The sequence below is a fragment of the Salmo trutta genome, chromosome 22, assembly GCF_901001165.1.
Source record: "Salmo trutta chromosome 22, fSalTru1.1, whole genome shotgun sequence".
Classification (NCBI taxonomy): Eukaryota; Metazoa; Chordata; class Actinopteri; order Salmoniformes; family Salmonidae; genus Salmo; species Salmo trutta.
In genome coordinates this window covers 30111123-30399480 of record NC_042978.1, presented here as the reverse complement: position 1 = coordinate 30399480, position 288358 = coordinate 30111123, and positions in this window count along the sequence as shown.

The window sequence follows — 288358 nt, the reverse complement described above, 5'->3', positions numbered from 1 at the left end:
CCGATAAATCAATAGTCTGCTTTATTACCTGGGAGAACAACAGGTTCTGCAGAGATCAATAATTACACTTAGGAGGCTCCTCTGGCATTTTGTCCCTCCTTCCCTTCACCCCGACCAAACGAGACTAGATCAGAACCAATTTATTACTGAGATGTCGATGTCCGCCCGGCGTGGTTTGTATAAGCTCAATTCAATCCTGATTTTTATTTCCACGATGATGCATTTTAAAATTACATTCGTTCAGGTGTCGGTTTAGCAAACTCCATTGCTCAGCCACTCAGGCTGTGAACACAAAACCCCCAGCTGTGAGGAGAACAACAAATAACATAGCTACATATCTTGACGATGCTGTGAGAAAAAGCTAAACTCCAACATGAATATAGAGTTTCAGACAAGAGAAGTAATAATAATAACTTCTAAGTGAGAAATTCATAATTTTTCCCTCAGAGTTGTTTCTGCCTGTGGGGGAACAGTGTCTTGGGACCCAGAACAAAGTGCCTTTCAAAATCAAACCACAGTGAGGGGAGAGCAGCATATTTTCACAACCAGAAAGAATTATACCAAATGCACACCCAAGCCTCTTACAAAAGAGTTCTGCAGTAGCAACGTTTCACAGTAACAAATATATAGCCTATAATTCTTCATAACCAAAACCCTAGCACCCAAACTGTTCTTGTTGATCTCTACATTTACAGACAATGTAAGAAAATGAAAGGAAAACACAAAGAAAACAAAGTAAAAAGAACATGCAGAAGTGTTTTTCCTATGAATAGGAATATTCCAGGGTGATTTCTCCTGATGCCATCAAGAAAAGGAATTCCCACAGGAGTCTCAACACCTGTTCAAAGGTATGCTGTTAGATGTGCTAGGCTGTAACCAAGAGTTACTGGAACCACCACATTAGCATTCTATCCCTAGAGCGCACCCAGCAAACCACTTTTTAAATGAACAAAGGGAGAGAGGGAGAGAAAAGGACAGAGAGAGAGGGAGAGAAAAGGACAGAGAGAGAGAGAGTGAGAGAGAGAGAGAATGCTCCAAGCTGCTATTTAACTCTGACTTATGGCTGAAGAGATATATATGGGCATGTTGTTTTGTGAGGTCTTTCCCGAATATTTATTCTCCTGAATTTCAAAGAAAGGTTAGATAACATAGAAATTAGAGAGAGACTGGTTGAGGGACAGGCAGAGAGAATACGGCTGTCCACATGCCCCTCCTCAGTTCATTAGAATGCATTACAAACATACTATATACTGTATATGGAAGTTGTTTGATATTGAAAGCAGTGTATGGACAATGGGCTTGAAGGTCTTGTATGGAGGATAGGATGATTGAGTCTGAAGCTATCATTCTTCCTGGTGTGTTGAGTGAGTGTTTGCGATGCAGACAGAAACCTAATCAGTCCGGGCCTACCCAGAGACATTTTATGCACAATAGAATTGTTTTGGGGATCTTCAGGCCAGGTTTTCAATGCATCTTGTATTAGACAGTGTTTTACTGTGGCATGTACTCATCACAGGATGTATGAACATAGTCATTTAGGAGGCAGCCTCAGCTGGTGAGTCATATAATTTACCTGGTATCTCCAATATTCTTTGAAATTCTTTGAAGTGACTGAAGTCTCCAGGTAGAATTGACAAATGGGTCAGACACATAACTTACTGCATTATTCCTTTTGTAAGTACTGTACTGTAGCCTATTCCAGGTTACAGAATCACATTTATTCTGTACTTCCTTTGACAGATGTTCCCCAACAAATGAATACTGTGGTTCATGTTGAATGTTGATAATGTCCTCAGCTCCTATTGTCATAAGATAGTGTTTGTTATCTTTCACTCCTCCATGTCCTGCCCCTGATCTCTACACCCTTAGAAAAAGGGTTAAAAAAATGGTTCTTTGGTTGTACCCATAGGAGAACCCTTTTCGGTTGCAAGTAGAACCCTTTCTAAAGAGGGTTCTACATGAAACTCAAAAGGCTTCCACCTGGAACAAAAATTATTATTGTACCTGAAAACGAAAATGGTTCTTTAAAGGTTTATTTTATGGGGATAGACGAAGAACCCTCTGCAGTTCTAGATGCCACGTTTTTTATAAGAGTGTACAGCAGTCTAATGGGAAGGGAAACAAATCAGTAACTTACAATGCATTCGGAAAGTATTCAGACCACTTTACTTTTTCCACATTTTGTTACGTCACAGCCTTATTCTAAAATGGATAACATCAAATGTTTTCCTCATCAATCTACACACAATACGGTATAATGACAACGTAAAAAAAAAATTCTATTAAATATAAAAAACAGAAATACCTTATTAACATAAGTATCCAGACCTTTTGCTAAGAGACTTAGGTGCATCCTGTTTCCATTGATTTTCCTTGAGATGTTTCTACAACTTGATCCACGGTGGTAAAATCAATTGATCAAAAACCAATCAAATTAAAATCAATCAAAAACCAAGCCTTCAGGTCGGAGGAACCGTCCGTAGAGCTCTGAGACAAGATTGTGTAGAAGGGTACCAAAATTGTCTGCAGCATTGAAGGTTCCCAAGAACCCAGTGGCCTCCATCATTCTTAAATGGAAGAAGTTTGGAACCACCAAGACTCTTCCTAGTGCTGACAGCCCGGCCAAACTGAGCAAACGGGGGAGAAGGGCCTTGGTCAGGGAGGTGACCAAGAACCCAATGGTCACTGTGACAGAGCTCCAGAGTTCCTCTGTGGAGATGGGAGAACTTTCCTAAAGGACTATCATCTCTGCAGCACTCCACCAATCAGGCCTTTATGGTAGAGTTGCCAGATGGAAGCCACTCCACAGAAAAATGCACATGACAGCCCGCTTGGAATTTGACAGAGGGCACCTAAAGGACTAATGAAACCAAGATTGAACTCTTTGGCCTGAATGCCAAGCATCACGTCTGGAGGAAACCTGGCACCATCCCTACGGTGAAGCATGGTGGTGGCAGCATCATGCTGTGGGAATGTTTTTCAGCGGCAGGGACTGGGAGACTGGTCAGGATCAAGGGAAAGATGAACAGAGCAAAGTACAAAGAGATCCTTTATGAAAACCTGCTTGAGAGCGCTGAGGACCTCAAACTGGGGTGAAGGTTCACCTTCCAACAGGACAATGACCCTAAGCACACAGCCAAGTCAAGTCTCTGAGTGTTCTTGAGTGGCCCAGCCAGAGCCCCATCTTGAACCCGATATAACATCTCTGGAGAGACCTGAAAATAGCTGTGCCACGACACTCCCCATCAAACCTGACAGAGCTTGAGAGGATCTGCAGTGAAGAATGGGAGAAACTCTCCAAATACAGGTGTGTCAAGCTTGTAGCATCATACCCAAGAAGATTATAGGCTGTAATCGCTGCCAAAGGTGCTTCAACAAAGTCCTGAGTAAAGGGTCAGAATACTTATGCAAATTTGATATTTCCTGTTTTTGTTCTATAAATTGGAGAACATTTCTAAAAACCTGTTTTTGCTTTGTCATTAGGGGGTATTTTGTGTGTAAATTGATGAGGGGGAAAAACTATTCAATTTAACATAACAAAAGGTGGAAAAAGTCAAGGGGTCTGAATACTTTCCGAATGCACTGTATTAGTTATATGGCATGCAGTCACCATAAAAAGCAAGTGATAGTATCAACAAATATGTCACAAACTCTAACACAAACAACTATATCAATACAGAGAAAAAACAGCATGTTCTTTTCAGCTGCCATGCCTGTCCTTCAGTTTCCGCAGCAAAACGTTTAGCATGTTAAGAGGCAAGACGAGGAGGATAGTGGAGCCCTGGTAACGCTTTTCCTGTTCTGTTTACTGAACAACTCAGCCATTCAAATGAAACAAGCGCTTTGGAACCAATTGAGCTGTGCCTTGAGTCTTGGTGAGTGACCCCAGCAGCACTTGAGATGGCAGTGTGACTGATGCATTTATCTTCCAGGGCTACTGTAGCATAATCTTTTTCTCACAGCAATCAGAGTAAAATCAGTGCTCTTAACAACAGAAATAATTACAATAGGTCTAAACCTGCAAACATAATCAACTGCCATTCAGAAGATGCATTGTGAAGGATGGAAGATGTCTGACGAGGGTCTGCCTTTGTTTTTCTGACGCAAGAGAGAAGTGGATGGCGGTAGGAGCACATTTTATAGACACTTTCAGCGTTTACGTCCTCCAGTTTTGTACTGTATGTCATCAAATGATCGGGATATGTATTGAAATGCCACTCTTGCTTTCTGTATATACAATATACACTGCTCAAAAAAATAAAGGGAACACTTAAACAACACAATGTAACTCCAAGTCAATCACACTTCTGTGAAATCAAACTGTCCAGTTAGGAAGCAACACTGATTGACAATAAATTTCACATGCTGTTGTGCAAATGGAATAGACAACAGGTGGAAATTATAGGCAATTAGCAAGACACCCCCAATAAAGGAGTGGTTCTGCAGGTGGGGACCACAGACCACTTCTCAGTTCCTATGCTTCCTGGCTGATGTTTTGGTCACTTTTGAATGCTGGCGGTGCTTTCACTCTAGTGGTAGCATGAGACGGAGTCTACAACCCACACAAGTGGCTCAGGTAGTGCAGCTCATCCAGGATGGCACATCAATGCGAGCTGTGGCAAGAAGGTTTGCTGTGTCTGTCAGAGTAGTGTCCAGAGCATGGAGGCGCACCCAGAAGACAGGCCAGTACATCAGGAGACGTGGAGGAGGCCGTAGGAGGGCAACAACCCAGCAGCAGGACCGCTACCTCCGCCTTTGTGCAAGGAGGAGCAGGAGAAGCACTGCCAGAGCCCTGCAAAATGACCTCCAGCAGGCCACAAATGTGCATGTGTCTGCTCAAACGGTCAGAAACAGACTCCATGAGGGTGGTATGAGGGCCCGACATCCACAGGTGGGGGTTGTGCTTACAGCCCAACACCGTGCAGGACGTTTGGCATTTGCCAAAGAACACCAAGATTGGAAAATTCACCACTGGCGCCCTGTGCTCTTCACAGATGAAAGCAGGTTCACACTGAGCACGTGACAGACGTTACAGAGTCTGGAGACGCCGTGGAGAATGTTCTGCTGCCTGCAACATCCTCCAGCATGACCGGTTTGGCGGTGGGTCAGTCATGGTGTGGGGTGGCATTTCTTTGAGGGGCCGCAAAGCCCTCCATGTGCTCGCCAGAGGTAGCCTGACTGCCATTAGGTACCGAGATGAGATCCTCAGACCCCTTGTGAGACCATATGCTGGTGCGGTTGGCCCTGGGTTCCTCCTAATGCAAGACAATGCTAGACCTCATGTGGCTGGAGTGTGTCAGCAGTTCCTGTAAGAGGAAGGCATTGATGCTATGGACTGGCCCGCCAGTTCCCCAGACCTGAATCCAATTGAGCACATCTGGCACATCATGTCTCGCTCCATCCACCAACGCCACGTTGCACCACAGACTGTCCAGGAGTTGGCGGATGCTTTAGTCCAGGTCTGTGAGGAGATCCCTCAGGAGACCATCCGTCACCTCATCAGAAGCATGCCCAGGCGTTGTAGGGAGGTCATACAGGCACGTGGAGGCCACACACACTACTGAGCCTCATTTTGACTTGTTTTAAGGACATTACATCAAAGTTGGATCAGCCTGTAGTGTGGTTTTCCACTTAAATTTTTAGTGTGACTCCAAATCCAGACCTCCATGGGTTGATAAATTGGATTTCCATTGATTATTTTTGTGTGATTTTGTTGTCAGCACATTCAACTATGTAAAGAAAAAAGTATTTAATGAGATTATTTCTTTCATTCAGATCTAGGATGTGTTGTTTAAGTGTTCCCTTTATTTTTTTGAGCAGTATATATATTTTAAGAAGCCTTACTTGAGAAATGTGAGTGTGACTGAAGGTGGTACTTTCCCTCCAAAGTAAAACCACCCCACACTGCGAAGTTAATAATGATTTTGCCGTGGAAGTGTGAAATTTGTTAAAATAATGAAGGGCTGCGGGAACTGTGGTTTTAATCAATGAACGCTGTCGTTATCATAAACAAGAGTTGGAGAAAAGGATATAGTATTGATTGAGAAGATATTAAAAATTAAGGAATTCACAGTGCAGATCCTGTGAAAGAGTTCCTTGCTCTGTTAGTTCTAAGTGATTTCAGACTCACAGACATGGATGAAGTGCATTGGCCATGTCAAAATCGGCATCTCCTGAGTCTCTCCCCTGGACTGTAGGCCTATAAACATCCACTGCTTATCCACCCTCACAACTGTCTGTCTGTCTGTCTGTCTGTCTGTCTGTCTGTCTGTCTGTCTGTCTGTCTGTCTGTCTGTCTGTCTGTCTGTCTGTCTGTCTGTCTGTCTGTCTGTCTGTCTGTCTGTCTGTCTGTCTGTCTGTCTGTCTGTCTGTCTGTCTGTCTGTCTGTCTGTCTGTCTCTCAGGTGGTTATTATACCTCCAGCTGACCTTTTACTCTGATCTGGCCCACACTATATACTTTAGACATACAAAATCGAAGATCCACTACATATGGTGCCCTGGATTCCCGCCCCCCGTGCCAAGAGCATCCTGCCTGGCCGTACTCTCTGCCTGGTGGAGGGTAAGAAAATTGGAGGAGTGGGGCGACGGGCTTGATGTTCCAATTTGGCCCTGAATACAATGTGCAATCATCCATCATCCAGGTCTGAAACGACACAACAATGAAGAGGCGTCCTCGGGTGTTTATGTGTGGATATGTGTGTGTGTGTGCGTGCACATGGTGCATTTAGTAGGTATCCATCACTCTTGAGAGCTCTGGAATTGATATGTTGAAACCAAATTGAATGGATGAGGTGATTGCCCAGCGAGAGCAGCATTGTCACATCTCAATATAGACCAGAGGTGGGAGGAGCTGTAGAAGGGCTCATTGTAATGGCTGGAATGGAATCAATGGAACGGAGTCAAACAGTTGGTTGCCTTATGTTTGATGTGTTTGATACCATTCCATTTATTTCATTCCAGCCATTACAATGAGACTGTCCACTTACAGATCCTCCCACAAGCCTCCTCTGCAATAGACGTGCCCTTATCAGGAAATAATAAGTATATTTTCACCACCCAATTTAGACCTGCATAGCACACCAATCAGATTTTTTTTTTAGCAGAAGCGTACCAAAGAGGATGCTTATTAGAGAAGTTCAATTTGCATATATTGCTTGTCAAGAATATGGAGAGAAAACTGTCAAAAGTAGATCAAAGGAACCTTTCGGTAGATTTGATGAAATTGTTCCTTGATTAGTCTGACAGAATGTGACAGAATTGTGACAAAACTGTTATCCTGTAGACATAAATCATTGTCAAGATATACGTCAGATATTGCACCTCCACAACTTGCTGTTCTCAATTGGTTTCACTCGAAGTAGTATAGAGAGTAATTGAAAGACATATACCATTACATGTAGGAGTGTGACGTTTAAGCGAATTTGGGATCGTTAACATTTAGAAAAAATCCCTAACCAAAACATATATATAATACAGAATATATACAGTACAAGTGAAAAATGTGGACACACCTATTCATTCCAGGGTTTTTCTTTTTTCTTTATTCCCTTATTTTATTGTTAATATTTTGTACATTGTAGAATAATAGTGAAGACTTCAAAACTATGAAATAACACATATGGAATCATGTAGTAACTAGAAAAGTGTTATTAAACAAATCAAAATATATTTTATATTTGAGATTCTTCAAAGAAACCACCCTTTGCCTTGATGACAGCTTTGCACACTCTTGGCCTTTTCTCAACCAGCTTCATGAGGTAGTCCCCTGGAATGCATTTCATTTCACTGGTGTGCCTTTGATAAAAGTCAATTTGTGGAATTCCTTTCTTTCTTAATACATTTGAGCCAATCAGTTGTGTTGTGACAAGGTAGCGGTGGTATACAGAATAGAGCCCTGTTTTGTTAAAGACAAAGCCCATATTATGGCAAGAACAGCTCAAATAAGCAAAGACAAATGACAGCCCATCATTACTTTAAGATATGAAGGTCAGTCAATCCGGAAAATGTCAAGAACTTTGTGCAGTCACAAATTCCAACAAGCGCTATGATGAAACTGGCTCTCATGAGGATCGCCACAGGAAAAGAACACCCTGAGTTACCTCTGCTGCAGAGGATAAGTTCATTAGAGTTACCAGAAATTGCAGGCCAAATAAATGCTTCACAGAGTTCAAGTAACTGACACAACTCAACATCAATTGTTCAGAGGAGACTGCAGGCCTTCATGGTTAAATTGCTGTAAAGAAACCACTACTAAAGGATACCAATAAGAAGAAGAGACTTGCTTCGACCAAGAAACACGGGCAATTGACATTAGACCGGTGGAAATCTGTCCTTTCGTCTGATGAGTCCAAATTTGATATTTTTGGTTCCAACCTATGTGTCTTTGTGAAATGCAGAGTAGGTGAACGGATGATCTCTACATGTGTGGTTCCCACCGTGAAGCATGGAGGAGGAGATGTGATGGTGTTCGGGTGCTTTGCTGGTGACACTGTCAGCGATTAATTTAGAATTCAAGGCACACTTAAAAACCTTGTGCCCAGTTTTTCAATTTTTTGCCTAAAATTACATACCAAAATCTAACTGCCTTTAGCTCAGGATCTGAAGTAAGGATATGCATATTCTTGATACTATTTGAAAGGAAACACTTTGAAGTTTGTGAAAATGGGAAAAGAATGTAGGAGAATATAACACATTAAATCTGGTAAAAGATAATAGAAACTAAAAAACATGCGCTTTCTTTAATCATCTTTGAAAAGATGGGCAAAAGAACACACACACCGGACAGAGGAACTCTGCCTAGAAGGCCAGCATCCCAGAGTCGCCTCTTCACTGCTGACCTTGAGACTGGTAATTTGCGGGTACTATTTAATGCAGCTGCCAGTTGAGAACTTGTGAGGTGTCTGTTTCTCAAACTAGACACTCTAATGTACTTGTCCTCTTGCTCAGTTGTGCACCGGGGCCTCCACCTCTTTCTATTCTGATTAGAGACAGTTTGCGCTGTTCTGTGAAGGGAGTAGTACAGTGGCAATTTCTCGCATGGACTAGCCTTCATTTCTCAGAACAAGAATAGACTGAACAGTTTCAGAAGAAAGGTTTTTGTTTCTGGCCATTTTGAGCCTGTAATAGAACCCACAAATGCTGATGCTCCAGATACTCAACTAGTCCAAAGAAGGACAGTTTTATTACTTCTTTTTAAATCAGCACAACAGTTTTCAGCTGTGCTAACATAATTGCAAAAGGGTTTTCTAAGGATCAGTTAGCCTTTTAAAATGATAAACTTGGATTAGCTAACACAACGTGCCGTTGGAACACAGGAGTGATGGTTGCTGATAATTTGCCTCTGTTCGCCTATGTAGATATTCCATAAAAAATCTGCCATTTCCAGCTACAATAGTAATTTACAACATTAACAATGTCTACACTTGTAATGAGGTCTGTGTGTAGCTTGTGTAGAGGAGTCAGGCGCGGGACAGCAGATATGAGTAAATAAACTTAATTTACTCAAAATAGGCAAATACAATACAATAAAGCAAGCCCACATTACGGACCATATAACATACGAACAATTACTCACAAACAAACATGGGGGAACAGAGAGTTAAATAATGACAAGTAATTGGGGGATTGAAACCAGGTGTATAAGACAAAACAAATGGAAAATGAAAAGTGGATCGGCGATGGCTAGAAAGCCGGTGACGTCGACCCCCGAACAAGGAGAGGGACCGACTTCGGCGGAAGTTGTGACAAAACTGTATTTCTGATATATTTGATGTTAAATTAAAGGACACAAATGTGCTTTCTTATAAACACAAGGACATTTCTAAGTGACCCCAAACTTTTGAACGGTAGTGTATGTATTTATTTTTTATTTTATTTATTTATTTAAACTTTATTTAACTAGGCAAGTCAATGAAAATAAGAATTTGCTCTTAACTGACTTGCCTAGTTAAATAAAGTTTATATATATATATATATATATATATATATATATATACACACACCTGTTATTTATTTTTATATTTTAATCCCAGCCCCTGTCCCCGCATGAGGTATTTTGCCTTTTGGCAGGCCGTCATTGTAAATAAGAATTTGCTCTTAACTGACTTGCCTAGTTAAATAAAGTTTAAATATATAAATATATATATATGTTAACACACACAAATGCCTAATTCAACATTGCTGTAAGTACAGTAGAAGGAGATAAGCATCTTTCAAATTATTTGCCACGGATTTAAAGCGCACGTCATCGTCGTTAACAGTTAGAAAAATGCCAGAGAGTGAGACAGGGAAGCGACAGCAGGCAAGTCCTGTATGGCAATACTTTCAGAAGGTGATGAAATGCAACCTTTGCGAGTGGTAATTGAGCTACAGTCGTTAAAGGGATGCACCGTGAGACCCAACCCGTTGCTAGCATGCAGCCATTGTCAATGGTGGAGGATGTCAGCCTCAATACCCTAATGGCATATCTAGAACCAGACTACAAGATACCATGTTGAAAAACGGCCCTGCTGGAGAAATTGTACAATGATAACAACAAATTGTTGAACATCTATGAACACGCTGTTATACATCACTGCAACAAGCCACCATATTGATAAGAAGTGGGACATGAAGTCCCATGTACTGACAACTGAGAACATGGAGGAGAGGCACACAACAGAGAACCTAAAACAACATTAATACGATCATTGCTGAATGGGTGGGGAAAAGGAGTAAGGTGAGCAGCATCTGGAAGGTAGCCAGGACTGTGGTAGATTGAACTGCATTGCCCCCTAGCGGTCATACGCAGGATCATATCTGAATTGTGAATTCACGTCATTTTATGATCTTTTTTGTACTTTTAAACAATAAAAGACGGCAGTTTAAACATTAAGAAAAATGTGACATTGTTACTTACCTAGTTACATGATTACTAATGTTTTCCTGTTTCAAAAGGTATGATAGTTTTGAGAAATGAAATAAACTGCTCTTTCGGAAATTTTATTTCAAACTTGGCTCAGCTAAAAGCCTTTTTAAGCCAAATCAATATGCATTTCATAAAATATGTATGCACGGTTCTTAATATGCTTTGATGAAGGACAGAACTACTGAAATATCAATATTTTATTTCTACTGGTAATATTCTGAAAAAAGTGATGCTGGCTGCTCCTGGATCTGTGGCTGTTGAAGCTCTTTCCACCATCTCCATGTTTATGATGACTCTGATTGAAGTCTCCACCATACTGTCACTTATCCATGGTACAGATCTTCCGGTGACTGTGTTTCCCAAAAATAGCCTTCAAGATGAAAACAGAAGCAGATCTCCAGTGCTTGAGTTTTCCAATACTCTCCTCCACCTATAGTGAATATATTGCTGCAGATATCTCTTTTGAGTCGAGTTGAGTTTCTCAAAGTGATCTAGACTGTAACTTTAAACACAACGAGCGAGGCTCCAGACAGATACGCATCGTGTATATGGCTCAGATGGTAGCAGATGGAGGCCAGTCAGTCTCTCTCTCTGCTCTCAGAGAAGACAGCTAGGTGGTCTTTAATGTCAAGTGCCTTTGACACTTAAGACAACTGTCGCTCTCAGCCCGATGGTGAGAATATGAGAATCATATAGAGGATGGATGTATGGATGTCAGACAGAGCGGAGCAGAGCTGGAATCTGAGTAGAGCTTTTGTCATTATCACCATCATCATCATCATGGCCATCATCATCATCAACATCATCATCAACATCATCACCATCATCATGAACATTATAATCACCATCATCATCATGACCATCATCATCATTATCATCATGCCCCTCATCATCATGACCATGACCATCATCATCATCATTATCGTTGTTGTCATCATCACTTTCACCTCCACTGATTTCCAACAGCCGGAGATTATTTGATCTATGTGAAGCGTTATCTTTCATAGAGGGCCCAATGCCATCAAAAAACTTACAAGCATTAATTATAAATCCATTAAAAGAACAGATTCATCAGAAATGTAGTCATTACCCGATGACATCCCATTATTTTATCCTCGATAGTGATCCGAATGCGAGTGCGGTAGCTGGTGTTTCCTTGTGCCTTATGGAAAGAGAGCATGAAGAACCATCTGTTTATGGCAGTTCAAGATGCAGGCTGAATTTCAATCAGGACTGTCAGTGTCCTATGTAATGGTAGCATGTGAACTCACTTCTCATAGCAATGGGCTCTGCCAGTGGGGTACCATGTTCCTCACACCATGTGTGTCAGTCTTACACAAACAGCCAGACATCAGATATCTGTCTGCAGGCTGGTAACATCATGAATACCGACTGAATATATCAAAGGTGTTTTATCTTTGTATTATGGCTTATGGACATAATTAATATTATATCATGGAAATGTGGTGGCTTGTATGAACCGTGTCTCATCCATGGTGATGCATGGTGTGAAAAAATGAAATGGTAGATGTAATATTTAATGATATTGAAGGGAAATTCTCACAAAAGCTCGAAGAGATGATGCTATCCTCACAATATTCATGTAGCACATTGCTTTTCTGATATCTTTGTGAGCATAAAACTCACATTTGGGGATTGGTCAATGAAAGTTACATTTTGAAATGTGAAACCCTGAATACAGGAAGCTATTCGGAGACCAATTACTTTATATTTCAATAGGGCACATTTCTGGCTCCCATCCAACAATGTCTCTGTATAATGAAGTCTGCCCTGAGCAATAGCAAGGTTATTTTGAATGTGAAAGATAAGACCTGCTCATTGTAAATTTGTTCAGGTTTTCTTTTGCACTAATGCTTTTCTCTCAAGGTGATGGCTGTTCTGTCTATTCCGAAGATGTGTCTCTCTGTCTGGTAGGATCATCTTGAATTGAGGACCATGGGGACTTTGTCAGAAGCCATCAAGGTCAAGTCTTAATATCATTGTCGTGTTGTAGGACGAGTTCATTTGGAGTCATTATGGATTCATCACCTTTGAGTCACGTCTGTCAGTCAAAGTAATAAATAAATCAGCCGATAGGTCAAATGCGAGACAGTGGTCCACAGTGGATTGTAACACATCATTTAAAAGTAGCGCCAGCTCTTCTGATCCCTCAGCATCCCCTCATAAAGAAATCAAAGAGTGGGAGACGAAAGGCAGAGCAACAAGATCAGCTGAAATCCCTCTAAGCTGCCTATGGGAGAAACCATGGGATCTTAAAGAACCCATCTCTATGGAATGGACCTTTAGTGTAGCTACACTCAGCACACAACAACACATGTTTATACTTAGGCTCAATTCAATCAAAGAAAAACTATACTGTGGGCTCACTCAGAAAGTTTGCACCGGTTTGGTTTTGCATCAATATCCAACTACAATGACTGAGAGAAGAATAACTAGTTGGTGGAGTTGGTTTTAACATGGTTAACTCCCATACAGCATAATGATTCTGAGTGAACCCGCAAACGGGTTACCTTTTACCGCAGTGGGCTAAATCAGGGTCACACAGAGTGATTCTTGGTAGTCTTAAACAAATCTACTTTGAAACAAAAGTATACACCTCACACACATGGTTATGGGCTTTAAGAAAAGAAGACACCTGTACCATGTCAGATATAGAGTTAAAATGTATTCAATTTTGAGTTTGCATCCCAATATTAAACTTTATATACACTACCGGTCAAAAGTTTTAGAACACCTACTCATTCAATGGTTTTTCTTTATTTGTACTATTTTCTACATTGTAGAATAATAGTGAAGACATTAAAACTATAAAATAAAACATATGGAATCATGTAGTAGCCAAAAAAGTGATAAACAAAACAAAATACATTTTATATTTGAGATTCTTCAAATAGCCACCATTTGCCTTGATGACAGCTTGCACAATCTTGGCATTCTCTCAACCAGCTTCATGAGGTACAGTAGTCACCTGGAATGCATTTCAGTTAACAGGTGTGCCTTCTTAAAAGTTAATTTGTGAAATTTATTTCCTTCTTAATGTGTTTGAGCCAATCAGTTGTGTTGTGACAACGTAGGTGGGGTATACAGAAGATAGCCCTATTTGGTAAAAGACCAAGTCCATATTATTGCAAGAACAGCTCAAATAAGCAAAGAGAAACGACAGTCCGAAGACTGCAATGATAGTCAGAAGACTAGCATTCCACCCATGAGGCCAAATAGGGCGCTTTTGGTCATCGACTGCAGGAAAAGGCTACCCTTCATCTGCAATATATTGAATTGGGGCACTACACTCAAAACTTTTTTTAATTGACTAATCACATTTCCACTTAGCCAAAACCCAAAAAGCAGGTAAGTACTCTAAGTGAGAGTGCGAGAGAGCGAGAGAGAGAAAGAGAGAATCACATTATGTTTACCTATGATTCTAATGGCCTCTATAGCAAATATGAAGTTGTCAGCCGGTGAAAACAAGCAGGGTGTAAAGTCTTTAATGTCAGAAATGCCTTGTGCATTGTGATTGCATGCTCTCAGAGTTATTGACCCAGACTAAGTCTGATTAAAGTTAATTACTCCCCGATGTGCATGACATATTGCATGGCTATTTACATCCATATTTGCAGGCCACAGCGCTGAAGTGTGATTGAATGCCTGGGGGTCTGATGCCAAGAGGGATTTAAGAGAGGGCTAATGGGAAAGCTGTCCAACACGTTTTGATCGCCTTATTCTGAAGAGGTACTCAAAGGAACCCGCTGAGAAATATAGGCACCTCTGTCACGATACATCACCCATCTCTCTCTCACCTGAGATATTTATGACTCTCAATCTTAAATAGGGCTTCTTAATAACTTTTAATGTTCAAAACTGTGCACTCTCCTCAAACGATAGTATGGTATTATTTTACTGTAATAGCTACTGTAAATTGGACAGTGCAGTTAGATTAACAAGAATTTAAGCTTTCTGCCAATATCAGATATGTCTATGTCCTGGGAAATGTTCTTGTTACTTTCAACCTCATGCTAATCGCATCAACCTACGTTAGCTCAACCGTCCAGCAAGGGACCCACCAATCCTGAAGAAGTTTTAAAAGTACCTTTAGTGAGGTCAGACAGTCCCCCTTCCTAAATATCTACCACCTCAGTTGAAATAATCCCAATTATTCACTTAATTAGAATTCAGTCAAAACCCAATATTATACATTTCAAGTTTGAAAAGCAACTAGCAATGTCTAATAAGAGACTCCAGAGTCCCGAAGAGATGTGAGTAATACATATCAATCAAATAGTGCAGTCCACAGAGCGAATAATGTGCAGATCAATATGTCTGCTTTGTGCAGCTCTATAATGTACAGTTTTGTTTCAGGAACATTCCAGGAATGTTGTTTGTCCTCATGGCTGAGAAAATAATGCTGTCTGTAACAATAGCCAGAAGGGACTGGCTTGCCAATAAAACCTGATGTTGACATCAGCAACCAAACAGGGAACCCACCAGCAGATCAGTCTGGATATGGAGCTAAAAAAGCAACGATAGTTACGGAGCATGAAAGAGACTAGAGAGAGCTTGAACAGTCTTTTTGCATATTACATTACTAGCCTTAAGATTCAGAGCACTGCATGGATAAAAAAATACTGCAGATTAAAACTTGTTTTTCTGCAACAACTGAGGGCCTGGCACTTTTCTGGTTGCTTGGCATGATGTGTGTTGTATAAATTACCCAGGGAAAGAAACACTTTCCTCTGAAGTAGCTTACAAAAATGAATGACAATTTATCTTTAAACATGATGGGAAGAAAGATAGATGTCCCTCCTAGGGAACAAAAAATATGGGCTCACAAGTGACGCACTGGTCTAAGGCACAGCATCTCAATGCAAGAGATGTCACTGCAGTCCCTGGTTCAAATCCAGGCTGTATCACATCTATCTGTGATTGGGAGTCCCATAGGACAGTGCACAATTGGCACAGGTTTGTAAATAATAATTGGATCTTAACTGACTTGTCAAGTTAAATAATGGTTAAATAAAAAAAACCAACTGTGGTTCTAACAGATAGCCTCTAACAATGCTGGTTTATTGTTCACAACACACGCTAATGCACAACCACCACTCTGTCTTCGATCACAGGCAATTTACTAAATGTTGTGCAAACAATGACAATTTCACTGTACTAACACCTTGTGGAAGCAATAGTATTTAATGTTATGGACACAAAACGTTACAAGCCTCATCAACTCAATAAATCCGCATGCTTATAATCTTACATCTAGTATGAATTGCCAATATCTACGTTACATTATAAAAGAGAAACAAACACACACACAGACAGATACAAACCAGCTTCCATGCACACACCCATACGTACACACATACATCAGCACAAAAACACAGGGGCTGACTGCATTTAATGCATTTAATGGAAGCCACAGAGGTAGCCTGGACTACAGTCATATGGGCAAATCTGTAGTCTGCTGAGGAGAAATTGGTGCCTCAATTTTATCAATTGTGATATCACAATGAGAGAGGCAGCTTTTAGGCTGACAGGTTCCCCCTCCTAGGAACTGTCGGGGTGTTTGGCGTTCTCTCTCTCTCGTTCCCTCACTCTGCTCTGCTCTCCCCTCTGAGGAGACGGAAGTGGCATTTTCCAGGCATCCAGACTGCTCGGAAATAACATCCCATTAAAAGTAGGAATCACAACTCCGCTGCCAGAAAACAAAATATGAATAGAGGAAAAAAAATGGTCCTCCCTGCCTTTCCCCCTTGTAATGTATTCACTGTCATTAAAGATTTTGGAGAATGTCATTTTCATTGAGAATTAAATAAATAGAATCTAATAAAGCTGATACATTCGGCCACTCTTAACGTTACCAGTCTCCAGTCTCTGCCAGGATTTTTTTGGTTCTATAGAAACAATTTTTTCGCAGGGCTCTTATTGAAATACATGTTTCCCATCAAGGTTACACTACACATGTTAATTGTGGGATTTGATGAGGCCTGCATTCTAAATACCGGACCTGCTTATTAATTAAACAGTGCACACAGAATGTTAATGGCGGCCATTCTGTTGAGTGGTTGCATCAGGCTGAGTTTTCAGGCTGAGTCATTAGCGGTGTACCATGGCCTCAGCGAACAGCAGGGTCAACAGGGAGCAGAGAGAACATAGCTCCTCTCAGCCAATAGGTGTGAATGTTAACTCCATAGGTTTCCTTCATTGTCTTTAACTTATTTGCTCTCCTATTGGTTTATAGTGGTTTATAGAGGACTTTATGCGGTCCACAGTTTGTGTGTGTTAATTTAAGTGGATTGATAAATAGCAGGCACTAGCACTTAGAGATTAATATAATATGTTTGCGTAGCGGCATCTTAATACATCCCGTTGTACCTAAATTACTACATTCCATGAATTTGTGAAATGCAGAAGCGGTACCTGGGTAAAATCACTGGGGAAGACAGAAAAAAGTCATAATTTTTCCAACAATTGTTTACAGACAGATTATTTAACTTATAATTCGCTGTATCACAATTCCAGTGGGTCAGAAGTTTACATACACTAAGTTGACTCTGCACCTGAAGGTTGACCAAACACCTGAAGGTACCACGTTAATCTGTAAAAACAATAGTGCGAAAGTATAAACACCATGGGACCACGCAGCTGTCATAACGCTCAGGAAGGAGACTCTTCTGTCTCCTAGAGATGAACGTACATTGGTGCAAAAAGTGCAAATCAATCCCAGAACAACAGCAAAGGACCTTGTGAAGATGCTGGAGTAAACAGGTACAAAAGTATCTATATATATACAGATCAAAACAGGTCCTATATCGACATAACCTGAAAAGCCGCTCAGCAAGGAAGAAGCCACTGCTCCAAAACCGCCACAAAAAAGCCAGACTACGGTTCGCAACTGCACATGGAGTCATAGATCGTACTTTTTTGAGAAATGTCCTCTGGTCTGATGATACAAAAATAGAACTGTTTGGTCATAATGACCATCATTACGTTTGAAGGAAAAAGGGGGAGGCTTGCAAACCGAAGAGCACCACCCCAACCGTGAAGCACGGGGGTGGCAGCAAAATGGCTTAAGGACAACTAAGTCAAGGTATTGGAGTGGCCATCACAAAGCCCTGACCTCAGTCCTATAGAAAATTTGTGCGCAGAACTGAAAAAGTAGGTGCGAGCAAGGAGGCCTACAAACCTGACTCAGTTACACCAGCTCCGTCAGGAGGAATGGGCCATAATTCACCCAACTTATTGTGGGAAGCTTGTGGAAGGCTTCCCGAAACGTTTGACCCAAGTTAAACAATTTAAAGGCAATGCTACCAAATACTAATTGAGTGTATGTACACTTCTGACCCACTGGGAATGTGATGAAAGAAATAAAAGCTGAAATAAATCATTCTCTCTACTATTATTCTGACATTTTACATTCTTAAATAAAGTGGTGCTCCTAACTGACCTAAAACAGGGATTTTTTACAAGGATTAAATGTCAGGAGTTTTGAAAAACTGAGTTTAAATGTATTTGGCTAAGGTGTATTTAAACTTGAGAAGACACAGTGTAACAGACATTTAGATGACCTTCAGGATGGTCAAGCAAGTACATTTCGGACAACTAAACAACTATTGATTCACCTCAAGTCGCAAAGATAACAGGAGCTGCCTCCACTATTCCAGCACCATTTCAACTTCAACATTTCAACATCATCAAATCACCTCTGCTTAGTCTAATACAGTGACAGCTAAAAGATACCAAAAACTATTTTGTCCATGTCACGACTTCCGCCGAAGTCGGTCCCTCTTCTTGTTCGGGTGGCGTTCGGCGGTCGACGTCACCGGACTTCTAGCCATCGCCGATCCACTTTTCATTTTCCATTTTTTTGTCTTTGTTTTACACACCTGGTTTCAATTCCCCAATTACATGTTCATTATTTAACCCTCTGTTTTCCCCATGGTTGTTGTGAGTGATTGTTTTATTTTAAGTTCGGTTCGATGTTTGTGGGCTTGGTATTACTTCATGTCTTTGGAAATTTTGAGTAAAGTTCATTGTGTTACTCATCTCTGCTGTCCTGCACCTGACTCCTCTGCACCAGCTACACCCAGAACCTTACAGTCCAATCAACGTAAGCTAAATATGATGTGGCTGTCCGTAGTTCTGATTTCTGTGTGTGTGTGTGTGTGTGTGTGTGTGTGTGTGTGTGTGTGTGTGTGTGTGTGTGTGTGCACGCGAGTTCATGCAAGTAGAAAAATATCTTGACTCACGCTATTTGTAAAGAAGCGCCAATGCCATCCTCCTCTCTTTCATGTTGACGAAACAGTCTACCACTCTGTCATACAATATATGCTTTTATTTTTTGTTGTCCTAGACTACCTGGCTAAAATGCTTGCTCGCTAGCCTAACTTTAATTCATGGGCAACGTTAGCTAGCTAACATTAGTCTTCTAAATCTAGCTACATATTGAAATTCCATCCTCTCAGGCCAGGGGCACAACAATGTATGAATTAATGGTTGGATCAGAATCGCAGTAATAATCATTGGCCAGTACGGCGAATTAAGTAAAACCATGGCTAAGTTAGGAAAAGGACAACTTCAGCTAGCTAGCTAGCCACCAGAGGACAACAACACAACGAGATGCAACAATTCAAATTGTTTCTGTCAATGATATATGCTCTCAATGTGATTTGATAGGACACTTGACACTTTATTTTGGTGCGCCAGGACCATTCACAGTTGAGGTCGCTCATTTCAGCTCAACGCTGATTGGCTAATTTGTTATACTTTTTTTATCAAGGGAGGCCAGATGCTCGCTGGCTTCCTTTGCATTCAATGACATCTCATACTTGTTTGGACCAGACAGCATCAGATAGATGGCCTACACATACAGAGGAGTGCTGTTTCGCTCGCTCTGATGCATTCTCCGATGAGATACATCCAGCTTCTTGCAAATTGAAGGAAAATGATGAAACACAGAGATATGAAAGATAAATAATTGTATGTTTTTCAAAAAAAATATTGGTTCATTTTTTGGGGAAGCCTGGCTTTCACATCTGGTGAAATGATAAAGAGTAACGCTATGAATGAAATGGCATGTGCTTTGTCATGGCCATCACTTTCAGAGTACTTGTTTGCAGTAGATATACTGTGTGTGGGTTTGTGGGTGTGCGGGTACGTGTGTGTGTCTTTGTGCGGTGTGTGTGTGTTGGTAATGAGGCCAAGTTGAAATGGAGTGGTCTGGTCTGAGTTTGCATTGAGTGATGTGCTGTTTGTGACTGATGGCTCTTATGGCAGGCCAGCAGTGGATACTACTGGAAGATCAGCTCTCATCCCCTCTGCTCTGAGATATTGCAATGACCTCTGCAGTCCGCTGCCCCAGATTACCTCGACATCTGCTGTGAAGCTTTCAAAAAGCTAATTAATCCCTGCTGACCCAAAGTTTGGCCCAGTCTGATCCAAAAGCATCTCCACTTCTCAGGGTAAAAGCCCACCATAGGTCAGACTGAATGCCTCTCTCCCTTGTGTCTCTCTGTGTCTCCATTTCTAGTAGTTTGTGAATTTTTTAGTAGACAGAACTCTGAAAAACTTCTCAAATGTGTAAAATTTCTGTGAACTGATGGGAAAAGTTGCCCAGAACTTTAGATTGGCATGCTGTTGATACCTGACCTGGAGTCAACACTTCCGTCTGTTTAGCATAGAAGACGTCATGCAGTTTCCTCCAAATTAGTCGGAGAGTGGTTCTATCAATGATTCATCTGCATGGTTGTTCCGATTCACTCCATTGGAAGCTCACAACTCCCTTTTCACATTAGCGGCTATGATTTTCCTCTGCTTTGTCTCGTGGCCTATTCCAGCCCATTGAGTATTGCAAACAGTTCACACCATGAGGCAATATTAATATTCATGAATAATATTATGCAGGAGAAGAAAATAAATAAATTAATAAATAAACAACCGCTAGCTACATTTGGCAATGTCACCCCAAAAAGTACCAAGGGCCCCGGCGCAGCTTGATTTTTCTTCTATGATATTTGTAATTGTTACAGTCAGGAAAATAGCAACCAATGATATTCCCATAATCCTTAAGGGAAACAAATACGTCCCCACAGTACTATATTTACCGCAGGGTTCAGAAAACTTGAAGATATTTGCTAAATTATTGTTCTGGTTACTGGCAGGCGAGGAGTGCCTTGGGCAAAATTAGTTTGATCAGATCTTTGTTTGTGAGGGATTCCGCGGGGACCGGAAAACCCTCTCCGTTTGTCATTCCACACAGAAAGGAGTGTTCAGACAGTCTACCCTGGGAAATCATCGAGATGTTGTCTACCAGTGAAGGCTGTTGATGGGAGGACGGCTCATCATAATGTCTGTAATGGAAACCATGTGTTTGATGTATTTGATCCCATTCCACAAATTCTGCTACAGCCATTACCATGAGCCCATCCTCCCCAATTAAGGTGCCACCAACCTCCTGGGGTGTCTGCATGCAAGATGCACCTTTTGAAGTGGGCTGTTCTTCAGGCAAACACATCAACTATTCCCCTTCTGAGACCTCCCTTTACTCCTACTAGATTCTAGCTCCATTTTGTGCCATAAATAATGAATTAAATGGATGAATCAGATACAACAGCTTGCCTATTATTACTCATTTTAGGCTGAAAATCATCATTTTGTTTCTGGGGTATTTTTGGTCAGTGAAAGGGAGTCCAGATTATTATCTGACAAGCGATGGATTGGCCTCTTATATTCTTCTTGACTTGGGTTTGACTGAAATTTGGGAAGATGAGAAGTGCACTTTTAAATGAAAGTAGTACAACAATCTGGTGTAGAAATACAAATCTAGTCATTGTAGCCTACAACAAATAATGTGGTATTGAATATTCTCAAGGTCCTCACTCCCACCAGCTCATATCACACGCACAAAGTCAGAATAAATCATGGAATAAAGTCTCAAATTCGACCTGGTCTGTTCCCCAGTGTTATAAACTCACAGTAAGCTGTGGTACAGTCGAGTACAGTACGGTAGCGTAGGCTGTGGTTATATCATCCTAGCCAGGGCGTGTCCATAAAAAAATTGCCAACATGTTCTCTTTTCTCATCTGCACCAGCGCTGCTAAGCCCCAAATGATCCCTGTGCCTCCTGGGTACACATCACAGAAAGGGCGACCTCTCTGCTTCCAATCTCCCTCATGACCTCCCACCTCCCTCCTGATTCTCTAACCCCTCCATTTCCCTGGGCTCCAGGCCTCCTGTCCTCCTTCGCCCTCCCTTGCATGGCTATAGCGTTAGGGGTCCCCAGCTTCTGATCGCTCCGCCTTCCTCCAGCCTGGTCCACTACTCGCTTCATCGACACATCCTTGGCTGAACTCCTGTGTACTCTGTCAGACTCTACAATTGGCCATCTCTCTCAGTTGGATGGGGTGAGGTGAGGTGAGGTAACAAAGCTTTGACCATGCATGTTTTCTTTTTAATCCCTTTAAATGGCAAATGAGCAGAGCTGCCTATCCAGAGAGAGAGAGCAGCTTGAGCAGGGAAAGTTGTTGAATAGAGCCCTGATTCTGTCCAAGGACTCCTGCCCCAAGCCCTGCTCCTCCCTTCCTCCGCTGTTGTACTGTTTGCTGCTTTTATTGTTGTGCTGATTTGCAATAAATATGTGGGGGGTTAATGTATCGTAAAAAAATATTTTATTAATCGTTTCTCATAATCCTTGATCTGATTTTATGGATGAACAGGTTCATTTATATTACATTACAAAATGAGGAAGGATTTCTCCCCTCAAACATAAGATAATCTAATAACAATAAATGTAGCATGGTGAGATCTCCTGCGTTCACCAGACACGTCATGGCGGTCATTGGAGTGAAAACTACAAATTGTCAGTGGTGGAAAAAGTACCAATACCTTAATAGAAAATGACTCATGTAAAATAGAGTCACCCAGTAAAATACTACTTGAGAAAAAGTCTAAAAGTATTTGGTTTTAAATATACTTAAACATGCACTATGTAGAAATCGGTCTGTCATTTCCTGGTTTCTAAAATTCTAATAATATGCATAATTTCAGTTTATGAGCCAAAACAAGCAGTCATCGTGAAAATAATCATTGCACCGATGTAAAATATATTTTCCATAATCAAAAATATAGTATATTCAGCTGTTTGAAACTGGTGTACAAAACTAAACTAAAATATGCAAAAACAAAACTTCAGAATGGGAAGCATAGAAATAGCACACATAGATCAGATCTACCACTTCTTAGCCTTGCTTTCAACTGGAATGAAATACCTATAACTAACATTTCTATGTGAATTTGGTTGGGTTGCCCAAAAACTTGCAAGTTGTAGCTTTAAGTATCAAAAGTAAATGTATTTGCTAAAATATACTTAACAAAAGTAAAAGTATAAATCATTTCACATTCCTTGTATTAAGCAAACCAGACAGTATGATATATATATATATATACTGCTCAAAACAATAAAGGGAACACTTAAACAACACATCCTAGATCTGAATGAAAGAAATAATCTTATTAAATACTTTTTTCTTTACATAGTTGAATGTGCTGACAACAAAATCACACAAAAATAATCAATGGAAATCCAATTTATCAACCCATGGAGGTCTGGATTTGGAGTCACACTCAAAATTAAAGTGGAAAACCACACTACAGGCTGATCCAACTTTGATGCAATGTCCTTAAAACAAGTCAAAATGAGGCTCAGTAGTGTGTGTGTGTGGCCTCCACGTGCCTGTATGACCTCCCTACAATGCCTGGGCATGCTCCTGATGAGGTGGCGGATGGTCTCCTGAGGGATCTCCTCCCAGACCTGGACTAAAGCATCCGCCAACTCCTGGACAATCTGTGGTGCAATGTGGCGTTGGTGGATGGAGCGAGACATGATGTCCCAGATGTGCTCAATTGGATTCAGGTCTGGGGAACGGGTGGGCCAGTCCATAGCATCAATGCCTTCCTCTTGTAGGAACTGCTGACACACTCCAGCCACATGAGGTGTAGCATTGTCTTGCATTAGGAGGAACTCAGGGCCAACCACACCAGCATATGGTCTCACAAGGGGTCTGAGGATCTCATCTTGGTACCTAATGGCAGTCAGGCTACCTCTGGCGAGCACATGGAGGGCTGTGTGGCCCCCCAAAGAAATGCCACCCCACACCATGACTGACCCACCGCCAAACCGGTCATGCTGGAGGATGTTGCAGGCAGCAGAACGTTCTCCACGGCATCTCCAGACTCTGTATCGTCTGTCACGTGCTCAGTGTGAACTTGCTTTCATCTGTGAAGAGCACAGGGCGCCAGTGGCGAATTTGCCAATCTTGGTGTTTTCTGGCAAATGCCAAACGTCCTGCACGGTGTTGGGCTGTAGGCACAACCCCCACCTGTGGACGTCGGGCCCTCATACCACCCTCATGGAGTCTGTTTCTGACTGTTTGAGCAGACACATGCACATTTGTGGCCTGCTGGAGGTCATTTTGCAGGGCTCTGGCAGTGCTTCTCCTGCTCCTCCTTGCACAAAGGCGGAGGTAGCGGTCCTGCTGCTGGGTTGTTGCCCTCCTACAGCCTCCTCCACATCTCCTGATGTACTGGCCTGTCTCCTGGTAGCCTCCATGCTCTGGACACTACGCTGACAGACACAGCAAACCTTCTTGCCACAGCTCGCATTGATGTGCCATCCTGGATGAGCTGCACTACCTGAGCCACTTGTGTGGGTTGTAGACTCTGTCTCATGCTACCACTAGAGTGAAAGCACCGCCAGCATTCAAAAGTGACCAAAACATCAGCCATGAAGCATAGGAACTGAGAAGTGGTCTGTGGTCCCCACCTGCAGAACCACTCCTTTATTGGGGGTGTCTTGCTAATTGCCTATAATTTCCACCTGTTGTCTATTCCATTTGCACAACAGCATGCGAAATTTATTGTCAATCAGTGTTGCTTCCTAAGTGGACAGTTTGATTTCACAGAAGTGTGATTGACTTGGAGTTACATTGTGTTGTTTAAGTGTTCCCTTTATTTTTTTGAGCAGTGTATATTATTTTATTAATGGATAGCCAGGGGCACACTCCAACACTCAGGCATCATTTACAGATGAAGCATTTGTGTTTAGTGAGTCTGCCAGATCAGAGGCAGTAGGGATGGCCAGGGATGTTCTATTGATAAGTGTTTGAATTGGACCATTTTCCTGTCCTGCTAAGCATTCGAAATGTAATGAGTACTTATGCGTGTCAGGGAAAATGTATGAAGTAAAAAGTACATTATTTTCTTTAGGAATGTAGTGGAGTAAAAGTTGTCAAAAATATAAATAGTAAAGTACAGATACCCCCCAAAAAGTTATTCCTAAGTAGTACCTTAAAGTATTTTTACTTAAGTACTTTACACCGCTGCAAATTGTTTGTGTCATTTGAATGCTGTACATAGCAGGGAACACAGTATTAGTTACACCTTATTTGAATGCATGCTCAACTTCAGGAACAAGAAATTAGGAGTAAATCTTCATTGCCATTATTTAAAGCTTGCATGACAGATCTAGCCCGCCAAAGTCTTTCTCGTAATGATGAGATTCAGTAATTTAGGATAATCATTATTATCCTGAATGACTGAATGTACTGAATGATAAAGAGGAAGGTATGATAACCTACCTCATTCATCTCAGTAACACACAAAAGTACATGTATGCATGGTCACACACTTTTAACGCAAAATGGCTCATTCAATATGCTAATGGTGATGATGGTGGAAACTAAGATACTTTTTATGCATCGTATAATTATATAAGGTCTTTTTGTTCAATAGAATACTAATCATGTAAAATTCACAAATTAAAACAGAGAAATAACAGAAAGTTTGCAGTGCGTCGGCTGAGTTATAGAAAGTCACATTATGGAAAGTCACATTTCAACCAACCTTCACAGATTTGCCAAATTATCATCACTCCTACAAACCCCTCAAAAAACAAATCCACATGAAATTCCATCAGTTAGTTTGAGACATGACAGTTGGATTAAAACATAGATTATCCCCTCCTCACAGATTGCCTGGTTCCCACAGGTCATCTTTATGATGGTGTGGTGTCACGACACACAACAAGGGTAATGTCTCTGACCCTGCTTGCACACTGCACGGTCTGCTGCACAAATAGAGCAGTGCGCACCTCTTAGAAGGCACCAGGCATCCAAGTGTGTAATGATGCCAGGGGCTTGCTGCACTTTACAACCAAACCTTACCCTCACAATGGAGATTAATTGATATTGATGTGTTAAATCAGATATGGTGCCTTTATAAATCCCACTCTGGATCAGGCTCTTACTGGAGGGGCCCAGGATGTTCAATACGTATTGAACTCTTATCAGAGCAGGGCTAATTAAAGGCTATTTCCATGTGGGGTTTTCTGTCCTCATCTTGTGACCACACATGGTGCATAAAATGCATGTGAAAGGATTACTGGTGGTGTGCATGCTTGTTGTACAAAAAGGTCAATGTACTGTATTATGTGAGGACAGAGTGTTGATGTTAATAGAAACAGACAGTAGCAGTGCAAGGGTGAAACAATAGCTTTTAACTTTCTATGTGGATATGCCAACAAAATAAAGGCCTTTTCATTTTCCTATACTGTATTTGTTTATTTTTGCTATTTTGTTTATTTTGCAGAGGCAGCAGCTATTCTTCCTGGGGTCCACAAAAACCACAAAACATAACAAGTAACAAAACACTGGTACACTCATAGACAAGGACAGTCACACAAATATAAACACAACCATATAAAATATATAATAATAATAATATACAAACAATACAACTAAATTAAGAATGTGTGTGTTAGAGTGTCTGTGTGTGCATGTGTTTGTGTGTGTCCACTCACAGTCCATGAGATGTTGTTTAATCTTTTTTAAATTTAATTTTGCTGTTTGCTTGAGTAATTTGAGATGGTAGGGAATTCCATGCGATTATGGCTCTGTATAATACTGTGCATTGCCTTCAATTCGTTTTGGACTTGGGCACTGTGAAGAGATCCCTGGTGGAATGTCTTGTGGGGTACGTATGGGTGTCTGAGCTGAATGTTATTTGATTATGCAGACAATCTGGAACATTCATTACAGTAATATTTCTCATGTAAACTAGAAGAGAAGCAATTAATCTTCCCTCAACCAGGAAAAACTGGCATCCATGCTGTTGATGTTAGTTCTCTATGTGCATTTAAGGGCAAAGTGTGCTGCTCTGTTTTGAGCCAGCTGCAGCTTAACTAGGTCTTTCTCTGCTGCACCTCCGGACAGTAATCAAGACGGGACAAGACCAGAGCCTGAACAACTAGTACAGATGATAACAGAGGAGTTCAGCTTCCTCAACTTGCTGAATGGTCACACCCTTTATACACAACTCCAGTTTGGATTTAGGTCTTAGAGACTGTTTTGAACCAAAACAATTGCTTTTAATTTTATATGTATTTAAGACCAGTTTAGTATTAATCACCTATTCTGATACTGACTGTAACTCCTTATTTAGAATTTAAGTGAACTCACTGGCTTTGGATGCTGACATGTAGAGTGTGAATCATCCACATACATAGTCATTCTAGTTGTGTGTAAGACCAGTGGCAAATCATTTGTAAAAATAGAGAAGAGTAACAGCCCAAGGCAACTGCCCTGAGGGACACGGCACTGTACATTTACAATTGCCAGGTCACAGTTGTAAATGAGAACTTGTTCTCAACTGGCCTACCTGGTTAAATAAAGGTGAAATAAAAAAATATGTTATGTTAGAGAAGCTTCCTTTGAGTAACACTCTCTGGGTCCTATTGGATAAATAACTATCCAACCATGTGACATTTACATCTGCTTTACATCACCTGTGGTGATGCAATACAACTCCAACTATCATCTTATTAGCAGTTTCTAACCAATCATCTGTCATCTGAGTCAGTGCAGTATAAGCGCCCTTCTCTAGATGCATGCTGAGAGTCAATAGCTAACTTGTTCTCTGAAATATAGCATTGTATTTGGTCAAACAATTCTCTCCATCATTTTACTAAGAGCAGGCAGCAACCTGATTGGCCAGCAGTGGGAACCAGTAAAAGGTGATTTACTATTTTTAGGCAGTGGAATTACTGTAGCTTCCTTCCACGTCTATGGGCACACACACTCCTTTAGGCTTTCGCATAAGATAAAGAAGATATGGGTGGCAATACAGTCTGCTACTATTCTCAATAGTTTCCCATCAAAAATGTAAACACAGCATTCGGAAAGTATTCAGACCCCTTGACCTTCTCCACATTTTGTTAAGTTACAGACTTATTTTAAAATGGATTAAATAGTTTTTTCCCCTCATCAATCTACACACAATATCCCATAATGACAAAGCATTTTTTTAATAATAACTGAAATATCACAATTACATATGTACAGTAGAAGTCGGAAGTTTACATACACTTAGGTTATAGTCATTTAAACTCATTTTTCAACCACTCCACAAATTTCTTGTTAACAAACTATAGTTTTGGCAAGTCGGGTAGGACATCTACTTTGTGCACGACACAAGTAATTTTTCCAACAATTGTTTACAGACAGATTATTTCACTTATAATTCACTGTATCACAATTCCAGTGGGTCAGAAGTTTACATACACTAAGTTGACTGTGCCTTCAAACGGCTTGGAAAATTCCAGAAATGGATGTCATGGCTTTAGAAGCTTCTGATAGGCTAAATGACATCATTTGAGTCAATTGGAGGTGTACCTGTGGATGAATTTCATGGCCAACCTTCAAACTCATGGCCTCTGTTTGACATCATGGGAAAATCAAAATAAATCAGCCAAGACCTCAGAAAAAAATGGAGACCTCCACAAGTCTGGTTCATCCTTGGGAGCAATTTTCAAATGCCTGAAGGTACCACATTCATCTGTACAAACAATAGTACGGAAGTATAAACACCATGGGACCACGCAGCCGTCACCCCGCTCAGGAAGGAGACGCGTTCTGTCTCCTAGAGATGAACGTACTTTGGTGCGAAAAGTGCAAATCAATCCCAGAACAACAGCAAAGGACCTTGTGAAGATGCTGGAGTACACAGGTACAAAAGTATCTATATCCACAGTAAAACGAGTCCTGTATTGACATAACCTGAAAGGTCACTCAGCAAGGAAGAACCCACTGCTCCAAAACCACCATAAAAAAGCCAGACTACGGTTCGCAACTGCACATGGAGAAATGTCCTCTGATCTGATGAAACAAAAAATAGATCTGTTTGGGCATAATGACCATCCTTTTGTTTGGAGGAAAAGGAGGAGGCTTGCAAGCCGAAGAACACCATCGAAACCGTGAAGCATGGGGGTGGCAGCATCATGTTGTGGGGGTGCTTTGCTGCAGGAGGGACTGGTGGACTTCACAAAATAGATTGCATCATGAGGAGGGAAAATTATGTGGATGTATTGAAGCAACATCTCAAGACATCAGTCAGGAAGTTAAAGCTTGATCACAATTGGCTCTTCCAAATGAACAATGACCCCAAGCACACTTCCAAAGTTGTGGCAAAATGGCTTAAGGATAACAAAATCAAGGTATTGGAGTAGCCATCACAAAGCCCTGACCTCAATCCCATAGACAATTTATGGGCAGAACTGAAAAAGCGTGTGCAAGCAAGGAGACCTACAAAACCTGACTACACCAGCTCTGTCAGGAGGAATGGGCCAAAATTCACCCAATTTATTGTGGGAAGCTTGTGGAAGGCTGCCTGAAAAGTTTGACCCAAGTTAAACAATTCAAAGGCAATGCTACCAAACACTAATTGAGTGTATGTCTGACCCACTGGGAATGTGATTAAAGAAATAAAAGCTGAAATAAATCATTCTCTCTACTATTATTCTGACATTTCACATTCTTAAATAAAGTGGCGTCCTAACTGACCTAAAACAGGGATTTTCTACAAGGTTTAAATGTCAGGAGTTTTTTAAAACTGAGTTTAAATGTATTTGGCTAAGGTTTGTGTAAACTTCCGACTTCAACTGTAAGTATTTTTACTCTTCACTCGGTACTTTGTTGAAGAAAATTTGGCAGCGATTACAGCCTTGAGTGTTCTTGGGTATGACACTACAAGCTTGGCACACCTGTATTTGAGCTTCTTCCATTCTTCTCTGCAGATTGTCTCAAGCTCTGTCAGGTTATATGGGGAGCATCGCTGTACAGCTATTTTCAGGTCTCTCCAGGGATGTTCGATCGGGTTCAAGTCAGAGCTCTGGCTGGGCCACTCAAATGACATTCAGAAACTTGTCCCGAAGCCACTCCTGCGTTGTCTTGGCTGTGTGCTTTGGGTCGTTGTCCTGTCGGAAGGTAAGGTTACCCCAGTCTGAGGTTCTGAGTTCTCTGAAGCAGGTTTTCTACAAGGATCTCTCTGTACTTTGCTCTGTTCATCTTTCCCTTCATTCTGACTAGTCTCTCAGTCCCTGCCGTTGAAAAACATCCCCACAGCATGATGCTGACACCACATGCTTCACCATAGGTATGTTGCCAGGCTTCCTCCAGATGTGACGCTTGGCATTCAGGTCAAAGAGTTCAATCTTGGTTTCATCAGACCAGATAATCTTGTTTCTCATTGGCTGAGTCCATTGTGTACCTTTTGGCAAACTCCAAGTGGGCTGTCATGTGTATTTTACTGAGGCGTGGCTTCTCTCTGTCCACTCTACCATGAAGGCCTGATTGGTGGAGTGCTAAATAGATGGTTGTCCTTCTGGAAGTTTCTTCCATCTCCACAGAGGAACTCTGGAGCTCTGTCAGAATGACCATCGGGTTTTTGATCACCTCCCTGACCAACGTCCTTTCCCTTGATTACTCAGTTTGGCCGGGCGGCCAGCTCTAGGAAGAGTCTTGGTTGTTCCAAACTTCTTCCATTTAAGAATGATGGAGGCCACTGTGTTCTTGGGGACCTTCAATGCTGCAAAAATATTTTGGTACCCTTCCCCAGATCTGTGCCTCGACACAATCCTGTTTCGGGGATCTATGGACAATTCCTTCAACCTCATGGCTTCCCAGCTAGCACAATGGATCTGGGCCAATTCCGGCTGAGAGTCAGGGCACTCGGCTGAGAGTCAGACTTGGCTGATGTCATGTGGCCCGAGTCTGGGCCGCCTTCAGCAGTATTACTTATGGCTAGGATGCGGGGATTGAGCTCGGGCCGAAATGTATTACTTGGGGCTCGGGTCGATTGGGGCTACTCTCTGGCAGATGATTACACGGGCTGCTTAATATGGTGTTTCCTCCGACACAAAATGTTTTTTGTGGATGGGTATAACTTGTATGTATAAAATGTATAATAGTAATATTTAAAATTACAAAAAATCTGGTAATTTTGTTTACATTTATTTAAATTTGCATTGGGCCGCTTCTGGGGGGATTCTGGTAAAACAGCTAGTTGCTAACCAGTCAATGTTAAAAAATAGATATCTCTGTGAACATCACACACACTATCAAGCATTGTACACATATTATCCAAATAATGACTGTTAGCACTTGGTGGCCTATAGCAGCACCACCCCCTCCCAAAAAAAGAGACGTTAGGTGAGGTAGGTGAACTTGCAACCAAGCAGATTTTCATCACTGAGCAAATTTCAGGTCTGCTGAGCACAAACTTCAACATTCTGTGGAACTTCTGTAGCGCGTTTACTGTGAACACTGAGGCCTGCTTTAAGTTACAGTTTTAACAGTGACAAAGTAGACTTTGTCACTGTGGCTATTTGATCATAATATAGGCCTTCCAGAGTGGCCTACCATCAAAAACAATGGAGAAAAATGGATCCCATAACATTTTAACATGGAAATAGCTGTTCTGTCATTCAGTCTACAGTATCAGCAAATGTGTGGTGTTCAATGCAGGCATACAATCCATGAGACTTTTGAAAAAAGTTTGGAACCACCAAGACTATTCGTAGAGCTGGCCACCCAGCCAAACTGAGCAATCGGGCCAGAAGGGCCTTGGTCAGGGAGATGACCAAGAACCTAATGGTCTCTCTGAAAGAGCTCCAGAGTTCCTCTGTGGAGATGGGAGAACCTTACAGAAATAAATACATCTCTGCAGCACTCCACCAATAAGGCCTGTATAGTACAGTGGCCAGATGGAAGCCACTCCTCAGTAAAAGACACATGACAGCCCACTTGGAGTTTGCCAAGAGGCACCTGATGGACTCTCAGACCATGAGGAACAAGATTATATGGTATGATTGAACTCTTTGGCCTGAATGCCAAGTGTCACGTCTGGAGGAAACCTGGCACCATCTGTACAGTGTAGCAGGTTGGTGGCAGCATCATGCTGTGGGGATGTTTTCCAGCGGCAGGGACTGGGAGACTAGTCTGTATCGAGGGAAAGATGAACGGAGCAAAGTAAAGATAGAGCATTGATGAAAACCTGCTCCAGAGCTCAAAAGACCTCAGAATGGAGCAAATGTCCACCTTCTAACAGGACAATGACCCTAAGCACACAGCAAAGATAACGCAGGAGTGGCTTTGGGACAAGTCTCTGAATGTCAATGAGTGGCCAAGCCAGAGCCTGGACTTGAACGATGGAACATCTATGGAGATACCTGAAAAGAGCTGTGCTGTGGCACTCCCCATCCAACCTGACAGAACTTGAGAGGATCTGCAGAGAAGAATGGGAGAAACTCATCAAATTCATCAAATCAATCGAATCACATTTTATTTGTCACATGCGCCAAATATAACAGGTGTAGACCTTAAAGTGAAATGCCTACTTATAAGCCCTTAACCAATAATACAGTTAAGAGAAAAAAAGTGTTTAGAAAGTATGTACTAAAATAAACTGAAGTAAAAAAAAGTATTAAAAAATGATTAATAAATAAAAAAAATTGAAAATAACTAATAATTAAGGAGCAACAATAAAATAACAGTAGCGAAGCTATATGCGGGGGTACCGGTAGAGAGTCAATGTGGGGGGGCACAGGTTAGTCGAGGTAATTGAGGTAATATGTACATGTAGGTAGAGGTAAAGTGACTATTCATGGATAATAAACAGAGAGTAGCAGCAATGTAAAAATGGGGGTGAGGGGACAATGCAAATAGTCTGGGTAGCGATTTGATTAGCCGTCTTGGGGGTAGAAGCTGTTAAGAAGACTTTTGACCTAGACTTGGTTCTCCGGTATCGCTTGCCGTGTGGTAGCAGAGAGAACAGTCTATGACTAGGGTGGGCTTCCTCTGACACAGCCTAGTATAGAGGTCCAGGATGGCCCCAGTGATGTACTGGGCTGTACGCACTACCCTCTGTAGTGCCTTACGATCAGAGGCCGAGCAGTTGCCATACCAGGCGGTAATGCAACCAGTCAGGATGTTCTCGATGGTGCAGCTGTATATCTTTTTGAGGATCTAAGGACCCATGCCAAATCTTGTCAGTCTCCTTAGGGGAATAGGTGTTGTCGTGCCCTCTTCAACACTGTCTTGGTGTGTTTGGACCATGATCGTTTATTGGTGATTTGGACACCAAGGAACTTGAAGCTCTCAACCTGCTCCACTGCAGCCCCGTCCATGACAATGGGGGCATGCTCGGTCCTCCCTTTCCTGTAGTCCACAATCATCTCCTTTGTCTTGATCAAATTGAGGGAGAGGCTGTCTCATCATTGTTGGTAATCAGACCTGCCACTGTTGTGTCGTCGACAAACTTAATGATGGTTTTGGAGTCGTGCTTGGCCATGCAGTCATGTTTGCCAAGCTAGAAATGGCGCCAAGAGTAGAAATGGCACCGACAGAGGGCTGCCGTGCTTCTAGCTCTTAGGAAACTTTGCAGTATTTTGCTTTTTATGTGTTATTTCTTACATTATTAGATAAGAAAAATGTTTGTGTTATTACATACTGCCGGGAAGAACTATTGGATATCAGAGCGGCGGTAACTCACCAGAATTACCAGCATTACGACCAGGAATACGACTTTCCCGAATCTGGTCCTTTGTTCGTACCCCCAAGGCAATTGAACTGATTCCAGAGGCCGATCCAAAACACCGCCGGCGGATGAGAGGTACGCAGAGTGGTCTTCTAGTCTGACTCTGGAGGCGCGCACTCCACCGACCGCTTCCCGAGGATATTACTCACTAATGTCTCTGGATAATAAAGTTGACGAGCTCAGGGCAAGGATTTCCTTCTATAGAGACATCAGGGATTGTAACCTACTCTGTTTCACGGAAACATGGCTACAGCCAGTTGGGTTCTCAGTTCATCATGCAGAAAGGAATAAATATCTCTCCAGGAAGAAGAAGGGCGGATGTATATTTCTGATGATTAACTAATCATGGTGTGATTGTGATAACATACAGGAAATCTTATAGTCACTGTCATATATATTCCCCCTCAAGCCGATACCATGACGGCCCTCAAAGAATTTCACTGGACTTTATGCAAACTAGAAATCACATATCTTGAGGCCGCATTTATTGTAGCTGGGGATTTTGACAAAGCAAATTTGAGAGAAATGCTGCTGAAGTTCTATCAACACATTGACTGTAGAACTCGCGCTGCTAAAACACTCGACCACTGCTGCACCAACTTCTGGGATGCCAACAAGTTTATCCGCCGCCATCCCTTCGGCATATCTGATCACGACTTCATTTTGCTCATCCCTTCTTATAGGCAGAAACTCAAACAGGAAGTACCCGTGCTAAGGACTTTTCAACACTGGTCTGACCAATTGGAATCCAAGCTTCAAGACTGTTTTAATCACACGGACTGGGATATGTTCCGGGTAGCCTCCAAGAATAATATAGACGAATACACTGATACGGTGACTGAGTTCATCAGGAAGCGTATAGAAGACGTTGTACCCACTTTGACTATTAAAGCCTACCCTAACCAGAAACCGTGGATAGATGGCAGAATTAGCCCAAATCTGAAAGCGCGAAACATCGCATTTAACCATGGCTTCCGGACAAGCTAAACACCTTCTTTGCCTGCTTTGAGGATAACACAGTGCCACTGACATGGCCCGCTACCAAGGACTGTGGGCTCTCCTTCTCCGTGGCCGACGTGAGAAAGACATTTAAGCGTCTTAACCCTCGCAAGGCTGCAGGCCCATCCCTAGCCGTGTCCTCAGAGGATGCGCAGACCAGCTGCCTGGAGTGTTTTTACGGACATATTCAATCTCTCCCTATCCTAATCTGCTGTCCCCAAATGCTTCAAGATGGCAAACATTGTTCCTGTACCCAAGAAAGCAAAAGATACTGAACGAAATGACTATCGCCCCGTAGCACTCACTTCTGTCATCATGAAGTGCTTTGAGAGACTAGTCAAGGATCATATCACCCAAAGTGGTGGACGTAGGAAAAAACACCTCCACTTAGCTGATCCTCAACACTGGGGCCCCAGAAGGATGCGTGCTCAGCCCCCTCCTCTACTCCCTGTTCACCCATGACTGCGTTGGCACGCACGCCTCCAACTTAATCATCAAGTTTGCAGACAACACAACAGTAGTAGGCCTGAAAACCAATGATGGTGAGGGCCCTGGGAGTGTGGTGCCAGGAAAATAACCTCTCACCCAACGTCAAGAAAACAAAGGAGCTGATCGTGGACGAGCTAATCGTGGACTTCAGGAAACAGCGAAGGGAGCACCACCCTATCCACATCGACTTGACCACAGTGGAGAAGGTGGAAAGCTTCAAGTTCCTCGGCGTACAAATCACTGACAAACAGCGCCTCTTCAACCTCAGGAGGCTGAAGAAATTTGGCTTGGCACCTAAAACCCTCGCTAACTTTTACAGATGCCCAATTGAGAGCATCCTGTCGGGCTGTATCACCACCTGGTATGGCAACTGCACCACCCGCAACCGCAGGGCTCTCCAGAGGGTGGTGCAGTTGCCCAACTCATCACCGGGGGCAAACTAGGACATCTACAACACCCAATGTCACAGGAAGGCCAAAAAGATCATCAAGAACAACAACCACCCGAGCCACTACCTTTTCACCCCGCTATCATCCAGAATGCGAGGTCAGTACAAGTGCATCAAAGCTGGGACCAAGAGAATGAAAAACAGCTTCTATCTCAAGGCCATCAGACTGTTAAATAGACATCATTAGCACATTAGAGGCTGCTACCCTATGTACATAAACTTGAAGTCACTGGCCACTTTAATAATGGAACACCAGTCACTTTAATAATGTTTACATATTTTGCATTCATCAACTCATATGTACACTACCATTCAAAAGTCTGAGGTCAATTAGAATTGTCCTTGTTTTTGAAAGAAAAGCTAATTTTATTGTTGATTAAAATAACATCAAATTGATCAGAAATACAGTGTAGACATTGTTAATGTTGTAAATAACTATTGTAGCTGGAAACGGCAGATTTTTTTATGGAATATCTACATAGGCGTACAGAGGCCCTTTATCAACCCTGGCACATTGTGTTAGCTAATCCAAATGTATCATTTTAAAAGGCTAATTGATCATTAGAAAACCTATTTGCAATTATGTTAGCCCAGCTGAAAACTGTTGTTCTGACTAGAGGCAATAAAACTGGCCATCTTTAGACCAATGTGAGTATCTGGAGCATCAGCATTTGTGGGTTCGATTACAGGCTCAAAAGGGCCAGTAACAAAGACCTTTCTTCTGAAACTCGTCATTCTATTCTTGTTCTGAGAAATGAAGGCTATTCCATGTGAAACGCTGTGTACTACTCCTTTCACAGAACAGCGCAAACTTTCTCTAACCAGAATAGAAAGAGGAGTGGGAGGCCCCGGTGCACAACTGAGCAAGTGGACAAGTACATTAGAGTGTCTAGTTTGAGAAACAGACGCCTCACAAGTCCTCAACTGGCAGCTTCATTAAATAGTGCCCGCAAAACACCAGTCTCAACATCAACAGTGAAATGGCGACTCCGGGATGCTGGCCTTCTAGGCAGAGGTCCTCTGTCCAGTGTCCGTGTTCCTTTGCCCATCTTATTATTTAATTTTTATTGGCCAGTGTGAGATATGGCTTTTTCTTTGCAACTCTGCCTAGAAGGCCAGCATCCTGGAGTCGTCTCTTCACTGTTGACATTGAGACTGGTGTTGTGCGGGTACTACTGTATTTAATGAAGCTGCCAGTTGTCCAATCTAGATTGGTGGAGTGCTGCGGAGATGGTTGTCCTTCTGGAAGATTCTCCCATCTCCACAGAGGAACTCTGGAGCTCTGGAGCTCATCGGGTTCTTGGTCACCTCCCTGAGCAAGGCTCTTCTCCCTCGATTGCTCAGTTAGGCCGGGCGGCCATCTCTAGGAAGTGTCTTGGTGGTTCCAAATTTCTTCCTTTTAAGAATGATGGAAGACACTGTGTTCTTGGGGACCTTCAATACTGCAGAAATGTTTTGGTACCCTTTCCCAGATCTGTGCCTCAACACAATCCTGTCTCGGAGTTCTACGGACAATTCCTTCGACCTGATGACTTGGTTTTTGCTCTGACATGCACTGTCAACTGTGAGACCTTATATAGACAGCTGTGTGCCTTTCCAAATCGTCAATTTAATTTACCACAGGTGGACTCCGATCAAGTTGTAGATGATCAATGGAAACAGGATGCACCTGAGCTCAATTTGGAGTCTCATAGCATAGTCTGAACACTAATGTAAATAAGGTTTTTATGGTTTTTATTTTTAATACATTAGTAAACATTTTTAAAAACCTGTTTTTGCTTTGTCATTATGGGGTATTGTGTGTGATTGATGAAGGGGATTTTTTTTAAATCCATTTTGGAGTAAACGTTTCCAGAAACATTCAACAACAACAAACCGAGCTCTCTCTTGTTCCGCGTTCAGGAAGCGTCGCGCTCTGATGATGTCACTGTATACGAAGGGCACCTAGGCCTTTATTTCTAACCTGAGATGCCTTGATATTGTTGAACATGTGATGTTTGATCAATGGAAATGCAGTAGAGCCTTCAGCAAATGAGGGAGAAGTCCATGCCAAGTTTCTCTAAAGTGGCTTGCAAATGTGTCATTCTCAGAAATCAATTACACGCATCAACAGCCACTGAGCGGTATTGCCATAGCTTTAATTAGATTAAAGTGCTTTACATACAGTCCATGGGCATATTATTTGAGTTTAATTTAATCGAGCTATCTATCTGTCCTCTGTCTTTTGAGCTTATTTTAAAGTCATCATGTGCATACAGATACAGTGTACAGGAGTATTTACTGTGGACATTGGTATTTAATGAACAGCAGTCTTTCCACACTATCAACCCCCATAGCAGATATCATCATTTCACCATTTCTCCTCTCCTCCATTCCTAACACTCTGTCACATATTCCTGTTCTTCTTCTTCTCCACCTACCCTACTCTCCTAACACTTAAACATATTTCTCCCCATTCCTTATAGTCATACTCTTCTCCTCCTGTTCTTGTAATACTCATTAACCTCTCCTCTTCCTCTCCTTTCCTCTACCTGAGTTCTGATTGACAGCCCGCTGTGTCCTCTAACCTCTCTCCAGGTGGCAGGAGACAGCTGACTTGACCAGGTCAGCCTCTGTGTAGACCTGTGATAAGAGAAAAACACTCACACACAGAGAGAGAAGGACAGCCAATCTGACCTTCAGATCCTAACGACACATAGCAGAGAAGGAGAGAAGACAGGAAAGGCTCTTACCTCTAACACAGCAATGGCAATCTGATATCAGAGAAGGTGATTGCCCAGTGGAGCGAAATAATAAAATCACACATAGGTGGTCTTCACTGCTCGAGCTTCGCCCCCTGCCACTGTCAAAAGCCTTAATCAATGAATGCCTGGAAGTTGAAATGAAAGTCTGAGATGTGTTAGAAAGGAACCTGACAAGTGTCGTGTCCCCGCAGCTGGCTAACAGCATGTGATACATTGACTAATAATATTACAACCACTGGGGGATTGCAGAAGAACAAATCAGCAAAACTGTTTGAATTCAACTGAACAAGATGCAACACTTCCAACTGTTACCAGATGGAAGATTTGACCAAACACCTTCCTGTCATGTATTTGCACATATTGACAGAGAGGGAGTTCAGAGACATAAAACATGCTGAGAAAGCATCCTCTCTAAAAATAAGTGACATCAATCAATTACTCTAGCATGCAAGCTACATTGTGTATTTGCCCATTAGAAACATTTATTGTGTTAGAGATGGGAATAATTAAAATATAATCAGTCTATGATATGTTTTTCACCAGAAGTGAAATTAAAATCGAATTGAATCTGTCATTTAAATATCACGTAAAAGATCAGCAGTAAAATCAAAATGATAAAAAGCATTTTAATCATGACGTGTTTTCTTCTCTATCATGATAATCATTCACATTCAATTCTTTTCAAGCTCATTTGAGAGAAATATTGGAACGATATGGAGTAATGGTTAATTATAATGCAAAATGTCCTCATTAAAGTAAGTACCTGAGGCAGGTTTATTCTACAGCGGATTTAATAATGAATCTATTAAAATTAATGTCGGATTTTGTCAGCTAGCTAGATATAATCATTCTCTTTTATTCCCAATTGGTGCCAGGATGTAGTTACCCCGGCAAGACTTTACAATACATTGCCCATATTGCCTGTAGTCCCCTACAACCAGAAATGGTACAACTTTTACAATCTACAGTAAAACCTCAGATAAAAGACAAGTCTCAAATAGCCACCTGTCCCTTTTAATAGCTGGGCAAAAGCAAACATTTCAGCAAATTAACCAGTAAAAAAAATGCCTGGTCTAAATGAATTTTTTATGAGGTTACCATGAACTATCATGAATTGTTTACAAGGTTTAATGTTTGATTTGTTACATTAAATCATTCAGTAATGACTCAATGGCAATCATCTGTTTTTATCGGCAGTAAGAAACTGTTAGCCATTGTCAACTAACAGCGGACAACTGCTAACTGGCAGGCACAAAAACAGTCAACAGCTTTGGGAGTACAGGCCCCAAGAAATAGGTTGATCGCCATCTAGTGGCGTAAGTAAGAACTGCCGAAAAATGCACAGTCAAAAAGGAGATTCATTCTTTTTTTAATATGGAGGCATACTAAGACAAAAGAAATGTGACACAGTGAGTAAATTAAAACACATTAGTGCAGGAAATGAATACATTGATTAAAATTCAAAAATTAACTATTTTAAATAGCAAAAGTTTTGTGCATTAAGAAAATAGACACCTGGCTCAAATAGAAGCCTGTCTAATAAGAGCCTGTTGTGTCCAGTGATTTATGCAAATAAACGGCCAGGCTGTTATTTAAAGTTTTACGGTAGTTACATTGATGTATTTACACCTGGAAATAAAAATGGTACTGTATGTGACTACCTCTTTGATCATTATCGGTAATCGTTCCCACAACATTTTGTACTGTATATTATTTATTTCATGTTTCTGCTTGAAACAGTTAATTCAGTTCAGTGCCAGATCAGCAATATGTTTTTCCCCCCTAGCTATGAGGCATTTGGAGGTTACTCAGGCATCAGTATGATCAAATTAGGCAGAGATGGAAAAAACTAAGTATTTATTTCTCTCTCTTTCTTTACTTTTCTCTATCCAATTTTATTAAATGTTTGTGAGCATAGATACCAGGAAGCCGGTGAAATGCCGGCAGGTCACAGTGACTTTGAAAGGAGAAGGATGTTAAAAAGAAACTGCAGACACATAAGTGAAGTTCACAAGCCCTGAACGACTCTTTACACTGAAAGAGCAGCAACTGAACTTCACCCGTCAGAGGAAAAGAAAGGAAATGAAAAGGTCTGTGTACTTTACATGTCAGATGCAGACCCCTGCTGGTATGCATTGTGAAACTGCTTGTGTCAGGCTTGTGTAACTATGAATACAGCTACATGAGATTGACACCTGCCGTGAGAGGTGACATAGCTTGGCATGTACTTTTATGGCTTGTTCTTTTCAGATTGTTTATGTGTATAGACCTATAACTTTACTCTGTACACACAGTACACAAAAGGTCCAATATTCTTTCATGGCAATAACAAATGGAAAAACACTCACACTACCATCTGAGGAAAAATACTCACACAAAGCAACAACTTTAAATTAATTAAGCTCATTGGTTTCTTTGAATCAAATAGATTTTTTTTCAGTTGACAGGAAGGAGAAGCATTCAATTTGAGTGAGAAATAATTGACCTCTATCTTTCCCCTTCTGTTCCAATTCAAAATAGTGTGTGAGTTAATGGCTTATCTTTGTGAGGTGGCCTGCTGTGGTGGATAGAACAGCTCTGATGCAGTCATTACAGCAGTGGAGCCAGGGCGCTGCCAAATGACTTTCTTAATCCGAACACTGCATTGACTTAGAATGCGGACGCTGTTTGGAACATGCACAGGTGGTGATTCTTCTTGTAAGAAAAATGGGTTTGCAGTTTATTTTGTGGATGAATGAAGTGTGAAAATGTCCTTCTCAAGATGCAAGATTTGAATCAAAGATGTTTTTAAAAATCCGAGATGAGAAAGCCCTTTGTGTTACAGTTTTTCTCAATTGCCTGGAAGCATTTTTTGGAACAAAAGCGTGCTAAATGGCAAATATAAAAGAACACGACTACACCTATCTCTTGAATCCAAGCAGACAACACAGAAAGTTAGACTGTTTAAAAAATCCCAGAAGATCAATAAATATTCCTTGCAGTCACTAAATTATCATGATGATCAAAATTGGAAGTGTGTGAGTGTTGGTATATTGTGTGTGAGTGAGTGTGTACTGCATATAGTGTGTATATACAGTGGCTTGTGAAAGTATTCACCCCCTTGGCATTTTTCCTATTGTTTTGCCTTACAACCTGGAATGAAAATTGATTTTTTGGGGGTTTGTATCATTTGATTTACACAACATGTCTACCACTTTGAAGATGCAAAATATGTTTTATTGTGAAACAAACAAGAAATAAGAGAAAGAAAGAAAACTTGAGCGTTTATAACATTCACCCCCCCAAAGTCAATATTTTTTAGAGGAACCTTTTGCAGCAATTACAGCTGCAAGTCTCTTGGGGTATGTCTCTATAAGCTTGGCACATCTAGCCACTGGGATTTTTGGCCATTCTTCAAGGCAAAGCTCCAGCTCCTTCAAGTTGGATGGGTTCCGCTGGTGTACAGAAATCTTTAAGTCATACCATAGATTCTCAATTAGATTGAGGTCTGGGCTTTGACTAGGCCTTTCCAAGACATTTAAATGTTTCCCCTTAAACCACTCAAGTTTTGCTTTAGCAGTATGCTTAGGGTCATTGTCCTGCAGGAAGGTGAACATCCGTACCAGTCTCAAATCTCTGGAAGACTGAAGCAGGTTTCCCTCAAGAATTTCCCTTTATTTAGCGCCATCCATCATTCCTTCAATTCTGACCAGTTTCCCAGTCCTTGCTGATGAAAACACCCCAACAGCATGATGCTGCCACCACCTTGCTTCACTGTGGGGATGGTGTTCTCGGGGTGATGAAAGGTGTTGGGTTTGCGCCAGACATAACGTCTTCCTTGATGGCCAAAAAGCTAAATTTTAGTCTCATTTGAATAGACTACCTTCTTCCATATGTTTGGGGAGTCTCCCACATGCCTTTTAGTGAACACCAAACGTGTTTGCTTATTTTTTTCTATAAGCAATGGCTTTTCTGGCAACTCTTCCATAAGGCCCAGTTCTGTGGAGTGTACGGCTTAAAGAGGTCCTATGGACAGATACTCCAATCTCCGCTGTGGAGCTATGCAGCTCCTTCAGGGTTATCTTTGGTCTCTTTGTTGCCTCTCTGATTAAATGTCCTCCTTGCCTGGTCCATGAGTTTTGGTTGGCGGCCCTCTCTTGGCAGGTTTGTTGTGGTGCCATATTCTTTCCATTTTTAATAATGGATTTAATGATGCTCTGTGGGATGTTCAAAGTTCTTGATTTTTTGTTGTTGTCCCTGACCCACTTGGAGAGGTCATTGGTCTTCATGGTGCCACTTGCTTGGTGGTGCTCCTTGCTTAGTGGTGTTGCAGACTCTGGGGCCTTTCAGAACAGGTGAAAATATGCTGAGCTCATGTGACAGATCATGTGACACTTATAATGCACACAGGTGGACTTTATTTAACTAATTATGTGACTTCTGAAGGTAATTGGTTGCACCAGATCTTATTTAGGGGCTTCATAGCAAAGGGGGTGAATGCATATGCACACACCACTTTTCCATTATTTATTTTTTTGAATTTTTTGAAACAAGTACTTTTTCTCATTTCACTTCACCAATTTCGACAAGTTTGTGTATGTCCATTACATTAAATCCAAATAAAAATCAATTTAAATTACAGGTTGTAATGCAACAAAATAGGACTAATGCCAACGGGGTGAATACTTTTGCAAAGCACTGTAGTAATGTAGACACCAACAAACTTGGTGCTGTCGACCCGCTGATGTGGATGGGGGTTTGCTCTCCCCTCTTTCTCCTGTAGTCCACAATCAGCTCCTTTGTCTTCCTGACGTTGAGGGAGAGGTTGTCGTGAGCCTTTAATTGTTTCCTAATCATCCTTAAAATACACTCACAAAGATGTTTGACTGGAGTATCTATCTTTCATGATACAAGAAAAAACACATTCCTTCCCTGTTTGACTTTCCAGGAAGCATCTTGTCAAGAATTGTCTCTTGTCGGCAGCAGCGTGGCAAGTTCACTGAGATGAAATCCCCTGTCAGCCATGTCACCTTATTCTGGGGCCGACCTCAGAATCTGAATTGTAAGAACACAAAGCCGTTATGAATTTGTCACTTCCCATCGTTTTATCTTCAGCTGCAGGCAGTCTCTCTCACAAAGCGCCACGGATATGCAGAGAGCAGTGCTCAACCAAGTTTTCCTTTCTATAGCCCGCCATCCAAAAACTAAAAGAGTGGTCTCAATGTTATCAGAAAATTATATAGAAACTGGTCGCAAGCTTTTGTATATATATGTATATATATATATATATATATATATATATATATATATATATATATATATATATATATATATATATATAAAGTTATGTCCGAGGTTACACCATTTGGTCTTGTACTATACCCAGAATAGTGCATTGTCCCTTTTTGAAATGGTAAGCCCTTTCGCTCAATTAGCTTTTTTATCTCACTATACATGTTTTACAAAAGGACAGACCGACTGTTAAATAGCCAGATAATTCAAATGTAATTAGGGGACTTTTGAAACACTCTGCCAGAGGAGAGGATAGATGGAGGGTGACTGGTCATTGCACAGGGTGGAGGCCAGGGTGAGCCTCTGTTTGTACTGTAGATTTCAGAAAGCTAATATATGACAGATTACATTTTCAGGTGCAATAGTCTACAGAGGCCTCATCTTCTCTTTTCCATGACAGATCTGAACATTAAGATACACAGATATGCCCATTTTGTACCTTTTCCCCTACTGTAAGTATACTATACCAGTGAAGCTCGGTGTCGTTTAAGATGAGGGAGGATGATAATTGTTTTTATGAGCATGGCATTATTTTTATTACAGCATATTGGATGAGTGCCATTCACCCAGCTCAATGTAACATAGATAGATTTAGGCTTCTACATGATACTCTAATTTCTCTATACCCATTATGAGGTTTCTACAACCTAGCCTATGAATTAAAGTGTACAATGTAGGTACACAGGTCGAAACATTTTTTTGTAATCAAGGTGACAGACAGTGACACATTCAATATCGCCTTGCACACTCTTGCCTGCATCTAGCTGATCTAGGGTGTAATCATTTGTCCACCAGTTGCAAATGAGAGTTTCTACTGGACAAATTCAGGTATGTTTATCCCCGTTTCATTCCGTTTGCTTCTGTTTAAGAAAAGTTTTCAACAGACTTGGCGGAACGAATACACCCCTGATCACACGCAAACACAGTTCACTTTCATAACAGCCACATACAAACAGCATGATCACTTTTCTCATTGTAATTACTTCTCTCATCTACACACGCTCCTCCTCTCTCACCTTTTTACTTCTCTTGTGGATTTCAGTGCACATCAGCTGTCTGTGACCAGGTGAAAAACAGCAAGCAATGCAGAAGCACGGTGGCTAGGAAAAACTTCCTAGAAAGGCCAAAACCTAGGAAGAAACCAAAAGAGGAACCAGGTTCTGAGGGGTGGCCAGTCCTCTTCTGGCTGTGCCGGGTGGAGATTATAACAGAACATGGCCAAGAGGTTCAAATGTTCATAGATGACCAGCAGGGTCAGCTAATAATAATCACAGTGGTTGTAGAGGTTGCAACAGGTCATCACCTCAGGAGTAATTGTCAGTTGGCTTTTCATAGCCGATCATTCAGAGTTAGAGACAGTAGGTGCGGTCGAGAGAGAGTTCATAACAGCAGGTCCGGGACAAGTTAGCACGTCCAGTGAACAGGTCAGGGTTCCATAGCCGCAGGCAGAACAGTTGAATGAGTGTTGCTGTGGCTACTGTAGACCTTCATAGCAAAACATAATTTTTATAATCCATTATTTGGTGACGTGAATATATGTAGTATAGTTTTATTTAAAAAAGGACAGCTTTTTGAATGTTTCACTATTATTATTTTTACGAAATTCACTGAGGAGGATGTTCTTCCCCTTCCTCTTTTGAGGAGCCTCCACTGACATATACAGTACATGTATTCTGCAGATTCGTCAATTTATTGTATGTTATTGCAAAGGTAAACAGTCCCCACTCACCCTTACTCATATTAATTCCTATAAACATTAACTAAAGTATGTGATGTGATTTCTTATATTATCCCATTCACACAAACCAATCAAGACAGTAGTGCCTCACAAGCAGTACAGATGAGTCGTCTGGAGAGAGACTGAACTATCAGATCTTCCGCTGCGGCAGGTAGAGTACAAACTTGAGCTTCCTCTGTGCTCCGGGTTCTGTCACATTACCTGGGAATTGTAACTCAGCCAAATGTCACTCCTTGCCACCCATAATGCCAACTGGAACAGGCTGAGTATGAGAGGCAGAGGGAATAAGAACATCTGCTCAATGCAAATAATAAGCCGTTCTATTACAATGCTCTTCAGTTTCAGAGTACAGTTAGACCTACGCTGTAAGAACCTTACACTTGGTGTATGATGACTTTTGTTTAAAGCTACTTGTATTGATAAGAAGTTGAACCTGAAAGGTTGAATGACATCATACCTGTTTCTTCAGGATTGACATTGGGAAAACATAGTGTATGAAGTATTGAACATATTAACCCAAAATGGTATGGCTATGAATGTCTATTTTAGGATTTGTCACTCGATACTATTATCAGATGTGAAGATTTATGATGAAAGCCCTTTTCAGAGCCTTGATAATCGTCTTGACTCTTCGGACAACAAAATATCCATTCTAATAACAGATAATCGTGATGCACTGCAATTAGCATTTAATTTCCTCCCCAAAGGACATAACTCAGCGTCGGGCCGAAGATTGTTCCTCACGCTCTCTTTCAGGCACCATCAATCAGCCATTGATCAATTTGCCTCCACTCAGGCCCTGGAGGAATGGAATTGAGGAAGGAGGGAGAATCTAAAAGCCTGCATACTGCAGGCAGGTAGTATCTGTAGCGGTGAGTTTCTCTTCTTCACTATTTTTCAAATTTCCACCTCTTCGGCAGCTGAGGCACTCAGCTTCTGAATGTCATTTTCAATGTTCTCACCTTCAGAGTGGCAACGGTGGAAGGTAATGTGTGGAGAGGAGAGGAGGGGACCATCTGGTTGGGGCTGAGGGGGAGTCGACAGCCGTGACTCAGGCCAAGTGACCTTGGTGTGGCCCTGGCCTGGAGGTGCCGAGATGGCACTAATCATATAACACTCAGACACCCGAGGTCTAACGCACGGGCAAGCCCATGACTTCTGCCTGGCCGCTGATGACAGGGAGTGGGTGGGCGGTGGAGGTTTACATCAAAGTGCTTAGCATCCATCCACATGGCTTTGGGTTTTCACTAGCTAGGAAACAGTGTGTATGTGGTTAGCAGCCTTCTTGGAACTAGAGTAGTGTTTTATTCTTAAAAACTGTGTGTCTTTAAGCAGAACTTTGGGAAAACAGTGTTTGCGTAATGAGCGATGAAAGTCTAGAGGGCTTGTAAACAGAGTAAATATTTACTTGCTTAGCAGTGGGTCACTAAAAGAGTTTAACTACTAGTATATTATGCATTTAGTCTTTCTCATGGATTTGTATGATAGTATTTACAGTGAATGCATCTCTGAAGGCCACAGTAATCATTTGGATTTTCTGGAGACCTACAGTGGCTGAATATTACTGTACAGGGCCACAGTACTCTTTATGGTCTGCCTGTTAGACAGTTGGATATTTGGTAGACTTTGTTTCCAGAAATAAAGCATCAACTTTGATCAATTGATACACTTCTGGTTTTCAACTCCCATGGATATTCTAACCTATTGTTTACAAAATAATCCTATTCCCTCAATATGGAAAGCAAGGAGTTGTGGGTGACTTTTGTCTCATACATTCTCCTTGAAGGGAAAACTCAGGCATAGCACCTCCACACTCTAAAGAGCACAGCAGCACACCCAGCCTCTGCCAAATAATTTCTCAGCACAAACAATTTACTGTTTTCCTCTAGACCTAGTCAACTCGAACGATCCCAGAGACTCCCCAAAGGAAACAGTCAAGCTGAAGCAGAGCATAGCATTTCATGGAGTGTGTCCTAATGACAGATGGCATTTTCACAAGCGCTGGCAACGACGACCTAGCTCTGGAATGCCACCTAATTGCTAAAATGGCGCCCATAATGAAATAAGTTGCAACTAACCTTTGTCTCCTCTTCGCTGGTGGGCGAAAGCATAATTGCCACACAGAGTCGCCAGTGTAGGGACTGGGAGGGAGGAAGCGTATCGGATGTTGGTTCAGTGGGTTCCAGGTTGAGTCAGGCCCACTCATCTGATCCAGCAATCACACGGAATGAAGTACATTAGAGTGAAAATATGGAAATCACTCCATAGAAAAGTCTCCTTCTAGTCAGGGATTGCTCATTCTTTTGAGATGCAAAGCCTGGTAGAGAGTGCATGATCTAAGAACATGTTTGGGCATGTCTCTCCAGAGACCTCTCATTGGAACTCTTGGTGGTTGAGATGGCGGTTGTGTTTTGTAGTCCCAAACCCTTAAAAGAATACAAATAGTCTGCGCAGTTTGACACTTCCGGTTTTCAGCAGTGCTTCCGGTTTCCATTTCCTTTCCATGTTAGCATGCTAGATATTGTTTAGCTTGTCTAACTACATTATCGGTATTGCTAGCACCGTTAGCATGATTAGCATGCTAACTCCACATTGTACATAGTGTGTTCTGTTTGACTAACTGCATTGTTAGCATTGCTAGCACATTTAGCATGATTAGCATGCTATCTCGCCACTGTAAATAGTGTGTATTGGTTGTTTATTTACTGTAGCATTTGTGTACCTATGCTATTAGCCATTTAGCCTAATGCTATGCCGTTTACTGCACTTTTATGCCATTTATACAATATTTACTGTTATTTATCTACTGGTTACTGCTAATATTGCATTGATAATATTGCACTGCTAATCTGTATTCGCTGATTATGCTATGCTAATTTGATTATTAGTCATTTACCATTGCTGCAATGTTCCATTGCGCTGCGCCTGCTTGCACCTTATGTACATCACTGCTAATACATTAGCATAGTAGCATACATTGCTATTGTATAGTAATAACTGTAATTACAGCCTGTGTTTCTTTCTGTTTCTCATCCATAGAAAACAACTATCCCTATCACTATCCCTTCCACTTCCACCATCATCAATCCTAGTACTACAATTCAATGCCATGTGTGTGTGCTTGTAGCAATAAATGAGTGACTTGAGTATGTTTCCTGCCAGGTCATTGCATTTGTCACGTACACATATTCGTCAGATGTTATTGTGGGCGTAGTGAAATGCTTGTGTTCCTAGCTCCAACAGTGCAGTAGTATCTAACAATTCACAACAATACACACACATCTAAAAGTAAAATAATAGAATTAAGAATATATAAATATTAGGACGAGCAATGTTGGAGTGGCATACATATGAAATAAGTAAAGCCTTATGTAAACATAATTAAAGTGACTAGCGTTCCATTATTAAAGTGACCAGTGATTCCATATCTATGTACATGTGGCAGCAGCCTCTAATGTGCAGGGTTGAGTAACCGGATGGAAGCCAGCTAGTGATGGTGATTTAACAGTTTGATGGCCTTGAGATAGTTGTTTTTCAGTCTCTCTGTCCCAGCTTTGATTCACCTGTACTGACCTTGCCTTCTGGATGGTAGCGGGTAAACAGGCCATGGCTTGGGTGGTTGATGGCCTTCATGATCTTTTTGTCCTTCCTGTGACATCGGGTGATGTAGGTGTCCTGGAGGACAGGCAGAGTGCCCCTGGTGATGCGTTGGGCAGACTGCACCACCCTCTGGAGAGCCCTGTGGTTACGGGGGGTGCAGTTGCCGTACCAGGTGGTGATACAGCCCAACAGGATGCTCTCAATTGTGCGTCTGTACAGGTTTGTGAGGGTCTTAGGGACCAAGCCAAATATCTCCAGCCTCCTGAGGTTGAAGAGGTGCTGTTGCACCTTCTTCACACACTGTCTTTTTGGGTGGACTATTGTCAGTGATGGGTACGCAGAGGAACTTGAATCTTTTCACCTTCTCCACTGCGGTCCCGTCGATGTGGATAGGGGTGTACTCCCCTTGCGGTTTCCTGAAGTCCACGATCAGCTACTTCATTTTGTTGACGTTGAAAGAGGTTATTTTCCTGGCACCACTCCGCCAGGGCCCTCACCTCCTCCTTGTAGGCACTTTACATTGTTGGTAATCAGGCCTACTACTGTTGTGTCATCTGCAAACTTGATGATTGAGTTGGAGGTATGCGTGGCCATGCAGTAAACAGGTGAACAGCGAATACAGGAGGGCGCTGAACACACACCCTTGTGGGGCCCCCGTGTTGAGGATCAGTGAAGTTGAGGTGCTGTGTCCTACCTGTGGGCGGCCTGTCAGGAAGTCCAAGACCCAGTTACACAGGGTGGGGTTCAGACCCAGAGCCCCGAGCTTAATAATGAGCTTGGAGGGTACTCCGATATTGAAGGCTGAGCTATAGTAAATGAACAGCATTCTTATATACAGTACCAGTCAAAAGTTTGGACACACCTACTCATTCCAGGGTTTTCCTTTATTTTTTACTAATCCCTACATTGTAGAATAATAGTGAAGACAGCAAAACTATGAAATAACACATATGGAATAATGTAATCACAAAAAAGTGTTAAACACTTTTTGGAGATTCTTCAAAGTAGCCACCCTTTTACACTCTTGGCATTCTCTCAACCAGCTTCATGAGGTAGTCACCTGTAATGTATTTCAACTAAGAGGTGTGCCTTGTTAAAAGTTAATTTGGGGAATTTATTTCCTTCTTAATGAGTTTGAGCCAATCAGTTGTGTTGTGACAAGGCAAGGGTGGTATACAGAAGATGGTCTTTTACCAAATGTTGCCATATTATGGCAAGATCAGCTCAAATAAGCAAAGAGAAATGACAGTCCATTATTACTTTAAAACATGATGAAGAAGAGACTTGTTTGGGCCAAGAAACACGAGCAATGGACATTAGACCGGTGGAAATCTGTTCTTTGGTCTGATGAGTCCAAATTTGACATTTTTGGTTCCAACCGGCATGTCTTTGTGAGACGCATAGTAGGGGAACGGAGGATCTCCGCATTTGTGATTACCACCATGAAGCAAGGAGTAGGTGTGATGGTGTGGGGGTGCTTTCCTGGTGACACTGTCTGTGATTTATTTAGAATTCAAAGCACACTTAAGCAAAATGGCTACCACAGCATTCTGCAGCGATATGCCATCCCATCTGGTTTGCGCTTAGTGGGACTGTCATTTGTTTTTCAATAGGACACTGACCTAACACACCACCAGGCTGGGGAAGGGCTATTTGACCAAGAAGTAGAGTGATAAAGTGCTGCCTCAGATGACCTGGCCTCCACAATAATCCGACCTCAAACCAATTGAGATGGTTTGGGATGAGATGGACCGCAGAGTGAAGGAAAAGCAGCCAACAAGTGCTCAGCATATGTGGGAACTCCTTCAAGACTGTTGGAAAAGCATTCCAGGTGATACTGGTTGAGAGAATGCAAAGAGTGTGCAAAGATGTCATCAACGCAAAGGGTGGCTACTTTGAAGAATCTGAAATGTAAAATATGTTTTGATTTGTTTAACACTTTTTTGGTTACTACTTATTTCATAGTTTTGATGTCTTCACAATTATTCTACAATGTGAAAATAGTACAAATAAAGATAAACCCTTTTATGAGCAGGTGTATCCAAAATTTTGACTGGTACTATATGTACTCCTCTTGTCCAAATGCGATATGGTAGTGTGCAGTGCGATGGTGATTGAATCGTCTGTGGATCTATTGGGGTGGTATGCAAATTGAAGTGGGTCTAGAGTGTAAGGTAAGGTAGAAGTGATGTGATCCGTAACTAGCCTCTCAAAGCACTTCATGATGACAGAAGTGAGACATTTACATTTACATTTAAGTCATTTAGCAGACGCTCTTATCCAGAGCGACTTACAAATTGGTGCATTCACCTTATGATATCCAGTGGAACAACCACTTTACAATAGTTCATCTAAATCTTTTAAGGGGGGGGGTTAGAAGGATTACTTTATCCTATCCTAGGTATTCCTTAAAGAGGTGGGGTTTCAGGTGTCTCCGGTAGGTGGTGATTGACTCCGCTGTCCTGGCGTTGTGAGGGAGTTTGTTCCACCATTGGGGTGCCAGAGCAGCGAACAGTTTTGACTGGGCTGAGTGGGGACTGTACTTCCTCAGAGGTAGGGAGGCGAGCAGGCGAGAGGTGGATGAATGCAGTGCCCTTGTTTGGGTGTAGGGCCTGATCAGAGCCTGAAGGTACGGAGGTGCCGTTCCCCTCACAGCTCCGTAGGCAAGCACCATGGTCTTGTAGAGGATGCGAGCTTCAACTGGAAGCCAGTGGAGAGAGCGGAGGAGCGGGGTGACGTGAGAGAACTTGGGAAGGTTGAACACCAGACGGGCTGCGGCGTTCTGGATGAGTTGTAGGGGTTTAATGGCACAGGCAGGGAGCCCAGCCAACAGCGAGTTGCAGTAATCCAGACGGGAGATGACAAGTGCCTGGATTAGGACCTGCGCCGCTTCCTGTGTGAGGCAGGGTCGTACTCTGCGAATGTTGTAGAGCATGAACCTACAGGAACGGGTCACCGCCTTGATGTTAGTTGAGAACGACAGGGTGTTGTCCAGGATCACGCCAAGGTTCTTAGCACTCTGGGAGGAGGACACAATGGAGTTGTCAACCGTGATGGCGAGATCATGGAACGGGCAGTCCTTCCCCGGGAGGAAGAGCAGCTCCGTCTTGCCGAGGTTCAGCTTGAGGTGGTGATCCGTCATCCACACTGATATGTCTGCCAGACATGCAGAGATGCGATTCGCCACCTGGTTATCAGAAGGGGGAAAGGAGAAGATTAATTGTGTGTCGTCTGCATAGCAATGATAGGAGAGACCATGTGAGGATATGACAGAGCCAAGTGACTTGGTGTATAGCGAGAATAGGAGAGGGCCTAGAACAGAGCCCTGGGGGACACCAGTGGTGAGAGCACGTGGTGCGGAGACAGATTCTCGCCACGCCACCTGGTAGGAGCGACCTGTCAGGTAGGACGCAATCCAAGCGTGGGCCGCGCCGGAGATGCCCAACTCGGAGTGGGTGGAGAGGAGGATCTGATGGTTCACAGTATCAAAGGCAGCCGATAGGTCTAGAAGGATGAGAGCAGAGGAGAGAGAGTTAGCTTTAGCAGTGCGGAGCGCCTCCGTGACACAGAGAAGAGCAGTCTCAGTTGAATGACTAGTCTTGAAACCTTTACTTCAGTTACCTTTGCTTTCTTCGGTACAGGAACATTGGTGGACATCTTGAAGCAAGTGGGGACAGCAGACTGGGATAGGGAGAGATTGCAAATACCCGTAAACACTCCAGCCACCTGGTCTGCGCATGCTTTGAGGACGCGGCTAGGGATGCCATTTTGGCCTGCAGCCTTGCGAGGGTTAACACGCTTAAATGTCTTACTCAGGTTGGCCACGGAGAATGAGAGCCCACAGTCCTTGGCAGCGGGCTGCGTTGGTGGCACTGTTTTCCTTTGTAGTCTGTGATTGTCTCTAGACCCTGCCACAAAAGTCTCATGTCTGATCCGTTGAATTGTAACTCCACTTTGTCTCTGTACTGACGTTTTGCCTGTTTGATAGCCTTATGGAGGGAATAACTACACTGTTCGTATTGAAACATATTTCCAGTCACCTTGCCATGGTTAAATGTGGTGGATCGCTCAGTTTTGCGCAAATGCTGCCATCTATTCACAGTTTCTAGTTTGGGTAGGTTTTAATAGTCACAGTGGGAACAACGTCCCCTATACACTTCCTGATGAATTCAGTCACTGTGTCCTTGTATATACGTCAGTGTTATTCGCAGAAAAACATTTGATCACGTTGACTGAACATATCCCAGTCCGTGTGTACAAAACAATCTTGAAGCATGGATTCCGATTGTTCAGACCAGTGTTGAGTAGACCTTAGCACGGGTACTTTGTGTTTGAGTTTCTGCCTATAGGAAGGGAGGAGCAAAATGGAATCGTGATCTGATTTGCCGAAGGGAGGACAGAGGAGAGCCTTGTGTGCATCCCGGAATCGGGAGTAAAAGTGGTCAAGCATTCTTTCAGCGCGAGAACTACAGTTAATGTGTTGATAAAACTTCTGTAGCGTTATCCTCAAATTTACTTTGTTATAATCAGGATATGTCAGGATATGTGGTTTCCATTTTGCACCAAGTCCAATCCTCATTGTAGTTCCTTGAGGGCCGTCGTGGTATCGGTTTGAGGGGCAATATACACAGCTGTGATCATAACCAAAGATAATTCTCTTGGGAGTTAATACAGTACAGTCTACATTTGATTGTGAGGTATTCTAGGTTGGGTGAACAAAATGACTTTTTGTACATTATCACAATCACACCATGTGTCACGGGATACTAGGAGTGATGGTTGGAGTCAGGCGCAGAGAGCAGAGGGTAAGTACAATGTCTTTATTGTCTCCGGCACAAACCGGTCACGCCAAAACAGAAGGGCGCGTAAAATAAATGACCAACCCAAAACACAGGGCAAAACAGTCCGGAGAGAGAAACAAGGCTTCAGCCAGCACGTCCAAAATAACACGACAGTGAAATAATCCCGCACAAACCTGGGCAGGCTAAACAGGCTTAAATAAACACAAATCAAGAAACACAACAGGGAACAGGTGCAACCAATAAGACCATACAAACCGAAAAGGAAAAAGGGATCAGCGGTGGCTAGTAGGCCGGCGACGACGACCGCCGAGCGCCGCCCGAACAGGCCTGGGAGCCACCTTCGGTGGAATTCGTGACACCATGAGGAGTTAATCATGAAACATACATCAGCGCCTTTCTTCTTCCCGGAGAGTTCTTTATTCCTGTCTGAGCAATGTACTGAGAACCCAGCTGGCTGTATGGACGAGGATATTATATCAGAGGAGAGTCTAAACTTAAAGAGAATTTATTTTAATTCAGCTTCATATTCATCGTCACCAGCACCACACCAATGTCAACAGTATGTGAAAATTGTGCATTTGTAGCTTTTGTAGTAAAAAAGATCGAGGAAGATAAGTGTTTCCAATGAAATCGTCGATGTGCATCGTGTGATTTTAACCAATTATAAGTAGGCATTGCCTACTAATTGTCTACTATGATGTCATTCGAAAGACACTTATCTTTTTTACTACAAAACATAGAAACGTGCCATTTTCACATATGTTGATGTTGAGGTGGTGCTTGAGAGGATGACTATGAAGGTATTTATTTATTTATATTTTTATAAACTGGTATTCTGTGAGATCATTGTTGCTAGTTGCTATTCACTGCTGCTGTTACAAGCAAATACCATACAGCAGACTTCATAATTTAAGTAATCAAAATACCACAAAGGCATCACATTCTCCTTAATAGATCCTCATCCATAAAGACTGCAAAACTTACTCGCCAATTAGTGTGTGTGACCAGATCATTTTCATATATCTGCCAAAGTAAAGAACAATGACGGACGTTTCACCTTAAAAAGCCATTAACTTCCCAGTGGATGCAATTACCCAAGCCTCAATCTGACTCTGGCCTTTGACAGTGTGTCTCCCGGCGTCATGATGGCCTAAGATGGCTCTGACTGGGAAGCTAATCGTCCCACCAGCTCTGGATAGCATTCACCACTCTGGATAGCACTCGTAGCATTCACAGCACCCTTAGAATTTAACACTGCATAGTACTCAAGCGTTCAAGTGTTTTCAGGAGGCCCCTGGAGGAAGCCTGAGTGTTTGTTTGACTGTTTATCTTAATCAAAGGGCTAATTCCTTGGTTTTTAAACCAGCAAAAACATGACAACATCTCTAACATAATGGAAACTTCAATGAGGAAAAAGCATGGCAAATTAGAATATACAATATACAATTTTTTTGCACTACGACTAGAAATGTTTCCACACAAATCTAACAAGGCCCTTTTGACCATGAAGCCATGAATGAGACAATAGAAAAACTATCTTTAGGACAGCTGAGGCTCAGCTATTGTGTTGTCATCTTAATATAGAATTGATGCTCTTAGGCGATGAGGTACTCTGTCGTAACAAGTTCTCCTTTGGTACCCCTGCCCTCCTATCCAACACAGTGATACAAACCCCCAAAGGCGACATCACCTGGGCATGTTCACAACTTCAAACCAATCAAAGTCAATTATGAGAGGGGTGGTTTTTCATGCTATGTGGAATTGAATTTGTGTCCTTCCATCTGTCACCTTAGGACATTCATTTCTGCAGCACTGCCATGTGGATGGCATACAAACAGTATCCGATAGCTAGCCCACTTCTGCACCTGGACACACTGATCATCCATCTGTGGCAGAACTGGGCTGTGTTTCATTCCAGAAATATGCTCACTGCCTTCTACCCTTGTCCTCTCTCCTTCACCAATCTGACCTCTCCTATACTCTGATCAGTGAAGCATCTCATCGAGCAAAACAAATAACAACACCCCTGCAACCTAATGATGTGACTGCTTGACAGCTGACAGTTTTTTTACAAACCAATACCAGTTTAGTCTTCACTGCACATGTCCATGCATTGAGACAGCCCAGCAAGTCTATCAGCATTGAAAACAAAGAGCATCCGATAATTGGTCATCAGTGTCTTATTTGAATAATGAATGTTTAATGTTTACAAACACTAATACTTCAAACTCATAACAAGGCATTTATTAAGTTGCATTATTACCACTGAATTTCTCCAGCAATCCAAATAGAAGCACCTGAGTCTGAGTCCTCAGCCAACCTTTTTCCATTAAGATAAAAACATGATGAAAATGCAGAAAGAGTGTATTCAGTGACACAGCACTTAGAGCGGACCCAATTCATTAGTGTTTCAATTTGCAGCAAAACAAATGCACTGTGTTTGAGATATTATATGCATTGGTTAACTGGCTATGTGGAGTGTTTTGCATGGCAGACTTTGCTGCTGTCACAGAGGCAATGTGATTTATGTGCTGTGAATTAAAAATATTTACCATACCATGATTCTAATGCTCATCTAGGCAAAGAGCATGTTGTGCTCACAGCAATCTCATATTTTCACACTACCCACTGGGCACAGACGTCAATTCAGCATCTATTCCATTCCACATTGGTTCAATGTAATTTCATTGAAATTAGGTCGAAACAACATTAATTCTACCAGTGTGTGCCCAGTGGGTGGTACTTTTCAGAATTTTGGTTTTGTATTGTGTGAGCAATTACATAGTTGAATTTGTAACACATTTTTGGGGGTGCCAATTATGGCGAGGCCTCAGGCTTTTTGAAACTTTGGATACCCTATCATTAGTGTTGTTTTATCTGTCAGAATCTAGATTTGACTCATGTACAGTTTGCTGATTATCATTGAAGTGGTTATAATGGATTTAATTGGTTATAATGGGGAAATTAAGTGATTTGGGTATCACAACACTCATTGGACGTTGTATTTGTGACTTGAATAATATCCTACCATTTGAGATCAAGCACCTAAAGTATTCTGTGTTGTGGCAATTAAATGTACATCTTCGGTAGTACAATATTGTTATGGTTCCACCTGTCACCAGAGGGCAGCAGAGACCATCCTAGAGACATTAACGACACACAGGTGTGTCCTATTTACTCACTATGATTTCCCTGTTAAAAGATATGTGTTTTCTGTTGTCCTTTGCTGAAGCTTGAATTGTGTGCTGTGTGTGTTCGTCTCTTGAGTGAGTTTTTGAGACTTGTTGTTTTCCCAGTGTTACTGTGATCCTTCCGTTACCATTAAAGTATTATGTTTATCCTTAACCACTGTCTCTTCTCTGAACCTGGGTCCAACCTCACCATGTCACAAATAAACTCAGCAAAAAAAGAAATGTCCTCTCATTGTCAACTGCATTTATTTTCAGCAAACTTAACATGTGTAAATATTTGTATGAACATAACAAGATTCAACAACTGAGACATAAACTGAACAAGTTCCAGAGACATGTGACTAACAGAAATGGAATAATGTGTCCCTGAACAAAGTGGGGGCAAAATCAAAAGTAACAGTCAGTGTCTGGTGTGGCCACCAGCTGCATTAAGTACTGCAATGCATGTCCTCCTCATGCACTGCACCAGATTTGCCAGTTCTTGCTGTGAGATATTACCCCACTCTTCCACCAAGGCACCTGCAAGTTCCCGGACATTTCTGGAGGGAATGGCCCTATCCCTCATCCTCCAATCCAACAAGTCCCAGACGTGCTCAATGGGATTGAGATCCGAGCTCTTCGCTGACCATGGCAGAACACTGACATTCCTGTCTTGCAGGAAATCATGCACAGAACGAGCAGTATGGCTGATGGCATTGTCATGCTGGAGGGTCATGTCAGGATGAGCCTACAGAAAGGGTACCATAAGAGGGAGGAGGATGTCTTCCCTGTAACGCACAGCGTTAAGATTGCCTGCAATGACGACAAGCTCCGTCTGATGTTGCTGTGCAACACCACCCCAGACCATGACGGACCCTCCACCTCCAAATCGATCCTGCTCCAGAGTACAGGCCTTGGTGTAATGCTCATTCCTTTGACTATAAACGCAAATCCGCCCATCACCCCTGGTGAGACAAAACCATGACTCGTCAGTGAATAGCACTTTTTGCCAGTCCTGTCTGGTCCTGCGACGGTGGGTTTGTGCCCATAGGCGACGTTGTTGCCGGTGATGTCTGGTGAGGACCTGCCTTACAACAGGCCTTCAAGCCCTCAGTCCAGCCTCTCTCAGCCTATTGCAGACAGTCTGAGCACTGATGGAGGGATTGTGCGTTCCTGGTGTAACTCGGGCAGTTATTGTTGCCATCCTGTAGCTTTCCCGCAGGTGTGATGTTCGGATGTACCAATACTGTGCAGGTGTTGTTACATGTGGTTTGCCAATGTGAGGACGATCAGCTGTCCATCCTGTCTCCCTGTAGCGCTGTCTTAGGTGTCTCACAGTACAGACATTGCAATTTATTGCCCTGGCCACTTCTGCAGTCCTCATGCCTCCTTGCAGCATGCCTAAGGCACATTCACGCAGATGAGCAGGGACCCTGGGCATATTTCTTTTGGTGTTTTTTCAGAGTCAGTAGAAAGGCCTCTTTAGTGTCCTAAGTTTTCAAAACTATGACGTTAATTGCATACCGTCTGTAAGCTGTTAGTGTCTTAAAACCTCTTACATCTAGACGTTCCGCTAGCGGAACATCTGCTCCAATAGCCAATGATGGGCGTGGCGCGAATTACAAATTCCTCAAAAATACAAAAACTTCAATTTTTCAAACATATGACTATTTTACACCATTTTAAAGACAAGACTCTCCTTTATCTAACCACACTGTCCGATTTCAAAAAGGCTTTACAACGAAAGCGAAACATTAGATTATGTCAGCAGAGTACCCAGCCAGAAATAATCAGACACCCATTTTTCAAGCTAGCATATATGTCACAGAAACCCAAACCACAGCTAAATGCAGCACTAACCTTTGATGATCTTCATCAGATGACACCCCTAGGACATTATGTTATACAATACATGCATGTTTTGTTCAATCAAGTTCATATTTATATCAAAAACCAGCTTTTTACATTAGCATGTGACGTTCAGAACTAGCATACCCCCTGCAAACTTCCGGTGAATTTACTAAATTACTCACGATAAATGTTCACAAAAAACATAACAATTATTTTAAGAATTATAGATACAGAACTCCTCTATGCACTCGCCATGTCCGATTTTAAAATAGCTTTTCGGTGAAAGCACATTTTGCAATATTCTCAGTAGATAGCCCAGCCATCACGGCTAGCCATTTAGACACCGACCAAGTTTAGCCTTCACCAAAGTCAGATTTACTATAAGAAAAATGTTATTACCTTTGCTGTCTTCGTCAGAATGCACTCCCAGGACTTCTACTTCAATAACAAATGTTGGTTTGGTTCAAAATAATCCATAGTTATGTTCAAATATCCTCTGTTTTGTTCGTGCGTTCAAGACACTATCCGAATGGTAAAGAAGGGTTACGAGCACGATGCATTTCGTGACAAAAAATGTCTAAATATTCCATTACCGTACTTCGAAGCATGTCAACCGCTGTTTAAAATACATTTTTATGCTATTTTTCTCGTAAAAAAGCGATAATATTCCGACCGGGAGTCGTTGTATCCGTTCAAAGACGAAATAATAAAAACATGGGGTCGTCTCATGCACGAGCCTGAGTCCCATTGTCCGCTGATAGACCACTTAGCAAATGCGCTAATGCTTTTCAGCCAGGGCCTGGAATTACGTCATTCAGCTTTTTCCCGGGTTCTGAGAGCCGTAGGAAGTGTCACGTCATGCCAGAGATCCCCTGTTTTGGTTAGAGATGATCACGAAGGACAAGATATGGTCAGAGAGGGCGCTTCCTGTTTGGAATCTATTCAGGTTTTAGCCTGCCAAATGAGTTCTGTTATACTCACAGACACCATTCAAACAGTTTTAGAAACTTTGGAGTGTTTTCCATCCAAAGCTAATAATTATATGCATATTCTAGTTTCTGGGCAGGAGTAATAATCAGAATAAATCGGGTACGTTTTTTATCCGGCCGTGAAAATACTGCCCCCTAGCCATAAGAGGTTAACGACCGTTCCACAGATGCATGTTCATTAATTGTTTATGGTTCATTGAACAAGCATGGGAAACAATGTTTAAACCCTTTACAATGAAGATCTGTGAAGTTATTTGGATGCTTACGAATTATCTTTGAAAGAAAGGGTCCTGAAAAAGGGACGTTTCTTTTTTTGCTGAGTTTATGTATACTTCTCCAATATTGTAACATGTAATGCTACATCAATTATCCCTTTTCACAAACAATACACTATGTGACATCAGTGCATAGACAAAGGAGGCATATGTTCATATCATATATATATATATATACACTGCTTAAAAAAATAAAGGGAACACTTAAACAACACATCCTAGATCTGAATGAAAGAAATAATCTTATTAAATACTTTTTTCTTTACATAGTTGAATGTGCTGACAACAAAATCACACAAAAAGAATCAATGGAAATCCAATTTATCAACCCATAGAGGTCTGGATTTGGAGTCACACTCAAAATTAAAGTGGAAAACCACACTACAGGCTGATCCACCTTTAATATAATATCCATAAAACAAGTCAAAATGAGGCTCAGTAGTGTGTGTGGCCTCCACGTGCCTGTATGACCTCCCTACAACGCCTGGGCATGCTCCTGATGAGGTGGCGGATTGGTCTCCTGAGGGATCTCCTCCCAGACCTGGACTAAAGCATCCGTCAACTCCTGGACAGTCTGTGGTGAAACGTGGCATTGGTGGATGGAGCGAGACATGATGTCCCAGATGTGCTCAATTGGATTCAGGTCTGGGGAACGGGCGGGTCAGTCCATAGCATCAATGCCTTCCTCTTGCAGGAACTGCTGACACACTCCAGCCACATGAGGTGTAGCATTGTCTTGCATTAGGAGGAACCCAGGGCCAACCGCACCAGCATATGGTCTCACAAGCGGTCTGAGGATCTCATCTCGGTACCTAATGGCAGTCAGGCTACCTCTGGCGAGCACATGGAGGGCTGTGTGGCCCCCCAAAGAAATGTCACCCCTCACCATGACTGACCCACCGCCAAACCGGTCATGCTGGAGGATGTTGCAGGCAGCAGAACGTTCTCCACGGCGTCTCCAGACTCTGTCACGTCTGTCACGTGCTCAGTGTGAATCTGCTTTCATCTGTGAAGAGCACAGGGCGCCAGTGGCGAATTTGCCAATCTTGGTGTTCTCTGGCAAATGCCAAACGTCCTGCACGGTGTTGGGCTGTAAGCACAACCCCCACCTGTGGACGTCGGGCCCTCATACCACCCTCATGGAGTCTGTTTCTGACCGTTTGAGCAGACACATGCACATTTGTGGCCTGCTGGAGGTCATTTTGCAGGGCTCTGGCAGTGCTTCTCCTGCTCCTCCTTGCACAAAGGCGGAGGTAGCGGTCCAGCTGCTGGGTTGTTGCCCTCCTACGGCCTCCTCCACATTTCCTGATGTACTGGCCTGTCTCCTGGTAGCGCCTCCATGCTCTGGACACTACGCTGACAGACACAGCAAACCTTCTTGCCACAGCTCGCATTGATGTGCCATCCTGGATGAGCTGCACTACCTGAGCCACTTGTGTGGGTTGTAGACTCTGTCTCATGCTACCACTAGAGTGAAAGCACCGCCAGCATTCAAAAGTGACCAAAACATCAGCCAGGAAGCATAGGAACTGAGAAGTGGTCTGTGGTCACCACCTGCAGAACCACTCCTTTATTGGGGGTGTCTTGCTTATTGCCTATAATTTCCACCTGTTGTCTATTCCATTTGCACAACAGCATGTGAAATTTATTGTCAATCAGTGTTGCTTCCTAAGTGGACAGTTTGATTTCACTGAAGTGTGATTGACTTGGAGTTACATTGTGTTGTTTAAGTGTTCCCTTTATTTTTTTGAGCAGTATATATATATATATATATATATATATATATATATATATATATATATATATATATGGAAGTTTCACAGATAATACAATTGCAAAACAACTTCATTATGATGTGTCTGTGGTGTGGAGGCTGTTGAATGAGTCAGACCACCAGAATGTACCACAGCATGTCTGCAGGCAACAAATGTAATTTCTCCAATCAACAAAAAACAACAGCTACATGCCGCCTACCTTCCTTTCCCCAATATACCTCCATGAAAGATGACATTGACGCCCAGACCGGCTGAGGAGAGCACCACCACCAGCGGGCCAAATGTAATGGAAATACTTGGTCTGCAGTCAGTGGCTCTACTCAGCGGCAGCTGGGAAGGCAGGTTTGCATCGATACATCTCTTCTCTTCTGAGGAAAACATTTGTTCCCTGGGGCCCTGAGGGACACGGGTGTCAAACAGTACACTTACAATGAGTAATGGAGGAACAAGACCTTAAACACCTCCACTGACCTTTATGTATGCACACAGCAGATGCAGGGAAAAGAGGCGAACAACACTCCAGCATTTATTGCTCCCAATCAGACAGTGTTTTTGTGTCAGAGCAGGGAAAGAAACCATGTAATAAGTGCCAGACGATAAATAAAAATTAAGAAGCTGCGTAGAGTTGGATCTAGAACAGGAGGAAGTGGCCCAGAAAGCGGAAGGAGAGCTCTAATCTGCAATAAACTGTCAGCCGGCCACCAGGCCCAGCCTGCCACGTCTCCATGCTTGGCCACTGGCCTGATTTCCCCGTCTGTGTGGAGAATGTGTACTGTTGTCTTTCTTTGAATGCCTATTTACTTATATTTGTTTGGATTATACAGTGAGGGAAAAAAGTATTTGATCCCTTGCTGATTTTGTACGTTTGCCCACTGACAGAGAAATGATCAGTCTATAATTTTAATGGTAGGTTTATTTGAACAGTGAGAGACAGAATAACAACAAAACAACCCAGAAAAACGCATGTCAAAAATGTTATAAATTGATTTGCATTTTAAAAAGGGAAATAAGTATTTGACCCCCTCTAAATCAGAAAGATTTCTGGCTCCCAGGTGTCTTTTATACAGGTAATGAGCTGAGATTAGAGCACACTCTTAACCTGTTTGATCTAGGGGGCAGTATTGAGAATTTTGGAAAAAAATATGTGCCCATTTTTAACTGCCTCCTACACCAACTCAGAAGCTAGAATATGCATATTATTGTTCAGGTTTGGATAGAAAACACTCTGAATTTTCTAAAACAGTTTGAATGGTGTCTGTAAGTATAACAAAACTCATATTGCAGGCAAAAACCTGTGAAAAATAGATTAAAAAAAGTGAATTTTGTGACTGTACTATTTAGTGTCATTGTTTTATAGATACCATAGTGAGAAAGGATTCAGTTCGCAACTCCTACGGATTCCACTAGATGTCAACGATCTTTATAAAGTTGTTTGAAGCATCTGTGATGAATACAGACCGAATTAGAATGCTTGTAAGTTGACACGTCATCACTTCATTTTTTGCGCCTGCGCATAAATCTGAGAAGAGTGTCTTTGTCATAATCGTTTATTCTAGACATTTGATAGGTTGTGTGAAAATATTACTGATGTTTACTGATGTTTCACGTTAAAAATGGACCAAAAGATTAATGCTAAACAACGTTTGACATGTTTGAACAAACGTAAATAGATTATTTACTAGGTTTTTTTTAGCTTTTCGGCGTGACTTTACACAACCCACCACATTTTGTGGGAGCCTACTGAACGCTAACTATTTGGTGTTATTTGGACATAAATTATGAACTTTGTCAAAAGAAACCACATTTGTTCTGGACCTGGGATCCCTGGCAGCGCCTTCTGATGGAGATAATCAAAGGTAAGGGGATATTTACAATGTTATTATCGATATTAGAAGATGCTAACTGTATAGCTTAGCTTATAGCTTAGCTTATTGTTAATAGCATAGTACCACGTTTATTGCAAAATGTGATTTCCCAGTAAAGTTATTTTGAGATCTGGCCATTCGGTAGCAATTACGAGATGATAATATATTATTCTTTGAATGACAATATTATAATTTACCAATGTTTTCGAATAGTAATTCCGTGATTTGTAATGCTGGATTCACTGGGAGCATTCGAGCCGAAAAAAATTCTGAATTTCACCGCGACTGTAAATGCTGTTTTTGGATATAAATATGAACTTGATGGAACTAAAAATGCATGTATTGTATAACATAATGTCCTATGAGTGTCATCTGATGCAGATTGTCAAAGGTAAGTGCATAATTCTAGCTAGTTTTCTGTCTGTTGATGCCCTTCTTTGAATTGGCTAAACTTTACACACAGCTATTGTCAATGTACTCTCCTAACATAACCTAACTTTATGCATTCTCCGTAAAGCCTCTGAAAATCGGACAGCGTGGTTAGATTTAGGAGATATATCTTTCAAAAGGAGGAAAATATTTGATTATTTGAAATGATTACTCTTGCAGTTTTGAATTCCCCGCCATGGTCACATGACAATGAATCCCAATACCGGGATAAGATCGGGATAAGATCCTCAACAGGGAGTGCTCCTAATCTCAGTTTGTTACCTGTATAAAAGACACCTCTCCACAGAAGCAATCAATCAATCAGATTCCAAACTCTCCACCATGAACAAGACCAAAGAGCTCTCCAAGGATGTCAGGGACAAGATTTTAGACCTACACAAGGCTGGAATGGGCTACAAGACCATCGCCAAGCAGCTTGGTGAGAAGGTGACAACTGTTGGTGTGATTATTCGCAAATGGAAGAAACACAAAAGAACTGTCAATCTCCCTCGGCCTGGGGCTCCATGCAAGATCTCACCTTGTGGAGTTGCAATGATCATGAGAACGGTGAGGAATCAGCCCAGAACTACACAGGAGGATCTTGTCAATGATCTCAAGGCAGCTGGGACCATAGTCACCAAGAAAACAATTGGTAACACACTACGCCGTGAAGGACTGAAATCCTGCAGCGCCCGCAAGGTCCCCCTGCTCAAGAAAGCACATATACATGCCCGTCTGAAGTTTGAATGATTCAGAGGACAACTGGGTGAAAGTGTTGTGGTCAGATGAGACCAAAATGGAGCTCTTTGGCATCAACTCAACTCGCCGTGTTTGGAGGAGGAGGAATGCTGCCTATGACCCCAAGAACACCATCCCCACCGTCAAACATGGAGGTGGAAACATTATGCTTTGGGGGTGTTTTCTGCTAAGGGGACAGGACAACTTCACCACATCAAAGGGACGATGGACGGGGCCATGTACTGTCAAATCTTGGGTGAGCACTTCCTTCCCTCAGCCAGGGCATTGAAAACGGGTCGTGGATGGGTATTCCAGCTTGACAATGACCCAAAACACATGGCCAAGGCAACAAACGAGTGGCTCAAGAAGAAGCACATTAAGGTCCTGGAGTGGCCTAGCCAGTCTCCAGACCTTAATCCCATAGAAAATCTGTGGAGGGAGCTGAAGGTTCGAGTTGCCAAACGTCAGCCTCGAAACCTTAATGACTTGGAGATGATCTGCAAAGAGGAGTTGGACAAAATCCCCCCTGAGATGTGTGCAAACCTGGTGGCCAACTACAAGAAACGTCTGACCTCTGTGATTGCCACAAGGGTTTTGCCACCAAGTACTAAGTCATGTTTTGCAAAGGGGTCAAATACTTATTTCCCTCATTAAAATGCAAATGAATTTATAACATTTTTGACATGCGTTTTTCTGGATTTTTTGTTGTTATTCTGTCTCTCACTGTTCAAATAAACCTACCATTAAAATGATAGACTGCTAATTTCTTTGTCAGTGGGCAAGCATACAAAATTAGCAGGGGATCAAATAGTTTTTTCCCTCACTGTATACTGTATGGGAGGTTGTCTGTAGCTGTAATGTCTCTTCTGAGCACACCAGATTACATTTACACGCTGTGGTAGGGAGAACAATGTGGGGTTAGAATATGAATGCTATGGTCAAGCAAGAGTGGATTATCTGATTGTTTGTAGTTTTGTGTATATGCAATCAATTGGTCACAGAAACCAAAAACTATAGTTTAGAACTATTTGTGAAACATATTTCCTTCTCACAAACAAACATTTTCTTTCCCCCCCAAGTCGGCATTTTTCATGTATTTCCCAGTAACAGTAACACTTAGGTGTGATGTGACCCTATTGATCAAAATTATCCATTCAGTCTTTCTCTCCACATGTTGAACATAGTGTTTGCTTTCTGCAGATGTATTTATTTCATTCTACATAAGTGGTGCTGGTTTTACTGTCTTGTCGAGGAAAGCAGAACAAATCGTGTAGGCCCTGGAACAATTTTGATTACATTGGAAGCTGACAGTCTACCTTGACTTTGTTGTGGTGACGGTGACCATTCTATATTACCGTCTTTAGACTTCCATGTCCTCTATTCTCTGGATGATGGTTGTTACATGCTCTCTCTCTCTAATCTGATGGAGGAGATGATATGGCAGACTCCGCTAAATCCTCTTCACCAAAGAAAAATTAACAATCTGGATCATCAACAGCATTGTCCTCTATCTCTGAAATATCCTCTGTCTCTGAAACTTCCTATTTGTCTGTCACAGTCCAGAATTTGTGATAAGGCTTCATTGACTGAAAGTCTTTTGGAGCTCATTTTTGAGTGTCAATGTCAGAGATCTGCTGCTCTCGCACTGAGAAAGAGAAGCTTGGGAAAGCTCCTTTTCACCCAAACATAATTATAAAAATGCAACCAGAACCAGTCAAAACTAAATACATCAAATAGACTTCTTTAATTTGGACCTGTCCAAATATCTATACACATGAAAACCTCCGGGTCAAAATGACCCACAACATCATGTTTGTATACAAATCTACACAGACATTCCACAACACATGTGTGTCCACATTTTGACGTTAGGTTCATGACCCTAAATGAGGAAAAGTAATTTAATTTCATGGAGAAAAAGAGAGGTTAACTAGTATTTTAGACAACTCAAATGTGGAAATGGGTCAAATTGACCCGCAACGTAATTGGAGGGTTAAATCCCAAATCTCTCATCTTTTATCCTTTGATTATTATCTTGACCTAAACAGCCACAACCGAAGGTTAAAAACAACAACAGTATAACACAGTAGCAGCAGTATAACACAGATTTCAGTACAGATCAGAGATGAGGCACATCATCACCATCACCCTGACACACATTTATCCATCTCATGACCCACTTCTTGTTGTGGGGCTAGTGTGGCGGTCAGTCCTAGTGACGGTATAAATCATACTGGGACTGAGATCTATGCTTGATCGATGGAGCCATCAGTTGCACTAACAGTCCAGTTCGCTGTTGGCCACCTTTTCCCTCATCTTGTCATGTAGTATATAATGTTGCCAGTTTGCTCTCTGCTAATTGGCTCTTTCTAGTACATAAATCATCTAAAAAATCTCTAGCTGCACCATATACACAGTTTCCTCTGAGGCCTAACTAACTAACAGTGTTCAGAATGAGCAGATCCTCCTCATTAGTAAGGCAGGGACATCCTCCACCGATCCTCTCTACTGGGGGAAAGAGACTAGATGGGTCGTTCCACCAATTAGGTGCCATTTGAGTAGTGTAACTTTTAAAACACTGTTTTGCCTAATTTTAACATTCTGTCATAAAGAGCACATGTTTAACTTAATGAAAAACACATTTTCTCATCTCAAGAGGTTAAATTTGAAAAAAAAAGTGTTTTGTAAGTTCCTAATAAAGTAACAGGGTTGACCATAACATGGACGACTTCATCTTAAATCAGCCTTAAATCCCTTTGTGTGCAACAGGGAGGGGCAATGGAATGCAAGCTTCACATTTTTTTTTATGTTGAAACATTTCTAGCCTGTCCATCTAATGGTAACATGGTGGACAGGTTACACTCAACCCACTCTGTTTTCCACCACAAAATACCAGAAAATTGTTAAAAAGAGTAGAACCAGCTCACCTTCTTTAACACTATGATTTGACAATGAGATGTTCAATGTCTGTCTTAAAAAAAAAATACTTAAAAAGGAATAGGTTCACCATATTAAAAGTTCATGTACTACAACAGGGTTGACCTTAATAACATTTTTTTTTTTTTACATTAAAACGAATCACTAATAACATGAAATAAATAATCATCTTCAGAAATGATTTTGTCAAAGCAACAAAGTAACTAGGGCTTTACAATGATGGTGAAAACTTGGAGAAATGTTGAGGTTAAGTAGGTTAAAATCTTCCTAGAAGTCACAGAGGATGCACAAAGGGAATGCTGAATCTTGGCACTTTAGCAAGTCTTTACTCATATAAAAAATCTGATGTATTGAATTTTCAATATGGTCTAAGTGCCGTTTAATATAACTTAATAAAACAGGCTTTTAATTCAAATTCAATATTTGTGCACAATTTCTACTTCAATTATAAAATTCAAGGCAGTAATTTTGTGAAACGACTCAGATGCTGCTGGTCACTTTATTGAGGTTCTATTCAGAGGTTAGTGATGGGGTATGGATGAAGTAAAGTAAGCAAGTAAAGTAAATATTAGCCATAAGAGTTTGATTTATATTCACCTTCAATGGGAAATGATAGCTAACAAGCACTGTCAATCAACCAGAGTAATCACCAACCCAACCCGGCGAAACAATCAATAATCAGTCAATAACCAATTGTTGACAAACAAGACATAAGTGTAAGAAAGGTGATCGTGGTAGTCCCCACTAAGGTATTAATACAAGGAAATAAACTTCCTACAACCTAATGGCAGAATTGGAGAGACTATTTTGTGCATTGTTATCTTTAGACAACACCTTCAGTTGGCCTTTGAAATGTCACAAAGCAGAGCTCCAGTATTAATTGGATGAAGAAGCAGCTACTTTAGATCTCTAATCAAGATTCTACCCTTCAATAGAAAGAGTCATATCATGATCCAATTCTGTTCTAAATTCAATCATTGACATTAAAAGAGAACTTCAAACACAGAATGCAACGTATTTCTTAATATCAAGGACCGTAATGTGACAAACTGTATTGACATTAGTAACTCGTTAGTGGGTTATTATTGTCAAAGTGTCTCGAGACAACATTTTCAAATGTTAATGTTGTATTCCGTATAGGACCTCTGCATTGTGAATGATCATTTTTGTCATTGTCACGCCCTGACCTGAGAGAGACGGTTTATTTCTCTATGTTGTTATGTCAGGGTGTGGGGTGGGCATTCTATGTTTTTTTTCTATGTTTTGGCCAGGTATGGTTTCCAATCAGAGGCAGCTGCCTATCGTTGTCTCTGATTGGGAACCATACTTAGGCAGCCCTTTTTCCCTCCTTGAGTGTGGGATCTTATTTTTGTACTGCTCGTTATAGCCTGCAGGACGTGACGGTCGTTTGTATTTGTTTATTATTTTGTTTAATTGTTCTGATTTAAAATAAATATAAAGATGAACACTCACCACGCTGCACCTTGGTCTAATCCTTTGGACGATCGTTACAGTCATAACATGATAGTATAGTTTGTCCTTTAATTATCATCTTCCAGAGTGATTTGAAATGTTTTGCCCTGAGGGGCCCTTGGAGCGTTTGAGTGGGCTAAGTATTATTTCATTAGTGGTGATAATATTTCTTTAGTCTTTCAAATGTATGACTGCATCCATGATAACTCTGAGTGAGAAGGAAATAGAGAGACACTAAAAATGAGTAATACCATCCCTTTTCATAGTAAGTACTAACTTCATTAAATGGGTGAAATGTTTTAAAACCTATAATCTGATGTATTTCACTTCAGTGTATTTCACTAGTCCAGTGTCTCTGAGACATGTTATGGTCGGGCTTATACAAGATGTACCTTTTCGTCAAATAACAACACGATGTTGATTGAACACAATGGCAATTCCAATGATTTGTCAGGTGAGATAAACCAGAGAATGATTCATCCTGATCAACACACTCAGAGCACTGTGTGGTGAATAGAGTCATTGGATGGGGATGGTCCTTACATTTCACAGTTTTCACAGCAAATTGATTTTAGCAGGGACTACGTAACCCATATGGACTCTGTGTAGAAAACGCGGACGTCTATCAATCATTATTCAATTACATACTGTATATTCTGTTATCTACACTATCTAAATCCTCTTTTTGTCTGTCTAATGTGTAGTTTATGCAATCATCAAACTGCAGAACTATGCCATACAAATTATAACATTTCCCTGCATAGTAATTCTCATTAATAAAGGGAAGATCTTTGGGAACATATGTTGTATAATTCTGCAGTGAAAGTCATCGTTGGAGAAGGAAGGACATCCAGTCCTTGCCATCTTACATGTCTCAGAAGGGGGTCACCTAAAGCCTTAAAGCTGTGAGGAGAATGCAATTAAGTCGGCCTAATACTTTCAAGTGATAATTTCGCTCAGCTGGATAAGAGATAGTCAATTCTGATTGCTCTCCGTGCTTCCTTCGCACAAGGCACCGGCACCGGCACAGACCTTCTAATGAGACCCAATTTAGTGCACTTCTTTTGTCCAGGGCCCACAGGGCTCTGGTCAAACTTAGTGCACTATAATATAGGGAATAGGGTGCCATTTGAGATGCATATTAGATTCATTCCAGATAAAGTATGAGGAGAGGAGAGACTTAATCTGTACATACTGTACAGTAATGTCACGGAGATCAACTGACTTTTTAAGAGATAAGCTGTTCTTGTCTATTGATGTTCTGTATTATGTCATTCTGTATTATGTTTCATGTTTTGTGTGGACCCCAGGAAGAGTAGCTGCTGCTTTTGCAACAGCTAATGGGGATCCTAATAAAATACCAAATACCAAATAAGTTAAAAGAAAATAAGGTTGACGTGTATTGAAAATATATTAATGGGGAACATGTTTGGGTCAACCTACCTATGCGTTATCATGCACAGCATCTTGAAAAGGCCTTGGTAACGCATAAAAGCACATTTGAAGTTATACAATTCAGTTTTAGGCCTACGCTATAGAATTCCACCCCCAAAAATGCAGTTGTGCCCTAATATGTGTGAATTACAAACTTTATTTTTAGCACCACCTCAGGGAGTCAAATCAAACCCATGGATATAACAGAATACTGATCATTTTCCAGTTGCTGTGTTTGAACATAAGCAAATAGCCTCAAATATAAAAATAGATTACATCAGGTAATTAGCAGTCTGTTTGTTTTTACCTTGTATACAATTTGAAGGCCAACTGTGTGACAATTAGTGACAATTAATTTCTCACAATTAGTGTGGTGGTAGATTAAAATACCATGACCTTCTGCCATTGGAATTAATTATTATATAACATACATTGTAAATACCACTGTAAGCACAAACACAATTGTACCACACACGTTCAAACAGTATTTTAACATGCCGTGCTAAATATAAGTAGTTGATTGAAACAGACCTATATATAAGTTCAGCTACGATGACTCCATATCCTCCAACTCAGCGGTGACTCCCCCATTATGCATGGCCATCCACCAGAGATGATTAAAAATGGGTCCCAACGATCATAGACAGGGGAATTAACTAAAAGTCTTTAATTACGCTTCATGGACATTAATCACACTGAGAGATGAGGTTCGTTTCCTGCCCTTCTTAATCTTCGTCATGGAGTGACCGGGAACAGCCTGGATCTATTCTAATCTATAGATCTATACTGTATGGTGCCTGTCTCTATAGACAGGGTCCCAGCAAAACACTAGCCACTTACCAGACCCATCAGTCTACTCAAATTTGTCACATGCTCCAAATACAACAGGTGTAGACCTTACCGTAAAATGCCAACAGTGCAGTTCAAGAAAGAGTTAAGAAAATATTTACTAAATAAACTAAAGTAAAAATTGTAAAATAAAAAGTAACACAATAAAATAACAATAACGAGGCTATATACAGGGGGTACCGTTACCGAGTCAATGTGCGGGGGTAAAGGTTAGTCAAATTATTTTGTGCATGTAGGTAGGGGTGAAGTGACTATGTATAGATAATAAACAGCGAGTAGCAGCAGTGTAAAAACAAAGGGTGTCAATGTAAATTGTCCAAGTGGTTTGGGGGTAGAGTCCTAGACTTGGCGCTCTGGTACCGCTTGCTGTGTGGTAGCAGAGAGAACAGCCTTGGACATAGTGGAAAATATACCCCCTTTCTGCTTTTAAATGTGAGTGAAGCAGTTACAAAGATGCTTAAGGTTATATTAGTAGCAAACAAGCTGAAGGTCTCTTCTGTCAATATACAACATAGAATCAACTGTGCAACTTTGTTGACTTGAACTAGGTTTTTCTAGGTGCTCTCTCAGCATCAGACACATACAGCATGCTCTCTGATGAAAAATGTATGAACTTGTTTCCTTATGTACACCAGCCTCTAATTGGTCCTGACGAACATATATTGGAGTCAATTAATGAGCCTCTCCCATTCCCAGCTTAATGTATTGCCTCCCTAACCAGCAATGACACACTCTGCCTCCCTCATGGCATAACCACCCCATTACCTCACCTGGCATATACACCGTCAGCAAAGTGATGTTGAGGGATTCTGCCGTAGACTCCCTTCACTCTTTATAGCACCATATATTATTACTGACGTACCGTAAATTCAAAGGCGAGTCCTTTTAGGTTTAGCTATTGATGTATCGCATATGGGTGTAAAAACAGACCTGTTATTGCATCAAAGGATGTTATGGATGAATGGATTAGTTTAGTAATTATTGATAAGGGAGTGGGTGTAAGAGTATATGATAACACCTACAGTAAGTACTTTTCTTTCCGATGGAAGCTGTTTAATTTTTTTCTTCTCTGATGGTCTTCAACGGCTCTGCTTCAAATGGTCACATTTACTTTGTCTGGTTTTTCAATACTCTAATTTGAATCTCATTGAAGAGCAGGGGTCGGCGATGGAAATTAGAGATTAAATTGAATTCCAAGGTCATTTGAGCGTTGGGGAGATAGATACACACCCCAGCATATTTGTTAGGGTTCTCACTGGACCCTCTGCTCTCCAAAGCAATTAAAATATTCAGTATTCAGTAATCGTGTTTGCAATATTCTACTCAACTATTACAATTTTATTGAACAAGCAATGCCCAGTTTAAAACCAGGATTACAATATTTGCTTGATCTGATACAAACAATATTCAGTATGAAAGAGTGACAAGGTGAAAAATATAAGCTTGAAACTGATTTGCTATATTGCACATCATGACCATGACTCCTTAGCCTCAAGCATTTCAATACATCATTAGCCCCCAAAATGCCCCACAAGCCAGCAATGCTGCAAAACTATTTACATAAGTATCTTAAAAATGTAAAAATCACACCAACAGTACATGAGTGGGGTGCAATCATATTTATTGAAACTACACTTTCTCTCTCTTTCTCTATACTTTCAAATTCTGTCTCTCTCTCCCTTGCTTTCCTCTCTCTATATGTCTATCTATCACTCCCCACTCTCTCTCACTCTGCCTATCTTTTCTCTCCCTCTGTGTCTATTACTTCCCACTCTCTCTTCCTCTCACTCAATCCCACTCCCCACTCTAATGGACTAAAATAACTACAATTAGACTCCCCAGACATTACTGCAAACGTTCATTCTGTCTTGATAACATGTAGCTGTAGAAGGACTGTGAAAACTCCCTGTACTTCAGAGAAATGTATTATGTTTTTGTGTTAATAAAGTTTAGCGGAAGATAGGGACAAAGACGGTATATAATAAGAAACTTTGATAGCAAGTAGGGTTGCACAATATGTCGAAAACAAACATTTTTATCAAATATTGTGATTGCAATTTGACTTGCAATATTATTTAAAACACTTGGGTGAACTATTGGAATCATAGAAATTGCATGATTATTCTAATTATATGGTTTGAATACAGTGGGCACTTGGAATAAAGTGCTGTTTAGCATGACAATGAATGAAAAAGCCAGGGAGAAGTTTGTCGTGACATGGTAGGAACCAAAATGTTGGTCTGTGTTTCCCAGGGGATCCCAGTTAGATTTGAATAGATGTTACAAAGATTTTAGAATATGCTTTGATAATAATCTCTGATTCAGAATACGCCGTAGCACTAACAACATACTGATCTACACCACCACTGAATTAGAGCTAAAGTTTGATAGCCAGATTTGCCCTGTCTCAGTCAATGCATTCAGCTGGCCAGCTAGCTAGCTGGCTAATTAGCATTAGCGATTAACATTAGCGGCTAACACATAATTTTTTGGTGTGCAGCTTGCTAAGACTAACTAACTAGTGTTTTGCAAAAATCTAGATAATCAAACAAATACTACTATATTAAATAAAACATGTGGATTTCTATTAACAAGTGGAAAGCAGCATCATTGTTGTTTGGAGTCTGTGGACTGCACATGCGTTGCATGCTGAGTGAATTTACACTGAGGATAACTGCTGCCTGAGTGAGTGACAGAGGGTGGGGCTTGGTGTGTGTGGGTAAGCAGAGAGGGAGAGAGCTGACCAGTGGAGTAAACTACGAAAACTGATGTCACAGGAACCTGAGTGGCGTTTCAAAATATTGCTAAAATATGGATATATTGTGCTATGGATATTGCACATGTCTATCACAATTTCGATGTAAATTCGATAAATCACGCAACCCTAATAGCAAGTGTATATATATATATATATATATATATACACCGATCTTCCACCAAATTTCACAGTGGGTGCGAGACACTGTGGCTTGTAGGCCTCTACAGGTCTCGCATCCACTGTGAAATTTGGTGGAGGATCGGTAATGATCTGGGGGTGCTTCAGCAAGGCTGGAATCGGGCAGATTTGTCTTGGTGAAGGACGTGTGAATCAAGCCACGTACAAGGTTGTCCTGGAAGAAAACTAGCTTCCTTCTGCTCTGACAATGTTCCGAACTCTGAGGATTGGTTTTTCCAGCAGGTCAATGCTCTACAGTCATGGCCAAAAGTTTTGAGAATGACACAAATATACATTTTCACAAAGTTTGCTGCTTCAGTGTCTTAAGACATTTGTGTCATATGTTACTATGGAATATTGAAGTATAATTACAAGCATTTCATAAGTGTGAAAGGCTTTTATTGACAATTACATGAAGTTGATGCAAAGAGTCAATATTTGCAGTGTCAACCCTTCTTTTTCAAGACCTCTGCAATCCGTCCTGGCATGCTGTCAATTAACTTCTGGGCCACATCCTGACTGATGGCAGCCCATTCTTGCATAATCAATGCTTGGAGTTTGTCAGAATTTGTGGGTTTTTGTTTGTCCACCCGCCTCTTGAGGATTGACCACAAATTCTCAATGGGATTAAGGTCTGGGGAGTTTCCTGGCCATGGACCCAAAATATTGATGTTTTGTTCCCCGAGCCACTTAGTTATCCCTTTTGCCTTATGGCAAGGTGCTCCATCATGCTGGAAAATGAATTTTGTCACCAAACTGTTCCTTGATGGTTAGGAGAAGTTGCTCTCGGAGGATGTGTTGGTACCATTCTTTATTCATGGCTGTGATCTTAGGCAAAATTGTGAGTGAGCCCACTCTCTTGGCTGAGAAGCAACCCCACACATGAATGGTCTCAGGATGCTTTACTGTTGGCATGACACAGGACTGATGGTAGCGCTCACCTTGTCTTCTCCGTACAACCTTTTTTTCAGATGCCCCAAACAATCGGAAAGGGGATTCATCAGAGAAAATGACTTTACCCCAGTCCTCAGCAGTCCAATCCCTGTACCTTTTGCAGAAATCAGTCTGTCCCTGATGTTTTTCCTGGAGAGAAGTGGCTCCTTTGTTGCCCTTCTTGACACCAGGCCATCCACCTGCCTGCTGCCATTCCTGTGCAAGCTCTGTACTGGTGGTGCCCCAATCCCGCAGCTGAATCAACTTTAGGAGACGGTCCTGGCGCTTGCTGGACCTTCTTGGGGGCCTGAAGCCTTCTTCACAACAATTTAACTTCTCTCCTAGAAGTTCTTGATGATCCGATAAATGGTTGATTTAGGTGCAATCTTACTGGCAGCAATATCCTTGCCTGTGAAGCCCTTTTTGTGCAAAGCAATGATGACGGCACGTGTTTCCTTGCAGGTAACCATGGCTGACAGAGGAAGAACAATGATTCCAAGCACCACCCTCATTTTGAAGCTTCCAGTCTGTTATTTGAACTCAATCAGCATGACAGAGTGATCTCCAGCCTTGTCCTCGTCAACACTCACACCTGTGTTAACGAGAGAATCACTGACATGATGTGAGCTGGTCCTTTTGTGGCAGGGCTGAAATGCAGTGGAAATTTTTATTTCCCTCATTAAAATGCAAATCAATTTATAACATTTTTGACATGTGTTTTTCTGGATTTTTTGTTGTTGTTGTTATTCTGTCTCTCACTGTTCAAATAAACCTACCATTAAAATTATAGACTGATCATTTCCTTGTCAGTGGGCAAACGTACCAAATCAGCAGGGGATCAAATACTTTTTTCCCTCACTATATATATATACACTGCTCAAAAAAATAAAGGGAACACTTAAACAACACATCCTAGATCTGAATGAAAGAAATAATCTTATTAAATACTTTTTTCTTTACATAGTTGAATGTGCTGACAACAAAATCACACAAAAATAATAAATGGAAATCCAATTTATCAACCCATGGAGGTCTGGATTTGGAGTCACACTCAAAATTAAAGTGGAAAAACCACACTACAGGCTGATCCAACTTTGATGTAATGTCGTTAAAACAAGTCAAAATGAGGCTCAGTAGTGTGTGTGGCCTCCACGTGTCTTTTTGACCTCCCTACAATGCCTGGGCATGCTCCTGATGAGGTGGCGGATGGTCTCCTGAGGGATCTCCTCCCAGACCTGGACTAAAGCATCCGCCAACTCCTGGACAGTCTGTGGTGCAACGTGGCATTGGTGGATGGAGCGAGACATGATGTCCCAACTGTGCTCAATTGGATTCAGGTATGGGGAACGGGCGGGCCAGTCCATAGCATCAATGCCTTCCTCTTGCAGGAACTGCTGACACACTCCAGCCACATGAGGTCTAGCATTGTCTTGCATTAGGAGGAACCCAGGGCCCACCGCACCAGCATATGGCCTCACAAGGGGTCTGAGGATCTCATCTCGATACCTAATGGCAGTCAGGCTACCTCTGGCGAGCACAAAGAAATGCCACCCCACACCATGACTGACCCACCGCCAAACCGGTCATGCTGGAGGATGTTGCAGGCAGCAGAACGTTCTCCACGGCATCTCCAGACTCTGTCACGTCTGTCACGTGCTCAGTGTGAACCTGCTTTCATCTGTGAAGAGCACAGGGCGCCAGTGGCGAATTTGCCAATCTTGGTGTTCTCTGGCAAATGCCAAACGTCCTGCACGGTGTTGGGCTGTAAGCACAACCCCCACCTGTGGACGTCGGGCCCTCATACCACCCTCATGGTGTCTGTTTCTGACCATTTGAGCAAACACATGCACATTTGTGGCCTGCTGGAGGTCATTTTGCAGGGCTCTGGCAGTGCTTCTCCTGCTCCTCCTTGCACAAAGGCAGAGGTAGCGGTCCTGCTGCTGGGTTGTTGCCCTCCTACGGCCTCCTCCAAGTCTCCTGATGTACTGGCTTGTCTCCTGGTAGCGCCTCCATGCTCTGAACACTACGCTGACAGACACATCAAATCTTCTTGCAACAGCTCGCATTGATGTGCCATCCTGGATGAGCTGCACTTCCTGAGCCACTTGTGTGGGTTGTAGACTCCGTCTCATGCTACCACTAGAGTGAAAGCACCGGCAGCATTCAAAAGTGACCAAAACATCAGCCAGGAAGCATAGGAACTGAGAAGTGGTCTGTGGTCACCACCTGCAGAACCACTCCTTTATTGGGGGTGTCTTGCTTATTGCCTATAATTTACACCTGTTGTCTATTCCATTTGCACAACAGCATGTGAAATTTACTGTCAATCAGTGTCCTAAGTGAACAGTTTGATTTCACAGAAGTGTGATTGACTTGGAGTTACATTGTGTTGTTTAAGTGTTCCCTTTATTTTTTGAGCAGTATATATACACACACACACTACCGGTCAAAAGTTTGGGATCACTTAGAAATGTCAATTTTCTGCCCAATAAAATAACATCAAATTGATCAGAAATACAGTGTAGACATTTTTAATGTTGTGAATTACTATTGTAGCTGGAAACGGCTGATTTTTAATGGTATATCTACAAAGACGTACAGAGGCCCATTATCAGAAACCATCACTCCTGTGTTCCAATGGCACGTTGTGTTAGATAATCCAAATATATCATTTGAAAATCCTTTTGCAACTATGTTAGAACAGCTGAAAACTGTTTTCCTGATTAAAGAAGCAATACATCTGGCCTTCTTTAGACTAGTTGAGTATCTGGAGCATCAGCATTTGTGGGTTCGATTACAGGCTCAAAATGGCCAGAAACAAAGACCTTTCTTCTGAAACTTGTCAGTCTATTCTTGTTCTGAGAAATGAAGGCTATTCCATGCGAAAAATTGCCAAGAAACTGAAGATCTCGTACAACGCTGTGTACTACTCCCTTCACAGAACAGCGCAACCTGGCTCTAACCAGAATAGAAAGAGGAGTGGGAGGCCCCGGGGCACAACTGAGCAAGAGAACAAGTACATTAGAGTGTCTAGTTTGAGAAACAGACTACGCATAAGTCATCAACTGGCAGCTTAATTAAATAGTACCGGCAAAACACCAGTCTCAAAGTCAACAGTGAAGAGGCGACTCTGGGATGCTGGCCTTCTAGACTGACAGCTGACTAGGAGGAAAACCTTTTCCAAGCCAAACTTTCATACTTTAAGGCCCTACACACAGTTGACTTGCCAAATAGTTCAGCATCGCCCACATTGTACAGGAGACTTACAATGGCAAAAAATCACAAAGCAATACACAGATTTTCTAATGTTGCCAAAGCAAACCGCGTTGGGTGACATTTGCTAGATATGGGTTGACTAGATATGAGTATTTGTGTAGAAAAACAATAATGTTAAAAAGTAACTATACACTTCCCGAATGGCGCAAAGGCAATGCATTTCAGTGCAAGAGAAGTCACTACAGTCCCTGGTTCAAATCCAGGCTGTATCACATCTGGCTGTGATTGGGAGTCCCATAGGGTGGTGCCGAATTGGCTGCATCCATTCCCTGACAAATTTAAGCTTTTGTGATTGCAAGTCAATATTCGGAAGATATAGATTCTAATATTATTTCCTATGACCGAAAAGCACTTCTGGACATCAAATCGGAGATTACTTACCACAAATCTGACTTTCCGGAGCTGGATCCTTTGTCTGGACAACCCGAAGCAGTTCCATTGAGCCCTTTTTCCAAAAAGACGCCGCCAGAGGAGAGAAAGGCGAGCTGGAATTTTAGTCAGATTAAGGAAAGGAGCAAACCACCCTCCGCTTTCTAGTATATTACTTTCTAATGTACAGTCTTTGGTCAATAAACTTTGCGACCTCAGAGCATGGATTTCCTACCAGAGAGATACGAGAGACTATAACGTAATCAGTTTTACAGAGACTTGGTTGTCGGTATAAGTGCTTGATCAGGCTATAATGCCTACAGGATTCTCTGTTCATCACACGGACAGGGTAAAAGAGCTTTGTAGGAAAAACAAAGCCGGAGGAGTATGTTTTATAATGAACAACTGATGGTGTGAGTTGTACAAACCCTTAAGAGTTTCTGTTCCTCTTACCTGGAATACCTCACAATCAAATGCCGACCCCATTATCTCCTGGCAGAATTAACAGCTGTTTGTGTCACAGCTGTGTACATCCCCTCATAAGCCGACACCACGCTGGCACTCAAGGAATAACACAGGACTTTGAACAAATTGGAAAAAGCATGTCTTACGGCTGCATTTGTTGTAAGGAGACATGGACAAAAACAGGTATAAACAGACCACCTATGACCTCCGCAAGAGGATCAAAGAGGTAAAAAGACAGTACAGCAACAGAGTGGAGTTGCAATTTAATAGCTCAGACGCGAGATGCATGTGGCTGAGACTTCAGACAATCACGAATTATAATGGGAAAACCAGCCACATCGCAGACACAGATACCTGACTGCCAGACAAGCTAAACACATTTCTCACCCACTTCGAGGAAAACAATACAGAGCCGCCGACATGTGCCCCCACTGCTCACGAGGACTGCTGGCTCCCTATCTCTGTAGCCAACGTGAGTAGGACCTTCAAGCATGTTAACCATCACAAGGCGGCATGCCCAGATGGCATCCCAAGCCGCATCCTCCGCATCAACCTCTCACTATCCCAGTCTGCCGTCCCCACTTCCTTCATATCAAGACTGTTTCAAGGACAGCTTTTTTCCATCTACGTAACATTGCAAAAATCAGAAACTTTCTGTCCAAAAATGACGCAGAAAAATTAATCCATGCTTTTGTTACTTCTAGGCTGGACTACTGCAATGCTCTACTTTCCGGCTACCCGGATAAAGCACTAAACAAACTTCAGTTAGTGCTAAATACGGCTGCTAGAATCCTGACTAGAACCCAAAAATTTGATCATATTACTCCAGTGCTAGCCTCCCAACACTGGCTTCCTGTTAAGGCAAGGGCTGATTTCAAGGTTTTACTGCTAACCTACAAAGCATTACATGGGCTTGCTCCTACCTATCGTTCCGATTTGGTCCTGCCGTACATACCTACATGTACGCTACGGTCACAAGACGCAGGCCTCCTAATTGTCCCTAGAATTTCTAAGCAAACGGCTGGAGGTAGGGCTTTCTCCTATAGAGCTAAATTTTTATGGAATGGTCTGCCTACCCATGTGAGAGACGCAGACTCGGTCTCAACCTTTAAGTCTTTACTGAAGACTTATCTCTTCAGTAGGTCCTATGATTAAGTATAGTCTGGCCCAGGAGTGTGAAGGTGAACGGAAAGGCTGGAGCAACGAACCGCCCTTGCTGTCTCTGCCTTGCTGGTTCCCCTCTTTCCACTGGGATTCTCTGCCTCTAACCCTATTACAGGGGCTGAGTCACTGACTTACTGGTGTTCTTCCATGCCGTCCATGGGAGGGGTGCGTCACTTGAGTGGGTTGAGTCACTGACGTGGTCTTCCTGTCTGGGTTGGCGCCCCCCCCCCTTGGGTTGTGCCATGGCGGAGATTTTTGTGGGCTATACTCGGCCTTGTCTTCGGACGGTAAGTTGGTGGTTGGAGACATCCCTCTAGTGGTGTGGGGGCTGTGCTTTGGCAAAGTGGGTGGGGTTATATCCTGCCTGTTTGGCCCTGTCCGGGGGTATCATCGGATGGGGCCACAGTGTCTTCTGTTCCCTCCTGTCTCAGCCTCCAGTATTTATGCTGCAGTAGTTTGTGTCGGGGGGCTAGGGTCAGTCTGTTACATCTGGAGTATTCTCTTGTCTTATCCAGTGTCCTGTGTGAATTTAAATATGCTCTCTCTAATTCTCTCTTTCTCTCTTTCTTTCTCTCGGAGGACCTGAGCCCTAGGACCATGCCTCGGGACTACCTGGCATGATGACTACTTGCTGTCCCCAGTCCACCTGGCCATGCTGCTGCTCCAGTTTCAACTGTTCTGCCTGCGGCTACAGAACCCTGACCTGTTCACCGGACGTGCTTGTTGCACCCTCGACAACTACTATGATTATTATTATTTGACCATGCTGGTCATTTATGAACATTTTAACATCTTGACCATGTTCTGTTATAATATCCACCCGGCACAGCCAGAAGAGGACTGGCCACCCCTCATAGCCTGGTTCCTCTCTAGGTTTCTTCCTAGGTTTTTGGACTTTCTAGGGAGTTTTTCCTAGGGAGTTTTTCCTAGCCACCGTGCTTCTTTCACATGCATTGCTTGCTGTTTGGGATTTTAGGCTGGGTTTCTGTACAGCACTGAGATTTCAGCTGATGTACGAAGGGCTATATAAATAAATTTGATTTGATTTGATTTCAAGATGGCCACCATTGTTCATGTACCCAAGCAAGCCAAGGCAACTGAGATAAATGACTATCGCCCCATAGCTCTCACTTCTGTCATCATGAAGTGCTTTCAAAGTCAAGGACCATATCACCTCCACCATATCCGACACCCTTGACCCACAACAATTTGCATACCGCCCTAACAGATCCCCGGATGTTGCACTGCACACCACCCTATCCCACCTGGACAAGGGGAATACCTATGTCAGAATGCTGTTCATTGAGTAGAGCTCAGCTTTTAACACTATAGTGCCCTCAAGGTCATCATCACTAAGCTTGGTCACTTAGGATTGAACTCCTCCCTGTGCAACTGGGTCCTAGATTTCCTGACGGGCTGACCCCAGGTAGTGAGGGTAGGCAACAACACTTCCGGCATGGTGATCCTCAACACAGGGGCCCCCCATTGGTGTGTTCTCAGTCCCCTTCTGTACTTCCTGTTCACACATGACTGCGTGGCCTCACAGGACTCCATCTCAAACATCAAGTTAGCTGACAACACGAAAGTGGTAGGCCCGATTACTAACAACGATGATACGGCCTACAGGGAAGAGACTAGAAACCACAGTGATATTCCAGAAAGCCGGATTAGTGATTCAGTGAGATCTGTAAAATTAGAACTTGTGCAAACTCAGAATTTAAGGCTTCAGAAAGAGAACTTGAAAGAGAACCTGATCAGACACCATAGCAACGAATGCTTTGAAGCAAACCTGCTACCTACAAGGTTAACTTGAACTTAGCCTGTCCTGGTGAATAAATACGGTACTTCTCCACCAATCAGATTCACGTTCGTCGCTATGGCCTGTCCCTTCTTGGAAAATCCACATCAGAGCCTGCATTGTTTGCTGTGGTTTACAAAGGGAACAAATTATTGCACCTCAAATTCATCCTCTAGATCATTCAGAATAATTTAGTTTAGAAAATGTTTGCTTTTACCCCCTTTTCCTCCCCAATTTTGTGATATCCAATTGGTAGTTACAGTCTTGTCCCATCACTGCAACTCCCCTACGGACTCGGGACAAGCGAAAGTCGAAAGCCATGCTCATAAAAAAAGAAAAATTTCCCTAACTCATCTTAAACGGCACTGACACACACACACCTCATACTCACAAACACATGCACATACACACTCACAATCACACACAACCAATGCTGCTGTTCCATGCTATAGAGACATTGAACCACTGATCATTGAACCACTGTATCCCCGACGTAGCTCATCATAATATTTATACTACTGTACATTTTTTTTGTTACACTTTATACACATCACATATTAATTAGTTTACATAGTTTACTAACATATCTACTGCTGTACATATCATTCTTAGCTGATCTTGTGTAACTTATCCTGGTTTACATACAGTACGTATAGATTGCATTTGATTGCTGCTACAGTGCTATTTCGGTTGTTAATCAGATTCGTCCCGCCGTTCTTGATTTCTTGTCTGTTCTTTCTCGATTTTCTTCCTTACATTTTAATTGTTTGACATTTTACATTGTCAGGAGCTAGTAACATAAGCATTTTGCTTCACACACTATTTATTTGATATACAGTACCAGCCAAATGTTTGGACACAGCTACTCATTCAAGGGTTTTTCTTTATTTTTACTATATATTTTAGATTCTTCAAAGTAGCCACCCTTTGCCTTCATGACAGATTTGCATACTCTTGGCATTCTCTCAACTATCTTCATGTGGTAGTCACCTGGAATGTATTTCAATTCACAAGTGTGCCTTGTTAAAAGTTAATTTGGATAGGGTCAAAAGGTCCCCAGGACGTCTATAGCACCCAGTGTCAAAGGAAGGCCAGAAGATCAATTAAGGACCTCAACCACCCGAGCGACGGACTGTTCACTTGGTTACCATCCGACAGACAGAGACAGTGCAGGTGCATCAGAGCTAAGACCAAGATACTAAAAAACAGCTTGTATTAACAGACCATCAGACTGTTGAACAGCCATCACTAGCCATCTACCAGGTGATGCACACTCACACACACAAAACACAAAACAGAAGGTATCACACACACCAGTGGAAGCTCCTCAGAGGAGGAAGGGCAGGATCATCCTCCTCAGTAAATTTCGTAAATATAAAAATAGTAAAACATTAAAAAAGCTATTATTTTTAGATAAAACTATACTAAATATGTACTTGTCACCAAACAATTGATAAAACATACACTGTTTTGCAGTGAAGGTCCACAGCCTAAGAAATCGCTAACTGCACCTCAGATTGCAGCCCAAATAAATGCTTCAGAGAGTTCAAGTAAAAGACACTTCAACATCAACTGTTCAGAGGAGACTGCATGATTCAGGCCTTCATGGTTGAATTGCTGCAAAGAAACCACTGATAAGGACACCAATAATAAGAAGAGACTTGCTTGGGTCAAGAAACACGAGCAATGGACATTAGACCGGTGGAAATCTGTCCTTTGGTCTGATGAGCCCAAAGTGGAGATTTTTGGTTCCAACCGCTGTGGCTTTGTGAGACCAGAGTAGGTGAACGGATGATCTCCGCATGTGTGGTTCCCACCGTGAAGCATGGAGGAGGAGGTGCGATGGTGTGGGGCTCTTTGTTGGTGACACTGTCTGTGATTTATTTAGAATTCAAGGCACACTTAAGCAGCATGGCTGCCACATCATTCTGCAGCGATATGCCATCCCATCTGGTTTGCACTTAGTGGGACTAACATTTTGTTTTCTAACAGGACAATGACCCAAAACACACATCCAGGCTGTGTAAGGGCTATTTGAACAAGAAGGAGAGTGATGGTGCGGCATCAAATGACATGTCCTCCACAATCACCCGACCTCAACCCAATTGAGATGGTTTGGGATGAATTTGACCACAGAGTGAAGATAAAGTATCCAACAAGTGCTCAGCATATGTGGGAACTCCTTCAAGACTGCTGGAAAATAATTCCTCATGAAGCTGGTTGAGGGAATGCCAAGAGTGTGCAAAGCTGTCATCAAGGAAAAGGGTGGAAAATAAATCAAGGAAAATATATCTATAATATATTTATTTAAATATATAGTGCATATTATTATAAATACTGAACACACTGGATACAGATATAATAGCTTATATCTGAGGACTAATACAGTACTGGTCATAGTCAAACCATAATGGGTTAAATAGTGAGCTACTGTACTCATAATAACTCCCCAATATTAGTCGTAAATCTTCAGATTATTTAATGGATTCTCCCTATAGTTATTAAATCCCACAAAGGTAGGGCTACAAGCCACCTGAACTCAATTAACATTTGTCACTCTCTCTTTTTTCTTCTCTCCTTCTCCCCCCAATATTCTGTCTTTCTCTCAGGCTTTGGAATAATAAAAAAAAGTGCCACAGACTCCAAGGATTAGACTATGATGCTGCCTCATGGCAAGCCTCAGAGAAATACAGATGTAAAATAGAGAAGGACATATGAATTATTCTGGACAGAAACCATCAGTGATACTCACGGCTATTTCTGTGTCCTTTGAAAAAGCGAGCAGTTAAAAAAAAAAGTTACCCGTGTCATTCTACAAGTTGTGTGATGGGGTGGGCTGCCTTTGATATTACAAATTCAAAGTCTGTTTGTGTGTGTGTTTGTGTGCAATTCATACAGTTAATCTGTACACTAACAAAGCACTTGATATACAAATGTTTGTTTGCACCTCCATATTAAATTATTCTCTGAGGAGTAACTGCAGCAGCAGAACCCAAATTGTACTGTGTCGAACAACCACAATAGTTTTTTTGTTCAATCACCCATTTTGAATGTGGCAGATTTTCCCCATCGCCATGAATGATACAGTGTTATGGCACACTGAAATCAGAGATCAAAATGAGGCTGGAGACCAAAGCTGTAAGTCATCCTTAGTGGTGAAATCTATAATAGCGTCGCTCATCAGTAAAAGCTCTAATCACCTCCCTCATCAGAGCTGCTCCACACGCCACTGACGCTATTGCCACCACCGCAGCAATTCAATTTAATTTGTGTCATTGCAATGACAAACTCATCCACGTAAAGTAACTTTTTAATGTCTTGAATTTTTTATTTCAAACAGAAGCTATTCTCTCTGTTTTAATGAACAAATTGGGCTGGGCCGGGTGGAGAGTAGGAGTGGGGGCAGACATTCAGATGAGAATGAGTAATTATCTGAACATCCTTTGTTTTAAGAACAGGTTTTGAATTTGATAATGGGAACTGCAGCACTGCATATTGTAGTGATGTGTTATTTTAATGTCATGTTTTGAACATATGCAAGACTGAATGTAACTTAATAAAACTGTAAGTCCCCTACATTAATGGTGCCCAATGTAAGGACAATCCCCTACGTTATATGGTACCCCGTGTGAGGAGAATTATGACAGAAGTTTGCCAGAAACATACTGTAGTATTTTACATAGTGAGGTCACACTAACAAACCCAATGTCACAAGGAACATACTTGAAGGTCTTCAATGTCACTAAGGAGCAACATAATGATTGAGATCTCTCTTTCTCTGCTTTCATAATACAGCCTCACAGTAGTCAGTCGCCAATTCATCTTGATTCCTCAGCCGTTTTTCAAAGCCCTTCTTTGAGGAGTGCAGCTCGACTGGAAATAAGATTTGGTGCTGTGAGCACAGGCTGGGCCAGTGTAGCTGCAACCCTCTTAGCTTCTTTTCCAATACAATTTCACAGCTGAAAAGTGGAACTTCAGACAGTTGTGCAAATTGTAGAAGGTTCAAGGCATTTCACCCACAGAGATTTCCTGTTTGGGGATCTAGTGATTAGTGTGGAACAGCTTGGGCCCAGGCCTGGACTCCAATAAGCTCCCCATCACCATGGCCTCACATCAACTTCACACTAGTTTAGAAGGGAAACAGTAGAGTTAACCCCTAGTATCACCTCTAGTACCACGGTGAAATTGCAATCAGGCCCACACAGCTTGTTCGATCCAAGCTTGTTCCCTCCTTTGTACACAGCAAACACACATACACAAACAAACATCACACACATCCTTTAGTCTCTGCAGTTGGTCCTGAATTCAAAATAATACTTGTTTTTGTAATATTACTCTGAAGACGCAGACCTACTGAGCAGAAACCACCAATTTATCTGAGGTGTGATATCTCTCTGATTGCCCTCCATTGTAAATGTTTGTAATGTAGGCCTGTGCTTTTCCAATCAAACACGTACTTCACCATAAACAACACAAGGGTACAATTTGGCCCCAATCAACCGGTTTCCCTAATTCAACTTCAAGGCATAATCATCTGGAGTGTATCAACACTGTGTGTTCTCTCCTTGGTGCTCAGTGGGAAGGTGAAAATGAGTGAACACAGAGCAGAAAAAGCCTCTACAGTTTTTGATTAGAGAGGCTGTAATTGCGTGATACGTTTTCTGTGGGTGATAGATAAGACTTTGAGACAGCTGGAGGATCGTTGTATTTATTTAATTATATTTTCAGTTCAGAGAAGTGTTGTTTAAATTTTTGTTTTTATAGTGAGTTTTGTGTTTTACCTGAAAATTTGGATTGGGTAGCATATGCTGATTTTGGATCTGTGCTTTTAGAAGTGAAATATTTCTGTAGCTCTGGTATTAACTTGAATGAGAAGTTGCTGCCAGACATTTTCAAGGATGTCCATGATTAATATAATTACACATGATTCTGCAGATGAGGAATTTGCTGAGGATAAACCACCTGTTCCATAGCTGAGAAACAATCAGGCTGAGGTGGACAGCGGGAACAGGGAACAGGGTAGCCTATAAGCAAATTGTCTCAAGCTCAATAAAGCATGTCCTGCTGAGGCAAAAAACTAATTGCTGAATAATTACACTGTGGACAGTCTCTTGTGGCTGGCGCTCTCACGCATCGGTGAGAAATAATTTAATAAAATGAGGAAATGGAGGTTCAGGAATCTTAAATCTGTAGAACATCCCCCCCTAAATGTTTTAACAGACATATTACTGAAGTGAAAAGGGTGTATTTCATTATTTAGCTAGCTGTAAACTTGAACTGAAATATTTGTAGTGGGTAAGTGCTTTATTTTGCTCAAATCTAATACTCAAGCCTGTTTTGATTATGTGGACACTGGATTGGTTTTCCTCAGTAATCATACTGTAGCTATTTGTCTTGGTTTCCCACTAAGCAGTTTTAATTTAGACTGTTCTTGTAAAATCCCACTAATTTAGCTCAGACACAGGCCTTAGACCACAGAAAAGAGGCATTCTTTGTTTTCATGGAAATTAAAGCAGATTAAAACAAATCACAGATGAGCTAAGCAATTTATTTGCTTGAAATCAGAGTATAATCCAACAATGCTAGAGTAAACTTCATCCTAGAAGCTATGGAATGTTGTGTCTATGATTCATTACAAAGAATAAATGAGAATACCTAGTGGGATCTGGAGACGCATTTTAAAATGTGACAGTGATGCCCACCCAGGGGATAATTTAATTGAATTTAAATTGTTGATATTGCAGAGTAAAATTATTCTCGCTGTATTTCATATCAATGCAAAGTACAGTAATTGACTTGGACTGGGGAAGAGGCAGCACGATTCCACAGTCTCTGAGTGTACAGTATATATTCTAAGTACCCTTCACTGAGGCAGCCTCTGCCCTGTTTGCGTAGATCTGATTAGCAACATGACAGTGCGCTCCTGAAATTAAGGACCAGGTCCTATCGGTAGCGTTTCATCTGATTCTAATGCCATAACACCCTGAGCAAAAACTGGGTGACCCACACATACATCATCTCGATACAAAAACATTAAGACCAGGGGGAAAGCGAAACTATAGATATGGAAAGTCTATAAATCTACCAGGGACCTATATCTGGGGGCACTGATGGGACCACAGATGATGAATTTTGGCTACTATAGTCTTCTCTACCCCATAGGGGGAATTAAGTGCTGTATCTCACTACATTCGAAAGAGATGGAGGGAAAAAACAGCTCATTACGGAAGATTGTGTTTATTGTGTGATATAATAAATATTCGAAGAAAACATCAGGCTGCGGTTGGGGAATGTGTATGGAATGTAAAACAGGCTCTAATGGGTCATCATGTTAGTACATTAAAACTTAGGAATGGATCCACCTGCCAAGTGCCTTACAGGATTCACTTTCATAACTGGAACTGAGAATGTGCCAGAAGAATATGACTCAAAGCACATCATCTTGACAAAAAATAGTGCTTTATTCCAATCAACAAGTTGCACCAGGTTTCTTCCAAAGCCTTGGCCACAGAATGTAGTCTTTGGTCTGTTGCTAGTTGTTTTTCAGCTGACTCTCCCCTCAGTTCCACTGATAACCTCTTTCAGTCTTCTCTCTGGATGCCTCTGAAGTACAAGCAGCACATCCATATGCTTTACTGCATACCAGACAACTCTCTCTGTTCTGACTTTGAGAGCTTTCACAAACTTGTGATTGAACCTGCAGCCGTCACATTGTTAGGAGTGGAAGCGTCTCACAAGGCATGGCTCCAGATCGTACAGAAGGGAGATACTGCTCACCTTGATGGACCCATGCAGTGAAGCCAGAAGTGCTGGGTTAAACACAATGAACACTGATAGAAACACCTCGGACGATGTCACACAGTCGTCCGGAACAGCTGATGCTCTCATGCATGTTTCAGTGTTACTTGCCTCGAAGTGAGCATAGAAGTAGTTTAGCTCGTCTTGTAGGCTCGTGTCACTGGGCAGCCCGCAGCTGTGCTTACCTTTGTATTCTGTAATAGTTTGTAAGCCCTGCCACATCCAACGAGCGTTGGAGCCGGTATAGTACGATTCAGTCTAAGTCCTGTACTGACGTTTTGCCTGCTTGATGGTTTGTCAGGGGCATAGTGGGATTTCTTATAAGCTTCCGGGTGAGAGTCCCGCTCCTTGAAAGAAGCAGCTCTACCCTTTAGCTCAGTGCGGATATTGCCTGTAATCCATGGCTTCTGTTGGGGTATGTACGTACGGTCACTGTGGGGGGGGACGTCATCGATGCACTTATTGATGAAGAAAGTGACTGATGTGGTGTACTCCTCAATGCCATCTGAGGAATCCCGGAACATATTCCAGTCTGTGCTATCAAAACAGACCTGTAGCTTAGCATCTGCTTCATCTGACCACTTTCTTATTGACCGAGTCACTGGTGCTTCATGCTTTAGGTTTTACTTGTAAGCAGGAATCAGAAGGATAGTATTATGGTCAGACTTTCAAAATGGAGGGTGAGGGAGAGCTTTGTACGCATCTCTGTGTGTGGCGTAAAGGTGGTCTAGAGTTTTTTCCCTCTGGTTGCACATTTAACATGCTGGTAGATATTAGGTAAGACGGAATTGAGATTCCTTGCATTAAAGTCCCCGGCCACTCGGAGTGCCGCCTCTTGATGAGCGTTTTCCTGTTTGCTTATGGCTGTGGACAGCTCATTGAGTGTGGTCTTAGTGTCAGCATCGGTTTGTGGTGGTAAATAGACAGCTACAAAGAGTATAGATGAAAACTCTCTTGGTAAATAGTGTGGTCTACAGCTTATCATGAGATACTCTACCTCAGGGGAGCAAAACCTTCAGACTTCCTTAGATCTCGTGCACCAACTGTTGTTTACAAATATACATAGACCGCTACCCCTTGTCTTATCAGAGGCCGCTGTTCTATCCTGCCGAACAATCTTAAAACCCGCCAGCTGTATGTTATTCATGTCGTCGTTCAGCCATGACTCGTGAAACATAAGATATTACAGTTTTTAATGTCCCATTGGTAAGATATATGTGATCGTAGTTTGTGTATTTTATTTTCCATTGATTGTACGTTGGCTAATAGGACCGATGGTAAAGGGAGGTTACCCGCTCGGCGTCGGATCCTTACAAGGCACCCAGATCTTCGTCCCTGATATCTCCGTCTCCTTCTCATGTGAATGACGAGGATGAGGGCCTTGTTGGGCATCTGAAGTAAATCATTCCCGTTCGACTCGTTGAAGAAATAGTATTCCTCCAGTACGGGGTGAGTAATCACTGTCCTGGTATCTAGAAGCTCTTTTTGGTCATGACACACGGTGGCAGAAATATAATGTACACAATAAATAGCACAGTTGGTTAGGAGATCGTAAAACGGCAGACATCTCCTCCGATATGAAGAGGAATAAAAAGTGATATATTAAAACGAATGTGTTTCTCACTATGCTAATGTATTTTAAGATTACATTTGTATATGGGAGATGGCAGTCTATCTTCGAACGTAAATATACAGTATCTATTTGAAGAATACTTATGATTTTCGGCTTTATCTTCAGTGTCAAATTCTAAGCAGCACGGTAGAGTTTACAGATCATCAAACTCACAACATATCATATTATTATCTTTCCTGTGTATGTTGCTGTTACCAAATACATCATAGTCTCCATTTCCAAACTTCAATGAAATGTTCTGGATCCCAAGGACAGGAAATGTCACTTTTTAGCCCTCTAACAAGCAGACCAATAGTAGAAATATGGTCATAAATTTTACATAAAATTAGATGTGGTCCTTTGAATGAGCTTGGGTCCAGTTCCTGGGATCAAGGTGGTTAATGAAGAGCGAACTGGAGCAGTTCACAGCAGTGATCCTCTCTCTGAACCTGGGGGAACCTTTCTCTGCTAATCAAGCTATTGGCTAAGGTAATTGCTGCATTAGCGAGTGTTTCCCGGAGTGCTAATTATTTATCCAGCTCGGGAGTAGAGGAACTTTTAACTTTACTCTGAAATCTGGTAGATGTACAGACAAAGGGTGGTGGTGGGGGTGGGTTGTTCATCTTACAATCAGGTCACAAGAAAGCTGTTTCACTGACTTTAAGCCTACAACTGGACTTAAAAGCAGGTTTCTTGTTGCTCAGGGGTCAGTGGGGTGGTGTGTGTGGCTGTAATGTAAATTGACATACAGTAGTGTACCAAGAGAGAAAAGTCAGGATGTCAGAGAAAAGTCAGAATCTTCTACTGTTTCTCTGATGTATGTCTGGCTCTCTGCTATGATGAACTGCACACCTGCAGCACAAAGAACTTCCTCTTTAGCTTCTGAAGTAAAGTAATGGTTCTCTGGCATAAGATGGTTCATTATGAGGCGGTTGGATTCGGCTGAGCTACAAACGCAGCACTTTGGCCTAAAGACGGTCTTTGGAGACTATTCCATTTTACTCTTCATTATACACCCCTAACTAGAGGTCTTCTCGATCCCGAAATTGAGATCCGAACCAAATTGGATCCGTGAAATTCCTGTCCGACACTGACAGGACCTGGTCATAAAAGAAAAAGCTGGACCAGATCTGACCCAAAATATGTCAGAGATGAGGGAGAATTGGATCTAAATTGAGTCGGGTCTATATTGGACCAAAATTATTGTTTCATTATGTGAATGGTTTGCTCTTTGTTTGTTAATGTTTACTTTTTTACATTTGTATTGTATGTATTATGGATCCCCATTAGCTGCTGCCAAGGCTGCTCTTCGTTGGGTCCAGCAAAATGAAGGCAAAATATTTTGCTTGAGCATGCATAGAAGTACCTGGACTATGTGCTAATGTAGGCCTATAAAAGTTCCCATTTTGGGATGTGTGATTGTCTTAACTCACCACCCCTTATGAGCTGTGGCGATACTCAAAGTTAACAGAGTGTTTTACATCCATTGCGAATGACAATAGTTCCTTTATGTTTTTGAAAAATCTTTCCAACACTCTCCTTCTCTGGTCCTCGGTGTCAAATAGCAACATATTTCTGATCACATATCTCCAGCGGAAACATCATAAAATAGGCTACCTGAACACCTTGTGCAAATACAACTGTCTGTTCTGAGCTCATTGGTGTGGGAAACAGTGAGGGCCCATTTGAAACAATGTTGCAAGTTCGCTATAGCAAGAGATCAAGCCAGACAGAGAGAGAGTCAGACAGGCAGAGGATAGAGATTAATGCTTTTGACTGAACCAACTGCCATGGGTAACAAATGTGATATATAGAGTATTTATTTTCATCAGGATATTTTCTTCTTCAAATATAATTTCGGATCTGGTCGGTATTTCATATATTTGCAAACAGATCCGAGGTCCGTGGCCATCAAGCGTGAACCGACTTGGGATCCGAGGGTCAACTACAGAATTTTGGATCCACTCGGGTCGGACTTACATTTACATTTACATTTTAGTCATTTAGCAGACGCTCTTATCCAGAGCGACTTACAGTAGTGAATACATTTAATGAAAAAAAAAATTCCGTACTGGTCCCCCGTGGGACTTACACTCAAAAAACGATCTGTGTTTGCCCACAGTGACCAGGAACTAAAGGAGGTCCAGGGGTGTTCAACATTTTCATAACAAACTTGGTAACGCCATGAACATAACACAATTAAATAGAGTATTCCATTGTGGTATTATTGTAAATATTCTACCATAACATCCAGATTGTGTGATATGTTGTGTTAATTAAATAATTATATCCAACAATCATTCAATTTTGTTGATTTAATAGTGATGTTCAATCAACAGCTAACTTAATTGTTTGACTACATGACACTGTGCTGCATTTATTTTAAAATCTGTCAGCAAACTTATTTAACATGTCCTGAAAATAAGTGTTTCAAGCTAATTTGAATACCGTTTTCACATGAACTCTGTTTTGGTATAATTGAATATAATTAGTCTAATTAGGCATGTAACAATTCCTAGAGCACCCTGAACCTCGTATTCACCTCTCCGTTGACTTTAACTACCAAACAAGTGACTCCAAATGACAAAAACCTGACTACTCTAAAGGTATACTCCAGATCCACCTCAATGCAGCTCTCTTATATGCTGTTTCTTCTGGCTCTATCAATAAAAATCAAAGACAGTGTAACGTGTGCGCTGGGTGTCGGGAAGCAAATTCAGGGCTGTGAATAATTTAATAAATGAACGAAACATAATACATAACAAGAAACACGAACAACGCACAGACATGAAATGGAAACAAAAACACCTGGGGAATAACGCGTGAGTGTCATTAGGCACTGATTCTGTGTTCTGTGAAGGGAGTAGTTCACAGCGTTGTACAAGCTCTTCAGTTTCTTGGCAATTTCTCGCATGGAATATCCTTCATTTCTCAGAACAAGAATAGACTGACAAGGTTCAGAATAAAGTTATTTGTTTCTGGCCATTTTGAGGCTGTAATCGAACCCACAAATGCTGATGCTCCATATACTCAACTAGTCTAAAGAAGGCCAGTTTTATTGCTTCTTTTCAGCTGTGATAACATAATTGCAAAAGGGTTTTCTAATGATCAATTAGCCTTTTAAAATGATAAACTTGGATTATCTAACACAACGTGCCATTGGAACACAGGAGTGATGGTTGCTGATAATGGGCCTCTGTACGCCTATGTAGATATCCCATAAAGAATCTGCCGTTTCCAGCTACAATAGTCATTAACAATGTCTACACTGTATTTCTGATCAATTTGATGTTATTTTAATGGACCAAAAAATGTGCTTTGCTTTTATTTACAAAACAAGGACATTTCTAAGTGACCCCAAACTTTTGAACGGTAGTGTATATATTTTATGTTTTAAGTCATCCCAAGTGGATGGGGTTGGTCGGGGGGGGGGACATATACCTATATTTTTCTTTTTTTATATAACTGAGGTTGTTCCCTCCAGAATCCCTTCCCTAGGTGTAAACTTGATTATGTTTGTCTCTGAATTGAGTTCTACTGAGGTTCAGTTTAACATGATAGCCTTTTGCTCTAGTCTAGAAGAGGTCAATGCAGCCTTCCAACAGGGGGTAGGCCAGCTTAGGGGTCCAAGGTCTTCCTCTGTGTATTTTTTTGTTTTTAGCTGTTTTTTCTTTTCTTTATATTTTATTACTCTGACCTTTCAGCTCACTGGCCATGTGATCGTACTAACATTTATTTCTGATTACTATGACTATGCCTACTTCACATACTCTAGGCTCCTCTAACGGCTGTCTGAAGAGAGAGTAGACCAAGGTGCAGCAGAGTTAGTGTTCATCATGAATATTTAATTACGTAAGAACACGATACAAAAAAAACAAGAAAAACCGACAGCCAAACAGTACTGACAGCTAAAACACTGAACAGAAACAATTACCCACAAAACCCAAAGGAAAAACATGCTCCTTATGTGTGACTCCCAATCAGCAACAAGGAGCTTCAGCTGTGCCTGATTGGGAGCCACACACGGCCCAAAACAAAGAAATACAAAAACATAGAGAAAGGAACATAGAACACCCACCCAATGTAACACCCTTGCCTAACCAAAATAAACAACAAAAAAACCCTCTCTATGGCCAGGGCGTCAGTGGGCAAACGTACAAAATCAGCAGGGGATCAAATACTTTTTTCCCTCACTGTATCTCCGGTCCAGCAACCAGGATAAACTAAAGAGAGGATGGTTAGACCAAATATTTCCCTCCAACTTTGATGCTAAGGCCAGAGGGGCAGCCATCCTTAACAGAAAAGGTACCCCGTTTGTATCCTCCAAAGTAATTTTATATACTAATGGCAGATATATTATAGTGATGAGGAAATTATTTAGCACACAGGTTATTCTGGCAACAACTTCCCAACCTTAACTCTCATCATTTGATATTGATTTCAATTGTGTATTGCATCCAAGTCTAGACAGATCCAGACTGAAGCCCAACAGTGTAATTTCAAAATCAGGTGCAGTAATCAAATCATTTCTAGAATCCTATAATCTGTCTGATCCATGGAGGAGGAGCAATCCCACTGCTAAACAGTACTCTTTTTTTCTCCAGTCCACTGCTCATACTCTAGGATTGACTTTTTCCTGCTAGATAATATAACTCTTCCTTTTGTAACTAATAGCCAATATCACAGCATCATTATCTCAGACCATAGCCCTGTCCAGCTAGATATGCGCTTTCCGGACAGTACTGTATCACAATGCGCTTGGCGACTTGACCCACTACTACTATCCTGTAGTGCCTTTAAAAAATACATATCAACTCACATTATTGTCTTTTTACAGATCAACTGCACACCTGACATGTCTCACTCTACTGTGTGAGAGTCGTTAAAAGCATACGAATCTAAGGGACCAATTATTTCATATTTCGTATGACAACAAACAGCGCACCAAACGCTTATCGGAGCTATCTCAACTCATTCTAGACATGGACAACAGATATGCCTCTTCTCCGGCTCCTGAACTCCACAAAGAGAGACTGCTACACCGAGCGAAATTTGACAATCTTTCCACCAAACAAACAGAGCAGCTTCTGTTTAAGTTGAGGCAAAAATTCTAGGAATACAGAGAGAAAGCTGGTTATCTCACCAGCTTCAACAATCCGCTGCTAGCAGTACCATAGCTGAAATCTGTATTGCAGCTGATTTAACTTCAACCAATCCCAAAGAAATCATCAATTTAAGCAATTCTATTCTGCTCTTTACTCGTCAGAGGCTGTTCTCGACACATCTCGTATGCATGCATTTCTAGACAATCTCTACATCCCCTGCCTCAATTCAGATGAACAAACCAACATGGATGACTCAATAAGTGATGAAGCTACTCTGGCAATCCAGTCCATGCAGAGCGGTAAAGCCCCTGGGCTTGATGGCTTCCCTTTTGAATTTTATAAAGCCTTCTCCTCTAAATGATCCCCTAACCTCAGCTCAATGTACAATGAAATATTTTCTAGTCAGAAACTGCCACAGACACTTACCCAGGCGACTATTTCGGTTTTGCTTAAAAAAGACAAGAATCTCCTAGACTGTGGCTCATACCGCCCTTACAGACCTTTTGTGCTGTGATTTATAAAATTCTTACTAAGTTCCTCTCACGCCGTTTAGAGACAGTGATGCCTAATACAATTAACTCCGACCAAACCGGATTTATCTCAGGTAGGCAATCTTTCTATAATATGCTCAGGCTATTTAATGTTGTTTATTCTGCCCACTCAACTCTACAGCCAGAGGTTATCATCTCTCTTGATGTTGAAAAGGCTTTCGGGTTGAGTGGGAATATCTATTTACAGTACTGGAGAGATTAGGGTTTGGCCCGTCATTCCTTTCCTGGATTAAGATTTTGTACTCGTCCCCAGTGGCTTCTTTTCACACCAACAATGTTACCTCCAGCTACTTCCCTCTCTACAGGGGGGCCAGGCAGGGTTGCTGTTTATTCCCTTTCCTATTTGATATAGCTATTGAGCCTCTTGCTATCGCCCTGCGGGCGGAGGAGAGGATTAAGGGAATATTAAGGGGCAACATATCTCACAAGGTGTCCTTATATGCAGACGATCCTCTTTTATACATCTCTAACCCTGTGGAGTCTATACCCTATCGCTTGGACATGCTACAAGGTTTTGGGACATTCTCTGGTTATAAGTTAAACCTATCAAAAAGTGTGCTCCTTCCTATTAATCAGTTAGCAGAAGGAATTGGGTTTGCCAATTTCCCATTTCAGGTGGAGCATCAGGTCTTTACTTATTTAGGGATAAAGAACACACGCTCATTTAAGGCTCTGTTTAAACATAACTTCAAAACAGTCCTGGAGCGCACTAAGCAGGATTTCATAAGGTGGCCGTCTCTTCCCATTTCATTAACAGGTCGCATTCATTCTGTTAAGAAGACTGTACTACCTAGGTTTTTGTACTTATATTAAATGATTCCCATGTTTCTGCCAAAGTCGATGTACAAACAACTGGACAGCTACATTTCCAACTTCATTTGAAATAAGTCAAACCCACGAATGAGAAAGGTACTGTATATCCAGAGAGACCTATGCCCACAGGGGGCTGAGCCTTCCCATTTTTTTACACTACTACTGGTCAGAAAATACATCTACATGTGTTTATTGGGTTCTACATTTGAAAACAAGGATGGCCCAACTTGGGCAATCATGGAGTTACAGTCAAGCCTTCCAACTTCTCCGGTCTCGCTCCTGTGCTCCCCAATGCCCATGAACCTTGGCACTGTTGTGATGAACCCCATTGTTAATTAAGAAATTCCTTAAAATCTGGTACCAATTCTGAAGTCACTTTAGCCTTAAACAAGCATGCGGCTTCTCCCCTTTAACATCTAATCATCTCTTCCCAGCATCACAGATTGACACGGCATTCCAGTTCTGGCATAGGAAAGGTCTGGTGTTTTTTTGGGAGGGAGTAGATGGAGGGGATGGATGGAGGGATGGGAGAATGAGGGTTGGGGTTATAATGTTTTTGTTGTTATATCTGAAAATCTATAAATAAAGTTTTTAAAACATATATTTTTTATTTTATTTGATAGCAACATGAGGATATGTTGTATAATGTTTCACAGGCTCTTACCTGGTCATCTTACATTTCCACACCCTCCATCTATCGCTCTTAACATTTGGGTCCGCCTCCACTGTCCACACATCTCAACCTGAGCCTCCCTCCCTCCGTCTATAGGCCATTAGACACTCTCTGTACCCTGTCCTGCTGAGAATCCACTTTTGAGCACTTTCCACTCCGGACAAATGAGAAAAATGTGTAAAGATGTGTGAACTTCACCTCCTCCTCTCGCTGCTGACCCAAAGAGCTTTTATGAAGGAATATGTATATATTTTGTCTGAATTTCAGAGTGTAATTTTGGATGTCTCAAGTACAAAAGACCACCCTTAGTATTCAAGTAGACGTGGGTTTTCCCTTAATTATTGATATTGAGCTGATGGTGTTGTCTGAAAAGAGATCTGAGAAAAGATGTCTCTTCTAAGAGAACAAAGAGAATGAAGATATCTGCAGTCAAAATGAAGATACTGTACAAACAGATAGGGTTAGTGCTGAACATGAATGTCATTCTTAAGACATACATTACATTTCTGAGAGCAACAGTGGTCATTGGTCGGGGTGGTGTTGTAGTGGTGGGAACCATCCATTAACCTGGGGCCAAGGCATACAGTTTTATATTTCTCTTTCCATGGCCAAATGATGGCAGTAAAAGCTGGGGATTTCTTTTTCTTTTTGTTTTGCAGGCATATTATTATTGAATTGATTTTATGTACTGGGCTTAATTGTTCTCATTAGCAGCTCTGTGAATACAGTAATTATCGTTCACATAATTTTTCAATATTCCTGCAGTTAAATGCATTAGCGCCATCTTAATCTATGCCTTTGGATTCGGTGCCCAGAAATGAAATAGACGCATATTCACAAATGTTTTAGAAACAAGGTGGTAAAATGCATTTTCTCTCCCATGTTAATTTATCTAATTTGGTTGAAATTGGCAAGAATTAGGGTCATTATTATTTTGCTTTCTGCGAGTAGAGCAAACCTCCATCCACAATTTTAGTCTGAATGCAACTAAAATGTAATCATTGGGCCTGATGTAACTTGATTTGAACTAACTCAGTTTCCGAAGGTCCTTTGAAGACCATCCAGACTGTTTTGGCGATAAGACTTTCCACTGAGTTTTTCCCCTGTGAGGGGCTGCTGAACCTTGTAGTATCTGGGAAACACAGGTGTGCCAAGCCTCTCGCATCCACCTGTTCCACTTAACTTGGCACCGGAAAGGGAGAGGGAGGAGTAATGAAACTATGCAAACTGTAATGACATAATACAGTCTGATGTAATGCATAACATGTACTGTATGAACACTTGTATGAACACAACCCACTGTGAAAATAACTGTAACGCTATTAGGTTCTGTGACCTGCAAGCAGGGTTTGACCAGCAAATGCAATGCTGACATACAGTAAGAGCCATAATAAAATGTAGAAAACGCTATATCATGTCAGAGACTGTTTTAAAGGGCAGACATATTCATCAAAGCTAAGCAGAATGGTCCTCACATTCTGTGAAAGGAACTCTTGCATGACCAATAGAGGTCCTGCGTATAATCGAACTAGGCCGTCAAAGTAAAACTCGACCTCTACTAGTAATAGTTCTTTCAAATTGTTTTACTCACAACCATTACCTCAGTACAAGTGCCAAAGACAACTTTACCTCTGAGAATTGCTGCAGTACTTTTCTCTCAATTAGGATGTTTTCATCAAGGGTTGTTCAAAGCAACCAGCGACCTTCAAGGTGTACAGACAGATTTTTGTCCAAAGGTTTGCCAACAACCTTTCTAGCAGAGCATTGATCAAAGTGCTAACGAGCTTTATATAACAACTTAACTTGCCTTCGAAAAATAACATCTCATTAGCAAAGGTCCGCAAGTATTTGCTGCATTATGTTTTTGACATAGCTTTATTGATAGAGGACATTCCGAGTAGACAGCATGGGGTATTTTTGTACGTATTTTTGTGAGAAAAGAGTGAAAGCTCTTGGTCATTATGAACTATCTCCTAAAAGGGAGAATTTGCTGCAGATCCATCTGACAAGCCTGTCAAATCACTCACATAATGGTGGTCACACCAGAAAGGATGACACTCTTCACTTTCTCCTCTCTTCTCTCTCCTCTCCTTTTTATGTCTGAAACCTCAGGCGATCTTCAATCCTGTCCTTCCATAGCTCACGTTGTGACTGTAGGAGTGTATAATGTAACACAGCTAAGCTATATATACCATTCTCCTATTAAATAGCAATACCTAGTGTGAATACAGCATGGATAGACATTCTCTCTTGTATATTATTACTGTGTTTGGACAATAGGAGAACATGAGAATGAACATTTTTGCTTTCCAGGCGTGTCTAAGTATGAATGTCCAATGATCACCAAGGGACTGAGTTCAATGACCTCTGTAACAGCTATGATGAACTGAAAAGAGATCAAAGCACTGCATCTTGCTTTATTTAACAACCCTAATCTTGTTGTTTAATGAACTGATCTAAATGATAATGGCAATGTAATGACACCCCTCAATAAATATTTAATCTCACCACAGCATGCTCTGTCACCTTGAGAAGGCCAAGGCATAAACAAGAACCTTTTCAATTAAGGCTAGCTTGGATGTGCTTGATTCTCTTGGTGTAATTGATTCTGCCGTATAATAATTAGCCATATTTTTGTAATGTAGCTAGGACTTTTGTTGATGACTGTATAGGTTGGAATCGGAGGGATAGGCATGCATTGTTGGCTCTTAATGGCCACATAAGCACTTGGGCAATAACAGTTTCTTTATATAATCACAGTCATTACGCTGGTTCGTTGTTGCACTGTGATCTCAAGGTCAGCTGGTAATGAGGCTATGGACCAGTTACGTTACGCTTCTACACAATTAGTCCTTATCTAAGACAATGCTACCGGTACTTTATTTGTGTATTTTCCTGTTTTTGTTTTGTGTAATTATACAAGTATTTTGTACTATCAATTAACATAACAGGCCAAATAAACCTAGCTTCTGTTTTAATAACCTGAAGATCATGAGCTGTTTCTCTGACATTTACTAAATGTTACAATGTTGAACATGCAACATAGATTAGATCTATAACCTTTAGCTTTCACCCAGTTGTGGGCTGATTGGCCGAACAACTTTTAATCACACCAATGCGCTGGTTCATTGGACAACATCCGTTTTCTGCCAGACTAAGATATACAAGAATCAGACAAAGCTGCAATGAATTGGCCTCATGCAAGATAACTGACACTATTTATTCTCTATGATTTGCGAGACACAGTGCAATTAACATTTTGACTTGGGCTCTACAGTGTAAAAATGTCCTATCTCATCCCTGTTAACCTGATTATATCATTTTCCCTGTACCTTTGCTCTGAGAAAGAACTTCATCTGAAAGGCTGGTGTCCATGCACTATACTTTAAGCTTTCTTTCTTCCAATCAATTATGAGTGTCCATAAAACACATCCAACACTTTCAAACTTTTATTATTGTCTATATTTTAATTTAGCCCTATTAGGACCTTGATTCTTAGAGTATCTTTACTATCAATAGTGAGAGCTTTAAAGGCAGGCAGGAAGTCTCCTCTGAAGTCCAGCCAATCCATGCTGTCCACATGGTCGGCATGACGCAAGACCACCACAGGAGAGTGCTCGTCGATAATGTACTGAATCTCAACCTCTCTGAAAAGATGCATCATCTGCTGCAATGCTTTTTTCTCTGTACTTTCCCATGTTTTGTCATGCTGTGCAGGTATGTGAGATGTGCAAGGGTAAACAGTTCTGAAAGCAAATCTCTCATCACTCATCAGTGGTTTGACATGAAAAGTCACCATTTCAGTTAACCTTTGAGCAACCTTTTCAGAATTGTTCAGTATCCAAGCTTTTTGTGCTAAGTTGAGAATGAGGTAAATGTGCTGCAATTCATTTCAATTCAAACTTGGAATGTGTCAGACACTTGATTTCTTGGAACACATTTTTCTATTACACCTGACTGATGAAAATCTGTCCCATCTACAGAAATACCACAGTTGATAACAGTGAATGTGGCATTAAATCCTATCATTATGCAGCAATCATCCATTCCTATTACTTAGCTATCATTAATTGATTTGTACAATAACATATTTTAAGTGTAATAAGATTCAGTGGAATATTGGAGACGAGACCTTAAATAGAATCACTTGTATCACCATATTTTATATGAATTCATTTGCATTCGATATTAGCATTTTTCGCTCATCATGTTCACATCATCTATAAGTGAGCTTCACATCAATTTCAGATACTTTGAGGATTTGGACATTATGGGCGAAAAATGACAATATCGGTTCCATGACTTGAAGTGGATTTGTGCCACACATTCTAAAATGTTAGCATATGGAAACAATGCCATGGAAACTAAACCAAAGCATGTATTGCTGTAATAACTTGTCCATAGGCTGCTTACACGGTAAGGAAACCAATGTGTCATTTTAGAATGTGGATGAACTATCCCTATAAGGTCAACTTAGAGCTGTTGTTATATTTGGGAACTGTTTTAAGATTGATCTTATCATATCAAGGGAACAAATTAAGATACAAAAATATATTTTGTAATGAAAACATATTTGTTGTAATGACCTGATGGAAACACTTCACTTTGAATACATGTGAGAATATGAATGCAAGAGAAAAGTAGTTTGAATATTAGATGCTTGCAAATCAATTACAAGAAAACCAATAGCTTTTTGAGTACGTGGGAGAGGAGGGGGCTGTTTGATCCTAGTAGAACAAAAAAAATACACATTTTTCAGGGAGAGGATGGTATGGGAGTACTTTTTCAAAGAAAACATTCATCAGAAGCGAGGTTCTCTTTTCATGGTTTATTTCAGTAGGTTACACAGAGTGTGCTTGTTCTCTTTATTGATACAGCATTTTGTTTTTTAAAGCAGCGTGTACAGTGGGGATGATTCCCTAGGGGGCAACCAAAGCGGTTCAGCCCGACGCGCAGCGCTCATTATTGCTGTAGTTAGATGTGTAAAACTTTAACACTAACCATCTGGAGACTTGTACTTTGAATTTAAAAAAAGAAGATAATAATCACATACATATCAGATATGTGTTGTTTTAATGACAAACAGGATCTGTAGCCCTTGGCAAAGATGATGTGCTCATGATGTGCTCATGACGATAACCAACTCTGACTGATCAACGATGGAGAATTAGAGTCACTAATGGACTAGGAGTGGCTGTGAGGCGTTTACTGTCAGGCCATCAGTAGTGATGTTAGAGATAGCAGGTAACAGGAAGAATAAAATAACAACCAGATGAATAGGAAGTCAACAGATGTCTGTTGCGAATCTTGGATATAGAAAGATTGTGACACCTAACTTAACTTTGTGGAGTATAGTGTTTGATGAGACCATTCCTTAAAAGGAAAGGAAGCCATACCGCTCAGTAGTCAGTGATAGGTATGAACAAGACACACTGCACCTGTGAAGAGGGTGTTAGATCAATGATTTAGACGTATTGCTTAATGTGAATTTTTCTGAACTATGGTTGACAATCACCTGTGAAACATTTATTTTGAACAAGACCAAGTACAGGTGTAAAGATAATGGAGAGAAAGGTGTACAGCATTTGATGTATCTATGGAATCCCACATATATGCCCACTATGGACATTCCCATTTCTTTGCTGTAGAGCTGGGCGATATGGACAAAAACCTATACAACTGAATTGATGCGATAATGATAAATAGAGCACTACATTTTTATTCATTAATGTGCACCACACTTTTTTTGTATCTTTTAAACTACTACTACTAGTTTGACGGTTGTAGCCATCAATTGTCCCATAAACAATCACCCATATTAGCAAATGCATTTCATACTTAACATTTCTCTAGTATAGGCCACTTATCATAATGAACAATATCATCAAATTGCATGCGTTAAGTCAGTCATCGGCATAGTCGTTGTCTAAAATTTTTTGTTTATCATCCCAGCTCTAATTTGCTGCCTATACTCTCATATACTGTGCTGTGTGTTTGGCTGCTGCAGAAGCATAATCCCAATCTCAGAGCTGTATGCATCTCTCCAGTGCCCTCTCTGGGACAACACTGTAAATATTTAGACACAGCCATCTACCATGCTACTGTATTTTATGTATCTCACTGTAAGAAGGAGAGACACAGATATCCTTCTGGCACACCGTGCTACAGTATGTAATCGTCTCATCTCATTCAGCGTGAATGAAAGCCTGCCAAGTCAAATGCTGTGGTTTAGGTTTGACGGCCGTAGACTATCATTGTTATTCCCAGACTGCAAGTAGATACGTGCTTGCCATATCATAGTCTGTGCCATTTACTGTAAATTACCTCACAAGACCTGTACATATACAGGAGAACGCGAGTTAAGACTAGTATAAGCAGCTTTTCTTCAAAACAAAACTGTGGTCATGGTTGTTTTTAGTTTAAGCTTATACAGCACATTTTGAAGGCATAGAATGTTGTTGATATAACATTCTAATGACACATTGTTTTAGGTGTAAGATGGTGAAACATCAACATTCATATCATTCTCTACAGTACACTCAGAATTACAAAAGCTCCTGCAGCTTTTCTCAGCTTTTGTATGTGGTTAGTGTAGTGCTAGCCATCATTTGTTATTTGTATTCATAATGATGTGTACCACTAGCACAACAGCTGGCTACATTAACGCATATAATTCATCTGGACACTGATTAGGGGAGTGCTAGTTAACGCCAGCAAGCTAGCAGGCTAATTTTAAGAAGGGCATACTGTTTGACAAATTGAAACAATGTTAAACAATTAATTAACAATGACCAAACAGGTGTTTGTTGACAAAAACACTTACGGTGTCTAGGGAACACCACAAACACCCTTCGCACACAAACACCCACGCATGTACACACACCTGCTCCTTATACGATGAGGTATAGGTAAAATAATGTAGGAGTAAGATTATTACTTCACCCAATAAAGTAAATTGATTAGGGAAAGGGGCTACATAGTCAGTTGCACAACTGAATGCATTCAACTGAAATGTGCCTTCTGCATTTAACCCAACCCCTCTGAATCAGAGAGGTGCGGCGGGCTGCCTTAATCGACATCCACGTCATCGGCACCCAGGAGCAGTTGTTGTTGGGGGCAGAACGATAGATTTTCCCACCTGCCAGCTAGGGGATTCGAACCAGCGACCTTTTGGTTAATGGCCCAACGCTCTTAACCTCTAGGCTTCCTGTCGCCCTTTACAGTAAACAAAGCTCCCAAACGATATTCAATGTAGGACAACAGCAGTACAAAACACATGGCAATGTAGTGAACAATTTTACAAAGTCCTTATTCACATGATTCAAAACATCTTTGAACTTTCCACTTCTTAGAATATATGAAGATGTCTCTGTCATGTAAAGGAAACAAAGAAACAGCCTCCTGAAGTTTGAGCCAAAGAGAAAACAATCTGGACATAAAAGTGCTGTCATGTATAAAGTACTTGGGCCTAAAGCTAAAGCCCACATAATGGGGAGGGAAGCAGTGATGAGACTGGCCTCACGCTGAGTCTTTGGCGTTGTGCTTACAATTAGCCAACTGGCAGCTAAGCAAACCGAAGCTGTTATTCTCAGCGCTAGCCTCCTCTGTTCCAGAACCAAGGACAGAGTTTGGTGGCATGTGACAAAACAGCTAGAAAAACGAGCCTTGTATCCTCAAACAGTGCCTGTAATTAAAGACAAAATCTGTCCTTAGCTCTGTCTTCACTCCGAATCACTGCTGACAGGGAAAGGCTTCAAACAAAAGGATAGTTTGTAGTATTTTTACTCAATATCTTTCCCTCAGTATTTTTTCTATATTTCTGCCCTCGGTCTTTCTCTCTCATCATTCTCTCTCTCATGTCACTATAAAGCCCCATTTCTATTGGCACTTGGAAGTCAACCCAGGTTAGGCTGGCCTTGGTTTTCATTGCGTTTCCACTGCTGCCTCCAGAAATGAGAAAATATTTTATGTTGCTAGGTAGCCAATATGTGACTGCAGCTGGCTTCGCTAATGTTTCTGACGAGCTAGCAAGATGCTGAATAATTTAATTCACCCTCACCATGCTGTAACTAACGTTGCCCCATACTCCTACCAGTGCCAGCCAGACTCATGTATTTAGCTTGCTGACGTTAGCTTGATAGCTAAACGAGCAAACCAGATGACAAGCAAACCAGACGACAGATTTGATATGATGTAGCTAGCTAGCTAGCATTCAATACTACCTGGCCAGCTAAAATTCCTGCTCACTCATGTTAGCTAGCTAGCTTGTTTCAACTCTGATTTGCTAGCAAACGTTAGGTAGCTAGCATTCGAGGACTGACTCTTTCCATAAAAGTTTATTGTATAGTGCAAAAATGAATACAGGATCCAGGTATGGTGGCAATTTGGGTCATGTCTGATTACTGCAGTACTGCTTGTCCATGTGCTAGCTAACAGCAACAATCCGAGACAAGCTAGCTAAGTGGTTGCATGGTGGTTGCATTGTAACGCCATCACCAACCCAAATTCTAATCGAGCTGGCACCAGTTGTGAAACTGGGTGGTGCTGGCCCGGGTTTCCCTCGACCAAGCTCGAATTTGAGAACTCCATTCGAGCCAGTTCGAATTTGGCCTTAATTTTAAGTGCCAGTGCCAAGGCTTTTAGGTACAAAACAAACACATGTTTGGCATGGCTGCTTTCCATGTCTTTCCTTCCCTGGTCCATCCATCTCTGGAACTGGAGGTTGACTCCGTCATACTCCTCGGCTGCCCTTGAACTCACCATCAGGTAAGGTCAGCCTAGTCCTACATTGCCCGGCCCAGCGAATGCAGTGTTAATAATAAACTTTGCTAGGTAATATAATTTATTGTGTGTGCATGATAACCTTGAGGGTCTTCAGATGTGTAATAAAAGCCTGCCTGCAGGGGGCCTCAGATGCGAGGAGGTTTATAAAAGATTAAACAAACTATGATGTTCTGGGTCATAGTTAACGAGGTAGAGGTAGGTGCCGACTGCTCACCTTCAGAAGGAGAGAGAGATAGGGGGAGGAAGGGAGGAAGAGAGAGAGAGAGACAGAGAGGCTAGTGATCTCCACAGAAAACTGTACAGACCCTTACAAAAATGTACCATGGTACTACTGTGGTACTTTCATTCATACCATGTTACCATGTGTTGTGGTTTTTCACTATGAGCTAAGGTAATATAAGAGGGTACTAGGCCAAGTGTAGAGCGAGTAGTCAATGTTGCATTATGTGAGTAGCATAAATGATTATGTTTTTGGTCACTTTACCCCAAAAAATATATGCTGCTAGTACAAAACCATGGTATTTTTTTAATTGTACTACCGTGGTTTCATTTTATACAATGAAAAAAATATACATTTTTTGGCCACTACCATGGCAGGAAAATACCATGGTACTGGTGCAAATACTGTACCATGGTATTTTCCTGCCATGACAGTACAATTAAAAAACTACCAAGGTACTATCATGTTTTTTTTGGTCACTAGCATGGCAGGAAAATACCATGGTATTTGCACTAGTACAGTGGTATTTTTTATGCTATGGTAGTGACCAAACAACTATGATAGTGTGTACCATGGTCGATTTTTCATTGTACTACCATTGTATATTTTTGTTATGGGAAAACCTACCCCCACCAAACCAAAATAAGCAGATTCAGACTTGTGATTAGCATAACAAGTAGCAACACTAAGTTGATTCCTCTCTCTAAAATATACTCTTACATAGGCAAAGCAGCATGCAGTGTTTAAGCGCTGTAAATTATATGGGAATTGATTGTAAGTTGCTGCACACAGCGTAGCTCCCACCAAGCACAAAGAAAGCATCTCAAAAGAGTTTAAACTCATTTTATTCCACACTCCATTATTATGACCGCTTCAATGAAAGCCATCATTCCAAACAAATATACACAACTCCTCTCTCTGCAGCACGTTTCGCTGGGATACTCAGAAGTGTCACCTGCACATTTCCTCATTATGATGAATAAATTGAGCCAGTGAGTGGTAACAATGTCTCTCCTCACTCTCCCAATACCGAGGCACTTTGTGCCAAAGAGCCGCTGAGTTAGAAGAGAGTCTGAGATGATATACAATCCTGTTCTGGCGCCTGTCCCGAGGATAACAAGGGTTTAGGCTCTGCACTATACCTCATGTATTCTTTATGAATGATCATCCTGACTGACTCATCCATGGTAAATATTTCACTAACATGCCTACCGACTGACTGACTGACTGACTGCTGCGCTGGTTGCGGCTGAGACTGGGGCTGAACGTGATGGGAGCTGCCAGGATGGAGCTAGTGCCTCCTCCAAACAGGCTTGCGCTCTTCACCAAGGAGATGACAGGAGATGACACCTCTTGCTGGGAAAGGATTCACAAGACAGCGGGACATGTGAAAGATGGAGGACTGGTAGAAGGCCTACGTTAAACAGCTCGTCCCTGAGTCGAAGGCTTGTTTGCATTGTGCAGCGCTGTGCTATCAAGCAGGGAGGGACACGTGTCGAAGACGGCGGGCTGGGAATACCTGGGTATTGATTTTGGGGACAATCTGTGAGGATTGCAGTATGGAGGGCAGTCAAAGGCAAACATCTCTCTCTCTCTGGTCTCGGATCGAATTGCTTCAGAGGGACTCCTTGATGAGCTTGTATCATTTATAAGAACCTTTCACAAATTGGACCTAGGTCAGTCACTCCCCCATCCGCAGACTGGGATCTTTCTTTTTAATAGAGTGGCCCTGGGACCCCAGTGGAATGTCAGCTTTATTTAGAAATGGATAGAACTCACACTCTCTCATATTTCAAATATATCCTCTGACCCACGGGTGTCTACCTACTACACACTGCATACAGTGGGTTGGCATGAATTGTTGATTCACAGTGCTAGTTAGCCTAATCTAAAGTAGGGGGACACACATGATTCAACCCTTTGTCCTTCACACATACTGTAACCCCCAAACACGTCATCTGAAGTATTAAGAGTGATATTTTAACAGCCTTCATAATACTTCCTTTGAATTTAATTCCTTTACTTGTCTCCGTGAACAATTCCTGAACACTAATATTTAGCTATACAAGAGGTGTGAATACTGGTAAGAGAGAGAAACAATAGGCCTACTATATGCAACACTACATATTCCTTAAGCAAATCAAGTGATTATTTTACAATACATTGTTCTGTATAGAACATGTCTCAGACATATAAGATCAATCAGGTTTCCGTTTGTTGGCAGAAAGTGGGTCTTGCTGGCAGGTTGCGGGGTGGGGTCGATTGGGGGGGGGGGGGGGTGACCCTCTCTCAGCTCACCTGATATCCAATCAGTCGGAGTGGCTTGCACACACACACACACACACACACACACACAGAGCTCTCTCATCATATGTCATCGTGTCATCACTCTCAGCATTTCAAGGTGCCCTAAGGTCACAGACGACAATCTGTTAACGTCTCAGCCGCTGTATGTGTGTCTGTTAGGGAGAGGCCTGGCTCTGCCTGACCACACACACACACACACACACACACACACACACACACACACACACACACACACACACACACACACACACACACACACACACAGGATGAGCTACATGCTTCTCATTATGCTTTTCATAACACATCTCTCTGTCTACTCCCTCTCTTCTTCAGCTCCTGCCTTTCCTCTTCTCTAATCTAGAGGAAGGCACAAATCAGCAGACCACTGGGACAACGTTGTCACTTTATCAGATGGATGTGGGGTTTGTTTTGAAATTCATTGCTGTTGAATGTCACATACCAATAATAGTAGTTGTCTCACGCACTCTCATTCCATGTCTGTTACTGTTTTGGTTTCTATTCTCCTGCTCATTGGTGTTCTCACTGAAACCTAAGGGTGGCACTGTTGCCTTTCTTTGGTCCACAATCCTCTATAAGAATCTAGGCCAGTATCATTCCTGGGTGTACAATTTGTTTCATGTTAAATATATGATACCAGCATGTAATAAATGTACAGCTCAAATGCTAATGGTAAAACATCCTCCACAGCATTATTCAGAGATGAGCTGTATGACACACTCAGACAGCAGAGAGGAGTCTCCCAGCAGCTCAGGTCAACACACAGTAGGGGGCAAACAAGACCCTTGAATAAACCACTACATATCAGCTGAATGGGAGAGCATATCTGTGTGTGTGCAAGGGGGAAAGAGACACATGCACATAGAGAGTTGGAGTAGAGAGAGTAGGGTGAGTAGAGAGAAAGAGTTTACAGGGAGTGAGAGTGTAGAAAGATAATAGAGAGAGAAAATAGAGAGATTTGAGAGAGAATAGAGAGATGATGAATGAAAAACTGTGTGCTATCAATGTCATATAAGGGTGAGTCGATGTGTGTAAGCATAAGCCATAGATACATATCCCCATTCTCCTAAATGTTGTATGTTCCACAAAATCAGGCCTTTCTATAATGAGTCATCCAGTCATTATAAAACGTTCATACCCTACAAATTCTTGTTCAGGTCTCACAGAAGATACATCTGACAAGAACCAAGCATGCAATTCACCACCCATGCCAGTGAAATCCATTTGCACATTACAATCTCCACTGCCGCACAAATCACATTTTCATATAACATCACCTTTAGTGGACGGAGAAGACATTTTTGGCAAGATGTTGTCTGTCTTTGGCCTGTGAGAATATCACTCTGCAACATGAATTTCACATTGGCGGTGTCAGATTCGTGACTGTGCATTTCAACCATAAATTATGGATATGATTTTACATGAACAAAGTTATGTAAGTTCAGATATTTACATTTGAGTAATTTAGCAGACACTCTTCTCCAGAGCAACTTACAGTTAGTGCACTCAACTTAGAATAGCTAGGTGGTGCAACCACATATCACAGGCATTCAAGACAAATTGCACAGTTGTCTAAATAGATTAATCAAATAACTTATTTCAACATGCCTCCAGTGGAGTTGCTGGGAGGTCAAATGGCTCCATAGTGTGTAACTAATTCACAACACAAAAATCACTATCTTAACTTTACCCTTCACACACAACTCTTTGTTGTTTTCTGTGGAAGAAAATGTTTACATATAGTCATTTAGCACTGGTCTCTCATTCAGAACATCTTACAGATGGTGCATACAAAGAGAAAATAATTTCAGGAGGTGGTATTGAGTCCAGGTTTGACTTTACAAGACTTTACAAGAGGGAACGTTGCAAGGTGCTGCACTGCTTCAAACAAAAGCATAACAAAGGCTACAGCAGCCATCCGCTTACAGCACAATGGCATACGAAGTCCTGAGATGGGATAAGCTCCTTCAATGTCTTTCTTTCTCTCTCTTTCTCTCTCTCACTTCCTTTCTCTTGCTCATTCTGCCTTCCTCTCTTTTTCTTTCCCTCTCTTTTGTAATGGTAATCAAAGAGTCATTCCCGAGAAAGACGTTGACAACTTTCAGCTTTTTGTTTGAAATGTAGAATTTCAAAGGGGTTGTAGAGAGAAGCTGTTAAGACTCTGTAGTTGGTGATGAAGACTCTCCAACAGACATAGACCTGATTCCCCCCCCATTAGTATCTCTTCTCTCTGCGGGATGAGGTCCCAACAGTCCTCATCCCAACTCACCTGTCATGTCGTTCTGTCCTCGCTGTGAATTCTCAGACTTTCAGAACCCCTTTTCTGCCCTCTTTGATGTACAGAATGAGCACATTGCATGGAGGGAAAAGAGAGAGAGAGAAGAGGAAAGGGGAGGGGTGGGGTGGGAGAAGGAGAGAGTGGGAGAGAGAGAGAAGTGCTTCCATCTATTCCATCTCTCCTCCTTTGGCTTCATCTGTGATTAATTCCTGAGCCCAAAACAGTGACTTCCTCTTGCATTAATTTCCTAAGTAATGTGACACCTGCGTACAGAGAAGGGCGAGCAGGTTCTGAGGATTCCTGAATGCCGAATCCTGCCCTGTGATAAATCATTACCCATTAAAGACCTGTGTGTGTCTGTGTGTGTGTGTGCGCGTGCGAGCGCGTACGTGTGCATGTGTGTGTGTGAACTAAATGACTTAAAGAAATGAACTTGTCTGCTTTAATAAGACCTTCAGTTACATGGATGTAGTCAATGCAGATTTGTTTTTTTAAGAGAACGGGGAAGTTTCTTCTGGACTCAACTTGTGCGGAAGTTAACTGCTCAGTACCTTTTTTCTTTGGCTCTGTTTTAATTAATTTGGTTTCCTTTTATAACCTGTTATTCAACATTTACATTTTAGCAGAGGCTCTTATCCATAATGACTTACAGGAGCAATTAGGGTTAAGTGCCTTGTTCAAGGGCACATCGACAGATGTTTCACCTAGTTGGCTCAGGGAATCAAACCAGTGTCTTTTTGGTTACTGGCCCAATGCTCTTAACCACTAGGCTACCTGCCGCTACCTGCGATTCATGTTGGAAATAAGATATTGATGTTAATTAATGATGACGTTAGACAATGAAAATGAGAGAAAAAGGTGCAATACCATTCTACAGACACGTTGTTCCAACAGAGTATGGCCCAAATGAGCATTTGTACTACACTCTTGGGAAAAAAGGGTTGCAAAAGGGTTCTTCGGCCTATGGAAAGTGTTTCACGTGTGTGTGCTTGGATGGGGGCTACACCTCTCTGGTAAACATGGGGATGGCTAGGTCGAAGGGTTCGTTTTAGAGTAGTCAACAGGGCACTCTAAAACTATGGGGAGAGACAGAGAGAGTGAAAGAGAGCAAAAGAGAGAGAGAGAAATAGTAAGTGGAAAGGACAGTGAGAGAGGAAATATTTACAAATTATAGGAAGAGGGAGTAGTACACCGAGTGAGACAGTGCTGGGAGGGTGTAAAGCGTCAGCAGATAAAAGTTCATGTTCGAAGCATGTTGCCTTCACAGCTTCCCACAATGGACTTCCAATTGAATCCATAGCCTGGCTCCGTGGCCCTGGCAGTTTCCTATCCATGGCCCAGAGCACAGCTCGATCATGCTTTTATGATCCGCCCCTATCTACCATAATCCCTGCATTCAGAATGTTCCGCAGTGCATGGAGCATCAACAACACAGGGATGGAAGAGCCATGATACATACATTAATCAGGAATCACACTTCCGTAAGGAAAGGGAAGGACCTGGTTGGCTTAGCCTCCAGTGACACACCACCTCTCAGCGTTGTATTTGAAGACAGATACTCATAGTAGGCTACAACTCTCTGTAGTTGATAGATGTGATTGTTATTCCGGTGCAACTGCATCCTTGCATAAAATAAAGATTTTAGATTTTTGAGTGTTGAGTGCATCTTGGTATATGAAAAACATGCATCAATTGTCCTGTATGTCTCCCCTAGGGGCTATCAACTAGCAGAGTACATGATGCCTTGAATTAATGCCCCATAGCCAGTCATCAATCATAAAAGTACACAGACACTGTGCACAATTACCCAAAGAATGGATTATGCCAGTATGTCTCTGTGAAGTCTGCAGTGAGGTCCACATCAAGTCTACCACAGGTTAATTAGAGTGTGCTAATAGAATCCCTGCACTGCTTCTTCCCCAGACACTCCAGCCAAGCAACTTAAATACTGCATTAGAATGCATATTAGCCGTTTGGGTGTCACATCCCAAAATTGGCATACACCACAAATAGAGAATTCATTAAGACCGGTCTTACATTACAGAGTCCACATTTAATGGCGAGATATACTTTTGATACAACAGCAGCAATGATTAATTAAATGTATAATTCCATTGGCAAGACCTGGGTTCTGTCTGCTTTCTTGGCAAAATAAACCTGACAATCCTTGCTGGTAGATATACAGGCAAATCTCGGTCATCTAAATTGGTGTGCATTGTAAGATGGAGAGTTGATGGGGTTGACTGTGTTGTTGTATTGTTTAACCACTTAAAGGTGAGAGGCTGTAGACTCTCAGAAAAAATGAATGAATTACGGTAATGAATTCTTCTTAAAGGGGTATAAACCCTTGTCATTGACAGTTGTTGTACCCTGTAAGGTAGTTTCATTGTACAATTAGTTATAGGTACACATTTTAGCCTTGCAGTTCGTACCTTTAAAGAGCCAAAAAGAAAAAGTGTGCCTTTTTAAGATACCACCACAGTGACAAAGCCATTTGTTCCTTTAAGTGGCAAACATTTACCTCTTCTCTATACCATGTGCTACCTCGGTAACGTAACCTTTCTATCTGAGTGGAGAGCTCGCATTGATGTGTGTTGACTGTATGTACTTGTTTCCAATGATTATTGTTAAATGGAGTTTAAAAAGCTCCCAAACAAAAAGCTTTAAATGCTTTTAATGACGTCTGATTGTGTCAATGTTGATCCCAGGAAAAACACTTTATTTGGGAAAACACATTTAGCCAATTAGGCTAATTGAGTAAATAGGGGCATTTGCTAATGGGTTGTATATTTGATTCCTTTAAGCTTCAATAAAAACATCCAAATGTCAAGAGCTTAAATATGTTTGCCTGAATATGTGGTCATACATTTAGCTTGTTAAACTAAACAAGAAAATATTATCTGTTGTGACGGCAACTGACGTCACCTAGGATGTTTCAATCTCATGTCAGACCAATAAGAATTGGACAAATTCACAAACACAAAAACGCATGAGCGCACACACAAACGCACCTGCCGATGTGCCCTTGAGCAAGGCACTTAACCCTAATTCCTTAAGGGTCACCGTTGATAATGGCTGACCGTGACCACACTCTCCATATGTGTTTCAGGGGGAGTTGCAATGCAAAATAACACATTTCCAATTCACATATGCTTATGAAACACATTTGTACATGTGTGAAATAGGGCAAATGTAAGCAATCACCAAAATAATAATTCATTATTATTACCTGCCATTTAGCAACCATGCAAGGTCTATGGGCACTGAGCAGTTCTCTGTATATGCTCTGGTCATTAAGTGCTCTTAATTAGATGCAACTCATACTCTACTGTACTAGTATAAGTCACCGCAGGTGAGATCGAGGTACAGTGCTCCAGAGTAATGGAAGTCAATACAATTGCTGCAGGAATGTACCCTAATCACGCTGAATGGAGTTCAGTTGATGCTACTCACTAAAACCATTCCTTTTACCCATTTAGCATTTCTATAATCACCATTCCACACCCATCTACAGCCTTCCCAAGTTCCCAATGTTAAACGTATCGAAAATGGTTCCTTTGAAAGAAACTTTGAAAAAAGTATACAAGAAAAATAAAAAAAGTCATTTTGATAATTATATTGACAATGTAAATAAGCTTTTTTATTCACAGTATCACAAACCAGGTTTCCATCTGTCCTTTTTAAGCGAGTAAAGAACATGTTGGATAAAAAGTGTCATAACAGGCCTGATTGAAACAGCTAATTTGTCTGTAAACTTTCCAAATGTACAAAAAATTAAAGAACACTTGACAAGGTGGGATCTTTTTGTGTCAGTAAAATAAATGATGCGAGAAATGGCAAATGTTGATATAATGGCCATAATGTCAAAGTAAACGTGGAGTCACGTAATGTTGTGTGGTCCTCCCACTACGACTCAGGAAGGCATACAGTTTATTAGGCTACAGATGTCATCTCCCGTCTGGATTACTGCAACTCACTGTTGGCGGGGCTCCCTGCCTGTGCCATCAAACCCCTACAACTCATCCAGAACGCCACAGCCCGTCTGGTGTTCAACCTTCCCAAGTTCTCTCACGTCACCCCGCTCCTCCGCACACTCCACTGGCTTCCAGTTGAAGCTCGCATCTGCTTCAAGACCATGGTGCTTGCCTACGGAGCTGTGAGGGGAACGGCACCTCCGTACCTTCAGGCTCTGATCAGTCCCTACACCCAAAGAAGGGCACTGCGTTCATCCACCTCTGGCCTGCTCGCCTCCCTACCTCTGCGGAAGCACAGTTCACGCTCAGCCCAGTCAAAACTGTTCGCTGCTCTGGCACCCCAATGGTGGAACAAGCTCCCTCACGACGCCAGGCGAGCGGAGTCAATCACCACCTTCCGGAGACACCTGAAACCCCACCTCTTTAAGGAATACCTGGGATAGGATTAAGTAATCCTTCTAACCCCCCCCCCCAAAAAAAAGATATAGATGTACTATTGTAAAGTGGTTGTTCCACTGGGTATCATAAGGTGAATGCACCAATTTGTAAGTCGCTCTGGATAAGAGCGTCTGCTAAATGACGTAAATGTAAATGTAGATGAAATAAATTATGATGAACTTCACAGGGTGGTGAAAGTGAAAGGTGATGAGCTTGATGCTCCTTTCCAATAAATATCAAGGTTCTCATTCTGGTGACATGATGCTTGGCCTATGTTTGACAAATACATTTGTTTTCGCTATTTTGTCCATAATAATCTCATCATGTAGGCTATACCCACATTGTATCTGCGAGCTCATCTCTTAAATAATTATGAATAGATCCACCAATGAGCACAAAAACAACACTTGTTACAGAATATTTTACATAGAAATAACATCTGTCAGACAAACAATGCCTGACAACATGATCTAATAAGGCACACGTGCCAATACCAGATTGGGCACATTCGCTGTATAAATCTTTTTTGTTGTTGTGACAAAACCATCAGTCGAGTTGAAAATGTGATTTTTTTATCCAGTACATGGTAATTTAACAAGAAAACATATTTTTATGTGCACTACATCATAACGCACAGCCTTTTATCCGCGACAAGTAAATTTGATGGAAACACATCTATGGTCGGAACATACGTTAATGTTAATATTTACTCTAAAAGGCATTTCTAAATTTGCTGTGTTGTTGTTGATATCCTAATAATGAAATAGTTCTCTCAATATAGCTCATAATGAGGTTCCTCAATATATAGCTAAGTGTACAGATGTTGGATCTTAATTTGACCACTGTTTTGTTGCTGAGAATTTTCCTGAACCGCAGGAAATGCAGATGAGCTTCATGATTTATGTAAATTCACTGAAAACCCACACTAACACACGGTTATATAACAGTATGGCACTTTTTATATAGCTTACTTTTGGCCAGCTAATAGCCTAACCACCGATCAAGCAACATTATGGATTACAAGTTCAAATCCTTTTGCTGCAGGATTATTTAGCTGTGACAATATAGGTCAAATTAAGATCCTACATCTGTTTTGTATGGTGTTCGATCCTCTCATAGCATGTCTAACATAAGTGTGTTTGTTAATTCTCTGGTGACACCCAGCACTGGGAGGATCCAGCACTGGCAAGTCTTGTATGTACTTCCTGGATAACAAGCTCACCATAGACTTAATTTCCAGAGAAATTGAGGACATTCAAACTAGAGCAAAATGGTTGATTCTCATGCTAACACCACTCACTGTTATGACCTGAATAAGGGGAAAGAGAGCCCTGCCCAGACATTGGAATCAAATTAGCCCCACAACCAACTTTCATGTGTCTGAAAATGAAATGATTCAAGTATGAGCTGTGTAAGGGGATGGGGTGGGGGGGTACTTACATGTAGGTGTGTTCACACAAGCATATGTGAGTGTGATCAGTCTCACTTCACCCAGTCCTTCTGAAGGCTTACACAGATATCTGAGAGAACACACTCCCTGATGGGGCTTTCACTAACTATTTGACTGTATGCCCCTTTAGAAGACCAATAAAAAGTTAAATCATACCTTCTTTCTCCGTGTCTGTATATTTCCTCCCTTAGCTGTTGAGTGTTTCTCTTTTTTCTACACAAGGGCTGATGAACTGCTTAGAAAGTCATGATGCACAAAGGATCTGTTAATAGAGATCACTAACAGCTATTTAATCTATTCTATTAAAGGTGTGTGTGTGTGTGTGTGTGTGTGTGTGTGTGTGTGTGTGTGTGTGTGTGTGTGTGTGTGTGTGCGTGTGTGCGTCTTGATTTGTGTATCTATGCTACACTATATGTATCCAACCCGCTGTACTCTGCCAGCTGGAGAAGGTGGGGATGGCAGGTTAAATGTTTTCTGCCAAGTATTTCGCTACACCTGCAATAACATGTGCTAAATATGTGTATTCGACCAGTAAAATTTGGATTTGTATAGATGCACAAACTGTACTTTGCCTTTTAAAGTTCTTGATTTTATTCTCAAATGCCGGCTGCGGAGAAATAACACTGCATTCCTCATGAATACTGATTCCTGCCTGTTTCACGGTGACATAACATCATAATTGAAACAGATTTTCAGTACCATTATTGTAAATATTCTTTGAGAATATCCTTCATAAATGTGATTTATTGAAGTGTGTTTGTTTACTTTACTTTGGTGGATAGGATATGTGCTGAATGGATGTATGCGATAAGACTGGAGAATTCAGCATTGTATTATTGGAATAAAATAATTTATAGACCTACTCTTTCTCTACAGATGCGAGATACCATAGTGGGTTGACTTGTGACAATATAATCTTAAACATGTTTGAAAACTCAGTTTCCTAAATCTATGTAATGACAGTAACTACATTGTACTCATGATGGAGAACCGTCAAAATCATTGACCCATAACAGCCAAGGCGTATGGGTCCAAGATCACAGTACTTCAGGTCTCAGGAAGCAATATCACTGCACATGCTTTCTTGCTACACCAACATATCAATACATGAGTCGAGAAGTATGCTGTGTCCTTTGGGTATCCAGCCTCTCTACACAGGGAGTTGCAGCTGAGTTCAGCAGACCTTGGGTGCTCTGGAAGTTTCCAGCCTCCACTTAGATACTGTATCTGCACTACATACTTCCCTTGTTAGAATGGTAGTCATTCAAACAAAGCTCTTGCCCACTTCTGCTTACAGTACTTGCAGAGTTTCACTTTTTGTATTGAAGTGCACATTTATTAGAATGGTAGTCATACCTTCAACATTTGACTACTACTTCTGGTTCTAGGGTGATTGTATCAGTATGATATGCACCCCTCTGGTATGGCTTTTGCGGCAATGAGGCAATGATCCACTTCAGCCTGGCAGATGAGTGCTCTTCAGCCGTTAAATGGGTTAGGCTAACCAAGGACGCACTCCCCAATGGATGAGCATGAGATAATTGTTACCGTGGCACATGTTATGTCAGAGGGACCACACTATAAAAGCTGTTGTTCAATCTTCATTCAGAAAGAGAGTTGCTTGCACACCAAGTGATGTTCCAGCTGCATAGAGAGAAATACTCAGTATTGGAAAAATAATCTCCAGCACACTGATATGTTTTCAATGGACCATTGAAAACCTGGTGGAGCATATACAGTGAACAAAAATATAAATGCAACAATGTGCGCTGAGAGTTGGGAAGCAAGTACAGGGAGTGAGTGAGTGAGTGTTTTAATAAATAAACAAAACACACGAAACTCAAACAACACATCGACATGAAACAGAGTCAATAACACCTGATAAAAGAACCAAGGGGAGTGACAGATATAGGGATGATAATCAAGGAGGTGATGGAGTCCAGGTGTGTCATGTGGCGCTGGTGCGCTTGACGATGGTGACAGGTGTTCGGGATAATCAGCAGCCTGATGACCTAGAGGTCAGAGAGGGAGTATACGTGACACATGTAAAGTGTTGGTCCCATGTTTCATGAGCTGAAATAAAAGATCCCAGAAATGTTCCATAAGCACAAAAAGCTTATTCTTCTCAAATTCTGAGCACAAATATGTTTACATCCCTGTTAGAGAGAATGTGTCCATTGCCAAGATAATCCATCCACCTGATTAAACAGCATGATCATTACACAGGTGCATCGTGTGCTGTGGACAATAAAAGTACACTCTAAAATATGCAGTTTTGTTACACAACACTATGCCACAGATGTCTGAAGTGTTGAGGGAGTGTGCAATTGGCATGTTGTTGCCGGAGAATTGAATGTTCAGTTCTCTACGATAAGCCACCTCTAATGTTGTTTTAGAGAATTTGGCAGTACGTCCAACCGGCCTCACAACCGCAGACCACATGTATGGCGTTGTGTGGGTGAGTGGTTTGCTGATGTCAACATTGTGAACAGAGTGAGGTGGGGTTACGGTATGGGCAGGCATAAACTACGGACAACGAACACAATTGCATTTTATCGATGGCAATTTGGATGCACGGAGAAAGGGATTTTTACCTAACCTTTATTTAACTAGGCAAGTCAGTTAAGAACAAATTCTTATATACAATGATGGCCTACCCTGGCCAAACCCTAACCCGGACGACACTGGGCCAATTGCGCGCCGCCCTATGGGACTCCCAATCGATGGCCAGTTGTGATACAGCCTTGAATCGAACTGAACCACACACGTAACTTTATGGTATCTGTGACCAACCGATGCATGTCTGTATTCCTAGTCATGTGAAATCCATAGATTAGGGTTTAATGAATGTATTTCAATTGACTGATTTCCTTATGTGAACTGTAACTCAGTAAAATCTTTGAAATTGTTGCATGTTGAGTTTATGTTTTTGTTCAGTATAAAAATGTTTTCCTAACGGAAATTACATACAGTACCAGTCAAAAGTTTGGACGCACCTACTCATTTAGGAGTTGTTCTTTATTTTACTATTTTCTACATTGTAGAATAATAGTGAAGACATCAAAACTATGAAATAACACATATGGAATCATGTAGTAACCAAAAAAGTGTTACACAAATCCAAATGTGTTTTATATGTGAGATTCTTCAAAGTTGCCACACTTTGCCATGATGACAGCTTTGCACACTCATTCTTTCAATCAGCTTCAGGAAGTAGTTTCTTGGAATGCATTCCTTCTTAATGTGTTTGAGCCAATCAGTTGTGAGGTGACAAGGTAGGGGCGGTAGACAGAAGATAGCCCTATTTGGTAAAAGACCAAGTCCATATTATGGTAAGAACAGCTCAAATAAGCAAAGGGAAATGACAGTCCATCATTACTTTTAAGACATTAAGTTTAGTCAATTCGAAAAATGACAAGAACTTTGAAAGTTTCTTCAAGTGCAGTTTCTTCAAATGCAAATGATCAAGCTCTATGATGAAACTGGCTCTCATGAGGACTGCCACAGGAAAGATAGACCCAGAGTTACATCTGCTGCAGAGGATAAGTTCATTAAAGTTAACAGCCTCAGAAATTGCAGCCCAAAAAAATGCTTCACAGAGTTCATGTAACAGACACAGCTCAACATCAACTGTTCAGAGGAGACTGCGTGAATCAGGCCTTTATGGTCGATGTGTTGCAAAGAAATCATTACTAAAGGTCACCAATAAAAAGAAGAGACTTGCATGGGCCAAGAAACACGAGCAATGGACATTGGACTGGTGGAAATTTGTCCTTTGGTCTGATGAGTCCAAATTTGAGATTTTTGGTTCCAACCACTGTGTCTTTGTGAGACGCAGAGTAGGTGAACAGATGATCTCCGCATGTGTGGTTCCCACTGTGAAGCATGGAGGAGGAGGTGTGATGGTGTGGGGTTACTTTGCTGGTGCCACTTTTAGTGATTTATTTAGAATTGAAGGCACACTTAATTAGCATGACTACCACAGCATTCTGCAATGATACGACATCCCATCTGGTTTGCGCTTAGTGGGACAATGATTTGTTTTTCAACAGGACAATGACCCAAAACACACCTCCAGGCTGTGTAAGGGCTATTTGACTAAAGGAGAGTGATGGAAAGCTGCATCAGATTATTACATATATTTTTTTATTATTAGATGACCTAGCCTCCACAATCACCGGACCTCATCCCAATTGAGATGGTTTGGGATGAGTTGGACAGCAGAGTGAAGGAAAAGCAGCCAACAAGTGCTCAGAATATGGGGACTCCTTCAAGACTGTTGGAAAAGCATTTCATTGGAAGCTGGTTGAGAGAATGCCAAGCGTGTGCAAAGCTGTCATCAAGGCAAAGGGTGGCTACTTTGAAGAATCAAAAATCTAATATATATTTTGATTTGTTTAACACTTTCTTGGTTACTACATGATTCCATATGTGTTATTTCACATCAAATCAAATTGTATTTGTCACATACATATGGTGAGCAGATGTTAAAACCTGTTAGCGGAACGCCTCACCAATATCCAATGGTATAGCATGGCGCGAATTACAAATTCCTCAAAAATGCAAAAACTTCAATTTCGTAAACATATGACTATTTTACACAATTTTAAAGACAAGACTCTCCTTTATCTAACCACATTGTCCGATTTCAAAAAGGCTTTACAACGAAAGAAAAACATTAAATTGTCAGGAGAGTACCCTCCCAAAAATAATCACACAGCCATTTTCAAAGCAAGCATATATGTCACAAAAACCAAAACCACAGCTAAATGCAGCACTAACCTTTGATGATCTTCATCAGATGACACTCCTAGGACATTATGTTATACAATACATGCATGTTTTGTTCAATCAAGTTCATATTTATATCAAAAAACAGCTTTTCACATTAGCATGTGATGTTCAGAACTAGCATACCCACCGCAAACTTCCGGTGAATTTACTAAATTACTCATGATAAACGTTGACAAAAAACATAACAATTATTTTAAGAATTATAGATACAGAACTCCTTTATGTAATCGCGGTGTCAGATTTTAAAATAGCTTTTCGGTGAAAGCACATTTCGCAATATTCTGAGTACATAGCCCGGCCATCATGGCTAGCTAATTTGACACCCAGCAAGTTTGGCCCTCACCAAACTCAGATTTACTATTAGAAAAAATGTATTACCTTTGCTGTTCTTTGTCAGAATGCACTCCCAGGACTTCTACTTCAACAACAAATGTTGTTTTGGTTCGAAATAATCCATTGTTATATCCAAATAGCTCCGTTTTGTTCGTGCGTTCAAGTCACTATCCGAAGGGTGACACGCCGGCGCATTTAGTGACAAAAAATTTCAAAATATTCCATTACAGTACTTCGAAGCATGTCAAACGCTGTTTAAAATAAATATTTATGCTATTTTTCTCATAAAATAGCGATAATATTCCAACCGGGCGACGTTGTATTCGTTGAAACACTGAAAGAAAAAATGGAGTCGTCTCGTGCACGCGCGCTCCAGTGTCATTGTTCTCAGCAGGACCACTCACAAAAACTCCTGCTATTTTTTGTCCAGAGACTGGAGAGCTCTCATTCCACTTTCTGGCGCCTTCTGAGAGCCAATAAAAGCCTTAGAAAATGTCACATTACAGCAGAGATGCTGTATTTTTGATAGAGATGCCCTAGAAGGAGAACAAATTGTCAGACAGGGCGCTTCCTGTATAGAATCTTCTCAGGTTTTGGCCTGCCAAATGAGTTCTGTTATACTCACAGACACCATTCAAACAGTTTTAGAAACTTTAGAGTGTTTTCTATTCAAATCTACTAATTATATGCATATTCTAGTTTCTGGGCAGGAGTAGTAACCAGATTAATTCGGGCACACTTTTTTATCCGGCCGTGAAAATACTGCCCCCTATCCCAAACAGGTGAATGCAAGTGTAGCGTAATGCTTGTGCCTATGGTTCAGAGAGTGCAGTAATATCTAACAAGTAATCTAACAATTCCCCAACAACTACCTAATACACTCAAATCTAAAAGGGGTGAATGAGAATATGCACATATAAATATATGGATGAGCAAAGGCCATGCGGCATAGGCAAGGTGCAATAGATGGTATAAAATACAGTATATACAGTGAGGGAAAAAAGTATTTGATCCCCTGCTGATTTTGTACGTTTGCCCACTGACAAAGAAATGATCAGTCTACAATTTTGATGGTAGGTTAATTTGAACAGTGAGAGACAGAATAACAACAAAAAAATCCAGAAAAACGCATGTCAAAAATGTTATAAATTGATTTGCATTTTAATGAGGGAAATAAGTATTTGACCCTTCTGCAAAACATGACTTAGTACTTGGTGTCAAAACACTTGTTGGCAATCACAGAGGTCAGACGTTTCTTGTAGTTGGCCACCAGGTTTGCACACATCTCAGGAGGGATTTTGTCCCACTCCTCTTTGCAGATCTTCTCCAAGTCATTAAGGTTTCGAGGCTGACGTTTGGCAACTCGAACCTTCAGCTCCCTCCACAGAGTTTCTATGGGGTTAAGGTCTGGAGACTGGCTAGGCCAGTCCAGGACCTTAATGTGCTTCTTCTTGAGCCACTCCTTTGTGTCCTTGGCCGTGTGTTTTGGTTCATTGACATGCTGGAATACCCATCCACGACCCATTTTCAATGCCCTGGCTGAGGGAAGGAGGTTCTCACCCAAGATTTGACCGTACATGGCCCTGTCAATTGTCCCTTTGATGCGGTGAAGTTGTCCTGTCCCCTTAGCAGAAAAACACCCCCAACGCATAATGTTTCCACCTCCATGTTTGACGGTGGAGATGGTGTTCTTGGGTTCATAGGCAGCATTCCTCCTCCTCCAAACACGGCGAGTTGAGTTGATGCCAAAGAGCTCCATTTTGGTCTCAGCTGACCACAACACTTTCACCCAGTTGTCCTCTGAATCATTCAAACTTCAGACAGGCATGTATATGTGCTTTCTTGAGCAGGGGGACCTTGCGGGCGCTGCAGGATTTCAGTCCTTCACGGCGTAGTGTGTTACCAATTGTTTTCTTGGTGACTATGGTCCCAGCTACCTTGAGATCATTGACAAGATCCTCCTGTGTAGTTCTGGGCTGATTCCTCACCGTTCTCATGATTATTGCAACTCCACGAGGTGAGATCTTGCATGGAGCCCCAGGCCGAGGGAGATTGACAGTTCTTTTGTTTCTTCCATTTGCGAATAATCACACCAACTGTTGTCACCTTCTCACCAAGCTGCTTGGCGATGGTCTTGTAGCCCATTCCAGCCTTGTGTAGGTCTACAATCTTGTCCCTGACATCCTTGGAGAGGTCTTCGGTCTTGGCCATGGTGGAGAGTTTGGAATCTGATTGATTGATTGCTTCTGTGGACAGGTGTCTTTTATACAGGTAACAAGCTGAGATTAGGAGCACTCCCTTTAAGAGTGTGCTCCTAATCTCAGCTCATTACCTGTATAAAAGACACCTGGGAGCCAGAAATCTTTCTGATTGAGAGGGGGTCAAATACTTATTTCCCTCATGAAAATGCAAATCAATTTATAACATTTTTGACATGCGTTTTTCTGGATTTTTTTGTTGTTATTCTGTCTCTCACTGTTCAAATAAACCTACCATTAAAATTATAGACTAATAATTTCTTTGTCAGTGGGCAAACGTACAAAATCAGCAGGGGATCAAATACTTTTTTCCCTCACTGTACTCTACATATGATATGAGTAATGTAAGATATGTAAACATTATTAAAGTGGCATTGTTTAAAGTGACTAGTTTGTTAAAAAAGTGGCCAGTGATTGGGTTTCCATGTAGGCAGCAGCCTCTCTGAGTTAGTGATTGCTGTTAAGCAGTCTGATGGTCTGGAGATGGAAGCTGTTCTTCAGTTTCTCGGTCCCAGCATTGATGCACCTGTACTGACCTCGCCTTGTGGATGGTAGCGATGTGAACAGACTGTGGCTCAGGTGATTGTTGTCTTTAATGACCTTTTTTGCCTTCCTGTGATATCGGGTGCTATAGGTGTAATGGAGGGGAGGTAGTTTGCCCCAGGTGAGGCATTGTGCAGACCATATCCCCCTCTGGAGAGCCTTGCAGTTGAGGGCAGAACAGTTGTCATACCCGACAGGATGCTCTCGATTGTGCATCTGTAAAAGTTAGTCAGGGTTTTGGGTGACAAGCCAAATTTCTTCAGCCTCCTGAGGTTGAAGAGGCACTGTTGCGCCTACTTCACCACACTGTCTGTGTGGGTGGACCATTTCAGTTTGTCGTTGATGTGTACGCAGAGGAACTTAAAACTTTCCACTATCTCCACTGCTGTCCCTTCGATGTGGATAGAGGGGTGCTCCCTCTGCCTTTTCCTGAAATCCACGACCATCTCCTTTGTTTTGTTGAAGTTGAGTGAGAGGTTGTTTTCCTGACACCACATTCCGAGTGCCCTCACCTTCTCCCTGTAGGCTGTCTTGTCATTGTTGGTAATCAAGCCCTCTACTCTACATGGCCACGCAGTCGTGGGTGAACAGGGAGTAGAGGAGGGGGCTTAGCACGCACCCTTGTGAGGCCCCAGTGTTGAGGGTCAGCGAGGTGGAGATTTTGTTTCCTACCATCACCACCTGGGGCGGCCCGTCAGGAAGTCCAGGACCCAATTGAGCCCCAGGGCCTCCAGCTTGATGATGGGCTTGGAGGGTACTGTGGTGTTGAATGCTAAACTGTAGTCAATGAACAGAATTCTTACATAGGTATTCCTCTTGTTCAGATGGGATAGGACAGTGTGCGGTGTGAGGGCGATTGCATCGTCTGTGGACCTGTTAGGGCGGTATGCAAACTGAAGTGGGTCAAGGGTGGCCGGTAAGGTGGAGGTGATATGATCCTTGGCTAGTCTCTCAAAGCACTTCATGATGACAGAAGTGAGTGCTAAGGGGCGGTAGTCATTTTGTTCAGTTATTTTTGCATTCTTGGCTACAGGAACAATGGTGGCTATCTTGAAGCATGTGGGGACAGCAGACGGATAGGGAGTGATTGAATATGTCCGTAAACACACCAGCCAGCTGATCTGCGCATGCTCTGAGGACGTGGCTAGGGATGCCGTCTGGGCCAGCAGCCTTGCGAGGGTTAACACGTTTAAATGTTATACTCATGTCGGCCATGGAGAGGTGGGGGGCGCAGTTCTTGTTAGCGAGTCGCGACGGTGGCACTATATTATCCTCAAAGTGAGCAAAGAAGGTGTTTCGTTTGTCTGGAAGCATGACGTCGGTGTCCGTGATGTGGCTGGTTTTCTTTTTGTAGTCCATGATTTCCTGTAGACCCTGCCACATACGTCTCGTGTCTGAGTCGTTGAATTGCGACTCCACTTTGTCCCTGTACTGGCATTTTGCTCATTTGATTGCCTTGCTGAGGGAATAACTACACTGTTTATATTCAGCCATATTCCCAGACCTCTTTTCATGGTTAAATGCGGTGGAACACGCTTTCAGTTTTGCACAAATGACGCCATCCATCCACAGTTTCTGGTTAGGGTAGGTTTTAATGGTCACAGTGGGTGCAACATCTCCAATGCACTTCCTTATAAATTCACTCACAGAGTCAGCGTATAGGTCAATGTTATTCTCTGAGTCTGACCGGAACATATCCCAGTCCGCGTTATCAAATCAATCTTGAAGTGTGGATTCTGATTGGTCAGACCAGCATTGAAATGTTATAGTCACTGGTACATCCAGTTTGAGTTTCTGCCTATAAGACGGTTGGAGCAAGATGGCGTCGTGGTCGGATTTGCCAAAGGGAGTGCTTTGTATGCATCGTGGAAGTTAGAGTAGCAGTGGTCGAGTGTAATACCCCCGCGCGTAGTGCAATCAATACGCTGATAGAATTTAGGTGGCCTTGTTCTCAAATTAACTTTGTTAAAATCCCAAGCTACAATAAATGCAGCCTCAGGATATATGGTTTCCGGTTTACATAGAGTCCATTGAAGTTCCTTGAGGGCCATCTTGGTGTCTGCTTGAGGGGGAATGTACACAGCTGTGATGATAACTGACGAGAATTCACTTGGAAGGTAATATGGCCGCCATTTGATTGTGAGGAATTCTTGGTCGGATGAGAAGAAGGACTTGAGTTCCTGTATGTTGTTATGATTACACCATGAGTCGTTAACCATGAAGCGTACACCCCCGGCCTTCCTCTTCCCAGAGAGGTGTTTATCTCTGTCGGTGCGACGCATGGAGAAGCCCGGTGGCTGAACAACAACATATCCGACAACATATCCCGAGAGAGCCATGTTTCCGTGAAACAGAGAATGTTACAATCTCTGCTGTCTCTCTGGAAGGCAACCCTTGCTCGAATTTCATGTACATTGTTGTCAAGAGACTGGACATTGGCGAGTAGTTTACTTGGGAGCAGTGGGCGATGAGCACGTCAACATAGCCTGACCAGGAGGCCGCTCCGTCTGCCTCGTTTGTGGCGCCATTGTCTTGGGTTGGCTTCTGGGATTAGATCCATTGTCCTGGGTGGTAGTCCAAACAGAGGATTCGTATTCCTGGTCGTAATGTTGGTAAGTTGACGTTGCTCTTATATCCAATAGTTCTTCCCGGCTGTAGTTAATGAGACTTCAAATTTCCTTTCTTACGATGTAAGAAATAATAGAATAAATAATAATGTAGACAATAGTAATAATAAAGAAAAATCCTTGAATGAGTAGGTATGTCTAAACCTTTGACTGGTACTGTATATAATTGAAAATTTCCGCGAACCTTCCCTCAATAACTAATTGTAATGGTAAGACTATCTTTTAATTCAATGTTTCCACGGAATTCATAAGATGTACATACAGTTGATGTGAGTAATGTACTTCTGTATGACAAGTCTCCAGTTAGGACAGCGTCACGGTTTCTATATTCCATATGCAATTCAATAACTTGTCAAGGTCCTGGTGAGGGCATGCATTAGATGCCAGAGGCTCCATCACAGTGTGGTAATCATAACTCTATGACAAGTTTGTCTGCTCGCATTAACATAGTTAAACAATAAACTGTTTTAATATAGTCTGCAAGAGGCAAACGCCAGTAGCTACAAGTTTTTGTGAATGTGTGACAGAGCGACAAAGTTAATCCAATTCAATGAGCTACTGTATGTCTTATTTTATTTCTACTGGCTCCTCTTCTATGTCCAGCTAAGGCACTGTATCGCCAGTAACATGTCCTGTTTGTCACATACTACCTCCCAGCTAGACTAAGAATTCAAGTGTGCATATCATTAACGACTTTGTTGTGACTGGGCTGGTCATTTGCATGTGAATTACAGAGGTCACCTTTACAATCCTCTTGGATTTATTGCCAGGGGTCATACTGTAGGTCAACAACGACTGTCTAGAAGCACATCCACAAGGGCAAATTATTCCATTTATGTTGAGGGGTTAGCAATATGACTTAAAAAAACATGGGTTTGCTTTTAGTGTAATGTGTAGGGACAAGAACTTGCTGCCTGTGAAAATAGGTGCCACCCACGAACAATCTTTAGAAACAGCATCCAGGCTTCTCCGAACCAACCCATTATAATTCATACTGCGCCCCTCAAGGAAAGCTGGACCAATCTACGTCAGTCTGTCAGGATGAAAACAAGCAGTTAGAGCTCTATTGATGTTGTGTAACTAAGATCTGGAATAAGTAATATTGGTCCTGTTGCTTATAACATGTCGTACCATAGAAGCATAAGAAAACCCATCTGTGCTGACTCACTCCATACAGCTCTTAAGGAGACACAGGATGAGAAGTAGAGGGTGTGGCAGGTGCAGATGTAACATATATAATAACTTAGAACACAATACTCAAAAAGCAGCATATACTTGATATTGTACAGCACAACTTTAAGCTGCTCTTTTTGTGGTTATCCATAGACATGGTGACAATCCTTTGTGCTGGCTTCACAGTTGCATCTTAACCACATTTTGGTTCGACTTATTCTTTCACAAATGTACCACCTTCTTTCCAGAGTCTCACATGAGCTCCACTAGCTCAAATAAGACTCTTTCTAGGTTTAAGCAGGGCTGCCAGCCGAATACATAACCTTCTATTTCTCTATCTGACAATACCTCACTGGTTCATGCTACACAGTACATCACACTGGAATCTCGGACAGACTTGTGCATAGCAGATGGGATTCCAATATTTTTTTTAAAGTCTAGAGATCTATTTAGCATGTGCTAATAGCTATATTTCATTTAAACCTACTGTATGTGTAAGGCCCAGCCTTTGAAGCACATTTTTAATCCTCCCAACATGGCAAAGGTTCCCTCAATTGAGAATAATAATGACATTAGCCATGACCTTCTGTTTAATACAGTGGAATGATAGTCATGACCTGTTTAATACACTGGACTGATGCCAACGCTATGGCTAGTAAACACATCAACATTTCCAGTGATAATGTTAGTAAAGGGTAGTTGAATTAACTCAAGGAACTATGTAGAAGTAGCTTTCTCTATCTCTCCATGCTTGTATGTTTAAGTGTGTTGAGCTAATTGTGTGGACAGATGAAGCATTGCTGTTCCATACATAAACAACCATTGACCCTTGGTAGAAGCTTCTTCAGGACACTGTGTAAATATGCACAGCAAAATCTTCAATCGGAAACAGTGTTAATAGAAAATTTAAAGTATTTAAGTAGCTTCAGGGCATTTTTATTGTAATAATTAATGTTATTTTGCCACCGTAATTTAGGAGTGTCAGCAGCTTAATTTAAATCCCACTCAATTTCTGTTGAACTTTATCTTCATTATTTTCTCATTGCTGGCAACTTGTTTACCAGTGATTAAAATGTTTAGGAGCAATGAAAGCTTCCAGTTATGCTGAACGCTGGACAAGGCACTTTCCTAATGATATTTTCATATGTTGAAATCGTACAACTATAAATCCCAATGTTTAATCACATCTTTAGTGCTATTGTAAGTGTATATGGGTACATGAGGACTAACAACTTATAACAGCAAGTGCTGTGGTTTATTTATGGCGTTCCATTAGAAGAATGGTAATTTGTAATCCAGATTGATTCAGCAGTTGCTGTAACACAAGGTTGGACTATGGAAAACATTTGGAAAACTTTGATTCTTTAATTCATTAGCCCCAAAAGTGGCTGCAGTGAGACGCTGGTGGATACAATGTAATTAACAACACAATTACTGGGTCAATCAACACCTATTAGTGTTAGATGGCAATCACTCTGAGCAGGAGCAGATCATTCACAGTGACAGGGGAAGCTGCAGAGGAAGAAACATATACAATAAATCAATCAATTCAATTCATTATCATATAATTATTTAGAAATATCATCGCTGCAATGGGATAATATGCCATACAATACCATAGAAATGTTGTGATATTTCTTAACTCTGGGGTTGGTATTCTCCTTCTGACGTAATTCAATATGTCTACTCTGTTGGGATTAATTAAGATGACAATATCTGTTGTGATTAATTAAGATGGGTTTCTGATATCTAAATATCAGAAACCCAGTCTCTGGAGACTGGGTTTCTGCTTGATGACTGTTATTGACTCAGGGAATTGATTACCTAAAGTCCATTGGTTTCTATGCAGTCTTCTACTGCCCCAAGCCCACTGTGAGAGGCTTGTCTCAAAAAGACTACATTTGTATTAGTTTATACATTTGAGAAAGAGTTGATGATGTGATCTAGAAAAAGGACATCGTCTTTCTGTTTTACTTATTTGGAACAGTTTAGAACACACATTGAGCCATACAGCATCATTCACTTTAATAATGTTCCTCCAAGGTTTGGAAAAATAAATAACTATGTTATCGCTCCAAAATAAAACCCATTGTAGACCCTCTTGAATCTAAATGATGATCTTTTTCCATCATTGTGGATTACGGAATAGTGCAGAGGAAGAGTCTTTGCTCAGTGGGGTTAACCAGATTATTATCTGTGAAGGCGTTGAAGGTGACTCATTTAACCCCTGGTGGGGGATAATCTGTCTGGATCCAGTTGGCTGTTAGGGTAGCCTGCACCCCAAGATAAGAACCAGAGGGCCCAGGAAAATAACTTAAGCACTCCGGTTTGTGAGGATTTGGAGGTTGAGACTCTATGGCCTACAGTATTTGGTGAACCGATAAGAGTACAGAAGGAAAATGTAACTCTCTCATCAACATCACATCTATTTTCTCTGTGCAGGGCGATTTTTCTACATCGTGGAAATCTAGTAGACAAACACCTTCATTTTTTGGGTTAGTTTATGTCATGGACTTACAGACAGAGCAGCGCCCTGGTGATTCCAATGTAATTGCATATTCAAGTTTTAGAGTTGTGTTTTTTAGGGGGAGACTCGTGTTTGGCTGTTATCAAAAAATTTGAAGCAGAGATGTGCGTGGGCATCAAAGATAAACCCAGGCAGGGCTGCCTTCCTTCCCTCTGCTCTACCAGCATAATGTCAATGCCAGATGAATATAACACAAACCAACCGGCATCTACAGATTACACTGAGCAACACTGATAGCACTGTCTAACACTGAGAGTATTGCTATCCTATTCAAAAATGCATTATGGGATTTATTTTTGGGGGCCTGAATGAAGAGGTAAGGCATGATCAAGTGGAAAAACACTGGTGGTTATCAAAGCACTGCCAGGTGCACTGTATGGGGAGATATGTTTGCATCCTGCTTGAAATTAGTAAGTAATTTGCTTCGCAATGCAAACATTGTTAACTGCTAATTAGATGAGGAGACTGTTGATAACACAAACGGATATAAGGAGTAATTGGTGTTACACCATATAAATGCACAAGGTGCATCCAACATTTTATTAATATTCAGGTCCAGGAAACTCCTGGAAGTAAGGGTGCTGAGGGTGCTGCACCCCCTGATTAAAACAAAGAAAGAAAAAAAAGAGTGAACTAGCAGCATAGAGAAGACCAGCAAGGAGGCCCTCATCAGCATCATGTAGACATGCCCTCACTGTGAGCATTCCTATGAATGGAATAGTCAGCCACACGTTGGCAAGCATCCGGCAAGCAACCTTTACCTGTTAGCAGCAACAGCTTTCACAGGCTAATAATCTTTACAAATACAGAAGGTAACCCATTTCATCACTTTGATAAATTTGATAACCCAATTGGGAAACATAATTTATGTAAACTGACATTATTTGTTGCTTGTTTTCTACACTATATATACAAAAGTACACTACCGTTCAAAAGTTTGGAGTCAGTTAGAAATGTCCATGTTTTTGAAAGAAAAGCACATTTTTTTGTCCATTAAAATAACATCAAATTGATCAGAAATACAGTGTAGGCATTGTTAATGTTGTAAATGACTATTGTAGCTGGAAACAGCTGATTTTTATGGGATATCTACATAGGTGTACAGAGGCCCATCAACAGCAACCATCACTCCTGTGTATAAAATGTTGTACACAGCCATGCAATCTCCATAGAAAACATTGGCAGTAGAATGGCCTGACTTTCAACATGGCACCTTTCCAACAAGTTAGTTTGTACATTTTCTGCCCTTCTAGAGCTGCCACGGTCAACTGTAAGTGCTTTTATTGTGAAGTGGAAATATCTAACAACTCAAATGCGAAGTGGTAGGCCGCACAAGCTCACAGAACGGGACCGCCAATTAATGAAGCGTGCAGCGCGGAGAAATCGCATGTCCTCGGTTGTAACACTCACTAGTGAGTTCCAAACTGCCTCTGGAAGCAACGTCAGCACAACTGTTTGTTGGGAGCTTCATGAAATGGGTTTCCATGGCTGAGCAGCCACATAAAATAATAAGATCACCATGCGTAATGCCAAGCGTTGGCTGGAGTGTAAAGCTTGCCGCCATTGGAGCAGTGGAAACACGTTCTCCGGAGTGATGAGTCATACTTCCGACAGACAAATCAGACAAATCTGGGTTTGGAGAAGGTTACCTGCCTGAATGCATAGTGCCAACTGTGAAGTCTGGGGAAGGAGGAATAATGTTCTGGGACTGTTTTTCATGGTTCGGGCTAGGCCCCTTAGTACCAGAGAAGGGAAATCTTAACGCAATAACATTCCAGACAATTCTGTGCTTTATTAAATTTTTATTTAACTTGGCAAGTCAGTTAATAAATGATTATTTACAATGATGGCCTACCCCAGCAAAACCCTAACCCGGATGACGCTGGGCCAATAGTGCCCAACGCTATGGAACTCCCAATCACGGCCGGTTCTGATACAGCCTGGAATCGAACCAGGGTCTGTAGTGACAACTCTAGCACTGACATGCAGTGCCTTAGACCACTTCGCCACTCGGGAGCCCCCCCATGTATTGCTAAATAAAAAGGTTAAATACAGGCAGGCACTGCATTACTACAAGACAAAACAGTGCGATCAATCAAGCATGATGGTCTTGTAAGTATAAAAGCAAAGCTTGTTTCCATAAAATAAAAAAAATATCCAATACTTTAACTTTTATGCAGTACAAATCACATTGTGGGAGCACCCCCTCTAAGAGTATTAATTAGGCTGTTGGAAATGATTTGAATCCTAAGCACATTGTTTGAAGTACAATAGACGAACATAGCTTCTGTAGTAGGTCAAAGCTGTGTGCTGGAAAACCTTGGTAGGACATGGGTAGAGCAGGCATTGTGTTGCTCATGTGAATTTGATTTATTTTTCAGACCAATGCCTACTTCTCACTTAAAACATAGTTTTTTGTTTTGAATATATTAAACTGCAAAGTCCTTCTTACATCCAATGCCAAATGCATAATTACACACAATCAAAACCCTCAGGTGAAAGTGAGGCTAGTTTCCATCAAACTATCAGATATGAAGGTAAGACCCAGATGCAGACCACATCGGATAACCAATAGTTTAAACATCCCAAAGGGGCAGGCAAATAGACAGGTCAAAGCAGGCAGGGGTCAATAGTCCAGAGAAGGTACAGGACAGCAGGCAGGCTCAGGTCGGTAATCCAGAAGTTGGGCAAAGGTACAGGACGGCAGGCAGGCTCAGGCAGAGGTCGGTAATCCAGAAGTTGGGCAAAGGTACAGGACGGCAGGCAGGCTCAGGGGCAGGCAGAGTGGTCAGGCAGGCAGGCAGGCTCAGAGACAGGACAAGCAAGGCAAGGGTCAAAACCAGGAGGGCGATGAAACAGCGAGCCTGGGGAAAAGCAGAGCTGAGACAAACCGCTGCCGGCTTGAACAAACAAGATGAACTGGCACAGACAGACAGAAAACACAGGTATAAATACCCAAGGGATAATGGGGAAGATGGGCGACACCTGGAGGGGGGTGGAGGCAATCACAAAGACAGGTGAAACAGATCAGGGTGTGACACAAACCTTATCTTGTTCAATCCCTACAGTGGCGCTGACACATCACACTAGCAGTCAGATATGTACCCAAAGCAAAGCTAGTTGCCTAGCACTATTCCAGGTGCCAGTCTTCTGTATTAGCAGCTCTGAGCCCCTCTGAAGCGCGGGTCCCTTTAGACCTCGCAGGCATTTAAAGCAGTCCTAACAGCTAGCTAATGAGAGGCGCCAGCACAGACGTACGCCTCAGTTTGACACCTGCCTTACTTTACAGCAACACTTCTGAGAATTAATCTCCTACACACACATTTTCTATTTATTTATTGGGTTTTAATGCTGCCAGCCATCACCTGCCTGGCTGCACTAAGACACTGGTGTGAAGAGTGGTGAAAGCTGGTAAGGAGGAGACTCTGCGGTCATTCTCTCTGAGTGCTGTGGGTTTGATATCATTGGAACAATTATATAATTAAAGCTGAAGCCATGGTATTTGCATTTTTAACCCCAAAAATCCTGCATGCCTTTCATTGACATCAGTGCTTCACACAAATGTTTGATCTATGCAGGTATATCTACATTTAATATTCAGCCCATAAAGAATAACAGTTTGGCCTATTACATAATGAAAGTTAACCTATTCCACTTCCCTCCCTCACAGGAAAGCTTCAAATTACACCACGCTCCAAAACAACACTGTTTCATTCAATACAACTGAATTTCTGATTCACCTGTATGTGTCATCTCTACTCATAATCAAAACGTTAAATGAAAGAGCAGGCTTTGAGCATCTCTCATACCCTCCAGGCATCTCACACTGACCCTGACCCTGTCTCTGGTTGTAATAGAGATATCATCTCCTCATTCAGGGAATAAACACAAACATTTACCTCTCACCTGCCTTTTGTCTCTATCCATTATACAGCTGAAAGATGTGTTTTAAAGTATTCTGGATGGAATAAGATAGAAAATAATAGTACTTAATTTGTTCATCGTTGCAAAGAATGGCATTTTTGGCCCAGAAACCAATGATAAAGTCAAGAACCAGCCAATATCAAAGGATAACTTATATATATTTTCATCAATTAAAAATTGTAAGTATATTATCAAAGTGATACTGTATATACCAGTGACGTGTGTGGGTAGTCTATGTGGGCAGAAAACGTTTGAGGAGAAAGCATTTATATTTTCTCTAAGCACATCTTTTAGTTATCATTTCCCCAGTGTTCAATCCCTTTAACTCTCCAGAGCAGTCCTCACTAACACATGTCCAATCTCTCTGAAGATAAATTAAATCAAAATGCAAACAAGCGGATGAACCAAACATTACACAAATGTATGCGTTTGCATTTTTCCAGACAAGGTTAATCAATACTACTCATACAGTATAGCTCAATTCCTCATTACACTCCCATGTAGCTGTCAGAGGAACGCTTTTTTCCCTTTCCCCGGCCTCTTCCTGCGAAGCATGCAGCTGAATCCCCAGCTCTGCCTCAGCCGCCTCAGATGAGCATGATCTAAAGCCTGTCTGGGCCGCTAAGAGAGAGTGCATGTGCTGTGTTCTAATTCCCAGTCCACAAAGCTCCTCTTCAAAAGTATGAACTCATCAGGGAGAGAAAGGCAAAACTGGTCCCCTTCTCCTTTTCAATTCCAGCCCTAATGAAAAAGTGTACACCTGGAAATGGAGGCTTTATGTATGAGGGTGAGAGCCAGCTAATGGGACTCAATACTTAATAAGGTGTGTGTGTGTGTGTGTGTGTGTGTGTGTGTGTGTGTGTGTGTGTGTGTGTGTGTGTGTGTGTGTGTGTGTGTGTGCGTGTGTGTGCGTTCGTACGTGCCTGTGTGTGTGCGCGAGAGGGAGTGAGAGAGTGTTTGTGTGGTGGGTGGATGAGAGAACTCTGTATTTATAAGCAAATCCAAGATGCAATGAGAACCATAGTGAAACTCAAATTGGGAGATGAGTCAATTTCAAAACCTCAAAATGGATATAGTCAATGTGGGTGGTATATGTAAAAAAATATATGCATGGTTATCTGTGAGCGACTTGGACAGGAGCCAGACATTTTACCTAGAACCTATAAAGTTTAGAAGGTGGAGAACTTGTGTGAACTTGGTAGTAGACAGCATTTCATATTTATTCATCCTTTGTTTAGTATTTTCTTGAACATAGTGCTTATCCCCTTTTTGTGTGAATACGCATTTGTTGAGTAAACAACAAATTGACCAATTCTGACATAATCCAATTGTTCTTTACTCCACAGACACTCAATTAGACAAACCTGTGTAAAATTCTTCTGTTGTGCGAACATAAGTCCTGTTTGATGATTGAGAGGAAGTATTGTATGATAATGTCAGTACAAGTTTTAAGCTAACAGATATAGATGGCTTAAGTGTATTAACAAGACCAGCACAATATTAGCAGAGATTTTCTTGAATTCAAGACAAAGACATTCTGTGACACTGTCATTGACTGCCTAGATAGTGAACAGCGTGCGACCACATATCACTGATAACAGAGATTTAGTCACAGTTTCCCCTTATCTTATCACACGGCTGCTTCTGTTAATCAACTACACTTATCAACTCTACTTGAAGAAAAAGTTAGAAAACTCTTCATTCTGGAAGGAATTGACAGGAAAATTATACCGACAACTGAAAACACCTGTCCTCGGTTTTCACTCCTCTAACACTTCAGTTAGGAGAGACTGCAATGATTCAGGCACAGATAAGGTGTTTGGCGAAACGGGAGGAAATAGATTATATTTGTCTTGGTGGAGGGCATTTCATACCATTAGTATTTATCCTAATCAGTCACTTTTAATGTATATACTGTACCAGTCAAAAGTTTAGACACATCTACTCATTCAAGGGTTTTTATTTATTTTTACTATTTTCTACTTTGTAGAATAATTTGGAACCATGTAGTAAGCCAAAAAGTGTTAAACAAATCTAAATATAATCTTCAAAGTAGCCACCCTTTGCCTTGATGACAGCTTTGCACAATCTGAGCATTCTCTCAATCAGCTTCACCTGGAATGCTTTTCCAACAGTCTTGAAGGAGTTCCCACATATGCTGAGCGCTTGTTGGCTGCTTTTCCTTTACTCTGCTGTCCAACTCATCCCAAACCATCTCAATTGGGTTGTCAGGTGATTGTGGAGGCAAGGTCATCTGATGCAGCTCTCCATCACTCTCCTTCTTGGTCAAATAGCCCTTAAATAGCCTGGAGGTGTGTTGGGTCATTGTCCTGTTGAAAAGCAAATGATAGTCAGACTAAGCGCAAACCAGATGGGATGGCGTATCGCTGCAGAATGCTATGGTAGTTATGTTGGTTAAGTGTGCCTTGAATTCTGAATAAATCACTGACGCTGTCACCAGCAAAGCATCCCCACACCATCACACCTCCTCCTCCATGCTTCACGGTGGGAACCACACATGTGGAGATCATCCGTTCACCTACTCTGTATCTTACAAAGACACGGTGGTTGAAACCAAAGATTTCCACCGGTCTAATGTTCATTGCTCACGTTTCTTGGCCCAAGCAAGTCTCTTCTTCTTATTGGTGTCCTTTAGCAGTGGTTTCTCTGTAGCAAATCGAGCATGAAGGCCTGAATCACGCAGTCTCCTCTGAACAGTTGATATTGAGATGTATCTGTTACTTGAACTCTGTGAAGCATTCATTTGGGCTGCAATTTCTGAAGCTGTGAACTCTAATGAACTTATCCTCTGCAGCAGAGGTAACTCTGGGTTTTCCTTTCCTGTGGCGGTCCTCATGAGAGCCAGTTCCATCATAGCACTTGATGGTTTTTGCAACTGCACTTGAAGAAACTTTCAAAATTCTTGAAATTTTCCAGATTGACTGGCATTCATGTCTTAAAGTAATGATGGACTGTCATTTCTCTTTGCTTATTTGAGCTGTTCTTGCCATAATATGGACTTGGTCTTTACCAAATAGGGCTATCTTCTGTATACCGCCTCTACCTTGTCACAACACAACGATTAGCTCAAACGCATTAAGAATAAATACATTCCACAAATTCTGTCACGCCCTGACCTGAGAGAGCTGTTTTTCTCTGTTTAGTTAGGTCAGGGTGTGATATGGGGTGGGCATTCTAGGTATTTATATTTCTATGTTTTGGCCAGGTGTGGTTTCCAATCAGAGGCAGCTGTCTATCGTTGTCTCTGATTGGGAACCATACTTAGGCAGCCTTTTTCCACCTGTGTTTTGTGGGTAGTTATTTTCTGTTTTGTATTTCATTACCTGATGGAACTGTTTGGCTTTTCATTTTGTTTCTTTGTTCTATTGTTTCATTTGTTTAATAAATAATAATGAACACTTACCATGCTGCGCTTTGGTCCCCTCTCTACGGCAGCTGTAACATAATTACCCACCACCAAAGGACCAAGCAGTGTGCCCAGGAGGAGCAGGGATCCTGGGCTAGGGAGAAGAGAGAGTGGAGGACGTCCTGGACCTGGGAGGAGGTAATGGCAAGGGAGAAGACCCTACCATGAAAGCAGGTGGAGACGGCGCAAGCGGAACGGCGATGCTATGAGGAGCTAGCCCAACGACGGAAGCCTGAGAGGCAGCGGCAAAACATTTTTTGGGGGGGCACACGGGGATATTGGCGAAGTCGGGTTTGAGACCTGAGCCAACTCCCCGAGCTTACCGTGGGGAGCGAATGACTGAGCAAGCACCGTGTTATGCGGGGATGCGCACTGTGTCGCCAGTGCGCAGCTACAGCCCGGTGCGCTTAGTGCAAGCTTCCCACAGAGTTGAGAGTTGGCAGTGAGCGAGGAAGAATTGTGCCGGCTCAGCTTTCCTGGTCTCCAGTGCGTCTCTTCGGCCCAGGTTATCCTGCGCCAGCTCTACGCACGGTACCCCCTGTTCACCAGCACAAACCAGTTTGTCCTGTGCCAGCGCTCCGCCCTTGCTGGGCTAAAGTAAACATCCAGCCAGGATGGGGTGTGCCAGCCCTAAGCTCCAGACCTCCAGTGCGCCTCCACGGCCCAGTATACCCTGTGCCTGCTCTGCGCACCCAGTCTCCTGTGCGTCTCCCCAGTCCGGTGAGACCGGTTCCAGCTCCACGTAGGAAGCCTCCAGTGATGATCTATGGTCCGGAGCCTCCAGTGATAATCCATGGCACGAAGCCTCCAGTGATAATCCATGGTCTGGAGCCTCCAGTGATGATCCATGGCCTGGAGCCTGTAGGGATGATCCATGGCACGAAGCCTCCAGTGATAATCCATGGCCCGGAGCCTCCTGTGATGATCCATGGCACAAAGCCTCCAGTGATGATCCATGGTGTGGAACCTGTAGTGATGATCCATGGCACGGAGCCTACAGCGACGCTCTCCAGTCCGGAGCTTCCAGCGACGCTCTCCAGTCCGGCACCTCCAGCGACGCTCTCCAGTCCGGAGCCTCCAGCGACGCTCCCCATTCCGGAGCCTCCAGCGACGCTCCCCAGTCCGGAGCCTCTAGCGACGCTCCCCAGTCCGGAGCCTCCAGTGATGCTCCCCAGTCCGGAGCCTCCAGCGACGGTCCGCAGCCCGGGGCCTCCAGCGGCGGTCGGCAGTTCAGAGCCTCCGGCGATGATCCACAGTCTGGTTCCTCCGGCAACACAGAAGCGGGGGGATCAGTGGGCGGTGTGGGGGCTATGCCCCGAACCAGAGCTGCCGCCAAGTATAGATGCCCACCCGGACCCTCCCCTATAGGTTCAGGTTTGCGGCCGGGAGTCCGCACCTTTGGGGGGGGGGGGGGGGGGGGTACTGTCACGCCCTGATCTGAGAGAGCTGTTTTTCTCTGTTTAGTTAGGTCAGGGTGTGATATGGGGTGGGCATTCTAGGTATTTATATTTCTATGTTTTGGCCAGGTATGGTTTCCAATCAGAGGCAGCTGTCTATCGTTGTCTCTGATTGGGAACCATACTTAGGCAGCCTTTTTCCACCTGTGTTTTGTGGGTAGTTATTATCTGGTTTGTATTTCGTTACCTGACGGAACTGTTTGGCTTTTCGTTTTGTTTCTTTGTTCTAGTGTTTAATTTGTTTAATAAATAATAATGAACACATACCATGCTGCGCTTTGGTCTCCTCTCTACGACAGCCGTAACAAATTAAATTTTATCAATGCACACCTGTTAATTGAAATGCATTCCAAGTGACTACCTCATGAAGCTGGTTGAGATAATGCCAAGATTGTGCAAAGCTGTCATCATGGCAAAGGGTGGCTACTTTGAAGAATCTCAAATATAAAATTTTATACACTTTTTTGGTTACTACATTATTCCTTATGTGTTATTTCATAGTTTTGATGTCTTCACTATTATTATACAATGTAGAACATTTTTAAAATAAAGAAAAACCCTTGAATGAGCAGGTGTGTCCAAACTTTTGACTGGTACTGTACCTAGTTAAACCACTCCAGTACATTGAGTATGGTACTGGCACTGACCCATATTTAGCTGCATTCTCGTGTTTCTGTATCTTATGTCTTATCTCTTGTAGGTTTATATTCAATGTTTTACTATCTGTATGGCCTTCCCTGGAGCTCAGTTGTTAGAGCATGGTGTTTGCAGCGCATGGTGTTTGCAACGCCAGGGTTGTGGGTTCAATTCCCACGGGGGGCCAGTACAGAAAAAATATATATAAAATGAATGAAATGAAAATGTATGAAATGTATGCATTCACTACTGTAAGTCGCTCTGGATAAGAGCATCAGCTAAATGACTAAAATGTAAATGTATTATTATTTTTATTACTGCACTGTTGGGAAAGAACTCGCAAGTAAGAATTTCACTGTACTGTTTTACACCTGAAAAATCTTGTGCCTGTAGTAAATAAACTCAACTTGAAAGATAGCCAACCCCTGTCAACAGCACTAATGGCTTCTTCAAGGATATCCATTAATGGAAATAACACAGTCTGTAAGATATGCACCAACAAAAACTAAAACAATGCATCAATATTACAATTCTGCATTCCGTGACATTTTCACATATGCAAATAGCACTTGTTTCAATGATACTGTATAGTGCTCCAGGAATATCTTTGCCTTCAAAACAACATCCCAGGCATATTGGAGGCAACATAAAAATGTTCACCAGTGAAATTGTGTTGTGCTGACATGTAATTTACATATGCAGCCTTTAAGATTTAATGGTGGCATTAATATTCTGAGCTGATGAAGCATTTGTTATTCAAGGGGACAATTCAGAGGTACAATAGAATGTGATTTGAAAGCCCCTTCAGAAATGTGTGTGTGTGATCGGCAGTTTTTTCTCTGCTTCTAAATTATAAGCAACGCTTCTGCTTCTGTCACAGCACAATGATACATTCGTAAACTACACCTTTCCATTGTTAGTCCTCAGAGGAATTTGAAGTCATGTCTGAGGACTAGGACGAGGTAATTACCTGGGGAACCAAACAACGCAGAGAAAACACAAACACACTTTTTTATGAATCATTACTTCCTTCAGGAAATATACACAGCCTTTTATGTTTCAAATATCAAGTCCATTAAGTAATTCGCTTGGCTAGCAAAGTGATGTGTTTTCTGAAAAGGTCAGGCTTCATATTACGAGAGCTTGGGATTATAAGGTTCTATCTGCAAAAAGATGATTCTGAGATAAATGGCTTGATGGTGTCAGTCATTTGTATATTGCATTATTTTGAAGATAACATTAATTGGGGGTATTTAGAGTACTATATAGGTAGAGAACACTGAACAGAACAAGGCTATGTCAATAACTAAAGTTTTACAAAAATGCAGATAGAACCAATTGTCTTTGTCCTGTCGCGTGCATTGTATATATCTTTTCACATCTTTTTCTTCGCATATCTTTTAAAAATATTTTCCTAAACCTCAACTTCTAAATACTCTCCTGCAACCCGCCTCACCCAATGTGGCGTGGATCTGGGTTTTTTTCTAAAGTATTTCTATTTACTTTGGATCTGGAATTCCTCAACTGAAGCTAGCCAGCTAACTACCTACCAGCTATCAGTTAGCAAACCACTTCCATCCCCGAGCAAGCACCAATTAGCCTGAAGCTAGCCCGGCTACGGCTCCTGTGCTACCACCGAAGCCCACTCCTGGGCTACAATATCCGGACCCCTTCTGCTGCCGGTACGGGGCACGGAACCCCGCTGATCCTCTACGACTGGAATACCGACAATCTGTCTGAGGATTCCAACAGGCCCCTCAGGCGTGACATCCGCTGAAGGCTCATTCTGCTAACCGCGGCCTGCTAGCTACCTAGAGCTACTTGGAACCCTACTAATCCATGACTGGTCTATCAACATCAACGCACAAAGAGGCAAAAACAGACTTACCTCCATCGCGACGTCCCCCAAAGGCTTTTCTGTTAACTTGCTTGCCCCTGTCTGCTAACTGCTTGCTTGCTAACCAGGTCTGCTAACTGCTAGCTTGTTTAGTCCCGGCCTACTAACTGCTAGCTTGTTAGCACTGGCCTGCTAACTGTCTGAATCGCCGTGTCCCCAGCCAGCCCAACCACTCACTGGACCCATATGTTAATTTGGCTACGCATGCCTCTCTCTAATATCAATATGCCTCATCCCTTACTGTCCTGGTTAGTGATTACTGTCTTATTTCACTGTAGAGCCTCTAGCCCTGCTCAATATGCCTTAACCCTTTCACACGTACCATCACACGGGGTGTGATCGTTCTACAGTGGTCCCTGAAGCGTACGATCACACCCCGTGTGATTAGAACACTCATTTAGAATGGCCAGTTTCGAATGACGCAACAATCAGCATTTGAGCTGGCCACACTTTTTTCAGAAACTATTTACACAAACACAGTCCTTACAAAGTCATCTCCAGAATGTGAGCAGTTTATTTTTGGAAGCAATGTTCAGATATTCACAGAAGTATATATAGCACAACACAATCATCCTAACCGGAAAAATGTAGGCTACATTTGTCCTAGCGCTAACTGAGGAAAGATTGACGCAACACAAGCAGTCATATTTTCTAACTCTCGGCTGACTTAAACTACAATATGAATTAGCTAATAGCAATTACTATGTATAATTAATCACATCACGGGTGAGCTCACCATTGATCGAAATAATTAGGTAAAACACTTTCTAGAAATCGAAAGTTATCTGACGATTAGTTTCAGCGCGCAGCCATGCATTTTTTCCTCACAGAAACCGAAGATAATAAGAGAAGACAAGATGAGTTTGGTCTGTTTATGTATGCATGTTGAAGGGGTGTGTCATCTACCGTCGTTCACATCCCACCATTCATTTCTGGAAGTCCTCAAAAAATGACTTAACTCTTACTCACCTCATTTTGTTATAACATCTTTGGTCAAACAGACGATTACATGAAACCCAGAATGCATTGTATGTCAACAAACATGGCTCCATACACATAGCTGGAATTAGCTTAGCTCATCAAAATCAGTAGAACCTTCAAAACATTATTTTACACACATACTATGCCCCCATTACAATTTATGCAAAAATCGGAACGCATGATTTATCACGGGTAATTGAAAAACGTGAATAAAATACTAAATATATCAATAATACCACACAAAACATTTTCTGATAGTGATTTATTGATACAAATCACGGTAACCTCTCACTCCCACTCTGAGCCATTCAGTGTTGTTGTTTATGGAACAATCACATTCTGGAATGGAGAGAACGTTCGAACATCACGTGCATAAAAAAACTCACGCTGGGGCGACCGTTAGAGATATTTGGAACTCACGCGTGAAAGGGTTAACCAACCATGTTGTTCGACCTCCTACATATGCGATGACATCACCTGGTTTAAACATCTCTAGAGACTATATCTCTCTCATCATTACTCATTGCCTAGGTTTACCTCCAATGTACTTACATCCTACCTTACCTTTGTCTGTACACTATGCCTTGAATCTATGCTATCGTGCCCAGAAACCTTCTCCTTTTACTCTCTTTTCCAAACGTACTAGACAGCCAGTTCGTATAGCCTTTAGCTGTATCCTTATCCTACTTCTCCTCTGTTCCTCTGGTGATGTAGAGGTTAATCCAGGTCCTGCAGTGCCTAGCTCCAATTTGCATCCTGTAGTACAAACTCAAAAAAGTTCTGGGACACTGTAAAGTCCATGGAGAATAAGAGCACCTCCTCCCAGCTGCCCACTGCTCTGAGGCTAGGAAACACTGTTACCATAGATAAATCCACTATAATTGAGAATTTCAATAAGCATTTATCTACGGCTGGCCATGCTTTCCACCTGGCTACCCCTACACCGGTCAACTGCCCGGCACCCTCCACAGCAACCCGCCAAAGCCCCCACCATTTCTCCTTCACCTAAATACATATAGCTGATGTTCTGAAAGAGCTGCAAAATCTGGACCCCTAGACAATCTGGACCCTCTCTTTCTAAAATGATCTGCCGAAATTGTTGCAACCCCTATTACTACCCTGTTCAACCTCTCTTTCGTATCGTCTGAGATTCCCAAAGATCGGAAAGCTGCTGCGGTCATCCCCCTCTTCAAAGGGGGTAACACTCTAGACCCAAACTGCTACAGACGTATATCTATCCTACCCTGTCTTTCTAAGGTCTTTGAAAGCCAAGTTAAAATGGTGTAAAATAGTCATATGTTTGAGAAATTGAAGTAATAGCATTTCTAAGGTATTTGAATTTCGCGCCACGGGATCCACTGGCTGTTGAGTAGGTGGGACGCAAGCGTCCCACCTAGCCCATAGAGGTTAACAAACAGATTACAGACCATTTTGAATACCACCGTACCTTCTCTGCTATGCAATCCGGTTTCAGAGCTGGTCATGGGTGCACCTCAGCCACGCTCAACGTCCTAAACGACATCATAACCGCCATCAATAAGAGACATTACTGTGCAGCCGTATTCATCGACCTGGCCAAGGCTTTCGATTCTGTCAATCACCACATTCTTATTGGCAGTCTCGACAGCCTTGGTTTCTCAAATGATTGCCTCGCTTGGTTTACCAACTACTTCTCAGATAGAGTTCAGTGTGTCAAATCGGAGAGCCTGTTGTCCTGACCTCTGGCAGTCTCTATGGGGTTGCCACAGGGTTCAATTCTCCGGCCAACTCTCTTCTCTGTATACATCAATGATGTCGCTCTTGCTGCTTGTGAGTCTCTGATCCACCTCTACGCAGACGACACCATTCTGTATACTTCTGGCCCCTCTTTGGACACGGTGTTAACCTCTATGGGCTAGGTGGGACGCTTACTCAACAGCCAGTGTAATCCCGTGGCGCGATATTCAAATACCTTAGAAATGCTATTACTTCAATTTCTCAAACATATGACTATTTTACACCATTTTAAAGACAAGACTCTCGTTAATCTAACCACACTGTCCGATTTCAAAAAGGCTTTACAACGAAAGCAAAACATTAGATTATGTCAGCAGAGTACCCAGCCAGAAATAATCAGACACCCATTTTTCAAGCTAGCATATAATGTCACATAAACCCGAATCACAGCTAAATGCAGCACTAACCTTTGTTGATCTTCATCAGATGACAATCCTAGGACATTATGTTATACAATACATGCATGTTTTGTTCAATCAAGTTCATATTTATATCAAAAATCAGCTTTTTACATTAGCAGGTGACTAGCATGTGACTAGCATTCCCACCGAACACTTCCGGTGAATTTACTAAATTACTCACAATAAACGTTCACAAAAAACATAACAACTATTTTAAGAATTATAGATACAGAACTCCTTTATGCACTCGCTATGTCCGATTTTAAAATAGCTTTTCGGTGAAAGCACATTTTGCAATATTCTGAGTAGATAGCCCGGCCATCACAGGCTAGCTATTTTGACACCCACCAAGTGTGGTACTCACCAAACTCCGATTTACTATTAGAAAAGTTTGATTACCTTTGCTGTTCTTCGTCAGAATGCACTCCCAGGACTTCTACTTCAATAACAAATGTTGGTTTGGTCCCAAATAATCCATAGTTATATCCAAATAGCGGCGTTTTGTTCGTGCGTTCAAGACACTATCCAAGGTTGACGAAGGGTTACGCGCCCGCCGCGTTTCGTGACAAAAAAATTCTAAATATTCCATTACCGTACTTCGAAGCATGTCAACCGCTGTTTAAAATAAATTTTTATGCTATTTTTCTCGTAAAAAAGCGATAATATTCCGACCGGGAGTCGTTGTTTTTATTCAAAGAGAGAGAAAGTAAACATGGTGTCGGCTCATGCACGCGCCTCCAGTCTCATTGTCCTCTGATCGACCACTATCAAAATGCGCTAATGTTTTTCAGCCAGGGCCTGCAAAGCCACCATTCATCTTTCTGGCGCCTTCTGAGAGCCTATGGGAGCGTTAGAAAATGTCACGTTATGCCAGAGATCCCCTGTTTTGGTTAGAGATGATCAAGAAGGCCATGAAATGGTCAGAGAGAGCGCTTCCTGTTTGGAATCTTCTCAGGTTTTGGCCTGCCAAATGAGTTCTGTTATACTCACAGACACCATTCAAACAGTTTTAGAAACTTTAGCGTATTTTCTATCCAAATCAAACAATTATATGCATATTCTAGTTACTGGGCAGGAGTAGTAACCAGATTAAATCGGGTACGTTTTTTATCCGGCCGTGCAAATACTGCCCCCTATCCCCAACAGGTTAAATGCAAGTAAAACTAAATGCATGCTATTCAATCGATCACTGCCCGCACTTGCCCGCCCGTCCAGCATCACTACTCTGGACGGCTCTGACTTAGAATATGTGGACAACTACAAATACCTAGGTGTCTGGTTAGACTGTAAACTCTCCTTCCAGACTCACATTAAGCATCTCCAATCCAAAATTAAATCTAGAATTGGCTTCCTATATTTCAACAAAGCAACCTTCACTCATGCTGCCAAACATACCCTCGTAAAACTGACCATTCTACCGATCCTCGACTTCGGTGATGTCCTCTATAAAATAGCCTCCAACACTCTACTCAACAAATTGGATGCAGTCTATCACAGTGCCAGCCGTTTTGTCACCAAAGCCCCATACACTACCCACCACTGCGACCTGTTCGCTCTCGTTGGTTGGACCTCGCTTCATACTCGTCGCCAAACCCACTGGCTACAGGTTATCTACAAGTCTCTGCTAGGTAAAGCTCGCCTTATCTCAGCTCACTGGTCACCATAGCAGCACACACTCGTAGCACGCGCTCCAGTAGGTATATCTCACTGGTCACCCCCAAAGCCAATTCCTCCTTTGGTCGCCTTTCCTTCCAGTTCTCTGCTGCCAATGACAGGAACAAACTGCAAAAATCACTGAAGCTGGAGACTCATATCTCCCTCACTCGGTTTAAGCACCAGCTGTCAGAGCAGCTCTCACATCACTGCACCTGTACATAGCCCATCTGTAAACAGCCCATCTATCTACCACATCCCCATACTGTATTTATTTATTTATCTTGCTCCTTTGCACCCCAGTATCTCTACTTGCACATTCATCTTCTGCACATCTACCATTCCAGTGTTTAATTGCTATATTGTAATTACTTCGCCACCATGGCCTATTTATTGCCTTAACTCCCTTATCTTACCTCATTTGCACTCACTGTATATAGACTTTTTGTTTTCTTTTTTCTACTGTATTATTGACTGTATGTTTTGTTTATTCCATGTGAAACGCTGTTGTTGTATGTGTCGAATTGCTATGCTTTATCTTGGCCAGGTCGCAGTTGCAAATGAGAACTTGTTCTCAACTAGCCTACCTAGTTAAATAAAGGTGAAATAAAATAAAACAAAGAGCCAAAGTCAGATTTATGTTATGTCGGAAGCAAAACATTTGCTTCCTGTTTCCTGACAGTTTTCAGGGGCAAATCCATAATTATCACTTTTGTGATAATTTCTGTCCTTTTACATTTTATAGAGAACTTCAGAATTATGAGGTTCTTGAATAAGAGCTTTTCCTGCAACAGGGTGAGCAAATCTATATGTGTTACATTACTGCTCCTGAAATTAACCTGTACACTGAGCTTTTCTGTATTGAATCATCAGAAAAACCAACCTGAAAAACGCAGCTCTCAGTGAGTGAAAAAGGACACATGGCTCTCAGTAGCTTCCCCTATTGTTTGAGGTGGACTGATGTACCATAGCAGTCATCAAAGCAGAGTGTGCTAAAGCCAAGTCATAACATAGGTCAAGTTATGTTCACTTGTTTAAATAACATTCCTCACAGGCTTGTAGCATCACTTAATAAAAAGCTTTGCTTTTGATATTATAATGACAGGAGTGTATTGACTGGTGCTGAGGGGGCATTTTTATTGTTTTTCAGGCTAAGTAGTTTCTGTTACAGTGCTACTCAGATCTTTCACTAGCTGACTTATCTATAAGGCACTGACTGGTGCTGTCAGAAGGTGGGTGTAGCTGGTGCATGAAGTCAGGCGCAGGAGAGCAGAATGAGTGAGCAACGTACTTTACTCAAAATAAAGGCTGATACGGTAATCGGGGGGAAGCTGTAACCTGTAACAAACCTCGTTCAGTCTCCTCAGGACTTTGAATGGCCCCACAAACTGTGGGCCCAGCTTCCAGCAGGGCAGGCAGAGGGGCAGGTTTCGGGTCGAGAGCTAGACCAGGCCTCACTGCGGTGGCAATCTGCGCTGGTTTTCTGGCACTTCAAGGCCCACTGAAGGTGCACATGAGCGGCGTCCCATGTCTCCTCAGCGCACCTAAACCAGTCGTCCATCGCAGGAGCACGGCTCCTATCCCAGCCTCGGACGCGTCCACCTCCACTATGAACACCTAAGAGGGATCCGGATGAGCTAGCACGAGAGCCAAGGTAAACAGTGCCTTCAGGTGACCAAAAGCCCTGTCCGCCTCAGCCGACCACTGCAAATGCACCGGTCCCCCCTTCAGCAGTAAGGTAATGGGAGCCGCTACCTGACCAAAGCCCCGTATAAACCTCCGGTAGTAGTTGGCAAACCCTAGAAACTGCTGCACTTCCTTTACCGTGGTGGGAGTCGGCCAATTACGCACGGCTGAAATGCGGTCACTCTTCATCTCCACCCCTGAAGTGGAAATGCGTTACCCTAGGAAGGAGACGGACTGTTGGAAGAACAGACATTTCTCAGCCTTGACGTACAGGTCATGCTCCAACAGTCGACCAAGCACCCTGCGCACCAGGGACACATGCTCGGTGCGTGAAGCAGAGTATATCAGGATGTCATCAATATACACCACTACACCCTGCCTGTGCAGGTCCCTGAAAATCTCATCTACAAAGGCCTGGAAGACTGATGGAGCATTCATCAACCCGTACGGCATGACGAGGTACTCATAGTGCACTGAGGTGGTACTGAAAGCCGTCTTCCACTCGTCTCCCTCCCGGATACGCGCCAGGTTGTAAGCTCTCCTGAGATCCAATTTGTTTAAGAAGCGCGCCCCGTGCATTGACTCAATCACACTGGCTATGAGAGGCAGCGGGTAACTGTACCTAACAGTGATCTGGTTGATACCTCCATAGTCAATACACGGGCGCCGACCTCCATCCTTCTTCTTCACAAAAAAGAAACTCGAGGAGGCAGGTGAAGTGGAGGGCCGAATGTAACCCTGCCCCAAAGATTCGGAGACATATGTTTCCATAGCCGCCGTCTCCTCCTGTGACAGGGGATACACATGACTCTTGGGAAGTGCTGCGTCTACCAGGAGATTTATCCCACAATCCCCCCATTAATGGGGTGGTAATTGACTCGCACCTCTTCTTACAGAAGGTCGAGAGCCAAATCGGCATATTCAGAGGGGATGTGCACGGTGGAGACCTGGTCTGGACTTTCCACCGTAGTTGCACCAACGGAAACCCCTAAACACCTTCCCTAGCACTTTTCCTGACCACCCCGTGAGAGCCCTCTGTTGCCACGAAATAGTGGGGTCATGACAGGCCAACCAGGGTAGGCCCAGCACCACGGGAAATACAGGAGAATCAATAAGGAAGAGACTGATTCTCTCCTTGTGACCCTCCTGCATCACCATGCCCAGTGGAGCGGTGGCCTCTCTAATTAGCCCTGACCCTAATGGTCGACTATCTAGGGCGTGAACTGGGAAGGGCATATCCACTGGAACAATAGGGATTCCTAAACTATGGGTAAATGATCTGTCAATAAAGTTCCCAGCTGCGCCTGAATCTACGAGCGCCTTATGCTGGGAATGCGGGGATAACTCAGGAAAATTAATATACAAAAATATGTGTGCAACAGAGGGCTCTGGGTGAGCCTGGTGCCGACTCACCTGGGGTGACACGAGAGTGCCCTGCCTGCTGCCTCAACTCCCAGAGGAACATCCCCAGCACCGACCGGCAGTGTCCCCTCTGCGGCCACAGATGGTGCATGGACCGGCCCTAAGTGCAGCACCTCCCAGGTCCATGGGCGTAGGAGCGGTGGTGCTGGGGGATGGAATCGACAGACCCCGATCTGGACGTCCGCGGGTAGCCAGCAGGTTATCCAACCGGATGGACAGGTCCACCAGCTGGTCAAAGGTGAGAGTGGTGTCCCTGCAGGCCAATTCCCGACGGACGTCCTCGCGCAAACTACAACGGTAGTGATCGATCAGGGCCCTGTCGTTCCATCCCGCGCCGGCAGCCAGTGTCCGAAAGTCCAAAGCGAACTCCTATGCACTCCTCGTCCCCTGCTTAAGGTGGACGAGACGTTCACCTGCCGCTCTACCCTCAGGCGGGTGGTCGAAAACTGCCCGGAAGCGGCAGGTAAAATCCTCAAATTGGTCCAACACCGCTTCTCCTTCCCCCCAAATGGCGTTGCCCCACTCCAGGGATTTCCCTGAGAGGCAGGAGACGAGGGCGGACACGTTCTCACGGCCCGAAGGAGCCGGGTGGACGGTTGCCAGGTAGAGCTCCTGCTGGAGTAGGAACCCCTGACATCCCGCAGCCGTCCCATCATACTCCCTCGGAAGAGCGAGCCGAATCCCATTGGGCCCGGGTGAAGGAGGAGTGAGTAGTGATGCTCTTGGTGGTGCTGGTGGAGGCGCTGCAGGAACTCCTCTTCTCTCCCAGCGATCCATAGTCTGCAGGACGCGATCCATGGCGGTGCCGAGATGTTGTAGCATGTCCGCATGCTGCTGGACGCGCTCCTCGACCCCTAATACGGGGGAGTCTGCTCCTGCTGACTCCATATGGTTTTGGTGCGCAATTCTGTCAGAAGGTGGGTGCAGCTGGTGCATGAAGTCAGGTGCAGGAGAGCAGAATGAGTGAGCAACGTACTTTACTCAAAATAAAGGCACAAGGTAACAGTACACTTGACCAACAATAAACGGTAATTAATTACACATGGGTGAAAACAGCACCCGTCGAAACCAGCCATAACGTACCAGATGAACATAAAAACAATCACGCATAAAAACATGGGGTAAACAGAGGGTTAAATACATGAACATGTAATTGGGGAATGAAACCAGGTGTGTAGAAAACAAAGACTAAACAAATGGAAAATGAAAGGTGGATCGGCGATGGCTAGAAGACTGGTGACGTCAACCGCCGAACGCAGCCCGAACAAAGACAGAAAACAAATGATCTACATTTCTAGTGGTCTTCAACTACTTATCCATTGATGCATATACTGTTTCAGATCACACTGGGCGCAAACTGGTCGAATCAACGTTGTTGCAACATAATATGTCAACGTATTGTGACGTGGAATCTACGTGGAAAATACATTGGATTTGAAAACTTTTGTTTTGAGTGTGAAATTTCAACCACGGAATTATGTCATCATGGTAACCACATTTCAACATAGACAAGCCTTGTATAAAATATGTTGAATTTGTACCTTTAAAACAATGTCAGATTTCAATGTTCTATCCACAATCAGAAAAAAAGTCTGGACATCACCTCCTTCTGGAAAATGTACAGTATCACCTACAGCTATCCTTTGTTCTTCCATCCAGGGATTTTACCAAGTTTAGCTATGATATCTTAACACAGACTATTACCATTGTGCTATCATGAGAATGATTTTTGAAAGATCGCTACTTAAAAACTACATTGAGATTTTTTTTTAAAACAACATGTAGTGTTGGTCCCATGTTTCATGAGCTGAAATAAAATATCCCAAAACTGTTTGATAGGCACAAACAGCTTGTTTCTCTCAAATGTTGTGCACACATGTTTACATCCCTGTTAGTGACCATTTCTGCTTTGTCAAGATAATCTATCCACCTGACAAGTGTGGCATATCAAGGAGCTCATTAAACAGCAGGATAATTACACAGGTGCACCTTGTGCTGGGGAATATAAAAGGCCATTCTAAAATGTTGCATTTTGTCACACAACACAATACCACAGATGTCTCAGGTTTTGAGGGAGTATGCAGTTGGCATGCTAACTGCAGTAATGTCCACCAGAACTGTTGCCAGATAATGTAATGTTTACTTCTCTACCATAAGCCGCCTCCAATGTCATTTTTGAGAATTTGGCAGAGAGTACCACTGACTTCAACGTGTATCCACTCCAGCCCAGGACTTCCACATCCAGCTTCTTCACCTGCGGGATCGTCTTAGACCAGCCACCCGGACAGCAGATGAAACTGTTGGTTTCCACAACAAAAGATTTCTGCACAAACTGTCAGACATTTTCTCAGGGAAGCTAATCTGTGTTCTCTTCATCCTCACCAGGGTCTTGACCTGACTGCAGTTCAGCGTAGTAACCGACTTCAGTTGGCAAATGCTCACCTTTGATGTCCACTGGCATGCTGGAGAAGTGTGCTCTTCACTGATTAATCCCGGTTTCAACTGTATCGGGCAGATGAAAGACAGCGTGTATTGCGTTGTGTATGCAAGCGATTTGCTGATGTCAACGTTGTGAACAGAGTGCCTCATGGTGGCGGTGGCGTTATGGTATGGGCAGGCATAAGCTACGGACAACAAACACAATCGCATTTTATTGATGTCAATTTGAATGCACAGATATACGGTGACGAGATCCTGTGGCCCATTTTCGTGCCATTCATCCGCCGCCATCACCTCATGTTACAGCATGATAATGTTCGGCCGCATGTCACAAGGATCTATACACAATTCCTGAAGGCTGAATATGTCCCAGTTCTTCCATGGCCTGCATACTCACCAGACATGTCACGCATTGAGCATGTTTGGGATGGTCTGGATTGACGCGTACGACTGCATGTTCCAGTTCATGTCAATATCCAGCAATTTCTCAAAGCCATTGAAGAGGAGTGGGACAACATTCCACACCCCACAATCAACAGCCTGATCAACACTATGCAAAGGACATGTGTCCTGCTGCATGAGGCAAATGGTGGTCACACCATATACTAACTGGCTATCTGAGCCATGCCCCTACTTTTACATATCTTTGACCAACCGATGCATATCAGTATTTCCAGTCATGTAAAATCCATAGATGAGGACCTAATTTATTTATTTGAATTGACTGATTTCATAAAATGACTTGTAACTCAGTAAAATCAATTCAATTGTTGCACGTTGCATTTGTTTTTGTTAAGTGTAAATACATCAAATCATATTTTATTGGTCACAAGCACATGCTTAGCAGATGGTATTGTGAGTGTAACGAAATGCTTGTGATTCTGGTTCCGACAGTGCAGCAATATCTAACAAGTAATATCTAACAATTCCACAACAAATACCTAATACACACAAATCTAAGTAAGGAGTGGAATAAGAAAAAATACATATAAATATATGGATGAGCAATGGCAAAGCGGCGTAGGCTAAGATGCAATAAATAGTATTGAATACATTATGTACATATGAGATGAGTAATGCAAGATATGTAAACATTATTAAAGTGGCATTATTAAAGCGACTTGTGTTCCATTTAATAAAGTGGCCAATGGTTACAAGTCTGTATGTAGGCAGCAGCCTCACTGTGCTATTGATGGCTGTTTAACAGTCTAATGGCCTTGAGATAGAAGCTGTCTTTCAGTCTCTCGGTCCCAGCTTTGATGCACCTGTACTGACCTCACCTTCTGGATGGTGGCGGGGTGAACAGGCAGTGGCTCGGGCGGTTGTTGTCCTTCATGATCTTTTTGGCCATCCTGTGACATCGGGTGCTGTAGGTGTCCTGGAGGGCAGGTAGTTTGCCCCCGGTGATGCGTTGTGCAGAACGCACCACCCTTTGGAGAGCTCTGCGGTTGTGGGCGGCGCAGTTGCTGTAACAGGCGGTGATACAGCCCGACAGGATGCTCTCAATTGTGCTTCTGTAAAAGTTTGTGAGTGTTTTAGGGGACAAGCCAAATTTCTTCATCCTCCTGAGGTTGAAGAGGCGATGTTGCGCCTTGTTCACCACACTGTCTGTGTGGGTGGACCATTTCAGTTTGTCAGTGATATGTATGCCGAGGAACTTAAATCTTTCCACTTTCTCCACTGCTGTCCCTTCGATGTGGATAAGGGGGTGCTCCCTCTACTGTTTCCTGAAGTCCACGATCATCTCCTTTGTTTTGTTGACATTGAGTGAGAGGTTGTTTTCCTGACACCACACTTTGAGAGCCCTCACATCCTCCCTGTAGGCTGTCTTGTCGTTGTTGGTAATCAAGCCCATGACTGTTGTGTCGTCTGCAAACTTGATGATTGAGTTGGAGGTGTGAATGGCCACACAGTCATGGGTGAACAGGGAGTACTGGAGGGCGCTGAGCACGCACCCTTGTGGGGCCTCAATGTTGAGCATCAGCGAAGTGGAGATGTTGTATCCTACCTTCACCACCTGGCGGGCGGCCCGTCAGGAAGTACATGACCCATTTGCACTGGGCAGGTTTAAGACCCAGGGCCTCAAGCTTAATGATGAGCTCGGAGGGTACTATGGTGTTGAATGCTGAGCTATAGTCAATGAACAGCATTCTTACAAAGGTATTCCTCTCGTCCAGATGGGATAGGGCAGTGCGATGGCGATTGCATCATCTGTGGATCTATTGGGGCGGTAAGCAAAATGAAGTGGGTCTAGGTTGACAGGCAAGGTGGAGGTGATATGATCCTTAACTAGCGTTTCAAAGCACTTCATGATGACAGAAGTGAGTGATATGGGGCGATTGTCATTAAGTTCAGTTACCTTTGCATTCTTGGGTACAGGAACAATGGTCACCATCTTGAAGCATGTGGGGACAATAGACTGGGATAGGGAGAGATTGAATATGTCGGTAAACACACCAGCCAGCTGGTCTGCGCATGCTCTGAGGACGCGGCTAGGGATGCCGTCTGGGCCGGCAGCCTGCGAGAGTTAGGACGTTTAAATGTCTTACTCACATTGGTCACGGAGAACGAGTGTCCACAGTCCTTGGTAGCGGGCCTCTTCGGTGGCACTATTATCCTCAAAGCGGGCAAAGAAGGGGTTTAGTTTGTCTGGAAGCATGACGTGGCTGGTTTTCCTTTTGTAGTCCGTGATTGTCTGTAGACCCTGCCACATATGTCTCGTGTCTGAGCCATTGAATTGCGACTCCACTTTGTCTCTATACTGACATTTTGCTTGTTTGATTGTCTTACGTAGTGAATGACTACTCTGTATGTATGTTTTGCATGAATGCTGCCATCTATCCACTGTTTCTGGTTAGGGTAGGTTTTAATAGTCACAGTGTGTACAACATCCCCTATACACTCCCTTATAAACTCACTCCCCGAATCAGTGTATACTTCAATATTATTTTCTGACGCTACCCGGAACATGTCCCAGTCCACGTGATGAAAACAATCTTGAAGTGTGGATTCCGATTGGTCAGACCAGCGTTGAATTGTCCTTAACACAGGTACTTCCTGTTTGAGTTTCTGCCTATAGGAAGGGAGGAGCAAAATGGAGTCGTGGTCAGATTTGCCGAAAGGAGGACGGGAGAGGACCTTGTATATATTACGGAAGTTAGAGTAACAATCGTCCAGTGTTTTTCCAGCGCGAGTGCTACAGTCGATATGCTGATAGAATTTAGGTAGCCTTTTCCTCAAAATGTCTTTGTTAACATCCCCAGCTACAATAAATGCAGCCTCAGGATATATGGTTTCCAGTTTGCATAATGTCCAGTGAAGTTCCTTGAGGGCTGTCGTGGTATCGGCTTGAGGGGGAATATACACGGCTGGTACTATAACTGAAGATAAATCTCTTGGGAGGTAATACGGTCTGCATTTGATTGTGAGGAATTCTAGGTCAGGTGAAGAAAAGGACTTGAGTTCCTGTATGTTGTTACAGTTACACCATGAGTCATTTATCATGAAACATACACCCCCGCCCTTTTCTTTCAGGAGAGATGTTTATTCCTGTCGGCGCGATACACTAAGAATCCCGGTGGCTGTATCGACTTCGACAGCATATCCCAAGAGAGCAATGTTTCCATGAAACAGAGTATGTTACAATCCCTGATGTCTCTCTGGAAAGCAACCCTTGCCCTGATTTAATCAACTTTGCTTTCTAGGGACTAGACATTAGCGAGTAATATACTCGGAAGCGGTGGGGGGTGTGATTAGAAGACTGCTCCGACTCCCTCTTCTCCGGCGGCGTTGTTTGGGTCGGCCTCTGGAATCATATCAAATGCCCTGTGTGATGCGGACAAAGGATCCTCTTCGGGAAAGTCGTATTCCTGGTCGTAGTGCTGGTAAGTTGATACCACTCTGATATCCAATAGTTGTTCCCAGCTGTATGTAATTCTTAAATTGAAGACGTTTGGAACCACAAAGACTCTTACTAAAGCTAGCCACCCGGCCAAAGTGAGCAATCAGGGGAGAAGGGCCTTGGTCAGGGAGTTCACCAAGATCCCGATGGTCACTCTGACAGAGCACCAGAGCTCCTCTGTGGAGATGGGAGAACTTTCCAGAAAGACAACCATCTCTGCAGCCTTGACCAATTTAGGCCTTTATGATAGAGTGGCCAGACGGAAGCCACTCCTCAGTAAAAGGTATATGACAGCCCGCTTGGGGTTTGCAAAAAGGCACCTAAAAGACTCAACAAGAAGATTCTCTGGTCTTATGAAACCAAGATTCAACCTTTTGACCTGAATGCCAAGGAGGAAACCTGCCACCATCCCTACTCTGAAGCATGGTGGTGGCAGCATCATGATGTGGGGATGTTTTTCAGCGGCAGGGACTGGGAGACTAGTCAGGAGCGAGGGAAAGATGAACGGAGCAAAGTACAGAGATATCCTTGATGAAAACCTGCTCCAGAGCGCTCAGGACCTCAGACTGTGGTGAAGGTTCACCTTCCAACAGGACAACAACCTGGGACAAGACTCTGAATGTCCTTGAGTGGCCCAGCCAGAGCCCGGACTCGAAACTGAAAGAACATCTCTGGAGAGACCTGAAAATAGCTGTGCAGCGACGCTGCCCATCCAACCTGACAGAGCTTGAGAGGATCTACAGAGAAGAATGAAACAATCTCCCCAAATACAGGTGTGCCAAGTTTGTAGTGTCATACCCAAGAAGATTCAAGGCTGTAATCGCTGCCAAAGGTGATCAACAAAGTAAATGGTCTGAATACTTACATATGTAAATATGATATTTCAGTTTTTTTTATATATATATATTTGCAACAACAACAAAAAATCAGAATTTGTCATTATGGGGTGTTGTGTGTAGATTGATGAGGAAAAAATGATTTCATAAATTTTAGAATGAAGCTTAATGAGGAAAAAGTCAAGGGGTCTGAATACTTTCCGAATGCACTGTAGATACACACAATCTTCATTTAGGATAAAAAACACAATACTTTTGGACATTTTGAAACTATAATAACGGTTTCTAGTCAAACTCCTCATTAAGGCCAAGAGCAGGCAGTGTGTTGAGCCAGTGGATCCAGAAAGATTCCCTTTGAAGAAGTTTCCTCTCAATGTCCCCTCCCATGCATGACATCTTGACCATTTCTATTCCAATGTATCTCAGAAAACTAATAGGATGTCCCGCTTGCACAAAATGAACAGCAACTGGATTTTTTTCTCTCACCTCTCCGTATATTGCTGTGATGATCACTGATCCGGTCTTAAGGCTTCTAAGGGTTTTCCCTATGTAAGACAGACCATAAGGACATTTCAACATGTAAACAACATTGGTGGACATGTAGGTAATCAGGCCTTTGATCTTAAACCTGTGTCCTGTGTGGGTGTAGTTAAATGAGTCACATTTGTATTGTGCAGCCATGAGTGGGCCTGGAAGGGCATAGGCCCACCCACTGGGGAGCATAGCCCAGTCAATCAGAATTCTTTTTTCACACAGAAGGGCTTTATTACAGACATAAATACTCCTCGGTTTCATCAACTGTCCAGGGTGCTGGTCTCAGACAATCCCGCAGGTGAAGAAGCCAGATGTGGAGATCCTGGTCTGGCATGGTAACATGTTGTCTGTGTTTGTGAGGCCGGTTAGACCTACTACCTACCTCTCTAAAACGACGTTGGAGGCAGCTTATGGTAGAGAAATGAACATTACATTCTATGGCATTACCTCTGCTGGACATTCCTGCAGTCAGCATGCCAATTTCACACTCCCTCAAAACTTGAGACATCTGTGGCTTTGTGTTGTGTGACAAAACTGCACATCTTAGAATGGCTTTTTACTGTCCCCCAACATAGGCACCTGTGTAATGATCATGCTGTTTAATCAGCTTCCTGATATTCCCCACCTGTCAGGTGGTTGGATTATCTTGGCAAAAGAGAAATGCACACAGGGATGTAAACAAATTTGTGCACAAAATTTGAGAGAAATATGCTTTTTGTGCCTTTGGAACATTTCTGGGATCTTTTATTTCCACTTTTATATTTTTGTTCAGTAAATTTACGCCTACCCTATACAGCATTTGCAATGTCATCAACAGCTATTGTTTCAATTCAACCCAAAATACACAAAAACATTTACAAAACATGTAGGCCTAGGGTTTCAAGCTCTGGTTGATTTCAAATGTGCTATTGAATTGCGTTTGGTTGTCAACAAAACGAAATATCAACATTTGAAGGACATTTATCTTCTGCTGGGATAGTTCCATCTGTTCCACTGGCTTCAATTCCAGTTTGTCTGCAAATTAATAATTGATATGTTGGATTCACATCTCCATCTTAACCAAAGATCTAAATTGAAGAATATGACTGAATAAAAAAATATTTTTATTTAAAGTGTCTTTACAGTTTGATTTGATTTGGTCCTATTCTTTAAACTAGATTTTTGGTTGGGATGGAGATGTGAATCCCCCAAAAATTATTATTAATTTGTAGACCAACTGAAATTAAAGCAGACTGAGTCAGTGGCACAGATGGACCTATCCAAGCAGAATATAAATCTCCTATAAATGTTGATATTTGGTTGCCTTGACAACCAAAGAAAATGTAATATCACTTTTGAAATACAATAAATTGCCTATTATCTTGTCGACAAGTAAAGAAACTATATGTTGGATTCAAGTCTCCAACTCAAACAAAAATACAAGTGAAATAATGTGATTCATTTAGTGGCTCAGATGGAATTATCCAAGCAATTAATACATGACCTTTAAATGTTGATATTTGGTTGCTTTTTCAGACAAACTCAATTCAATATTACTTTTGTAATACAGTAAATAGCCTAAAGTTTAGTTTTACAAACTTATGTAACATTCAACCTTAACATTTCTATGTTACTGTAACTACATTTTTCTTATGTAATCATGTAAAGTGTGCATGCTCAAGATAGCATATAAAGGTCGTCGCAGGTCTTTGGAGAGCTTCACTGTAATAATCTGCGCAAAATCTCCAACGGCATTTATCACTTGGCCATGTACTTTGAATGTAATCTCAATTGCAATCCAGGTCATTTGGTTCTGTTATTAGATGAAGCACAGTGATAACACATCAATCTGTTAAATAGTTGAGAGCGCAGTGATTTAGGTGACAACTAAACCAAAAATCAGACATTGTTTTTCCATTGGAATTTGATTGTGCATTTAAATGGTTGAAAGCAGTCAAACACATTGAAAGTTCAACTAACTTTTGGCTGTCTTTTTGAGTTGGTGAATATAGGTTGTAATCTCATTGATCAATATTTCAACCAAAATGTAATTATCCACTTTGAAATGATGTGGTGTGCCCAGTGGTTAGTGAGTTAGCGTAATAACAAATTGTCAAACTCTTCCCAAGCTTATGTATTTGCATTGTTTGTATTTTACCATTTCTCCTAAATGTACAGAATGATTACCCTCTGCTTCATACTGGGTCTGGTCTCATTTAGAATAAATCAGTGCAGACCTATTTTTACCGGTCTGATTACAGTTAAAAAGTGGATCGGGAAAAGGCTTGGCAGTAGACACACTTTAGACACACAGCCTCTATTGTCTGGCAGCCTTTGTGAGGCTAATAATAATTGCTTTCCCAACCCGCAGAAAAAGAGAAAGAAAAGAGAAATGTAATGTCAGTACTTTCAACTCAGACACTGCCACTGAAAATTAACACCCGAGATGCCTATCATTTATTTTATCTTCCTCGGTGTAAAATATTCCAGTAGGAATGAATAATTATATACAAGACACAATTGTCTGTGTGTGTTATTGTGTGTGTGCATACAGTATGTGTGTATGTGTGTGTGCATGAGCACAAACACGATGGCCATATTTCAGCAGGAGTTGATAACGGAGCTGGAAGACAGAGAAGTGGAGAATTCATTCTCCACCCTTTCAAGTCTCAGCAAAATGAACACTGTCTCTGCCATCAACCACCACATTCTATTCAACAAAAAAATATATATTTGCGTGTTATTTCAGTATATTTTCTAAAAGGAAAAGCTTGATTGCTGTTTGAGTTTAATTAATTTAGTGATATGATGGAAATGATTACACCCCCATTTCAAATATGCCTACCTCCAGGGTATATTAAGAGGAAATCTATAGAGGGAAAAAATAACAATTACAACTGTCACAGACTGCCTTTAAATGTGTAATGATTTCCTCTTTGCCTATCTTACTTATCTTTCTTTTTTAATCTGAGTTGAATTTATCTTAAGAGGTTTTTCCCAGCCTCTGTTATCAAAAGGAAAGTTCACATTCTGATATGAAAAATAGTATATTTTATTTTCCTGCTCTGAGAGATGGGAGCTCTGGTAGCATTTGTCTCTTTGGGCAGCTGTATAAGACTTATCTGATACTGTGGAACCATCCTGATGACGTGTGAGTGATGGTGGACTGTAGATTGTCTCTTTGGGCCATAGAATGTCCACGATACACAATGAAGCACTAAGAAATACTGCACTCTTACTATTAGTTCAATGTCTGGTTGAAACCTCTGGGGCATACAATCACTGGTATATAATAATATTCTTACAGAAAGGACACCTGGGGGTTTTCTAGGTTGTGGGACTACATTAATATTTATTCTATCTATGGCATGTACCAAACTGTTGAATTTGACACCTACTGAAGCAATATTCAATCATCATCCTCTTAGTTTAAAACTGAGTGAACCTTGTGACACTAGGGCAAGAAACATTAGACAACAAGAAAGACAAGGTCCCCACAACAAATAATCTACTGACAGTAGTACAGTGGGCTTGATACAAAGGGTACGTTTTGAGTCATGCATTGATTGGGTTCATCAACTGGAATAGAAACGTTAAAGTGATTTCTGATAATTTCGATGATGAGAATACTCACAGTAGAATAGGCTGTACATTACCTTTGTTTGGATGTGAGTATTTCAAGGTTTTATCTCTTTATTATCTCATTGTATAAAAGTACTATTTGCATTTCACCACTAAGCACATATTGCACCACTAAGCACACACAGGGCACCAAGGTAAGAACCTTGTAAGCTCATGCGTATACAGAACTTTCCTACTGCTTCTGCCTTTCCCACTCACAACCTTAACAAAACTAGCCAGGGAAGAGGTGAGCAGCATTCCGCCTGACAAACAATATCCTATTGCTTTATTTCATATCCCCATCTCCTCCTGTGGAGGTAATGGCACAGATAGATTGAGGTGAGCGCTCCCATTCAAGCGCTGCTGAATCTTTGACCACATCACTATTGATTTTGTCACCTGATAGTGGTCGCCAGACAGCTGATAGATTGTGAAGGATACAGTTCATTAACTCTGACTTTCTTCTCCATCTGCCTCCTAACTCTCCCTCGTTTTTATCAAGGCACCTGTCAATACACTCACTATCATCAGAGAACTGGAGCTTGTCTGTCCTCCGCTCCACATTCTCTCTATACAAAATAAATCTAAATCAAATCAAAGTTTATTGTTCACGTACACAGATTTGCAGATGTGATCGCAGGTGCAGCTAAATGCTTGTGTTTCTAGAGCCAACAGTGCAGTAATACCTAGCAATAAAACAAAAGCAATACACACATAATCAAGAAAAATCTAATACAAAATAAAGAAATTAAGAAATATCAGAATGAGCTACGTCAGAGACCAGAATATAAATATCTACACATATAATGATGTCTATAGACAGTATGGACAGTATATGAATAGAAAAGGTGTGTACAGCAGTAGTTATATAGGATGAGCCAGGATTAGAATACAATATATATAAAGTGGGTGAAACAATATGTAAACATTATCAAAGTGACCAGTTTTCAATTACTCTATGTACACAGGGCAGCAGTCTAAGGAGCAGGGTAGAGTACCGGGTGTTTAACAGTCTGACGGCCTGGAGATAGAAGCTATTTCTCAGTCCCTCGGTCCCAGCTCTGATGCATCTGTACTATCCACCTTCTAGATGGTGGCGGGGTGAACAGGCAGTAGCTCGGGTGGCTGAGGTCATTGATGATTTTCAAATAAAATGTTGTTTGTCACATACATGTGTTTAGCAGATGTTTTGCAGGTGTAGTGAAATGCTTGTGTGTCTTCCTGGCCTTCCTGTCACACCGAGTGCAGTAGATGTCCTGGAGGGCAGGCAGTGTGCCTCCGGTGATGCGTTGGGCTGACAGCACCGCCTTCTGGAAAGCCTTGCGGTTGTGGACGGTGCAATTGCGGTACAAGGCGGTGATACAGCACGACAGGATGCTCTCAATGGTACATTTGTAGAAGTTCAGGAGGGTTTTAAGGGCCAAACCGAATTTCTTCAGCCTTCTGGGGTTGAAGAGGCGCTGTTGCGCCATCTTCACCACACTGTCTGTGTGAAGGGACCCTTTCAGGTTGTCAGTGATGTGCACGCCGAGGAACTTGAAACTTTTGACCCCCTCACAGAGAGATGAAGAGATAAACAAGTCATGGTAATGGATGGAAGAGAGAGAGAGAGAGAGAGAGAGAGAGAGAGAGAGAGAGAGAGAGAGGGAAAGAGATTAAAGATGGTCTGTATGTAGATTAACAGGGTTCAGCTACGATAACTCAATTGTGAGAGCACTGTTGACCTCACAAGTCGACCACACACAGTGCATCTCACAGAAGATGCCTTACAGTGTTCTTTCTATAAGACATGCATACTCAGATATGAAACTAGCCTTCTTAATGGGGCTGTAGACATGGGTTCAAATTCATTCACTTTTTTACATCGACCATGACAATGTGCTAAACCAAAGCAGTGGTAGGTAACAGCCAACAATACATCTCCAGGGCATTATCTGTGAGTGTGGAAGCTCTGTAAACCCATTAGCTCTACAACAACCACCACAAATGAAATATGCAGTCCAGACGTTCCTGGTGCGAGTGCACTCCCTGAGAGTCTGTTCAGTCTGTTTCTGTTGTACAGCAATGGAGAGCTGTAAAGGTTAAATAAAACTACAGAGTAGAGCATAGCAGAGCTACCAAGCATCATGACAAAATCCTGCCTTCTATGCAAATACCAGTGGCTCCTCTGTAACATTCAGATTATAGTGATTCCTGCCCACCACACCTTGAATGAGTTAAATATCACAACACATCTTATTTATCCCAGTGAATATTTAAAATCTCTCTCTCTCTCTCTATCTCTCTCTCTATCTCTCTCTCTCTCTCTCTCTCTCTCTCTCTCTCTCTCTGTGATAGAAAGTCTTCATCTCAGTGAGCAAATAGCTGTTGATACATACCACTCCACACACCTAAAAAATGTGGGTTCTTTGGGAAGGGTGATGGTTCTATGTCTAACCATATTGACTCAAAAACCCTTAGAGCTCTTCAATGGTTCTTTACAGTTCACAAAAGGGTTATTTGCTATTTTAGTGATAAGAAAACATTTAGGGAGGTGGCTCATTAGACTATTTTGGGTCATGATTTGCTCACGTGATTCGCTCGCTTTTGTGCAAGCGTGAGTGGGAGCGGCATTCCATTTTATCTAATGTGTTGTGTTATTCCATGACATATTATGTTTGACTATGGCCTGTGACGGTGTCTCAGGTATGGCCTTGTGTCAATTGAGAACGGTTGACTAAATCACTCAGTGGTTGTCAATTCTCTCCTTTGGGACCTCCAGCTGTTCCAGATGTAGCTCACTTGATTCAACTTGTCAATTAACCCAATAATAACACCTATGATATTTTTACAACATGGCTGACCAGAATAAAAAAAACTGTATGGTTCTTCAAAAGCATCTACAAAGAATCTTTGAAATTGAGAAATGTTCTTTATAGAACCATTCTTCATAAAGGTTTTTTAAAGAAACATAAAAAATGCTTCTATATAGCCCCAAAAAGGGTTGCAACCATAGCGAAACCCTGTTTTGGTGCTATCTATAACCTTTGTTAATAGTTCTTTATAGAACCTTAGGACAGGGGTCTTTATAGCAGCATACAGGTTCCATTTAGAACGTCATGAGCATGGTTCTTTATAGAACCTTCGAAAAAGGGTCCTATGTAGCACCAAAAAGGGTTCGCTATGGTTACAAGCCAAATAACCCATATCTGGTACTATTTAGAGAAAAAAAAAATGTGTGTGCATATATGGCAGTCCATGCACGAAACTGAGTTTAGATTCATTAGGGAGGTCATGATAAACATCACAACCTAGTGGACAGCCCTCTTAGCTAGTATATACCGTTAGATACTCCAGCTCAATCCCTTCTCACTCTACAGCCACCCACTGTCATTCCCCGAGAGATATTCAACACACTAATGGGAGAGAAATGACACTTTTCTTAATTATCACCCCCCCATCATTTGAAACTCAACGACACTTCAGAATAAAAGGCTACCAGTAAAACAAACACACGTGACAGCCTTGTTCTATTATTAAGTGTGACTGATTACTGAATGTTGTTGTATTTACCAATAAATGAATTAGACGCAGACGCATTAAATGCTAATTGTGATAATATGCAAGTCATTCTCACGATGCATTTAACTCCGTGTTATATGTCAGCCTAAAATAAGGCTTCTGCTGAGTATCTAAGTTGTTTCTTTTGCTAAACAATAAGGTAAACACGTACACAGTGATTATTCCAAATCCGCAATATGTTTTTGTTAGAGTTGACCTGATGGTTGAGGTAACTGCTACTGTGAAATGAAACTTGATTTAGTCTACAGTGTTTTACTAATGATTATAAACACAGCCACATAATACTATGAAATATACAGTGTCCTCAAAATGTCCCTGACTACCTTTAGTCAGGCCCGGCCCACTTTGTCAACCGACAGAGTGAAACTGCATTTGTAAGCAAAACATGTTGTCTTTTAGATATAATTTGGAAAAAGACTGCAGTGGTCCGTCACAGTGCACTTGACTCCATTAAACAGGCCTACCAATGTAAGCGTTCTGAGCCTGGGGTGCTCTGCTCCTCTCCCGTCTCCTGTTTGTGCCACAGAGCCTTGTTTCCCCTTAATAGAGTTCCCTCTTTATACACCAAGAAGCTCATGCATGAATATTGAAAAACTCACACGCATGCATACACAATCACTTACACACACAAAAATACGAGTGCACGATCAAATACCTGGGCATTTTCAAACCACATACACAAATACGCATACGTAAATGTTGGAACACACACACTATTTTGTTCATCACTGTGTAATGTGGAATGTAGTGGACATGAATTGATGAGAACCTGAGTGAGTCGTTACGCACGCTGATTGACTTGTATGAGCAGTGTGACAGCCGCTCATTGCTATCGCCATCTTCAAACACCATGTCCTCCTGACAAAGACAGAACCACTGGAACACTGATCAATATCTGCTCCTCGGATTGTGTTACAAACAGCATTGTGTTCTCACTCAACAGGAAATATTGATGGCTCTCTGTTTCTAAAGGCATGCATAGATCTGTTTCAATGCTGTGCGAAGACCTTGAAGCAGGCCTTTTCATGTCCTTGCCTAGTGTGATGTATTGTTGGAAACATCATAAGCTTGCTAACACTATAAACAATAGGCTAGCTTCCATGGGGCAGCTCCTAGCTTCATCCTGAGAGTCTTCAGCACCCACGCACCCATGCACCCATGCACCCACGCGCACACACATACGCACGCACCCACACGCACCCATACATACACACAGGGAGTGTTAGCTGAGGATCCACTGTGACATATTAGCTACTGTGTTTGTTCTACAACTATTCAACTTTCCTTAAATTGTGTGTATTCAGATGAGACGAGAATACCATGCCTGGGGACTAGATGAGGCTAGAAGCTTGTCTCTGAAGGAGACAAAGTTGTGAGATTAAAAAAGACTAAAGTCTAATAAAGACATGTTAGTCACCATTTCCAGTCTAGTATGACTTCCTATGTTACTTTACGTTTGTAATGGTTTTCTTTAGAGAAGTAGAGGAGTCAGGCGCAGGACACAGGGATAAATGTAAACAAACGTGTTTACTAAAAATATCAATAAATCTTCTCATAGGAAAATACATCGTTTGGAGAAACACCTCCAACTACACAAAACAGGAAACAATCACCGACAAGACAAACAGGAAATGCAGAGGTTAAATAATGAACATAATTAGGGAAATCAAAAACAGGTGTACACAATAAAGACAAAACCAAACGAACAGTGAAACATCGATCGGTGGCAATTAGTAAGCCGGTGACGTCGACCGCCGGACGCCGCCCGAACAAGGAGAGGGGCCGACTTCGGCGGGAGTCGTGACAACATTACTGTACATTCTTGGCTATATTGAAGACTTGAAGGTGTAGGATGAGAGATGGATGAGGAATTGAAACCAAATCCATCTCCAGTGTTAATATTTCATCCTTTAATTAAACTTGAGTGTGTCAATCCATCATAGCTTCATGGATGGATGGATGACCAGAGACTAGATGGATAGATGGCTATGTTTTATTGATGTACAGGTAGTTCTTTTTGATTGCTATGACATTTGGCTCAACTGTGGCAGTAGAACTATTGTGTCCTTGCTGTTACTGAGTGATCAATGTGCACAGCTCTGTAAGGGTCATGATTTAATCCAAGTATTTAGTTTATAATCTTAACCTAGAGTAACATCTCAACAAAATCAAAATACTTGGAGCTACTGTTGGTAATGCTCCCTTCTCATCACACTATTTGTAGCCCTTGGTTGCATTCAACTATGGTAACACTTTATTTGGATCTGCAGATGCTCTACATACTATCTACAGACAATCAGTAACCTTTCAACTAACTCTATTAACCATAAACCTAGCCCTAACCCTTGTCCTAACCCTTACCCTAACCCTAAACTTAGACCTAACCCTAACCGTAACCTTAGGAAGCAGTTGGACAGATGGACTATGCGTACTATCCAAATAAAGTGTGACAAAAAGTAAGAATATTGGATATTGCGTTCAATGTGAGTACTAACAATATATAAGACAGGACCAGCCGTGCAAAGCATCTGAGTTCTGTCTTTCCCATCACCATTCACTACAGTTTTTAGAAACTAAAAGCGTTCTGTTATCGTAAATAGAAAATCTATTACAAGAGAATCCATTAGAAAGAATGAGCTTTCGACATGGCCACATATTATGAGTTTGCCAAAAATTAAAGCAGAGCTTGAAAGGAAGCATAAAAGCATGAGGAAATCCTTCGGCAAATTAAAAAGGTGATTCCTTTACAAAAACCCAGGGCTTGATTTTCTTTTTTCATTATTTTATCTTTCAAGAAGCCTCATGTCATATTGACACTAGTGTGTTCATACTCATTGTCTCACTTTGCAAGGCACACGTACAAACATACCCACACCCTCACAAATGCCTATAGAATGCACACACACACACAGTCAATGAAACATATGTTATTTCACCGATCCCTTGGGGCCCATTCAATCGATCACACATGAGATAGTCATCCAACAGAGAGTAATTGGAAAAAGATGTGGCTAATTCCATATCCCAGTCTCTGGAATAATGTCTCCTCACCGACCGTGACAGACACTTTCTTCACTGGACACACCTACTCATTCAAGGGTTTTTCTTTATTCTTTCTTTATTTGTACTATTTTCTACATTGTAGAATAATAGTTAAGGCACCAAAACTATGAAATAACACATATAATCATGTAGTAACCAAAAAAGTGTTAAACAAATCAAAATATATTTTATATTTGAGATTATTCAAACTAGCCACTCTTTGCCTTGATGACAGCTTTGCACACTCTTGGCATTCTCTCAACCAGCTTCATGAGGAAGTCACCTGGAACGCATTTCAATTAACAAGTGTGCCTTGTTAAAAGTTCATTTGTGGAATTTCTTTCCTTGTTAATGAGTTTGAGCCAATCAGTTTGTTGTGACAAGGTAGGGAGGGTATACAGAAGATAACCCTAGTCCATATTATGGCAAAAACAGCTAAAATAAGCAAAGAGAAATGACAGGCCATTATTACTTTTAGACATGAAGGTCAGTCAATTGGGAAAATTTCAAGAACTTTGAAACTTTCTTCAAGTGCAGCCACAAAAGAAATCAAACGCTTTGATGAATCTGGCTCTCATGAAGACTTCCACAGGAAAGGAAGACCCAGAGTTACCTCTGCTGTAGAGGATAAGTTAATTAGAGCTAACTGCACCTCAGATTGCAGCCCAAATAAATGCTTCACAGAGTTCAAGTAACAGACACATCTCAACATCAACTGTTCAGAGCAGAATACGTGAATCAGGCCTTCATGGTCGAATTGCTGCAAAGAAATCACTACTAAAGTATACCAATAAGAAGAAGAGACTTGCTTGGGCCAAGAAACAAGAGCAATGAACATTAGACCGGTGGAAATCTGTTCTTTGGTCTGAGTCCAAATTTGAGATTTTTGGTTCTAACCGCCGTGTCTTTGGGAGACACAAAGTAGGTGAACTGATGATCTCCGCATGTGTGGTTCCCACCGTGAAGCATGGAGGAGGAGGTGTGATGGAGTGGGGATGCTTTGCTGGTGAAAGCGTTGGTGTTTATTTAGATTTCAAGGCACACTTATCCAGCATGGATACCACAGCATTCTGCAGCGAAGCGCCATCCCATCTGGTTTGCGCTTAGTGGGACTATCATTTGTTTTTCAACATGGCAATGATCTAACACACTATTTGACAAAGAAGGAGAGTGATGGAGTGCTGCATCAGATGACCTGTCCTCCACAATCACCCGACCTCAACCCAATTGAGATGGTTTGGGATGAGTTGGACCACAGAGTCTGTGTGGTTTTAGGTACTGGAGCAATACAATGATCTAGAGAGAGCTCTTGCCTTTTGTCAACATGCAGTTCTGATAATCATGTCCTATGGGCCTATAAACAAGACTGAGAGAATTCAAATGGAGATACTCAATACTGTGTACTTCTCCTGAACATCAAATCAGAATACTTCCACCATTCCAAATATGGCTTTGCCTTTCCTAATGTTAATTCATTTTTTAACACCATCAATCAGAGCTGTCAGAGCAGGATGTGACAGGCATCAACTAACTACATGCTGCTGAGTGTTGCTGCAGGGAGTCCTAGGGCTGTCAGTGTGCATAGCAGATCTCCGACTGGGGATGACTGACAGCTTAGCTAGCCTAGCAGGACTGCTCTTTCTCCTGCTCAGACAGACAGTGTGTCAGCCAGCCTCACACGGGGCCCTGTCTAGCCCTGCCTGGCTTCTCAGACTCTAATGGAACACGAGTCTCCTGTTTAGATGATCTGAGCAAAGCTTCCGGAATGATCATCATCAGCCATGGAACACAGAACATTCAAGAACAGAGCCTCATCAAGGACCATCAGCTGATTCAGTGGTGAAAGCACACAATGCTTACACAGGCGTAAAGGAGACAAGCAGTCAATGGGAATGGAAATGGTCATGTAGCCATAGCAGTACTAGGATCAGGCTCCTGGCTATCGGGTCGCATATTATTTCAGATCTGCTTAGCAGACAGTTGTCCAGCGAGCCGTGGATCCACGAGATCACAGCAGCGACAATCTTTGAGCCGAGAGAAGAGATTGCTTACTGTTGGACTTCTCAAATCGAAATTGGGAACACTGCCATCCACATTTTTCATGTCATGCCCATGAAAATTCGAATAAGTCGAAGCAATCTGTGGTGTCAAAATGTCTACCGCTTGACAGAGAGGCCCTGAAATACAGCAGGTAATGAAGATAACATACATTGAAAATGGATGCAGGCTTAACTTTGAAATATTTGTTTTCATGGTAATGTGAACAGTACATAGCTACGTTTCAATGTCACAGAAGTTTCTGAAACATTTTCGAATACTTTTTCACCACTATGTTATGAAAATCAAATGTAACACTTCCCCTTTCGCCCCCCACCACAGAACTCAAAACACTGTTGGATCCTGGGTAATTATATGACTGCAGAATGCCTGCCCCTGAGAGTTTCCATTGGAAAGCACTGCCAACAGAGTCATGCTTGTAGACATTTGTGATGGTCCCCTGAAAAAGCCCTCCAGCCAAATCGTGCACCAGTCATTAGTCTGATTCGTCTGCCTTCATCACTAGACAGCGCAGTCTGTACTGTCAAACACTCTTCGACAACGTGAAGGTCAAATCAGACCTGATGCTGGTACTCTTATGACGTTGGATAATGAAAAATAAACAATTATTTCTCCCTTATTTGAAATACTTACATTTACATTTACATTTAAGTCATTTAGCAGACGCTCTTATCCAGAGCGACTTACATTGTTTGTGTTTACGACATGAAGGTTTTTTGCTTTTTCAAATGTCTCTATTATGTATTTTGTTTGCATGCGATGAACTAGACAGTTTGACTAAACTGTTGTGAACAATGTAAAGGTCACGAAAATCCCAAAATGGTTTCAATTGTTGTGTAGGCTATTCACCAGTGACGGCTATTCAAATAGATGAAAATACATTTTATTTTAGCGTAATTTGTTTCATCTGATAAAAGTGTTTATCATAACAGTCTGCTTAGCTGTTTTGTCGAACACAAAAGGCCGCCGAGGCAGCCTGGCAGGCACACACCACACACACACACACACACACACACACACACACACACACACACACACACACACACACACACACACACACACACACACTACACACATGTGATTGCATTTGTGATTAAGGGGGAATTTAAGGGCATGTTTCTCCCAGCAATAAAACAGGCTTGTAGGGTCACTATTTGTAAGGTGCATGAAGGGAACAGGCAAACTGACTGGCAGGTGAATAGAGCTGAGACTAAACAAGACATTTCTCAGGGCCTGAAAAACACAAATAAACGGATTAAGCAAACAGGCACCCTGGGATAACACACCACAGTTACAGTCTAGGGACAGAGGCAGGTCAAACTGTCAGTTCCCAACATGAAACAGAGAGCATGATGGGGAGAGAGAGACACAGACAGACAGACAGACAGACAGACAGACAGACAGACAGACAGACAGACAGACAGACAGACAGACAGACAGACAGACAGACAGACAGACAGACAGACAGACAGACAGACAGACAGACAGACAGACAGACAGACAGACAGACAGACAGACAGAGACAATTTAAAGGCAATGCTACCAAAATTACTTTTTGGTAGCATTGCCTTTAAATTGTTTAACTTCGATCAAATGTTTCAGGTAGCCTTCCACAAGCGTCCCACAATAAGCTGGGTGAATTTTGGCCCATTCCTCCTGACAGAGCCGGTGTAACTGAGTCAGGTTTGTAGGCCTCTTTGCTCGCACACGTTTTTCAGTTCTGCCCACAAGTTTTCTATAGGATTGAGGTCAGGGCTTTGTGATGGACACTCCAATACCTTGACTTTGTTATACTTAAGCCATTTTGCCACAACTTTGGAAGTATGCTTGGGGTCAAAGTCCATTTGGAAGACCCATTTGCAACCAAGCTTTAACTTCCTGACTGATGTCTTGAGATGTTGCTTCAATATATGCACATAATTTTCCTCCCTCATGAAGCCATCTATTTTGTGAAGTGCACCCAGTCCTTCCTGTAGCAAAGCACCCCCACAACATGATGCTGCCACCCACGTGCTTCACGATTGGGATGGTGTTCTTTGGCTTGCAAGCCTCCCCCTTTTTCCTCCAAACATAACGATGATCATTATGGCCAAACAGTTCTATTTTTGTTTCATCAGACCAGAGGGCATTTCTCCAAAAAGTACGATCTTTGTCCCCATGTGCAGTTGCAAATCGTAGTCTGGCTTTTTTATGGCGGTTTTGGAGCAGTGGCTTCTTCCTTGCTGAGCGGCCTTTCAGGTTATGTCGATATTGGACTCGTTTTACTGTGGATATAGACACTTTGTACCGGTTTTCTCCAGCATCTTCACAAGGTCTTTTGCCGTTGTTCTGGGATTGATTTGCACTTTTCGCACCAGGAGACATCTCTAGTAGACAGAACGCGTCTCCTTCCTAAGCGGTATGACGGCTGCGTGGTCCCATGGTGTTTATACTTGTGTATTATTGTTTGTACAGATGAACGTGGTACCTTCAGGAATTTGGAAATTGCTCCCAAGGATGAACCAGACTTGTGAAAGTCTACCATTTCTTTCTGAGTTGTTTTCTGATTTCTTTTGATTTTCCCATGATATCAAGCAAATAGGCACTGGGTTTGAAGGTAGGCCTTGAAATACATCCACAGGTAGACCTCCAATTGACTCAAATTATGTCAATTAGCCTATCAGAAGCTTCTAAAGCCATGACACTATTTTCTAAGCTGTTTAAAGGCACAGTCAACTTAGTATATGTAAACTTCTGACCCACTGGAATTCTGATACAGTGAATTATAAGTGAAATAATCTGTCTGTAAACAGCTGTTGGAAAAATGACTTGTGTCATGCACAAAGTAGATGTCCTAACCAACTTGCCAAAACTATAGTTTGTTAACAAGAAATTTGTGGAGTGGTTGAAAAACCTAAGTGTATGTAAACTTCCGACTTTAACTGTATCTGCAAAAATTCACCTCACCACTGTCACAGACTGGTCTTCCCTGGCTGCCTGAACCTGCCGAGACCCGTGTCACCATCTGATCCTCCTAAAATGAGGCATGACAAAGAATTACCTTGGTGTACATGTATATATTATATTATCTTAGAATAGAATCAATGTTTCAATAATCGAAATTACCTTATTCCTAGATCCCAGAATGTAACTTTAAGCTTAAGCTGCTGTCCTGTAGCTTCTGTAGGTCTACCCATCAATTCAAGATGGTACTTTGTATCATTCACTGAATATACTGCAAATTCACCTGAGCTCCATAGACTGCTCTTCCCTGTCTGACCCTGCTGGGACCACTGTCACCATCTGATCCTGCTAAGACATAATGAGCATAGTGTTGTTTACTGACTGCACTAGAGGGCTGTATTCCCGCGGGATGACAGATCATTGTGGCCACAGTCGGAATTTTTCATGCTGCAATGAGGAATCGGCCCTCATCCGGGGGGCCGGAACTGATTGAATCGGCCTGGAATTGGGTGTCGGACTCGGCCAGGAATCAACATGAATGACTGCCCAGAATCAGCCCAAGTACATCGGGCCGTTTCCATCTACCGGAATTCAGCTGACTTTGCCGGCATCTTACCAGAATCCCCACAGAATCGGTCCGATGCAAATTTAAATAAATGTATACAAAATTACCCTATTTAGTAATTTTAGATATGTCTATTATACATTTTATACATACAAATTATACCCATCCACAAAAAAAAATTGTGTTGGAGGAAACACAATACACCTGGTGACCGTGTCAGCGTGCGCGCGCCTAGCCTGCCACAGGAGTCGGTACAGCGCGATAGGACAAAAACATCCAGGCAGGCCAAACCCTCCCCTAACTCGGATGACGCACGGGTCTCCCGGTCGCGGTCGGCCTGGGTCTCAAACTAGCATCTGTAGAAATGGAGTTTGCACTGCGTTACAGTGTCTAAGACCACTGCGCCACTCGGGAGGTTCCATCCACAAAATTTTGAACGCTTATCAATTGCCTCGCACAAAGTATCAAAATACTACACAGGACTCTTAAAGAATTTCATTAAAATGTTAAATGTATTTTTTAATCACAGAATAAATGTGGAAAATAAGGAGAAAAAATTATAAATAATGAAACGCTAATTATATAAAGCAGCCCGTGTTATCATCTGCCAGAGATTAGCCCCAATCGGCCCGAGCCCCAAGTAATACATTTGGGCCAGATAACTCACACCGGAATCAGCCCGAGCTTAATCCCCATATCCTAGTCATAAGTAATACTGCCAAAGGCGGCCCAGACTCGTGTCACATTACGTCGGAATTGGCCCAGATCCACTGTGTTATCTGGGAACTTTGGGATAAAAGTATTTTTGTTATCCCACAGATCATTTTGAAACGGTCCTCTTTCTGCATTATATGCGTTAGCCTACCTCTTGTATTAAAATCACATATTTTTCACATTATCCACAGAGTCAGAATTCACTGCTTCAACTTTAGTTGCCTACCCCTCCTAGTTGGGAGTGAGAGTTCAAGTGTGCGTAGTATGTGTGGTTTCATTGAAACAGAGTAGGCAGCCGGAGAATCATGTGGCAGTTAACTTGAATATGAAACTAACTTAAATATGGTTAGACTGTAGTTTACTACAGTGTCTGTAAATAAATATTGATAATGAAAAGAAGTGGAGGGCGCTCAACCAACGTGAGTCGAAGTGCAATCCAAAAATGTAATCATCATTGAAAAGGAAAAGGTCCAACGTGCACATAGGTTAGGCTCCTACGGTTAGCAAGTGTTGCGATTTATGGATTACCCATTTATTTGCCTCTGCCTGTAAATCATCCTACTAAAAAGGTAGGCTATATCCTATAGGACTATGCAAAACATACAGTGGGGGAAAAAGTATTTGATTCCCTGCTGATTTTGTACGTTTGCCCACTGATAAAGAAAAGATCAGTCTATCATTTTAATGGTAGGTTTATTTGAACAGTGAGAGACAGAATAACAACAAAAATATACAGAAAAATGCATGTCAAAAATGTTATAAATTGATTTGCATTTTAATGAGGGAAATAAGTATTTGACCCCCTCTCAATCAGAAAGATTTCTGGCTCCCAGGTGTCTTTTATACAGGTAACGAGCTGAGATTAGGAGCACACTCTTAAAGGGAGTGCTCCTAACTGCAGCTTGTTACCTGTAAAAAAGACACCTGTCCACAGAAGCAATCAATCAATCAGATTCCAAACTCTCCACCATGGCCAAGACCAAAGAGCTCTCCAAGAATGTCAGGGAGAAGATTGTAGACCTACACAAGGTTGGAATGGGCTACAAGATCATCGCCAAGCAGCATGGTGAGAAGGTGACAATATTTGATGCGATTTTTCACAAATGGAAGAAATACAATTGAACTGTCAATATCCCTCAACCTGGGGCTCCATGCAAGATCTCACCTCGTGGAGTTGCAATGATCATAAGAACGGTGAGGAATCAGCCCAGAACTACACGGGAGGATCTTGTCAATGATCTCAAGGCAGCTGGGACCATAGTCACCAAGAAAACAATTGGTAACACACTACGCCGTGAAGGACTGAAATCCTGCAGCGCCCGCAAGGTCCCCCTGCTCAAGAATACATATACAGGCCCGTCTGAAGTCTACCAATGAACATCTGAATGACTCAGAGGACAACTGGTGAAAGTGTTGTGGTCAGATGAGACCAAAATGGAGCTCTTTGACATCAACTCAACTTGCCGTGTTTGGAGGAGGAGGAATGCTGCCTATGACCCCCAAGAACACCATCTCCACCGTCAAACATGGAGATGGAAACATTATGCTTTGGGGGTGTTTTTCTGCTAAGGGGACAGGACAACTTCACCGCATCAAAGGGACAATGGACGGGGCCATGTACCGTCAAATCTTGGGTGAAAACCTCCTTCCCTCAGCCAGGGCATTGGGATCAAATACTTTTTTCCCCCACTGTAGCAAGAGTCACTGTGAGTCACTGTTTCCAGTTCAGTAGCCATACCTGTGAAATCAGGTGAGTGTGTGGTCTCAATTAAATAGAGTAGGCTATAGCCTATGTATACATGGACAGAGAAGCACAGGCAGTTATCTTTCCACTAAAATGTACTTCCTAAATAGGCCTATGATTAGGCTATAGTTCACTACATTGCCTAATAAATAGGCCTAAATATGGATCAGCCATATTTCTCCATCTGAAAATCTTCCCATTCGCAAAAGGTAGGCTATAAAAATAGTCTCTCTCCAACTCTGCTCTCTTCAAACTACATCTAGAATATTGGCTGATATAGCCCAGTAAAACATTTTAAGGTCCATGAAATAATCTCTGGTAATTTAACATATTTGTTATTAAGTTATTTTTGCGCATTTGATATTGCCTGTAGGGCGTAAATTTGATGGAACTATAGATGGCAAGTGAGCTGTCACATACGGCTAAAATAACATTGCGGGACTGCAGTTGGGTTTGGGACCAGTTCTTGCGGTAGCAGGTGGGAGTCAGAAAGCCAGTGGGTGCTGGCAGGAGCGGGATGAAGAAATCGTCCCATGCAGACCTCTACTGTGCACCATGACAGTGAAGCCTGTAACTTTAGAGGTGTTTATTATGTGAAAAGTAGAGAATTACCTAGATCAATAAAGTTACATTGACATACTGACTAATACAACTCACATTGCATTGAAAAAGTTGACTTAAGACTTCAATCGCGAGGGCCGATGGTTTCATCGTTTGATTCAGGTCTAGTTTGATTGAGGAAAAAATAATAGCTAATGTAAGTCAACTTTTGGCCAGCACTCTCTCTTATGGTACATCAACTGGTGAAGGCTTGCTAAGTTAATTTACTTCTGAAATGTGACAAAACAAAGTCTACAAAACATTTCCATACAAACAACTGCTCTTTGATAGTGATATGAGGTGGCTATTTATTACTATCTCACAGAAAACTAGAGGATACAGCTGACCTGCCTTTGTTAGCTACTCACTAGCGTAGCTTATTCATTCACCTCAGTCAAGAGGGGATGAAATATTAGCTAACGTTACATGTCAGTTACAATACTAGCTCAGCACTGCGAATAAACACTAGTTTTGTTATTTTTTCTGTTACGTTAAACGGAAGTTACCTTGCCAGCTACATCAGTCAACTAAAGAGTAGCCAGTTTCTGTTCTGCTTCCTTTTACAACTCGGTAAAAGAGCGCAACACGTACACACTATGTTCAACTCCCCTGTGCTGGTCCAGTAAGCCTTTCAGAAGCTTTGCCTTCACACATCCTAACAGCACACTCTGTGGTGTCTGCGCCGTCCTAAATCCAGTCAGATAAACACTCCAAACAGCCTATTCGACTGCTCGGAGGCATCCGTATGGTCCTAAAGCACACCGCTGCTGTGTTTTGTATTACATTTCAATTATAAAACTGGGGGGGACAAAAATGCAATATCAGAATGTGAGGGGATTTCATGCTCCCGTCCCCATCCCGTCCCGTCCCCAGTGAAAGTTGCGCCCCTGATACTTACCATATGAAACATAACATCATACTAATTTGGGTGTCCCGGATTTACATTTACTATGTTGAGTCTACCCCTGAGTCCAGATTGACAGTACATATGCAAGGGACTCACAAAGTACAATGTGTTACAAAGCAGATATGAGACAAACAGTTGGCAACTGACCACCATTCTGTCTGCAAGCCCTCTGAGTGAGACATCGTAAATATGCAGCAACAACTCAAGCTTCAGCATAATCAGCACTTCATTATAGACCTAAACTTCTCCGCTACTCACTATTCACAACAGCAGCACTTTTCAGCAAACAAGCATTTAACATGAGAGGTTTGGATGAGGTAATTTTCTGCATCATTTGAGAGGGAACAAATCACTAAATGGAAGCAAAGAGGTTGCTTTGTGAGCGCTGAAGCAAAACTACACCTCTGTTTCACTCTCCAGAGAGTCAAGCAGATGAGAAAAGAGAGAGAGAAGAGGAGAGGAGAGAAGAGGGAGAGAGCAGAAAAGAGAGAGATAGGAGAGATGAGAGAGAGGAGAGGAGAAGAGAAGAGAAAAGAGAGAGAGGAGAGGATGGGAGTCTGCAAGTTCTTAAACGGGTGATGTGAAATCCTAAAAACATTTCAACTTCTTCAAAGAGCCACTCTCTCATTGTTGTGTCAACTGTCTCTTTGGCACCTTTAAAAAACGTTTTTATTTAACCTTTGCTTAACTAGGGAAGTTAGTTAAGAACAAATTCTTAATTACATTGACGGCCTAACCCTGGCACAATTGTGCGGCGCCCTATGGGACTCCCAATCACGGCTGGTTGTGATACAGCCTGGAATCAAACCAGGGTCTATAGTGACGCCTCTAGCACTGAGATGCAGTGTCTTAGACCACTGCACCACTCGGGAGCCCCACCTCTCATGGTCTGCCACTTACCAAGCTAAGATTATTACCATATAATCCTCTGTAGATTTATGTTATCCTGTTCTTGTCAACAGCAGCATAATCTAGTTTTAAATGTACTCCATCTGCAACCATTGGTTTTTTTGGAAGATATGCTGTTTGATCCCCTTTCCTTGCAAATACTTCAAGTGGCAATCTCTCTCACGCAAACACCAATGTTATTGTGGAAATCTAACATTTACTCTACAACTGTCGTTTTTGACAATGATTACCATTGCACCCATTAGAGATTGGCTGTTGAAATAATACTTTTGTTACAGGGGCTTGTCTTGAAAAAGGCCTAGTAGTAAAATTGGTGACAAAAAATGTATCAGTTCATTGAATTTATTCTTATCCTCTCCCCATGCCTTTTCTCAACATGCATTACCTTTTATTACACCAAGAACCACATTGAGACTCAGACTCTCATTTAGCTGATTGTCTGTGGGACTGGAGAGGAGGAACAGACACACTTACCATGGCTGTACTGAGTAAGAAAGAACCAGTGTTATGATTAACCTGTAATAGGCTGGTAAGTGCACGCATGTATGGGGTGATCACGTATAATGTACAAGAACATCTCAGGGTTTTCTTGGAAAAAATGATGTTACAATTATTCAATGTACTAACTACATTTACATTACATTTTAGTCAATTAGCAGACACTTATTTCCAGAGCAAATTACAGGAGCAATTAGTGCGCAGGGATTCAAACCAGGGACCCATGATTTACTGACCGAACTCTCTTAACCACTAGGCTACATGCCAACCATTCATGCCATGTACACAATTTTATAGGTAACAACCTCATCGTTACCTTGTAATAACACCTATACTGTATATCAGTACTGTTCCATCCAGTCCTCGGGGATCACCAAACAGCTAGATTGTTGTATATATCCCAAGACAAGCATACCTGATTTAACTACTGGTATTCAACCAATCACGGATTCCTTCATTAGCTGAATGTGTGACTATATTGAAATAGATCAAATCTGAAATGGCTGGTGGTCCCTGAGGACTTGGTTAGGAAACACTGCTGTACTGTGTAAGGTTTGCCAGAGGAGCATTGTTCATAACACTGTAACACAATAACCTTGACTTCAACTCTGTGAAGCTGTTGAGCTGTGATTGTATTCCCATCTCACTCTGGCATGTGTGAAGTCTCCACCACTTAGGCCAGAGGGTCTGAGACAAGGTCCAGATGCCAGGGCTGTCCTCCTCTCCACTCCTTTCCAATCTGGGCCTGGTTACACTACACAGGCATAGTGGAGGGCTTCCCTGCCTGACAGATTGATGTCCCTACTCCAGTCCATTACCGCCTCGCTTTTATTTGCCATTTGGCATATAGGCACTCGGCTACCATAGCCTTGCTGGGACTCTTTCTGTGTGATTTTGTCATCTGCTTCTGTTTCAGGGAGAGAGGATTTGTCCTCATGCCCAATACACACAAACATGCACGCACACACATGCACAAACTCAGGCACAAACAGCCTAACAGTTGTGGTTCTGATTACTCACCAGCAAACCCAACCACTTCTCTGGTAGTCCCTGTGATAAGCAATGAGTGATTGCTGTTTCTTGTAGAAATGGGCATTTGAAATGATTTCACTATTTGAATAATATAATGATTTTTTTGTAGGATTCCAGCGCCAGTCATGTAAAAAAAAAGAAGTAAAAAAATGTTTTTGTTAACTTCAATGGAGACTTGTTGCACGACTTGGGAGAGAGTTGGTGCGCTGCTCTGCTTGTTTCAGCAGAAGGTGGGGGCGATGGAGGAGACGAGCAGGGGCCGGTGTGTGTCACAGTCTAAGCTGGAAGGAGAGACAAAAAAAGAAAGTAGCCGAATCGACTCGTGCTAGTTAGACAAACTTGTTGCTGCCACGGCTTATCTATCATACCATCTGATAGTAACTAGTATTCTGCCAGCAGCACAAATTATGACATGATATTAGTATGGTAATGAGTAAACCTTCAAAATAAAAATTTTAATCAATAGACACTTTTATTGTGGCAATAAGTAATTAATGAAAAAAATATAGGGTTTTACTTATTTTTGTTGTTGTTGAAAATACACTGCTCAAAAAAATAAAGGGAACACTAAAATAACACATCCTAGATCTGAATGAATGAAATAATCTTATTAAATACTTTTTTCTTTACATAGTTGACTGTGCTGACAACAAAATCACACAAAAATAATCAATGGAAATCCAATTTATCAACCCATGGAGGTCTGGATTTGGAGTCACACTCAAAATTAAAGTGGAAAACCACACTACAGGCTGATCCAACTTTGATGTAATGTCCTTAAAACAAGTCAAAATGAGGCTCAGTAGTGTGTGTGGCCTCCACGTGCCTGTATGACCTCCCTACAATGCCTGGGCATGCTCCTGATGAGGTGGCGGATGGTCTCCTGAGGGATCTCCTCCCAGACCTGGACTAAAGCATCTGCCAACTCCTGGACAGTCTGTGGTGCAATGTGGCGTTGGTGGATGGAGCGAGACATGATGTCCCAGATGTGCTCAATTGGATTCAGGTCTGGGGAACGGGCGGGCCAATCCATAGCATCAATGCCTTCCTCTTGCAGGAACTGCTGACACACTCCAGCCACATGAGGTCTAGCATTATCTTGCATTAGGAGGAACCCAGGGCCAACCGCACCAGCATATGGTCTCACAAGGGGTCTGAGGATCTCATCTCGGTACCTAATGGCAGTCAGGCTACCTCTGGCGAGCACATGGAGTGCTGTGCGGCCCCCCAAAGAAATGCCACCCCACACCATGACTGACCCACCGCCAAACCGGTCATGCTGGAGGATGTTGCAGGCAGCAGAACGTTCTCCACGGCGTCTCCAGACTCTGTCTGCAGAACCACTCCTTTATTGGGGGTGTCTTGCTAATTGCCTATAATTTCCACCTGTTGTCTATTCCATTTGCACAACAGCATGTGCAATTTATTGTCAATCAGTGTTGCTTCCTAAGTGGACAGTTTGATTTCACAGAAGTGTGATTGACTTGGAGTTATATTGTGTTCCCTTTATTTTTTTGAGCAGTGTACTATGTTGACACTGGTATGTTGAAAATATTGGGCTGAAGAGAGAACTTTTCTACCTCTCTCAGCTAAAGTGGGGTGGTAATTACTGATTAGGGTCTTTAGTAACCAAATATGTTGTTTTGAATGGGGACTGTATCGTACATATTCAACAGCACTTTGTTCTCCAACCCTTCCATAGCGCCCAATGCAATACAATGTAATACTCTATATGGGATACATATTAGCTTGTACAGAGAACTTTTCCACCTGTCTCAGCTAAATTGGGGTGGGTAATACTCAGTAGGGTCTCTACTAACCAAATATGGTTCGTTTTTGGAAGGGGACCTGCTGCTGGCTTTTCACTCCGACCCCTCCAATGCAATACACTGTAATAGACTGTACATGGGATACATATTGGCTTGTAAAGAGAAAACTTTACAACCTGTCTGAAATATGATTTGCTTGGTTCAAATCAAATCAAATCAAATGTATTTATATAGCCCTTCGTACATCAGCTGAAATCTCAGTGCTGTACAGAAACCCAGCCTAAAACCCCAAACAGCAAGCAATGCATGTGAAAGAAGCATGGTGGCTAGGAAAACCTCCCTAGGAAAAACTCCCTAGAAAGGCCAAAAACCTAGGAAGAAACCTAGAGAGGAACCAGGCTATGAGGGGTGGCCAGTCCTCTTCTGGCTGTGCCGGGTGGATATTATAACAGAACATGGTCAAGATGTTAAAATGTTCATAAATGACCAGCATGGTCAAATAATAATAATCATAGTAGTTGTTGAGGGTGCAACAAGCACTTCCGGTGAACAGGTCAGGGTTCCGTAGCCGCAGGCAGAACAGTTGAAACTGGAGCAGCAGCATGGCCAGGTGGACTGGGACAGCAAGGAGTCATCATGCCAGGTAGTCCTGAGGCATGGTCCTAGGGCTCAGGTCCTCCGAGAGAAAGAAAGAAAGAGAGAAAGAGAGAATTAGAGAGAGCATATTTAAATTCACACAGGACACCGGATAAGACGAGAAATACTCCAGATGTAACAGACTGACCCTAAGCCCCCTTTGTAGGACAAACGGCTGTTATGCTAGAGCTGTCCGTAACAGGATTCATTATCAATTGAAAATCAACAGGACGCAGGTAAGTTTATGTTACACAGCAGTTCGCTTTCTTCTACAAACCTCTCTCAAAACTGAAAAAGTACAACATGGCTACTAAGAGTGGAAAAGTCCAAGTTTACAAATTTGGATGATATTATTGCAGAAATTGACATGGAGAGTAACACAGAACAAATGGATGAGGAGTCTGAGTGAGGAGTTTTGATTCCAGCTCGCAAGAAAGATTTGGAATGAAAATATACTTTTAGATCAGTAAGTAAAATATGTTTTTGCTTCTCATGCAAATGCAGTTGCATGTGTTATGTTGGCTATGACATGCTTTTTCTGTTCTATGTTTATAGATATGTGTTGTGATTTTGATGTATTGATGCAGTGCTCATCTGTAAAGGTATTGACGCAGGGCTCACCCCCTGCTAAAATAAAGGTTAAAGAAAATAAGTAATAGTATACTTCAGTTGTAACAGAATTTTTTGAAATCCTCAATAGTGGTAGATACTCCAAAAAGACTAGATTCAAGTCCTCCATCTCACACTCATTCAAATGTAGAAACTGGTTCCAACATTCTGACCCCTCTGCTATCTCTGGGTCCACATCCACCCCCGCCCGGACATCTAAAAGGTTAGTACCTTTTATGTAGGGAAGCTAATGATCCATCATGTATGATATTCCTGGGAGTGTGTAAACAAAAATAAATATTACATAGCATTTTTGTATGTTCTCTATAGTTATGTACTTGAAAATGTATAAATTGACCAATTCGGCCATTTGGGTACATTTGGGCAAACTCGTGAGGGACACCTGGGAGAGTTTATGCAAAATATTATGTAGCTTGTGTTCTTGAATGTACCAGTGTGAAACTTTGCACACACTGTTGCCCTCTTGTTGACAACATTTAAATTATCCCCAGCTTCTGATCTCAATGTATGGCCTTGAAGCTATACATGATTGGCTTATGAAACATGGACAACTGGATGGTGATTGGACATGTTTGACAGCTTTACATAGTTAAGTGACCCCAACGCTCCATGCTCTTCCAACTGAGCTACAAGGGACCACAGATAATGGTCTTGTTAGCCTTTGCTGAATGGATGTGTTCATCCTGAATTGATACACTATTTAACCTTTCTCTACATGTTGTCATGGCTGTCCTGTGAGGATCACAATGGTTGACAATGGTTGGCAATGGCAATGGTTGGCAATGGTTGACAATGGTTGACAATAAAACCAGACCTTCTCTCACCCACAGAAGAGGGGAGGAGGGAACTGGGCCGGTTTGTCAGTCCACACACTGTTGTAAATTGCAGGAAAAGGGGTCTCTTTCCCCCCCTCCAGTAAAATCCACCAAGGAATGTACTTTGTTAACTTCTTGCAGATCAGTGGGACGCTAGCGTCCCATTTTGACAACTTCCGGTGAAATTGCAGAGCGCCAAATTCAAATTAAATTACTATAAATATTAAACTTTCATGAAATCACAAGTGCAAAATAGCAATATAAAGCTTAACTTGTTGTTAACCTCTATGGGACCGGCGGGACGAATTCGTCCCACCTACGTAACAGCCAGTTGAATCCAGTGGCGCGATTTTTAAAACATTTGAAATACTATCACTTCAATTTCTCAAACATATGACTATTTTACAGCTATTTAAAGACAAGACTCTCGTTAATCTAACCACACTGTCCGATTTCAAAAAGGCTTTACAACGAAAGCAAAACATTAGGTTATGTCAGGAGAGTGCCCAGCCAGAAATAATCAGACACCCATTTTTCAAGCTAGCATATAATGTCACAAAAACCCAAACCACAGCTAAATGCAGCACTAACCTTTTATGATCTTCATCAGATGACACACCTAGGACATTATGTTATACAATACATGCATGTCTGTTCAATCAAGTTCATATTTATATCAAAAACCAGCTTTTTACATTAGCATGTGACGTTCAGAAAAAGCATACCCCCCGCAAACTTCTGGGGAATTTACTAACAATTTGCTAAATTACTCACGATAAACGTTCACAAAAAGCATAACAATTATTTTAAGAATTATAGATACATTACTCCTCTATGCACTCGATATGTCCGATTTTAAAATAGCTTTTCGGATGAAACACATTTTGCAATATTCTAAGTACATAGCCCAGCCATCACGGGCTAGCTATTTAGACACCCGGCAAGTTTAGCCTTCACCAAAATCACATTTCCTATAAGAAAAATGGTCTTACCTTTCCTGTTCTTCGTCAGAATGCACTCCCAGGACTTCTACTTCAATAACAAATGTAGGTTTGGTCCCAAATAATCCATCATTATATCCAAACAGCGGCGTTTTGTTCGTGCGTTCTAGACACTATCAGAATGCTAAATCACGGTCGTGCGCATGGCGCAGAATGTGACAAAAAAATTATAAATATTCCATTACCGTACTTCGAAGCATGTCAACCGCTGTTTAAAATCAATTTTTATGCAATTTATCTCGTAGAAAAGCGATAATATTCCGACCGGGAATCTGCAATTAGCTAAACAGCCGAAGGTAAATACTCCACGGGGTCGAATCACGCATGCGCCTAATTCTATTGTCCTCTGATGCGACACTTGGAAAAGGGGATTCTGTGTTTCAGCCTGAGGCTGCCTCGTCATCGTTCAGGTTTTTCCCGGGTGCTGAGAGCCTATTGGAGCCCTAGGAATTGTCACGTTACAGCTAAGATCCTGACTCTTCAATAAACAGAAGCAAGAACAACAACACCTTGTCAGACAGGGTACTTCCTGCATGAAACCTTCTCAGGTTTTTGCCTGCCATAGGAGTTCTGTTATACTCACAGACACCATTCAAACAGTTTTAGAAACTTTAGGGTGTTTTCTATCCAAACCTGAACAATAATATGCATATTCTAGCTTCTGAGTTGGTGTAGGAGGCAGTTAAAAATGGGCACATATTTTTTCCAAAATTCTCAATGCTGCCCCCTAGCCCGTAGAGGTTAATCAGCCGCCATGTCAGATTTCCAAAAGGCTTTATGGCAAAAGCAAACCATGCACTTATCTGAGGACAGCGCCCAACACACAAATGCATAACAAATCATTTTCAACCAGGGAGTTGCATCAAGAAAGTCAGAAATAGCGATATAATATATGCCTTACCTTTGAAGATCTTCTTCTGTTGGCACTCCAAAAGGTCCCAGTTACATTACACATGGCCCTTTTGATAAAGTCCTTCTTTATATCCATAAAAACTCAGTTGAGCTGGTGCGCTACAGTCAATAATCCACTTGGTTTCCCTCCTTCAAAATGCATACAAAATGAATCCCAAACGTTACCAATAAACTTATCCAAACAAGTCAATCAACGTTTATAATCAAACATTAGGTACCCTAATACGCAAATAAATGATCAAATTTAAGACGGAGAATCGTTATTGTCTTTACCTGAAAAAAACACCAAAGAACGCGCTCTCATTCATGTGCTTGGAAACACTACAGCCAAAATGGGAGCCAACTAGAAAAACTACAATTTCTGGCTAATTTTTCCAAAAACCAGCCTGAATGTCACGTCCTGACCAGTAAAAGGGGTTGTTTGTTATTGTAGTTTGGTCAGGGTGTTGCAGGGGGTGTATGTTTAGTGTGTTTTGGGGTTTTTGGTTTATGTTCTATGTTTTCTATTTCTATGTTGTTGTCTAGTTTTTCTATTTCTATGTTGGGGTTTTGGAACGACCTCCAATTAGAGACAGCTGGTTGTCGTTTCCTCTAATTGGAGGCCATATTTAAGTGGTTTAGTTTTCTCTTGTGTTTGTGGGTGGTTGTTTCCGTGTATAGTCTGAGCACCTTACGACTGCTTCGTCGTTTGTTTTGTGTAAGTGTTTTGTTTGGGTTTTTCTTCAATAAAAGGAAGATGAGCATTCTCATACCCGCTGCGTTTTGGTCTACCTACAACGACACTGTGTGACAGAACAATCCACCATAAGAGGACCAAGCTGCGGAGGAAGGAGCAACATAGGAGCTATTTAGAGTCATGGACATGGGAAGAAATTATTGATGAAAAAGGACCATGGCACCAGGTTGGGGAGTACCGGCGCCCAAAGGAGGGGCTGGAGGGAGCAAAGGCTGAGCGTCGGAGGTACGAGGCATTATATCCTCCATTTCAGGAGGTGAGGAGGCAGCCCCCCAAAAACATTTTTTGGGGGGGGCACACGGGGAGTTGGAGTAAGTCAGGCAATAGGCCTGAACCAACTCCTCGTGCTTATTATGGGGAGCGCTTGGCGGTGAGAGCACTGTGCTATGCGGAAGTGCGCATGGTCTCGCCCATCCCCACGCACAGTCCGGTACGGGTGATACCAGCCCCCCGTAAGTGCCGTGCTAGAGTGGGCATCCAGCCAGGGAGAAGTGAGCCGGTACAACACATCTGGCCACCAGTGCGTCTCCTAGGCCCAGGCTACCCTGCGCCTGCTCTACACATGGCAACCATCATGCCTCAGCACAGCCCAGTTCGCCCTGTGCCAGCACTCCGCCCGTGCAGGGCTACAGTTACGATCCAGCCAGGACGGGTTGTGCAGGCTGTGCGCTCCAGACCTCCAGTGTGTATTCATGGCCCAGTGTATCCAGTTCCTGCTCCTCACACCAGCCCTGTGGTGCGTGTTACGGTTCTGGCGCCTCCAACACCAGCCCTGGACAGTTCCTTGTCCAAAGCTTCCGGCAACAGTTCCCCATCCAGAGCTTCCGGCGACAGTGCCCCGTTTAGAGCTTCCGGCGACAGTTCCCCGTCTAGTGCTTCCGGCGACGTCCTACAGTCCGGAGCCGACAGAGACGGCCCACAGTCCGGAGCCGTCAGAGACGGCCCACAGTCCGGAGCCTGCAGAGACGGCCCACAGTCCGGAGCTTGCAGAGAAGGCCCACAGTCCGGAGCCTGCAGAGACGGCCCACAGTCCGGAGCCTGCAGAGACGGCCCACAGTCCGGAGCCTCTGGGTTTCGCCTGCCATTTCAGTTCTGTTATACTCACAGACATTATTTTAACAGTTTTAGAAACTTTAGAGTGTGTTCTATCTAAATATACCAATTATATGCATATTCTAGATTCTGGGCAGAGTAACAGGTAGTTTACTTTGGGCACGCTTTTCTTCCGGACGTCAAAATATTGCCCCCTATCCCAAAGAAGTTAACAGTCTTTTTCTCGCCGAAACTCTAACACATTCAAAAGTGAATACTGGAACCATATTGTGGGGAATGGTCAGTGGGGAGCTATAGAAAACTAATGTCATATTGGTTTTTATTTTGTGATGTCATTAAAAATGGTATGGACAAAATACTGTAACTTGGAAAGTATATCCCCTTTACCCGTCAAGTTTCCTTCCAATACATTGTGCATATAATATTAAAAATGATTAACCTCTCTAGGATAGGGGGCAGTATTTTCACATCCGTATAAAAAACGTACCCGATTTAATCTGGTTATTACTACTGCCCAGAAACTAGAATATGCATATAATTGTTTGATTTGGATAGAAAACACCCTAAAGTTTCTAAAACTGTTTGAATGGTGTCTGTAAGTATAACAGAACTCATATGGCAGGCAAAGACCTGAGAAGATTCTGTACAGGAAGTGCCCTCTCTGACCATTTCTTGGCCTTCTACACTCTCTTTATTGAAAACTGAGGATCTCTGCTGTAACGTGACATTTTCTAAGGCTCCCATAGGCTCTCAGAAGGCGCCAGAACGTTGAATGATGACTTTGCAGCCCATGGCTGAAAAACAGTAGCACATTTGGTAAGTGGTCGATCTGAGAACAATGAGACGGGGGCGCGCGTGAACGTGAAGAGTCCATTATAGATTTTGAGTCTTTGAACGGAAACAGGATTTCCCGGTCGGAATATTATCACTTTTTTACGCGAAAAATCGCATAAAAATGTATTTTAAACAGCGGTTGACATGCTTCGAAGTACGGTAATGGAATATTTAGAAATTTTTTGTCACGATACGCGTCCGCACGTCACCGTTCGGATAGTCTCTAGAACGCAAGAACAAAACAGAGGATATTTGAACATAACTATGGATTATTTTGAACCAAAACAACATTTGTGGATGAAGTAGAAGTCCTGGGAGTGCATTCTGACGAAGAACAGCAAAGGTAATCCAATTTTTCTTATAGTAAATCTGAGTTTGGTGAGTTCCAAACTTGGTGGGTGTCAAAATAGCTAGCCCGTGATGGCGAGCTATCTACTCAGAATATTGCAAAATGTGCTTTTGCCGAAAAGCTATTTTAAAATCGGACACCGCGATTGCATAAAGGAGTTCTGTATCTATAATTCTTAAAATAATTGTTATGTTTTTTGTGAACGTTTATCGTGAGTAATTTAGTAAATTCACCGGAAGTTTGCGGGAGGTATGCTAGTTCTGAATGTCACATGCTAATGTAAAAAGCTGTTTTTTGATATAAATATGAACTTGATTGAACAAAACATGCATGTATTGTATAACATAATGTCCTAGAAGTGTCATCTGATGAAGATTAGGTTAGTGCTGCATTTAGCTGTGGTTTGGGTTTATGTGACATTATATGCTAGCTTGAAAAATGGGTGTCTGATTATTTCTGGCTGGGTACTCTGCTGACATAATCTAATGTTTTGCTTTCGTTGTAAAGCCTTTTTGAAATCGGACAGTGTGGTTAGATTAACGAGAGTCTTGTCTTTAAAATGGTGTAAAATAGTCATATGTTTGAGAAATTGAAGTAATAGCATTTCTAAGGTATTTGAATAACGCGCCACAGGATTCCACTGGCTGTTACGTAGGTGGGACGATTTCGTCCCACCTACCCTAGAGAGGTTAATGAAAGTAAAGTCACGACAATGTATACAGCAAAGAATAAACGTAACCTTTGTGTTATTTAACCCCATCGTGTCAACGGCTTGCCAAATCACAGTTCACATGACTTATTCTGTGTGGTGTAATGATTTTATTGACTAGACTGTTGATTTTTATATTTTTTTTTTACGAATTAAATGAATTCACTGCTTTACCTTGCAAATGATTTGCCTCAGGAAATAGCTTTGCTCCACAGAAAACCATATCACAGTATTGCAAAGAGGAAGCTGATCATACATGCTGTGGAGTTCCATTGAAAAGCTCTTAGAGAGTCTACCGAGGTACACTGAACATCAGCAAGTCATCCAACACCACAGGAATCATGTCCTACTCTCTCCTGAGATGAGTTGTGCCTTGAGGACAAACTGCAGTGATGAATCTTTATTATCGCTCCTCTCCCTTCATTCTGCCCAAACCATGTTCTCTAGAGACAGGCACAGCCATCCACACCATGGTAGAAGGATAGTAGAACACACACACACACACACACACAGTCAGGGGACAGTGAAGTTCCTCTTTATTCTAGGCCTGCTCTGTCAGCAGTAATCAGGGTAGTGTGATGTGATCCTGATGAGAAGCAGTAATATGCACTGTGGCTTTACTGTCCTCCCCATTCCCTCGAAATCCCTGTCTATTGACTCACCCTGATAAAGTTTGAATTTAATTGTCTGTCAGTCCCAATGGGGTGGGGATCCTGAGAACCGTATGGTGTCCTTGACACTTTGTCTCCAAAGTAACTTTCCTTAACCCATAAGAGTCTAAGTCGGGGGGAGGTTCTACTAAGCTATATGCAATTGCTTTAAGAAGGTCATACCAAGGATCATTTTTCTATTTTATTTGGAGTTTTCAGACCCGTTGAAGTATACAAAAACATATATAAGATATAACAAAGATCAGGAAACATTATATATATATTTTTAACATGTATTTAACTCCTTACTTTTGGCACTAAACAGTTTCCATATACAGCATACTTCGATACATTTTTCAACTGGTAGGCCTCCCGAGTGGCGCAGCGGTCTAAGGCACTGCATCGCGGTGCTAGCTGTGCCAAGCTCATGAGATCCAGCTTCAAGTCCAGGCTCTGTCACAGCTGGCCGTGACCAGGAGACCCACGGTGCGGCGCACAGTTGTCCGGGTTAGGGGATGGTTTGGCTGGCAGGGATGTCCTTTTCCCACCGCACTCTAGCGACTCCTGTGGTGGGCCGGGCGCATGCACACTGACGCAGTTGCCAGGTGTATGGTGTTTCCTTCGACACATCGGTGTGGCTGGCTTCTAGGTTAAGTGGGCATTGTGTGAAGAAGCAGTGCAGCTTGGTTGATCATGTTTCGGAGGACACATGGCTCTCGACCTTAGCCTCTCCCGAGTCCGTACGGGAGTTTACTGCGATGAAACAAGACTGTAACTACCATTGGGGAGAAAAAAGGGCTAAAAAAAACATATTCAAATCGTACCAGGGGACCTTCAGATGAGTGTTGTCAGGCCTGTGGGTGTCCAAGAGCAAAACAACGTACATGTCAGTAAAACAACTGACATGAGTCTCACCTTTCCATAGAGGGGTCATAGCCCAAACTGTTCGGACTCAACAGAACATTTTGTGAGAAGACCGATTTTCTGGATGTCTCGTGGTCTGACAAACACCTCTCTAGCTCTGTCACCTTTCACCGTAGATGTTCATGGTGAACTGTTTTTGGATCTTCGAATAATGAAACAATGGAACAATTTTTTGTCTCCAGGGTGAATTTTCAGCATTGGCAGAGAGACAGACAGTGGAAGCAAAGAACACGTGAATTAGTGAGAAAAACATTATCATCGCTCTTCATTCAGATACAGTATGTGCCCATGCCCCTCAGAAGCTGCTGTCAGATGTGTGAATTCCTCTGGTTAAAAATGCATTGTGGGAGTGATGATCTCATTGTATGGGACACTTCTCGAACCCTGCTGAGATAGCCCTCATCCCCCCTCTTTCTATTTCCACCCTCTCTCCCAAACACAGCAACCCTCCCTGTCCTCAGCCAGGGAATTTTATTACAGGTGACACACACTGTGACTTAACACCCCACTCCATAGCAGGTGCTGTGGGCGTGCTGCCCACTCCTAGACTGGCCACGGAGGAATATCTGTCAAGTCTGTTTACCGCAACCGCTGGTTTCCGCACCCCACAACCGCTACCTGGGCCTGTCTGTCTGTCTGCAGGGGGAGGAGGATGGGGAGCTAGCGGATGGAGTGGGGAGTCAGTGAGTGTGCTGTGTTTTGTTTTGAGGAGCGGGGGCTGAGGATGCTGAGTAGAGCTGGAGCAGGAAAACAGTGTATTCGCCAGGGAGGACCACCTTCTTTGAGGTTACTGTGTGTAGCAAGTTATAGACTTAGACGCGCTTGTTCTGATGAGAACATCTACAGCACCTACCCTCCCCTGACTCCTCACCTACCACTAAGCTCATGAAGACACAATAGTTTGGATGTTTTTTTAACTGAATCTAATTAAAGCTGAAAGAGTTTTTAGAGTAAACAGATTCTTCTCAGTATGGTATTCACGAAGGAATACTGCTGCAGTACATATTATTTTATTCTGGATTCTACCATCTGCAAGAGTCACAGCCTTACGGTGAATGTGATAATTGAAAGTACTGTAGTTTAATGAGACCTGATGTTATTGTAGTGGGAAAGGTAATACATTTTTTCCAGAGAGGATTGCTGACCATAGCCTTTTTCTAGTGTTTGTAATTTATAATTTCTTTACCTGGGAAGGTCTTTCAATTTGACAACTTGGCAAACTTTCAAATCAATGTCCTCTTAGCTACTGTACCTACCTGTAATATACTGTATTTCAAAACATTTCAACTGTCAGACTTAGAACAGGGCCACCAAATGTCACATGAAGCATTGTACAAAGAATTTATCCAAATATAACCTTGGAAGTTGTCTACATAATGAGAGCTGAGAGAGCTCATGGTGAAGTTGGTTAACTCAACTCCCCCTCACACAACCCCGCACCCTTCCATAGAAAAGCTGTGAAATCTGATTGCATTCACCACCAATTCAAAGGGTGAAGTTGTGAAGAAAGCAATTTTACATTTTAATTAAAAATAAAAAATATTTCCATGATAATGGATGTAGGAAATGCATATCAATTGTCTTGTGATTAACACAACTCTGTACTCTGACATTTACCATAATTGAGGTCTATTTGACTCGTTTCTTATCGTTTTGTAAAACATATTGAAAAGGAAGCTATAGCCTGTAAGGAGCATTGACAGCAACACAAAGTCTGCGGTGAGGCGGAAAAGCTGTTTATGCATTCAAAGCCTTTAGAGCAGTTTCTCCAATCACAGCAGGCCTTTGTTCGTTGACATTAGCACTATTTTAACACTGAAGCGGCCAGAAATACCCATTTAGCAGATGTCTTTCAAAATCTAATGCCTATAAAATAGGATTTCTTAAATCTGTCTTTGGAAGTGTGAATATTAATGTCCCTTCGCTCTCCCTTTCTATTTCGCTCTCCCTCTCTCCCACTCACACGCTCTTTCTATCTCCTCCCCTACATCTTTTGCTTCTCTCTCTCGCTCTCTGGCTGTGTGGGAGTGTGGGATTTGGTTGTACAGATATTAAATAAACTAAAGTCAAACAGAGAGGCCAATGAATTAATGGAGGGAGGAGGCAGGATGAAAGCTATTGGCGAATCAATATTACAAATACCGGAGGAAATAAAGGCTTCTTTTCTTCCCTCTTCTCTCCAAGCTCTGAATGCTTAAAGTTTATATTAAAAGTTAGCTATTGATGTTCTCTGATTACATTTCTTCAGAGTTCAGCTTCCCCCATCAAATCTATAAAACATTATGCCACATTACTCTTGTCAGGGAGGCCGATCTCACTGGAGAGGAGGATCTGGTGATATGTTTTCCAATATCAAAGTGATGAGTGATGTGTCGTCTGTAAATTGTTCCACATCAGATCTCCCTTATAGATTTCTGCCTGCTTAAGGCAGAGATTCTTGAGGCCACTATGTTCTTCCAAAGGAAAATTATTACTTTTTAATCTTCTCATAGATATTTCATCATTATGTCTTTTATCCAAATATTACCAGCTGGTCCTGTGAAAGGCAATATGATCATAGACATGTACATAATTTCCCCTTTATGTGGTAGATGAAGTCCCCGTGCCACAGTTCCCCCTCCACAACACTTGACTTGAGTTTCATGCCGCTCCACACTGCTCACTCTGAGGTAGTTGTGTGTGTTTGGAAAGGTGGACATCTAATGTATGTGTGTGTGTGTTCGTGACCCTTGGTGCTACGTCCTCAAGCTGTGCACTGTGGTCATGCTGAGCGAGATGACACCTTTTCTATGCACTTTCCCAACTCCCTGACCTGTGTCATTCAACCTCTTTTTACTGATGCTGGATAATGAACATTGGATAATTTCTTTCATCCCTTTACAAAATATACATATTCTAAATAATCATATATACTTGCATTTTGACAGAACTGATTACCTCTATTGGTGCACCAACTACTGTGTAACGGTGAATGTTGCTTTTATAATGGGTGAGGAGGAGAAAAATAGAAAAAGGCAATGGGAAAGAGATATAAATGGAGGAAAAAAGGGCATACAGTGCCTTCAGAAAGTACTCAACCAGCTTCACCTGGAATGAATTTTACAACAGTCTTGAAGGACTTCCTACAAATGCTGAGCACTTGTTAGCTGCTTTTCCTTCGCTCTACGGTCAAACTCATCCCAAACAATGTCAATTGGGTTGAGGTCGGGTGATTGTGAAGGCCAGGTCAGCTGATGCAGCACCCCATCACTGACCTTCTTGGTCAAATAGCAGTTACACAGCCTGGAAGTGTGTTCGGTCATTGTCCTGTTGAAAAACCAATGACAGTCCCACTAAGTGCCAACCAGATGGGATGCCGTATTGCTGCAGAATGCTGTGGTACCCCCACACCATCACACCTCCTCCATGCTTCATGGTGGTAACCACATATGCGGAGATCATCCGTTCACCTACTCTGCATCTCACAAAGACACGGTGGTGGGAAAAAAAAAATCTCAAATTTGGACTCATCAGACCAAAGTACAGATTTTCCACCGGTCTAATGTCCATTGCGAGTGTTTCTTGGCCCAAGCAAGTCTCTTCTTCTTATTGGTGTCCTTTGGTAGTGGTTTCTTTGCAGCAATTGACCATGAAGACCTGATTCACGCAGTCTCCTCTGAACAGTTGATGTTGAGATGTGTCTGTTACTGGAACTCTGTGAAGCATTTTTTGGGGGCTGCAATTTCTGAGTCTGCTAACTCTAATGAACTTATCCTCTGCAGTAGAGGTAACTCTGAGTCTTCCTTTCCTGTGGCGGTCCTCATGAGAGCAAGATTATTCATAGCGCTTGATGGTTTTTGCGACTGCAGTTCTTGAAATTTTCCATATTGACTGACCTACATGTCTTAAAGTAATGATGGACTGTCGTTTCTCTTTGCTTATTTGAGCTGTTCTTGCCATAGTATGGACTTGGTCTTTTATCAAATCTGGCTTTTTTCTGTATACCATCCCTACCTTGTCACCACATAACAAGGAAATAAATTCAACAAATGTACTTTTAACCTGTTAGGGCTAGGAGGCAGTATTTACACGGCCGGATAAAAAACGTACCTGATTTAATCTGGTTACTACTCCTGCCCAGTAACTAGAATATGCATATAATTATTGGCTTTGGATAGAAAACACCCTAAAGTTTCTAAAACTGTTTGAATGATGTCTGTCAGTATAACAGAACTCATATGGCAGGCAAAAACCTGAGAAGGTTTCATGCAGGAAGTGGCCTGTCTGACAAGGAGTCGTTCTTCTTGTCTCTGTTTATTGAAGAGTGGGGATCTTAGCTGTAACGTGACACTTCCTACGGCTTCCATAAGCTCTCAGAGCCCGGGAAAAAGTTGAACGATGACGAGGCAGCCTCAGGCTGAAACACATAATCGCCTTTGCCAAGTGGCCGATAAGAGGACAAAGGAATTAGGCGTGTGCCCGATTCGACCCCGTGCAGTATTTTCTTTCGGCTGTTTACCTAATTGCAGATTCCCGGTCGGAATATTATCGCTTTTTTACGAGAAAAATTGCATAAAAATTGATTTTAACCTGTTAGGGTATAGGGGGCAGTATTTTCACGGCTGGATAAAAAAATGTACCCGATTTAATCTGGTTACTAATCCTACCCAGTAACTACAATATGCATATACTTGTTATATATGGATGGAAAACACCCTAAAGTTTCTAAAACTGTTTGAATGGTGTCTGTGAGTATAACAGAACTCATTTGGCAGGCAAAACCCTGAGACAGATTCTGACAGGAAGTGGATACCTGATGTGTTGAATTGACTTTAAGCCTTTGCCATTGAAAAACAAAGAGGCTGAGGAATATTTTGGCACTTCCTATTGCTTCCACAAGATGTCCCCAGCCTTTACAAAGTGTTTTGAGTCTTCTACTCTGAGATCTGACTGAAGAAGAGCCTTGGAACTGTGATGGCCCATTAGACACCTTGCGCGCGAGTTGATGGTGGGTACTCTCATTCCGAAACGTTTTAAAAGAGAACCCGATGTCCGCCTTGAATTTTATTCATGTTCTGGTTAAAAAAGGCCCTAATGATTTATGCGATACAACGTTTGACATGTTTGAACGAACGTAAATATATTTTTTCCGTTCGTGAAGTGAAGTGAAGTCCGGCTGGCTTAGATCATGTGCTAACAACATGGAGGTTTTTGGACATAAATGATGAGCTTTTTTGAACAAAACTACATTCGTTATGGACCTGGGATTCTTTGGAAGTGACATCTGATGAAGAGAATCAAAGGTAATGGATTATTTACATAGTATTTTCGATTTTAGATCTCTCCAACATGGCGGTTAGTCTGTATCGCAATGCGTATTTTTCTGGGCGCAGTGCTCAGATTATTGCAAAGTGTGATTTCACAGTAAGGTTAATTTTAAATCTGGCAAGTCCATTGCGTTCAAGAGATGTAAATCTATAATTCTTTGAATGACAATATAATATTTTACCAATGTTTTCTAATATTAATTAATTATTTTGTTGTCATGACTTGACTGCCGGTATTGGAGGGAAACGATTTCCTGAACATCAACGCCATAGTAAAACGCTGTTTTTAGATATAAATATGAACTTGATAGAACTAAAAATGCATGCATTGTCTAACATAATGTCCTAGGAGTGTCATCTGATGGAGATTGTAAAAGGTTAGTGCATAATTTTAGCTGATTTTATGGTTTTGGTGATGCCTGTCTTTGAATCGACAATACATTACACACAGCTATTGTCAATGTACTCTCCTAACATAACCTAACTTTATGCTTTCCCCGTAAAACCTTTTTGAAATCGGACAACGTGGTTAGATTAAGGAGATGTTTATCTTTCAAAGGGTGTAAGTTAGTTGTATGTTTGAGAAATTTGAATTTTGACATTTATTTGGTTTCAAATTTGCCGCTCTTGAAATGCACCTGCTGTTGATAGGGTGCGCCACGGGTGGCACGCTAACGTCCCAAATAGCCCCAAGTTAAACAGCGGTTGACATGCTTCGAAGTACGGTAATGAAATATTTAAAAATCTTTTGTCACGAAATGCGCCGTGCGCATGACCGTTATTTACTATTGGGATAGTGTCTTGAACGCACGAACAAAACGTCGCTGTTGGAACATAACTATGGATTATTTTGGACCAAACCTACATTTGTTATTGAAGTAGAAGTCATGGGAGTGCATTCTGACGAAGAACAGGAAAGGTAATCAAACTTTTCTAATAGTAAATCTGAGTTTTAGTGAAGGCTAAACTTGGTGGGTGTCTAAATAGCTAGCCCTGTGATGCCGGGCTATCTACTTAGAATATTGCAAAATGTGCTTTCACCGAAAAGCTATTTTAAAATCAGACATATCGAGTGCATAGAGGAGTTCTGTATCTATAATTCTTAAAATAATTGTTATGCTTTTAGTGAACGTTTATCGTGAGTAATTTAGTAAATTGTTAGTAAATTCATCGGAAGTTTGCGGGGGGTATGCTAGTTCTGAACGTCACATGCTAATGTAAAAAGCTGTTTTTTGATATAAATATGAACTTGATTGAACAAAACATGCATGTATTGTATAACAATGTCCTAGGTGTGTCATCTGATGAAGATCATCAAAGGTTAGTGCTGCATTTAGCTGTCTCTGGGTTTTTGTGACATATGCTAGCTTGAAAAATGGGTGTCTGATTATTTCTGGCTGGGTATTCTGCTGACATAATCTAATGTTTTGCTTTCGTTGTAAAGCCTTTTTGAAATCGGACAGTGTGGTTAGATTAACGAGAGTCTTGTCTTTAAATAGCTGTAAAATAGTCATATGTTTGAGAAATTGAAGTAATAGCATTTTTAAGGTATTTGAAAATCACGCCACAGGATTCAACTGGCTGTTACGTAGGTGGGACGATTTGGTGCCACCTGCCCTAGAGAGGTTAACAAGGCACACCTGTTAATTGAAATGCATTCCAGATGATTATTGCACGAAGCTGGTTGAGAGAATGCCAAGAGTGTGCAACGCTGTCATTAAGGCAAAGGGTGGCTACTTAGAAGAATCAAAAATATTAAATATATTTTGATTTGTTTAATACTTTTTTGGTTACTACATGATTCCATATGTGTTTTTTCATAGTTTTGATATCTTCACTATTATTCTGCAATGTAGAAAATAGTGAAAATAAAGAAAAACCCTTGATTGAGTAGGTGTGTCCAACTTTTTGACCGGTACTGAATATTTTCTTCATCCATCTACACACAGTATTAAATAATGACAAAGTGAAAATAAAGAAATACTGTATCTCATTTACATAAGTATTCACACCCTTATGGGTAATTGAATACAAAGCCTTACAGTGAGGGAAAAAAGTATTTGATCACCTGTTGATTTTGTATGTTTGCCCACTGACAAAGAAATGATCAGTCTATAATTTTAAATGGTAGGTTCATTTGAACAGTGAGACAGAATAACAACGAAAAAATCCAGAAAACGCATGTCAAAAATGTTATAAATTGATTTGCATTTTAATGAGGGAAATAAGTAAGTATTTGAGTACCACTCTTCATATTTTCAAGGATGGTGGTCGTTGTATCATGTTATGCATATGCTTGTCATCGGCAAGAACTAGAGAGTTTAAAAATAAAATAATGGTAATAGAGCTAAGCACAGTCAACATCCTAGAGGAAAACCTGGTTCAGTCTGCCTTCCAACAGACAACAAATTCACCTTTCAGCAGAACAATAATCTGAAACACAAGGCCAAATATACACTGGAGTTGCTTACCAAGATGACATTGAATGGTCCTGAGTGGCCTAGTTACAGTTTTGACTTAAATCGGCATGAAAATCTATGGCAACACTTGAAAATGTCTTCCTAGCAATGATCAACAACCCACTTAACAGAGCTTGAAGTATTTTAAAAAGTGAGAATAATGTGCAAATATTGTACAATTCAGGTGTGCAATGCTCTTAAAGACATACCCAAAAACACTCACAGCTGAAATTGCTGCCAAAGGTGATTCTAACATGTATTGACTCAGGGGTGTGACTACGTATGTAATGTAAGTGTCACGCCCTTATCTGTTTCACCTGTCCTTGTGATTGTCTCCACCCCCTCCAAGTGTCGCTTATTTTCGCCAGTATCTTGTTTTCGCCCTGTGTTTCTTGTCTCTCTGTGCCAGTTTGTCTTGTATGTTTCCAAGTCAACCAGCGGTTTTTCCCATTTGCCTGCTTTTTTGCATTCTCTTTTTTCTATTCCTCCTGGTTTTGACCCTAGCCTGTTTCTAGACTTTGTACCCGCCTGCCTGACCATTCTGCCTGTCTTGACCAAGAGCCTGTCTGCCACTCTGTACCTCCTGCACTCTGATCTGCTTTTGACCTTTTTGCCTGTCCACAACCATTCTCTTGCCTACCCTTTGGATTAATAAACATTGTAAGACTCCAACCATCTGCCTCCTGTGTCTGCATTTGGGTCTCGCCTTGTGCCGCTATAGTAAGTGAGATATTTCTGTACATAATTTGTTTTTTATAAATGAGCAAAATTTTCTAAAAACATATTTTCACTTTATCATTATGGAGTATGTGTGTAGATGGGTGAGGGAAAAAATATATTTAATCCATTTTGAATTCAGGCTGTAACAAAATGTGGGTTACTTCAAGGTGTATGAATACTTTCTGAAGGCACTGTATATTTAAAGAAATGCACTTAATAAAATACAAATATATGTTATTGAAATTACTTAGTCTGCTAAACTTAAATTGGTCTATTGTGCTGGGCAACGTGTTTAATACAGAGTGCTGTTGACTCCTTACTACACCCATTCACTGCAATGCAATACACTGTATATGGGATCTTTATTGGGTTGTTTAGTGAACTTTACTACCTGTCTCATATAAAGTGGCGTGGGAAATACTCAGTCGGGTCTCTACTCTCCAAATATGGTTAGTTTTGGAGGGGTACTGTGTCGCACGCGCTGCTGCTGGCTTTTCACTCCGCCTCCTCTATAGCCCCCAATGCAATACACTGTAATAGATTGTACATAGGCTACATATTGGCTTGTAGAGGAACATGTTCTACCTGTCTCAGAAAAAGTGGGTGGGAAATACTCAGGAGGGTGTCTGCTATCCAAATATGGTTTGTTTTGGAGGGGGACTGTGTACATGTGCCGCACCACTTTGTTCTCCACTCCTCCATAGCCCCCAATGCAATACACTGTATTAGACTAGAGGTTCCGAAATTGAGATCTGAACCGAATTGGATCTGTGAAATTCCCATCCGACACCGACAGGACCCGGATAATAAATATCAACACCCGATCTGATTTGGATCCAAGGTGGACTAGATCCACCCTAAAATATGTCAATGATAAGGGAGAATCGGATCCAAATTGGGTAAGGTCTGTATCGTACCCAAATGGATCCAAAAGATAAAGAATGCAGATTTATTTCTGTGCAAGCCAGCAGAAATTGTTGACTTGTATGGCAGAAAGTGAATGTAAACATTTCACATGCATTTTCTGTTGTAGGCCTATCTAAAATAGAGTTCTGATCCACATTACAGCTTAGAATTTTCATAAATCACATCCCTAATTTCAAATGTCGACACAAGAAGGGAGAGGGTGGTTGGCGAAGACACACTATAAGCACGTCTCTATCCTGAATTGAATCTCTAATCAATGTGTGAATTGTTTGCCCTTTGTTAATGTTTATTTCTTTATATATTTTGCTTGAGGGTGCAGAGAAGTATATGGCCTGTGCTCAAATGTAGGCCTATGAAAGTTCCCGTTTGGGGATGTCTTATAGTATTTCTGATTGTCTTAACTCACCACCACTAATGAGCTGCAGAGCTTCTTAAAGTATTTTGTTTGTCACCTCGACAAAGCATCAACAGAATGTTTTACATCCATTCCGAAAGACAATAGTTGCTCACAGTATTTGAAAAATCTTTTCAACTCTCCTTCTCGATAGGCCTAAGTTACCATCTCACCTTCGTGTGACAAAGCAACACATTGCTGCTCCCGTATCTCCAGTGGAAAGCTCATAAAATAGGCTACTGGAACACTTCTCTCTTGCCCAAGTACAGCTGTCTGTTCTGACCTCATTGGCGCAGGAAACGGTTGAAACAATGTTGCAAGTTTGTTATAGCGAGAGCTCAAGCAAGACAGAGAGGCTGACAGACGGAGGATAGAGATTAATGCTTTTGAATGAAACTGCCTTGGGTAGCAAATGTGATTTATAGAGGATATTTATTTTCATCAGGATATTTTCTAATTCAAATATAATTTTGCATCTGGTCGGTATTTCACATATTTGCAAAAGATCCGAGGTCCATGGCTACCGAGTGTGACCCGACCCAGGATCCAAGGGTCAACTACGGAATTTGGGATGCAAAATGTTTGGAGACCGGGTCAAATCTCGGGTATTGGGTTAGGGTATATCCGTTAAAACCTTTTTAGGATAGGCGTCCCGCTAGCGGCACGCCTCGACAACATCCAGTGAAATTGCAGAGCACCAAATTCAAATGACAGAAATAGTAATATTTATCATTCATGAAAATACAAAGTGTCATACATCAAAATAAAGCTAAACTTCTTGCTAATCCAGCCGCTGTGTCAGATTTCAAAAAGGCTTTACGGCGAAAGCATACCATGCGATTATTTGAGGACAGCGTCCCGCATACAAAAGCATACAACATTTTCAAGCCAAGTAGAGGAGTCACAAAATTAATCACTTACCTTTGATCTTCATCTGGTTGCACTCACAAGAGTTCCTGTTACACAATAAATGTTTGTTTCGTTCGATAAAGTCCCTCTTTATGTCCCAAATCTCTGTTTTGTTGGCGTGTCTTGTTCAGTAATCCACTGGCTCAAAGGCGGTCACAACAGGCAGACGAATACATCCTAATAGTACCGGTAAAGTTCGTCAAAACATGTCAAACAATGTTTATAATTAATCATCAGGTTGTCTATTGTCTAAATAATCGATAATATTTCAACCGGACAATAGCGTATTCAATAGAAAGGAAAAACAATGAACTGTGCGCAATCGTTCATGCGCGCAAAACAGCTCTGGTTCATTCTACAGTCCACTGAAAGAATGGTCTCGTTCTTCCTCATTTTTCAGAATACAAGCCTGAAACAATGTCTAAAGACTGTTGACATCTAGCGGAAGCCATAGGAACTGCAATCTGGGTCCTAACCCAATACATACTGTATAAGCAGGCAATTGAAAACTACACACATAAAAAATATCCCACTTCCTGGATGGATTTTCCTCAGATTTTTGCCTGCCATATCAGTTCTGTTATACTCACAGACATTATTTTAGCAGTTTTGGAAACTTCAGAGTGTTTTCTATAAAAAATCCAATTACATGCATATCCTAGCTTCTGGGTCTGAGTAACAGGCAGTTTACTTTGGGCACCTCAGTCATCCAAAATTCCGAATGCTGCCCCCTATCCCCAAAAAGTTTTAAGACCTATACAACAGACAGTACTTGGGATACATAATGACTTGTAGAGAGAATACTCTTCAACCCGTCTCAACTAAAATGGGGTGAAAAATATTCAGTAGGGTCACTACTTGCCAAATATGTGTATTTTTGGAGTGGGACTGTCGCACATATCTAGCAGGACGTTCTCCGCCCCCAATACAAAACATGTCATATTGTAGTTTAAGCAGAGTCAACTTGTTTTCCAACAGTATAATTTAACTAGCAACTGCCTGGAAAGCTTGTTAGCTAGCATGGTAACATCAAAGATTTTTACAACTAACCCTGTGTGGTTATGGTAGCTCTAACATTTGTTTTTGTAGGTAAGAGAACTGTCAAAGTTGGGAAGATAAAAATCATGCAATCTGCTACCAAGTTATTGCCTGTTTTAGTAAACGCTATTCAGTTGGCTAAGTTCATTATCTATCTAGCTAACATTTGCTTGCTAGCTACAGTACGGTAACGCATAAAATGTCATGTTACAGTAGCATTCACTTTAAATGGGGGAACTGTCAGAGTTAGTATCACCTGATGTTTCTTTTGATTAGCTAGCTAGGTAGCTATATTATTATGCCAGCTAAGGTAGTTAAGTTTGCATCCTGGATATCAAAGCATTATCTTTTGTTATAAACATGTCTAGCCATAGCTACCTAGCTATATACCTATTTATTTGATTATGAATTCAAATCAGTCAGTCCATGACAGAGCCTAAGTTGACTAATTTGCCATGATACTTGATTAGCCTACTTGCTTGAATAATCCCTAATTTCCCAATAACACCATGCATTATTGTAGGTTTACTGTATTTGCCTAGTTTACGTTAGATTTGCCATGTGTTGCTAATTGTTCTTGTGTTTGTGATAGCTACATTTATCCTTTTGGTTTCAGATGTCTAAAAAGCCCCATAATGCCAGCAACAGGCCAGCTCCAAGGCAGAAGAGGGGGTATATATTTCAGAAGGTATGCAGACCTGCCAACATGCACGCATTTTGCATACCATGCATGTAATTCGACGTCAAAGTACCGTACACTGGTAAAATAAATTATCTTAAAATACTCAAAGTAGGTTTCTAGTTGGCATATTGTGGTTTTCTCAACCATCCAAAGTTGGAGCTGAGCTACTCAGAGGACTTGAGTGCAAAGAACAAAACTCAAGCTTTCGTCTCCGGCCACCCACAGAGATCTGTTCCGCTAATACCTTTTTTTTACAGAAAGTTGTTACTGTTAAAGATTAGTAGGCCTTAATTAATCCGTTATTGATCTGTCCTATTGACATACAGTTCCTTCAGAAAGTATTAACACCCCTTGACTTTTTCCACATGTTGTTGTGTTATAGCCTGACTTTAAAATGGATTAAAATTAGATTTGTCACTGGCCAACACATAATACCCCATAATGTCAAAGTGGAATTGTTTTTCAAAATGTTTACAAATTACAAAAAAATGTAAAGCTGAAATATGTTTAGTACATAAGTATTCAACCCCTTTGTTATGGCAATGCTAAATAAGTTATTGATTTTTGAATGACTACCTCATCTCTGTACCTCACATATACAATTATCTGTAAACTCCCTCAGTCGAGCAGTGAATTTCAGAACACCGATTCAACCAACAGACCAGCGAGGGTTTCCAATGTTTCGCAAAGAAGGGCACCTATTGGTAGATGGGTAAAATACATTTAAAAAGCAGACATTGAATATCCCTGTGAGTATGGTGAAGTTATTAATTACACTTTGGCTGGTGTATCAATACACCCAGTCACAACAAAGATACAGGCGTCCTTCCTAACTCAGTTGCGGGAGAGGGAGGAAACCACTCAGGGATTTCACCAAGAGGCCAATTGTGACTTTAAAACAGTAACAGAGTTGAATGGTTGTAACAGAAGATGGATCAACATTGTAGTTACTCCACAATACTAACCTAATTGACAGAGAGAAAAGGAAGATTGTATAGAATAAAAATGTGACTTACCACCTGTATTCGGTCTTATGTAGCAATATTTGAATTTCTGTTTTTTACATTGGATATAAGTAGACTCCGAGCTACAAAATGGTATAGCATACACTGCATTTGAGGAAACAATGGGAAAGTAATTCTGATTTGAATGTTGATTAGCTTGTAAACTCACTTTTGAGACAACTGTCTTTCAATGTTTTGGTACTACTATTAGAGATCCCTTTGTCTACACCCATTCAGCATTGTTCACACCCTCTTACGCCTTAGCCCCACCCATGGTTGATCCGAGCATTCTGTACTAACTTGCCAGCTACTTCCAGTCATCTGAGAGAGAGAACAGCTCACTGAACATTACTCGCCCTAGCAGAGCTGGTTAGGCTGTTAAGTTATCCAGAGCGTTGGTGACTGCAACTGTGCTGTCAGATTGTCCATTTGTTAATTCAGAGTGTTTCGCGTTCAGAGCGCACACTGGACGCTCTGGCCAATAATTAGGGTTTGTTCTGAAAGCTCTGACCTCAAGACAGTCAAGCACCCAAGCTAACTGGCTAACGTTGGCTAACTACTTCCAGACACATGAGAGAACACCCCGCTCTGACCATTTTACTCACCCTAGCAGAGCTGGTGAGGTTTTTTTCATGTTATCCAGAGCATTGGTGGCTAACTGCTGCTAGTAACAATTGAATTACGCTTTGTTGCTGACGTGTACTGACACCGGACATATTCAACGAGTGTTGAGCATTCAACAATGCATCAGTTATTCTGCGCTCTGGCACACTAAGACGAGAGTCTCTTGTTGAGAAATGTAGCTACATAGGTAAACAATGAATCCTAATGCATGACGTAGCGTTAGTTAGCGAGCCATCCATTTAACATTAGCTAGGTAGCTAACAGTACACCATCTTGAAATGAAAATACTTTGTCAAAATTAGAGTGGAGCCTTATGTTAAGACATGTAGCTAGCTAAACAATGGACCATAATCACAACTCATGAAGTGACTACCCTGCATGAATCTACAGGTAGCTAACCAACCAGGTTCAATGGCTATAACTTTGTCAAGCAAATGTGTCTGAGATATGAAGAATAAGATCATACACATAATGTTAGCTAGCGACCCAGCCAGCTATAACGTTAGCTAGCTAACAGTACACTTGAAATGAAACCACTTTCTGTCAAATTAGAAACGTGTAATATCTGAAAATGTAGCTAGCTAGACTATCTTAACAGTATACATCATGGTTGGACGCGTCTCCTGTCTGATGCAATGCATGGTTGCCCTTTGTTGGACGATGTAATCCAGACTGGTGTTTTCTCGATCTCCTTAGCTATCAGACTTGAAATCCATTAATTTTCAATACTCGGTCCTCCAGAAAGTGGAAAGCATACACATAACGTTAGCTAGCAAGCCAGACAGCTAACGTTAGCTAGCTAACAGTACACTTTAACCAACCTCACCGAAACATTTTTACATTTTCATTGTTTTTCAGCTTGTCATAGATTATGAATAATGAAGAAGATCCCAAAATGTTCCTCCTTTCTATAATCTCTTTTTTTCTAACTTTTTTCTCCCCCCACCCTCTTAACATATTGTTGTTCTCCAACTTTGGCGGTTGCAAAGCCAGGATAGTGGATTCCCTTTCTATGACATAGACTAACCAGGTGAATCTAGGTGAAAGCTATGATCCATTATTGATGTCACTTGTTAAATCCACTTCAATCTGTCATGAGGAGCGGAACAGGTGAACCCATTACCAGACTCGGACGAGGAGACTGGTATGAGGTAACCAAGGTATTTATTGAAACATGGGGAAGATGGGGTGCAGGCCAGGGGAAGCTTGGGTGGGTTGCAGGAAGCCAGCTGAACATAAGGATCTCCATACCTGGGATGTGAACTGGGGTCCCCTGTCAGAAAAGATGTCAGCAGGAATGCCATGCAGACAAAACACATGGGACACCAGCAGGTCCGCAGTCTCCCTGGAGGACGGAAGCTTGGAGAGGGGAATGAAGTGAGCCGCTTTGGAAAATCTGTCAATTATGGTGAGGATGACTGAGTTATCGTTGATGGGGGAAGGCCAGTGACGAAGTCCAGAGCTCTGTTTGACCATGTCGTGACGGTGGTGACTGGGTATGGGAAGAGCTATGATCTATGAGCTATGAGGTGACTGGGTATGGGAAAAGGGCGAAGCAGGCAGGACGTGGGTTTAGTGGAGATCTTATTCCGGGCACAGACCGAGCAGGCTGAGACAAACTCCCGGACATCTCTCTCCATGGTGGACCACCAAAAGCGTTGACGCAGGAAGGCCAGGATCTGGTTCATACCCTGGTGACAGGTGAGGTGAGTAGAATGGGCCCACTGAAGAACTTCAGAGCGAACCGAATCTGGAACAAACACAGCAGTTCTAGGACCATTACAGGGGTCAGGCTGGTTCTGCTGAGCCTGGCAAATGCGGGACTCGATCTCCCAGGAGACGGCGGCAACGATGCAGGTGGATGGCACAATGGCTTCTGGCTCTGAACCAATGTTGTCGGCAGTGAACTGGCGGGAGAGGGCGTCAGGCTTGGTATTCCTAGAGCCGGGCAATAAGTGAGTATGAAATTGAATCTCCCGAAGAACAATGCCCACCTGGCTTGCTGGGAATTCAGATGCTTGGAGGTCTGGATGTAGGACAGGTTTTTGTGGTCCATCCACACGATGAAGGGGAGAATAAAACCCTCCAGCCAATGACACCATTCCTCAAGAGCTAGCTTCACTGCCAGGAGTTCCTGGTTACCGATGTCAAAATTTCTCTCTACAGGTGAAAGCTTACGGGGAAAGAACGCACATGGGTGGAGCTTCTGATCAGAGGGGGAAAAGTTGGGACAGAACAGTACCTACACCGGTGTCGGAGGCATCCACCTCCACGATGAACTGGAGTTCTGGGTCTGGCTGCGTGAGGACTGGAGCGGAAGTGAAGCTTCCCTTGAATTCCAGGAATGCTGCCTCTGCTTCAGTGGTCCAGTGGAACAGAGTGGAGGTGGAGGTGAGAGTAGTGAGAGGTGCTGCCAGACGGCTGTAGTTGCAGATGAATCGTCTGTAAAAATGTGACTGCCCTGACCTTAGCGGGATCCATGCGTAACCATCCCTGGGCAATAATGTAACACAGGAAAGACACAGAGGAAGCATTGGAACTCACATTTTTCAGCTTTAACAAAAAGCTTATTCTCCAACAGCCGTTTGAGAACTTGGCGAACGTGTTGCTGGAGAGCCTCACAGTTCTTCAAAAAAATCTGAATGTCATACACATAGACAACAATGAAGCGTCCAATCACATCCCTCAGTACATCGTTGACTAGGCTCTGGAAAACAGCAGGGACATTAATGAGACCAAAAGGCACGACCAAATACTCAATGTCCAAGTGGTGTGTTGAACGCCGCTTTCCAAATGTTCCCCTCTCTGATGCAGACCAGATGGTGAACACCGTGGCACCATGGAGGTGGGAAAAATCGGAACTGATGAGTGACAAGGGGTACTTGTTCTTCACAGTGATGTTATTCAGCCCATGGAAGTCTATGCACGGCCTCAGCGACCTATCCTTTTTCTTTACAAAGATAAACCAGCACCCACCGGAGAGGAAGAAGGCCTGACATGTCCTGCAACCAGGGAATCATGGATGTACCCCTCCATGGCCTCCTGCTTGGGGTGAGAGAGGTTATGCAACTGGCTACAGGCTGGAGGTCAATGGCGCAGTCGTACGGCCGATGAGGAGGCAGCGACATGGCCTGGTACTTGCTGAACACAGGAGCTAGATCATGATACTCAACTGATGACAGGTCTGGAGGTTCTGGAATGGTCTGGGGCACAGACAAGGCAGGGGCAAGGGCAGAACGAAGACAATTTGAGTGACAGAATGTACTCCAAGTGGTTACCTTTCCGGTGGTTCAGTCGATCTGTGGATTGTGAAGCTTCAACCAAGGATGGCCCAGGACCAGGGGAGAGCGAGGGCAGTCGATTATGTGGAGACTGACTCTTTCCTGGTGATTCCCAGAGAGACGCAGGATGACAGAGACAGTTCTCTCACAGACACGGGCAAGGAGCTGTCCATTGAGAGCGTTGGCATCGAGGGGTGAATTGAGTGGAACAGTGTCCAGGCCCAACTGAACAATGACACCTCTGTTCAGGAAACTCGTTGGCGCCCGAGTCGATGAGGACAGGCAGAGGAAAAGCCACACAAGGGTGCCGTCTATCAAGGGTCTGGGGGGAGATGGGCCGGGGATTTGCCTTAACAGTATATCCCCCACAACTGAAGGCCAGTTTTATTGCTTCTTTAATCAGAACAACAGTTTTCAGCTGTGCTAACATAATTCAAAAGGGTTTTCTAATGATAAATTAGCCTTTTAAAATGATAAAATGCCAATCAAAATTATTTGTGGCAGCTCAAGGCATTTCTTTAAGGTTTACATGGTAGCCTAGATGAGAAAACTAGGACAGGTTAACATAATGAACGGTTTGTTAGTCATTGATGTTTTTGGTTCGCTGAGAGGAAACAATCAGCAGATGACTTGGATTCTGTTGAGCATGTCAACAAATATGCTGGGTTTGTTGTTTTGAGATTCTTCTACAGATTTCCAACAGTGGGCTCTTTCCAAACGCAAACACAGCCGACGACTCGAGGACAAACCCTGACTCGAGGATAGAAATAACAGAAGTGCTGAGTCATTGCTACTCGACTGTGTAAAGGAAACGCTCAGTCTCAGTCCTCCTCTCCCTGGTCATTTCAAAGACAGAGTTGAAGTACTGTAGTTGAGGCCAACGACTCCTCAGTTTCCACACAGGAGTCTGAGAGCAGAATATGGGCAACAGCACGACTGCATTTATGTCAGTAACAGTCTTGACCTCAGTACACTGCTTCAAAGTTAGTTTTAGTTGAGCGGTTGATAATTCATCCGTATCATCAGGGTCAGACCTGTGCATCAAGATAACAATTTCAGATGAAAACCAATATGATTGATTTCACGCTGGTGTTGGTCCTTCAACAACTTAAGTCCCCAATATATTACCATGCAGCAATCGGTTAGAAATCACACCATAAGCCTTTGATCCAAAAGGAATTGGACTATTGCCTTGCCCACTTAAGAGCAGTTTGTTTCATGGTTCGAGTCAATTAATTGTGACGCCTATTGCCTATCATAGTATCATACAAGTATAATATAAATTGAAATTCCACTATGCCCTATTATTGGATATCGTTATGAATGTTCATATTTTCAGAGAACGGTTTCTGAGCCCAGCTACGTTTCATATTCCCTCTGAGGATCTTTAATTGATCACATAATTGGCTGTTTAATAACTTCAAATGCAGGTTTTGTGTGAATTACATCTCACTCTGTAATGTCTTAAGTTCAATTTGAGTCATACGTTGTTAATGGTTGAAGTGATGATGGCTACTTACGGACGCTAGCTCAGGCATTTCATTTTAAGTAAAATTTTGTCCAATAGGGAATCACTGCAATTTAAATGATTGGCAATAGGTCACTCTGACACATTATGAGCATTTTGGTGATAATTCACAGAGGTTAAATACTGTGACACAACCTGGCCAAGAATCAATATGGCGTCCTGAAAATGAAATGTTTAGTCTTTGATTGAATAACTTTCAAATTGTCTGGCTCAGCTCAGCTTTGCTCCGCTCAGACTCCCTTCCATTGCACATCCTGTATTGAGTATCCTCTTTACTAGATCTGAATGACCTGCCAGTCGGAATGTGCTGAAAACTCACATCTTTATTTAAATCTATTCATTTACCCAGCCAACAATTTTGCCTGCCTCGGCTGGACATATGTCATTACCTGGGCCACTTTGCCTTCTGAAATTGCTGATGCTGTAAAGAAAATAGCACATTTCATGACCCATTTCCATATCGCAGCAGGTGGGGCAAAACGGTTGTCAGGGAGCATCGCTATGGAAGTATGGATAACTACTGTGCATTATAGAGGTGACTATCCTACCTGTTCCAGCAGTATCCACCACTGTATGTAAATGTCACACTTAATATTTTGCCTTACACACCCCATAGGATCTTTCTCCTTATGGAAATGTCATACCACTGCTGTGCAGCAATCGGATGCAGCTACTGTTCTCCAAAAAGGGATCAGGGGCCGCAATGCAATTTCAGCAGGAGGGATGTGCTTTATTGTTCTGTGTGAAAGAGCAAAGAGAGCTGGATATCAAAACACATCAAATTCAAATTACCTTTCTGAGGCAAAGGGGCTTTACTGTGCTTTACAAGAACAGCCTACAGACAGACACAGAAAATATTTCAGTGAAATTCATATACAGTACCAGTCAAAAGTTTAGACACACCTCATTCAGGGGTTTTTATTACATTTTTCTATTTTCTACATTGTACAATAATAGTGAAGACACCACAACTATGAAATAACACATATGGAATCATGTAGTAACAAAAAAAGTGTTAAACAAATCACAATATATTTTATATTGGAGATTTTTCAGTGTAGCCATCTTTTACCTTGATGACAGCTTTGCACACTCTTGACATTTTCTAAACCAGCTTCACCTGGAATGCTTTTCCAACAGTCTTGAAGGAGTTCCCACATATTCTGAGCACTTGTTGGCTGCTTTTCCTTCATTCTGTGGTCCAACTCATCCCAAACCATCTTATTTGAGGTGAGGTCGGGTGATTGTGGATGCCAGGTCATCTAATACTGCACTCCATCACTCTCCTTCTTGGTCAAATAGCCCTTACACAGCCACCCTTTGCCTTGATGACAGCTTTGCACACAAGGCATTCTCTCAACCAGCTTCATGAGGAAGTCACCTGGAATGCATTTCAATTAACAGGTGTGCGTTGTTAAAAGTTATTTTGTGGAATTTCTATCCTTTTTAATGCGTATGAGCCAATCAGTTGTGTTGTTACAAGGTAGGGGTGGTATACAGAAGATGGTATTTTACCAAATAGCACTAAGTCAATATTATGTCAAGAACAGCTCAAATAAGCAAAGAGAAACAATAGTCCATCATTACCTTAAGACATGAAGGTTAGTCAATATGGAACATTTCAAGAACTTTGAAAGTTTCTTCAAGTGCAGTCGCAAAAACTATCAAGCGCTATGAAGAATCTTGTTCTCATGAGGACCGCCACAGGAAAGGAAGACTCAGAGTTACCGCTTCTGCAGAGGATAAGTTCATTAGAGTTACCAGCCTCGGAAATTACATCCCAATTAAATGCTTCAGAGTTCAAGTAACAGATACATCTCAACATCAACTATTCAGAGGAGACTGCGTGAATCAGGCCTTCGTGGTCGAATTGCTGCAAAGAAACCACTACTGAAGGACACCAATAATAATAAGAGACTAGCTTGGGCCAAGAAACACGAGCAATGGACATTAGACCGGTGGAAATCTGTCCTTTGGTGTGATGAGTCCAAATTTGAGATTTTTGGTTCCAACCACCGTGTCTTTATGAGATGCAGAGTAGGTGAATGCATGATCTCTGCATGTGTGGTTCACACCATGAAGCATAGAGGATAAGATGAGATGGTGCTTTGCTGGTGACACTGTCAGTGATTTATTTAGAATTCAAGGCACACTTAACCAGCAAGTCTACCACAGCATTCTGCAGCGATACGCCATCCCATCTAGTTTGCACTTAGTGGGACTGTCATTGTTTTTTCAACAGGATAATGAACCGACACTCCTCCATGCTGTGTAAGGGCTATTTGACCAAGAAGGAGAGTGATGGAGTTTTTTTGAACCCTTATTTTACCAGGTAAATTGACTGAGAAACACATCCTCATTTACAGCAACTGGCTGAGGAATAGTTGCAGGGGAGAGGAGGAGGAAGAATAAGCCAGTTGGAAGCTGAGGATGATTATGTGACCATGATGGTATGAAGGCCAGATTGGGAATTTAGCCAGGACATCAGGGTTAACACCCCTACTCTTACAATAAGTGCCATGGGGTCTTTTAATGACCACCGAGAGTCAGATCACCTGTTTAAGACCCCCATCCAAAAGACAGCACCCAACACAGGGCAATGGGATTATTATCATTTATTTTGTTAGACAAGAGGAAAGAGTGTCTCCTACAGCCCTCCAACACCACCTGGTCTCTCATCCAGGGACTAACCAGGACCCACCGTGCTTAGCTTCAGAAGCAAGCCAGCAGTGGCATGCAGGGTGGTATGCTGCTAGCAATGAAGTTCTGATTCAATATGTGTTATTTCATAATTTTGATGTCTTCACTATTGTTCTACAACGTATAAAATAGTAAAAATTAAGAAAAACCCTTGAATGAGTAGGTATGTCCAAACGTTTGACTGGTACAGTATATCTTTTTCAATTTGCCATACAGCGGTGTGACTGTGTCTGTCCTCTATTATGATAAGGAGTGGTGGTGGCGGAGATTAATGGCGTTGGGGTAGAATCAGCACAAATGCTGCAGAACTCAGGAGATGTCTTTGCTGACAAGCCACTGTGTCCTCTCTCCTGAGATCTGTGGGCCATCAGGCCAGCATCCCACCTCCTGACCGTCCACATAACCCCCCATAACGCCACATCAAACAGATTACCATCCCACATCACTGGATTTATTGGAGTTATTTAGTTGCTCAAAAGGACATCCAGGCCATTCCTACTGGTTTATCAGCATGTTGTCCTTTAACCCCAACAAACAGAAATATGATGGTTTCTTCAACCATACCCATCAAATATAATGCAATGAGTTTCTTAATAGGTTGAATTGAAAATGTTCTAATATCTACAGATTATAAACCAACCCCTCAGTCTCCGGAGACTGACAAGTCACAGTCCCCTGCCCCTCCGCTTCCATTAACAAGATTCAATCCATTAGACATAAAACACACACACATATAAACCAGCGTCTTTAATAGCTGTGACAGCGGCTGTGGTGGGAATCTATATAAAGCTAATTGGCATTTGGGTTATATAAGGGGGATTTGAATTGCATCTGGCACAAGCATGGATTGGGTGTTAGGTCTGATTAAATAGCCCAGCCTCCTGTTAGACACAGTTGGGTTGGCACTACTTGTCTCTGTGTACTGGGGCTCCTCCTGGCTGGCTCGCCCTGCTCCCATCTGGCACTGCCAGCACTGCCAGTAAGCCTTTCCTCTTCTTTCGCCCGCTCTGCTCCAAGCTATCTTTCTGTGTCCTTCTACAGTACTTTTATAAAGTGGATGAGTGATTCATAATTTCCTGGTGTGGTTGTGGATACAGGTACTAAGAAGGATCAGACACAATCTGAGTGGAGGTTTTCTAGTCAGTGGATTTGTGGTGCTGTCTGCCTTTTTCAATCAGCATTTCATACATTTTGTGATTGTATTTTATTTGGTATTTCTACTTTTTAACAATTTCTTGGTTTCAGGAATCCAGCCTCCACAGTTGTTGTATGGCCCTATAGATTAATCACTCATCATACCATCATACTGAAGAGGTTCCTATCACAGTCCAAGGTCTAGGTGACCCAAACATCAGCCACCAAGCAGAGAGAAACTAAGCAACAGACAGCCCAGTGCTTAATATGTAAGTCGGGAGGTGCCGGAACATAAAGTGAGCGTGGGATGGGGGGGGGGGGGCGTTCGAGGGGGTTGGATGACCTGGAGAGCTCTGAGGTACCGGAACGCATAAGAAAAAAAAACTACTATAATAATAAAGCATTGCATGCATATCACCTCATTTGCATAGTAGCATAGAGCAGTAGATTAGAGGCATTACAGAAGTAGGGGGAACATTTTTAGTGGCCTAGAGTCCAGGAAAATGTTTTCCTTTTATAAATGCATTTCATGCACTTCTACGTCCTTTTACATGACTGAAGACTTTGTCATAATATTTTTTAACCTGTTGTGGACAGACAGCCAATAGAATCGCATGGCTCGAAATACAAAAACAACTAAAATACCACAATTCAATTTTCTCAGACAATCAACTATTTTACACCATTTTAAAGATAAGACTCTCGTTAATCTAACCACATTGCCCAATTTCAAAAAGGCTTTACAGTGAAAGCAAAACATTAGATTATGTTAGGACAGTACATGTTAGGACAGTAACCACACAGCCATTTTTCAAGCAAGTATATATGTCAATAAAACCCAAAACAGCTAAATGAAGCACTAACCTAGGACATTATGTTATACAATACATGCATGTTTTGTTCAATCAAGTTCACATTTATATCCAAAAACATTGGCGCGTGATGTTCAGAAAATGTATTACCACCAAAAACTTCCGGTGAATTTACAAAAATACTCATCATAAACGTTGACAAAATACATAACAATTATTTTAAGAATTATAGATACAGAACTCCTTTATGCAATCGCTGTGTCAGATTTTAAAATAGCTTTTCGGCGAAAATAGATTTTTCAATATTCTGAGTACATAGCTCAGCCATCACGGCGAGCTATTCAGACACCCGCCAAGTTCGGGGCAACATAAACTCAGAATTAGTATTATAAATATTGTATTACCTTTGCTGATCTTCGACAGAATGCACTCCCAGGACTGCTACTTCCACAAAAAAAAGAAGTTTTTGTTCGAAATAATCCATAGTTATGTCCAAATACCTCCGTTTTGTTCGTGCGTTCAGGTCACTATCCAAAGGGTAATGCGCGAGCGGATTTCGAGACACAAAAAGTCAAAATGTTCCATTACCGTACTTAGAAGCATGTCAAACGCTATTTAACCTCTTATGGCTAGGGGGCAGTATTTTCACGGCTGGATAAAAAACGTACCCGATTTAATCTGATTATTAGTCCTGCCCAGAAACTAGAATATGCATATAATTATTAGCTTTGGAGAGAAAACACTCCAAAGTTTCTAAAACTGTTTGAATGGTGTCTGTGAGTATAACAGAACTCCTATGGCAGGCAAAAACCTGAGACGGTTCTGTTCAGGAAGTACCCTGTCTGACCATTTATTTGCTTTCTTTGACATCTCTTCCAAAAACTAAGGATCTCTGCTGTTGCGTGACAATACCCACGTCTCCAATGGGCTCTCAGAGCCCAGGAAAAACAGGAATGACGTAATTCAAAGCCCTGGCTGAAACAAAGGAGAGCAAAAGCTAAGTGGTCAATCAGTGGAGTAAGCCTTACGCTCGCGACCTGCCCCGCCCCCGGCTTTCGGTTTTTCCCCCAGTTTACAGACAGGCAGATTCCCGGTCGGAATATTATCGCTTTTCTACGAGATAAATTGCATAAAAATTGGTTTTAAACAGCGGTTGACATGCTTCGAAGTACGGTAATGGAATATTTAGAAATTTTTTGTCACTTTCTGCGCCATGCTCGTGACCGTGGATTTACCATTGGGATAGTGTCTAGAACGCACGAACAAAACGTCGTTGATGGAATATAACGATGGATTACTTGGGACCAAACCAACATTTGTTATTGAAGTAGAAGTCCTGGGAGTGCATTCTGACGAAGAACAGGAAAGGTAATAATATTTTTCTTATAGGAAATGTGATTTTGGTGAAGGCTAAACTGGTTGGGTGTCTAAATAGCTAGCCCTGTGATGCCGGGCTATGTACTTAGATTATTGCAAAATGTGCTTCATCCGAAAAGCTATTTTAAAATCGGACATATCGAGTGCATAGAGGAGTTCTGTATCTATAATTCTTAAAATAATTGTTATGCTTTTTGTGAACGTTTATCGTGAGTAATTTAGTAAATTCACCGGAAGTGTTCGGTGGGAATGCTAGTTCTGAACGTCACATGCTAATGTAAAAAGCTGGTTTTTGATATAAATATGAACTTGATTGAACAGACATGCATGTATTGTATAACATAATGTCCTAGGTGTGTCATCTGATGAAGATCATAAAAGGTTAGTGCTGCATTTAGCTGTGGTTTTGTTTTTTGTGACATTATATGCTAGCTTGAAAAATGGGTGTCTGATTATTTCTGGCTGGGTACTCTGCTGACATAATCTAATGTTTTGCTTTCGCTGTAAAGCCTTTTTGAAATCGGACAGTGTGGTTAGATTAACGAGAGTCTTGTCTTTAAATAGCTGTAAAATAGTCAGTCATATGTTTGAAATGTGGAAGTTTTCGGATTTTAGAGGAGTTTGTATTTCGCGCCCCGCCCATCATTGGATATTGGAGCAGACGTTCCGCTAGCGGAACATCTAGATTTAAAGTAAATTTTTATGGTATTTTTAACGTAAAATTGCAATAATATTCCAACCGGACAATAGTGTATTCATTCAAGGAGAAAAAGAAAAAACAGCGTGCTCGCGGGAACGAGCATATCCAATCTCTTTGTCCTCAGGCAGACCACTCAGTAACTGAGCTCCTATACTCTGCACAGAGACAGGAGAAGGCTCAATCCACTTTCTGAAGGCTTTAGACAGCCAATGGAAGCCTTAGAAAGTGCAACGTAACCCCACAGATACTGTAGTTTCGATAGAGAATCAAAAGAAGAACTACAATTCTCAAACTTTCCACTTCCTGCTTGGAATTTTCTCAGGTTTTTGCCTGCCATATGAGTTCTGTTATACTCACCGACACCATTCAAACAGTTTTCGAAACTTCAGAGTGTTTTCTATCCAAATCTACTAATAATATGCATATTCTCGTTTCTGGGCAAGAGTAGTAACCAGTTTAATTCGGGTACGTTTTTTCATCCGGCCATGAAAATACTGCCCCCTATCCTAAACAGGTTTTAAGCTGCGTTCAAAACAACTAGGTACTCAGAATTCAGAACTGGAACATCTCCTACTTCTGACTGCAGTGTATTCAAGACAACTGGGAACTCAGAAAAAAAACTAACACCGACTAGGCAAATTCGTTTTGAACGGTCATCCAACTCGGAATTCCAAGTCTGGAACTCAGGCCTACTTCTAGACCTCCGACTTTACGACCTGATGATCACTGACGTAATGATTTTGACGTCATTTCTTTCCCCCGAGTTCCCAGTTGTTTCGAAAGCACCATAATACTGCACAAATGATCGAAAAGACAGGCTACTTTGACACTGAGAAACTGAGAATCTGAGAAATATAAAAATGACCTTGTATTGAATTCATCAATAGCTTCTAGGCCTAGGTGGGAGGAGACACATATTGTAGGCTACAATATGGGGAGGAAATTGTAGTTCTAAAAAATGATATCCAGCTTCAAATCAAATCAAATACAATTTTGCGTTGGGCAGACCGCACCACCCTCTGGAGAACCCTGCAGTTGAGGGCGGTGCAGTTCCCGTACCAGGCTGTGATACAGCCCGGTAGGATGCTCTCAATTGTGCATCTGTAAAAGTTTGTGAGGGCTCCTCCTGGCTGGCTCGCCCTGCTCCCATTTGGCACCACCAGCACTGCCAGTAAGCCTTTCCTCTTCTTTCGCCCGCTCTGCTCCAAGCTATCTGTCTGTGTCCTTCTACAGTACTATTATAAAGTGGATGAGAGTGATTCATAATTTCTTGTGTTTGTGGATACAGGTACTAAGAAGGATCAGACACAATCTGAGTGGAGGTTTTCTAATCAGTGGATTTGTGGTGCTGTCTACTTTTTTCAATCAGCTTTTCATACGTTTTGTCATTGTATTTTATTTGGTATTTCTACTTTTTATAATTTCTTGGTTTCAGGAATTCAGCCTCCACAGTTGTTGTATGGCCCTAAAGATGAATCACTCATCATACCGTGCTGTGTACTGAGGAGGTTCCTATCAGGGACAGGAGATAAATAAAAATGACCTTGTCTTGAATCCATCAATAGCCTCTAGGCCTAGGTGTGTGGAGACACATTGTAGGCTACAATATGGGGAGGAAATTGTAGTCCAAGAAATGATATCCAGTTTTCAAATCAAATCAAATCGTATTGGTCACATACACGTTTTTAGCATATGTTATTGCGGATGTAGCGAAATGCTTGTGTTCCTAAATTCAACAGTGCAGTAGTATCTAACAATTCACAACAATACACACAAATCCAAAAGTAAAAGAATGGAATTAAGTTTATAAATATTTGATCAAGCAATGTCGGAGTGGCATTGACTAAAATACAGTAGATACAGTTGAAGTTGGAAGTTTACATACACTTAGGTTGGTGTCCTTTTTCTTGTTAATAACAAACTATAGTTTTGGCAAGTCGGTTAGGACATCTACTTTGTGCATGACACAAGTAATTTTTCCAACAATTGTTTACAGACAGATTATTTCACTTATAATTTGCCGAAGACCACCATCCCAAACGTGAAGCGCAGGGTTGGCAGCATCATGTTGTGGGGGTGCTTTGCTGCAAGAGGGACTGGTGCACTTCACAAAATAGATGGCATCATGAGAAAGGAAAATGATGTGGATATATTGAAGCAAGATCTCAAGACAAGAGTCAGGAAGTTAAAGCTTGGTCGCAAATGGGTCCTCCAAATGGTCAATGACCCTAAGCATACTTCCAAATTTGTGGCAAAATGGCTTAAGGACAACAAAGACAAGGTATTAGAATGGCCATCACAAAGCTCTGACCTCAATCCTATGAGAAATGTGTGGGTAGAACTGAAAAAGCGTGTGCGAGCAAGGAGGCCTACAAACCTGACTCAGTTACACCAGCTCTGTCAGGAGGAACGGGCCAAAACTCACCCAACTTATTGTGGGACGCTTGTGGAAGGCTACCTGAAACGTTTGACCCAAGTTAAACAGTTTAAAGGCAATACTACCAAATACTAATTGAGTGTATGTAAACTTCTGATCCACTGGGAATGTGATGAAAGAAATTAAATCTGAAATAAATCATTCTTTTGTTGTTTTTTGTTCCATCATCTTTGAAATGCAATAGTTTAGGCGCAATTTAGATTGTGGAAACTAGATGGCAGCAGTGTATGTGCAACATTTAAGACTTATCCAATGAACCATTGCATCACTATTCAAATTGTTGTTTCAAGTCTGCCCAAATGTGCCTAATTGGTTTATTAATACATTTTCAAGTACATAACTGTGGACTCTCCTCAAACAATAGCATGGTATTCTTTCACTGCAATAGCTACTGTAAATTGGACAGTGCAGTTAGATCAACAAGAATTTAACAGATTTGCTACGCCGTGTTCCAATTGTAGGCTGTGGCTTGTTTTTGGGCTAAACAACAGCTAGGCTATTGATCCTCTTGGGTAAAATTATAGGCATTCTCATGGTGTAATAGGCTATTCTGAATTATAAAATGTATTTCTGAACAGACAGCAGTAACTCCATAGCTTTTTTATCAGGGGTGCTGCAGCTATGATTCTATAAGGAAATAAATGGTGAAGCGCAAAACTGGAGAGATGTCTATCAGAGCAGAACGATGGAGTGATATCCTAGAAAGCGAATCTCATTCTAGTTCTGTGAGATTCAGGCGACTTAATGAAGAGGCAACTCAAATTCACTTTTTGATAGCTTTTATTATAATTTTTACATTACAAAATGAGAACATTATTTTTCATGCCAGGAGATGTACTGGATCCGGCCAAATAACGAAAATAACGAAACAGTTCAAAACGGAGAGGTACCGGATTCTGTTCCGGCAGGACAGGATCCGGTAATAAGCACTGCTTAGAGCCCCCAACCAAATCTTGCTTAGGGCCCCCAAAAGGCTAGAACCGGCCCTGAATGTAACCGCTATTAATAAACAGTAAATATACTGAATTGTAATCTGAATAGTAAATAAGAGCGTATGTTGGAATTGTAAGAGCTATAGATAATACTGGAAACAAAACATTCCCTTCTGTTTACAATTAGTCATCAGCACAAAACTATAAAGCCAGGACAATTAATCCTGTTATTTTATGCTGGTTAGGTAATGCTGTGGGGAGAGTGGGGTAACAAAATATATCATGTAACTAAATATTTAGGAGGATGTCATAATTTAGGAGGAGGTCTGTGAAGGAAGAAACTACATAGGAAAAGTGTTAAGAAAGTTAGGTCCAAAAAACAGATTTTCACAATGTCAAATTAATTTATTGTGTTAGAGGTTCATTATTCTTGGTTCTAAACCAAAGTAGATATTTTAAAAACTGTTTTGTACATCAGTTGGAGTCTATAAGCTACAAGATGATGTCCTAAACCTAGCATGAAAATGCATCCTTGCAGCTGTGTGGGCTAATATAGACAACATTGCTGCTTTGGTGTAAATTGTGCCATTTGGACAGGAGCAAATCGAGCCAATGGCTCAACATACCCATACAAATTATGATTACATTTTGTCTGTTTTATGCATAATGTGCATAGTCTTTTTGCAATTTGTCATGCATATAATCATGCAATATAGGGCATTTGTATTGTTACAGAGCAGATATCCTCATGCCCTGTGTATACAAACGTAAAACAAGCAGGGGTCTTGAAAGAGCAGCCAAGGAAGTGATGAGAGAAGGGAAGTCCATTTGAGTAGCAGTAAGGGATGAAAAAATAGACTGAATGACACTAAAGAAGTACAGTACATTTGACAAAAAATAAAATGAACATGCACCTGTGAGATATTGATAGAGCAGCAGAGGCACACAAGGTCCTATATGATGACATGAAGTCTGAGCTTGCTAAACATATCTCAAATCTCACAGACCAGTTTCATGGGCTTAGTATGAATATGCAGCCTCAAATGCAGAAATGAATTGTCGGCTCAACTTACCCTGTCCCATGCTCAGTTGTGCCAAGAGACCACTTTTTTTTGGGACAAGCTATGTTTTCAAAACTGTTGTGTTAACATTAATTCTGATTATTTCCAGGGATACACAACATCCTAAAAAATATGTATATATCTTTGTTGGAAATAATACCTATATGTTCCAGTATCCCTGATGCTGAATGTAAAAAATGGTTGAACATACCCCACTCTCTCCTATTAATTTAACATGTGAGTGGAAAGTAAGGTGTGGAGAAAGCATCATCTTCCTACTCTGAACTACTGTAAAGAGTCAAGTAAAACAACCCCATAAACTTTTAATGAGTTTTAATAACAAATCTAATTTCGTTTTTCTAGAGATAGCTGGTGAACAACATGTAAACACATAAAAAGAGCCAATTACCGAATTTGCAGTGGCAATACGTTGCTCTGAACTTTTCAACCAAGGCTATATCATTACTGAACAAATATTTGTTGACTGTTAATCAGTATGCATACAAACAGTTTAATGGGCTCTATAAATTCTTGGCAACTCTGAAATGACTAATCATCATCAGAAGGCTTGTTATAAAGCAGCTCGTAAATGATTTAGTGAATGATGCAGGAGATACATCCCCTGTAAGACCTATAGCATGGTGTCAGCATTAACAATACATGAGTTATGTATGCAGCCTCACTGGAGGATCATAATGTTTATTTGAATTGTATTGAATATTTATACACTTTTTGGTATGTGTAATACTTTCTTTGGAATAAATGTTTCCTTGATGAAAGTGATAAGAATAGCAATAAAACATTGAATGATCGAAACTTATATTTGAAGTAATGTGTTCTTTGTAAGTTGTTTGGTGTCATGAGAGGCATTTTGGGGAAACGCAGTCTCTGCATTTACTGCCAAAGTGGAGTCGACTGTGTGCTGCTCTGCTGATGGCCGTATGTACATCACTCCAAACCTTAGAAGAGCTTTCTCTCTGTGTTAAAATGGGGGAATTGGCTCCCCCCAAACCGGCCCAGCATGAAGATAATCAGAGGCTGAGGTGTGTGCCAATCAAGTCCGCTTTCACTCAAAGGGAAAAAAAATCGATGTGTGCTAACCTGTCTGAGCAGAGATGCTGACAGACAGACATAATCTCTTCAGGAGTCAGAGCTCTGTGCAGGGGATGAGGGAGGAAGGGAAGAGGGGTGGAGAGGCAGAGGGTGCAGGGTGTGAATGTATGTTAAAAGCCGTTGTTCTCTCAAGCACTCTTCTTTCCCCTCTCACCCTCTCTCTCACCATCTTTCTCTCTCTTGCTCTTATTGCCTTTGCCACCAGCTCAGTATTTGTACATATCTGCTTTCAACTCATCTTAGCGCATACATGGTTGTGAGTGACAAGGTAAGGCTGGTGCATGATATGGCCCTCTCTGGTGAACCAGAAGGGTTGAGACAGAAGAGGACGGGAGGGGAACCTGTCACACTGCTTCCCTGCTTGAGTTAGCCAGTGATGCAATGATTGCACACAGACTGCATTGAGACTGCACAAGGCGAAAAGGGTCCATATCAGGGTATATCTGTACGTTTTGATTTTCTAGACAATACAGACCATTTCCAGTGTATATTTTGAGTTTTGTGGATATGCACTGACAAATTTCTGACAAATTCTGAATCCAGATTAACAAGAAGTTAAGCTTTATTTTGATGTATTACACTTGTGATTTTATGAAAGTTAAATATTTATAATTCTGTAGTTTGAATTTCGCGCTCTGATTCTGATTCTGAAATCATGCTCTGATTTATCATCCAAAGGGTCCCAGAGATAGCATGAAGTGTCCATAAATCATGCATGATCGATTTTGTATTTCCACTCAAATTGCAAAGAGAGGAATCTGTGAAAATCTAACCCTAAACGTTGTTTCAACAAGTCAAATCACATTTGTATTTATTCCTCAGAGATCCTAGAACGTAACCAGACTTCACTATATCATTAGGGGTGTAGTATATATCCTATAGGACACCAAATTTTGTCAGAGAGCGACCCCTTCATGACACACCGATGACGCGGGCGGTCTTCACTTGATTGACTGTAACTTTGTCAAATAAGCAACAATCGGGGTCAAACAAAGCTAGCTAGATAGCCAATGAGCTGGGCTTTACGGAAACCCCGTATCTGTCGCAAAATGTTGCTGCTAACCTTGTATAACAGCAAGCCATTTCCTTTTGGACAACAATTATAAGAATATGGAGAGTTATGAAGTTATGAAAACTGGGTGTTTTGCAAATGTTGAACTTATAATATGGCTACTAATACTGGAAAAGCTAAATCAAAGTCCAAGTATACAGATTTGACAATATTCTTGCAAAAAAATGTAATGTGAATGTAAATGTCTCCTTCACGATTTTCCCAAAAGTACCTGGTTGACTTCACACTAAATGTCATGTAGTTTGCTCATACTTCAAGTTATCCATCTGAAACTTTGCACATACACTGCTGCCATCTTGTGGACACCATCGGAATGGACACCACAACCAGAGTGATGGCTAGATTTGGACCGTTCTGTTGTATTTCAAAGATGGTGGTATTTTCTTCTACCAGATCTATTGTGCTACATTCTCCTACATTCAATTCCCATTTCCACAAACTTCTAAGTGTTTCCTTTCAAATAGTACCAAGAATATGTATATCCTTGCTTTGGGGCCTGAGCTACAGGCAGTTAGATTTGGGTATGTCATTTTAGGCAAAAATTGGGGAAAAAAAGCATTTCACTGTAAGGTCTACCTGTTGTATTCGATGTATGTGACAAATACATTTTGATTTGATTTGATTTGAATATCAAATCAGACATAGAATATATCTTTAAGCATGGTCAAGTTAATAATTCTGCTGTGGATTATATATTAAACCACCCAAACACATCAAAGATCTGTCACCAAAAACACTCACAAGCTTTTACAGATGCACAGTCGAGAGCATCCTGTTGGGCTGTATCACCACCTGGTACGGCAACTGCTCCGCCCACAACATTAAGGCTCTCCAGAGGGTAGTGTGGTCTGCACAACGCATCACCGGGGGTGAACTACCTGCCCTCCTACCCAATGTCACAGGAAGGCCAAAAAGATCATCAAGCACAACAACCACCCGAGCCACTGCCTGTTCACCCTGCTATCATCCAGAAGCCAAGGTCAGTATAAGTGCATCAAAGCTGGGACCAAGAGACTGAAAAACAGCTTCTATCTCAAGGCCATCAGACTGTTAAACAGCCATCACTAACAGTGAGTGGCTTCTGCCAACATACAGACTCAATCTCTAGCCACTTTAATAATTAATAATTGGATGTAATAAATAATGGCACTTTATATAATGTTTACATACCCTACATTACTCATCTCATATGTATATACTGTACTCTATACCATCTACTGCATCTTGCCTATGCCGTTCGGCCATCGCTCATCCATATATTTATATGTACATATTCTTAATCATTCCTTTACACTTGTGCACTGCACGGTTGGAACGAGAAGCACAAGCATTTCGCTACACTCACATTAACATCTGCTAACCATGTGTATGCAACCAATAAAATTTGATTTGATTTGATTTTAGATATAGTCTTCCTTCTGAACTGAGCTACAGGACAGGAATGAAACTGCTCAGGGATTTTACCATGAAGCCATTGGTGATTGTAAAACAGTTATAGACTGCAATGGTTGTGATGGGAGAAAACTGAGGATGGATCAACAACACAGTAATGATTTAAATGACAGAGTGAAAATAATAATAGAAATACACAAGGCATGAAAGTAATGCTGGAAAAAAAATTGGTTCAATTGTGACTCGTTTCAGGAAACTTAGGCATATGTCGCGGGTCACTACTTCATAGGAGATCTGTTTCAAAGTCAACTTTTTCTTTTTATCAAAATGTGTTTTTGGCCAGAAATACCTTCTGGAACATTTGATCTTTCATGTGTCTTAATAACAAACTTGTATGCCTGTAAATACTAATACAATTGTTAAATTATGAGCCCTGTTGGTTTAGCCACAGAAAAAGCGAGCAACCTTCCCTCTAGCCATGATTGGCTGAGATAATGAGTGGGCTCGACATGATGAGAGATGAGTTCGGATTTGTCTGCCATGTAGCACACTTCTGTCTATTTGAGCTGGTCAGTATGTGTAGGTAATCCTGTCTAATGCGCCTTTTTTTATTTATCACATAGTAAAACTGCATAAGTAGTAGGCTTGATTACCAACAACGATGAGACAGCCTACAGGGAGGAGGTGAGGGCTCTGGGCGTGTGGTGCTAGGAAAATAATCTCTCACTCAACATCAACAAAACTAAGGAGATGATCGTGGACTTCAGGAAACAGCAGAGAGAGCACCCCCCTATCCATATCGATGGGACCACAGTGGAAAAGGTGGAAAGCTTTAAGTTCCTCGGCATACAGATCACTGAGAAACTGAAATGGTCCACCCACACAGACAGTGCGGTGAAGAAGGCGCAGTAGCGCCTCTTCAACCTCAGGAGGCTAAATAAATTTGGCTTAACACCTAAAACCTTCTCAAACTTTTACAGATGCACAACTGAGAGCATCCTGTTGGGCTGTATAACCGCCTGGTACGTCAACTACACCGCCCACAAACGCAAAGCTCTCCAACGCATTACCGGGGGCAAACTTCCCGGCCTCCTGGACACCTACAGCACCCAATGCCATAGGAAGGCCAAAAAGATCATCAAGATCACCGAGCCACTGCCTGTTCACCCCGCTATCATCCAGAAGGCGAGGTCAGTACAAGTGCATCAATGCTGGGATCGAGAGACTGAAATACAACTTCTATCTCAAGGCCATCATACTGCTAAACAGCCATCACTAGCACATCGGAGTTTGCTGCCTATAGACATAGATTAGAAATCACTGGCCACTTTCAGAAATGGATCACTAGCCACTTTAATAATGTCTCTGTATCTTGCATTAGTCATCTCATATGCATAAACTGTCTCTATACTATTCTATGGTATCTTAGTCATTTTAATTGTGTGTAAATATTGCATCACTCATCTCATATGTATATACTGTTATTAAGACACATGAAAGATCAAATGTTCCAGAAGGCATTTCTGCCCAAAAACACATTTTGATAAAAAGAAAAAGTTGACTTTGAAACAGATCTCCTATGAAGTATATGCCTAAGTTTCCTGAAACGAGTCACAATTGGCCCAATTTTTTGTATGTCACTGTATCTTAGTCCAATGTCGCTCTGATATATATGTATATATTCTTAATCCATTCCTTACTTAGATTTATGTGTATATGTTGTGAAACTGTTAGATATTACTTGTTAGATATTACTGCACTGTCGGAGCTAGAATCACAAGCAATTCACTACACCTGCAATAACATATGATAAACACGTGTATGTGACCAATACAATTTGATTTGAATTGAAGTGTTGCTCTCCACTTTCTGGAGGACCGAGTTTTGAAATCAGTGAAATCAGAGAAAACACCTGCCTCGTTATACCCTAATGTTAGTTAGCTAACATTGAACATGGTTGGTTAGTTACCTGCAGATTCATGCAGGGTAGTAACATCATGAGTTAGGATTATGATTTACATAGCTAGCTAGATGTCTTAACAAAAGACTCCACTATGCAAGTAACCATTCTGGGTGCATTCGTAAATTCAGTCTGTCAATCTCCTCCGATTTCAGAGCACTCTCATCTGAGTGTGCCATAGAGTAGAATATGTGATGAATTTACAAACGCTCAACACCCATCGAATTTGGCCGGTGTCAGTAAATGTCAGCAAAAAAGCATAATTAAATTGTTTCAGGCAGCACTGTTACAGTCGCCAACACTCTGGATAACATGAACCAGCTCTGCTAGGGCAAATAAAATGATCAGTGTGGGGTGTTTTCTCATTTGTGTCTGGAATTAGCTAGCAAGCTAGCCAATGTTTGACAGTTATCTTGGGTGCTTGACTGCCTTTTTGAGGTCAGAATGCTCTGATCAACCCTACTCATCTGCCAGAGCGTCCAGTGTGCGCTCTGATCGCTCCAAGAGTGAAATGCTCTGGATTTACAAACGGACAATCTGACCACACTCTGAATTTCAGAGCACTCTCAGCTGAGTGTGCCAGAGCGCAGAATAACTGACAAATTTACAAATGCACAACACTCGTTGAATATGCGTAAATTGTTGCCAGCAGCACAGTTGCAGTCATCAACGCTCTGGATAACATAAAAACAGCCTAACCAGGTCTGCTAGGGCGAGTAATGGTCAGTGAGCTGTTATGTCATTTGTGTCTGGAAGTAGCTAGCAAGTTAGCCAGTTAGCTTGGGTGCTTGACTGCTGTTCTTAGTACACAATGCTCAGATCAACCCTTAAAGAGATTGTTGTGGCTAAAGCTTAAGAGGGTGTGAACGATTCTGAATGGGTGTAGACAAAGAAGAGCTCTCAATAGGTACCAAATCAAATCAAATCAAATGTATTTATATAACCCTTCTTACATCAGCTGATATCTCAAAGTGCTGTACAGAAACCCAGCCTAAAACCCCAAACAGCAAGCAATGCAGGTGTAGAAGCACGGTGGCTAGGAAAAACTCCCTAGGAAGGCCAAAACCTAGGAAGAAACCTAGAGAGGAACCAGGCTATGAGGGGTGGCCAGTCCTCTTCTGGCTGTGCCGGGTGGAGATTATAACAGCACATGGCCAAGATGTTCAAATGTTCATAAATGACCAGCATGGTCAAATAATAATAAGCATAGTAGTTGTCGAGGGTGCAACAAGTCAGCAACTCAAGAGTAAGTGTCATTTGGCTTTTTCATAGCCGATCTTTGAGAGTATCTCTACTGCTCCTGCTGTCTCTAGAGAGTTGAAAACAGCAGGTCTGGGACAGGTAGCACGTCCGTTGAACAGGTCAGGGTTCCAGCAGGTCTAGGACAGCGGGTCTGGTACAGGTAGCACGTCCGGTGAACAGGTCAGGGTTCCAGCAGGTCTGGGACAGCAGGTCTGGGACAGGTAGCACGTCCGGTGAACAGGTCAGGGTTCCATAGCCGCAGGCAGAACAGTTGAAACTGGAGCAGCAGCACGGCCAGGTGGACTGGGGACAGCAAGGAGTCATCATGCCAGGTAGTCCTGAGGCATGGTCCTAGGGCTCAGGTCCTCCGAGAGAGAGAAAGAAAGAAAGAAAGAGAGAAAGAGAGAATTAGAGAGAGCATATTTAAATTCACACAGGACACCGGATAAGACAAGATAAATACTCCAGATGTAACAGACTGACTCTAGCCCCCCGACACATAAACTACTGCAGCATAAATACTGGAGGCTGAGACAGGAGGGGTCAGGAGACACTGTGGCCCCATCTGATGAAACTCCCGGACAGGGCCAAACAGGCAGGATATAACCCCACCCACTTTGCCAAAGCACAGCCCCCACACCAATACCAAAACATTAAAAGGCAATTTTCTCAAAAGTAAGGTTTCAAATTGATCAACTTTCAAAGCAGAATTACTTTCAATTGTTTCTCAAATGCAGTGTATGATAAACCATTAAGTATATTTAAATATAAAAAAAGGCTTGGGATATGACACTTGATATGGCTGGAAATGGACTCATTAGATATCCTGAGATACGCCTATGTCAACGGTACTCATTGCGCAGCCCGCAGGGTCGCTGTGACTTTCCTATTTTCTATTCATAATACATAACAATGATACAATTTAAATTCAATGTGTTTAATGCGGGCCTGAATCACTTCACTGAATATATATATTGTTCCCTGGATGGCAGATAAATGGCAGTATAGCACAGCTGTTGAACAGAAAGACCAAAATAGTATATTTGCCGAAATAGAACTGCACAGCCACAGCGATTACACATGGATCGATTTATTGTAAAAAAGAAACGTAAATCTATTGACAATGAAAATGAGGGGGAGGAGCTGGAGAACAACGTGTCAGCTATGAAAGAACAACCACCGGAGAACCAGGAAAATCAGGAAAATGGCGGCAGGAAAATGCCACTGGCTAACTTAGCTAATGTAGCTAATGTGGCTAACGTGGCTCTGGTGGTTAAGAGAAGGATACGGTCGATTCAAGAAGAACAGAAAGTTCCAAGAGAAATGGCCAGACAAGTATTTTTTTGTATTGCATGATGGGACTAACTTTATCTTATTTGCCAGGAGGCCGTCAATTTTTTAAAACAAGCAAATTTAGAGCGACATTTCCAGTCAAACCATGCCCACTTTGACAAAACATGTCCCCCACAAAGCAACCTCAGAAACAACAAAATAGCACAACTCAAAGGACAACAGCAAATGATGGACAGATCTAGCACTGTTGCAGAGAAAATGACAGAAGCAACATATGATATTGCTTGGATACTCGCGAGAAACAAATAGGCCTTCACAGACGCGGAGATTGTCAAAGAATTTGTTTTGGCCCCAGCAGAAATATTGTATGCTGATTTAACAAGTAAGGAATCTATTTTAAAGCAAATTAAGGGACAGCAACTCTCAGACACGACAAGATGCATAGAAGACATCGGCGAGGACATTGGTAAGCAACTGATTACTGACATATCCATGGCGCCGTGTTTTAGTATTGCGCTTGACGAAAGCACTGATGTAAGTGCCCGATTATGTGTTTGGGTCTGCTTCCCTCAAAACGAGTCGTTCTGAGAGGAACAATTATGTTTACTGCCCTTTCAGGGACAAACACGAGGAGAGGATATTCTGAAAGCCTTTGTTACATACTTTGTTGGTAATAATATTGACTGCGCCCCAAACATGCGAGGGAAGGAGAAGGAACTCATAGGCCTGATAAGAAAGAGAGAGGATATTCCAGAATTTGTTACGTTTCATTGTATCATTCATCAGGAAGCACTTGTGGCTAAACTCAAAGACTGACTTACAGAATGTGATGCAGCAAGTCTGCGCCTGTTGAACAGTATTATTGTCAGGGCACTGAATCACCGGCAATTCCGCAAGTTGCTGGAGGAATACTAGACAGAATATGCGACTTGATATTTCACAATGAGGTGAGATGGCTGTCTCATGGCAGAGTTTTGGAAAGATTTCTCTCTCTCCTCCCTTAAATCCATGAATTTGTTGCAAGCAAGGGGAGAGAGGAGCCAGAGCTGGATGATCCACAGTGGATATTAAAGCTTTTTTAACTGACATCACCTGCCACCTGAACATGTTGAATCTCCAGCTCCAAGGGAAAGTTAAAACTCTGGGCAAAATGCTGCATGTGGTCTCAAAATAAAACCACACTGCTCACTCCTGACAGACAGTTTGTTCATTTCCCAAAACTCAGAGCAGTCACAACATCCAACCCAGACACTGCAACATTTTAGCTATGATGCATTTGTGCGTGTGTTGGAAGAGTTGGCGTTTGAGTCAAGATTCAAGGATATGGAGTACAAGGAGTTTTTCAACTTCATTGAGAACCTCTTTCATGTCCCAGTGGCATCTCTGATCGCAGTCATCACAGCCCTCTGTCCTGACCATGCTGGAATAGAAAGGGAGCTAGTGGAGCTGCAGGAAAATTAGACATTGCAAGGTGAAAAGTTCAGGAGTTACCCATTTCTGGAGCCTTGTGTCAGACACAGAGTATCCACTTCTGAAGCAGTGTGTGCAAAAGGTGACATCGTTTTTTGACAGCACTTATTCATTTGAAGCAACATTTTCAACAATGAACACTGTGAAACAAAAACAAAGAAACAGACTGACCAATGCACACCTAGATTGCCTCGTAAGGATAGCAAGAACAGACTATACATTTTGAATTAATTCAGCCAAGTAACAGAAGGGACATTTTCGCTCATCCAACTACTGAGGTAACCCTTAATATGGGTCTTATACATGTGATGTAGTCTACTTGATGTGTGTATGTATATATTTCTGATGTGCTGTTTATCAAATGAATTGCATGTGCTCTATTGCTCAGAATTTTCTCTCAATTGATAATTGATCATATTGGAAGAAAGAGTACAACAAATTAAAGATCTGTGCGATCCTCTGAATGATTGTCTCAACCCAAAGTGGCAAAAAATACAAAAAATAGTGAGTAACACTGACCTATGTGGACATCTTATTTTCTCTAAATGTTGTGTGGTGTCCACCCACCAACCCACTTTGGTGATGAAATGTCACTTCCTTATGTTATAAAATCATTTTTACCAAGACAAATATGATTATTCATGTTCTGAATCATTCAGTCAGGTTTTCTCTAACATATCATTAACATTATATAAAAAGTTGGATTTCGTAACCTAATACATCCGATAATAAGCACTGAGCTCTGTTGACATAGCGGTGCAGGTTTCCCTAACAAACTTTTGAGGGTTTTACAATTTGTGGTCATTGCTTTCAAAGTTGTTTCTGCAGGTCACAAAAAGCTACATTAGCATGACACGAGCTGTATTAAATGTAAAAGTTTTTGAAAATAAAAAGCTTAGTATACTCTCAGTGTTTTGTGAGAAATCTTCAAAAAACAACAGGAATAAAAAAATATGAAAATACTTAATATCTCAAAATCAAAATCCATTTACCTCTATATCGTTTAATGCCTTGTAGATTCGAGAAGAAAGGTGACAAGTTCAATGGGAAAGTGAGCCTGTCAGGTAGCCAGTAACCTTAATTCTTTCACAGAATCCTGCCTAGCTGACGCGATGCAATTCTCTCTGGCCTAATTCTGGCCATCCTATGAGGGTAAAAACTCCATGGATTATGATAGAGACATGAGGTTTGGACCATTGGTTTTCTTAGAGGATAATCTACACAAATAACATATTATGTTACCCATTTGTCTAAAGACGCATTTTTGATTGGACACCCTACGTTGACAAATACTGACAATAGGCCTACATGGTATATTTTCTCAGCACATAGGCTCTTGGCTGAGGTCCATATCAGGATCTTGATATGCATTTTGATATGCTAAATGAGGACAATTTCAGATGCTTATTTGAGTTTTGAGGGCATAATTTGCCAAATATTAAATCCAAACAATTCTTTCAGACATTATAATTGTTGCATATTATGATGGCACCGGAGAAGAAGATAGACGTTTTACGTGCCCCCACCTGATTGTGTTTTTTTGTTTGTTTATTTGCATTGTTTGTAACTTATTTTTTTACTTATTTTGTACATAATGTTGCCACTACCATCTCTAATGACCAAAAATAACTTCTAGACATCAGGACTGCGATTACTCACCACGGACTAGCATAATTATTTTTTTCCTATCACGACTCTGAGGAGCCCGACGCGAAGGATATACTGCTTCCTCGGGAACAGGCCCCAATCCCCGTGATCTGCGTGAAGAGTAGGCGGAGAAAGAGGGGCTGAAGAGCGGGTGACCTTCTGATAATTCGTAGGCGATTGAATACACCCCTTCTTCCCTCCATTTTGCTAGCAAATGTGCAATCATTCGAGAATAAAATCGACGAGTTACACGGAAGACTAAACTACCAACGGGACATTAAAAACTGTAACATCTTATGCTTCACAGAGTCATGGCTGAACGATGACAATATCAACATACAGTTGGCTGGTTAAACAATGTACTGGCAGGATAGAACAGCGACGTCTGGTGAGACAAGGGGTGGCGGACTATGTTTTTTTGTAAATAACAGCTGGTGCACAACATCTAAGGAAGTCGAGCTATTGCTTGCCTGAGGTAGAATATCTCATGATAAGCTGTAGACCACACTACCCACACCACACTACCCACCGAGAGAGTTTTCATCTGTATTCTTCGTAGCTGTTTACATCCCACCACAGTCAGAGGATGGCACTAAGACAGCATTGAATGTGCTGTATTCCACCATAAGCAAACAAGAAAAATCTCACCCGGAGGCGGCGCTCCTATTAGCCGGTGACTTTAATGCAGGGAAACTTAAATTCGTTTTACCAAAATTCTATCAGCAAGTTAACTTGTTAGGGCTAGGGGGCAGTATTGACACGGCCGGATAAAAAACATACCCGATTTAATCTGGTTACTACTCCTGCCCAGTAACTAGAATATGCATATAATTATTGGCTTTGGATAGAAAACACCCTAAAGTTTCTAAAACTGTTTGAATGGTGTCTGTGAGTATAACAGAACTCATTTGGCAGGCAAAAACCTGAGAAGGTTTCATGCAGGAAGTGGCCTGTCTGACAAGGTGTTGTTGTTCTTGCTTCTGTTTATTGAAGACTCAGGATCTTAGCTGTAACGTGACACTTCCTACGGCTCCAATAGGCTCTCAGAGCCCGGGAAAAACCTGAACGATGACGAGGCAGCCTCTGGCTGAAACACATTATCGCCTTTGCCAAGTGGCCCATCAGAGGACAAAGGGCTTAGGCTCGTGCCCGAGTCGACCCAGTGATATATTTTCTTTCGACTGTTTACCGAATTGCAGATTCCCGGTCGGAATATTATCGCTTTTTTACGAGAAAAATGGCATAAAAATAGATTTTAAACAGCGGTTGACATGCTTCGAAGTACGGTAATGAAATATTTAGAAATCTTTTGTCACGAAATGTGCCGTGCACACGACCGTTATTTACCATTGGGATAGTGTCTAGAACGCACGAACAAAACGTCGCTGTTGGAACATAACTATGGATTATTTTGGACCAAACCTACATTTGTTATTGAAGTAGAAGTCCTGGGAGTGCATTCTGACGAAGAACAGGAAAGGTAATCAAACTTTTCTAATAGAAAATCTGACTTTGGTGAAGGCTAAACTTGGTGGGTGTCTAAATAGCTAGCCCTGTGATGCCGGGCTATCTACTTAGAATATTGCAAAATGTGCTTTCACCGAAAAGCTATTTTAAAATCGGACATATCGAGTGCATAGAGGAGTAATGTATCTATAATTCTTAAAATAATTGTTATGCTTTTTGTGAACGTTTATCGTGAGTAATTTAGTAAATTGTTAGTAAATTCGCCGAAGTTTGCGGGGGGTAGGCTAGTTCTGAACGTCACATGCTAATGTAAAAAGCTGGTTTTTGATATAAATATGAACTTGATTGAACAAAACATGCATGTATTGTATAACATAATGTCCTAGGTGTGTCATCTGATGAAGATCATCAAAGGTTAGTGCTGCATTTAGCTGTCTTCTGGGTTTTTGTGACATTATATGCTAGCTTGAAAAATGGGTGTCTGATTATTTCTGGCTGGGTACTCTGCTGACATAATCTAATGTTTTGCTTTCGTTGTAAAGCTTTTTTGAAATCGGACAGTGTGGTTAGATTAACGAGAGTCTTGTCTTTAAATAGCTGTAAAATAGTCATATGTTTGAGTTATTGAAGTAATAGCATTTCAAAGGTATTTGAAAATCGCGCCACAGGATTCAACTGGCTGTTACGTAGGTGGGACGAATTCGTCCCGCCGGTCCTAGAGAGGTTAACCTCTCTTGGGTATGTGGGACGAAATCGTCCCACCTAGTCAACAGCCAGTGGAATCGAGTGGCGCGAAATTCAAAAACCTTAAAAATGCTATAACTTCAATTTCTCAAACATATGACTACTTTACACCATTTTAAAGACAAGACTCTCGTTAATCTAACCACATTGTCCGATTTCAAAAAGGCCTTACAACGAAAGCAAAACATTAGATTATCTTCACGTGCACGCGCGCGCCAGTGTCATTGTTCTCAGATCGACCACTATCCAAAACCCCTACTGTTTTCCGCCCAGGGACTGCAGAGTCATCATTCCCTGTTCTTGCGCCTTCTGAGAGCCTATGGAAGCCTTAGAAAATGTCACGTTACAGCAGAGATCCTCTGTTTTTGATAAAGAGGCTATAGAAGGCCAAGAAATGGTCAGAGAGGGCAATTCCTGTATAGAATCTTCTCAGGTTTTGGCCTGCCATATGAGTTCTGTTATACTCACAGACACCATTCAAAGAGTTTTAGAAACTGTAGGGTGTTTTCTATCCAAATCAAACAATTATATGCATATTCTAGTTTCTGGGCAGGAGTAATAACCAGCTTAAATCGGGTACGTTTTTTATCCGGACGTGAAAATACTGCCCCCTACCCAAGAGAGGTTAAATGTGCAACTAGAGGAAAAATAACTCTGGACTACCTATACTCCACACACAGAGACACATACAACGCTTTCCCTCACACTCCATTTGGGAAATCTGACCATAATTCTATCCTCCCGATTCCTGTTTACAAGCTAAAATTAATGAAGGAAGCACCATTGACAAGATTAACTTCTTATGGGCAGGTGGGATGGTAGCGTCCCACCTGGCCAACATCCGGTGAAATTGTAGAGCACGAAATTCAAACTACAGAATTATAAATATTTACTTTCATAAAATCACAATTGTAATACTTTAAAATAAAGCTTAACTTTTTGTTAATCCAGCCACTGTGTCAGAATTCAAAAAGGCTTTACGGCGAAAGCACACCATGCGATTATATGAGGACAGCGCCCCAAATCCAAAAGCATGAAAAACATATTTCAACCAGGCAGGTGCGCCACGAAAGTCAGAAATAGCGATATAATAAATGCCTTATCTTTGATGATCTTCTTCTGTTGGCACTCCAAAAGGTCCCAGATACATCACAAATGGTCCTTTTGTTCGATAATGTCCAGCTTTATATCCATAAAACTTCAGTTTAGTTGGCGCGCTTCAGTCAATAATCCACCCAGTTTCCCTCTATCAAAATGCATACAAAATTAATCCCACACGTTACTAATAAACTTTTTCAAACAAGTCAAACAACATTTATAATCAAACCTTAGGTACCCTAATACGTAAATAAATGATAAAATTTAAGACGGAGAATCGTTATTGTCGTTACTGGAGAAAAATACCAAAGAACGCGTTCTCTTCCACGCGCTTGGAAAACTACAGCCAAAATGGGAGCCACCTAGAAAAACTTGAATTTCTGGCTCATTTTTCCAAAAACCAGCATGGAACTCTTTCTAAAGACTGTTGACATCTAGTGGAAGCCCTAGGAACTGCAATCTGGGAGGATTTTGCCTTATAATAAAAGTGACAGCCATTGAAAACAGTGGCAGGCTGAATGTTTTTTTGGGGGGTGGTTTGTCCTCGGGGTTTTGCCTGCCATATCAGTTCTGTTATACTCACAGACATAATTTTAACAGTTTTACATTAAAGTGTTTTCTACCCAAATCTACCAATTATATGCATATCCTAGCTTCTCATAACTTTATGGGCCTGAGTAACAGGCAGTTTACTTTGGGCACGCTTTTCATCCGGACGTGAAAATACTGCCCCCTACCCAAGAGAGGTTAATAAAAAAGTGGGCAGATGAATCAGATGCTAAGCTACAGGACTGTTTTGCTAGCACAGACTGGAAAATGTTCTGGGATTCCTCCGATGGCATTGAGGAGTACATTGGCTTCATCAATAAGTGCATCGATGACATCATCCCCACAGTAACCGTACGTACATACCCCAACCAGAAGCCATGGATTACAGGCAGCATCGGCACTGAGCTAAAGGCTAGAACTGACGCATTCAGGGAATGGGACCCTAACCCGGAAGATTATAAGAATTCCCACTATACCTCCGATGAACCATCAAACAGGCAAAGCTTCAATACAGGACAAAGATTGAATCGTACTACACCGGCTCTGACGCTCGTTGGATGTGGCAGGGCTTGCAAACCATTACAGACTACAAAGGGAAGCACAGCCGAGAGCTACCCAGTGATACAAGCCTACCAGACGAGCTACACTACTTCTATGCTCGCTTTGAGGCAAATAACACTGAAACATGCATGAGAGCACCAGCTGTTCCGGAAGACTGTGTGACCACGCTCTCCACAGCCGATGTGAGTAAGACCGATAAACAGGTCCACATTCACAAGGCTGCAGGGCCAGACAGATTACCAAGATGTGTACTGCGAGCATGCGCTGACCAACTGGCAAGTGTCTTCACTGACATTTTCAACCTCTCCCTGTCCAAGTCTGTCATACCAACATGTTTTAAGCAGACCACCATAGTCCCTGTGCCCAAGAACACTAAGGTAACCTGCCTAAATGACTACCGACCCGTAGCACTTACATCTGTAGCCATGAAGTGCTTTGGAAGGCTAGTCATGGCTCACATCAACACCATCATCCCAGAAACACTAGACACACTCCAATTTGCATACCACCCCAACAGATCCACAGGTGATGCAATCTCTATTGCACTCCACACTGCCCGTTCCCAGCTGGACAAAAGGATCACCTATGTGAGAATGCTATTCATTGACTACAGCTCAGTGTTCAACACCATAGTGCCCTCAAAGCTCTTCAATAAGCTAAGAACCCTGGGACTAAACACCTCCCTCTGCAACTGGATCCTGGACTTCCTGACAGGCCACCCCCAGGTGGTAAGGGTAGGTAACAACACATCCGCCACACTGATCCTCAACACAGGGGCCCCTCAGGGGAGAGTGCTTAGTCCCCTCCTGTACTCCCTGTTCACTCATGCCTGCACGGTCAGGCACGAGTCCAACACCATCATTGAATTTGCAGATGACACAACAGTGGTTGGCCTGATCACCGACAATGACGAGGCAACCTATAGGGAGGAGGTCAGAGACCTGCCGTGTGTTGCCAGGTCAACAACCTCTCCCTCAACATGATCAGGACAAAGGAGATGATTGTGGACTACAGGAAAAAGAGGACCGAGCATGCCCCCATTCTCATTGACGGGGCTGCAGTGGAGCAGGTTGAGAGCTTCAAGTTCCTTGGTGTCCACATCACCAACAAACTAACATGGTTCAAGCACACCAAGACAGTCGTGAAGAGGGCACGACAAAACCTATTCCTGCTCAGGACACTGAAAAGATTTGGCATGGGTTCTCAGATCCTCAAAAGGTTCTACAGCTGCACCATCGAGAGCATCCTGACTGGTTGCATCCCTGCCTTGTATGGCAACTGCTTGGCCTCTGACTACAAGGCACTACAGAGGGTATTGCGACCGGCCCAGTACATCACTGAGGCAAAGCTTCCTGCCATTCAGGACCTCTATACCAGGCAGTGTCAAAGGACGGCCCTAAAAAATGTCAAAGACTCCAGCCACCCTGGTCATAGACTGTTCTCTCTGCTACTGCACGGCAAGCGATACCGGACCGCCAAGTCTAGGTCCAAGAGGCTTCTAAACAGCTTCTACCCCCAAGCCATAAGACTCCTGAACATCTAGTCAAATGGCTACCCATACTATTTGTATTGCCCCCCTCACCTCACCCTCTTTACACCACTGCTACTCTCTGTTGTCATCTATGCATAGTCACTTTAATAACTCTACCTACATGTACATACTACCTCAATTAACCAGTGCCCCCACACATTGACTCTGTATCGTTACCCCCCTTTATATAATCTCGCTATTGTTATTTTACTGCTGCTCTTTAATTACTTGTTACTTTTATCTCTTATTCTTATCTGTATTTTTTTCAACTGCATTGTTGGTTAGGGGCTCGTAAGTAAGCATTTCACTGTAAGGTCTACACTTGTTGTATTCAGCGCATATGACTAATAACGTTTGATTTGATTTGATTGATTTGATTCCCTCCAGATGAAGGCACGCACACGCAAACCAGAAGCTAAAAGTACTGTAACTGGTAGCCTAGCAACAAGATTCAAGTATATTCTGCTGCAGATTTCCAACTGTCATTTTTGAAATTGGCCGCAACAAGTGAGTGTGTAAACCGTGTGGTCGAACTGACTGTTGATTAATTTGGGCAGTAGCCAGTAGTGCAAGTATAGGCTTCATAGGTGGGTAAAACCTAACTGGCAGCCTAGCTAACAATTAAGGGAATTGACCTCCCTTCTGGATTTTCTTTTTACCCACTATTAGCCTTAAGTTGATAGCTAACATTTTAAAATGTTTAATTGTATTTTTTATTGCTAGTTAATATAAGCTAAGTAGCTAGCTAGCTAGCTAGCTACCTACTTGGCTAGGAAAGTACCTACTTTGTGGTATTGTTATGTTTAATTACAATATTTTCTTGCAATATCGACAAAATTTTGATTCATGATTTATGCATTGACAGTTTGGAGTGGATCACAGATGGACACTCTACCCCCATGTTGGGTCTGGACTGTGTGGGACCACCGTTGAGGACCCAATCTGCACCCATTACATTGTCCATAATAACAAATAGGGCAGACATTGAGGGTATTGAGGGTGTTATTTAACTTAAATGTAATTTTTATTTAATTTTATTTAATTTAAATACATTTTTCCCAAAGATTGGCCTACGTTTGCACAATTATTTTTGGCCTCTGAACAGGTAAGATAATTTGGCGGCTGGACATTTCATGACTCGGATTTAGCACATTTTCAATCAGACATATGAGAATGAAACATTAAAATATCTATGACTCATATGTCATGTAAGGATATCTTGAAATTATTAAGTAACGACTACAAATATGATACATTTCTGAAAATATGTGGTTCCATTTATGCCTGGGTACAACAGTTTATTAGATATGTCAGCATGTTAACACATACTCTTTCCGGAGTTAGAATAATCAACAAATATGTAAGCGGGTGGACGTGCATCAGGTACGTGTCCTGAACGTATTTCATCCCAGATACAGGTATCTACCTGGATTCTTATTGTAGCAGGGAGATTTCAGAGGTCCAGATTGGATGCATGTAGAAACTGTCCCATTACAGAGAATATCCTAGCTCTGTATATAAAATTAAGGACATGCGTATCTGGATCATGTCTACTCCTTATATCTATAATAAAATTTCAGATATCCAGAAAAATTTAGATGAGATATCCCCAGATACTGACCCTTTTCAGCCAGTGCTGCATACACACAGACACACACACACACACCCTCCCTCTCTCTCTCTCTCACGGTCTCTCTCTCTCTCTCTTTCTCTCATTCAGCAGATGGACACATTTCATTAGGGCACAGACAGACTTATCTAGAGTCATAAAAAGGCATCTTGGGCAACAATTTATTTTACAATCCTGTTTCATCTGATAATAACCTACTATTTATTACAAAACTGTGTGTTAACAATGGTTACTTTTACATATTCGCTAGTACTTACTTCAAATAAATCAACCCAACTTTTTACTGTCAGTGTCATGGATCTCCCCGGTACTGTTGCTCATTCTGTTGACCACTATCGGAGGTCTGGTGTCTTGTCTGATTACACACACACCTGATTACACACACACCTGGTTCCCATTTCCCCTGATTAGTAAGTTATATATGTGCCCTCTGTTCCCTCTGTCTTTGTCGGTTATTGTTCCCATGTCCGTTGGTCGTATGAGTACCTATGCGTTGGTGCAGCTGTTATGCTGCATGCTTTATATATTGTGTATTACGGGTATCGTCCCGTGTTGTTCAACGAGGTTTACCCTCGCTCTTTTGTTTGGGTATAGCCCAATGTTTTTGTATACGTGTTTGTTTTGGTGTATTAAAAACCCCTATTGTGTATTCCTGCGCCTGTCTCCAAATCCTTTATACCAGCGTGACAGAATAACCAACCCGCAAAATGGAGACAGCAGGAAAGGCCGAGCTGGTGAACATTGTAGGGACAGTATAGCACCACCAGGACTATCTCTATAGACTCGGTATCACCATGGACAGCGTGCTGGCAACCATCCTGCGCTTGGAGGGGAGTGTGCAGTCCCTCCAGTCTCCAGCACCGATCCCGGTAACAGCTCCCACACCACAACCTACCTCCGTTCAATCGGAGCTGGTCCGTGGAATACCTCTGTCCCTCCCGGAGTGCTTCAATGGCACACCAGCAAGGGGTTCCTTCTACAATGCGACCTGTACCCCGCTTGTTACGCCGGGGCTGTTTCCGGAAGAGACAGGGTTGCCACCGTCATCTCAGCACTGACCGGACGGGCTCAGGACTGGGGTGCCGCGGTCTGGGAGACGGGCGGACCTGAGGTGAAGTCCTACGAGCGCTTCACCCTCCTCAACCGCTCGGTTTTTGACCATCCTGTGGAGTGCCGAGAGGAGGGTGAGCATCTACTCCGACTACGCCAGGGATCTAGGACCGCCTCGGCGTTCGTCCTGGTGTTCCAGACAATCATGGCCTCCACCGGATGGAACGAGTTGGCTCTGGTCACCATTTTCCGCAGCAGCCTGCGGGAGGAGATACAGCTGGAGTTAGCCTGCCATGATGACAACCTGTCATTCAAACAGTTCATCAGCATGCCGATCCGGTTGGACAAGCTCCTGTGGTCCCGAAGAAGACCTGCGCGGAATTCGGAGCCCATGGCTAGCCCTGCTCCGTGGCCAGAGCCGATGGAGGTGGGCTCAGCACGTTTGTTCGAGGCAGAGCATAGGAGAAGGAGGAATCTATGCCTCTGCTTCTATTGTGGAGAAAGAGGTCATTTCTCCCCGACCTGCTCTCTATCCACTAGGAGGCGAGGAGGTGACAAGCCAGGGAATTCTACCGCACCAACCCAGGTAGGAGGCAAGGTCTCCTCTCCTTATCTGTCAAATCAAACAGTGTGTTTTCCCGTTAAATTCCCTGAGTTTCCTAGCCCTTCACTCCCATTAGCTCTGATTGATTCCGGAGCTGCCGGAAATCTCTTAGCTAGCGCACTGGCCACCGCATTACGCATTCCTTTGGTTCCCCTACAGTCACCCATTCCAGTTTGAACCCTTCCAGTAGGGACAGGGCTCGTACATCACATCACATTACTGTTCCTGTTTCTTTGCTGACCCATGACACTCATTCAGAACAGATCACTTTCTTAATTATAGACCCCTATCCGCACCCCATTGTTTTAGGTCTCCCCTGGTTGAGTTTGCATAACCCGGTTATTTCCTGGTCTGAGAGGAGACTGCTGGGTTGGTCGCAGGATTGTCAGGGGAGGTGTTTTGCGGTGTCTGTCAACACCACTATGGTGGAAAGTCCGGACTGTGCTCAAGTGGATTTACCAGAGGAGTACCAGGATCTGCACCGGGTTTTCTCAAAGACCCAGGCTACACGCCTGCCTCCCTATCGCCCCTGGGACTGTGCCATTGACCTGTTGTCTGATGCAGTACTCCCGAGTTGACATGTCTATCCCCTCTCCTATGCGGAGACTGAGATCATGGAGACCTATGTACAGGAGAGTCTCCAGCAGAGTTTTATCCGCCCCTCTAAGTCACCAGCCTCCTCAAGCTTCCTTTTTTGTCAAGAAGATAGATGGGGGACTGCGCCCCTGCATTGATTATCGAACACTGAACAAGTTCACTGTCAAGTTCACCTATCCTTAACCCCTCAACCCAATCATTATCGAACAAATGCACGGGGCGCAGAACTTCACCAAGCTGGACTTGAGGAGCACCTACGATCTGGTGTGCATTCGTGCAGGCGATGCATGGAAGACTGCTTTTTCCACGACCACGGTCATAACGAGTATCTCGTTGGCCTGTCTAATGCTCCTTCAATCTTCCAGGCCTTCATCAACAAAGTGTTTCGGGACATGCTGGGACAGGGCATAGCGGTCTATATAGACGACATTTTGGTCTATTCGCGTCCAGCGTGTCTTGTTAGTCAGGTCTATGCTGAGAAGACTGTTGGAGCATGATCTATATGTTAAACAGGAGAAATGTTTGTTTTTCAAGCGGTCCGTGTCCTTTTTGGGCTATCTCATCTCCACGGAGTGAGTGGAGATGGAGGAGCAACGCGTCAGTGCTGTCTGGTCATGGCCCATCCCCAACTCTGTGAAAGCAGTCCAGCAATTCCTGGGGTTCGCCAACTATTTCCAGAGGTTCATCCGGGGCTTCAGCACGGTGGTCACAACTCTTACCTCCCTGCTGAGGCTTCGATGGATGGCAGAGGCGGAGAAGGTGTTTGAGACGCTGAAGGCATGTTCCACTGCTGCTCCCGTGTTGTCATATCCCGACCCCTCACTCCCCTTCATCGTCGAGGTGGATGCCTCCAAAGTCGAGGGGGTACTGTCACGGATCCCCCCCGGTACTGCTGCTCATACTGTTCACTAGTTCCGGAGGTCTGGTTCCCACCTGGTTCCCATTTCCCCTGATTAGTATGTTATACATGTGCCCTCTGTTCCCTCTGTCTTTGCCGGTTATTGTTCCCATGTCCGTTGGTTGTGTGAGAACGTACCAATGCGTTGCTGCAGCTGTTATGCTGCGTGCTTTATATTCTGTTTAGGATAGGGGGCAGTATTTTCACGGCCGGATAAAAAACATAGCCGATTTAATCTGGTTATTACTCCTGCCCAGAAACTATAATATGCATATAATTGTTTGATTTGGATAGAAAACAACCTAAAGTTTCTAAAACTCTTTGTATGGTGTCTGTGAGTATAACAGAACTCATATGGCAGGCCAAAACCTGAGAAGATTCTATATGGGAAGTGCCCTGTCTGACCATTTCTTGTCCTTCTATAGCCTCTTTATCGAAAATACAGGATCTCTGCTGTAACGTGACATTTTCTAAGGCTCCCATAGGCTCTCAGAAGGCGCCAGAACGTGGAATGATAACTCTGCAGTCCCTGGGCGAAAAAACAGTAGGGGTTTTGGAAAGTGGTCGTTCTGAGAACAATGACACTGGTGCGCACGTGCATGTGACGACTCCATTTTACTTCTTTCAGTGTTTGAACGGATACAACGTCTCCCGGTTGAAATATTATCGCTATTTTACGAGAAAAATCGCATAAAAATAGATTTTAAACAGCGTTTGACATGCTTCGAAGTACGGTAATGGAATATTTAGAATTTTTTTGTCACGATACGCACCGGCGCGTCACCCTTCGGATAGTGTCTTGAACGCAAGAACAAAACGCAGCTATTTGGATATAACTATGGATTATTTGGAACCAAAACAACATTGGGTGTTGAAGTAGAAGTCCTGGGAGTGCATTCTGACGAAGAACAGCAAAGGTAATCCAATTTTTCTTATAGTAAATCTGAGTTTGGTGAGTGCCAAACTTGGTGGGTGTCAAAATAGCTAGTCATGATGGCCGGGCTATCTACTCATAATATTGCAAAATGTGCTTTCACCGAAAAGCTATTTTAAAATCGGACACCGCGATTGCATAAAGGAGTTCTGTATCTATAATTCTTAAAATAATTGTTATGCTTTTTGTGAACGTTTATCGTGAGTAATTTAGTAAATTCATCGGAAGTTTTCAGGGGGGTATGCTAGTTCTGATCAAAACATGCTAATGCAAAAAGATGGTTTTTGATATAAATATGAACTTGATTTAACAAAACATGCATGTATTGTATAACATAATGTCCTAGGAGTGTCATCTGATGAAGATCATCAAAGGTTAGTGATGCATTTAGCTGTGGTTTGGGTTTTTGTGACATTATATGCTAGCTTGAAAAATGGGTGTGTGATTATTTCTGGCTGGGTACTCTCCGAACATAATCTAATGTTTTGCTTTCGCTGTAAAGCCTTTTTGAAATCGGACAGTGTGGTTAGATAAAGGAGAGTCTTGGCTTTAAAATGGTGTAAAATAGTCATATGTTTGAAAAATTGAAGTTTTGGGATTTTTTAGGTATTTGTAATTCGTGCCACGCTCTACCATTGGATATTGGTGAGGCGTTCCGCTAGCGGAACATCTAGATGTAAGAGGATATATTGTGTATTACGGGTATCGTCTATGTCGTTCAACAAGGTTAACCCTCACACTTTTTTGGGGGGTACAAGCCCAGTGTTTTTGTATACGTGTTTGTTTTGGTGTATTAAAAGCCCTATTGTGTTTTCCTGCACCTGTCTCCAAATCCTTAATACCAGCGTGACAGTCAGATGGTCTACTGAATGTAGGGGTGTTTTTTTATACATGGTCATATCATCAGGTTTCCCTTGGGTCATTTATTAAGTTTAGTAGCTGTAATGGAAGAACAACATGGCAAATTGTGAAATGATGACTAGCCCATACATTTTAGTGTAGAAAGAGCCTAAGCAAGTCTGCTGTGTATGAAATGTCACCATGGGCCTTTCAGATGACTAGTTACAATTCATCTGTATAAAGCTTAAGTCAGATAAAACAGGCAATTTTTATCGCGTGTGACAGGCCTTGAATGTTCCATCACACATACAGTCGAGATGCACAAGAAGCCGCTCACAGGAACCCCGTTGCCATCAATAGCAGGGGGATTTCTGAAAGGATTTGGCTGGTCTCGCTAGTCTTGCGGGCACTGATCCCTGATGCGGAGCTGCCTTATCTGACGAGAGGTGTGTGTATGTACTTACCTCTTTGTGTGTGTGTCTCTCTCTCTCTCTCTGTTGTGTGTACTGAATAGGAAGTCCCCATAAGAATAGCAAACAAACAAAAATTTGTCCCACTTTAGACATTTTGCTGATCCCCACACGGAAATAGGCTATTTCTAGGGGGTTTAGGGTGAAGGTTAGAATTAGTCTTAAGGTTAGAATCAGGGTTAGAGGTTAAAGGTTAGGTTTAGGGTTAGGAGTTAGGGTTAGGTTTAGATTTAGAGGTAGGGTAAGGGTTAAATTTAGGGTTTGGGGTTAGGGAAAATAGGATTTTGAATGAGAATCAATTGTGTGTCCCCACAAGGCTAGTAAAACAAGACTGTGTGTGTGTCCGACCTCTCCCCTTGTTTCCCTTGACACAGCACCAGCTGCAGCTATCAGGAGAGTTTAAAAGGTCATTTCTGGAAGTAATTAACCAATTAAAACCAAATGCCACTCATAAAATAGAGTATTATTCAACACATTATTTTCAGTAGTTTATCTAAAAACAGTCATTTCTTCTGATTAACTGTCCCATGTTTCTAATACCCATCATGGTAGTGAGAGATGACTGTTATTTAATCACATAAGAAACACCATCACGTTTCTCAACTCATTTGAGACAGTGATTGCTATAAAAACAGAAATTACAGTTGAAAAAGGGAGTTTATTATTAGTCATGTAAAATACATCAATATTATTTTCTCGTCACAAAATTGAAAAACTGAATTTATGCAGCTTTTCACATTTTCATGGACTTTCTGACAAAACATGGGAGAAATTCAGTGGTCTATTCCCTTTATGAGCTCTCTCCATACATGCCATGAGTCCAAACAGCTACTACACGCTCAACATCATGACTACAGCCTTAACAAGCATTTTTTTCATCATCGCCTGTGCCTCATAGTAAAGTAAATCACATCGCCTGTACTTTATAATCGTTTCTTCCAGTCGTCATCTCTCAGTGTACCTGTTCCGAGAGCGCAGCCAGGAGTGCTTTTGAGGGGATTTGAATTATTAAGTAGCAACAAAAAATCTAATTCAGAGTGATGAATGAAATTGCATTAAGTTAGAGCCAGGGCTGTGGAAGTGGATCTGTACTCAGAGGGGCTTGGAATAATAGTAGAGCCGGGAGGTAGTGTGTCTGTGTGTGTGTGTCATGATTAATGCCTTTCTCCTGCTGTGGCTGTCCGCCTGAAACTGTGGGCCTGGGTCTATGGAACTGCAAGAACTCCACCCATTGTGTTTGTGTGCATGTGTGTGTGTCTACAACACACTCACTGCTAAGACAAACTTCCCCATGCTCACCTTTGCTCTGGCGGTTTAAGGCACTGTCGGACAACCTATAATTTAGTCCCATTGCAAAGAACAACCTTGTTCCCACTGACTAGTTGAAATGTAGAGCCACACACACACACACACACACACACACACACACACACACACACACACACACACACACACACACACACACACACACACACACACACACACACACACACACACACACACACACAAACAAACAAACAAACAAACAAACAAACACATACAGAAATTTAGACACACACACACACACACTGTGCGTACCTCTCCTAACCTTTCTGATGTTTACCTGAGGAGAGAAGGCCTTGGCGCAGTGTGAGGTTCAATGGGCCCCTGTGTTGCATTCTGTTCTGTTCTACTCTGTTCAGCCAGTGGGCAATGTTATTCTGGAGCCCTCCAGGTGGGCAGGATCACTGACACACACAGCAGAGGACCATGCACAGCCAACAGCCAACATCCATTATTCATCTCTCCATTTAACTCTGGCACCAGGCTCTCAAACACTCTTATTTGTTCACAGAGAGGAGTTCCAAGAGTTAATAAGACAATATTGTGGATTCCTAATTTGAATCCTGAAGAGAGGAGAGTGGACTTATGCCCTGTCACAGAGAGATCTACTGTTTGTTTAACGACAACAGAACATGCAAGACCAGCATGACTCTATTAGTGATCCCTAGTCCATCAATAAGATCGATGAAAATGTATTTTGATCGATCGAAAGTTTAAAAGCTTTTACTGCAGTGGGCTAAATTACTGTCACACAGAGTGATTCTTGGTAGCCTTGAACAAATCTACTTTGAAACTAAAGTATACACCTCACACACGTGGTTATGGGCTTTAAAAAAGGAAGACACCTGTACCTTGTCAGATATAGAGTTGAAATGTATTAAATTTTGAGTTTGCATCCCATTATGACACTTTATATACATCACAGAAGAAGGAAATATAACAAAACCGTTTGACATAGAAACACTGCACTTTCTGCGATAAAAAATAAATAAAATAAATATTTTAAAAAATATAAATATTAATAACATTCGACCCATGAGGCCAAAGGTAGCGCTTTTGGTCATTGACTGCAGGAAAGGGTTACCTGAGAGATTTTCAATATGAGTATCTAAACCCCTGTTGCTGCACAATAAGTCCCTATTAGGAGAACCTGACAATCACAGCGCCAGAGTCGCAGTAATGACAGAGTCCCCGTAAACCACAAAGTCCTTATAATCAACTGCATGACTCTAAAAAAACAAACATTATTGCCTTAATAAAACACATTCCTTATTATAATCCCCACTGCAGCCTAAATTCACTGAACGGTTAGCATTAAACTTTTAAGCTGTAATTAAAAAAGGAGAAATACATTCAGCCTCTGTGCCCCCACTGCCCCCCAGGGGAAAAGATCTGTCTTCTATCCCATTCTAAATGAGAGCACACCTAGCAGTTCACTGCAGAATAATGGGGATTAGAAGAATGAATGCAGCAACTGTGAAAAGTGTTATGGGCTGTACTGTGTCTGGATGCTGAGTTTATAAAGCTCCCATTCAGGATTGGGGTGAGAATGCTTCTTGTCTCTCTTTGAATTTGGAGATTTAAAGTCCCCAGAACATCAGAGGGGGGTGAATAAAGTGTTTTTGTAATTTTAGGTTGGCACTCAAGATCTTTTATTTTACATTTTTCACTCCTTTATTTAAAAAATAATAATAATTAAAAACACCACCAAGTCAGGGTGAGGTGTAGATGCACTGTCACAAACAGCCTCTCTGAAAATGGAATGACAGCATTGAGAAGCCAGTCCCTCTACACACACAACTACTACACAAGGGAGGTCATATGGACTGTACTGTATACTGAATGGTGCACAGATTCCGATGTTTACGTCATTTGATGTTTTGATCACTTGGGATTCACATTTGCTACAACGCAAAAATAAGGCTTCTCGTGCAACAACTCAACATCCAGTTTGACTTCTATCTGCTTTCAGATTATACCAACATGATACACTGTATGTTTATACTTCCTGCTTTACTACAGTATAAACCAAAGTTACAGCATCATGGGTGTCCTTCTCTACTGCTATTTACCACCTTTATCCCCAATCATCAGCCTCCCCAGATCATGATGAGGTTCCTCCATGGAGGTGACAGATATGGAGGATGCCACTGACACCCCACCAACCCCATCACAAACCCCATCATTAACCCCATCATCAACCCCCATCACCAACCCCCACCACCAACCCCATCACCAACCCCACCCGTTCTTCACCAGATGGAGTTGACCCCACACTGACACCTCCCCAACCCTCCACCAACCCCACCAGTTGACCACACACGACAGAAGCCATCCTATTTCAGCTTGGCCTCACTGGAAATTGTGCGTCAGGCTTTTACTTGAGCGGATTATACACTGGCCTGGCATGAGATTGTATGGGTTATTTCTTTAATCCTCGATGCTGCCACTGTTGTGCCTTCTTCACAGCTGTACAAGAAGGACCACACTGCTCAGAAAGTGTATGGGAGACATTTTCAGTTCAGATTGTTGGTAAATTAGCTTTTATTGTTTAACTTCTTTGGGATAGGGGGCAGTATTTTCACGGCTGGATAAAAAACATACCCGATTTAAACTGGTTATTACTCCTGCCCAGAAACGAGAATATGCATACAATAGTAGATTTGGATAGAAAACACTCTAAAGTTTCTAAAACTGTTTGAATGGTGTCTGTGAGTATAACAGAACTCATAAAGCAAGCCAAAACCTGAGAAGATTCCATACAGGAAGTGCCCTGTCTGACAATTTGTTGTCCTTCTGTTGCATCTCTATCGACATTACAGCATCTGTGCTGTAATGTGACATTTTCTAAGGCTTCCATTGGCTCTCTAAAGCCACCAGAAAGTGGAATGGGGTGTCTGCTGTCTCTGGCCAAAGTACAGCAGCAGAGTTTGTAAGTGGCCTGCCTGGGGACAGTGAGACTGGAGATGCGCTTTCACGAGACTTCTCCATTTTTTTCTTTCAGTCTTTGAATGAATACAACGTTGCCCAGTTGGAATATTATCGCTATTTTACGAGAAAAATAGCATAAAAATTGATGTTAAACAGCGTTTGACATGCTTCTAAGTACGGTAATGGAATATTTTGAATTTTTTTGTCACGAAATGCGCTCGCGCGTTTCCCTTCGGATAGTGACCTGAACGCACGAACAAAACGGAGGTATTTGGATATAACTATGGATTATTTGGAACCAAAACAACATTTGTTGTTGAAGTAGAAGTCCTGGGAGTGCATTCTGACGAAGAACAGCAAAGGTAATCCAATTTTTCTTATAGTACTTCTGAGTTTAGGTGACCCCGAAGTTGGCAGATGCCAAAATAGCTAGCCGTGATGGCCGAGCTATGTACTCAGAATATTGCAAAATGTGCATTCGCAGAAAAGCTATTTTAAAATCGGACATAGCGATTGCATAAAGGAGTTCTGTATCTATAATTCGTAAAATAATTGTTATGCATTTTGTCAACGTTTATCGTGAGTAATTTAGTAAATTCACCGGAAGTTTTCGGTGGGTATGCTAGTTCTGAACATCACATGCTAATGTAAAAAGCTGTTTTTTGATATAAATATGAACTTGATTGAACAAAACATGCATGTATTGTATAACATAATGTCATAGGAGTGTCATCTGATGAATATCATCAAAGATTAGTGCTGCATTTAGCTGTGTGACATATGCTTGCTTGGAAAATGGCTGTGTGATTATTTGTGTCTATGTACTCTCCTAACATAATCTAATGTTTTGCTTTCGCTGTAAAGCCTTTTGGAAATCAGACAACGTGGTTCGATTCAGAAGAAGTGTATCTATAAAATGGTGTAAAATAGTCCTGTTTGAGAACTTTGAATTATGACATTTTGTGGTTTTAAAGTTGGCGATCTGATGTTTCACTGGCTGTTGAATAGTGTGGGACGATTTCGTCCCACCTCCCCTAGAGAGGTTAAAGAAATGATTAGTGTGTTTTTTCCCGCTATCTAATCATGGCATCGGTTGTTTAATGACAGACATGTAGTTGTTTAAAACCTATCACTTGATGGTTTCATTTCAGAGAGACAAATAATGATGTGTTTTAGCTAAATGTTGCATACACAGCATTGATCCCCTGCTGATTTTGTACGTTTGCCCACTGATAAAGAAAGGATCAGTCTATAATTTTAATGGTAGGTTTATTTGAACAGTGAGAGACAGAATAACAAAAAAATCCAGAAAAACGCATGGCAAATATGTTATAAATTGATTTGCATTTTAACCTATCGCTAGCGGAACGCCTCACCAATATCCAATGGTATAGCGTGGCGCGAATTACAAATACCTAAAAAATGCAAAAACTTCAATTTTTCAAACATATGACTATTTTACACCATTTTAAAGACAAGACTCTACTTTATATAACCACATTGTCCGATTTCAAAAAGGCTTTACAACGAAAGCAAAACATTAGATTATGTCAGGAGAGTACCCAGCCAAAAATAATCACACACCCATTTTTCAAGCTAGCATATAATGTCACATAAACCAAAACCACAGCTAAATGCAGCACTAACCTTTGATGATCTTCATCAGATGACACTCCTAGGACATTATGTTATACAATACATGCATGTTTTGTTCAATCAAGTTCATATTTATATCAAAAACAGCTTTTTATATTAGCATGTTTTGTTCAGAACTAGCATACCCACCGAAAACTTCCGGTGAATTTACTAAATTACTCACGATAAACGTTAACAAAAAACATAATAATTATTTTAAGAATTATAGATACAGAACTCCTTTATGCAATCGCGGTGTCCGATTTTAAAATAGCTTTTCAGTGAAAGCACATTTTGCAATATTCTGAGTAGATAGCCCGGCCATCACGGCTAGCTATTTTGACACCCACCAAGTGTGGCACTCACCAAACTCAGATTTACTATAAGAAAAATTGGATTACCTTTGCTGTTCTTCGTCAGAATGCACACCCAGGACTTCTACTTCAACACCCAATGTTGTTTTGGTTCCAAATAATCCATAGTTATATCCAAATAGCTCAGTTTTGTTCGTGCGTTCAAATCACTATCCGAAGGGTGACGCCCCGGCGCGTTTCGTGACAAAAAAATTCTAAATATTCCATTACCGTACTTCGAAGCATGTCAAACGCTGTTTAAAATCAATTTTTATGCGATTTGTCTTGTAAAATAGCGATAATACTCCAACTGGGAGACGTTGTATCCGTTCAAACACTGAAATAAGAAAATGGAGTCTTCACATGCACTCGCGTAACAGTGTCATTGTTCTCAGATCGACCACTCTCGAAAACCCCTACTGTTTTTCGCCCAGAGACTGCAGAGTTATCATTCCACGTTCTGGCGCCTTCTGAGAGCCTATGGGAGCCTTAGAAAATGTCACGTTACAGCAGAGATCCTGTATTGTCGATAAAGAGGCTACAGAAGGCCAAGAAATGGTCAGACTTCCCATATAGAATCTTCTCAGATTTTGGCCTGCCAATTCAAGATTGTAGAACTACACAAGGCTGGAATGGGCTACAAGACCATCGCCAAGCAGCTTGGTGAGAAGGTGACAACATTTGGTGCGATTATTCGCAAATGGAAGAAACACAAAAGAACTGTCAATATCCCTCGGCCTGGGGCTCCATGCAAGATCTCACCTTGTGGGGTTGCAATGATCATGAGAACGGTGAGGAATCAGCCCAGAACTACACGGGAGGATCTTGTCAATGATCTCAAGGCAGCTGGGACCATTGTCACCAAGAAAACAATTGGTAACACACTACGCCGTGAAGGACTGAAATCCTGCAATGCCCGCAAGGTCCCCCTGCTCAAGAATACATATACATGCCCGTCTGAAGTTTGCCAATGAACATCTGAATTACTCAGAGGACAACTGGTGAAAGTGTTGTTGTTAGATGAGACCAAAATGGAGCTCTTTGGCATCAACTCAACTCGCCGTGTTTGGAGGAGGAGGAATGCTGCCTATGACCCCAAGGACACCATCTCCACCGTCAAACATGGAGGTGGAAACATTATGCTTTGGGGGTGTTTTTCTGCTAAGGGGACAGGACAACTTCACCGCATCATTTGACGGGGCCATGTACTGTCAAATCTTGGGTGAGAACCTCCTTCCCGCAGCCAGGGCATTGAAAATGGGTCATGGATGGGTATTCCAGCATGTCAATGACCCAAAACACACGGACAAGGCAACAAAGGACTAGCTCAAGAAGAAGCACATTAAGGTCCTGGAGTGGCCTAGCCAGTCTCCAGACCTTAATCCCATAGAAAATCTGTGGAGGGAGCTGAAGGTTCGAGTTGCCAAACGTCAGCCTCGAAACCTTAATGACTTAGAGAAGATCTGCAAAGAGGAGTGGGACAAAATCCCTCCTGAGATGTGGTCAAACCTGGTGGCCAACTGCAAGAAATGTCTGACCTCTGTGATTGCCAACAAGGGTTTTGCCACCAAGTACTAAGTCATGTTTTGCAGAGAGGTCAAATACTTATTTCCCTCATTAAAATGGAAATCATTTTATAACATTTTTGACATGCGTTTTTCTGTATTTTTTTGTTGTTATTCTGTCTCTCACTGTTCATATAAACCTACCATTAAAATTATAGACTGATCATTTCTTTGTAAGTGGGCAAACGTACAAATCAGCAGGGGATGAAATACTTTTCCCCCCCACTACATATATAGCTGCCTAACTCTGAGAAATAAGAAGTACTGCTAGGTTTTACACAGTCAATTTAACAAATAACTAAATTTTTATAAAGTAATGTACAAATAAGACATTTGTGACATCAATATGAAATAATAATTCAATACAGTAATATGTAAAACATTTACTTTTGATATTATAGTCGTTTAGCAAATGTTCTCATACAGAGTGACTTACATTAAGTGCATTCATCTTCAGATTGTCAAATATACAGGATCCAAACATTACATTGCAGCTAAACAATGGATTTATTTTTTCCCCAAAAATCTGAGACAGTAATATTTTACACACACATTAAGGTACCCATAAGAAAATAATTTCTGATGGAAGAACACACATCTGAAAAATTGGTGGATCGTACTAGTTGAACTGTGAGTGTGTAAAATGAATTCCCTACAAAAGTCAAGGTATTAGAGACAGTATGGATTTTAATGTTATAGCTTTCTCGTTGTGCAATTGAACTTCACAGTGGACAGTGATTTGAAACAACTGCAATAATTTGAAGTTGATAGTTTCAGGATTTTTATGGTGTATATGTGTTTCATGATTGAGAAAGAATTTGGTTGTTTTTGGACATACTGTCTAAATCTAAGAAGAAAAGCATTTATTTTAAGTATCCTTCGAAAAAAAACAACTTTATAATGCAGTATCATCATAAAACATGTCGATGTGCTCATTATACTTTGGATGGGTGGTGGAACTCATATGAGTGTGACAAATGTGAAGCTGACTAATGATACAATCGTAATGACTTTGGTCTAAACATAATGAATTATCCAGGAAGTGTTTATCAATTTTTAATCATGCTCAATTAATAATTTGTTTATATTCAATTTTGATCGACTTCTGGTTTCTTGACCAAATGTATTTTTAAATTCAAGAGAAGAAATCAAGATTTGTTTTCTTCCATTCCCATTATGCATGTTTTCAGACCATTATCTCACAAAGCTTAGTCATAAGCAACTACTCGAACTATGCCAGACACGTAGCACCCTGTTGGTCACTACAGCTCATTATCCACATGTATATCTGTTTGGTATCGTTGTAGTGCATTCACAAGGCCAAGAGGCACCACAGCTAGCCACGTAGGAACAACAGAAGTAGGCCCACACGGTTTAGACCTTGCAGCACACATGTTCGCTCTGAGACAGAAATCAGCATTGTGGAGAGCATGTCAGACATATTAAATCGCCTGGTGGTGTACTGCTTGACCTGAAGAGGTGGCATTGTGCATCGTACACGAATACAGTAAAGGACCAAAAAAACGCTTGCTGTACTGTGGGCTGCAAGCTGAAATAATGGATAAAAATGGAACAACAAGACAGAAGAATCCCGTACCAATCAAAATGCCTATATGTTTACCAAATTCAATTCAAACAATGGCACTGTATTACAAAATACACTACATGACCAAAAGTATGTGGACACCTGCTCGTTGAACATCTCATTCCAAAATCATGGGCATTAATATGGAGTTGGTCCCCCCTTTGCTGCTATAACAGCCTCCACTCTTCTGGGAATGTTTTCCACTAGACGTTGGAATTGTTGCAGGGACTTGCTTCCATTCAGCCACAAGAGCATTAGTGAGGTCGTGCACTGATGTTGGGTGATTAAGCCTGGCTCACAGTCGGCGTTTCAATTCCTCCCAATGGTGTTTGATGGAGTTGAGATCAGGGTTCTGTGCAGGCCAGTCAAGTTCTTCCGCAACGATCTCAACAAACCATTTCTGTATGGACTTCGCTTTGTGCACAGGGGCATTGTCATGCTGAAATTGGAAAGGGCCTTCCCCAAACTGTTGCCACAAAGTTGAAAGTACAGAATCGTCTAGAATGTCATTGTATGCTGTAGCGTCAAGATGTCCCTTCATTGGAACTAATGGGCCTAGCCCGAACCATGAAAAACAGCCCCCGACGATTATTCCTCCTCCACCAAACTTTACAGTTGGCACTATGTATTAGCATTCTCCTGGCATCCACCAAACCCAGATTCGTCTGTCGGACTGCCAGATGGTGAAGCGTGATTCATCACTCCAGAGAATGTGTTTCCACTGCTCCAGAGTCCAATGGCAGCAAGCTTTTCACCACTCCAGCCGACGCTTTGCATTGCGTCTGGTGATCTTAGGCTTGTGTGCGGCTGTTCGACCATGGAAAACCATTTCATGAAGCTCCCAATGGACAGTTCTTGTGCTGACGTTACTTCCAGAGGAAGTTTGGAACTCAGTAGTGAGTGTTGCAACCGAGGACAGGTGATTTTTACGAGCTACACGCTTCAGCACTCGGCGGTCCTGTTCTGTGAGCTCGTGTGGCCTACCACTTCTACGGCTGAGCAGTTATTGCTCCTAGACATTTCGACTTCACAATAACAGCACTTACAGTTGACCGGGGCAGCAATAGCAGGGAAACATTTTTACGAACTGAATTGTTGGAAAGGTGGCATCCTATGACGGTGCCACATTGAAATTCACTGAGCTCTTCAGTAAGGCATTCTACTGTCAATGTTTGTCTATGGAGATTGCATGGCTGTGTGCTCGATTTTATACAGCTGTCAGCAACTGTTGGGGCTGAAATAGCCGAATCCACTCATTTGAAGGGGTGTCCACATACTTGTGTGTGTATATATATATATATATATATATATATATATATATATATATATATATATATATTGTATTTGTCTGGTCGCCCCCTTGAAGGGAAAGTTCAGGATTTTGAAACATGATATTAGAGGGTTCCTCACCTTGAAAGTAGACTACAGGCCAGTAGAAACTTTAATACGTGGTTTGGTTTCTTTAAATAGCCTCTAAAAACTTCAGATAACTTTAACCACTGCTGTATTTTTATTTGGCACCAGCCAATCAGTCAACACGTTTAACTAATGGCAGTCTACTGTATATTCTGCTTTCACTCCTGCATGACAAGCAAGAAAAAAGGAGACAACAGTTGACGTGTTGTAAAAGCAGTGTAATTGAGACAGTGAACTGGACACAGATATGAATTTCTCAGAGGGCAGCGTGTGCCGCAGGGCAGCAGATAGATGTAATTAGGAAGACATTTCATCTGAGAGCTGCTGCAACAGAGCATGGAGACCCAGGCTGAACTCAGCTACTCAGATAACTACTGGCCATATTAGAATGCCAAATGATTTGTACTTAGCTTTGGTACATAGTATGAATTCATTCTTTGAAGGAGATGTACAGTACATTGATATTTAATAAGAGTAGCTAGCCACCTACGCATATCCAGCTGTATCTGTTGAAACCTATAGAAACGCTTTTTAGCTGTATCTGGGGTTTGTGGAAAGAACCTGTTTGAAGCCATTGAAAATATGGCAAGTAATGTGTATACTGTGCAGTGACAAAGGAGGGGAATCATTGTTTAATTCCACATTCTCACCCAGTATGGAAAATATATTTTACATTTATGTTTCAGCTTACATTGCACTTGCAGATTCTAAGCCATTTTGTAATACAGGCAGACACATTAATTTAAACTGTGCAACCACCTCCCTTGCTCCCCTCCGCACACAAAACAATCTGCAATCTGTTTTCCCGATGGTGTCTCCTCCTGACTTATGCAAAATCTAAATCTTGCCAGGGTAATTTATTACTTTCCTGGAGAAGCTGGATGAATCTCCACTATTTCTGCTGAAAGTGGCTAAAAGAAGCTCAAAACCACACACTTAACACACCATTACACAACAGAGAGAGAGAGAGAGAGAGAGAGAGAGAGAGAGAGAGAGAGAGAGAGAGAGAGAGAGAGAGAGAGAGAGAGAGAGAGAGAGAGAGAGAGAGAGAGAGCAATATGGATGGCGGACCATGCAAGGCCTTGACATAATCCTTATACACTCTAATACAAAGAATCCCTGCATATCACTGTTTGGCTAACAATGATGGGGAGTAGTGAACTACATGTAGTTCAACCAGTAATTTAAATCCATTTTGATGTAGCTTGGTGGTAGTTGAACAATATTTGAAATTTTGGTCGTGTTTTCATTAGTTTATAATTTTTTGCCATGTAGTGGTGTAGCTAACTACTAGAACTACACAGTATTTTCTTTTTTAACACAACAGAAAATATGGGTAATAGGCTAAATTACATCATGTTAAAATCTGACTCCAGAGTGATCTGTCTTGCAGTTTGTAATTTATGACATTTCAGATTTAGAATTGATTGTTTTTCACAAAGTAGTTTGGATGAAGTGAACTACTTTTCAAACTAACTTTAGTTAATTAAGTAAACTATATGTTTCTTAAGGTTAGCTTTAGTGTAGGTTAACTTCTTCCATTGTGAAGTAATTGGTAGCTTGGGGATGGATCGAAATGTACAGAATGGGTACCTGGAGGAAAATTGGGGAGGTTCATGCTTTTTCAATTTCAGTCAAATGAAAATGACAAAAAGAACAAGAAAATTGTTAGCTTAAGATTTTGAAGTAAAGAAAACAGATCCAATTATCTAAAGTGATCTATAACAGCGCTTTGTTCCACAATGATTTATGCTAGAAACAAGCTGTATTGTTGTTTCATTTCTTTGACATTCGGAGCTGACTTTGCTGTGGAATTTCAGTGATTTCTGAAAGTCTTCAGACCCCTTGACCTTTTCCACATTTTGTTACACTACAGCCTTATTCTGAAATGCTGTCTACACACAATACCCCATAATGACGAAGCAAAAACAGGTTTTTAGAAATATTTGATAGTTTAGATTTAAAAAAAATACAGAAATACCTTATTTACATGTGTATTCAGATCCATTACATTTACATTTACGTCATTTAAGTCACAAATTGGTGCATTCACCTTATGATATCCAGTGGAACAACCACTTTACAATAGTACATCTATATATTTTTTTGGGGGGGGAGTAGGGGGGGAGGGTTGGAAGGATTACTTAATCCTATCCCAAGTATTCCTTAAAGAGGTGGGGTTTCAAGTGTCTCCGGAAGGTGGTGATTGACTCCGCTGTCCTGGCGTCGTGAGGGAGCGTGTTCCACCATTGGGGTGCCAGAGCAGCGAACAGTTTTGACTGGGCTGAGCGGGAACTGTGCTTCCGCAGAGGTAGGGAGGCGAGCAGGCCAGAGGTGGATGAACGCAGTGCCCTTCTTTGGGTGTAGGGACTGATCAGAGCCTGAAGGTACGGAGGTGCCGTTCCCCCCACAGCTCCGTAGGCAAGCACCATGGTCTTGTAGCAGATGCAAGCTTCAACTGGAAGACTGTGGAGTAAGCGGAGGAGCAGGGTGACGTGAGAGAACTTGGGAAGGTTGAACACCAGACGGGCTGCGGCGTTCTGGATGAGTTGTAGGGGTTTAATGACACAGGCAGGGAGCCCAGCCAACAGCGAGTTGCAGTAATCCAGACGGGAGATGACAAGTGCCTGGATTAGGACCTGCGCCACTTCCTGTGTGAGGCAGGGTCGTACTCTGCGAATGTTGTGGAGCATGAACCTACAGGAACGGGTCACCGCCTTGATGTTAGCGGAGAACGACAGGGTGTTGTCCAGGGTCACGCCAAGGCTCTTAGCACTCTGGGAGGAGGACACAATGAAGTTGTCAACCGTGATGGCGAGATCATGGAACGGGCAGTCCTTCCCTGGGAGGAAGAGCAGCTCCGTCTTGCCGAGGTTCAGCTTGAGGTGGTGATCCGTCATCCACACTGATATGTCTGCCAGACATGCAGAGATGCGATTCGCCACCTGGTTATCAGAAGGGGGAAAGGAGAAAATTAATTGTGTCGTCTGCGTAGCAATGATAGGAGAGACCATGTGAGGATATGACAGAGCCAAGTGACTTGGTGTATTTCGAGAATAGGAGAGGGCCTAGAACTGAGCCCTGGGGGACACCAGTGGTGAGACCATGTGGTGCGGAGACGGATTTTCGCCATGCCACCTGGTGGGAGCGACCTGTCAGGTAGGACGCAATCCAAGAGTGAGCCGCGCCGGAGATGCCCAACTCGGAGAGGATGGAGAGGAGGATCTGATGGTTCACAGTATCAAAGGTAGCATATAGGTCTAGAAGGATGGGAGCAGAGGAGAGAGAGTTAGCTTTAGCAGTGTGGAGAGCCTCCGTGACACAGAGAAGAGCAGTCTCAGTTGAATGACCAGTCTGACTGATTTGGATCAAGAAGTTCATTCTGAGAGAGCTAGCAAGAGAGCTGGCCAAGGACGGCACGCTCAAGAGTTTTGGAGAGAAAAGAAAGAAGGGATACTGGTCTGTAGTTGTTGACATCGGAGGGATCGAGTGTAGGTTTTTTGAGAAGGGGTGCAACTCTCGCTCTCTTGAAGACGGAAGGGACGTAGCCAGCGGTCAAGGATGAGTTGATGAGCGAGGTGAGGTAAGGGAGAAGGTCTCCGGAAATAGTCTGGAGAAGAGAGGAGGGGATAGGGTCAAGCGGGCAGGTTTTTGGGCGGCCGGCCGTCACAAGTCGCAAGATTTAATCTGGAGAGAGAGGGGAGAAAGAGGTCAAAGCATAGGGTAGGGAAATGTGAGCAGGACCAGCGGTGTCGTTTGACTTAACAAACGAGGATCGGATGTCGTCAACCTTCTTTTCAAAATGGCTGACAAAGTAATCCGCAGAGAGGGAGGAGGGGGGAGGGGGAGGAGGATTCAGGAGGGAGGAGAAGGTGGCAAATAGCTTCCTAGGGTTAGAGGCAGATGCTTGGAATTTAGAGTGGTAGAAAGTGGCTTTAGCAGCAGAAACAGAGGAAGAAAATGTGGAGAGGAGGGAGTGAAAAGATGCCAGGTCTGCAGGGAGGCTAGTTTTCCTCCATTTCCCCTCGGTTGCCCGGAGCCCTGTTCTGTGAGCTCGCAATGAGTCGTCAAGCCACGGAGCAGGAGGGGAGGACCGAGCCGGCCGGGAGGATAGGGGACATAGAGAGTCAAAGGATGCAGAAAGGGAGGAGAGGAGGGTTGAGGAGGCAGAATCAGGAGATTGGTTGGAGAAGGATTGAGCAGAGGGAAGAGATGAAACGATGGAAGAGGAGAGAGTAGCAGGAGAGAGAGAGCGAAGGTTGCGACGGCGCAATACCATCTGAGTAGGGGCAGAGTGAGTAGTGTTGGAGGAGAGCGAGAGGGAAAAGGATACAAGGTAATGGTCGGAGACTTGGAGGGGAGTTGCAGTGAGATTAGTAGAAGAACAGCATCTAGTAAAGATGAGGTCAAGCGTATTGCCTGCCTTGTGAGTAGGGGGGGACGGTGAGAGGGTGAGGTCAAAAGAGGAGATGAGTGGAAAGAAGGAGGCAGAGAGAAATGAGTCAAAGGTAGACGTAGGGAGGTTAACAGTCTGATGGCCTTGAGATAGAAGCTGTTTTTCAGTGTCTCAGTCCCAGCTTTGATGCACATGTCCTGACCTCGCCTTCTGGATAGTAGCGCAGTGAACAGGCAGTGGCTATGGTGGTTGTTGTCCTAGATTATATTTTTGGCCTTCCTGTGACATCGGGTGCTGTAGGTTTCCTGGAGGGCAGGTAGTTTGCTCCCAGTGATGCCTTGTGTAGACCGCACCACCCTCTGGAGAGCCCTGCGGTTGTGGGCGGTGCAGTTGCTGTACCAGGCGGTGATGCAGCCCGACATGATGCATTCAATTGTGCATCTGTAAAAGTTTGAGGGTTTTAGGTGACAAGCCAAGCCATGTTTGTGAGGGTTGTAGCGTCATACCCAAGAAGACTCGTGGCTATATTTGCCACGAGTCTTAAGTAAGTACTGAGTAAAGGGTCTGAATACTTATGTGAATGTGATATTTCAGTTTTTATTTCTAATAAATTTGGAGAAAGAAAATGGTGTTTGCTTTGTCATTTTGGGGTATTGTGTGTAGATTGATGAGGATAGAATGTTTTTAAATCCATTTTAGAATAAGGATGTAACGTAACAATGTGTAAAAAGTCAAAGGGTCTGAATACTTTCCGAATGCACTGTAATCTAATTCTGTCACTATCAATTGATTAAGCTATTCACGTTCTGTACAATAGAAGATGTTTAAACCCAGATTAGACTTGTGACCTTCCCTAGTTGGGTTAAGCCATGGAAGAAGAGTAGCCAGCAGTTAAAGCTTACTTTTTTCTGTGTCAGTAGGCCTACTGTCTTGGGTGGAAAAGTAGGCTTAACTTTTTAAAGTACCATGCTCAAATTCCTAATGACATATTGAATTATTTGCAAACAGGGACAGTTTTGTTACAAACAAGACACACTGATTTGGCATTGGAGAAATATGATAAGAGGAACACATCGGTCCATTCTTAGCCTGTAATTTCGGTAATTTGTGTCTGGTAAGAAATATTCTGCTGTATTGTAACTTAGAGTAGAATTGCATGAAATGTTTAGAAAACACCATTATTATTTTTTTGCGGACCTGCAAATGGAATGATAGATTCATTCAATGCTTTTACTAAAAAAGGAGCTCTTTCCACGGTGGTCTGTGAACCCACAACCTTATGGCCCGCAGCCCTGTGCGCTATAAAAATTCCTGTGTTGCCATGTAATGCTTACAGCATGAAGAACAGGCTCTGGTCTGTCCAAGAAGTGAGAGTAAACTGTAGACATGTTCTCTGCTATCCACTTGTTTTAGTTATTGTTTTGGGTATTGGGGAGGGTTACTTTCTTGCTTTTAAGTATTCAGGGAAGAATTGAGGTAAAATATAGGTCCGATTTTCTCCTTGTAACCCTTATTATAAATGGCGTTCACTCCCTTGGTACACTATATTTTCAGAGTAGCTTCCCCAACTGTTGGCTAATACAGCAAAGTGAAATCATCAGTAGTTGTGTATGTATTGTGTGGAGTGCGTTTCTGGCTCCTAACTGGGTCAGTGCATTCATACGGTGAGGCATGTGGTCACCACCCTTCACACTGGATAAGGTAAGAACGTGTTGAAACACGATTACTCGTGTTAGCCATAACTGCCTGCACTGTACAGAGGGAGCTTATAGAGTTGGGCATAGAGTCAAATTGGCTGCATAATGCCTGGTAGCGATGCCATGCATAGACTTGCCTACCATGTTGTGAGTAGTATATGCCAGTATATGTGGTTGCGCTCCAATGTTGTGTAGCTTATGTTTTGTTTTGGCTTGATAAGAGGTACATTACATGGATAAGCCATTAAAGAAGATGCGCTTTAATTATTTTAAAACAAACCCCTGCCTGAAATATGAATGTGATTAAAAAACTAGATGTTAGATTAACGTTCGGTTTGATTGATTTTCCCGTCCCAAACCTTTCAATACTTGGCGATGAGTAGTCTGTCTATAGCAGTGTCAGAATTTGCAGCATCCTGAGCATTGGGTGGTTGGTACGCACAGTAGAGAGTGCTTATGAATTCCCCATCCATCACAGTTCATTAGCAGCATTGTCTCCCCCTGCCTCCCCATGGACAGCTCCTGTCAGAGGGATCCTCTCCCAGTTTCATATTTATGTAATTACCCTCACAGGCATGGCACTCTACAGCCAGCCAGGCAGCCAGACAGAGGATGAGCATGGACTTAGACAGTCAACACAGTAACACTAACTAACAGTAACTTACACGGTCACAATATTAAAGGCAAACATGCTTCGTAGCACATAGTTGACTGTGTTTGGCTAGTCTCGGAGATAATTACATCATGACCCTAACACAACTTTTTTTGTGTTATGGTGAGTTAGGTCTTGCAGTCTGAGGGGTTATGCGGTACAAATGATTAGACCCAATATGGTGGAATTTAGCAAAACTGCAGGGTGGGTTCTTTATCATGATAATAGAGAACCGTATATGATTTATCTTCAAGCTAGCTATGTTCCCACCTGGGGACCACAGATGCAAATTAGCTTGCAAATTACCAAACTCTTGTGCTATGTATAAACTGTTCATGGTCCCTGAGAAATAAACAAACTTATGAATAGATTGGATTAATTAATAAGCAGCATTTCCAGAAGCACCTGTGGAAATACACTTCAGGTGAACAAACATTCCCTGGCATGGAAGCTAAAAGAGGAAGAGGCAAAGCGAGAGGGTTCACACCGCCCAAAATCTGTCCACGAAAATAAGGTATATGGAGGTAAATGTTGAATTTGGTCAACAACATTTTTTAATTGCTAATTTTCTATGTGAGGCGTATTTGATTGAATAGAAGAGGCGAAGCGAGAGGGTTTACAAAATTAGAAGTTTCGTAATGGTTAGGTTGTTACGAATGCACTGATATTTCGTTAACTTTGAAAAAAACTACTTCATATCAGAGTTGTGCGTGTTGTTCTCAAGCGTATCTGTCCTCTCATTGGCTAGAATGGTCCCACCTAATCTCGCCTCCTCCGCCCTGCCTTCCATGTTTGAGGACACGTATTTCCATTCTTACAGCGGTTACTCAGCTATTTTCTCAATATAATAGATCATCTTTTAAGCTAATCTCATGGATCAAATGGAGATCAAAATGGAGGATGCACCAAATGGCTTGTGGGTTATGAGTCATAATGATGACACCTTTTCTCCTAAAGACATCATCATATGTGAACCGTTTCAAGAAGCTAGGCACTTGTTGCACATCACTACTTCACCGATAGGCATTTAAAAATAATTTGGGCAGAAATGCGTTCTGGAACATGTGAACTTTCATGTGCCTTAATAACAGACTTAAATGGCATCTGTAAATACTAATACAATTGCTAAATTACGAGACTAGTTGGTTTAGCCATAGAAAAATACAGGAACTTTCCCGCCATCCATGATTGGCTGAGATAATGGATGGGCTGGACATGATGAGAGATGTTCGGATTGTCTGCCATGTAGCGTGCTTCTTTCTATAACATGAGCTGCTCACTATGTGTGGATAATCATTTCTACCGCAGCTTTTTTTGAAAGACATCATCTTGAACTGAAAGTTTTAATATTGCTCTCAACATTGTTGCCTTGAAGTAAATAGTTCTAATTGACAAAGATCTGTGTGAAAAAGTTGTGATTGACTACTTTCTGGAGGATGATCGTGCCATGCTGACTCTCTCTGACTCTGAAAATGAATCATACAATGAGGAAATCCCTGATTTAGGTAAACATTTTCATGAACCAGACATTGTTGAGTCTTCTGATGACAATGGTGGGGAAGAAACGACAATCAACAGTGCCGTTGTCGCGGAAGAAGTTGACAGAGTTTTGAACAGAGTGGAATGCCCAGTAGAAACAGAGAGATTGCCAAATGCGAAGAGAGTCCAAAAGAGAACACAGAATGCTGTTGTAATAAACACCTGTCTATGGATGACATCTTCAAACTAAGGGCAACCATGGCATCGATAACAGAGAGGGAAAAGCGTTCATCCATATATACGGTAAGCGTCTAGCTACATTTTCAGGTATTATACGTTTGTAATTTTGTCAGAAAGTCGTTTTCATTGCAAGCTCGGAAATTATGGCGCCAGAGGAGATAGCTGCCATTTTTGTTTGTTTTTGGATATCAGAACAGCGATTACTCACCTCGTACTGGAAAAATATAATTTCTTTAATGAGTAAGACGTGAAGAATTTACTTCAGAGACCGGACAAGACCCAAATCCGTCATTCGCATGAAGAAGATATAAGGGTCATAGGTCAGGGTGCCTTGTAAGAATCAGACGGTGAGTGTGTAACCCACCTCTACCATCAGTCCTATTAGCCAACATGCAATCTTTGGATAATAAACTGGATGAGCTTCGATTTAAGCCTATCCTACCAATGGGACATTTAAAACTGTAATATCCTATGTTTCACTGAGTTGTTGGCTGAACGACAATATGGATAACATAGAGATGGCTGGGTTCTCCGTGCATCGGCAAGATAGAAAAGCTGCCTCCGGTAAAACAGGGGTTGGCGGTCTGTGTCTATTTGTCAAAAACATCTGGTCCAAATCTAATATTAAGGAAGTCTTTAGGTTTTCCTCGCCTGAGGTAGAGTATCTCATGATAAACTCCAGACCACACTATTTACAAAGAATGTTCATCTATATTCTTTCTGGCTGTATTTACCACCACAAACCGATACTCTTAATGGCCGGGGACTTTAACGCAGGGAAACTTAAATCCGTTTTACCTAATTTCTACCAGCATGTTACATGTGCAACCAGAGGAAAAAAAACTTTAGACCTCCTTTACTCCACACACAGAGACGCATACAAAGCACTCCCTTCCCCTCCATTTGTCAAAACTGACCATAATTCTATCCTCCTGATTCCTGATTACAAGCAAAAACTAATGCAGGAAGTACCAGTGACTCACTCAATATGGAAGTGGTCCGATGAAGCAGATGCAATGTTACAGGACTGTTTTTCTAGCACAGACTGGAATATTTTCCAGGATTCTTCCATTGGCATTAAGGAGTACACCACATCAGTCACTGGCTTCATCAAGAAGTGCATCAATGAAGTCGTCCCCACAGTGACCATACGTATATATCCCAAACAGAAGCCATAGATTACAGGCAACATCCACACTGAGTTAAAGGGTAGAGCTTTCAAGGAGCGGGACTCTAACCCGGACGCATATAAGAAATCCCTCTATGCCCTCTGACGAACCATCAAAAAGGCAAAGCATCAATACAGACCTAAGATTTGCATACCACCCCACAGATCCACAGATTATGTAATCTTTATTGCACTCCACACTGCCCTTTCCCACCTAGACAAAAGGAACACCTATATGAGAATGATATTCATTGACTACAGCTCAGCGTTCAACACCACAGTGCCCACAAGGACCCTGGGACTAAACACCTCCCTCTGCAACTGGATCCTGGACTTCCAAGGTGGTAAGGTTGGGTAAGGGATTCGATCTAGCAACCTTTTGGTTACTGGCCCAACTCTCTAACCACTAGGCTACCTGCCGCCCCAAAAGGACAAGACAATGCCTATTCCCCCTCAGGAGACTGAAAAGAATTGGCATGGTCCTCAAAGTTCTACAGCTAAACCATCGAGAGCATCCTGACTGGTTGCATCACCGCCTGGTATGGCAACTGCTCGGTATCTGACCTTAAGGCGCTACAGAGGGTAGTGCATACGGCCCAGTATATCCCTGGGGCCAAGCTCCCTGTTGTCCAGGACCTCTATACCAGGCGGTGTCAGAGGAAGGCCCTAAAAATTGTCAAAGACTCCAGCCACCCTTGCCATAGACTGTTCTCTATGCTACCGCACGGCAAGTGATACTGAAGCGCCAAGTCTAGGTCCAAAATGTTTCTTAACAGCTTCAACCCCCAAGCCATGAGCCTCCTGAACAGCTAACCAAATGGCTACTGGGACTATTTGCATTCCGCCCCCCCTCTTCTTTTTTTTACACTGCTGCTACTCTGTTTATTATCTATGCATAGTCACTTTAAACCTGTTGGGGATAGGGGCAGTATTTGCACGGCCGGATAAAAAACGTACCCGATTTAATCTGGTTACTACTCCTGCCCAGTAACTAGAATATGCATATTTGAATTGGATAGAAAACACTCCAAAGTTTCTAAAACTGTTTGAATGGTGTCTGTGAGTAAAACAGAACTCATTTGGCAGGCCAAAACCTGAGAAGATTCCAAACAGGAAGCGCTCTCTCTGACCATTTCATGGCCTTCTTGATCATCTCTAACCAAAACAGGGGATCTCTGGCATGACGTGACATTTTCTAACGCTCCCATAGGCTCTCAGAAGGCGCCAGAAAGATGAATGGTGGCTTTGCAGGCCATGGCTGAAAAACAATAGCGCATTTTGTATGTGGTCGATCTGAGGACAATGAGACTGGAGGCGCGTGCATGAGCCGACACCATGTTTACTTTCTCTCTCTTTGAACGAAAACAACGACTCCCGGTCGGAATATTATCGCTTTTTTACGAGAAAAATAGCATAAAAATTGATTTTAAACAGCGGTTGACATGCTTCGAAGTACGGTAATGGAATATTTTGAAATTTTTTGTCACGAAACGCGTCGGGCGCGTCACCCTTCTTTACCCATCGGATAGTGTCTTGAACGCACGAACAAAACGCTGCTATTTGGATATAACTATGGATTATTTGGAACAAAACCAACATTTGTTATTGAAGTAGAAGTCATGGGAGTGCATTCTGACGAAGACAGCAAAGGTAATCAAACTTTTCTAATAGTAAATAGGAGTTTGGTGAGTACCACACTTGGTGGGTGTCAAAATAGCTAGCCTGTGATGGCCGGGCTATCTACTCAGAATATTGCAAAATGTGCTTTCACCGAAAAGCTATTTTAAAATCGGACATAGCGAGTGCATAAAGGAGTTCTGTATCTATAATTCTTAAAATACTTGTTATGTTTTTTGTGAACGTTTATGGTGAGTAATTTAGTAAATTCACCGGAAGTGTTCGGTGGGAATGCTAGTCACATACTAATGTAAAAAGCTGGTTTTTTATATAAATATGAACTTGATTGAACAAAACATGCATGTATTGTATAACATAATGTCCTAGGATTGTCATCTGATGAAGATCATCAAAGGTTAGTGCTGCATTTAGCTGTGGTTTGGGTTTATGTGACATTATATGCTAGCTTGAAAAATGGGTGTCTGATTATTTCTGGCTGGGTACTCTGCTAACATAATCTAATGTTTTGCTTTCGTTGTAAAGCCTTTTTGAAATCGGACAGTGTGGTTAGATTAACGAGAGTCTTGTCTTTAAAATGGTGTAAAATAGTCATATGTTTGAGAAATTGAAGTAATAGCATTTCTAAGGTATTTGAATATTGCGCCACGGGATTCCACTGGCTGTTGAGTAGGTGGGACGCAAGCGTCCCACTGGCCCAGAGAGGTTAACTCTACCTACATGTACATATTACCTCGACTAACCTGTGTCTCCGCACATTGACTCCGGTACCCCTTGTAAATAGCCTCGTTACTGTTATTTTATTGTTGCTCTTGAATTATTTGTTATTTTTCTATTTTCTTTTTTAAAATGTTTTGTTTATTTCGTAAATAACACTTATTTTTCTTAACTGTATTGTTGGTTAAGGGCTTGTACGTAAGCATTTCACACATAACATTTGATTTGAAGTTCAAGCATACTGTTAGCTAGCTAATGTTTGCTGCTGCCTAGCATTACGTGTATGAGCTGTGTAGTAACATTATTTGCATTGCTAGCTACAGCCTAATGTTAGTTAGCTAGCTAACACTGAACCTAGATGCATGCATGGTAGTATTGTCACATTCAAAACAGAAAGTTTGAGCTCTAGAAAGAGGCCCGAGTTCCCTAAGTTGGAATTCGCAGTTGGATGACCATTCAAATAGATTTTATTTTCATAGTTCCTAGTTTTGAACGCACTGAAGTGAGAAGTAGGAGATTTATGAGTTCATCTTTTGTTTTGAAAGTGGCATAAGAATTGGGATTGTGGTTTATTGTTTAGCTACGTTGTTACATGTCTAAACAAAAGACTCCACCTTGCAAATAACGATTTCACTGTACTGTTTACACCTTCTGTATCCTGTGCATGTGATAAATAAACAGATTTACTTTGATATAGTGTTTTAACCAGAGACGGCAATGTGAAAAACATGTCCTGCACCAAATTCTGATTAGGATATATAGGCCAAGGACTGCAGTCATGGCCAAAAGTTTTGAGAATGACACAAATGTACATTTTCACAAAGTCTGCTGCTTCAGTGTCTTTGGATATTTTTGTCAGATGTTACTATGGAATACTGAAGTATAAATACAAGCATTTCATACGTCAAAGGCTTTAATTGACAATTACATGAAGTTGATGCAAAGAGTAAATATTTGCAGCGTTGACACTTATTTTTCAAGACCTCTGCAATCCGCCCTGGCATGCTGTCAATTCACTTCTGGGCCACATCCTGACTGATGGCAGCCCATTCTTGCATAATCAATGCTTGGATTCTGTCAGAATTTGTGGGTTTTTGTTTGTCCACCCGCCTCTTGAGGATTGACCACAAGTTCTCAATGGGATTAAGGTCTGGGCAGTTTCCTGGCCATGGACCCAAAATATTGATGTTTCGTTCCCTGAGCCACTTAGTTATCACTTTTGCCTTATGGCAAGGTGCTCCATCATGCTGGAAAAGACATTGTTTGTCACCAAACTGTTCCTGGATGGTTGGAGAAGTTGCTCTCGGGGAAGGGTTGGTACCATTCTTTATTCATGGCTGTGTTCTTAGGCAAAATTGTGAGTGAGCCCACTCCCTTGGCTGAGAAGCATTCCCACACATGAATGGTCTCAGGATGCTTTACTGTTGGCATGACACAGGACAGATGGTAGCGCTCACCTTGTCTTTTCCGGACAAGCTTTTTTCCGGATGCCCCAAACAATCGGAAAGGGGATTCATCAGAGAAAATGACTTTACCCCAGTCCTCATCAGTCCAATCCCTGTACCGTTTGCAGAATATCAGTCTGTCCCTGATATTTTTCCTGGAGAGAAGTGGCTTCTTTGCTGCCCTTCTTGACACCAGGCCATCCTCCAAAAGTCTTCGCCTCACTGTGCGTGCAGATGCACTCACACCTGCCTGCTGCCATTCCTGAGCAAGCTCTGTACTGGTGGTGAAGCCTTCACAACAATTGAACCACTCTCCTTGAAGTTCTTGATGATCCGATAAATGGTTGATTTAGGTGCAACCTTACTGGCAGCAATATCCTTGCCTGTGAAGCCCTTTTTGTGCAAAGCAATGATGACGGCACGTTTTTCTTTCCAGGTAACCATGGTTGACAGAGGAAGAACAATGATTCCAAGCACCACCTTCCTTTTGAAGCTTCCAGTCTGTTATTGAAACTCAATCAGCATGACAGAGTCATCTCCAGCCTTGTCCTCGTCAACAACGTGTGTTAACGAGAGAATCACTGACATGATGTGAGCTGGTCCTTTTCTGGCAGGGCTGAAATGCAGTGGATATGTTTTTTGGGATGCAGTTCGTTTGCATGGTAAAGAGTGACTTTGCAATTAATTGCAATTCATCTGATCAATCTGCATAACATTCTGGAGAATATGAAAATTGCCATCATACAAACTGAGGCAGCAGACTTTGTGAAAATGATTATTTGTGTCATTCTCAACTTTTGGCCACGACTGTAGATTAAGTGTATTTTTCTACTACTTTTTGATACTACTTTCACCACTTTTCGTCTTAAATTTAGGTTGTTTAGTACACTGAATCCTTAGAGATTGGTGGGGTTAAGGCTTAAGAATGTGTAAACGATGCTTAATGGGTGTAGACAAAGAGCTCTCCAGTAGGTCTACCATAATATTCACTGGGCATTTTCTCAAAAGTGGGGTTACAATTGTATCAACTTTCAAAGCAGAATTACTTTCCCATTGTTCCTAAACTGCAGTGTATTGTCATGACTGTCCTGTGAGGATCAGAATGGGTCAGATCAGACTGGTGCGGGGTGGGGGACAGAAACCAGGTCTCTCTCTCTCCCACAGAGAGGAGAGGGGAGCTGCTGGATGATCACTGTTCACAACCTGCTTTAAATCTTCAGATGGGGAAACTTTCTCTCTTTACCCTCCAGTATTTGCTAAAGGAATGTCTTGGCTCCAGAGACTGTTGTCTGCCCAAAACTCTAATGTCCAAAAGTGGATAATGGAAAAAAAATTCTAACAAAGAATTTGGGGAATGGTCAGTGGACAGATGTAGAACACTAATGTTGAAAATACTGTAATTTGGAAAGGATACCCCCTTTATCTGTTACGTTTCCATCCAATATGTTGTCTGTGATATGAATGTGTTTCACAAGATAGGAATGTGATTTTAGTTGTCATAAGATAACTTCTAATCATATCTTTAGCACATTAAGTAGCCATGCCCCGAGTAAGGTCAGAAGAGCTTGTCAGAGTGATGGCACCGTACTTTTTGACCAGAGTGCTTAAAAGGACTGGCTAAGAATTAACACACCAGACCAAAACATTGCCAGGTTGCTGCTGTGCGTGTAAAGTTGTCTGGATCCTGAATAATCTACACGAGGTGTAGGCTAGAAGTGCACTAACCAGATAATCACTGATTATCTGCCCTAAATCAGATATTGAGAAAAGTGAATCGAAGAAGGACCATAATACTCCGCTGCTTACCAGGGGGCAGGGCTACTGACGTTAAGGCTAATCTGAAGATGGCGCTGGCTAAGGCTAAAACGGGTGAGTATAGGGATATTGTTATCCACGTCGGCACCAACGATGTTAGGATGAAACAGTCAGAGGTCACCAAGCGCCACATAGCTTCAGCGTGTAAATCAGCTAAAAAGATTGGCATCGAGTAACAGTCTCTGGCCTCCTCCCAGTTAGTGAGAGTGATGAGCTCTACAGCAGTCTCACAACTCAATAGCTTGTTGAAAACTGTTTTCTGCCCCTCCCAAAAGATAGAATTTGTAGATAATTGGCCCTCTTTCTGAGACTCACCCACAAATGGGATCAAGCCTGGCCTGCTGAGGAGTGACGGACTCCATCCTAGCTGGACGGGTGCTCTCATCTTAGCTATGAACATAGACAGGGTTCTAACTCCTCTAGCTCCACAATGAGAGGGTGCAGGCTGTTAGCCAGCCAGCAGGCTGTTAGCCAGCCTGCCAGCTTAGTGGAGTCTGCCACTAGCACAGTCAGTGTAGTCAGTTCAGCTATCCCCATTGAGACGGTCTGTGCCTCGATCTAGGTTGGGCTAAACTAAACATGGTGGTGTTCACCTTATCAATCTCACTGGAATAAATACCTCCTCCGTTCCTGTCATTATTGAAAGAGATTGTGATATCTCACATCTCAAAATAGGGCTGCTTAATGTTAGATCCCTCACTTCCAAGGCAGTTATAGTCAATGAACTAATCACTGATCATACTCTTGATGTGATTGGCCTGACTGAAACATGGCTTAAGCCTGATGATTTTACTGTGTTAAATGAGGCCTCACCTCCTGGTTACACTAGTGACCATATCCCCTGCGCATCCCGCAAAGGTGGAGGTGTTTCTAACATTTACGATAGCAAATTTCAATTTACAGAAAAATGACTGCGTTTTTGTTTTTTGAGCTTTTTTAAATGTATTTGTACTTTTTTTTCAAATTTATTTAACCAGGTAGGCTAGTTTATAACAAGTTCTCTTTTACAACTGCGACCTGGCCAAGATAAAGCAAAGCAGTGCGACACAAACAACAGTTACACATGGAATAAACAAAAAATACAGTCAATAATACAATAGAAAAAGTCTATATACAGTGTGTGCAAATGAGGAAGGATAAGGGAGGTAAGGCAGTAAATAGGGCATAGTGGCGAAATAATTACAATATAGCAATTAAATACGAGTGATAGATGTGCAGAAGATGAGTGTGCAAGTAGAGATACCGGGGTGCAAAGGAGCTAAATAAAATAAATAACAGTATTGGGATGAGGTAGTTGGATAGGCTATTTACAGATGGGCTCTGTACAGGTGCAGTGATCTGTGCGCTGCTCTGACAGCTGGTGCTTAAAGTTAGTGAGGGAGATATGAGTCTCCAGCTTCAGTGATTTTTGCAGTTCGTTCCAGTCATTGGTAGCAAAGAACTGGAAGGAAAGGCGGCCAAAGTAAGTGTTGGCTTTGGGGGTGACCAGCAAAATATACCTGCTGGAGCACGTGCTACGGGTGGGTGCTGCTACGGTGACCAGTGAGCTGAGATAAGGCAGGGATTTACCTAGCAAAGACTTATAGATGACCTGGAGCCAGTAGGTTTGGTGACGAATATGAAGTGAGGGCCAACCAACGAGAGCATACAGGCCGCAGTGGTGGGTAGTATATGGGGCTTTGACAAAACGGATGACACTGTGATAGACTGCATCCAATTTTCTAAGTGGAGTGTGGAGGCTATTTTGTAAATGACATCGCCAATGTCAAGGATCGGTAGGATAGTCAGTTTTACAAGGGTATGTTTGGCAACATGAGGGAAGGATGCTTTGTTGCGAAATAGGAAGCCAATTCTAGATTTCATTTTGGATTTGAGATTCTTAATGTGAGTCTGGAAGGAGAGTTTACAGTCTAACCAGACACCTAGGTATTTGTAGTTGTCCACATATTCGAAGTCAGAACCGTCCAGAGTAGTGATGCTGGACAGGCAGGCAGATGTCAGCAGCAATCGGTTGAAGAGCATGCATTTAGTTTTACTTGCATTTAAGAGCAGTTGGAGGCCCCAGAAGGAGAGTTGTATGGCATTGAAGCTCGTCTGGAGGTTAATTAGCACAGTGTCCAAAGAAGGGCCAGAAGGATACAGAATGGGGTCGTCTGCGTAGAGGTGGATCAGAGAATCACCAGCAGCAAGAGCGATATCATTGATGTATACAGAGAAAAGAGTCGGCCCGAGAATTGAACCCTGTGGCACCCCCATAGAGACTGCCAGAGGTCCGGACAACAGGCCCTCCAATTTGACACACTGAACTCTGTCTGAGAAGTAGTTGCTGAACCAGGTGAGGCAGTCATTTGAGAAACCAAGGCTGAGTCTGCCGATAAGAATGTGATGATTGACAGAGTCAAAAGCCTTGGCCAGGTCGATGAATACAGCTGCACAGTATTGTTTCTTATCGATGGCGGTTATGATATCGTTTAGGACCTTGAGCGTGGCTGAGGTGCACCCATGACCATTTCGGAAACCAGATTGCATAGCGGGGAAGGTACGGTGGGATTCGAAATGGTGGGTGATCTGTTTGTTAACTTGGCTTTCCAAAACCTTAGAAAGGCAGGGTAGGATTGATATAGGTCTGTAGCAGTTTGGGTCTAGAGTGTCTCCCCCTTTGAAGAGGGGGATGACCGCGGCAGCTTTCCAATCTTTGAGGATATCAGACGATACAAAAGAGGTTGAACAGGCTAGTAATAGGGGTTGCAACAATTTAGGCGGATAATTTTAGAAAGGGAGGGTCCAGATTGTCTAGCCCGGCTGATTTGTAGGGGTCCAGATTGTTCAGCTCTTTCAGAACATCAGCTATCTGGATTTGGGTGAAGTTGGGCAGGTTGGTTAGGATGATATCTATGAGGGTGTCCATGTTTGCGGATTTGGGGTTGTACCTGGTAGGTTCATTGATAATTTGTGTGAGATTGAGGGCATCAAGCTTAGATTGTAGGATGGCTGGGGTGTTATGCATGTCCCAGTTTAGGTCACCTAACAGCGCAAGCTCTGAAGATAGATGGGGGGCAATTAATTCACATATGGTATCCAGGGCACAGCTGCAGGCAGAAGGTGGTCTATAGCAAGCGTCAACAGTGAGAGACTTGTTTCTAGAAAGGTGGATTTTTAAAAGTAGAAGCTCAAATTGTTTGGGCACAGACCTGGATAGTAAGACAGAACTCTGCAGACTATCTCTGCAGTAGATTGCAACTCCGCCCCCTTTGGCAGTTCTATCTTGTCGGAAAATGTTATAGTTAGGCATGGAAATTTCAGGGTTTTCGGTGGTCTTCCTAAGCCAGGATTCAGACACGGCTAGGACATCTGGGATGGCAGAGTGTGTTAAGGCAGTGAATAAAACAAACTTAGGGAGGAGGCTTCTAATGTTAACATGCATGAAACCAAGGCTTTTACGGTTACAGAAGTCAACAAATGAGAGCGCCTATGGAATGGGAATGGAGCTAGGCACTGTAGGGCCTGGATTAACCTCTACATCACCAGAGGAGGAGTAGGATAAGGATACGGCTAAAGGCTATAAGAACTGATCTTCTGGTACGTTCGGAACAGAGAGTAAAAGGAGCAGTTTTCTGGGCACAGTAGAATAGATTCAAGGCATAATGTACAGACAAAGGTATGGTAGGATGCGAATACAGTGGAGGTAAACCTATGCATTGAGTGACGATGAGAGATATATTGTCTCTAGAAACATAATTTAAACCAGGTGAGGTTACCGCATGTGTAGGAGGTGGAACTAAAGGGTTAGCTAAGGCGTGTTGAGCAGGGCTAGAGGCTCTACAGTGAAATAAGGCAATCACTAACCAAAACAGCAATGGACAAGGCATATTGTCATTTGGGAGAGGCATGCGTAGCCGACTGATCATGGGGACCAGTGAGTAGCTCGGCGGGCTGGAGACATGGCGATTCAGACAGCTAGCGGGCCGGGGCTAGCAAGCTAGCAGAAGGGTCTTAGATGCACGTCGCGATGTAAGAAGTCAGTCATGACATCTGTGCAGCCTACTCAATCACTTTTTATAGCTACTGTTTACAGGCCTCCTGGGCCGTATACAGTGTTCCTCACTGAGTTCCCTGAAGTCCTATCAGACCTTGAAATCATGGCAGATAATATTCACATTTTTGGTGACTTTAATATTCACATGGAAAAGTCCACAGACCCACTCCAAAAGGCTTTTGGAGCAATCATAGACTCAGTGGGTTTTGTCCAACATGTCTCCGGACCTACTCACTGCCCTTCCAGACTCCCTCTACCTACCCAAGGACGTCAGAGTACAAAAATCGGTTAACCACCTAACTGTAGTCGCACCCCTAAAAACAAACATTTCATAAAATTTCCCTCCCTGGAAGCCTGTGTTTCAGACATAATGAAGTGAATCGTGCTAATATTTTACTTTCAAACTCGGACGAAACAGAGATGCTAGTTCTAGTCCCAAGAAACAAAGATCTTCTGTTGGATCTGAGAATTAATCTTGATGGTTGTACAGTCGTCTCAACTGAAGGACCTCGACGTTACTCTGGACCCTGATCTCTCTTTTGACGAAATTATCAAGACTCTTTCAAGGACAGCTTTTTCCATCTACGTAACATTACAAAAATCTAACTTTCTGTCCAAAAATGATACAGAAAAATGTATCCATGCTTTTGCCACTTCTGGATAAGACTTCTGCAATGCTCTACTTTCCGGCTCCCTGGATAAAGCACTATATAAACTTCAGTTAGTGTTAAACATGGCTGCTAGAAACTTGAATAGAACCAAAAAATTTGATCATATTGCTCCAGTGCTAGCCTCACTACACTGGCTTCCTGTTAAGGCAAGGGCTGATTTCAAGGTTTTACTGCTAACCTACAAAGCATTACATGGGCTTGCTCCTACCTATCTTTCCGATTTGGTCCTGCCGTACCTACCTACATGTACGCTACGGTCACAAGACGCAGGCCTCCTTATTGTCCCTGGAATTTCTAAGCAAACAGCTGGAGGCAGGGCTTTCTCATATAGAGCTCCATTTTTATGGAATGGAGACGCAGACTCGTCTCAATCTTTAAGTCTTTATTGAAGACTCATCTCTTCAGTAGGTCCTATGATTGAGTGTTGTCTGGCCCAGGCGTGTGAAGGTGAACGGAAAGGCAATGGAGCAAAGAACCGCCCTTGCTGTCTCTGCCTGGCTGGTTCCCCTCTCTCCACTGGGATTCTCTGCCTCTAACCCTATTACGGGGCTGAGTCACTGGCTTACTGGTGCTCTTCCATGCCGTCCCTAGGACGGGTGCTTCACTTGAGTAGGTTGAGTCACTGACGGGATCTTTGTGTCCGGTTTGGCGCACACTCGGGTTCGTGCCGTGGGGGAGATCTTTGTGGGCTATACTCAGCCATGTCTCAGTGAGGTAAGTTGGTGGTTTGAAGATATCCCTCTAGTGGTGTGGGGGCTGTGCCTTGGCGAAGTGGGTGGGGTTATATCCTGCCTGGTTGGCCCTGTCCGAGGGTATTGTCGGACAGGGCAACAGTGTCTCCCAACCCCTCCTGTCTCAGCCTCCAGTATCTATGCTGCAATAGTTTGTCGGGGGGCTAGGTTCAGTCTGTTATATCTGGAGTATTTCTCCTGTCTTATCCAGTGTCCTGAGCTAATTTAATTCTCTCTCTTTCTCTATTCTCTCAGAGGACCTGTGCCCAAGAACCATGCCTCAGGACTACCTGGCAGGTAGGGTACTGGTAGGTACTTCCTGTTTGGAATCTTCTCAGGTTTTTGCCTGCCATATGAGTTCTGTTATACTCACAGACAGAATTCAAACAGTTTTAGAAACTTTAGGGTGTTTTCTATCCAAAGCTAATAATTATATGCATATTCTAGTTTCTGGGTAGGAGTAGTAACCAGATTAAATTGGGTACGTTTTTTATCCAGCCGTGCAAATACTGCCCCCTATCCCCAACAGGTTAAAAAAACTATGAGTCTCCACATACCCGCTGCAGTTTGGTCAATTCAATACGGCACCTTTTGTGACACTAATGAGTTAATTGTTACATGATTAATTTAATTGGGTAACAATTAAACATAGTTAATGGATTAAATAAATAACAGTCATCAGATTAATTAAGTCACGACAGAACGATAGACTATTTTCTAGCTTTGAGTCTCTACTTTTATCCATTGTAAAAAACACTTTCAAATTTTGCTACATAGGACGGAATCAAGCCGGTTGGTCAAATATAATCAAGCATGGTAAAGATATTTCCTCAGCCCTCACCAACCCATAACCTCATGGTTTAGACAAAGGGAAAGAACCTTGTCCACGTTATCATGTGGAGGAGATTACACACATGTAAAGGGATCCCAATGGCCAGCTGTCTGAATTCCCACATGAAACACATATCAGACCCCTCAGCATAAAAGGTCAGTCTCTGCCTAGGTGTGTGTGTGCACACGTGAGCACAGAAGTTGTGCAATCTAGGCTGGTTATTTTAATAAGCCTAGTCTACTCCTTTGCCTCTCTTCTCCAACAGTAACTGAATTATTATTGGTAATAACAGCCACAGAGGATTTCTGGGATGAAAAGTAATAAAATAAACAAGAGAAAGAGAGGGGGGGCTGTGTCCCTTCTGCACACTCTTTTAAAGGCCCAGTGCAGTTAAAAATGTGAACTTCCTGTATTTTATATGGAGTTACACACTGAGGTTGGAATAGCACTGTGAAAGTTGTAAGAGCTGTTTAAAAAGACCGCCTGAAATTTCAGCCTGTTTTGGTGGGATGGAGTTTTGGCATCACCAGGCGGTTATTTAGTTAATAGACCAATAAGAGAGTTCCAAAGCTCTGCCAATAACATATAGTTTTCAGTTTTCCCCTCCCCACTTAGACCACTCCCAGACGGTCTTAGCAAAAGTCTTGCTTGAGAGATTGTTCTTTGGTAAGCTAGTTTTGTTTCTTTTTGTATCATTACAATTGAAAACAATCACAGCACTTAATTCTATCCCAGAAATGAGTTGATATTGAGAAAAAAACTGCTGCATTGGACCTTTAATGGACTTTACTCAAGTTACATTTCTTCCTGCACAATAAGCAATTTTGCTGCAGTCGATAAAAGCCGGCACTAAATTGTTTACTTCCCTTGCAGGTAAATCATCTCAAAATTGGCTTGATATTAAGGCCTTTCCCTGAGAGTGTGTAGTCGGGTCCTGTGTGATTACAAAGCAAACTACTACAACCTCTCTGGACTCAATATGGACCTCTGTAGAAGCACTAATTAAAATATCTCCTCTCTTTCCTGCCTCAGGAAACAAAATGGTAGTCAGGTTTATTGGGGTATTGTATTCAAATGTTTGAATGAAACTAGTGGATTTGTGAAGCAGAGAAACATAGGACCAGCCATGTGTAGTTGAGTCATACAGGACTTACGGGACTCCTTGTATAGCCCTCTGAAAGGAATACAGGTTTCACATGTATTGGAGAACCTGGACTGAAGAATACTGTAGATATACAATGTGCTTCTGTACGGTATGAAACTGTACAGCGGACCAACTGGCAGATGTCTTCACTGACATTTTCAACCTCACTCTGACCGAGTCTGTAATACCTACATGTTTCAAGCAGACCACCATAGTCCCGCCTATAGGAAAGCATAATCCAAGATGAGATCTCCTTTATAACCTGTGTCCATCTCCTATATAAAAAAGAGCACTAGTCAATACTAAAGTGAGATGTGCATTTTCTCATACATCTCAATTGTCACTCCTGAGAAGTAGACATGGATCTGTCTCACAGTGATCACTGTATGAGTTCTCTGAACTATATACGAGACTAATTATTACAGGTCTGATCAATTCGTGCAAATGTAATCTCAGAGATATCTCTACATGATCTCAAAGCGGTGCTGAAGTGTAAAGTAATCACAAAAGTGGAGCAGATATGATTTACTTCCATTACTTCATCGTTCAATACACATTCATGCTGTTTCAACACAAGTTATTTGTTGAGTATACCTAGTCCTTCTCAAGTGTGTTTGGGAAATGAGCTGCAAACACAATACCGGGCATAGATGTCAAATCAAGGAAAACAACTTTGCCCAAAATATGCTCAAGGGCAATTACAACTGTGTTGACAGGATTTTCCAATGGCGGCACAACATGAAAGCATGTACCATATGCTACAGTATCTTGCAGCAAAGAAAAACCTGCACTTTCATATTCGCTAATAAGTGCCCATTTGTCACCTGATTCCTCAGAGCTAAAGAAGAATTCAATCTGTCCATACTTCAGTTGTGCTACATTAGAAAAAAAATGTAAAATTGTTCCTTCTTTTTCCTTTCCCATAATGCCTTGATGTGAGACGAGTTCTCTTAACTTGTGCCCTGTGAAATGTCTTCACTGAATGTGGTGAATTCATGTGGAGACAGCATGTTTTTCTATTGCAGAGAGGTGCCTTGCCTCCAGTTGAAGTTCACTTGATGCTCCAATTATGTTTGTTCTCGACTTATCACTGTTTTCGTCACAAAAACTATGGTCATTGGTCATCCGTGCGTAAAAGTCAGCTATGGCATTAGCTGGCTTTATGATTTGCAAAATAGCAGGGATAGACTGCATTAGTTTGACTGCATGGACCATTTGCATGGGTATATTTTGAGTACCATGTATGAGCCTTAACCTCTATGGGCTAGGTGCGATGCTTGCGTCCCACCGACTCAACAGCCAGTGGAATCCCGTGGCGCAATATTCAAATACCTTAGAAATGCTATTACTTCAATTTCTCAAACATATGACTATTTTACACCATTTTAAAGACAAGACTCTCGTTAATCTAACCACACTGTCCGATTTCAAAAAGGCTTTACAACAAAAGCAAAACATTAGATTATGTCAGCAGAGTACCCAGACAGAAATAATCAGACACCCATTTTTCAAGCTAGCATATAATGTCACATAAACCCAAACCACAGCTAAATGCAGCACGAACCTTTGATGATCTTCATCAGATGACAACCCTAGGACATTATGTTATACAATACATGCATGTTTTGTTCAATCAAGTTCATATTTATATCAAAAACCAGCTTTTTACATTAGCATGTGACTAGCATGTGACTAGCATTCCCACCGAACACTTCTGGTGAATTTACTAAATTACTCACGATAAACGTTCACAAAAAACATAACAATTATTTTAAGAATTATAGATACAGACCTCCTTTATGCAATCGCGGTGTCCGATTTTAAAATAGCTTTTTGGTGAAAGCACATTTTGCAATATTCTGAGTAGATAGCCCGGCCATCACAGGCTAGCTATTTTGACACCCACCAAGTGTGGTACTCACCAAACTCAGATTTAATATTAGAAAAATTGGATTACCTTTGCTGTTCTTCATCAGAATGCACTCCCAGGACTTCTACTTCAATAACAAATGTTGGTTTGGTTCCAAATAATCCATAGTTATATCCAAATAGCGGCGTTTTGTTCGTGCGTTCAAGACACTATCCGAAGGGTGACGAAGGGTGACGCGCCCGACGCGTTTCGTGACAAAAAATTCTCGTAAAAAAGCGATAATATTCCGACCGGGAAACCCTGTTTTCGTTCAAAGACGAAAAAATAAAAACATGGTGTCGGCTCGTGCACGCGCCTCCAGTCTCATTGTTCTCAGATCGACCACTATCCAAATGCGCTACTGTTTTTCAGCCATGGCCTGCAAAGTCACCATTCATCGTTCTGGCGCCTTCTGAGAGCCTATGGGAGCGTTAGAAAATGTCACGTTATGCCAGAGATCCCCTGTTTTGGATAGAGATGATCAAGAAGGTCAAGAAATAGTCAGCGAAAGCTCTTCCTGTTTGGAATCTTCTCAGGTTTTGGCCTGCCAAATGAGTTCTGTTATACAAATGAGTTCTGTTATAGATCCTGACTCTTCAATAAACAGAAGCAAGAACAACAACACCTTGTCAGACAGGCCACTTCCTGCATGAAATCTTCTCAGGTTTTTGCCTGCCATAGGAGTTCTGTTATACTCACAGACACCATTCAAACAGTTTTAGAAACTTTAGGGTGTTTTCTATAGAAATCAAACAATTATATGCATATTCTAGTTACTGGGCAGATTAAATCGGGTACGTTTTTTATCCGGCCGTGCAAATACTGCCCCCTATCCCCAACAGGTTTTAACAAATAGCCATTTTTGTCTTCAAAATGGAAACATGAATGAGTTCATAATGGGCCAAGGACTCTGACGCTGTCTGCTAGGTGCACAAGAAGGTGAATATTGGCAGTTTGGTCACGCTCACCATAGAGATGACTAATTTGAGAGCAAAAGTTCCATAGCAGTTTCTCTGTATGATCAATCTGTTGTATTGATATGAAGTCCATCAGAAGAATGAAAATAGCTTCACTTAGAAGGAGGAAGTGATTGTAGTAAAGCATTCCAAGAACACCACGAAAAACAACAGGTCCAAAAAAGGTTAAAAGAGCCCGATATTCTGATGCCTTAAAAAACATCCTGTGAGATGCTACTGATCGAGGATATCGTGTCAAGGATGGAGATCGGATATCTTGCAATCACTTGTCTATTTCTTTTGTTTCTTTTGACATGCTGAAGGGCTGATGAGAAAAGTGGAAAACCATGGAAGAATCAGAAGGCGCATCACTCCCAACAGAGCTGAGTGCACATAGTCTATGCAGTGCTTTCAATTAGGTCATAGCTTTTAAATTGGCTAAGACAACAGGGACCCTTCACACCTTCATAGGCCATTTTAGCATCATCAGAAAATGTTTGATGGGTGCGAGGTGGCCCTTTTGGATCCATTGCTTGGAATGGAAACGCATGAACATGGCCCCTTTGCCCTGTTTTCCCAGTCTTTCCAGGCTGCTCACATTTCGAACATCCAAAGTTCCCATTGAACTGCACTGTATTTAGTACTATTGCTTTGGCAGGCAAGTCACATGTGCCAGTAATGGTGAGCACTTTGCACAAAAACGAGTCCTCTGCCGGTTGCACATGAATTGCATCCTCTTGAAGTTTACTCAGTGTGTTACTTAGTGGTCTAAGAAATGTAACCATGGATGGTTTTGAGTGCCCATACTAAAGCCCTGCAAAAATCACATTTTCTCTTTTTGTGTGTTCAATAAAGCTCAATTCATTAATGATAAAATAAAAAGGCCAAACTGAAAATGTAGATGATTTAAAAATAGGTACCCCATCTGTGTTCCATGTTTCTAGGATCACTAAGAGAACCCCCCCCCCCATCTGCATGCTGTCTGCAAACTTCTTCTAAGAAGGATCTTTCTTCTTCCTACAAAATCTAAAGTTAAGCTTTTCCTGAAAACCATGCTTGAGAAACAATGATCTTATTTGAGCATCAATTTCAACCTCCATGAAGGATGATGCTGATCCTTCTTCTGACATGCTGGTCCCACAGGTCAGACATTGTTCACTCTCTACTGACTCAAAACATTTCCTGCAAAACTTATACATCACAATAGAGGAAGCAGAGTGGGAAAAAAGTCTCTGAACACTGCTCAAGAAGCCTGTGTTGAGACTATCTGGACAAAGCAATGTTGTTAACTTAAGCAAATCACTAAGGGCCTTACCAGTTACTTTATGACAATCTGCGTAAGCCATTATTACCAAAAGGCACTCTCCAATGGTTATGGATGCATTGTCATATAATGGTTTGCCTGTTTTTCTTGTGTTGTTGGATGTTGACTGTGTACCCTCCTCACTAGACACCATTTCAAATCCCTCACTGAAAATAAAGTTATCATCATAGGACTGGATGGAACTAGCAGCCCTGTACGAGTGGGGTGCTGGTACAGGGCAAACTGGGCTGTGCAGGGGCCTGATGGTTGCCGTGCGTAGAGCGGGAGTAGGGTAGCCTGGTCCTAGGAGGCGTAGTTGGAGATTGGATTGAGATCATTGCTTTGCTGATGATGAGTGATCCACGAGGACCCTCACCGCAGATAGTTTGAATTTGCTAAGTAAAGAAGGTAAGAATCGTAATCAACTGAATAGACTGAACTATTAAATTATTATACCTAAAGGTGAAATATTAATATATGTAATATATAATTTTCAGGGGTATTTTCCAACATTAGCTTCAGCCGGGTTAGCAGCTCGCTGTTCTGAAATACAACAGCACAATTTTTATTTATATCAATTGGTCAAAGCAGGCAAGTTACAATTGAATCCGCAAATTCTCTTGAAAACAAACATATTGAAATTACTATTCACAGAATGGACATGCCAAAGCCTAAGAATTGTCCTCCAAAGAGACAAAGGTTTCCCACAAAGAAGGTGCAGGATATGTCTCCAGAATTGGACCCAAATGAGCATTCTGGTAAGTACTGCGCTAATCTGAAATCATATCAATGTTTGCTACCTGTAGGATAAGCACCATGCAGGAGAATATGATGGTGATGTGCAAATACGTGTCATTTTTCGCATCTCAACCAGTGATCTTTTGAGTAACATGGCAGACCGCTGATAATTCTCTTATCTAATAAAGGTAAATGAATCAATAATCCATTATTAATTAGTAGTTAAGTAGCATGGATAATGAATAATTAACTTCTTTGGGATAGGGGGCAGTATTTTCACGGCCGGATAAAAACATACCCGATTTAATCTGGTTACTACTCCTGACCAGAAACTGGAATATGCATATAATTAGTAGATTTGAATAGAAAACACTCTACAGTTTCTAAAACTGTATGAATGGTGTCTGTGAGTATAACAGAACTCATATTGCAGGCCAAAACCTGAGAAGATTCCATTCAGGAAGTGCCCTGTCTGACAATTTGTTGTCCTTCTGTTGCATCTTTGTCGACATTACAGCATCTGTGCTGTAACGTGACACTTTCTAGGCTTCCATTGGCTCTCTAAAGCCGCCAGAAAGTGTAATGGGGTGTCTGCTGTCTCTGGGCAAAGTACAGCAGCTCTGTTTGTGAGTGGTCAGCCTGGGGACAGTGAGACTGAGATGCACGTTCACGAGACTTCTCAATTTTTTCTTCTTTCAGCCTTTGAATGAATACAACATTGCCCGGTTGGAATATTATCGCTATTTTACGTGAAAAATAGATTAAAAAAGGATTTTAAACAGCGTTTGACATGCTTCTAAGTACGGTAATGGAATATTTAGCATTTTTTTGTTACGAAATGCGCTCGCGCGTTACCCTCCGGATAGTGACCTGAACGCACAAACAAAACGGAGGTATTTAGATATATGGATTATTTGGAACCAAACCAACATTTGTTGTTGAAGTACAAGTCCTGGGAGTGCATTCTGACGAAGAACAGCAAAGGTAATCAAATTTTTCTAATAGTAATTCTGAGTTTAGTGAGCCCCAAACTTGGTGGGTGTCAAATTAGCTAGCCTGTGATGGCCGAGCTATGTACTCAGAATATCGCAAAATGTGCTTTCGCCGAAAAGCTATTTTAAAATCGGACATAGCGATTGCATAAAGGAGTTCTGTATCTATAATTCTTAAAATAATTGTTATGTATTTTGTCAACGTTTATCATGAGTAATTTAGTAAATTCACACCTAGGACATTATGTTATACAATACATTGCATGTTTTGTTCAATCAAGTTCATATTTATATCAAAAACCAGCTTTTTACATTAGCATGTGACGTTCAGAACTAGCATACCCCCCGCAAACTTCCGGCAAATTTACTAACAATTTACTAAATTACTCACGATAAACGTTCACAAAAAGCATAACAATTATTTTAAGAATTATAGATACATTACTCCTCTATGCACTCGATATGTCCGATTTTAAAATAGCTTTTCGGTGAAAGCACATTTTGCAATATTCTAAGTAGATAGCCCGGCATCACAGGGCTAGCTATTTAGACACCCACCAAGTTTAGCCTTCACCAAACTCAGATTTACTATTAGAAAAGTTTGATTACCTTTCCTGTTCTTCGTCAGAATGCACTCCCAGGACTTCTAATTCAATAACAAATGTAGGTTTGGTCCAAAATAATCCATAGTTATGTTCCAACAGGGACGTTTTGTTCGTGCGTTCTAGACACTATCCCAATGGTAAATAACGGTCACGCGCACGGCGCAATTCGTGACAAAAGATTTCTAAATATTTCATTACTGTACTTCGAAGCATGTCAACCGCTGTTTAAAATCAATTTTTATGCCATTTTTCTCGTAAAAAAGCGCTAATATTCGGACCGGGAATCTGCAATTAGGTAAACAGCCGAAAGAAAATACAGCACGGGGTCGAATCGGGCACGCGCCTAAGCCCTTTGTCCTCTGATCGGCCACTTGGCAATGGCGATTATGTGTTTCAGCCAGAGGCTGCCTCGTCATCGTTCAGGTTTTTCCCGGGCTCTGAGAGCCTATTGGAGCCGTAGGAAGTGTCACGTTACACCTAACATCCTGACTCTTCAATAAACAGAAGCAAGAACAACAACACCTTGTCAGACAGGCCACTTCCTGCATGAAATCTTCTCAGGTTTTTGCCTGCCATAGAAGTTCTGTTATACTCACAGACACCATTCAAACAGTTTTAGAAACTTTAGGGTGTTTTCTATCCAAATCATATGCATATTCTAGTTACTGGGCAGGAGTAGTAACCAGATTAAATCGGGTACGTTTTTTATCCGGCCGTGCAAATACTGCCCCCTATCCCCAACAGGTTAAAATGGTGTAAAATAGTCATATGTTTGAGAAATTGAAGTTATAGCATTTTATAGGTATTTGTATTTCGCGCCATGCTCTACCATTGGATATTGGTGAGGCGTTCCGCTAGCGGAACGTCTGTCCCTAAAGGTACTGAATGGTTAGTCCCATAAGGTCTAGTAGAGGCCCGGGACAAATGTGTGTGTGTGTGTGTGTGTGTGTGTGTGTGTGTGTGTGTGTGTGTGTGTGTGTGTGTGTGTGTGTGTGTGTGTTTTAGTGGGCCTAAGATAAGAAGTAGACTGTGCTTGACCCGGCAGCCGAGGAACTTGGAGTAATTTAGAGGAGAAAGGGAGTTACCTCCAAGGTTTCTCTAATCTTGGGGGAAAGGAACAGGCAGCGCTGGATTGTTATTAACCTGTTGGGGCTAGGGGGCAGTATTTGCACAGCCGGATAAAAAAACGTACCCAATTTAATCTGGTTACTACTCCAGCCGAGTAACTAGAATATGCATATAATTGTTTGATTTGGATAAAAAACACCCTAAAGTTTCTAAAACTGTTTGAATGGTGTCTGTGATTATAACAGTACTCATTTGGCAGGCCAAAACCTGAGAAGATTCCAAACAGGAAGCGCTCTCTCTGATCATTTCATGGCCTTCTTGATCATCTCTAACCAAAACAGAGGATCTCTGGCATGACGTGACATTTTCTAACGCTCCCATAGGCTCTCAGAAGGTGCCAAGGCCCTGGCTGAAAAACATTAGCACATTTTGTAAGTGGTCGATCTGAGAACAATGATACTGGAGGCGCGTGCCCGAGTCGACTCCATGTTTACTTTCTCTCTCTGTGAACGAAAACAACCACTCCCGGTCGGAATATTATCGCTTTTTTACGAGAAAAATGGCATAAAAATGGATTTTAAACAGCGGTTGACATGCTTCGAAGTACGGTAATGGAATATTTGGAATTTTTTTGTCACGAAACGTGTCGGGCGCATAACCCTTATTTACCCTTCAGATAGTGTCTTGAACGCACGAACAAAACGCCGCTATTTGGATATAACTATGGATTATTTGGGACCAAACCAACATTTGTTATTGAAGTAGAAGTCCTGGGAGTGCATTCTGACGAAGAACAGCAAAGGCAATAACATTTTTCTTATAGTAAATCTGACTTTGGTGAGGGCTAAACTTGGTCGGTGTCTAAATAGCTAGCCCTGTGATGCCGGGCTATCTACTTAGAATATTGCAAAATGTGCTTTCACCGAAAAGCTATTTTAAAATCGGACATAGCGAGTGCATATAGGAGTTCTGTATCTATAATTCTTCAAATAATTGTTATGTTTTTTGTGAACGTTTATCGTGAGTAATTTAGTAA